Source organism: Neovison vison, chromosome 7 (genome assembly GCF_020171115.1).
Source record: "Neovison vison isolate M4711 chromosome 7, ASM_NN_V1, whole genome shotgun sequence".
NCBI classification, from domain to species: Eukaryota; Metazoa; Chordata; class Mammalia; order Carnivora; family Mustelidae; genus Neogale; species Neogale vison.
In genome coordinates, this window is record NC_058097.1 from 122847199 (window position 1) to 123104059 (window position 256861).

Sequence of the window (256861 nt, forward strand, 5' to 3'; positions counted from 1 at the left end):
TCGAGTTTCATTCTTCTACATATAGCTGTCCAGTTTTCCCAGCACCATTTTTTGAAGAGACTGTCTTTTTTCCACTGTATATTTTTTCCTGTTTTGTCGAAGATTAATTGACCATAGAGTTGAGGGTCCATATCTGGGCTCTCTACTCTGTTCCACTGGTCTATGTGTCTGTTTTTATGCCAGTACCATGCTGTCTTGGTGATCACAGCTTTGTAATAAAGCTTGAAATCAGGTAACGTGATGCCCCCAGCTTTATTTTTGCTTTTCAACATTTCCTTAGTGATTCGGGGTCTCTTCTGATTCCATACAAATTTTTGGATTATTTGCTCCAGCTCTTTGAAGAATACTGGTGGAATTTTGATCGGAATGGCATTAAAAGTATAGATTGCTCTAGGCAGTATAGACATTTTAACAATGTTTATTCTTCTGATCCAAGAGCATGGAATGGTCTTCCATCTATTTGTGTCTTCCTTAATTTCTTTCATGAGTGTTCTGTAGTTCCTCGAGTACAGATCCTTTACCTCTTTGGTTAGGTTTATTCCCAGGTATCTTATGGTTCTTGGTGCTATAGTAAATGGAATCGATTCTCTAATTTCCCTTTCTGTATTTTCATTGTTAGTGTATAAGAAAGCCACTGATTTCTGCACATTGACTTTGTATCCTGCCACGTTGCTGAATTGCTGTATGAGTTCTAGTAGTTTGGGGGTGGAGTCTTTTGGGTTTTCCATATAAAGAATCATGTCATCTGCGAAGAGAGAGAGTTTGACTTCTTCATTACCAATTTGGATACCTTTTATTTCTCTTTGTTGTCTGATTGCTGTTGCTAGGACTTCTAATACTATGTTGAACAAGAGTGGTGAATTACTCACTCTTTCTTAAATAAATAAATAAAATCTTATAAAAAATAAAAGCTATAAATTAAGCAAATAGTTAGAGCTGTGGTAAACCCAAGACGGCTGCTTGGTTCTTTTTGACTCCCTGTCAGATTCGATTGTTTGATTTTTTCATTTGTTCACTCACCTTTGCAATCAAGATGACTGAAATTATGAATTGACATTGGTGGGGATACTTCTACAAAATTGCAAAAACAGTTTACCAGCAGTCTGACCTGTTAGGTCCATTATCCTGGAAAAAGTATTTATGTCCCCAGAGGCCTCAGACCTCCCTCTGGATCCTTTGAACATCTGTAGTGAGATTTCATTCAACTGTCACTTAGTATAGGTTGTCAATATGTTCTTGTTATTGTGTATGTGTGTGTGTCTGTGTGTCTGTGTGTCTGTTTGTGTGTGTTTTCCATATGGGTTGAAGCTTTCTCCTGCCACAAGACCGATGCCCTCATAGTGACAAAGAAACTGTTTGAAAATGTGTTTCCCACTTGGGGTATAACTACCATGATCTCCAGTGATCAACACACCCATTTTGCTGGATAAATCATACAAGCCTTAATGAAAGCCTTTCAAACTCTGTATTTATCACTGTCCCTATTACTCTCAACCATGAGGCAAATTCAAGAGAGCAAACAGGATGCTCAAACTTAAAATTTTTAAACCTGCGGCAACTACTGGCCTTCTGAGGCTTAACGTGTTGTCTCTGGTCTTCCCAGATGTGTGCAGTTCCCACTCTGGGAAACATAAACTCACCCTACATGAGATAGTCACTGGCAGACCGGTATCTATTTGTAAACAACCTTCTGCTGATCACTTGTCTCATGCTAGTCTGGGCAGCTACTGTGAGGCTCTAACGTCCGATGCTCAAGCTTGTCATCAACAGGCTAAAGAAGACTTCCCAGATCCCAATTTAAAGGATCCTATTGGTCACCATCTAGAGCCTGGTGACTGGGTTTTCTGGAAACATTATCAGAAAAGCCAGCCCATAAGCCCCATTGGAAGGAACTTCACCAGGTATCCCTGACTGACGTAGGAAAGAATGTTAGGATTCAAACCCGATAGCCAAGAAAGAATTCTTGAGCCGTCTTTACTGCAAAGAGATGATTTTATTAAAGCATGGGGACAGGACCCATGTGTAGAAAGAGCTGCACTGGGGTCATGAGGAGTGGCCCATTGTATATTTTCAAGTTGGGGGGGGTTAGGAATAGCATAAGTCTCTGAGGAATATTGGAAGCAAGGTTTCCAGGACCTTGAGAGAGTTAGCTATTGTTGGGAAAAGGTCATTTATTACCATCCAATAAACCTTAGTCACGACACACTTCAGATGTATACTGGAGGGCCATATGCTTGAGAGATGATTGCCAACAAGTATCTTGGGGGGTTTAGAGATAAAGAAATTTTCTAAAGGAAGTTTATATGTTAAAGTAGACTTAAAGGATTCCTGGCAGGGAAGGTGGTCAGGCTAGGATTGTCTTCTGCCTTTAGCAAAGTATTAACATTGAGGCAGTTGAGTCTCTAGAGGAATGTCACTCTATTTCAAGAATTTGCCAATGGGCTGTAGGTAGTAAGGAAATTAAATAATTTTTTTCTGCCTTTGTTTCCCACATCATTGACTACTGTCATGGCTGCAAAATTAGAAGGTATTAAACCTTCGGTACACATCTCACAGCTAAAGAAGGCTCTACCTAACAGTTGATTCTGTGCAGACAATGGAGATCTCTGAATCAAATTGAGAAGGAAGAGAAATAGTTGACATTGGGGCAAATTGCTTTCAGCAAAGATGATACATCAAGACTTCATACTTTAAGCCTAAAACTCTTTCTCCTTTCCCTTTTCTTTTCTTTTTCTTTTTCTTTCTTTTTTTTTTTTTCAGATTTTGCTTATTTATTTATTTATTTATTTGAGAGAGAGAGTATGAGCATGAGCAGTTCTGGGGCAGTGGAAGAGGGAGAAGCAGACTCCCCTCTGAGCAAGGAGACTGATGTGGGACTTGATTCTAGAACCCTGAGATCATGACCTGAGCTGAAGGCAGGTACTTAACCAACTGAGCCATCCAGGTGCCCCTTCCTTTCCCTTTTCTTTACTCTGACACTGGCTTGGAAAGATAATGCCTTTATTCGTATAGCCTAAATCATTGTAAACTCTGGAATTTAAAACAACCTTTTATTTCAGGCTAGAAGAAAATCTAAACATGTCCCTAACTTTTCACAAAGCAAATAAGACATTGCATTGATAAAGGCTTCTGAATTTACATTGTTAAGTTAGAAAAGACCTGCCAGGAGTCTTTCATGATTCAGGATTCACTCCTTTGGCAGGTCCCTCCTTCCCTGGCTAGGAATAAATGTAAATAAGGCTTTGGTAAGGAACTTCTCCTTCATTCTTTAAGTCATTGGAGAATCTGCTGCTGAAGCAATAGTGAACCAAAAAGTTCCTTAGACTCTGGCCAAAGTTGTTCTGGAGAATAGGGTAACCCCTTGTTATCTTTTAGCTGAGCAAGTTGGAGCCTGTACTATGGCCATCTGCTTCCCCTCAATCAACACTTATGAGGAGGTTGAAACTCAGTTACATAATGCCACTGAGCAAGCCTTTTTGCTTGCAGGGGTAACTCCTCTAACAGGATCTTTCTTTGACTTCTTTGAGTGTGTGTGTGCGTGTGGTTTTTTTGTTTTGTTTTGTTTTGTTTTGTTTTTTACTTATTTGATTTTGATTGCTGTGGGTTTTGGGGACAATGGCTTCAAAGTACACTCCAAACATTGGGAATTATCCTGCCTATAATCTCCCTGGTGTGCTGTATCTTCTCAAGAGCCTTAAATGCATGTTCACAGCTCCTAACTACCAAGCAGATGAGCTCCTCAAGACTGGAACATTTTGGAGGAGAAGCAAAGAGCATGACTGACTTAAGGATGGTGAGCCTGGAGTTGTGATCTGAGAGTATCAGGGATTAAGCAAAAACATCCTGACCTGTGACTACCACACAGAGGATCAGTGAAAAACCATGATAACTACAGAGCGGTAGCTGAGAGTGGCACTAGGGCCTTAAGTTTTATCCCACCGCTCAGGCTGAGAATCTGATCAGAAAGGGCAATCATTAAGAAAGAACAAACCCAAAATAGAGCCATTCGCCCTCACAACAGCAAACCAAGACTTAATTACAGTTTCAACTCTCCCAGGAATGGGACCTTTTAATAGTCAATCTGAAATTTCCTGATTAGCACTGGTAAAGTAATCCACACAATAAAACCCTGCTGTTCCCTTCTTCACAAAAAAGATATTCCAGCCTGAAACAAACCTTTCTTGTCTTTTGCTAATAACTTCTTGCTCCACTCTCCTTCCTATGAAAACCTTCTACTTTGTACAGATCCCTGGAGCATCTCTCTATTTGCTGGATGGGCTACTGCCCGATTTGTGATTTGCTTAATAAAACCAATTAAATATTCAAATTTACTCAGCTGAATTTTTAAAAGAAGGCACAAGATTAAGTCTTTTTTCTTTTAAGAGAAAACAGGAGCAAAGGAAGATAAACAAGGAATGTTAACTTAGAAGTGGACGAGTAGAAATAATAATAAATGAGAGGAAAGGGAATCAATCTAACAAGCGAGTGGAGAGAAAAAGGACAAGGAGAGACCTTGAAGGCAAAGGAAATGAGGGCGGGTGGGAATGGCTCAGCCGGGTCTTCGAGATCTGCTGTGCGGTGCCCGCTGTGCCTATTTGAGTACCAGCCCAGCAGGGCCCCCGGATGGCGGCTGGCTCATCTGTAACTTACAAGCACAAGCTCCCCTCAATCCTGATTAACAGGAATTAAGTGACATATGGCTAATCCTCCTTGCTACAGTTAATACTTTTCAGCCCTGCATAGGAAACCAGTCAGCCTTCCGTATTCAGGGAGGAGGAGGCTTCAGGCACTGGTGGAGCGAGCCATAGATGCTGGCTGCAGGAGAGGCTCTGACATGAGATTAGCCAGTCAGCCCACAGGAGGAGAGGAGGACAAAGTGGCTGGAAAACTTTCTCTACCTCCTTGAAGAGAGTACTAATCCTCTGCATGTGTACCATTTGCTTTCCTTCTTCCTAAATGCTTTTGTGTCTGCTGTTTCACTTAAATAATCACAGAAACCCTGGAGGACAGGAGATACATAATTCCCGTGAAAAATATTGGGAAAATAAATCCTAGAGAACTGGAAGGAACTGAACAAGGACTATTCAATAGCCTAGTCTGGGAGAACTTGCTCCCAGTCCAGCCTGAATGTGGAAGATGGTGGCTGATTTATTCCATGCACACAAAAGAGAAAGGAAAAGTGAAAGAAGAAAAGGAGGGAAAATGGGGGAATGGGAGAGGATAGAGGAAGGAAAGAAAGGAAGAGGATAAAGATGAATTTCTGACAGTGACCAGGATAAAGCAAGGTATATTGTGAGCGCCAAATGAGTGCCTTGTGATTAAGGATTTGCTCTGTTTTATAATTGAGCTGTGTATAGAATCCTGGATGGATTTTCCACTTTCCACAGCACTTTGAAGCAATGATTCCATTTTGTTCCAGCCTGTACTATCATTATTTTCAACATAACTAGTGTTGAGATTTTTCTTTTAATTTGGAGTTCTAATATTTCACTCTGACATGTGGCTGGGGTAACTAAACAAAATGAGCTCTCTCTTTCTCTTGGAAGGTTATGTTTGGGAGGGATTCTTCAAACTAGAGATTTTTTTTACCTTCATCAATTCTAAAACATTCTCAGTCATTACCTCTTCAATGACTGCCTTATCCTTATCACTTATCACTTCATTCCTACACAACTTCATTCTGTTTTGCATATCTCTTAACATCTTTTTCCACATTTTCATGTCTTTGCCTCTCTGTGTCTCATCCTTGGGAATTTCCTAAAATCAGTCTTTGATTTCACTATTTTTTTCAGTCAACTATTAATTCAACCACTAAAGTTTTTTCATATATATATATATGAATGAATATATATTTATATTCATTTATTTATTTTAAAGAAATTCTGTATGGTCCTTGCTTATTCTTTTCTAGTACCCTTTTATTTCTCTGTGTTATCTAGTCCATTTTTCTCTCTAAATTTTTAAGTCTACTTATTTTATTATCTCTTTTGGATTATTTCATTGTCTTAAGATTTGGAGGTGCTTATTCTTCCACTTGTTATGTGTGCTGATTCTGCGTATGGCAAGTTATTTCCTCCTGGGTCTTGTAAACTTACTGTTAAAGTTTTCATCAGAGATTATTTTATTCTGTGGGGACCCTTTATGTTCTCAGGACATGCTAGGAAGTGTTGTGCATTAACCTCTACGGGTTGGCCCAAAGGTTTCTTCCATGACTAAGGTAACAAAAAAAGAAAAGCAAAGGAAAAGGTTTTACATTAATTTTTGGGCTTGGGGACCCAATGAGATAAAGTTAAATTCACATCCCACACCAAAATGTGACACAAGCTTGGAAATTTGAATTTCTCACAGGAAACTGTTTCCTTTCTTCCCTAGGGCCTAGGTCAGAAACTGATGGATGGAGGCACCTGGGTGGCTCAGTCAGTTGAAGCCTCTGCCTTCAGCTCGGGTCATGATCCCGGGGTCCTGGGATCGAGCTCCACACCAGGCTCTCTGCTTGGCGGTGAGCCTGCTTCCTCCTCTCTCTCTCTCTGCCTGCCTCTATGCCTACTTGTGATCTCTGTCTGTCAAATAAACAAATAAAATCTTAAAAAAAAAAAAGAAACTGATGGATGGAGATGTTTTTCCTATCCATCTTCCCCTGAGGGAGCAGGATTTCAGTTCTACAGCCCTCCTTTCAGTGGGTCCTAGGGTGATCGTCCTAACACACATGGGTGTTAAAATGCTACCCCAGTTCTGGGGCTCCCTTCTTCTGTTCACATCACCATGGCTCTGGTTTGCAAACTTACTCTTTTGGCTTTAAATTCCTTCCTTGTTTCTATCTCTTGAGAATTTCTTTCTTTACTTCAAGCTTAATATGCATTTTAATTTTTCTGTTACACTTTATTCAGAATTTCCCTTCATGATGCAGTAAAGCAGTAGATATCCACATTAACTCGTTTCTGTGAGTTACTAGACCCTTAAGGCATAATTATTTTTGCTCCTGTCTCCCCCACTTAACTGTGGGCTCCATGAAGAAAGAAATTATGTCCACATTGTCTCTGGTTCCTAAGTTGTAGCAGTCACAAACACAACATAATGTGTGCTGGATGGATAATTAAATGATGGAAAGTGATTATCAAGATTATACAGTTGTTTCTACATCTCTAGGAAGATTTTCTCAATCATTCCAAGCACGAGGATATTCTTTTCTTTCTTTTTTTTTCTCTCCCTTTCCTTCCTCCCCTCCCTACACCTTTCTCTCTTCCTTCCTTCCTTCCATTCTAATCTCTATGCCCAACATGGAACTCAAACTCATGACCCCGAGATCGAAAATCACATGCTCCACTGACTGAGACAGCTAGGTGTCCCAGCAGAGGGATATTCTTTTATTCTGAAAATCTTTATAGGAGATTCTGTAACATATGTCATTGTGACATTTATGTAAGTATGTTTTTCTTTTTCTTTCTCTCTTTTTTAAAAGATTTTATTTATTTATTTGACAGAGAGAGAGAAGCAGGAAGAGAGGCAGGCAGAGAGGCAGGCAGAGGGAAAGGAAGAAGCAGGCTTCCTGTTGGGCAAGGAGCCCAAAGTGGAGCTTGATGTGGGACTTGATTCCAGGATCCCAGGATCATGACCTGAGCCAAAGGCAGATGTTTAACTGACTGAGCCACCCAAGCATCCCTGGAGATATATATATATATATATATATATATATATATATATATATATATATATTTTTAAGCTCTATACCTAACCATTAAAGAATACATTTTTTAAGCATGCAGGAAGCATTTAAAACAGCTAGCCCTCATTAAGCTGCAAAGTCAGTCTCAAAGAATAGGAAGCACTGATTTCACACAAATCTTATTCTCTAGCCATAGTGCAATAAAACTAGAAGGTAGTCATGGCCACATGCTCTCCAGCCCCCAGATATTGAGAAATTAATAAAGAGACTTCTAAATGATGAATGGTCAAGTAAAAATCATATAAGAATAAGAAAATACTTGGAACTGAGTGACAATGAAGACAATATATAGCATACTTTGTAGGATGCAGCTAATGAAGTATTTAGAACAAAATTATAATCTCAAAGGCACATGTTAGAAAAGAAGGAAGGTTGAAAACTATTAAACTCTAGAAGTCTGAAAACAACTGCAGAGAAAATATGACATTAGAATACGGTGTGATGAAGTGTAAAATATATGAATATATAGTGTATTATGGGAGGAGGGCCACCTCAATCATCTTGGAGGAACAATGGGGTCAAGAAATTCTCCCATGAACATGCAATGTTTGGAGTGGTTCCTCAAAGACATGATACAGCTAGAAAACAGAGCAAATAGGAGGAGAGGTGATGCAGGCCAACGGGACCCCATGGGTAACTCCAGGAGTTCAAGAGAGCATGACGAGTCATAGGAAGTTCAAATGATTCAGTGTAACCACATTCAAGAACATTGATGAGGCTGTAATACAAGATATTGTCTTGTTGCTCATGACCAAAGGACTTATTTATTTCAGCTATGACTTTTTTAGTTATAGAAGGGATTTTAACTGGATTCTGAGGATAATATGGAGCCAGTTAAGAATATTAAGTAGAACGCTATGAGCTGCTGTTGGTTTGGTAGGATGCAGGAGTGGGTTTTTTTAAAGATTTTATTTATTTATTTGACAGAGATCACAAGTAGGCCGAGAGGTAGGCAGAGAGAGAGGAAGGGAAGCAGGCTCCCTGCTGAGCAGAGAGCCTGATGCGATGTGGGGCTCGATCCCAGAACCTTGAGACCATGACCTGAGCCCAAGTCAGAGGCTTTAACCCACTGAGCTACCCAGGTACCCCGGTAGGATGCAGGAGTCTTATTGACATTCACTCCACGGATACTTCTTGAGCATTTACCAATGTTCCAGGCCCTATACTACTCAAAATTTTGAAAATAAAGGTTAGAGACAGAAGATACAAGCAGACAGAAGATCACTTTCGCATTCTGAATGAAAACTGATGCAGCTTGCTCTAGGTTGGTGGCAGTGGGGTGGCCATTGCTGTGGGGAGGTACACAAGGAGGATATTAATGCTTAGTAGAATTTCCCACCCCTTCCAGGGTCTATCTTGTGCATCTGCTAGTGCTGGGCCTGGACTACACTGGGCAGTGCAATTCTAGAGAACAAGGCATGGCCAGAATACAAAATACTGCCTGGAAGGAATGACGGGAATAAGGCGAGACCTCAGAGTATAAATGTGCAGAATATAGACATTCTCAGGAGATGGTCCTCTGTCCTTTGTAGAGCTAGAGTAACCTCCAAACTGCAATAAATCTCTGCTGTCTTATGGAGTATTTTGAGGACTTGATATCATCGCAGAGAACCAAACACATCTACTCCTCCTAATCCTAAATTTTGTGGAATACAATTCCATAGGATTAAAGAGAAACTTCAGAATCCTCTCTAGAACCTTTATCTACATGCTTAAAAGACATGGTATTAAATAATCTCTGGGGGGAAAAGGCTTGGGGTATAATCCTCCTCACATTAGAGATCTGGGAAATAGAATCAAATACTCACTATTTCCAGTCCTGGAACAGGCTATCCAGAAACTCTGCAATGGCAAGTAGAAAAAATACCCTTCCACCCTTGGAAAGAAAGGAGCAGTACAAGTTACCAGCCCAAACCCTGGGCCCAAGACCATCAGGAAGAACTTGCCTCTTCCCCAAACTGTGCAGTAGGGAATTGACCCTGAAAGGGACTCTGAAAAAAATCCAAGATTCCCTGCAGGACAAGAGAGAGATAGCAGAGGCCCTGGTCTCTCTTTGGTGCTGCCAGGAAGTAAACACTTGATGGTACAATTTGTATGAAGAGAAAATTACCTCTAATAGGAGGTTGAGATAAAAATATCTCCTATCTGTAAACAAAGTAGTTGGAGCATCCCAGAGGCACACAACTTGAGCTGAAGAGCTGCAGATACACTGTCTGCCCACTGTTAGGAGCTCTCCTACCCCTGCCTCTGAATCTGCTCCTTGGCTGGGCTCCAAGATAGTCCCAATAGCTTGTGTGTCCTTTGTGCTGATGTTCATCTGTGTCCCCAGTCCTGAAGCACAGATGAGGAGAAGTTTCCCATCTTCTCCCCGGGCAGTGGAAATATTCATCAAGTCAAGGAGAAGAAAGAGCTTGTTTGTTTTATCTCATGACAGGTGTCCTTCCTGAAGGTGGTCTGGGAAGTGTTTGCTGGCTGTCCCTATCACATGTTCCTTGGTGTCTGGAGGGAGCATTCAGGCAAACCCTGCTTCTCTATTTCCTCAAAGAAGGAACTGAGGCAGACACCTTAACAGGGATCTTGGGATTCACAGTTCTTAGAACCTTCAGTGCCAGAATATAGCAAATCCTGTGTCAGGCCTCGGTTGTGATCATGAAATTGTCCATTCAGTGTTGGTTGTTATGTTGCATTTTCAGGGGCACTGGTGAGTAGAGATCCTGGCTAGTGGTGATGGGACACTCCAACTCCTCCCCTAGCAGAGGTGAGTGAGTCTTTATTTCACCCATGGCATGTATGATATACTTATTTATACCACACACAAAGACACACTAACACACTCTAGCATATGAACATCAGCTTCCTTTTGGTGAAATATGAAGGGACTGCCAAATAGCTTCTTATAAAGTTCTCTCCTAGGAAGACATTTTAAGCCAAAACGTTGGCATTAATATGACCTTTCTCAACTGAACCACTACAAAGGAGAGAGCCATGCAAATACATTGAATAAAAAATTATTTATTTTATAAATAAAATATATAAATTCCTTATGTAGCGTGAGCAGCATATCTAGTTAGAGGGGATGGAGGTTTTCCTTCCTACTGTTGCCTTGGATCGGCAGGGGAGGGGTAGAAATCCTCCTATTTGAATGAAATTCAAGAAGTACTTTGAAAAGAAGGAGCAGGGTCTGATAGCTGAGAGAAAGTGTGAGAGAATAGAGTTGAATATTTCAAGGAAGAGGAAACTTGAATGGAGATGAGATGGAGCAACAATTTTTGATAAAACCTGAAGAGGAATGCTTTCACAGAATGACTCTAGGGTCAGAGACTTCCCTTAGTCAATGGATCTTGCTTCTTTTTTGCTGTGAGGGTTGACTTCAGGTGATTGTTCAGGTGTATAATGGCATACTGAAGGGACAGAAGCTCTTCATGTTACTTTTTAAGAATATAATCACACCAAGAGAACAAACACACATTAATGTAAAACTTCCTCTTTGCTGCTCATTCTCTCTGAACCCATATACAGGCTGAAGATCGTTTTCATTATCAAGACTCTCCAGGAATATTATATCATTTGGCCCAATCTGAGCCAGAATAGTAGGAAAAGGAAGGGGCATAGAGCACAAACATCTACTGAGCACCAGGTATGTTCCAGAACTTTATTTCACATGATCTTCACAATGACCACTTGAGGTGGGTATTGTTATCCCTATTTTACAGACAAGGAATCCAAGGTCTAAGGAGATTAAATAACTTTCCCAAGTTTACAAAAACCAAGAACTTGAATCATTGTCCATCAGACTCCAGGGCTTATATTTCCCTTCCTGTAATTGCTCCTTCCAGGACCTCTCCAGTCTGTTCAGTAGTGACTCTCACAGGAAAACCCTACTCTTTGCTACTTGATTTATACTTTGCATTAATATTGAAAAGTCTCACAAATGCTTCTGTATAAGGTTAGCATATGTGTATTTAGTTCCCTGAGTGCTTCTAAGAAATGTATCTCTCCCTAGTAAATCACACATCAGAAATAAACATATTCAGTTGGATAATGTGGTGATAGAAGCATAGACTTCACAACCCCACTCATTGAACGCTTCCAGAACTCTGGTTCCCTTCTGAACAGAGCCAGAGCTCTCCTGGGAACAGTTAAATCATATGGAGAAGCAGATCATTTGACAGCCAAGTACATCCTACCCTGTCTTGGTGCATCACTAGTTAGGCTCCAATCCAGGATTGTGTCTCAACCACCAGCCATGACATGCAGACTCCATCTGTGGAGGAAAATCAATGTTTTACAACGAAGTACCTATTTGCTCTAATAGGAACCTCTTTTCCATATAGAATATTCATGGAGCCTTTCTGTCTGGTCTTGTTCTAAGTTTGAAAAGATTCCCTAATAGAGAAGACCATTTAATAGAACCCTGTCACAGTGCAAACACAGGAAATACAACAGGAGAAAAGAGGCACTAGTTTTTGAAAACGACTCTGTCCACAGTAGGAAACTTCATATTTCTCAGGTAACCAAAATGGTTCCTTCATTTAGGCAAATAGGCCTAGCTATATATTTGGGAACTAAAGGGAATGATAAAGAAAAGAGAAAGCAAAAGGAAAAAAGTCAGTGAGCCTAACAAGAATTTTCCCCTTTAAATTCCTGTATGTTGTGTTTGATGAAGGGAGAAAGGCTGCCATTATAATATAATTTTCACATACTTTTACTTGTGACTGGAATATAGTGAATTGGAACAGAAAGAATGGTTAAGAAAGAAAGATAAAATAATAATAAATTGTTGAGTTATTTTAAATAATTTATTCTGTCTTTATGAGATTTTGAGAATGTAATTAATTCACAATTGCAAAGTTTTGAGCAATTATAAAAATTTATAAAGAAGATCATAAAGTGTGGCAGTTGAAGCATACCCTTGGCAACTAACCTCAATCTATTTCATGTTTCCTGGCATTCGTAATTTGGTATATATGGAAACTACAACACACACTCACTGTTCTACTTTGCAAAAAATAAAAATGCTAAAAAATATGTAGGGTGACTGTATGAAAAATGAAGTCCTTAAATTAAACATAAAAAAAATCAGTTGTTGGAAACTCTGGCATATTTTACTAATAACTACACTCAGAAATCCGTTTTTACCCTATTGTTTTCTGGAGCATTAGGGGTGTATTTTCTTTTTTTAATTTTTAAAAAATTTTATTTATTTATTTGACAGACAGAGAGAGAGATCACAAATAGGCAGAGAGGCAGGCAGAGGGGGAGGGGGAAGCAGGCTCTCCGCAGAGCAGAGAGCCTGATGCAGGGCTCGACCCCAGGACCCCGGGGTCATGACCCAAGCTGAGGGCAGAGGCTTTAACCCACTGAGCCACACAGACACCTCAGGGGTGTATTTTCTATATTAGATATAATACAAGCTATATTTTAAGAATTTTCCACAGTATTGACACACAAAACTTCCTGCATCCTTAGAACCAGTTTCCAGTACATTCTATCCTTCATCTTATCCGGTTGTCCTCATAAGATTCTGCTCCATTTTCTACCCTAGCCTTACCATTTTCCGATATTCAGAAATCAGGCAAAGAATTATCCTGCTTTTCTGCAGAGGAAGCTATCCTCGTGTTTTTGATCTACCACAGAAACTATAGATTACATTTATTTTAGGAAGACATCAGTTTTATGTACTACCTAATATATGTCTTGCTTTGTGGGGTTTTGTTTGTTTTGTTTTTGTTTTTTGGTCTTGCTTACGTTTTAAATAGATTTCAGTGCTTTTTCCTTCCATCACATTTGGAATCAGGGTTTCAAAAGAGGTTCAGGCAATAATGCTTCAAAGACAATTAGATTGTATCCTTATTTGTGAGGAACCGCTTCATGAGTGTTTCTTCTTTGATCTGTAGTGCCGGATTCATTTTATAGCTATGGAAAATTTACCCTGCCCCAAACTTGAACAAGCTTCTTTACCTCTTCCCATCGGATTCTTTGAATGAGACCACACGGGCGCGGGTTCAGAGCATCCCTGCATCCATAGCAACCATATTTCAGCTTCTTTTGTCACCATGGTGACGGCTGTGCCGGGGCCGGGAGGTCGCTATGGTAACTAGGGGCGGGTAGCAGGGGCCCCGGCAGGCAGGACGCATGCGCGCGGGGAAGCCTAGCTGCGCCGCGAGCCTGCGGCCCCTCAGCTCCCCTCGTCATGGCGCTGAGGCGGCGGCCGGCTGTCCGGCTCTGCGCCCGGCTGCCCGACTTCTTCCTAGTACTGCTTTTCAAGGGTGAGTGTGAGTGTTTCTGTCCCTGGGAGGGGAGGATCTGGGGCGGATGGGAGTTGAGCGAGCCCGGAGCGGCTGGAGTCGGTCCAGGCGGGAATAGCGGTCCCGAAGGCGGGGGACTCGGCCGGAGGAGCGGCGCGCGCCCGGGTCCCGGCGGGAAGGGGTGCATGCGGGCCCTCCGGGCGGGGGTCTCAGGCGGGTGGGCGCGGGGCTGCGAAGGGCCCGTGCGAGGCCCGGGTAGCTCGCTCCGGGCGGTGGGCTGGTCCCCGGGCGGAGGGCACAGCTCCCTGGAAAGGGGATGGCAGCTTAGGCGTGGGCTCAGAACTTAGGGGAAGACTCTGCGGAGCGAGCGCCTTGCCCAGAAGTGGATAGTGAGGGGCCTGCGAAGTACCAGCGAGGCACGGCTCCGAGGCCTGTCTTCTTGGTCATAGCCTTCTGGGGATCTGCGGTTCATTTCTTCCTTGCTGTAAACAAAGGAACTGATCGGGCAAACCCAGCTTTACTTCGGGGGAAATAAAATGGCACAGATTTCAATCAAGTATCCCTTTTGTCTCCAGCCTGGCCTAGGAGACCCCGCAGACCCTTAACCTGAAATAGCATCTGGGCCATTTTGATGAGGTCACACTGATAAACTTGGGAGTCTTGGCTTTTCCACTGTCCGGAATTCTCTTCGATTTGTGTGCCCCAGGACAGTAGGACAGAATAAAGTAGATTGTATTTCGTGGAAATGAACTGTATACTGGGCACTTCGAAATCTTTATCTCATTTAGTGCTTACAAGAACTGTGTGAGTTGGATTTTATTAACCCATTTTCAGGTAAGAGAACTATGAACCAAGTCAAATCTCCTTTCCAAGACAGTGTTCTGAGTGAGTCATAAACTCACGTTTCCATAAAGCACTACCACACTTCTGTGGTGGGCATCCACAGGCAACCGGATCCGTAGCACTATCTGCAGACCTTTCCAGTTTTTAGGTCATTTTATTGTTTGAGTTTCTGTTGTCATCCCATGATGTTTTCCAAAATATACAAATTAAAGTACGAAGTGACTGGGAGTGGGGGTGGACAGACTAGGAAGACAAAGCACTCCTGTGTTTGATGCTCATTCTTGGGGAATGTTCATAATGGTGGTAGATAAAAGTCCTAGAAACTGTGTAAACAGGATTCTATGATGAGGGATCAGTTTCAGGGTATAGATTTTGTCCATATACTTTGCCTGAAAGTGATCCAAAAACATGTGGCTGGGAGATATAAATGATCAAAGGCTAGCCAGGGGACAAGGGTGTCAGGAATGTCCAGCTCCCAGCTTTGTTGGTCACACTGACACTGTCCTATTCACAGACTGGAACAACTCCCTATTGTTGAAAAGTTCTGTTCACATGAAAGTTTGCAGTTTTTATTGCAGACACATTTGGCAATTTAGTTTAGGAATGAATTTCAACTTGGTGGCTTGTTAATAAAACTAGAAGATGCTAAGGACCTCACATATCCTTAACTTTATTTTGCTCTCCTGGAGGTGCAGGTTTTGTGACTTTATTGATATTAAGGGCTGGGATTTACTGGTAGAACATAGGAGGAAGAGTGAAATTTTGCAAAGTAGGGCTGATGACAATCACTCTGAAGGGATGCAGCTCTCTCTCTCTCTCTTTTTTTTTCTTTCTTTTTTTCTTTTAGTACGGAGCTGTTTTTCCTGTTATTTTGTATGTACTGTAAACATACTGTGATACCTTGAAACTTTATTCTTTCATAGGTCATGACAGCTGTGTCTTTTTTATTTTTATGGTTATTCTTTTCAATTACTATTATTTTTCAGCATTGTCGTTTGAAAAAAAATTTGTTCCCGATATAATATGTTTTTTTATTAGCCTTTGCCAGGCTCTGTTATAACAGTTTAATATGTATTCACTTGAGGTTGATAATAACTCTCAGAGGTTTTTACTATTATTTTGCCCATTTTGTGGATGAAGAAACAAGTACAGAGAGATTCAGTAACTTGCTTAGGGTGATAAGCCCGTGTGTTCTAAATTTAGAAATCTTGAACTATTTTTGTTAATCTAATTTCTGGTTACTTGTATTGCATTTGACAGTGGATTTCTTGTTATGCATTAGTTTAACAGTTTATCAAATGTTCAAAGCTATGTGGTTTGTATATATAAAATATTCTTTTGTTGTATTGGTGACAGGTGCAATTCAACCTTACTAATGTTACGCCACATGTCTTTTTTTGAGTGATTATATAGTAATTACTTTTTGGTTTCCAAATCTTTTGACATCCTAGAGAGAAGGGCTTCATTTAGAATTAAAACAGTAACAGTTCGTATTCTTGGGATTAGACAATTTGTGTTCTGAAGTTTAGCAAAATCTGAAAATTGAAACTTCCAGGAAAATTTTTTGAAAAATATTCTGAAACATTTTTTTGGAATGATGTATTTTATATTGTTTTAATTCTTTTTAAATTATTTGGCAGATATAATTACTATCAGACGTGTGTGTGTGTGTGTGTGTGTGTGTTCAGAAAAACAAAGAACACCTGCCCTGTAGCATGCAGTTTCTCAAATCAGCTGTTCATTCCCAAATGACTTGTTGATAGGCATTTCTTCTTGAGTGCTTCAGGCTGCCGAGACTGAATGGATAGCTATTAGAGATACTTCATCATAAGTAATTGCAGTATTACATCCAGATAAAATTATCCTACACCCAGCCTCTAAGGTCTATATAACTTGCTCTTAAGGAAGCCCAGTAAGCTAGGCTTAAACCAGTTTCTTTGAAAGAAACCAGTTTTGTAATTAAGCACACTTTCTGACATGGACATATACTATAACTGAAGGAGAGATGGATTTAGTATATTCAGCTAGCAGCTGTTAGAGATGTGATATTAGCAGATCACTTCTCCATAAATTCTTTGAATTTTTTCAAAGCACAAGTGGGGTAAAAGAAAAGAAAATATGTGTGTGAATGAAGTTAGGATGTTGAATAAGACACTCATGAAGCTGGATTCTTTTTTTTTAAGTTAGGTTTAGAATCAGGTGGTGTGTTTGTGATGGTGTTAGGGTTGAATACAGATTTAACCATATATGCAAATAGTTTCACTGGGGTATAAAGAGATCCTGAAAGAAAGTTTTGGTAAGCACATTCTTTTACACCTAGTTTAGCAAGGACAGTATCCACTATGGTACTGTATGTGGAGATCTAAAGCCTTAATTTGCTGCCTCTTTGCCACTTGTGAAATACAGAAAGCTTCCTGAGAATTAGACTTTGTTTCTGATTTAAAGGAATGCTGTAGTATTTTGTGTTGGTGTATTTTCTTTGTTTTTAGGTAGAATCTACTATGTGTTATATATTATATTTCCCATGAATAGTTGGTGTATATTCAACAGGGGTTTCAATGTTAATTGTGTAGAAACCTCAAACTGTTAAATAAATTAAGACTATAATACAAACATTTTTTCTTATGTTATCTTTCATTTTCACAGAATCCCAAAGCTTCTTTGGTTCAGCCTTCTTTCTGTAAATTATTGCCAGAGTCACATTCTGCTATATTCATGCTGCTCCTCTGCTTAACCTGACCTCAGCTCACAGTGACCTTTCCTATTTCCATATAAGCATAGCTCTTAGTTTGTAGTTCAGTTTAGTACAACAGTCATTTACTGAGTATTTGTTATATGCCCGGTACTGTTCTTCATGCTAAGGGTGCGGACATGAATGAAGTATCCCCTGCTCCTGAAGAGCCAGGACAGTTGTTTACTGGGTTTCAGTTATTGGGTATAAATACATTTTATCTTCTCAATGGTATTAAAAATTCATTGGGAACAGAGGCTGAATTTAATTTCTTTTGTATCTTTCCAGATATGACATAGTAAATATTCTCTTCCTCACTTGCAAGTCAGTTAATTATCTTAAAAACTTACTGTGTGGCTGGACATTTTTCATGTATCTTAGCTCTAGTGGCCCCAGGAACTTTGGAAATTCTCAGTTTTTACTAAAGTACTTTCTGTGAAAGAAAGCAAGTGATATTTCTTGGTTTAATTAAAAATCTTTACCATCTATGCAGTTATACAAGGTTCAGAAAAAAAAAGTGGGGAAATGCTTATGGTATAACTTAAGTGACACAAGCTGCAGATGCGACGAGCATATACTATATGATTACAGTTAGGCAAAACTTGCAAAGCTAATCATATGCTTAGGGGGCAGAAAACCCTGAAATATAATGAACCAAAATTTTGAGAGTTGCTTTTTTGAGTGGTAGGTCTTATGGCTGATTGTTTTCCACTCTTCTCTTTTTCTGGCTGATTCTTTTGTCTTTTTTCCAAGTTTTCTTTAATGAGGATTTTTTAATATAATGGAAAAAATTGCATTTTGTTTTGGCCTCTAATAGATACAGTAGTGGAATTTTAAATTTGACACTAGTAAAGATTTTCTTTTAAAATGGAAAAACTGTTTAGTTCAATGTGATAGCATGTTGCCTGCGCTTCTTAATTAATGTCAGCCACAGAGAATAAAGGAGGGGCTGACTAGATTCAGTTGCTTGATCATGCATTGTTTGTGACTCATTTGAGAGATTTGCTGTCAGTGGCTTTTGGGTTGGGGAGCCAGCTGTGGCATCCTCAGCAAATGGATAACTGGAAAACTGAAAGAAAGCTGATGAGAAAACCTGTGTCCCCCCCCCCCTTTTTTTTGAACAAACAAACAGAATAAGCTGAGTCGTTGCTGTGGTCTGGTCTGCCTGTTCATAGTCAGCCAGCATTTATTGAACACCTCCTTCGTGCCATCTGGGCAACTCCTGGAGGACTGTTTTCTTTGTCTTGGGTGAGAGGAACACCAGGTCAAATTGACTTCCTTGGAAAATAGACTCTGAAAGATGTTTCCTGAAGTAAGCTGTCGGCTCATGTACCCTTATCACTTCTTCCAGCCCACCATGGACTTCCTTGTTTGATGTCTTTCTCTAAGGAAAAATACTTAATGTCTTTAGAATGAGGTGCAGCTGTCTGGAGGGTTACAAAGAATGCACAAATCCTAAGACAGCTGCCTTTGGGAGGGGGGCATATTTTTGCCCTAGAGTAGCTCTGTCAGGGTGCTAAAACTTAACCAGCCAATCCATATTTATTTGGCAGTCTTGGTTTTCATGGCTGTAAAGCTTTCCATGAGCAAAACAGGGAAATCTAAGAAGAATACCTCTCCAGATGAAAAGAAACATACAGTTTAGATAGTGAACAGAGTAGCATCTTGGGAAATATTTTATTTTTTTAAAGATTTTATTTATTTATTTGACACAGAGAGAGAGATCACAAGTAGGAAGAGAGGCAGGCACTGGGGGAGCAGGAAGCAGGCTCCCCTCTGAGCAGAGAGCCCCGTGCGGGGCTCTATCCCAGGACCCTGAGACCATGACCTGAGCCAAAGACAGAGACCTAACCCACTGAGCCACTCAGGCACCCCTTGAGAAATATTTTAATGTGTTTAGTTAGAAGCAAGAGCACTTACTTGTGCTTGGTTATTAGGGGAGAATTTCAAGAAGGAGCTGGACTTTTAGGGATAATTTTGATTTACCTAGTGCACATATGGGGGAATGGAGGTGTCGAGGGCCAGTAAAATGAATATTATGAGAAAAGGCATGGAGTTGGGAATGCATATGTTATATTTTAGGATCTATGAGTTATAATGAGAAAAATACCACCTACCATTTATTGAAAACTGTGTGCCAGGTGCTGTGCAGATAGCTTTACCTGGGCTATTTTAATTGGTCTCAGAAATCAGTTTTTATTGGTTTCATTTTGCAGATGATGAATCTGAGGTTTAGGCAGGTTAATTATGAGCTTAGGGTTACGCTTAGTAAATTGAAGAGCCAGATCATCCGTTGTAAAAAAAAAAAAAAAAAAACCCTGGAGAGTAATTAGATTGTAAAGTGCTTTCAATGCCAGGCTAAGAAATTTGGACCTGATTATGTAGGTTCTAGAAATTCATGTGGCAGTTTGAAGCAGGGAAGTGATAAGATCAAAATGATTTTGGAAGTATTCGTCTGATACTCTCTCTCTCTCTGCCTGCCTCTCTGCCTACTTGTGATCTCTGTCTGTCAAATAAATAAATAAAAAATCTTTTAAAAAAAATCATTTCCAGGGTAGGTCTCTTGATCTTCAATTCACTTTTTTTAAAAATTTTATTTATTTATTTGACAGACAGAGATCGCAAGTAGGCAGAGAGGCAGGCAGAGAGAGACGGAGAAGCAGGCTTCCCACTGAGCAGAGAGCCCGATGTGGGGCTCGATCCCAGGACCCTGGGATCATGACCTGAGCGGAAGGCAGAGGCTTTAACCCATTGAGCCACCCAGGTGCCCCTTCAATTCTCTTTTATGTGTATCTAAAAATATATTTATTTTGTTCTTAAAATATAGATTTGCTTGATGTGGATTTGCTTTGTTAACATTTATTTTGTCTTGGAGTCTGGAATATGTAACACAGATGCTTTCTGGTTTCCATTATTATTATTGTGAAGTCTGCTGTTAGTCATATCCTTAGCCTTCTCTATGTTGGCCCTCTTCTGTCCAGCTACTTTAAAGATCTTTTCTTTGTCTTTGGTATTCTGAAATGTTACTACAATGTGTCTAGGATGTGTTTCTTTTTAGTTATTTTCCTTGTTAATTTGTTATGCTTTGTGTATCTATGACTTTATATCTTTCCTGAGAATTCTCAGGTATTATCTGTTCAAATACTGTCTACCATCTGGTTCCTTAGTTGTTTCCTTCTGAGACTCCTATTTGATATGTATTCAGTCATTCTCTCTTCTAAGACTGTTAACCTTTCTGTCATAATTTTGTATTCTTCCCTCTGTGCTATTCTGGGTTATTTACTTAGCTTTGCTTTACAGCTCTTTCTTTTTTCAGCTGTGTCTAATCTGTTATTTAACCAGTACATAAAGGTTTTTTTTTTCTTCCCCCAGTTATATTGCTCATTTCTGAAATTTTACTTCGTTCTTTTTATAATTTGATCTCTTTTCTTTGCTCATTTTTTTAAAAGTCCCTTCAAAAAACCATTTCATGCATCGTTGTTTTATGTTCTTTATCTGATACTTCAAACATCTGTCATTCTTGGATATCTAAATCTAATGTTTATTGTTTCTCATGACTCTTATGGTGATTTTTTTTTTTATGCATAAGCTGATATTTGACTGATTGTAAATAGTTCAGGGTCTGACCTGAAGATGCTTTTTGTGAGAGTATGCTTCCACCAGCCATTGACCACCTGGGATGGCGTTACTCCTTTGAGAGTCCCTGGGATTATTGGAAAGTTTCAGGCTCCATTTCTCTGCCTTCCTGCTGGCTCAAGGGCACAGTCTCCCCACTGAAGTGTTAAAAATGAACGTTTGTTCTCAGAGTCACATCCCTACCCATCTTTCTGGTTTCAGCCCATAGCAATTTTATTTGCCCTTTTAAAAATCTCCCCACTTTGTGGGAGCCCAGAGATGTATTAAAAACTATGGTTTACAGGGGTGCCTGGATTACTTAGTCGGTTAAGTGTCTGCCTTTGCCTCAGGTCATGATCTCAGGGTCCTGGGTTTGAACCCTGCATTGGGCTCTCTGCTTAGTGGAGAGTCTTTTCCCTCTTCCTCTGCCTGCTGCTCCCCCAGCTTATGTTCTCTCTCTCCCTCTTTATCTCTGTCAAATATATTAAATCTTCAAAACAAAATAAAACAAAAAACAAACCAAAAAACCCCTATAGTTTACATAGGACCTTGTTGCAGTGGAAAAGCCTTTTGTAGTATTTAATCCACTGTACTGCTGGGAAAAGGAATCTCAGTTTTTACTTAACCTATTTCCCCTTTCAATTAATTTTAAGAGTTACATGTCTTTATTTTTTTTTATTTTCTTAAAAGATTTATTTGTTAGAGACGGAGAGAGCATATACACTTGCATGAATGGGAGGGGTAGAGGAAGAGGGAGAGAGAATCTCAAGTAGACTCCACACTGAGCTTGGAGCCTGATGCAGGGTTCTGTCTCATGACCCTGAGGTCATGACCCGAGCCAAAACCAAGAGGCAGATGCTTAACTCTCAGCACCATCCAGGCACCCCTCACATACCTTTTTTTTTTTTTTTTAAAGATTTTATTTATTTATTTGATAGAGATTACAAGTAGTCAGAGAGGCAGGCAGAGAGAGAGGAGGAAGCAGGCTCCCTACTGAGCGGAGAGCCCAATGTGGGGCCTGATCCCATGACCCTGAGATCATGACCTGAGTTGAAGGCAGAGGCTTTAACCCACTGAGCCACCCAGGCACCCCTACCTTTCTTTAAATGTTCATATTGTGAAGGTAATTTTTTTTTCAGTTTCAAATATAAAATAAAAGTATTGTTTTTGCAGAAGCACATATACCTCCAGACAGGTTATGATATACTTGAAGGGAGGGATTGTATGATTCTTGCTAAGCATCACTGCTTTAAGAATTGAGACTATATATATATAGAGAGAGTGAGACAGTGTGTGTAAGTGAGGGGAGGGCAAGAGGGAGAGAATCTTCTAGCAGACTCTCCACTGAGAGTGGAGCCTGGTGCCAGGCTTGATCCCACTACCCATGAGATCATGTCCTGAGCTGAACCAAAAGTGGGATGCTTAACCAACTGATCCACCAGACACCCTTAGGGGTATATTATTTTAAAGATATACAAAATTGTACAACTATAATCTCTGTCCTTAGATTCTCTGAGAAGCAACCATCTATCATTTAAGATACAGCAACTTAAAATTTGGAGAATTACAGCTGTTCTGCACTAAATAGGAAACTGGTGAAGGTGAAGACATTCAGAGGCAAAATATAAAAGTAAACTTGAGCTTTATATCTGAAATCTGAATCTGAGATTCAGATTCCTACAGAATAAAATGTTGGTTCTCTGAAAGGCTCAGCCCATGTACAGTGAGGAAGAAAACCACCCACTGCATCTTGGGAAGGCTCCATTGTTTGTAGCCTTTCAGATACTTTTCTGGGTGAAGGAAGGAGCACAGCATCGTGGGTGTTAGGCATTCTGGATTCATTTCCCAGCATTGCATGTGATTCATTTTTGGACCTTGCAGAGATAATACTGGTTTTAATCCAAATCATTTGAAAGTAATTTAAACACCATCCCTTTCACACTACCAGCAAAACATCCACACTTCATTCCCCTTATTAGATGACTCACTTTAGCTATATAAGTTTCACATCCAAAGAAGTGATTTTATGGGAATTTAAGAGAATTTTTAATTGATTAGTTGAATTAGTTTGTTTTTGAATTGAAAGTTTATTAGAAGGTTTTGAAAACCTAGTTTTTAGAAACCTCTTTTTCTTATGAAAGTTTAGAAGTGTATTAGGGCCAGGTGAACTTTGTTTGATCTCCAAGAGGTTGGGAGCATTCATATTTCAGAGCCTCAGGGTTTTTTTTGTTTGTTTTTGTTTTTGTTTTTTTAAGACTGCTACAGCCTTACTACATCTAATGCTTTAAGAGTTTCTGTGTCTGTTTACCCAAATTAAAAACTAAGAACTATTTGGTTGGGTTGCTGTTCTTAATTCAGTATGATTTCTTTGTATCAGATATGAAGTCTCACTCACCAAAAGTCTACTGGTAATAAAGAACAGGTTTAGAACTTTAGTTGTGAATCTTTAGAGCACTGATTCAGTAGGAACAAATATTGAAGTATCTTTAATTTACCAGGCAATTGTTTTCATACCATTAGGGTACATTGATAAAGTACCTTATGTTATGAACACTTTATAGGAACTAATGAAAGCTGTAGACAGACTCTTTCCTCCAAAGAGTATTCTTAAGTACATATATAAATCTTTTATACACTATTTTTTGGGGGTTTGCAGCCCCCAGAAAATTTTTCATGCACCTTAGGTTGAGAAGCCTGCTCTAGGGCTCAGGATGGGGGGCAAATCCTTAGAATGAATGTTTTTTGAAATAGATGCTGACTGCGAGTAGAGTTCAGGAGGATTACAAAAATATTATTTTATTCTTGTTATTTCTTCTTTCCCTTAATTCTGTTATAGCCTAACTTTTCTGTTAGACCATGTATGGATAATGACTGTTAGTGTCAAACATCTGGTTATGGGCACCTAGGTGGCTCAGTTAAGCATCTGCCTTTGGCTCAGGTCATAATCCCAGAGTCCTGCGATTGAGTCCCACATTGGGCTCCCTGCTCAGCAGGGAATCTGCTTCTCCCTCTTCCTCTGCGCCTCCCCCGCTTGTGCTCACTCACTCTCTCTCGCTTTCTCACTTTCTTAAATAATAAATAAAATCTTTAAAAAAACCCATCTGGTCATATTCTTTATGTATTTTCAATTTAAATTACTTTGTAGATAAGTCAGAGAATGAAGACTTTGATGTAAATGAAAAATAATATACATGTAACTTTCAAAATGCTTAATTCTATAATTTTTACAGTGTTTTATCATGTTAGTACAGCTTTAGGAGGTGTGCAGGGTTAAGCCAATGAAAAACAGAATGAAATGTCGAGATGAAATTATTGCTGAAATTCCTCTTCCATCTACCTCTGGTTTCTGTTTATAGCAACTCCCTCTCTGTGTCTCTCTTTGCCTCCCTGGCTCACTCTCTCTTTCTCTTTCTCAGGCATTAGTGATGAGAGAAGAATCCCAAAGACATTTAGTAACATTGGATTAGGAATTTGGACTTCATTGAAGCCAGAACAAATATTTTCTCCTCCTAGTCCCCTGTGGCTAATATCCCACATGCTGTTTGCAAATTACAGCAAACTGTTCCTTCTCAGAGTGAGTTCAGGGTCAGGTAACTTTTTTGAGAAAGAGTGTGTTTTTGTGTTTTGTTCTCTCCAACTCACAGATTTTACTTTCTGTTCTCTTCTTGTCAAGTACATTTTCTACATGTAGGATAAATAAAATCTGTTAAAACTTTGGTTACTTTTGTTCTTACATCTGAGCAGTCCTTTTAGCTTGTATTTTTTTAAAGTTACTTTTAATGAAACCTCGAGGAAGAAAATTTAATTGGAATTTAGAAGCTCCAGTTTCAAGCCTCATAACTTACCTATAGCCCGATGATAATGTGATGTGCTTGGTTGTACAACCTTAGTTTCCTATGGAAATCAGTGCTTTCCCTTTAAGAGAAAAACATTAGACTTGGGTTTCCTGATGACAGAGGTAAAGCAGTTCTTTGAATGTCCACATCCACCTTTTCCATTGACGAGTTGGATTCTAGAGAAATATTGCTTTCCTTTTTTTTTCTTTTTTAAGATTATGGCTATATAATAGAGGAAAAATTGATGATAAGACTTAATTTATTCCCTTTTTATTGGGAATCATGATTTGGAGCATGGTCTTTGGCTCTGTAGAATTGTTTTTTCATTTTCTTCTGAGTAACCCTTGTTTTTTCCTTTCCTATTTTCTTATCATGGTTCATTTACCCCCAAATATAGAGCATACTCTTTTCTTCATTGCTACTCATTCCCTAGTATCCAGCTTAGTGTACTTCTCTGTAAAGTCTTGTTTAGAGCTCTAACCTGTAGTGATCTTATCCTCTTCTGAATTCCTATTTATTATGAAGAGCACAAATTAGACCAAGATTTGGATCTCAGCTCTGCTATAGTACTTGCCAGTAATTTCCTGTTCTATAAAAGAGTAGTGATAATTTGTAAATTTGTAGGATTGTCTTGCAAACCAGTGACTATATATAAAGCTCCTATCAGAGTATCTAAATGGTAACAAATATAACATTAATTAAGGTAGTAAAATTAAAATTAATTACATGATTCATATAAGTGCTCTGCAGAGGGCGTGGCATAATAATAAGCTTATAGTGTTATGTATGTTTTTTGTTTTGGGGTTTTTTTTGGTCAATAAGTAGTAAAGATTTACTTTATTATTAACTGTTGTTGCTACTATTTCTATTACTACTTATCATCTGACTGCAATTCATTTGATCCTTAATTATTGAGAGGCAAATTTAAAGTGAGGTTTATCAGGCTTGGGCATTTGGACTCCTCACTTACAGAGGGATCCCTTTCAAGGCTCTGGATTTCATACTAGCAATGTGTCCTCAGATTTGCACAAGTTAGATACCTTAGCCATAATCAATTAAGGCTGTTCTTTTCTTCCACTCGCCTTTCCTTCTGTCATACTCTTCCTCATGCTGAGTACCTTCGTAATGGTCATAGGCATTTTTCCCAGCTAACAGGAGTTGAGTTGGGAACACATTCAGTTCTGGTTTTAGTGGAATTGTTTATGTGGTCCATAGTCACTGTTATGTACAGTTGTTATTGCTAACCATCTCAGTGTAGACATGGTTTCCAGGAATATTCTACCATGTTGTTTGACTTACTAGGATGGTGATAAGAAGTTGCAGAGCCCACTGAGAATGCCAATTTTAAGTCCTCATAATCCTGCTGTAGTGAGTATGTGGTTGAAAAAACCAGGTAATGAGTTTTCTCATGTCAAAGAGTATTTAAGATTTTTCACTGTAAAAGAAAACCTGAAATATCCTGAAGTCTTAGAGCTTAAATGTGAAAGAAACTCTATAGTATGTTTTTATTTATTTTTAAATAGAGAGGAGCACCTGGGTGGCTCATTTGGTTAAGTGTCTGCCTTTGGCTCCGGTCATGATCCTAGTGTCCTGGAATTGAGCTGGGCTCCTTGCTGTCAGGCTCCCTGCTTAGTGGGGAGCTTGCTTCTCCCTCTGCCCCTGCTCATGTGCTTTTCCTCACTCAGTTTCTCAAATAAATAAATGAAATCTTTTAAAAAAATAAATAGAACACCTGCATGAGCAGGGGTGGGGGAAGGTGCCAAGGGAGAGGGAGACAGAGAATCCTAAGCAGGGTTCACATTCAGTGTGGAGCCTGATGTGGGGCTTGATCTCACAACCATAAATCATGACCTGAGCTGAAATCAAGAGTTGAACACTATCGACTGAGCCACCCAGGTGTCCCTGAAGGAAACTTTAAACAGAGATTTTCCCAAATTTAACAACAGTACATTAACTCTTTGCATGATTGCCAATAATGAGTATTTCATTTTCCTGTGATATTAGCAGTAATGAATAATGGAGCACCTTAAAGTGTTTGTTTTTTCATTAACCATGCTGAAAGTGGTGGGGTTTTTTTTTTTTTTTTTTGGTTTTTTTGTTCTTCTTTTTTTTTTTTGATTCACTTATTTTTTTAAGTATTTATTTATAGAACATAGTGACATAGTGGCGGGGCTGAGGGAGAGGGATAGGAAGAGAAACTCAAGCAGACTCCCTGCTGAACACAGAGCCTGATGTGGAACTCAGTCCCATGACTCCAAGATCAAGAGTTGGATGCTTAATTGACTGAGCCACCCAGGTGGCTCTGAGTTAACCGACTGAGCCAGGCATCCCAAGGCACCCCTGAATTAAACTCTTGATTATCATTATTATTTTCATAGACAGTATTATGAAATCATTGTCATATCATGATGTGCTCTAAAAATCCTCAGATGTGGGAAAGATTTTAGAGTACCAAGGAGTTAATGAAAATATGATTATATGTCTAGGTTTTGTGATATTTGTGCAGCCATCTTTTTTTTTTTTTTAAGATTTTATTTGACAGGCAGAGATCACAAGAAGGCAGAGAGGCAGGCAGAGAGAGAGGAGGAAGCAGGCTCCCTGCCAAGGAAAGAGCCCGATGCGGGGCTTGATCCCAGGACCCTGGGATCATGACCTGAGCCGAAGACAGAGGCTTTAACCCACTGAGCCACCCAGGTGCCCCAGCCATCTTTTAAAATTTGTATTTTTTTGTGATTTTTGTTCTCATTCTCTTTTTTAAAAGATTTTATTTATTTATTTGAGAGAGAAAATGAGAGAGAGAGAGAGAGCATGAGAAGGGAGAGGGTCAGAGGGAGAAGCAGACTCCCTGCCAAGCAGGGAGCCCAATGGGGGACTTGATCCCGGAACCTTAGGATCATGACCTGAGCCAAAGGCAGTTGCCTAACCAACTGAGCCACCCAGGTGCCCTGTTCTCATTCTTAATAAATATTCACTTATTACCTAATTTTGTATTTGTTCTCCTAATGAGGGACTCAAAATTATATCCACTTTAGACTCCACAAAACTTGGTTTACCTTAATTATAGTCTAATTTGAATCATATCTTTGGTTGTTAGATTGACCTATTAATTTAAATTACCAATGACAGTGTATTTTCCTATTTGTGGGTCTTGACTCTTCAAGTAGTTTGTAGTTTGAGGGTAGACAATTTGTCTTATGCCTAGCATAATTCTTGAAATAGGTATATAGATATAGTTACACAGATATTCATTGATGAGAGAACAATGTGGCATAAGGAAGTGTCTGGTCTTTAACTGCAGGTTTGGGAGCTTCACTAGCTATATTAGATGCGGGCTGATAAATATTTATGTTCAAACATATTATAGCCTGAATAGATGAGAAGCCATGGTCTAATTTGTATGTTTCTTTTTTTTTTTTTTTTTTTTTGATTTTTGGTGTGTTCTTTTTTTTTTTTAAGTATTTATTTATTTATTTTTTCCAATTTATTTATTTCCAGAAAAACATTATTCATTATTTTTTCACCACGCCCAGTGCTCCATGCAATCCGTGCTCTCTCCAATACCCACCACCTGGTACCCCAACCTCCACCCCCCCCGCCACTTCAGACCCCTCAGATTGTTTTTCAGAGTCCATAGTCTCTCATGGTTCACCTCCCCTTCCAATTTACCCCAACTCCCTTCTCCTCTCTAACACCCCTTGTCCTCCATGCTATTTGTTATGCTCCACAAATAAGTGAAACCATATGATAATTGACTCTCTCTGCTTGACTTATTTCACTCAGCATAATCTCTTCCAGTCCCGTCCATGTTGCTACAAAAGTTGGGTATTCATCCTTTCTGATGGAGGCATAATACTCCATAGTGTATATGGACCACATCTTCCTTATCCATTCATCCATTGAAGGGCATCTTGGTTTTTTCCATAGTTTGGCGACCGTGGCCATTGCTGCTATAAACACTGGGGTACAGATGGCCCTTCTTTTCACAACATCTGTGTCTTTGGGGTAAATACCCAGGAGTGCAATTGCAGGGTCATAGGGAAGCTCTATTTTTAATTTCTTGAGGAATCTCCACACTGTTCTCCAAAGAGGCTGCACCAACTTGCATTCCCACCAACAGTGTAAGAGGGTTCCCCTTTCTCCACATCCTCTCCATCACTACATAATCCTTAAAGGGACTATCCACCAAGATGATCTAACAATTGTAAATATCTATGCTCCCAATATGGGAGTAGCCAATTACTTAAGAAAACTGTTAAGCAAGATAAAGAGTCATATTGATATGAATACACTAATCGTAGGAGATCTTAACATGCCTCTTTCAGAATTAGACAGATCATCGAAGCAGAAAATCAATAAAGAAACAAGAGCATTGAATGACACACTGGACCAGATGGACCTCATAGATATATACAGAACATTCCACCCTAAAACAACAGAATACTCATTCTTCTCAAGTGCACACGGAACCTTCTCCAGAATAGACCACATACTGGGTCACAAATCAGGACTCAACCGATACCAAAAGACTGAGATGATTCCCTGCATATTCTCAGATCACAATGCTTTGAAACTGGAGCTCAATCACAAGGAAAAGTTCCGAAGGAACTCAAACACCTGGAAGCTAAAGACCACCTTGCTTAAGAATGCTTGGATCAACCAGGAGATCAAAGAAGAACTGAAACAATTCATGGAAACCAATGAGAATGAAGACACTTCGGTCCAAAACCTATGGGATACAGCAAAGGCGGTCCTAAGGGGAAAATACATAGCCATCCAAGCCTCCCTCAAAAAAATTGAAAAATCTAGAACACACCAGCTGTCTCTACACCTTAAAGAACTGGAGAATCAACAATGAATCAAACCAACTCCACACATAAGAAGGGAAATCATCAAGATTAGAGCGGAGATCAATGAGGTAGAAACCAGAGATACAGTAGAACGTATCAATGAAACTAGAAGCTGGTTTTTTGAAAGAATCAATAAGATCGATAAGCCACTGGCCACACTAATCCAAAGAAAAGAGAGAAAGCCCAAATTCATAATTTGTATGTTTCTTAATCTTTATTTTATTTCATTTTTAAAGATTTTACTTCTTTATTTGACAGAGAGAGAGAGAGATCACAAGTAGGCAGAGGGAGGGGGGAAGTAGGCTCCCTGCTGAGCACAGAGGCCGACATGGGGCTCTGTCCCAGGAGCCTGAAATCATGACCTGAGCTGAAGGCAGAGGCTTAACCCACTGAGTCATTTCCCAGGCGCCCCTAACCTTATTTTAAAGTAATTCGGAGCTAGAAGACCTGGTTTTCACTTTGATCTCTGCTACTTTCAAATTTTAAAGTTATAATTGTCTCCTAACATATTTGGGAATTATTCTCTTAATCTATAGTGAGATCATTATAATACCCATTTTCTAGGATTGTTACATGGATCAGAAGAGATCATGAGTAAAAGTGGTAGTATACATTATAAAGTGCTATACAGATGTAAACAGTTACCATTCTTTACTTTGCTTTATTCCCTTTGGGTTCTAGAATTTCATTAGATCTCCAATTCTCCAAAACTTTACATAACAGTATTAATGAGAGGAACATAATTGTATTAAAGCTTCCCTGATGGTTTATTTTGATGAGATAACCAGTTTTTAAATTTATTTTTTTTTCTTTTAGGGAACATATTTCAACTAAGGTACAGATGGTGTCCTGAATTTTTCTTAAAAAAAAAAAAAACCCAAAAAATAATTTTAAGTTTCAAGAGTAAAGAAGAAAAATTTCTCTTTGGCATTCCAGGATTTAAAAAATATTTACCCCCTCTCAACTTATACAGAGTTGAGCTTATAGAACTTAAGAGTTGAAAGGCATTGTAAGAAATGGTTTCTCAACATTGGCACTGTTGACATTTTGAGCTGGATAATCCTATATTATGGTGGGCTGTCCTGCACATTGTAGGATGTTTAGCAGCGTCCCTGGCCTCTAAATGCCAGTAGTAGCACTGCTAGTTATGACAACCAAAAATGATGCCAGAAATTTCCAAATGTTCTGTGGGTGGCAATGTCTCTCCCAGTTGAAAACCACTGCTGTAAGAGATTATTCAAGACTGAGACAACTGAGGCCTAGAGAAGTTCCATCACCAGCTTTAGATCACATAAATATTAAGTGATAGAGCTGGAACTAGAACCCAGCTTTATTAATATACTCCCAACCCAGTTCCCTGGTTTCCCCCTTAAATTAATTTAGGGTTTCATTCCATATCAAAAGCAGTGGCATACATTAATTATTGATGCCGAAAGAAATATTGATAAATCTTCTACATTTACCAATTACCAATTATGTTTTACCCACTGACTTCCACCCCACAACTTCCAGAGCTGGAAGGAATCCCTGCCTTTCTCAACTCATAAACACTTGATAAATGCTTGAGCACCACTTGAGTTCCAGCTATCCCAAAAGGCACCCTGGTCTAGAGAGCTCTGGCCTAAGGCTGTCCTATCTCCAGCGATCTCACCAGGGCCTTTGGCATGGAATGCCCTAGACTGTGCCCACTCCAACTCTAACCATCCTTGTGGGGGTGGCTCCGGTGCGGTGTGTCCTAGGACTACTGACACATCCTGCTTCAGCTCCAGCTCCAGTTGGCCAGCCAAAACGTCTAGGCACTCACACTCTGCACTGAGGATGTTTCTTCATAAAGCTGCTCCTTCAAGACTGGGAGATGTGACTGTTTTCCTTAATTCAAAGAAACAAAGAAAACTAAACAAAATGAGGAGACAAAGAAATACGCTTCAAATAAAAGAACAAGGCAAAACTTAAGGACAGAATGAAATGGAGATAAGCAGTCTTATAAAGATTTCAAAAAGTAATGGTCATAATGTTACTCATTTGACTTGAGAGAACAGTGGATAAGCTCAGTGAAGACACCAGCAAAGAGAGAGAAAATATAAAGAGAACCAATAAGAGTTTTAGAATACAATAACTGAAGTGAAAGTTTCACTAGAGGGAATCAAGCGGATTAGAAAATACAGAAGAATGGATCAGTAATCTGGAAGACAGGATAATGGAAAGCACTCAAGCTGAACACAAAAAAGAGATATTACTATCTATCTGTAAACATATATATCTGTTAAAGTTTTTTTATATATATATATAAACTTTATATATGTGTAAAATATAAATGTATATATAATTATATATATAAACACACATATATAAACATTCTATCCAAAACCAGCAGAATACACATTCTTTTCAAGTATACATCGAACATTTTTCAGGATCACATATTAGGCCACAAAACAAGTCTCAGCAAACTTAATAAAATTGAATTCTTATTAAGCATCTTTTTCATTCACAACACTATGAAACCAGCAGTCAGTTACAAGAAAAGGACTGGAAAAGGCCCATAAACATATGGAGGCTAGACAACATGCTCCTAAATAACCAATAGGTCAACAGAAACATCAAAGAAGAACTCAAAAAAATAAGTCTTTTTTAAAGTTTTTATTTATTTATTTGTTAGAGAGATTGAGAGCACAAATAGGGGCAGCAGCAGGCAGAGGAAGAAGCAGGCTCCCCCTGAGCAAGGAGCCTAGTATGGGATTTGATTCCAGGACCCTGGTATCATGACCTGAGCTGAAGGCAGATGGTTAACTGACTGAGCCACCCAGGAGTCCCACAAAAGAAGTTTTAAGAGTGAAGTTTATAATGATACAGGCCTACCTCAAGAAACAAGGAAGATCTCAATCTAACCTTATACCTAAAGGAATTAGCACAAGAAAAAGCCCAGAGTTAGTAGAAGGAAGGAAATAGTAAAGATGAGAGTGGAAATAAATGAAAATGGAAACTATAAAAACAATAGAAAAGATCAGTGGAGCTAAGAGCTTGTTCTTTGGAAAGGTGAATAAAATTGATAAACCTTGGGGCGCCTGGGTGGCTCAGTGGGTTAGGCCACTGCCTTGGGCTCGGGTCATGGTCTCAGAGTCGTGGGATCGAGCCCCGCATCAGGCTCTCTGCTCAGCAGGGAGCCTGCTTCCTCCTCTCTCTGTGCCTGCCTCTCTGCCTGCTTGTGATCTCTGTCTGTCAAATAAATAAATAAAATCTTTAAAAAAAAAATTGATAAACCTTTAGCTAAACTTATCAAGAAAAAAAGGACTCAAAAATTAGAAATGAAAGAGGAGAATTAAAACCAACACCATAGAAATACTATGATAATAGGAAACCGCTGTGACTAATTATATGCCAAAATTGGACAACCTAGAAGAAATGGATAAATTGGTAGAAATATACAGTCTTTCAAAGTTGAATCAGGAGGAAAGAGAAAACCTGAATAGACCAGTTAACAGTAATGAAATTGAATTGACAATTTAAAAGCTACCAACAAAAAAAGTTTAGGACCAGATGGCTTTACAGGTGAATTGTACTAAACATTTAATGATTAATGCCTATCCTTTAAAAAATATGACAAAAAATATAAAAGGGATAAAAGCTTTCCAAATTCATTCTGTGAGGCCAGCATTACCCTGAAACCAAAACCAGACTAAGACACTATAAAAAAAGAAAATTACAGACTAATATCCCTGATGAACATAAGTGCAAAAGTTTTCAACAAAATATTTTCAAACCAAATTCAACAATACATTAAACAGATTATTTACCATGATCAAGTGGGATTTATTCCAGGGATGCAAACATGGTTCAATATCTGCACATCTATCACTGTTATAACACATTAACAAGATGAAGGATAAAAACCATATCATTTCAATAAATATAGAAAAACCATTTGACAAAATTCAACATCCATTCATGATAAACTCTAAACAGAGTAGGTTTAGAGGGAACATACCTCAGCATAATGAAGGCCAGATATGACTGACCCATAGCTAACATCATATTGTTGAAAAACCAAATGCATTTTCACTAAGATCAAGAACAAACTAGGATATCCACTCTTTCCACTTTTATTCAGCATAGTGCTGAAAGATCCAGCCACAGCAGTCAGACAACAAAAAGAAATAAGAGGCATTCAGATTGGTAAGGAAGAAGTAAAACTTTCACTATTTGCAGATAACATGGTACTGTATGTAGAAAACCTGAAAGACTCCACCAAAAGAGTACTAGAACTGATAAATGAATTCAGTAAAGCCATAGGATACAAAATCATTGTGCAGAAATCTTTTGCATTTCTATACACTAATAAGAAAGCATCAGAAAGCGAAATTCAGAAAATAATCCCATTTACAATTGCACCAGAGATCACAAGATACCTGGGAATAACTAACTAGACTAAATAACTAACTAAAGAGGTGAAAGACCTGTACTCTGAAAACTGTAGAACATTGTTGAAAGAAATTGAAGATGACACAAAAAAGTGGATTGACATTCCATGCTTATGGGTTGGAAGAGCAAATATTGTTAAAATGTCTATACTACTCAAAGCAATCTATACATTTAATGCAATCCTTATCAAAATAGCAACAGCATTTTTTCCAGAAGTAAAACAAACACTAAAATTTGTATGGAACTACAAAACACCCAGGATAGCCAAAGTAATTTTGGAAAAGAAAAGCTGGAGGTGTCATAATTCCAGACATCAAGTGCCAGACTGACAAAGCTGTAGTAATCAAGACAGTATGGTACTGTCACAAAAATAGACACATAGGTCAATAGAACAGAATAGAAAACCCAGAGATAAGCCCACAAGTGTATGGTCAATTAATTGTCAACAAACAAGAAAGAATATGCAATGGGGAAAAGAGTCCAGCAACTGCTGTTGGGAAAACTGGTTAGCTCTATGCAGAAGAGTAAAACCAGACCACTTTCTTATACCATACACAAAAATAGATGCAAAATGGACTAAAGAACAGAGCAGAGGCAGTGATTTCTCTGACACTGGCTGAAGTAACATTTTTCTAGATGTCTCCTGAGGCAAGGGAAATGAAAAATAGACTGTTGGGATTACATCAGAAAGCTTCTGCACAGTGAAAGAAACAGCAAACTAAAAGGCAACCTACTGAATGGGAGAAGATATTTGCAAACTACATACCAATAAACTACATTAGTACCCAAAATGTCCGAAGAACTTATACAACTCAACACCCAAAGAATAGATAATTCAGTTTAAAATGAGCAGAAGAAATGAATAGTTATTTCTTCAAAGAAGACATACAGATGACTAACAGACACATGAAAATATGCTCAACATCACTCATCTTTAGGGAAATGCAAATCAAAACTGCAGTGGGAGTTGTCTGGGCGGCTCAGTCAATTAAGTGTCCAACTCTTGATTTCGGCTCAGGTTCTGATCTCAGGGCCATGGGATCAAGCCCTGTGTGAGGTTCCATTCTCAGTGCAAGTCAGCTTGAGATTTTCTCTCTCTCCATCTTCCTCTGTTCCTCCCTCTACTTGTTCTCTCTAAAAATAAATAAAAGCTTAAAAAAAAAACTACAGTGAGATATTATCTTACATCTATCAGAATGGCTAAAATCAAAAACACGGGAAATGACAAGTACTGACAAAGATGTGGAGAAAGGGGAACCCTTTTGTACTATTGGTGGGAATGTGAACTGATGTTACCACTGTGGAAACAGTATGGAGGTTCTTCAAAAAGTTAAAAATAGAAATACCCTATGATCCAGTACTACTGAGTATTGACAGAAAAAATACAAAAATACTGATTCTAACAGATACATGCACCCGTCTGTTTATTGCAACCTTATTTATGGTATCCAAATTATGGAAGCAACCCAAGTGCCTATTGATAGATGAATGGATAAAGAAGATGTGGTGTATATTTATAATGGAATATTATTCATCCATATAATAGAAAGAAACTTTGCCATTTGCAACAACATGGATGGAGCTAGGGAGTATATTGCTAAGCAAAATGAGTCAGAGAAAGACAGATACCGTATGATTTCAATCATGTGGAATTTAAGAAATAAAACAAATGAGCAAAGGGAAAGAAAAGAGAGACACAAACCAAGAAGCAAACTCTGAACTATAGAGAACAAACTAATGGTTACCAAAGGGCAAGTGGGTTGGAGGATGGGGGAAATAGGAAATGGAGATTAGGGAGTGTGCTTATCATGATGAGTACTTGGTAATTTATGGAATTGTTGAATCACTATAATGCACACCTGAAACAAATATAACACTATATGTTAACCATACTGGACCTAAAAATAATTTTTAAAAAGCCCTAGAGACTCCATGAAAAAGTTAATTAGAACTAGTAAGTTCAGTAAATTTGTAGGATATAAAAATTAATATACAGAAATCTGTTGCATTTCTTTCTTTTTTTTAATAGATTTTATTTATTAATTTGACAGAGGGCGGGGAGAGAGAGAGAGTGAGAGTGTGTATAAGCAGGCAGAAAAGCAGGCAGAAGGAGAGGGAGAGGTGGGCTCTCCGCTGAGTGGAAAGCCTGATATGGGGCTTGATCCCAGGACCCTGGGATCATGACCTGAGCCGAAGGCAGATGCTTAACCAACTGAGCCACCCAGATGCCCCAGTCTGTTGCATTTCTTTACAGTAATAGTGAAGTAGCAAAAAGAGGAAGTAAGAAAACAGCCTCATTAACAATTGCACCCAAAAGAGTAAAGTACGTAAGAATACATTTTACCAAGGAGGTGAGAGACCTGTACTCTGAAAAACACAAGCCATTGATGAAAGAAATTGATGACACAAATGGGAAGATATTTCATGCTCATGGGTTAGAAAAATTAATATTGTTAAAATGTCCATATTACTGCAGTCTGTAGAGTCAGTCTGTAGAGTCAATCCATATCAGAATACCATTAGTCGTTTTCACAGAATTAGAACAAATAATCCTTAAATTTGTATGGAGCCAAAAAAGACCCAGCATAGCCAAAACAATCTTTTTTCTTTTTTTTTTTTTAATTTAACTTCAATTTAGTTAGCATGCAGTGTATTGTTAGTTTCAGGGCTAGTATTTAATGATTCATTAGTTGTGTATAACACCTACTACTCCTTACATCAAGTGCCCTCCTTAATGCCCATCACCCAGTTACACCATCCCTCACCCACCTCCCCTCCAGCAACTCAATTTGTTCCTTATAGTTAAAGAGTCTCTTATGGTTTACCTTCTTCTGTTTTTATCTTAGTTTTCCTTCCCTTCCCCTATGTTTATCTGTTTTGTTTCTTAAATTCCACACATGAGTGAAATCATGTATTTGTCTTTCTCTGACTTATTAATGCCCTCTAGTTCCATCCACATCATTGCAAATGGCAAGATTTTATTCTTTTTGATGGCTGAGTAATTCCATTATATATATATACACACATATATATATGGAATTCATATATATTCATAAACATATAATGGAATTACTCAGCCATCAAAAAGAATGAAATCTTGCCATATACATACATATATGTATATGTATATATGTATGTATATATATACAGCACATCTTCTTTACCAATCTATCTGGGTTCTTTCTATATTTTGGCTATTGTGAACATTGCTGCTATAAACACTGGGGTACATGTGCCCTTTTGAGTCACTATTTTTTGTATCCTTTGGATAAATACCCAGGAGTACATTTGCTGGGTCAAAGGCGAGTTCTATTTTTAGCTTTCTGAGGAATCTCCATACTGTTTTCCAGAGTGGCTGTACCAGTTTGCATGCCCATCAGCAGTGTAAGAGGGTTCCTCTTTCTCCACATCCTTGCCAACATCTGTTCATAGCCAAAGCAATCTTGAGAAAGAAGAACAAAGATGGAGATTTCAAACTATACTACAAATGTATGGTAATCAAAACAGTATACTGGCACTGACTCAGAAATAGACACATAGGTCAGTAGAGTAGAATAGAGAATAGAATAGAATAGAATAGAATAGGAGAACCCAGAAATAAACCCACTTATTTGGTCAATTAATCTCAGCAAAGAAGGCAAAAAATACACAGTCAGGAAAAGACAGCCTCTTCAATAAATGGTAATAGGAAAACTAGATAGCAAAAGGATGAAACTGGGCTTTTTTTTTTTAAGATTATTTATTTATTTGACAGAGATCACAAGTAGGCAGAGAGGCAGAGAGAGAGGAAGGAAGCGGGGTCACTGCTGAGCAGAGACCCCGTGGCTCAATTCCAGAACCCTGGGATCATGACCTGAGCTGAAGGCAGAGGCTTTAACCCACTGAGCCACACAGGCGCCCCGAGCTACTTTTTTATACCAAGTTTATTAATATTGAGTTCATTTAAGAATAAACTGGAAACAACATGTGTTGGAGAGGATGTGGAGAAAGGGGAACCCTCTTACACTGTTGGTGGGAATGCAAGTTGGTGCAGCCTCTTTGGAGAACAGTGTGGAGATTCCTCAAGAAATTAAAAATAGAGCTTCCCTATGACCCTGCAATTGCGCTCCTGGGTATTTACCCCAAAGATACAGATGTAGTGAAAAGAAGGGCCATCTGTACCCCAATGTTTATAGCAGCAATGGCCACGGTCACCAAACTATGGAAAAAACCAAGATGCCCTTCAATGGATGAATGGATAAGGAAAATGTGGTCCATATACACTATGGAGTATTATGCCTCCATCAGAAAGGATGAATACCCAACTTTTGTAGCAACATGGACGGGACTGGAAGAGATTATGCTGAGTGAAATAAGTCAAGCAGAGAGAGTCAATTATCATATGGTTTCACTTATTTGTGGAGCATAACAAATAGCATGGAGGACAAGGGGTGTTAGAGAGGAGAAGGGAGTTGGGGTAAATTGGAAGGGGAGGTGAACCATGAGAGACTATGGACTCTGAAAAACAATCTGAGGGGTTTGAAGTGGCAGGGGGGTGGAGGTTGGGGTACCAGGTGGTGGGTATTATAGAGAGCACGGCTTGCATGGAGCACTGGGTGTGGTGAAAAAATAATGAATACTGTTTTTCTGAAAATAAATAAATTGAAAAAAAAAGAAACAAACAAAATAAAAAACTCAAAATGGATTATAGACCTAAATGTAAGACCTAAACCAAAAACTTTAAAAAAAAAATTGGGCAGTAAACTCTTAGATATTGGCCTTAGCAATATTTCTCTCATTCTGTCTCTTCAGGAAAGGGAGACAAGAGCAAAATAAAGTATTGGGATTACACCAATATAAAACACTTTTGCATAGTGAAGGAAACAGGAAAACAAAAAGCAGCCTCATTTACTAATGAGAGAAGGTATTTGCAACTGGTATATTTGGTAAGGGATCAATATCCAAAATACATAGAGAGTTCTTAAAACTCAATATCAAAAAACAAATTATCTGATTAAAATGGGCAGAGGACCTGACTAGACATTTTTTCCGAAGAAGAAATAGAGGTGACTAGAAAACAGTTGAAAAGATGTTCAACATCACTAACCATCAGGAAAATGCAAATACTACCATGACGATAGATAACCTATCGTCTGACAATGGTCAGGATAGCTAGTATCAATAAGGCAAGAAATAACAAGTATTGGTAAGGGTGTAGAAGAAAGGGAACCCATATGTGCTGTTTGTGGAGGTGTAAATTGGCACATCCACTATGGAAAAAAGTATGGAGATTCCTCAAAAAATTAAAAATAGAAATGCCACATGGCCAGGGCATGTGGGTGGCTCAGTTAAGTGTCCAACTCTTTATCTCAACTTAGGTCTTGATTTCAGGGTCATGAGTTCAGGCCCCACATTGGGCTCCACACTGGGCATGGAACCTACTTAAAAAAAAAATTACCACATGACCTATTAATTCCCCTTCTGGATATTTCACTGAGGAATGTGATAACATAGATGTTCATAGATGAACATCATAGATTAATGGATAAAGAAGATGTTGTGTATATATATTACTCAGCTATAAAAAGGAATGAGATCTTCCATTTGTGACAACCTGCATGGATGTCGGGGGTATTCTGCTATGTAAAAGAAGTCAGAAAAAGACAAATACTGTATAATTTCACTTACATGCAGAATCTAAAAAAGAAATGGGCAAAACCAGAAACAGACTCATAGAGAACAAACTGCTGGTTGCTGGAGTGAAGGGGGTCAGGTGATGGTTGAAATGGGTAAAGATAATAAAGAGGTGCAAATGTCTAGTTCTAAAATAAGTCACAGGTATGAAAGGTACAGCAAGGGTAATATAGTCAACAACATTGTAACAACTTTGGTGACAGATGGTTTACTACACTTATGGTGGTGAGCATTTGGCAATGTATAGAATCTTCAAATTACCATGTTGTACACCTGAAACTAATAAAATGTTGTATGTCAACTATCCTTCAGTAAAAAAGTGCTTGAGCAGCATTTAATAAGAACATTTGGAATGGCTGATTTGGAAAGTTTCAGTTTGCATTAGAAGTTATATAGATAAGTTTAAGTTGGATATAATGTATTGGATATTGAAAAATAGTGAATTCTGTTGTAGTGGAGAATCTAGAAGATGTATCTTTGGAATCTAGTGCCTGTGTATCACAGTGAAATCACTGTGATATCTTGTGTTTATACTGAATCATTTTGTGTCTTCCATTCTTTATGTACTTCAAAGTTACATGATTTTTAATAAACAGTAAATTTGGAAACATAGTAGCACTTAGTAAATTTTGATTTTTTGTTTATATCCATATCTGATGTTTATCATAATAACTTGGGTTTTCAGTTTATCATAATATCTTGGGTTTTCAGTATATAGAAATTCAGTTTTAGCTTGGGGACACAAGGGGAAGACAAAAGAAGGAGAACCAAATAAGAGAGAGCAAATTGGGTAAAATTCGTTGTCAGAAAAACTGTCAGGTAGGAGAACTTGTAAATATACACTTTCCTTTAAAGTTAGGGTAAATCATCTGAACATTTGAATTCTGGAATTCTCTCAAGCTCTGTGCTGAGGACATCTTTGGATTTCTTATGGTCTCATTAACAGAACCTTTTCTCTGATAGCTGTGCAGCACAGCTGTCTATCTTTTGAAAACTCCAGACCCCTGCAATGTTGAAAACCTCAGACACTAAGCTTTGAAGATGCTTTTTTAATCTATTGAAATCTTTGAACTTAGATACAATTGGGTTGTTATGTAATATTCTGAACATGCATAAATTCACAATATGAAAGTGCTTGAAGTCCAAACTTAGGGGTTTGCAGACTAAGAGAAACTATAGAGTAAGAGCCAGTAGACATTAAGTGTAATTATCTGCCATGGTTATATTTACTTGCTGTTTTTCCATTCCTCCCTCTATAAGTACATTATAAACTGTCCTAAGCTAAAGTATTGATTAGCTAATAAGATTTTTAAAGATATCATTCTTCTCACTGGGTATCAATATTCTTAGTGGTATTTTCCACTAGAAAATACCAGGTGGTGGGTATTATAGAGGGCACGGCTTGCATGGAGCACTGGGTGTGGTGAAAAAATAATGAATAATGTTTTTCTGAAAATAAATAAATTGGAAAAAAAAAAAAGAAAATGAACTAACACTAGCCAGTAGGGATTGGCCTAGTACTGAAGGACAGTTAAAAGTGGTCCTTGGGGCACCTGGGTGGCTCAGTGGGTTAAAGCCTCTGTCTCTGGCTCAGGTCATGATCTCAGGGTCCTGGGATGGAGCCCTGCATTGAGCTCTCTGCTTGGCAGGGAGCCTGCTTTTTTTCCTCTCTCTCTGCCTGCCTCTCTGCCTACTTGTGATCTCTGTCTGTCAAACAAATAAATTAACTCTTAAAAAAAAAAAAAGTGGTCCTTAAGGGGCACCTGAGTGGCTCAGTGGGTTAAAGCCTGTACCTTCGGTTCAGGTCATGGTCTCAAGGTCCTGGGATCGAGCCCCACATCGGGCTCTCTGCACAGCGGATAGCCTGCTTCCTCCTCTCTCTCTGCCTGACTTTCTGCCTACTTGTGATCTCTGTCTATCAAATAAATAAATAAAAAATCTTAAAAAAAAGTGGTCCTTAAACTTAAGCTTGGATAGTAGGATTGAGGGTCAAAGAATAGGTTTGGGGGGCAGGATGTATTCTATAAGTAAATGTGTGTAGTGATGGAAAGGTTGCATGACGCAAGGGAACAAGGGAGCCACTACCATGTAGTAGTTGGGGAAATGGCCTTTTTTTTTTTTTTTTAACTGTAAGAATGATGGTCAGTAAAACTTGGTAAGTTTAAAAAGTTTACATTTGAAAAATAATTATTCACAATCTTATCAGGGCAGTGTTGCAACAATTTAACATTTTCATATATTTGTTATTTTTCTCTACATTTTAGAAATAATTGAGTTCATACTTTAAATATCCTTTTGTATTCTGCCCCTTTGCTCACTTGGCTTTTATTTTCTCACAGCTGCTCAGAGAGACTGCACATGTTTCCCAGTGCATGTAATATATTTTTGGCTACTTTTTTGCAGGGTTGAATTTATTTACCCATCAGAGTCAATCCTAAATGTCATTTTCTTAGAGAAGCTTTCCCTAATTCTTGAGATTAGTACTTCCTGTTACATACTTCTGTAGTGCCCTGTACTTTTCTTTATAGCCTTTATTGCAATTACAATTCATAATGTATGCAGAATTAGGATGTTGTATATTGGTTAAGTATGTGTTGTTAGAATGCAAGATTCATGAGAGTGGAAATTGTTCACTCTATCTTTATCTTCTACCCAATACAGAATGTGGTAGGTGCTCAGTAACCTTCAGTATATATTGAATAAATAAATGAATGAACAAACATTATAGGCAGCAGTCTCCCTCCGTCATACACAATACCTTTGTTAAAGTGTATGTTTGGTAGTGGGTGTTTGAAAGTCTAATCCTGGATTCTTTTTTCTAGGAGCTAATAAATATATATATAGATCCCTAAATATGCTTCTTGGAAGCACTGCTCTTTTTGACCAAGGAAAATGGGTTCAGAGTCTACCTTGTTAGGCATCAGGGGTGGGAAGTGACTGCTAAGAATGGCAGTCACCAGCTGCTCCCTACTGATTTGGAATTATGTAAGTAGAATCAGGAATCTCTTCCTCCACAGGCTCACAGACCCCTTCCCTGATCCTTTTTAGTCCATGTTCCAAGATCAGGTAACCCACAATATTGAAATTTCTGCTTTAGGATGCTCTTGGTAGCATCCTGGGTGGAAAAGGGGAGACAGTGTTCGTTTTTCTTGTCCACGCAGCAAGATCTGAATGGAGCTTCAGCCATTTGCAGTCCCCAGTCCCACTCCCAAAAATCACGATCATCATCCAGGTGGGTCTTTTCACCTGCATTTAAATTCCTGAGATAATAGAAGAGGCAGAAGATTAGTGGGGTGAGATTACAAATATCCCCAGAACACAAAAAGTCTGACTTCATCATTGAAATGAAGGAGAAAGAAATAGGGGCACCATTGCTGTCAAAATGTTTTCCACTAACAACAGCAGCACCTGATAGGAGCACTGTCCTATTTTAATCCTGATTAACCATTTGGATATATGGGTTAGGGCCTTGCTGCTTAGGGTGTGGTCTATAGACCAATAGCTTACAAAAAATGGATGGGCTGGGGGCACCTGGGTGGCTCAGTGGGTTAAAGCCTCTGCCTTCGGCTCAGGTCATGTTCCCAGGGTCCTGCTTCCCTTCCTCTCTCTCTGCCTCTCTCTCTGCCTACTTGTGATTTCTCTCTTTCAAATAAATAAATAAAATCTTAAAAAAAAAAATGGACGGGCTTATAAAAAAAAAATGTCAGGTTTAATTCCAGAGTAGTGAATCAGAATCTTCATTTAACCAAAGCTGGGTGGCTTGTGGGCATGTTAGCTTTTAAGGCAAGCTGGGTTAGATTGCTGTAAAATGTACAGACTGAGTGGTTGCAAGTCAAGGACATAAGTATTTGGAAACCTGAATATCTATTTTAAGATTTTATGTAATCTCTATACCTAATGGAGGGCTCAAACTCACAACCCTGAGATCAAGAGTTTTGTGTTCTACTGACTGAGCTGCCAGGCACACCAGAAACCTGATTTTTAATCTTAGACCCTGATATTCAAAATATTTGATATACGAGTTTCTTTCTGAGAAAGAATAGCCACTCTTTAAATGCAGTAAGTTAATGGCAGTCACAACTCAGTATTTCTGTGGCGTTTTAACCTAGACTTGTTTTCTATTTAATTATTTAATTCACTTTGCCTAATTTTATATTAGGGCAAAACTTTTAAAGATAGTCTTAGGGTGCCTGGGTGGCTCAGTTAGTTAAGCATCAGACTCTTGATCTCTGCCCAAGTCTCAATCTCAGGGTTGTCAGTTCAAGCCCAGCCACTGGGCTTCATCCTGGGTGTGGAGCCTACTCAATAAATAAATAAATAAATAAATAAATAAATAAAATTAAAATTAAAATTAAAATTAAAAATAAAATTGTCTTCTTGTACCAACAGAGAAAAAAGAGGTTTCCTGTGTTTGTATATACAGAGACATTTAGAAGGTATTCCAAGCAGTATATTTCTCCATTTATATTTGGACTATTTTGTTTGAAAACCTAATTTTAACAAGTGGGAAAACAGGTCAGCTTCTTTTCTCTTTTTCTGTTGGAGTTTTCATTTGTCACATTTGTTTAACATAAGTCTAAAATTTAACACACAGCAAATGAATTATCTTTTCTTTGCTAGACTCAAATGCAGCCATTAACAACATCTGCCTTTAGAAGCCATTTATTTATACAGTGAGCTGCTTTTGCTGGAGTGAGCTCTAAGTTGAGTATAAATAGGAAAGGATCCTTATTCTCTGATCTTGTGGGTCCATTCAGTTCCATCCAGAAGTTCTGGGTTTCTGGGTTGTTACAGTGGCTTTGTATGTGGAGACAAAACTTAAATGCTTTTACTCTTCTTGTTTTACTTCATATTACATAGTAAGTATATAGCAGTATTTGGGAATTTCCTCTATTTTAAGATTCTTCTCAAATCCAAAGAGCCATTGTTTGGTAGAGGTTTACTGGAGACTCCAATCACCTGTTCTTCCCCCTGAGGAAAGGTAGTACGTTTAAAGTCTCAGTTCTGTTATCCAAAATCTGGTTATGCATTTACCTGCTTCTGGTCTTTCTTACTTCCAGGAGAGGCTGACTCAACATTTCCAGCTACCTTGTGCTTTGAACTGACTTCTTTGGTGTTTTGGGGTACTCAGTTTATCAGAAGTGGACATAATTGGATGCTTCTTTCCTTTGGTAGCTGCTGGCCAGAATTACTTTTTCCCTTTTACCTGCCAATAAAGGACTCTTCAGTTTATGGTTTTACATAATTCACTAAATTTAGTGTATTTAGTTAGGTTTATCAGTATAATATTTGCTGAGTGTTTACATTGTGCCTGACACTTTCCAGAACCATTTGGGAGAACCATTACTTGGAGAGTACATCTTTGTGTCTTGGGGTGTTGTGGGAGAGGGCTTTAATATAACATTGCCCTTTAGGGGGTTTATTGTGATATGTAATATAGAAGAACTTTCTTCATGGGTCCCTACACATGTTTATGCCCACTTTAGGCAGATCTTCTTGAGGTGAAGGGGAATACCTTAAAGGAGGAATAGAAAATGATGACAATGTCTTAATTCCCCCCTACCGTCCTCTTCCCCCAATAGTTTGAATGTTACTTAGAAACAGTTTCTAAGAGAGAATTTCCTTAAATAAGTATTACGGAAGTTGGCAAATTGTGGAAACAGTTTTAGCATCTGTGGTTGATGTTCTACATTGCAGAACATTTTTGCATATAAGTTTGAGTCTTAGCTGATCACTTTGCCTTCTACACCATGCATGCAGGAACAGGATACATTAATGACACCTTCATTTTAGACTTAGTGAAATTTTTAACAAGGAGCTCTGGAATCTTTTGATGAACCTCTTTGGAACATTTAGTGACAAAATGTCTTTTGCAGAGACGTCTCTTCTTCCATCTCATGAGTCCTTAGCCTGTGCTGGTTTTCAGGAGTAGGCTGACTTCTAGTTGTATAATCAATTAAATTTTTTCCACTAGTGGAGAAGAAAGGCATTATCAGTAATGGAAAATCCAAATTACAAAGTATTAGAAGAAATTTTTTTAGAAGCAATTTAAGGGTATAGTTTAGGGATGCCTGGATGTTTCAGTCAGTTAAGCATCTGCCTTTGGCTCAGGTCCTGATCCTAGGGTCCTGGGATTGCCATGTCAGGCTGTCTTCTTGGCGGAGAGCATGCTTCTTCCTCTCCCTCTGCCTGCCACTCCCCTGGCTTGTGTATATGTGTTATCTCTCTCTCTCTCTCTCTTTCTCTGTGTATCAAATAAATAAATAAAAATCTTTAAAAAATAAGATTATATTTTACTTTAAGTAATATTTGTTGTATGTCTGACCTAATGGTGTTTATTTCAGGATAATGTTTTCTTAATTTCTTTTTATATTAGAAGATGCCACCTTATCTTCTAAATTACAGAAAGTAGTTTTAAGGCGTGATCTTTAGGTTTTTAAAATTTTAAAATCTATTCATTTTCTTATTCCATGTATATGCTTTCTTGCCCCTGTAAGATTAATATTGCCCTCTCAGCAAATCCCTCTTAGAGGAAACATGCCTTAACATAGTAAAAACCATATACGAAAAACCCACAGGTAACATCATACTCAATGGTGAAAAACTGAGAGCTTTTCCTCTAACATCAGGAACAAGACAAGGATGTCCACTCTCACCACTTCTGTTCAGCATAGTGGTGAAATTCTTAGCCACAGAATTCAGACAAGAAAAAGAAATAAAAGGCAATGGGGAGGAGCTTAGATGGTGGTAGAGTAGGAGGGCCCTAAGCTTGTCTCCTCCCTCAAACACAACTAGATAACTATCAAATCTAAATACCCCAGAAATCAACCAGGAAGCTGACAGAACAAACTCCACAGCTAAAGAGAGAGAAGGATCTACATCAAGGAAGGTAGGAAGTGCGGAATGTGGTTTAGGGGAGAAACTGGGTGCTGTGGAGGGGAGGGAGCCATGGTTGCAGAGAAAGATGAGAGAGAGAGAGAAAGAGAAAGAGAGAGAGGAGCACACCAGAGAATACACAGGGAGACTATTTTCCCAAAACCATTGCCTGGAAAATGAGATGGGCTGATTTTCATGAGTTCTTGCAACCATCGGAACATAAACACTAGAATTTTAAAAGTCAGTGGGCTCAATAGACAAACTATGGAAAGAACCTAGATGTCCATCAACAGATGAATGGATAAAGAAGATGTGGGGTGTGTGTGTGTGTATGTATATATATATACATACACACACACACAATGGAATACTATGCAGCCATCAAGAGAAATGAAATCTTGCCATTTGCGACAATGTGGATGGAACTAGAGGGTATTATGCTGAGTGAAATAAGTCAATCAGAGAACGACAATTATCATATGATCTCCCTGATATGAGGAAGTGGAGAGGCAACGTGGGGAGCTTAGGGGGTAGGAAAGGAATAGATGAAACAAGATGGGATTGGGAGGGAGACAAACCATAAGAGACTCTTAATCTCACAAAACAAACTGAGGGTTGCTGGGGGAAGGGGGGTCGGGAGAGGATGATGGACTTTGGGGAGGGTATGTGCTATGGTGACTGCTGTGAAGTGTGTAAACCTGGCGATTCACAGACCTGTACCTCTGGGGATATGTTTATAGAAAAATTAAAAAATTAAAAAAATTTAAAAAATAAATAAAATCTTAAAAAAAAAAAAAAATGTCAGTGGGCTTCGCAGGGTTAGAGCCATGAGAGCACTGCAGTGCTCCTGAAGAGAAGGCAGGCAAACAACCTGGAGGTGTTCAGTATGGAAACAATGATCTGGAAAATGCCTAGGTCACACATGGGGGAGATTATTCACTCTTCCCGGAGTACTGCCCTGAGAGGTGGCAATCAGGGAGATGCCTTTCCAGGGACAAAGGAGCCATCTGCACCATTTCCCTCTCCCACGCCTCAGCATAAGAGCCACCTGCAATAATCAATGCAGTGCCAAAACTGCCTAACCTACTTATATCAAGTTCTACACCCTTGTGCTCTGGCAGTACTGCCTGTCTTGGTCAAGACTGCCTTAGTCCCTATGCAGCAGGCCCCTTCCCCAGAAGACCAGCAGAAACCCCTGCCCACATAATGTCCCCCAACCAGAGAGTTTTTTTTTCTTTTTTTTTTTTATTTTATTTTTTTTCCAATTTATTTATTTTCAGAAAAACAGTATTCATTATTTTTTTCACCACACCCAGTGCTCCATGCAAGCTGTGCCCTCTATAATACCCACCACCTGGTACCCCAACCTCCCACCCCCCCGCCACTTCAAACCCCTCAGATTGTTTTTCAGAGTCCATAGTCTCTCATGGTTCATCTCCCCTTCCAAGTTACCCAAAAGCACATACCCTCCCCAATGTCCATAACCCTAACCCCCTTCTCCCAACCCCCCTCCCCCCAGCAACCCACAGTTTGTTTCGTGAGATTAAGAGTCACTTATGGTTTGTCTCCCTCCCTATCCCATCTTGTTTCATGGATTCTTCTCCTACCCACTTAAGCCCCCATGTTGCATCACCACTTCCTCATATCAGGGAGCTCATATGATAGTTGTCTTTCTCCGCTTGACTTATTTCGCTAAGCATGATACGCTCTAGTTCCATCCATGTTGTCGCAAATGGCAAGATTTCGTTTCTTTTGATGGCTGCATAGTATTCCATTGTGTATATATACCACATCTTCTTGATCCATTCATCTGTTGATGGACATCTAGGTTCTTTCCATAGTTTGGCTATTGTGGACATTGCTGCTATAAACATTCGGGTGCACGTGCCCCTTTGGATCACTACGTTTGTATCTTTAGGGTAAATTCCCAGTAGTGCAATTGCTGGGTCATAGGGCAGTTCTATTTTCAACTTTTTGAGGAACCTCCATGCTGTTTTCCAGAGTGGTTGCACCAGCTTGCATTCCCACCAACAGTGTGGGAGGGTTCCCCTTTCTCCGCATCCTCGCCAGCATCTGTCATTTCCTGACTTGTTGATTTTAGCCATTCTGACTGGTGTGAGGTGATATCTCATTGTGGTTTTGATTTGTATTTCCCTGATGCCGAGTGATATGGAGCACTTTTTCATGTGTCTGTTGGCCATCTGGATGTCTTCTTTGCAGAAACGTCTGTTCATGTCCTCTGCCCATTTCTTGATTGGATTATTTGTTCTTTGGGTGTTGAGTTTGTTAAGTTCTTTATAGATTTTGGACACTAGTCCTTTATCTGATATGTCGTTTGCAAATATCTTCTCCCATTCTGTCAGTTGTCTTTTGGTTTTGTTAACTGTTTCCTTTGCTGTGCAAAAGCTTTTGATTTTGATGAAATCCCAAAAGTTCATTTTTGTCCTTGCTTCCCTTGCCTTTGGCGATCCCAACCAGAGAGTTCTGCAGGGCTTCAGTTCTAGCTGAAGTAGTATCAGGTCCCATTTAACAAGCAGATCAGAGCACATCTAGTTAAAACTGGTGCATTCTGGCCAAGGACCAAACACTGCCCACAGTGGGCAAGGAGACCCTCTGTAAATGACTATATTGAAGGATAGAGCAGCCAAGACACAACAGTAGAGCTCATGCAGCACATACCAGAGACCTTCCCTAAAGAGCCAGGTCCTGGACATTACATGATCTCTTCTTCATAAAATCATTACTTTCAGGAATAGTAAATATAACAGGTTTTTTTCTAAAAAATAGAAAAAGACAAGGACTTGGACAAAATATCAAGTTGGAGGAATTAATCCCAAATGAAAGAACAAGATAAGGTCATAGCCAAAGATCTAAGTGAAACAGATCCGAGTAACATGGCCAGTGGAGAATTTAAAGAAACAAACATAAGGATACTCTCTGGGCTTAAGAACAGAATTGACGGCTTCAGGGAGACCCTTAAGATAGAGATAAAAGAGATAAAGCAGCAGAAATGAAAAATGCCATAACTGAGATTTGAAACAGGCTTGCTGCAATGAACACAAAGCCAAAAGAAGCAGAAGATTAAGTGATATAGAAGATAAAGTAGTGAAAAAAAAAAAAGAAAACAAAGTAATGGAAAATAGTGAAAGTGAACAAAAGAGAGAAAGAAGAATTATGGAACAGGAGAGTAGACTGAAGGAATTCAGTGACTCCATCAAACGTAATAACATGTGTATCATAGGAATCCCAGAAGAGGATGAGAGAGAAAGGGGGGCAGAAAGTTTATTTGAGGAAATAATATCTGAAAACTTCCAGAATCTGGGGAAGGAAACAGACATCCAGATCTAGGAGGCATAGACAACTCCTGTCAAAATCAACAGAAACAGGCCCACACCAAGACATTGTGATTGAATTTGTAAAATATAATGATAAAGAAAAAATCTTAAAAGCAGCAAGGCAAAAGAAGTCTTAACTTACAAGGAAGGCCCATAAGGCTACCTGGAAATTTCTCAACAAAAACTTGGCAAGCCAGAGGAGAGTGGCATGATATAATCAAAGTGCTGAATGTGAAAAAAATCTATATCCAAGAATACTGTATCCAGCAAGGCTGTCATTCAGAATAGGAGAGGTAAAGAGTTTCCCAGACAAAAAAAAAACTGAAGTTTGTGACTACTAAATCAGCCCTGCAAGAAATATTAAAGGGGACTCTGAGTGGAAAGGAAGGACCAAAAGTGACAAAAATAAGAAAGGAACAATGGAAATGAACAAGAACAGCAAAAAAACAGGTAGTAAAATGGCAGTAGACACATATCTATCAATAATTACTCTGAATGTAAATGAACTCAATGCTCTAATAAAAATATATAGGGTGTCCAGTCAGAATGGCTAAAATCAACAAGTCAGGAAATGACAGATGCTGGCGAGGATGCGGAGAAAGGGGAACCCTCCCACACTGTTGGTGGGAATGCAAGCTGGTGCAACCACTCTGGAAAACAGCATGGAGGTTCCTCAAAAAGTTGAAAATAGAACTGCCCTATGACCCAGCAATTGCACTACTGGGAATTTACCCTAAAGATACAAACGTAGTGATCCAAAGGGGCACGTGCACCCGAATGTTTATAGCAGCAATGTCCACAATAGCCAAACTATGGAAAGAACCTAGATGTCCATCAACAGATGAATGGATCAAGAAGATGTGGTATATATACACAATGGAATACTATGCAGCCATCAAAAGAAACGAAATCTTGCCATTTGCGACAACATGGATGGAACTAGAGCGTATCATGCTTAGCGAAATAAGTCAAGCGGAGAAAGACAACTATCATATGATCTCCCTGATATGAGGAAGTGGTGATGCAACATGGGGGCTTAAGTGGGTAGGAGAAGAATCCATGAAACAAGATGGGATAGGGAGGGAGACAAACCATAAGTGACTCTTAATCTCACGAAACAAACTGTGGGTTGCTGGGGGGAGGGGGGTTGGGAGAAGGGGGATAGGGTTATGGACATTGGGGAGGGTATATGCTTTTGGGTAAATTGGAAGGGGAGGTGAACCATTCGAGACTACGGACTCTGAAAAACAATCTGAGGGGTTTGAAGTGGCGAGGGGGTGGGAGGTTGGGGTACCAGGTGGTGGGTATTATAGAGGGCACAGCTTGCATGGAGCACTGGGTGTGGTGAAAAAATAATGAATACTGTTTTTCTGAAAATAAATAAATTGGGAAAAAAATATATAGGGTGTCAGAATGCATAAAAAGATAAGACCCATCTATATACTGCCTATAAAAAACTCATTTTCGATCTAAAGACACGAGCAGATTGAACATGAAGAGCTGGAGAAACATTTGTCATGCAAATGAATGTAAGAAAGCCACAGTAGCAACATTTAAATTGGACAAATTAGACTTTAAACCAAAGACTGTAACAAGAGGTGAAGAAGGGCACTATATCATAACACAGGGGACAAATCCACCAAGATCTATCAATTATAAATATTTATGCAGCCAACCTGTGAGCACCCAGATGTATAAAACAATTAATAACAAATATAAAGGGGGGCACCTGAGTGGCTCAGTTAGTTAAGCATTCTGCCTTTAGCTCAGGTCATGCTCCCAGGGTTCTGGGATCAAGCCTCATGTTAGGCTCCCTGCTCAGCTGGGAGCTCTCCCTCTACCCCTCCTCTGCTTGTGTTCTCTCTCTCTCAAATAAAAATAAAATAAAAGAACTCATTGATAATAATACAATAATAGTAGGGGACTCAACACTGCATTTATATCAATATACAGATCATCTAAGCAGAAAATCAACAAGGATACAATGGCTTTGAATGGCACACTGTATCAGATAAACTTAAAGATACATTCAGAATATTCCATCTTAAAGCAGCAGAATTACACATTCTTTTCAAGTGCACATGGGACGTTCTCCAGAACAGAGCACATACTAGGTCACAAATCAAGCCTCAGTAAGTACAAAAAGATTGACATCAGACCATTCATATTTTCTGACCACAATGTTATGAAACTTGAAGTCAACTATAAGAAAAAATTTAGAAAGACCACAAATACATTGAGGTTAAAGCACATTCTACTAAAGAGTGAATGGGTTAGGCAGGAAATTAAAGAAGTAAAATATATGTGGCAACAAATGAGAATGAAAACACAGTAGTCCAAAACCTTTGCCATGCAGCAAACGTGGTCCTAAGGGAGAAGTTTATGGCAGTAGAGGTCTACCTTGGGAGACAAGAAAAATCTCCAAGAATCTAACCTTATACTTAAAGGATCTAGAAAAAGAACAACAATTGAAGCCTAACACCAGCAGAAAAAGGGAAGTAATAAAGATTAGAGCAGAAATAAATGATATTGAAACTAAAAAATAAACAAACAAACAAAAACACAAAAACAAAAACCCAGGAGAACAGATCAAGAAAACCAGGAGCTGGTTCTTTGAAAAAATTAATGAAATTGATGAACCCCTTGCCACACTTGTCAAAAAGAAAAGAGAAAGGACCCTAATAAATAAACCACAAGTGAGAGAGGAGAAATAATAACCCAACACCACCGAAATACAGTTATAAGAGAATATTATGGAAAACTATATGCCAAAAATTGGACAACCTGGAAGAAATGGGTGAATTCCTAGAAACACATAAACTATCAAAACTGAAACAGTAAGAAATAGAAAAATTGAGCAAATGGAAACCATCAAAGAAATTGAATCAGTAATCAAAAAATCTCCCAACAAATAAAAGTTCAGGGCCAGATGGTTTCATAGGCAAATTCCATCAGACACTGAAGAGATAATTCCTATTCTCAAACTATTCCAAAAAGTAGAAAAGGAAGGAAAACTTTCAGATTTATTCTATAAGGCCTGATACCAAAACAAGATGAAGACTCCACTAAAAAACCAAAACTACAGGGTACCTGGGTGGCTCAGTGGGTTAAGCCTCTGCTTTTGGCTCACGTCATGATCTCAGGATCCTGGTATTGAGTCCTGCATCAGGCTTTCTGCTTGGCAGTGAGTCTGCTTCCTTCTCTCTCTCTTTGCCCTCCTTTCTGCCTACTTGTGATCTCTCTCTGTCAAATAAATAAAATCTTTAAAAAAATAAAAAAACTACAGGCCAATATCCTTGATGAACATGGATGTAAAAATCCTCAATAAAATACTAGCAAACTGAATCCCAGTAGTACATTAAAAGAAATATTCACCATGATCAGATGGGATTTATTCCTGGGCTGCAGGGGCACTTTAGTATTCACAAGTCCATCAGTGTGATACATCACATTAATAAATGAAAGGATAAGAACCATATGATCCTTTCAATAGATGTAGAAAAAGCATTGACAAAGTACAACATCCATTCATGATACAAACCCTCAACAAAGTAGGTTTTGAGGGAGCATACCTTAACATATGTACAAAAACCCCGCAGCTAACATCATCCTCAATGGGGTAAAACTGAGCTTTTCCCCTATGGTCAGGAGGAAGACAGGAATGTCCACTTTCCACCAGTGTTATTTAACATAGTACTGGAAGTCCTAGCCTCAGGAATCAGACAACAAAAAGAAATAAAGGCATCCACATCAGTAATGAAAAAGTCAAACTCACTGTTTGTAGATGATATGATACTCAATGTAGAAAACCAGAAAGAACACCAAAAAATTGCTTGGACTCATACATGAATTCAGTAAAATTGCAGGATACAAAATCAGTGTATTTTGTTGTATTTGCAATTTGTATTTGCAGTGTATTTGTTGCATTTCTCTACACCAATAATGAAGCAGTAGAAAAATAAATCAAGGAGCCTGTCCCATTTACAGTTATAGCAAAAGCCATAAAATACCTGGGAATAAACCTAACCAAAGACATGAAAGATCTGTACTCTGAAAACTATAAAATATTGATGAAAGAAGTTGAAGGTGACACAAAGAAATGGAAAACCATTCCATGCTCTTGGATTGGAAGAACTAGTATTGTTAAAATGTCTCTGTTACCCAATGTAATCTAAACATTTATGCAGTCCCTATCAAAGTATTAACAGCATTTTCACAGAGCTAGAACAAACAATCCTAGAATTTTTATGGAACCACAAAAGACTCCAAATAGCCAAAGCAACTTTGAAAAAGAAAACCTTGAAGCTTCAGAATTCCTGACTTTAAGTTATATTACAAAGTGGTAGTGATCAAGACAGTATGGTACTATCACAAAAATAGACATCTCGATCAGTGAAACAGAATAGAAAACCCACAAATGAGCCCATAGGCAATTGATCTTTGACAAAACAAGAAAGAATATCTAATGGAAAAAAGACAGTTTCTTCAACAATGGGTGTTGGGAATACTCAACAGCAACATGCAAAATAATAAAATTGGACCAGTTTCTTACACCATACACAAAAATAATTTCAAAATGGATGAAAGACCTAAATGTGAAACTCAAAACCATAAAAATCTAGAAGAGAACACAGGTAGTAACCTCTTTGACATTGGCTTTAGCAACTTCTTACTAGATATGTCTCCTGGGGCAAGGGAAATAAATGCAAAAATGAAGTATTGGGACTACATCAAAGTAAAAGGCTTCCGCACAATGAAGGAAAAATCACACTAAAAGCCAGCCTATGGAATGGGAGAAGATATTTGCAAATGACATAGCTCATAAGGGATTGATATCTAAAATCTGTAATGAACTTTAAAAACTCAACTCCCAAAAAACAAGTAATCCAATTAAAAAATAGGCAGAAAACATGAATAGACATTTTTTTCAAATAAGACATCCAGATAGTCAACAGACACATGAAAAGATGCTCAGCATAACTCATCATCAGGGAAATGCAAATCAAAACCACAATGCAGTATTACCTCACACTGTCAGAGTAGCTAAAATCAACAACACAAGAAACAATAGGTGTTGTCAAGGAAGTGGAGAAATCTTACACTGTTTATGGAAATACAAACTGGTGCAGCCATTCTGGAAAATGTTTGAATGTTCCTCAGAAGGTTCAAAATAGAACTACCTTTTGATCCAGCAATTGTACTACTAGGTTTTACCCAAAGAATACAAAATACTAAGGGGTATTGAAGGGGTACATGCTTCTTTGATGTTTATAGTAGCATTATCTACAATAGCTAAATTATGGAAAGAGCCCAAATGTGCATCCACTGATGAATTAATGGGTAACAAAGAAGTGGTATCTCTACAATGGAATATTAGCCATAAAAAGAATGAAATCTTGCTATTTGCAATGACATGGATGGAACTAGAGAGAATAATGTTAGGCAAAATAAGTCAGCCAGAGAAAGATAAATACCATATGATTTGACTCAAATGTGGAATTTAAGAAACAAAACAAATTATCTTGGTGGGGGAGGGGAAGAGGAAAATCAAGAAACAGACTCTTTACTATAGCGAACAAACTGATGGTTACCAGAGGAGAGATGGTATAAATTTGTGATGGGGATTAAGGAGTGTACTTGTGATGAGCTGTATGTTGTATATAAATGTTAAACCACGAAATTGTATACCTGAACTAATATGACACTGTATGTTAACTAAGTAGGATTTAACTTTCACTTTTTGCAGGTGATATGGTACCATGTATAGAACACCATACAGTCTCCACCAAGAAACTTTTGAAACTGATAAATGAATTCAGTGAAGTTACAGGATACAAAATTAATATACAGAATTCTATTGTATTTCTTTTTAATAATAGTGAAGTAGCAAAGAGAAATGAAGAAAATCCCATTTACAATTGCACTAAAAATAATGAAATTAATAGGAATAAACTTAACCAAGAAGATGAAAAATCTGTACTCTGAGAATTATAAAACACAAATGAAAGAAATTGACACAAACAAGTGGAAGGATATTCCATGCTCACAGATTGGAAGAACCAATATTGTTAAAATAAGTCCATAGTAAACAATCTGCAGATTGGATGCAGTCCCTCACAAAATAGCAACAACATTTTCCACAGAAGTAGAACAATAATCCCCAAATTTGTATAGAACCACAAAAAGCCTTTAATAGCCAATGTAATTTTGAGAAGGAAGAACAAAACTAGAAGTACCACAATTCCAGATTTCAAGCCCTACTACAGACCTGTAGTAATGCAACTAGTAAGGTATTACACAAAAAAATAGACACATAAATCAATGGAACAGAATAGAGAGTCCAAAAATAAACCCATGCATATATGGTCAACTAACCTATGAGACTGGGGTCAATAATATACATTTGACAATAATATACAAAGATAGTCTCTTCAACAGATGGCACTGGGAAAACTGGACAGCAACATGCAAAAATGAAACCAACCATTTGCTTGAAGCATAAACAAAAATATACTCAGAATTGGTTAAAGATTTAAATGGTGAGACATGAAACCATAAAACTCCTAGAATGACATTAGTCATAGAAACATTTTTCTAGATATGTCTCCTCAGGCAAGGGAAACAAAAGCAAAGTTAAGGTATTGGGACCACAACAAAATAAACTTTTAAACAGGGAAGGATGCCAGCAACAAAACAAAGCAACCTGTTGATTGGGAGGCAATATTTGCAAATGAGGGGTTTATATCCAATAAGGGGTTAATATCCAAAATGTTTAAATGATTTATAGAACTCAGCACCAGAAAGCCAAATAATCCAATTAAAAAATGGGCATAGGATCTGAATAGACACTTTTCAAAAAAAAAAAAAAAAGACACAGAGAAGGCCAACAGACACATGAGAAGATAGATGTTCTACGACACTCATCATCAGGGAAATGCAGTTCACAACCATGATGATATATCACTTCACACCAGTCAGAATGACTAAAGTCAAAGAGAAAAAATAGCAAGTATTGGCTGAGATGTGGAGGAATACAAACCTTGTGCACTGTTGTTGGGAATGTATATTGGTCAGCCACTATGGAAAACAATATGTAGTTTCCTTGGAAAACTAAAAATAGAATTACCATATGATCCAGTAATTCCACTACTGGGTCTTTACCCAGAGAAAATGAAAACACTAGTTCAAAAAGGATACGCACCCTGTGTTTATTGCAGGATTATTTACAATAGCCAAGATATGGAAGCAGCCCAAGTGTCCATGAATAGATGAATGAATAAAGAAGATGTAGTATGTATCTACAATGGAATATCAGTCACAGAAAGGAATGAGATCTTGCTATTTACAGCAATATGGATAGACCCAGAAGGTATATGCTCAATTAAATAATTCAGACAGAGAAGGACAAATACAGTATGGTTTCACTCATATGTGGAATTTTAGAAACAACAAATGAAGAAAACAGAGAAAACAACTCAGACTTTTAAATACAGAGAACAAACTGGTGGTTGCAAAGAAAAAGTGTGTGCAGTGGTAAGTAAAATAGAATAAAGGGGATTAAGAGTACACTTGTCATGATGAGCACTGAAAAACGTAGAGAATTCTTGAATACCAATTCTTGAATTGTATACCATAAACTAATATTATAAAGTATACTTCAATTAAAAAAGCTTTTAAAATTTTAAAAATAAAATATTAATCCTATATTTTATGTGAGAAGACAAAGTAAAGAGAATTTGGATTTTCTTAAAAACAAAGCAGTGATACCTGGTAATGATTCTCACATGGGGGATGCTGTGTAAAGGCTTATTAATGAATGAGGCCCAGGCTCCTGCACCAAGGCTCAACTCCTTGCTACTGCCCTCAAATGCACTAAGAATCAAAGGTAAAGTAAGAGGTTTTCAAAAGGACTCGGGGCACAACACCTGTAAACCAGATTTAGAAAACAGTCAGTTTAATCCCATCCTGCAAACTCTTTGACAGCCAGTTAAGCAGGACATGTATGCCTCTGGAAGCCTGCTGTCCTGCCCTGCCCTTTCCTTCTGTCACTCTCTTTTCCCCAGGCTTGCAGGGTCCTTGCTGCATTCTCTAGTTGTCTGCTCCCCTGGAGTGTCCTACAGGGCTCAGCCCAGGCCTGACATCCATACCTGTCCCACTTGAACTTCCCAGATACTGTTCCTTCTGTATTTTATAAGCTGCCTAGATGAACTAACCAGATAAACTAAGTTCTGACTTGAGGTTTGCCTATGTTTCCCACACTTGGTAAGCTCCACCTGGGAGTAATATCTGTGAGACTGGAGCTAGACATGGCATACCTTCCTACAGCAGCAATATTACTCCAGGATTTGGGAGAAAAATATTATTTGAAAACACATAGATATATTATTTTGGCAAATAGTATAAAATTCACTTGATTTTAAGATAAAACATAAAATATAAAAACATAATACTATTATTTAAATCACATCTCTAGACACTTCCCCTTCATCCCCTTGTCCTATCCCTATGTATAAAACCATTCATTCTCTCCTAGAATTCAGGGCATCCTGAGGGGAAAAAAGATGCTCAGTTCATGCCATTATTAAGGGCTCTAGCCCTTGGGTTATGAAAATTTAGTGCTTGCTCTGTTGTGATGACTGTTAGTTTTTTCTAATCACGTCCAGTCTGTGACAAAGCTATACACCTTATGGGGCACACAGGAAACGTGTCCCTCAATATTTTCCACTTAATTCCCCAAAAACCTTGATAGGGTCCATCCCCTGGGTCTAGTGAGCATTTATTGAGTACCCGCTGTACCCGCAGGGCTTAGTGCTAGAGCATGATGAAGGCCCTGTCCTCCAGGAGAAATACTGTAGTTGTGGAAAGGACCAAGCTGCCCACACCATGTATGCATAGAACATGATGCCAGTGCAGAAGCTTCAGCTGCATATGGGCTACTTTTTGAGGAGAGTGTGGACACAAAAGTCCAATTTCAAAGAGGGAAACTAGTAGCAATTCCAAGTTAACAGATTTTAATCTGTTTTGAAAGAGGTCTGTTTATGAACTGAAGCTAGTTCTTACAAAAAGTTCAGTAACCAAAGACAGATAAAACCCATTAGAAGGTTTGTTTGAAATATGTGATATTTACAAAATTAGCTCTAATGGGGCAGGACAAACAGTAAACTCTTTCTACCTGGGCAAGATTTTGCTTTTCCTGTGTATCTGAAGTTAGAACCAGTCGTCCCTGAGGCTGAAATGCTTCCTCACAGGTAGGCCACATAGACAGATGTGCATTCTCTTTTTAGTTGGGTCAGCCATCTTTCCTATTAGTAACCCTGTTAGGGTTACCTCTAACAAGATAGCTAAGGTGGCAGGGAGAAATTCTTTTTTTGCCTAATACCAAGAGCATTGTCAGAATACACTGAAATATGAATTAGGCAAATAGCAACACTTTATCTTTCATTTTTCTCAGCCTGATTTTTTATTTTTATTTTTTAAAAGATTTTATTTATTTATATGAGAGCTGGGGGGAGAACATGGAGAGGGAAAGAGAGAGAAGCAGGCTCCCTACTGAGAAGAGAGCCTGACTTAGGGCTCCGTCTCAGGACCCTGAGATCATGACCTGAGCTGAAAGCAGATGCTTAGCCTCTCAGCCTGATTTTTATGGCATACTGATCTTCCTAACTGATTCTGAGCCAACTTTCTGAGCTTGACATGATGGAGCTCCCTACCTACTGAAGAATAGCTCAGTAAGTAGTTTCCTTCTCCCAGAATATCTCTCCCATTGATATTTTACCATTAGAGACATATATCTTTGGGTTCAGTCAGAGTCTCCACAAAGTCTCCATTTAAGTGCACCTATATGCTCCACAGGGGAGGAATGAGATGAGGTAAATATAAGGTGTAAGATGAAAGAGGCATCTGGCTGGGAAAGGTAAGCGCAGGAGCAGATTTCAGAGTTTTATCAATATTTCTATTAGAGTATGTTTCCATTTTCTAGATTTTTTTTTCTTACCCATTCCCTGCTACTTAAAAGAAGATTTGAGGGTGCATACATAATGAGTCTATTTGAATCATTTTCTCTCTCAAGCTTTTATTCTCTATTCAGTGATAGTTGTGGAGGATGAGACATATTTATTGTTTATAATGTAATATAACTGATTAAACTGTTCTCAGACTTATATTTCTGGTTAGAAGAACACTTTGAGATGAATTCCCTTTCCCCTTTTTCTAGTACCTTTCTTTGAATCTTTAAGGAGTTCATCACGTCTATCTAATCTGGACAGATTTCTGTGACTCTTAATTCTATAGGGCCCTTGTGTCCTCTGAAGAGTGATGCTTTCTGCATAACATCCAGTGTTCTTTGCTGCTTTCCACCCACATAGCCTTTCTTGTTGAGGAGGAGGTGTGATGTAGGAAAATTATGAGTACTTTTCAAACCTATTTGAATTGATGGCCCAGATGGTGAGGAAAATCCCTTGGGGAGCTAAAAATTGAATGATGATAGAAGAATTTTTAAAAATCGTAATTTTAGGACCATTTTAGAGTTCCCAGTCTTTATTTATGCATCTGAGTTCCACTTCTTAATTGATAGTGATCTCCTTGAGGGCAGTCTTGGTTTGTACACCACTGAAACTCCAACACCTTAGAAAGTAGTTCTTTAATACTATCATAATAATGGCTAACATGGATTGAATGCCTTTTATATGTTAAGTTCTGTACTGAGTACCTTACATATGCTACCTTATTTAATTCATACAACCTTAAGAGGGAGGTATTGTAATTTACCCCCATTTTATGGATGAGAAAACAGAAGTTGACTAAGACGCAAGTTACAAGTACCCTGGTAAGCAGCTGGAGAGTATGAACTCTTAACCACTACATAGTACTACTTCATTATTAAATACTTAGTTTTAAAATAAGTATTTGTTGAGCAAAGGAAGAGTGAACCAAACCTAAAATTAATTTTCTGAAGTCACACAGAGATACTTTACCCCTTAGTATGTACTGCTCAGTGTAAGCAGTCAGCTAGGATGCACGGTGCTGTGCTTGGTGCTACTCAAAATTCAAGAAGAAACCACCCCTGTTATAGACACCCAACATGGAATAAGAGTGTTAACACTGAAATTTCTTCTCTTTTTATCACCTTCAAACAAAAGTTCAACAGTGATACTTGGCTTACAAACTTAACATCTGTTGTGCAACTTGGTAATGGCAAGTTAATGTGGCATCGATGAGGTGGCACTGTCATTTAAGTACAAATTAAAATGTGGATTTTCATCCCAGTATATGTATTAAGTAGTGTGCTCTGGGAACCACAGAATATTCTCAAGGGGGATGGCCATTTAACTCTAAGCAGAACCATTTGATTTATGAAGACCAGAATATTTGTTAAGAGAGGGGTAGCAAGAAAGTGACTTGAGTAAAGATACTACTTCATAGTGCAAACACCAAACCAGCTCTACAGGAAATACTGAAAGGGGTCCTCTAAGCAAAGAGAGAGCCTACAAGTGGTAGATCAGAAAGGAACAGAGACAATATACAGTAACAGTCACCTTACAGGCAATACAATGGCACTAAAATCATATCTCTCAATAGTTACCCTGAATGTTAATGGGCTAAATGCCCCAATCAAAAGACACAGGATATCAGAATGGATAAAAAAACAAAACCCATCTATATGTTGCCTCCAAGAAACTCATTTTAAACCCGAAGACACCTCCAGACTTAAAGTGAGGGGGTGGAAAAGAATTTACCATGCTAATAGACATCAGAAAAAAGCAGGAGTGGCAATCCTTATATCAGATCAATTAGATTTTAAGCCAAAGACTATAATAAGAGATGAGGAAGGACACTATATCATACTCAAAGGGTCTGTCCAACAAGAAGATCTAACAATTTTAAATATCTATGCCCCCAACGTGGGAGCAGCCAACTATATAAACCAATTAATAACAAAATCAAAGAAACACATCAACAATAATACAATAATAGTAGGGGACTTTAACACTCCCCTCACTGAAATGGACAGATCATCCAAGCAAAAGATCAACAGGGAAATAAAGGCCTTAAATGATACACTGGATGAGATGGACATCACAGATCTATTCAGAACATTTCATAGTGGAGAGAACACTGGACTGTGAGTCAGGATATCTAGATTTTAATCCTGTCTTCATTTTAAATTTCTCTTGGGTTTAGCTAAAGCATTTCTGCTGTTAATACTTTAATATCAGAGAGTATTGTAACTACACTAGAAAATATAGTCACCTTCTTTGTGTCTTTGTAACAGTACAGTATTCTTTTGGTAGAATTTTCTGTCCACCACCAGCCTTGCTTTTTATCTTCTTAAAAACAAATCTGATCACATTACTCTCTTATTCACTCCAATTTTTATTAACTGCTTGCTCTGTGCCAGAAATTGCTATAGGTAATTTGTATGTAGTAACTCATTTAATTATCTCAGTTACCTTATGAGGCAGGCTCTGATACCCACATTTCACAGATGAAGAAACTGAAGCACAGTAGTACCAAAAGTAGTGTAATAATTGATGATGCTAGTATCAGACCCAGACAGTTCAGTGCCCAAACTGACACTATGAATTACTACTCTTCACTTCCTGTCAGTAAGACATTTCTTTCTTGAAAATCATCAACAAAAACATTTATGAGCTCCTAATTTATGCCAGTTACTGTTCTAGGCACTGAGGATTTAGAGGTGACCAAAATGTAGGCATTGGGGGTGGGGGAGGGGCGTGTGGGTGGCTCAGTCAATTAAGCAGCTGCCTTCTGCTCAGCTCATGATTCCAGGATACTGGGTTGAGCCCAGCGTTGGACTGTCTGCTCAGCAGGGAGCCTACTTCTCTCTCTTCCTCTGCCTGCCACTCTGCCTACTTGCGCTATATATCTCTGTTAAATAAATAAATAAAATCTTTTTTTTTAAGATTTTATTTATTCATTTATTTGACAGAGAGAGAGAGATCACAAGTAGGCAGAGAGGCAGGCAGAGAGAGAGAGAGAGAGAGGGAAGCAAGCTCCCTGCCGAGCAGAGAGCCTGATGCGGGACTCGATCCCAGGACCCTTGAGATCATGACCTGAGCCGAAGGCAAGGGCTTAACCCACTGAGCCACCCAGGTGCCCATAAATAAATAAAATCTTTTTTAAAAAAAAAAACATGTAGGCCCTGGGGTTCAGATAATCTGTACCTGATTAGAGTGCTTTCCTTGTAACCTTTCTGGTGATTTAATCAAAAGCATGGGGCCACTCCAGCCCCCACCCTATTACACAGAAAGCAGAATATTAAACTTTCTCCAAGACTAGTCTGTGGCTTTTGGCTTCAGGCATGATAGATTTTCATCCTTCAGACTTCCCCTTTTCTTATCAAATGTCCATGTCAGCATCCCCTTATTCTATATGTAGACAGGCAAGGGAGTACAGCAGCATAAGTAAGAGCAGCACATATCTAGAGCCACAAGCTGGTTCGTCTCCCCTTATTTTTTTTTAAATAAATGTTTTATTGGAGAAAAATAGAACCATCGTGTACACAGGGAAAAGAGCACAAAAACTTAACTGATATAGAACAATGGAAAGTCGTCATTACCCAGTCTTGTTTGCAGTTACTTTTTAGTTTCTTAAACACCTCCCCTCAACTTATTTGTTTTTCTTAAATCCTTATTTATTTTAGAGAGAGTGTGGGGGGAGGGGCAGCAGGAGAGGGAGAGAGAGAGTCTTAAGCAGACTCTGTGCTGAGTGTGGAGCCTGATGCAGGGCTCAAACTCACTACCCTGAGATCATGATCTGAGCTGAAAGCAAGAGTTGGATGCTTAACCAGCTGAGCCACCCAGGTGCCCCTCAACTTGTTTTTTAATAGTCTTGCCAATTTTTCAGTTGAAATAGCATCAAATTTTCAGAAAATTGAGAGCCTTGGGGAAGGGACCAGCTTTCAGGATAACAAAAGTGACATCAAGAGTTTCCTCCTAACAGGGACAAATTCTACCTAAACATTCCTTAAGACTAACTATTGAAAAAATTGTATATGTCAGAGACCATCAGGGATGAGTTAGGACACTAACCTAGATGGTCCAGTGTGGAGAGAGGATTAACAGACTAGCTGCATTTCCTTGTCAGATGGGCTCATGCAAAGAAGCCAGGGAGAAGCTAAGAAAATAGAGGCAATGGCTTCTCAGAAAGAATTAGGAAGGCATTCTAAATATCAAATATTGTTAACAGTGTGTAAGTTGATGCAGTTAGAAGCAGGCAACTTTTTATAATTGCTGGTCACAGGTCTTAAGAACTCAAGAAAACAAACAGTAGTAGACACAAGAGCCAAAAGTTTCTTCAGTTGACTGTTAAGACCTAAGTATTCTTCCTAATGGCTCCAGTTAGTCAAGGAAATAGAATGTTGCCAGAGGCATCAAAGCAGTTCTGATTTTAAAAAATCCAAAGTTTTCTGTTTCTCCTCCAAGATCAGATCTCTTCAATGAAAAAACAAACAAAAAACAAAAACAAAACAAAAAACCCACAAAAACAAATGAACAAAAACCCCACTGATGCTAAAGAGCTTTTACTCACATTACCAATCTGAATAAAGTACTTTTGCTGTTTTCTCTGTATGAACAATCCTAAGACATTCCCCTGAAAAGTAGATGTCCAGTGGCTTTGAGAAGTCTTCAAGAAATTTTGAAAGGCATAAGATCAGCATAATACAGATTTTTGAAATTCCAGATTAGGGAGTATATGGGGAAAATAAAGAAGGACCTTTTTATCTAGGACTTTAGGAAGTTAGAAGATGGATGATAGGAAATGTTTATTTACCAAGAAAACGCTTGGGGTGCCTGGGTGCCTCAGTAAGTTGAGTGGCTGCCTTCTGCTCAGGTCATGATCCCAGGGTACTGGGATGGAGCCCTGCATTGGGCTCCCTGCTCAGAGGAGAGCCTGCTTCTCTCTCTCCCTCTCCCTGCCACTCTGTCTGCCATTTTTTTTTTTTTTTAAAGAAAGAAAAAGGAAAATCCCCATGTACCTTAGTCGCTGTGTGACTTCTCTGCAAGTCTTCTCATCTGTGATGGGGATAATCACTGGCTCTGCCTCACAGGATCATTGGGAAAAGGAAGTCCAGTGTTTTAGGAATTTGGCACATGGCCCCAATGTTCATAGCGGCAATGGCCACAATTGCCAAACGGTGGAAAGAGCCAGGATGCCCTTCAACAGATGAATGGATAAGGAAGATTCGGTCCATATATACAATGGAATATTATGCCTCCATCAGAAAGGATGAATACCCAACTTTTGTAGCAACATGGACGGGACTGGAGGATATTATGCTGAGTGAAGTAAGTCAAGCAGAGAGAGTCAATTATCATATGGTTTCACTTACTTGTGGAGCATAAGGAATAACATGGAGGGCATTAGGAGAAAGAAAGGAAAAGTGAGTTGGGGGAAATTGGAGAGGGAGACAAACTCCGAGAGACTGTGGACTCTGAGAAACAAACTGAGGGTTTTGGTGGGGGTTTAGGGGAGCCTGGTGGTGGGTACTAAGGAGGACATGTATTGCATGGAGCACTGGGTATGGTACATAAACAATGAATATTGGAAACCTGAAAAAATAAAATTAAACTAAAAAAAAAGGGACTTGGCACATGGCATGTAGGAAATACTCCTGAAGATGTTTGTAGAGAGGTGTGTGTGTGTGTGTGTGCGCGCACATGTGCATGCGCACCCACATGCATATGTGTGTAATGACACACAAACATATCTATATGAGCATGTGTAATTTATGTAATGTACGTATATATATAGTATTCATTTAGATTATGATCATAATTTGTGTTGAAAGCTATACTTCCATTTCTGACCTTGAATTTATAGCTCATTTTAATTTGCTTTCTTGTAATAAAATGTTAACCATATGAGATGGCAGTTTTCACATACAAACTATTTTTTCTATTTTTAGAGGCCATTCTCCTCCTTGGTTCTAAAAATGTAATTCATGGGATTATGGAAGTTGTGGTAGGAGGGAGACGCTAGACTCCAGATCGCTGGACTATTTATTTTGGCGTTGTGAGCATTTTGGGGTTCTATAATAACTCTGAAACTTGGTATGTGGGTATCCTATTAATTTATGGATCTACAGAAGTTAACAATGAAATCCTCCATTTATAGGAATTGTCTAAAAAGAATGTGGATATTCCTGTTTTATTACTTATCTGGACGAGAACACTTTTTTTCCCCTATGCTTCAATTTCTTTTTTAATGTGTGATTTTACCATTTCCCTTTTCCCATTCTCTTTCTTACACATTTTAAAGTTCAAAACCGGACCAACAACTCAATTTTGGGTTGTTTGGGGAGGATGATTACATGCTAGAAGAAGAATTAAGAGCTCCTTCCTTTTAATACTATGATTTTACTGACCCTGCACCTTTCCCCCTTAGGATCATACAAAGTGAGAGATGAAATTGATTAATTTTCATTGGTGTCTTTCTGTAGTTAAGTTAAATGATGGATGTGTGTTGGGGTGGAGTGCAGGCATGTGGTACAGGTATAGAAAATGTATAGTAGGGATGAAGAATCATCTTCAAGGAACCATATTGGTCTATATTCTTATACACTATCCTTCTCACAGAAGGAAAAGGTTAGGATGCTTCCATATCTATGTCCAATTTTGGGATTGAGGAATTCTGGTTTAGAGCTACTATATTCTTATTCAGCAGATTTGTGTGTCACAGGGCCACACATCAGAGACCTCTTTTACAACTGTGGATGTTTTAGAAAACAGTGAGGTGTAATTAACATACAGTAGGCTGCACATATTTAGTGCACAGTTTGATAGGTTTGGCATATCTGTAAACTCTTGAAACTACCACCACAGTTAAGATTTGAACATAATCAGCACTTCCAGAAGTTTTATAGTGCCCCCTTGTAATCCTCTTTTATACCTCCATCCCACCCCATCTGCCCTTTCCCCAGGCAACCATTTATCTGTCTTCCATAATTTCATGCTACTTTGGATTTGCTAGGATTTTTATATAAATGAAATCATACCATGTATTTTTTTATGTCTGGCTTCTTTCACTCAGCATAATTATTTTGGGATTCATTCATGTGCGAGTATGCATCAATAATTCATTCCTTTTTATTAGTGAATATTAGTATTACATTGTATGGAAATGCCACAGTTGGTTTTTCTATTCACTGTTCATGGGCATTTGGGTTGCTTTCAGTTTTTAGTTATTACAAATAAAATTTCTGTGAACATTTGTGTGCAAGTGCTTATATGATTATATGATTTTATTTTCTTTCGTAGGTATCCAGGATTAGAATGATTGAACCAAATGACAAGTTTCTTAAATTTTTAAGAAACTCTGTTATTTTCCAGAATGGTGATACCATTTTACATTCCTACCTGCAATAGATGAGAAATGCACTTTTTGAAATTCTTGTTAACACTTATTATGGTCAATTTTTTAAATTATAGGTATTATATGAGGTGTGCAGTGGTATCTTATTGGTTTCTTAAAAATTAATTTATTTAAAAGTAATCTCTACATCCAGTATGGGGCTCAAACTCAGCACCCCGAGATCAAGAGTCGCATGTTCAACCAACTGAGCCAGTTAGGTGCTCCAAGTATCTTACTGTTTTAGTTTGCATTTCAGTAGTGGCTGATGATGTTGAGCATCTTTTCTTGTGTTTATTTTTCTTCCATAAGATCTCTGTCACAGTTGCTCAGCTCTGCCATTTTAGAGCAAAACACCCATATGTTAATGAATGGGTGTAGCTGTGTTCCAGTGAAATTTTATTTACCAAAACAAACAACAGCACAAAAAAACAGCAGGGAAAAAATTTAAAAAGCAAGTTGTACATAGACTTGGATTGTAGTTTGCTGACTCCTGTTATATGAACATGTCATCTGCAAATAAAAACAGATTTATTTCTTCTTTTCCAGTCTGGATGTATTCAAATATTTCTTTTTCATGCCTGATCGTACTCTCTAAAATGTCCAACACAGTATTGTCTAGAGAGTGAGAGCAGATATCCTTGTCTTATTCCAGCTCTTAGGGAAAAAACATTCAATCTTTTATCATTAGTTATATTCTTAACTGTAAGTTTGTTGTGGATACTATTGATCAGGATTAGGAAATTCTCTCTATTGTTAATTTTGGTTTACTTGAACTAGCTCTTGGTTTATTATTTTCTTCTATTTTTTTCTGTTGTTTATCTCTGTAGGTTCCTTTCTATTCTGAATATTTTCTATCAGGAATGAATGTTGGACTTTGTTAGATGATTTTTCTGCATTTTTTAAGAATATCATATAGTTTTTAGCTTTTTATGTGATGAGTTACATTTATTGGTTTTCAGATGTGAAGCCAGTCTTGCATTCCCGGAATAAACCTTAGTTGGTCTTTTTTATATTTTTGGATTTTGTTTGCTAAGGATTTTATTTGGAATTTTTTCTTAAGTTTTTACTTATTTGAGAAGGAGACAGCACAAGCAGGGGAGAGGGAGAAGCAGAGAAGAGGGAGAAGTAGACCCCAATGTTTAGGTAGCCTGCTGTGGGACTCAGTCCCAAGACCTTGGGATGATGACCTGAGCTGAAGGCACTTAACCAACTGAGCCACCTATGTGCCCTTTATTTGGAACTTTTGCATCTGTGCTTATGAGACACATTGATCTGTAGTTCTCCTGTAATGGTTTTGGTGTTAAGGTAATGATGGCCTCTTAAATAAGTTGGGAAATACTTCCTTCTCTCTACCTTTTTGGAAGAGTTCAGATTTGGTATTATTTTTTCTTTAAATGTTTGGTAGAATTCACCAGTGAATCTGTCTGGGCTTGGAAGATTTTTTATTGTTGTTTTTTTGTTTGTGTGTGTGTGTGTGTGTGTGTGTTTAATAGACATAAAGATACTTCGATTAATCATTTGTTCTTGAGTGAGCTTTGGTAGTTCATGTCTTCCAAGGAATTTATTTTCTTTAAGTTGTCAAATTTGTATAAACTTGCCTATAATATTGCCTCATTTTAGAAATACCTATACAATTGTAGTGATGTCTCTCTCTTATGCCTGATATTGTGTCTTCTCTCAGTTTTTCCTGCAGTCTAAGTAGAGTTTTATTAATTTTATTGATCTTTGCCCAAAACCACCTTTTGGTTTTATTGGTTTTTCTCTGTTTTTCTGTCTTCTATCTCAGAATATCTGCTTTGATCTCTTATCATTTTCTTTATTCTGATTACTTTGCATATAATTTGCTTCTTTCTTCCTACTTTCATAATGCAGAAGACAAAGTTATTGATTTGAGACCTTCTTTCTAATGGTAGGCCATTAGTGGTGCCAGTTTTGCTTTAATTACTGTGTTAGCGATCTACCACAAATTCTGATATGTCATTTTTCATTTTTGTTCAGTTCAAAATACTTTCTTTCCCTTTAGATTTTTTCTTCGATTGATGGGTTATTGAAAAGTGTTTAGTGATTAATTTCCAAGTATTAGGGCCTTTCCAGATACCTTTCTGTTACTGATTTCTAATTTAATTTCATTGTGGTTAGAGAACAGACTTTGTATTACTTGAATCTTCTAAATTTTTTTGTGATTCATTTTATTGCTCAGAATGGTCTATACGGTAAATGTTCCATGTGCATTTGAGAAGAATGTATTTTGTTGTCTTTGAATGAACTGTTCTATAAATATCAACTAAATCAAGTTGATAGTGCTTTTTGAAGTCTATGTTCTTACTGATTTCATATCTCTTTGTTCAATTAATTATTGAGAGAAGAGAGTTGAAATTCAGTAACTGGATTTGTGCATTATCTATTTTACACCTTTGTTATTAGGTACATGATTGTTTAGGATTCTTATGTCCTCTTGATGAATTGACCCCTTATCATTATGCATGACGTTTTTTATCCCTGGTAATATTCTTTGCTCCAAAGTCTACTTTGTCTTATATTAATATAACCACCCCACTTTTCTTTTGACTAGTGTTAGCATAGCATATCCTTTTATTTCAAACCTATTTGTGTCAATATTTAAAGATGTCTTTCCTTTTTTTAAAAAAAAATGTATCTGATAGTCTCTGCTTTCTAATTGGGATATTTAGACCATTTAATTTAATGTGATTATTTATATAGTTAGGTTTAAGTATATTCTTTTGCTCTTTGTTTTATATTTGTCTCACCATTTCTTTTCTTTTTAATAGATTTTATTTTTTTATATATTTATTATTTGACACAGAGAGAGAGAGAGAGAGAGAGATCACAAGTAGGCAGAGAGGCAGGCAGGGTGGAGAGAGAAGCAGGCTCCTTGCTGAGCAGAAAGCCTGATGCAGGGCTTCATCCCAGGACCCTGAGACCATGACCTTGCAAAGGCAGAGGCTTAACCCACTGAGCCACCCAGGTGCTCAATGTCTCATCATTTCTTTATCTTTTCCTCTTTTTTTTTTTTTTTGGCCTTCTTTCAAATTGAGTAGTTCTTATTCTAATTTATCTCCTTTGCTATTAGCTATATTTCATGACCTTGACATATTTAAATAGTAGTAGTTGGTTATTTTGTAGAATGCCACTCAATTTGAGTTTGTCCAGTATTTTCTCATTAGACTTGGGGTGTAGTAATATCCTTCTCATCATAGATATGAAAGGGTACGTGGTATTATCATGATATGTTAACTGATGTTATCTGAATCTCTAGGTTCAGGTGGTATCTTCAAGGTGTCTTCACCCTAAAGTTAATGTTTTTCCCTTTTTGAACTCTGTTATTTATAAGAACAGTCTACACTCAATGGGAAGGAATTAGGTTTCTCCTCTTAGATGGAGGAATATCAATTACTCCTCCACATGTAGACACATAATAAAACCATCACAATAACTAATAAATATTTTGGGGATCAGATACTATGAAACTATGCAAATACTCAATTTCTCCTTAAAGATTTCCAACAATTTTGGCAATCATCAGTGGATTTTGCCAAAAACAATTATTACTCTGGTCCAAGGGTAATTTTTTTATTTACCTAGTTATTTCTACACTGACTAACTGGAATACTTTTTTTTAAAATATTTTATTTATTTATTTGACAGAGAGAGATCACAAGTAGGCAGAGAGGCAGGCAGAGAGAGAGGGGGAAGCAGCCTCCTTGCCGAGCAGAGAGCCTCTTGTGGGGCTCGATCTCAGGACCCAGAGACTGTGACCTGAGCCAAAGGCAGAGGCTTAACCCACTGAGCCACCCAGGAACCCTCAGAGTCACTTTTGACATGAGAAAATAGGCAGGTTAGCCAGGGCTGGAGTCATTAAGTTTTACTAGGTTGAAATCTGCAGTAGAGAAAATTAATTAAGTTTTGCTTTGTTTTCTTTTTGTTTTAGAATGATGATGGTTTTTGATGTGGCTTTCTGGAGAATATTTTCCTCTCCAAATAGGCATCTCTAATTTTCCTATCCATAGTAGACCAGTTGAAGATGAGTGAATTGTAATTAACCAGTTTAAAAAGAAAATCAAAGGTCTTTGGTTAGTGATGACTATCCAAGCCTGCCACTATTAATATTTCAAAATTCTCTGGCACTGTAATGATATAGCTAGCTGTTATTCCATTTTTTCTCTTTTTACACCTTTGCACTTTTTCTCTTTTCCTTTTATGCTCATTCCATATTCATTTATTCATTGAGCCCTGTATATTTAGTCCTGCCTATGCATGTGTCACTAAACTCTAGATTTTACTCTATGTTAACCTTTGTACTACTAGCTTTATATAAAATTAAAATATTTTTTAGCATTAGTTGTATTTATTGAATATATTCTGGTCTTAAAATGTAAATGGATGAAATATTTTATTCTTCATTGAGATAAAAAGTAAATTAAGTTGCTTTTTATATGATTTGTTTAATCTGTGTATGTATCAGTGGTCATCAAGAGAAAAAGGTATTCCTACCCTTGTATCAAAGTAGAAATACTTGATCATTTATAATCTCTTCTTCTACCTTAGGTGGGATTGCACTAAAACTAATGTGAACATAGGATTTTTTTGTGAAGACCACCCCTGCTATTTCCCCCACCCCCCAATAGCTCAGTCCTCATTGGAATATTTCATAGCATTTTAAAAAAAACATGTTAAACCTAAAGCCCATGTGTTGTAGCTTAAATATGTTTTCTCTTACTGATACATTAGCAGAATAAAACAAAAACAAAAATAACTAAATAGTCCTTGTCTTTTATCCAGTGGTTATTGGCAGGTGAAATTACCATACATGTTTAAGTCTAGAGCCCATGAGATGGCTTACCCAGTCAGCTTCTAAAGTAGGGTGGTATGCACGTGCTGCCTTTCACCTTAACAGCAAAGGCTATTTCTGTGCACCTCTGAAGGATACAAAGATGGAGTGAGCTATAGAGATTACAAGTAGGATGGGTTGATTGCAGTGTTTGCAGTTGGAAAGCAGATATAACTTTGAATTATTTCTCTGTAGCATGTGAGAGAACACAGTTTTCAGAATGCTCTGATACCAGAATCTGTAATCCATAGGAAACTGTATTTTAGGACTGGGCTCATGCAGAGAGTAGCATCATGCTAAAGTCTTATGCTCAGGGTATGTTTGGGGTAATTTATTCCCAGATGAGATGTTTTACTAAACAAGAGTATGCCTTGATACATGTTCTGTATTTAGTTACATGTATTTGTCATGCCTCAGTACCTTTAAGATAGATCTCATTGCAACAGACAGAGAATTTTATGTGTTCATCTGTACTTTAATGCCAAGAATATTTTACAGTTGGTCTGATCGGTCTGCAATTAGAAAAGCTGATGGTGTACCTGGTTCATGTAAAATTGGTGACTGCCTCTCCACCAAGCATTTGTATAACTTCATTTCCTTATTTTAGTTTAGAGCAAAGCTCCTGGTGAGTAAAGGTTTTGTGCAGTTTTGTTTCTGTTGCATATAGACTCTTTAAACCGTCGAAAACATTGAGAAATCATTGCCCTGTTACTATAGAAGTAGTGCCATTATTCTAAATAATTCTTTCCTTTCTTCCTCTCTTTTTCCTCAGCCTTCGCTCTACCTATTCCCTGCACTTCACTCTTCTCTGCAGCTCATCTTCTTACCTTCACCCTCCTCTCTTCTCCCTTTCTAAATTTTTTCCCAACCACTAGTTTAGGAGATTTTATCCATGTTTTTACTTGGTGGTTTGTTTAAAGGGCATGTAAGACCTAGCTGCCTCCCTTTCCCTTTTGGTCTTCTCCCAAAGCTTCCATTCACATGACAGTAATTTCTTACCCATGGCAATCCTGGACCTCCTACTGAAGCAGCATAAACCTGTCTATTAGACATAGAAGGGGGATGGGGAAAGTCCTTTCAAGGTACTTATTTCTTCAAACACTTCTATCTAAGGTGACTACTAGATGGATTTTCACTCTAGTGTTTATGACTTGGTTAGTCAGACTCATGGTCAAGAAATCTTTGGTTCAGCATAGAAACAACAAATAGTATACTCAAATTAAGAGCATCTCATTTCATTTCATCCTGCTGCTTTAACGTAGGAATACAACATGATACTGTTCTGACTCTGCATTTAGGATTGCCACTGAAGGAGTTCATGAACCATATGTTCAGTGAAATTACAGATTTTTCTTTTAAACTTGAGATTCAAAACAAGAAGCAACATAGCCTAGTGTATTTGTCAAGGTTCTTCAGAGAAATAGAACCAGTGTGTGTGTTTGTGTGTATAGAATAGAATAGAATTTATTTATTATGTGTGTGTGTATGTGTATGTATATATATATATTTTTTTTCTATATACAGAGAGCTTTATTATGAGGAATTGGCTCATGTGATTAAGGAGTCTGGCAGGTTCAAAATTAACAGTTACCAGCAGGCTAGAGACCCAGGAGAGCTGAAGGTGCAGATGAACTCCAAAGGCAGTCTGCTAGAGAAATTCCCTCTTGCCTGGGGAAGCTTATCTTTTTGATTTATTCATGCCTTTCAGCTGATTGGATGCAGCTCACCATGTTATGGAGGGCAGTGTGCTCACGGAAATTTTGCAAACTTAAATGTTAATCTCATCCAAAAACAGCTCCAAGTTGATATATAAAATGAACCATGACAAACCAGATGTATTTGGAATTCCATGATATTTGGTTTGGTCTTATATTTTTTATGGGTTTCTTTGTATAAACATATGATTACCAAAGTAGCAATGGGTAGACTTTAACCGGAGATTCAACTGGCTACGCTCTTCTCACAATCCTTTTTTGCTTGATTTACTATATATATTCTTAGCTATGTGTATGAGTGAGTGTGTCTGGAAAATATCATTGATTGACATGTACTTTTTTCTGCTCTTGCTCTTAAATTCCTTAAAAAATTGGCTAAGGAATTGAGACAATGTTAAAAAGATGCTATTTTATGAGATATTTTCTTCTCTAAGATGGAGTCTGCTAAGCAAGCACACAGAAGTAGTCTTGAAGAATAAACATGTAAATATCCTCCACTGGAAAGCCTGCATTGCCATTTTATATTTAGACTTGACCCCAGTAGACCAGTGAGGTCCCACAGTGATGCATGCTGACGTGCACCCACGCTGTTCTAGTCTCAGTCAGGGAAAAGTTTCTTTTGAGCAGGGGAAAAACTGGACAGAATGCCAGAAGTCTAATTATAACTCTTTAGAGAGCCAGACATACATAAACTAGTTCTTAGTGAGCAACACATCTGACTTAAAGTGAAAGCATTCTCTAAAAGAAATTCTTTTCCTTCTTGGTTTATAATAATGAGTATAAACCCAAACTAATTTTTTTGTGGTGAGCTTAGATGGCTATTGATTTTTCTCTTTTAGCTCTCTCTGCAGTTAAATGATAATAGCCATTATGAAAGATAGAAGGAAGCTCCTACATCTCCCTGTATCCCAGGCGGTATGCCTGTTCTGCTGCTCAAATTAGTTTTGTTTCCGTAAGTGGAAAAGACAGGTAGTTTGGAGTTTGAGACATTGATCTTCCTGGCTGTGGATTGGATGGTCAATTTTGGAATTTAGTCTTTCCTGGACTCTTCCTCCTCCTCAGGATGCTTGCACTGTGCTAAGGCAGTTTGAAGAATCAATCAAAATAAGCCAGGCTCTACTGAATCAGGGAGTTTGTGGGTTAAGAGTAACATTATCTCAACAACTGTTATGGTTTAAATGTATTTTTTATTATAATATTCTGTGTTGTTATTAGTTTCTTTGCCTGTGGATCTGGAAGCATTTTATAGCCAGTAATTCTTTAGAATAATAAAGGAAAGCAGTCATCATCCTCATGCCCAAGAAAGGGCTGTCCTGTGAACACAACCCTAGATTTCTCATTGGGCCCATTCAGAATGAATGACTAAGTTGCAAGGTTCCATAAAAGGGACTGCACATAAGAGTCACCTGGGAGGCATGGCAAAAACAAACAAACAAACAAAAACAGATTCAGGCTTTTCCCAGCCCACTGAATAAGAATTCAGGGTTTGTGTGCTCTAGGGACTGAGGAGGTGTATTGGGAAATAGCATTTCAAACAAGATCCCAAGGGAATTGTCATGCGGCTTGTCTGGCATCAGATACCCAGACTCTGGCAGAATTTCCAAAAGGTCTCTCAAAACCAAAATAAGAAACTGCAGTTGTTGTCCACAGCTGCTAAAACTGTTTCAGATTAGGAAAGGGAAGGGCAAACAAAGAACACAGTAGTTTCAGAGAATAATCTGAGGAGCCTGCATGAACTGGGAAGGCCATTGTGAACCTCAGCGTCAGCATTTCCTCCCCTGCCTTATCATCCCCCATCTGCCTGCTCCCTTCACTGCCCCTTAATTCAGTTCCACATCTTCCCTAGAAGGAAGAGATGGCTGTGTTGAAGATGCCAGTGCTATCTGCATATTATACTAGAGGCTTTTTTTTTTTTTTTTTTTTTAAAGGCCGCTTCCCTCGCAAACTCATCAGAGAAAGGGTTTTAGTAGAACAATGGATATAAGTTTAGGCTTCAGGGTCTGAGTCATGTTTCCCTTTTGGTTCCAGATCCTCTTTGCATGTATTTGTTGCAGTCTCTTTTAGTTCTGGATAGATTTTAATAATACGTTTCTTCTTATATAGGAAAGATAATGAAATAGAGCAAGAAGTGGGGTCTCAGAGTCAGAACTCCTGGCTTCTGGTTTTTACTTTGTGCTTATAGACATTAACCGCTAGGACTTGGTCCCCTAACTGGGAAATGAGTGTAGTCATCCTTACCTACATTGATGGAATGCCTGAGGCCTAATTAGTGTTCCCAGTGTGCTGTCACCTAAACAGTTTTCAGAAGAATGTACAGTTCATTGAATGCCTAACAGCACTATGTACTTACCCTTTAGTTCCCTCCTGCTTTGTTAATTATCAAAATATTGGTGGGAAGAAGTACAGTGTCTGCTCTATTCTATTATCTACTTTACCCATCGTGCAGGCTAGGTTGACTGTCCTGTTCAGAGAAAAGTGCCTTAACAAGTCCAGTTTTCTTTTTTAGCAGACTAGTGAACTGAACTACAAGGAGAAGCTTACCATCACATTTGCCACAGGTCAAAACAGTACTGCTTGTGAGTCTAAGGGTCTCATTTCTCTCTGTGCTCTTCTTTCTCTGAGCACTGCTGATTGGCTTTTTATAGGTAGAATTTTATGCTCTATATGACCTCCTTTCCCAGCCCACCTTTGACTTCTCAGAAGCATGTATTTTTATTGTAGACCAGTGGCCAGAGATACTTGTAGTTCTTGAGTCCAGTTGCTTAACTAGATTATTCTGGAATTTAGAAATTAACACCAAGTTCCTCTGGCTCTCTGTTCTGTATGTGCTGTGCTCCAGGTCCCTAACCAAATGAGGCAAAGGCTTATGTCAAATGTGGTGACTAATATGTAGATGAATGGCCACAGTGTGCTCCATCCCTGCCATCATCTCTGTTTGTTTTTCTGCCATCGATGCAGTGCCCTGCAGGTTCATTTATATGCATGTCTCTGGCATCTGTTTCTAAGAGCAGAGAGGGAACCTCCTGACTGCGAAGGGCCTGTGCTCTTTCTTTTAGGGCAGTCCCATAATTCTCCCTTCTCAAGGCAGGATTCCTAGCTCGTTTACTTCTCTCCATGCAGTGCCTCGTTCCTCTGGCTTTTTCTTCATGTAGTTTAGGCAGGGGCACACAGATGTGGGGGAAGGGACACTTAATCTGGGAACTATGTAGCTGGAGATGGGTCAGAAAATCTGTGATAGATCTAGGACAGCAGTCACAGTTTCTAGAAAACTATTGCCATACAACACTATTTATGACATGGTACATGTGTTTGGAAGTAGATCTGTCCCATGTGTAACCTTTCTTCATCTTGGTTTTGTCTCTTCCTCCTCAAGTCTTGCTGATTCTACCTAACTGTTGGACCTTAAGGATAAAACCATGCCTCTAATAATGTATGGTTAGTATCAGTATATTGGTGATAACCTGGTCTTCATGCATTGTAGAATAGCATTGCCTTTAGACCATCTTAGAGCCATTTAGCATTTGGGAAATAACTGGTTAAAAGAATTCTCCAACTTTTTTTTTTTTTTTTTTTTTAAATCTCTTGCCACATTTCTTGTCAAGTACACACACAGATGAAACCGACCAAATGTTAATTTCTTCCATGGATTCCCTGGGGAAAAGAAGAGCTGTAGACAATACAGTGTAATGGAAGGAGTGTTCAACTTGGAGTCTGAGTACTAGCTTCATCAGTTAGCTGTAGACTAGAGGTTAGTCAGTTAGCCACTTCTTTCATAAGTTGGAAATAATATCACTTACATCAGTATTTTAGAGAGTGATCTAAGGAATAAATTGGAATCTTATTTTCACTTTCCTCTTCACCTCTGGAATCGTGACTTCTTTGATGACCTTGGTTTCAAGAATAAGAAATCAAGCCATTATCCTAAGGCACCTCAAAGCTTGATCCCTCTGGAAACACAGTTTCATATTTTCATATTTTTTCAAAAAAAGTAAGCCCAGGGACGCCTGGGTGGCTCAGTTGGTTAAGCAGCTGCCTTCGGCTCAGGTCATGATCCCAGCGTCCTGGGATGGAGTCCCACATCCTTGCTCGGCAGGGAGCCTGCTTCTCCCTCTGCCTCTGCCTGCCATTCTGTCTGCCTGTGGTCGCTCCCTCCCCCGCCCTGATAAATAAATAAAATCTTAAAAAAAAAAAAAAAAGTAAGCCCAGTGGAGAATGGTGTGACAACTGCTGCTCCTAGAATAACAAGAAAAGCATAGAGGAGATAAAAAGCAAGAGACAATGTAAGCCTAGGCCATTTTCAGCTGGCCTTCCCATCATCACATCTGTCCTTTCAGAGCTCCTTACTCTCCTCTCTGCCCTTATGTCCAGGCTGACCTGGACCTTATGCTGGGTATGAGGCACCTCCAGGCAGAAAGCATATATTGACTCTCATAGTGAACCAGGCAGTGGTACCTTTTGCTTATTAATATAAAATCAGAGCCTATGGGTATTGTTTACAAAAAAAAGAAAGAAAGGAAAAAAGTGGTTTCCTTCTTGGATTTTAGCTTTGGCTTGACACTGAGCTGGTGTATTTACATAATTATTATCAGCTTGAGACTAGCCTCAAGTCAAGTCTTTTCCTTAATACAGTTGGAAATGTCATATTGTGTGGCTTAGTAATTCCTTTGTCATCTCGGCTCATCTGCAGAGCAGCCCTCCAGAACTGAACCCCCATGCCTACATTCTCAGAAATTCTCCATTACCGTGCTGGGATTAAATACTTTTGGACTAAAAGACCAAGAAACTTTGCCAGCTATGAATTCAAGCATATTTTGATGCTCAGAAATTTAGATTTTCTGGATTTGGTGTAAAAGGAATTATCATTTTTATATTTTCATTTATTTTACTTCTTCTTCTTGACACCATTTAGTTCTTCTGCCACCTTTCAGTTCTTCTCACCCTCCGTTATCCTACCTCTCCTTCACCTGCCTTGGACCTCATATTGAATTTTCTTGGGATTCTCATTTTTATTATTCTACTCGTGGTATTTAGGATTAATATATTTCTGGCTCCAAGTCTAAAGCCATTCAATTTAAAACTTAATGTTCTTGGGCCACTAGAAAGGCATTGATCTCTATATAGCAAATATAATAATGACAATAAGATAATAATTAAGTGTTTTTCTTTCTCTATTTTTATTTAGTTTTATTTATTGGTGAAAGAAGGATAAAGTTTCTAATAGTATTTTATACTTGGGAAAATAGGGTCAGATTTCTTGATAATAATTTATAGCTTTGGCATATAGAAGAACTTTGAAAATGGAATTTTAAGCACAAGACTGTTTACCTCTATATTAGCATGTGTCACCTAGTTCATCTGGTTGAAAAAACATTTGTCAGTTCTATTTGAAGCAGTTAAGTCCTAGGAAATCATGGAATCCAAAATGCTAAAAATTTCCTAATTTATACTGAGAGCTACATTGTCAGAAGAAACACTGAAAGAGCAAAGATAGTCCTGGGTTTGAGTCCTGGCTCTTTCGTCATACCCTCTGTGAATTACTGACATGTAGATCATCATATGGTATTGAAATTGTGTCTCTCCTCCACTTTGTAGTCAATAACATTTCCAAAACCTTCTTGTATCTCAGGTATGATTGTTGGGAGGTACAAGGATGAATAAAAATGGCTGAGATAACAAATAAAAAATAAAAAGGGCAATAATGCTAGTTTGGAGTGACATCAGCAAGAGCTCTTGTTCTCCCATAGAAACATTGAAAAAACAAACAAATAGAAGTTGAACCAACTTTGTAGCTTTGGAAACCAGTTAAAGTTTTATAGGAACCAAATAAATGCCCAATAGAGAAAAAAATAATCTTCAAAATGGTACGGAAGTTTTATGACGTTTTTACTCACTCTTTCCCTACCACAGTCTCTCCTTCTGTCCCCCTCCTCTACTCCCTAAATTGGAGGGAGCAGAACAAACCTTATTTTCAGATCGTTTGATACATTTATTCTAAATTCTCTGGGCATAACTGAAGGACAGACATCAGGTGCTCATCTTTGTCTCACATAAGTTGGAATGCAGGTGGGAAAAATAGTAGGTACTGCTTGTAAAAGCTACAAGGGGACAACAAACCCACAATTGCTCTAAGAGATTCTGGGTAGAGCTAAACACAGGCCATCTTGGGCTCAGAAGAGAAGCTGTGATAAGACTAGGAAATTAGGACATTCAGAGCAATAGCATAACATCTCAGGTGATCCCTAGACTCAGAACAAACCTAAATAAGAAAGGGGAAAAGGAGTGCTGCTGTACGGAGCCAGTCTGCAAAGATTTGGGAGAGGTGGCTGTTCTCTCGTGTGTGTGTGTATGTGTGTGTATGTGTGTTTCAGTTCTTGGCATTCAAGGAAGTCTTTATCAGAACAGGAAATGTCTGTCAGAACACTAGCTGAAAAGAAGCTAAAGGAATCTCAGTGACCATGTTCAAAAAGGAATAGTGTTTGAGGAAAAAAAAAAAACACATTTGGAACTTTCAAAACAGAGAACAACAGTTTTCAACAATAATTAAACACACACCACACACACACACACACACACACACACAGCAAACCCTGGGGAAGGAGAATCTGATTTCCTGAATAATAATTTTGTAATAGTGAAATGCCCAATTTTCAACAAAACTTGGAAAACATACAAATAAGCAGGAAAATGTAGCTTATTCAAAGAAACAAAGTGAATGAAAAGAAACTGTCCCAGTGGCAGACCAGACATTGGATTTAGTAGAAAAAGACATTAAATAATTTATCTTAAATATGCTTAGAGAGCTAAGGGAAAAGGAAATCAGGGAAACATTTTTGAGCGTCAGAGTATCAACAAAGAGAAAGAAGTTGTAAAAAGGAATCAGAAAGAAATTCTGGACCTGAAAAGTACAATAACTGAAAAGAAAAATTCACTGGAGAAGATAAATAGCATATTTGAGCAGGTAAAGGAAAGCATCAGTGAACCAGAAGATAGGGCAATATAAAGTATTATTCAAGTCTGGGAGCAAAAAGAAAAAAGAATGAAGAGTGGACATAGCTTGTATTATTTTCCTAGGCTGCCATAACAAAATGCCACAGATTGATTGACTTAAACAACCAAAATCTATTTTCTCACAGTTCTGGAGGGTAGAAGTCCAAGGTCAAGGTGTCAGCTGGTTTGGTTCCTCTGGAGGCTTCTCCTTGGTGTACATATGGCTGCTGTCTTGCTATGTCCTCACACAGTTTTTCCTCTACATGTACATCATTCTATGTGTCCTAATTTCCTATTTATATAAGACATAAGCCAGCTTGGATTAGGACTCCTAATAGCCTCAGTTTAACTTACCACCTTTTTAAGGGCTCTGTCTCCACATTTCATCATATTCTAAGGTACAAGGTGACAGAACTTCAAAATATGAATCTTGGTCCGGGGGAGGTAGGTACACAATTCAGCACATAACAGAGCTTAAGGGACTTGTGGGACACTGTCAACCTGCCCAACATGTGCTTTATGGGAGTCGCAGGAGAAGAGAGAGTAAAGGAGGCAGAATGCTTATTTGAAGAAGGAAGAAATAATGGCTGAAAACATCCCCAATTTGATGGAACAAATCCAAGAAGCTCAATGAAATCCAAGGAGGATAAACCCAGGGGGACTCATTTTGAGATGCATTATAATCAAACTGTCAAAAGCCAGAGACAAAAAAAATCTTGAAAGCAGCAAGAGAGAAGTGAATTATCACTAGGAATCATCAAAAATTATCAGCTGATGCCTCACCAGAAGTGTTGGAAGCTAGAAGACCGTGGAATGGCATATTTAATGTGTTGAAAGAAAAATACTCTAAACTGAAATTTTTATATCTGGCAAAACTGACACTCAAAATTGAGGGAGTAATTAAGACATTTTTCAGAAAAGCTAAGGGAGTTCATTATCTGCTCTATGTAAAAATGTCAAAGGGAATCCATCAAGTTGAAATGAAGGAACACTAGACAGTAATTCAAATCTATATATCTTCATGGGTGCCTGGGTGGCTCAGTGGGTTAAGCCGCTGCCTTCGGCTCAGGTCATGATCTCAGGGTCCTGGGATCGAGTCCCACATGGGGCTCTCTGCTCAGCAGGGAGCCTGCTTCCCTCTCTCTCTCTCTCTGCCTGCCTCTCTGTCTACTTGCGATCTCTGTCAAATAAATAAATAAAATCTTAAAAAAAAATCTATATATCTTAAGTAGAGATAATTACAAATATAAAAACTAGTCTTATAATTGTGGTATATAAATTCTACAGAATTTAAAAGACAAATGCATAAAGTAATTATATGTTATTGACAAGGCATACAACCTGTAAAGATATACTTTGTGTCAATAATAATATAAAGGGAAGGACAGAGTAGATTTTTTTCATACAGTTGAAGTTAAGTTGGTATCAGTTAAAATTTGTTATAATTTGAGGATGTTACAAACCTTATGATAACTGCAAGGAAAATATCTATAGAGTTTACAATGAAGAAAATGAGAAGGGAATCATAATTTGTCACTCCCAAAAAACAAAACATTTTTAAAAAAGGCCATGGAGGAAATGAGGGACAAAAATAATACATACAGAAAACAAGTAGTAAAATAGCAGAAATAAGTTCATTATTAGTTAATTACTTTAAATGTAAGGAACTAAACTCCTCAGCAAAAGGCAGAGATTGGCAGAAAGGATAAATAAATAATCCAGCTACATGCTGTCCATAGACATTCACTTTAGATCTAAACACCAATGATTTGAAAGGATGAGAAAAGATATTCTATGCAAATAGTAACCAAAAGATAAAGCAGACTTTAAGTCAAAAACTATTAAAAAAGACAAAGAATGTCAGTAATAATAATATAATATATAATAATTAGAAACGTGTGCATCAGACATCTGAGCCCCTTAATATATGAAGCAAACATTGACAGGATTAAAGAGAGAACTTGTTCTACAATAATAATTGGAGATTTTAGTGCCCACTTTCAATAATGGATAAACAAGATAGAAGGTCAATAAGGAAATACAGGACTTGAATAACATTATAAACCAATTGGACCTAAAAGACAAATATAGAGCCCTACACTCAGCAACATAGAATACACATTTTTCACAAGTACACATGGAACATTCTTTAGGATTGATCATATTTTAAGCCAAATTAAAAAAATTAAACCATATAAAGTATCTTTTCTACTCACAATAGAATGAAACTAGAAATAAATAACTGAAAGAAATTAGAAAATTCACAGATGTGGAAGTCAACACACTCCTAACCAATGGGTCAAAGAAGTTACAAAGGAAATTAGAAAATACCTTGAGACAAATGAAAACACAATATACCAAATTTATAGGATGCAGAGAAAGCAGTGCTAAGAGCTAAAACACTTAAGATTTCAATAAAGAAAGATCTAAAATCAACAGCAATGTTACACCATAAGGAACTGGAAAAAGAAAAATAAACTAACCCCCAAACCAGCAGAAGGAAGGAAATGGAAAAGATTAGAGCAGAAATTTAAAAAAAAAAAAAAAAGAGATAGAGAATAGAAAAACAATAGAGAAAAATCAATGAAAATAAAATTATCTTCTTTGGAAAAAGAAAAAAAATTGACAGAGTTTAACTAGATTGACTAAGGAAGAAAGAAGGTTTGAATTACTAAAATCAGAAAAAGAAGGGGAGGTGTAACTACTACTGATTTTATAGAAGTAAATGGGATTATGAAAGATTACTGTGAAGAAATAGCCAAACTGTGGAAAGAACCTAGATGTCCATCAACAGATGAATGGATAAAGAAGATATGTGTACACACACACACACACACACACACACACACACACTGGAATACTATGTAGCCATCAAAAGAAATGAAATCTTGCCATTTGCGATGATGTGGATGGAACTAGAGGGTATTATGCTGAGCGAAATAAGTCAGTCAGAGAAAGACAATTATCATATGATCTCCCTGATATGAGGAAGTTGAGAGGCAAAGTGGGGGGTTTGAGGGGGAGGGAAGGAAAAATGAAACAAGATGGGATCGGGAGGGAGACGAACCATAAGAGACTCTTAATCTCACAAAACAGGGTTGCTGGGGGGAGGGGAATAGGGAGAGGGTGGTTGGGTTATGGATGTTGGGGAAGGTATGTGCTATGGTGAGTGCTGTGAAGTATGTAAACCTGGCAATTCACAGACCTGTACCCCTGGGGCTAATAATACTTTATATGTTAATAAAAACTTAAAAATTAAAAAAAAAGAATACTGTGAAGAAGTGTACATCAGCAAATTGACAAATTGCTAGAAACAAGTAATACTAAAACTTAGTTGTTAAGAAATAGAAAGTCTGGAGATGCCTGGGTTGCTCAGTTGGTGAAGTCGCTGCCTTCAGCCCAGGTCGTGATCCCAGGGTCCTGGGATTGAGCCCCGCATGGGCTCCTTGCTTAGCTGGTAGCCTGCTTCACTCTCTCATCCCCACTTGTGCTCTCTCACTATCTCTTTCTCTCTCTCTCTGTCAAATAAATAAATATCTTAAAAAAAAGAGAACTGGAAAATCTGAATAGATTTTCAACCAGTAAGGAGACTGAATCCATAATCAAAAACAAAGAAAAGCTCTGACCAGATGACTTTATGGTGAATTCTGACTAACGTTTAATTTTGTCAAACTTAACTGAAAAATTGAAGAGGGAATACCTTCTTTTTTTTTTTTTTTTTTTTGAGGGAATGCCTTCTAACTCATTACCCTGATATGAACAATAGAAAAAGACACTAGAAGAAAAGAAAGCTATAGATCAGTATTCCTAATATTGATTAAAAAATGTTACAGAAAATAAAAGCAAACTGAACTACACACCCTGAACAAATGAGATTTGTTTCCAGAATGCAAGAATTATTTAACATATGAAAATCAGTTAAGGTAATAACCAGATTAATAGAATAAAGAACCACGTGATCATCTTAGTTGATGCAGTAAAAGCATTTGACAAAATTAAACTCCCTTTCATAATAAAAAGACTCAATAAATTAGGAGTAGAAGGGACTTACTCAATATGATAAAAATAAAACCATATATGAAAAACTCACAGCTAATGTCATAAGTAATGGTGAAAGACTGGTTTCCTCCTAAGATCAGGAAGAGGACAAGGATACCTACCTACATTCACCATTTCTGTTCTACGTATTTTTGGAATTTCTAGCCAGAGCAGTTAGGCAACAGAGGAAAAAGTAGAAAGTATTCATATTGGAAAGGAAAGAGTAAAATGATACTAGAAAGAAAGAAATAAAATTATTTCTATTCATAGATAATATGATCTTATGTGTAGAAAACCCTAAAGGTTACACCAGAAGAAGAAAGAAAGAAAAGAAAGAAAGAAAGAGAAAGAGAGAAAGAAAGGGAGAAAAGTATGTAAGTGTAGAGGTAGCCCAGAGCTAATAACAAGGAAAACAAAAAACAAAAGAAACTCCCAACACACAAAAAGTAAGTTGCATTTTGACATTAATATGTCGAACATATTATGTTCATATGTTCAATGAACAATGAACATAGAGAAAAGGAAAATAAGAAAACAGCCCCATTGGGACGCCTGGGTGGCTCAGTTGGTGGGACGACTGCCTTCGGCTCAGGTCATGATCCTGGAGTCCCGGGATCGAGTCCCACATCGGGCTCTCAGCTCCACGGGGAGTCTGCTTCTCTCTCTGACCTTCTCCTCGCTCATGCTCTGTCTCGCTTTCTCTCTCTCAAATAAATAAATAAATATTTAAAAAATTAAAAAAAAAAAAAAAGAAAACAGCCCCATTTATAATAGCATCAAAAAGAATAAAATAATAGGAATAAATTTAATCCAGGAAGTAAAAGACTTGTACCCTAAAAACTGCAAAACTTTGCTGAAATTAAAGAAGACATAAATAAATGGAATAAATTCTGGGTTTATGGACTAGAATATTTAATATTGTTAACAGTACTCAAAGGGATCTACATTTCAGTGTAGATTGGGATTTCAAAATGCCAAAGGTGTTCTTTTCTGAAATATAAAAATCCATCCTGAAATTTATATGGTATCTCAAGGGGTCCTGAATAGCTGGAGTCATCTAGAAAAAGAACAAAGTTGGAGGACTCATATTTCCTGATTGCAAAACAAACTATGAAGCTACAGTAATCAAAATAATGTGGTAGTGGCATAATTGCAGACACATGAACCAGTGGAGCAGAATAGACCACCCTGAAATAAACCCTTGCATACCTGGTCAAATAATTTTCAACAAGGGTGCTAAGACTATTGAATGAGGAAGAGTAGTCTTTTCAAAAAATAATGCTGGGAAAACTAGATATGAGCATTCTATATAATGAATTTGGGCTCTTATCTTACACAAAAATGACTTAAAATGGGTGAAAGGCCTAAATATAAGATATAAAGCTAAAATTCTTTGAAGAAAACATTGATACTGGATTTGGCAATGATGTCTTGGATAGAACACCAAAAGCACAGGCAACAAAAGAAAAAGATATATTGGACTCCATCAAAATTGAAAACTTCTGGGGCTTCTGGGTAGCTCAGTCATTGAGTGTCTCCCTTTGGCTCAGGTCATGATCCCAGGGTCCTGGGATTGAGCCCTGCACTGGGCTCTCTGCTCAGCGGGGAGCCTGCTTCTCCCTCTCTCACTCTCCCTGCTTGTGTTCCCTCTCTCACTGTGAAATAAATAAGTAAAATCTTAAAAAAAAATTAAAAATTTCTGTAAATCAAAGGACACTATCAATAGAATAAAACAGAATGGGAGGAAATACTTGTAAAACATATATATATATATATAGTAAAGAACTGATATCCAGAATGTGTAAGGAACCCCTACAACTCAACAACAACAACAACAACACCTACTTTAAAAAAAAGGCAAAGGACTTGAATAAACGTGTCTCCAAAGAAGATATACAAATAACCAGTAAGCACATGAAAAGATGTGCAACATCTTCTAGCTTAGGGAAATGCAAATCAAAATCACAATGAGATACAATGAGTAAAAAACAAAATTCAGAAAATTACATATGTTGGTGAGGATATAGAGGAATTGGATATCTCATGGGCATTGCTGATGGGGTCATAAAATGGTGTAGCCACATCAGTGAAGTTTAGCATTTCCTCAAAAAGTTGCACATAGAATTACCATATGATCCAGGAATTAAACTTCTAAGTTCGTACCCGAAATAATTAAAAGCCAGGACTCAAACAGATACTTGTACACTATAGTTCAGCATAATTCACAATAGCCAAAAGGTAGAAACAACCCATCTGTTGATGAATGATGCATGGGTAAACAAGATGTGGTAAATATATACAGTAGGATATTATTCAGCCTTAAAAAAGAGTGAAATTCTGATACATATTACACAGATGTACCTTGAAAACATAATGCTGTGTGAAATAAGCCAGACATAAAAGGACAAACATTGTATGATTCCACTTATATGTGGTACCTGAAATAGGCAAATTCAAAGAAGGTAGAATGGAGGTTACTGGAGGCTGGAGTTTGGTGGAAATGGGAAGTTACTGTTTAATTGGTATGGATTCTGTTTAGGATGATGAACAAGTTGTGGAAGTGGATAGTGGCAATTGTACAACATCATGAATGTCCTTAATGCCACTGAATTAATTATACATGTAACAGTGGTTAAAATGGTGAATTTTCTGTTATGTATGACAGAATAAGAAAAAATTTTTTAAAATAGTAATGGTGAGAATGTGGGAAAACTGGATCAGTCGTAGACTGCACGTAGAAAACACAGTAAGGACATAAGGGGTGGAACACCATGTCTCACATTCAATTCAGATGTCTTATTGATATAAAAATACCACAGTCAGTAAAGAGAAAATCTTTGTCACTCTGACTGATTTTCTCTATTCACTAACCATCAGTTGGGTAGGAAAAGCAGATACTCTGCCTGCTGCTGTGGTTTTTTAGAGAGCCCAAAAGCAAAACCTCAAAACCTTCATGTTCAATGAAATGTCAGAAACATGTAGACCACTGCCAAATTATACATGATCATGTAAGTGTTTTCACTGCATACTTTGATCATGAATGCAGTTAAGCCAATTGATTTTTTAACTTATATATTCACTGAAGGAATTCAGGAAAACTTATATAACATTTTTTATTAAGTTTAAATAGTTCTTAAGTATCTATTTTTTGAACTATCATAAATATTAATACCTTAAAACTGTTCCTTCACTTTTTTTTTACTGTATCCAGTGGATTCCAAATGCCCTGTTAGTAAAACAAAACAAACTTTGATCATGGAAGTTTCAAAATTCAGATTGGAATTTTGAAAGCAATGATTTTTTGGTACAGCCAACTCTGGAAAACAGTTTATGAGTTTCTTAAAAAAAAAAATCTAAAACAAAACTGACCATGCAACAACATACAGTGGGCCACAGGTACTTTTGGGCCTTTATTCCAGAGGAAAGGACACATGTTCATACAAAAACCTGTAACACACGTTCACAGCAGCTTTATTCAGAATAGCCACAAACTGAGAACAATCCAGCTATCTTTTAATGAGTTAGTAGTTAAACTGTGGTACATCCATACCATGGAATACTACTCAGCAATGGAAAGAAATGAACTATAGTTAAACCGAAGTTGGATGGATCTAAAGGGGATTATGCTGAATGAAAAAAGTCATTCTCTGAAGGTCACCTACAGTGTATTTCCATTTATATATATATTATTTATATGTCTCTAAGTGACAAAATTATGAATATGGAGAGCAGATTAGTGGATGCTAGGAGTAATGGATAGTAAGGGGGTAGATGTGACTATAAGGGGTAGCATGAGGGCGATCTTTGTGTCGTGGAATAGTTCTGTATCTTTTTTTTTAAATAGTTCTTTATATTAATTGTAGTGGTGATTACAGGAATCTTCACATGTGATAAAGTGACATAGAACCATATACATTTTTTTTCTACAAAAGTGGAGACATATACATGTCAGTGTTCCAGTTTTGATATTGTGCTATAATTATGTATGATGTGACCAATGAGGGAAACTGGATGAAAGATTTACTGAATTTTTAAAAAAATATTTTATTTTAGGGGCATCTAGGTGACTCAGTCCATTAAGTGCCTGCCTTTGGCTCAGGTCATGATCCCAGGGTTCTGGGTTGGAGCCCTGGAGTAGGCCTTCTGATCAGTGGGCAGTCTGCTTCTTCATCTCCTGCTTGTGCTCTGTCTCTCTTTCTCTGTGATTATTTTTAAATTATTTACCTGAAAGTGGTAGAAAGTGACAGAGAGCACAGATGGGGAAGAAATGGAGAAGCAGACTCCCTGATGCAGGGCTCAGTCCCAGGACCCCAAGACCACAACCTGAGCCGGAGGGAGACTCTCGACTGAGCCACCCAGGTGCCCCCAGAAAAAGATTTTATTTTAGAGAGAGAGAGCACGAACGAGCAGGAGAAAGAGCAGAGCAGAGGGAGAGGGTTAAGACGAATCCACGCTGAGCACGTGGAGCTCGATCCCACAACCCTGAGATCATGACCTAAGCCTAAACAAGAGCTGGAAGCTTTACCGACTGAGCGACCCAGGTGCCCCAGATTTACTGAATTTTAATAACTAAATACTGAAACCATAATATGCTTAGGACTTAACCACACCTGCCTCTAGAGGGGAGTCTTAAATTTGGTTAAGACGTTTTGAATACAAAGAGACAACTCTACGTATCTTAGATCGTTCTAAGTTCAAGACTCAATAATATATTCCTAGGCAGGATGAAGAAGAGAGTGACCACATTATAACCCTGTGAGAAAACTGAATTCAACCAAATGATTTTTTGGAAAGCTCAAGTCAAGGAAATCCAATATAGAATACAAAAAAATGCACCTTGATTTATTCAGCAACCACTTTCCAAGTACCTACTAAATATCACTCAGTGTTAGAATTGAAGATAGAAAGATGAGTAAACCTAATAATACTTGTTCTTTTATACTAGAATGTAAGCTCGATGAGAACATAGGTTTTTATCTGTTTTATTCACGTCTGTAATGTTCAGACCAGTATCTGGCATATAATAGGTGCTAAATAAAAATTGCTGAATGAATGGTTTCTCCTAAAAAGCCTTGAGTCTGATAAGCCAAGATTGGAAATAGGGACAAGAGCATGTGATAGATGCTATCATAGATTTGCTGCCTTTTTCTCCTTCCTTTTCCGTCTACAGTGGGATCTCTTTATGAGTATTCTGATAGTACTGGGTTCAGTGTGTGCACAGTTAAACTTTAGCAGTCACCACTTCAGGGCTGGCTTCTGGACCCCATTTCCCATCTGGTTCTGTCAGAATCTTACCTTCAAGCAGGGGTAGTTACTCCAAGTTCCAGTGAGTTACTTGCGATACCTTTAAGAGTTAGGTTTGTTCCAGGCCTCATAGCACCGTTCTTTTACACAAGTTATTGCTATTCAGTTGACCCTTGAACAGCATGGGGCAAATAGGCGCCGCTTCCCCCACTCCCCGCACAATTGAAAATCCTGTAACTTTTGACTCCTCTGAAACTTAATTATTAATAATAGCCTACTGTTGACCAGAACCCTTACCTATAACATAAACAGTCGATAAACTCATATTTTATATGTATTATATCCTGCATTCTTATAATAAAGTAGCCTGGGGAAAGAAAAATTTTTAGTTTTAAATCATAAGAGAAAGTACATTTACAGTACTACAGTACTATTTATTTTTTAAAAAATCCTCCAGGAGGGGCTGGGACAAGGGGTGGTGGCAGCAGGCCTGGCCCCAGGGGGATGATGTTCTACAGCTGGTGGTCTCTGCTCAGTAGTGGTAGCAGCTGGGCGGCCTGGAAGTTCAGTACAGTTGACCCACCTGCCTGGATGTATACCGCCGGCTATAACCATCAGCAGCTTTGGAGACAGAAGGAAGAGGGACTAGAGGGACTCAGGGCAGCCCAGAGCCCGGCACACAGAGGACCCTCTGGGCATGTTCTTCCTCTTCAGCCCAGGCTCCTGTCTGCCAGCTGTGGGCGCTCAAACTGACCACCCTGTTGGCCTATGGGCCACCTGTAGCTCTGTCTGGTACTGAGGCTTCCCTGGGGCTGCGGACGGCTCCCTGCGGGCCTCTCCTCCCTGTGTTCTCAGAGGGTAGCAAGTGTGACTTCTGTGCCAGTCATCTTTGATTCTCCTGAGGAGACTGGGGTGGGCAGTTGTAAATAAATACTGTGTGGTTTTTTTTTTTTTTTTTAAGATTTTATTTATTTATTTGGCAGAGAGAGATCACAAGTAGGCAGAGTCAGGCAGAGAGAGAGAGAGGAGGAAGCAGGCTCCCTGCTGAGCAGAGAGCGTGACTCGGGACTCGATCCCAGGACCCCGAGATCATGACCTGAGCCGAAGGCAGCGGCTTAACCCTCTGAGCCACCCAGGCGCCCCAATACTGTGTGGTTTTTGCTGTCAATCCTTAAAAACCCACCTATAAGTGGATCTGTGCAACTCAAACCTGTGTTGTTCAGGGTCATCTGTATTTTAAAGTAGGATCTAGGCTATTGGGGAGGGTTAAATGAGGCGTGTAGAATGTTTATAAGTTTAAGACTTGTTTAATAATAATAATAATAATAATAAAGGCTTATTTAAGATAGAAAGAGAACTCTCAAGTATAGGACTCTCAGCATGGGCCTCCTCAGCTCAGGCCTGGCTGTGGTGAATCCTCATCTGGGCTAGAGCTTCACTTGCTTGTAGTGGTCCTCTGTTGTTTAATCTTTTTGGGACAAACCATCTTTCAGGATTGGCACAGAATTCCAGGATTGCCTATGAAACTTATCCAGGGTAATTGGGCTGGAGAGGGTCTGGCAGAGCCTTCATTAAGGAATACAGAGCATTCACCTCTTTGCTGCAGAGTAGAGGGATTAAAAGAGGTGATCATTTCCATTATCTGAGGCTGTGTTACCTTAGCTTCTTTTAGATTGTAAGAAGCACATTAGTTTACTTCACTGTAGGGGTTTATTATAAAAAAATGTGTCTCAGTTGGCCTTCGTGAAAATTCAACATTGTCGCAGTTACGAGAGTAGCTTTCCTGTTATATCCTCTTTGTTCTCCAGTCCACTTGTTACCAACTATAGTGTTTTCACCATTTTGATAAGTCAGTTAATCCTTTCCTCTACTCTTCTTCCACTCTGTTTCTCTGGTGACTATGAACTCTCTAATGCATTCTTAATTTCTCTTAGCATCATACTTCTTAAAGGAAAGTGGCAGATTGGGTTGTCTAGTTGTTTATTATCCAGTTGTTTGAAGCTCTCATGAGCTTAGATCCCCTTAGATGGCCTCTGGGTTGGAAGGTGATTCCTGGTCATAGTCATTTGTAACTAGAGTTTCAGTGTCTCATCATCTAAATTATAGTGATCTCACTGGAAGAACTGTTTGTGGTCATTTACTTAGAAGGAACCTGTGGGCCTTGGTAGATACTTGAAGCATCATTTATTAATCTTTCTCAGTGGTCATTGGGAGATTTTGGATTGAAGGAGAAGTAGAAAGTGCTGCACATACATGGGATATGTTTCTGGTTCCCAAAAGGAGTAGCCCAGGTTAATCAGTACAAAATAAAATTGTTTTTACTTGTCCTGGTTCACTAACCTTTTGTAGAAGTCAGTGTTCTAGAAATTAATATCAACTCAGGTATATGTATTATATTTCTGATTTTCATCCCTGTTAGTAAATTTTTACGGCTTTTGCTATAATTAATGAAGTCTTACTAAAAAAGAAACAAAGGATCAAGATGTATACTGGGATTGTACACATGTCACTGAACCATTAAATAAGACTTAAAAAAGAGAAAGACTGGATTGTTGTGACATGTATCCCACCTAATATACAAGGAGTTAGCTACTCAGGAGTACCCGTCTTTCTGCACATTGTCCTTAGCTGGGATAGTAAGCTAAGATCCAGAGACCTTAATGAGGGTTTTGTATGAAGGCCCTCTTTGGGGAATGCATATTTTCCTAAAGGCCAGGTGGCTGAAGAATGAGATTTTGTGGGTGGTCATTGTACCTTCTATATCTTCTCCAAGAAAGTAGATAAGATGTTAGAGACCATGATAAACTGGTTTTAATGTTTGTTGAAACATGTAGAGAGTCAGATGCTAGTTTTGAAAGGGATTACTGTACAGTTGGCATGTCTTGATTTTATCAGTAGCTTCATTCAATTTAGCTTAATGAAAATTGTTATTATTTTTCTCATTTTACCAAAAACTAGTGAAAAAACATGTTTTTAAGATTTTATTTATTTATTTATTTTAGAGAGACAGTGCACGTGAGCCAGTGGAGGGAGGTGCGGAGGGGGGGAGACTCCCGCTGAGCGGGTAGCCCTACATGGGACTCGATCCCAGGACCCTGAGATCATGACCTGAGATGAAATTAAGAGTCAGACATTTAACTGACTGAGCCACCCAGGTGCCCCTAGTGAAAACTTTGTAATGGATGGGAATCACTGGGTTATATGGTTAATAGAGCGAGGTGGTCTCTTTGCTGGTTGATATCTATACCAGAGAATGTTGTGCTATCCTGAAGGGGAACATACCAGACGATGAGTCTGGGCCATATCAAATCCACCAAGGGTGCCATTGCTGGGTTGGAAGCTTGGAGGAGAGGAGAGAATCTGCAGGATGCAGGAAAGACAAGGCCCAGGTGGGTCTGGTTGAAAGACGTTGACAGGATTAAGAATGGCTCTGAGCTGTCATTTGCAAATATCTTCTCCCATTCTGTGGGTTGCCTCTTTGGTTTTTTGACTGTTTCCTTTGCTGTGCAGAAGCTTTTGATTTTGATGAAGTCCCAAAAGTTTATTTTCGCTTTTGTTTCCTTTGCCTTTGGAGACGTATCTTGAAAGAAGTTGCTGTGGCTGATAGCGAAGAGATTACTGCCTATGTTCCCCTCTAGGATTCTGATGGATTCCTGTCTCACGTTGAGGTCTTTTATCCATTTTGAGTTTATCTTTGTGTACGGCGTAAGAGAATGGTCGAGTTTCATTCTTCTACATATAGCTGTCCAGTTTTCCCAGCACCATTTATTCAAGAGACTGTCTTTTTTCCACTGTATATTTTTTCCTGTTTTGTCGAAGATTAATTGACCATAGAGTTGAGGGTCCATATCTGGGCTCTCTACTCTGTTCCACTGGTCTATGTGTCTGTTTTTATGCCAGTACCATGCTGTCTTGGTGATCACAGCTTTGGAATAAAGCTTGAAATCAGGTAACGTGATGCCCCCAGCTTTATTTTTGTTTTTCAACATTTCCTTAGTGATTCGGGGTCTCTTCTGATTCCATACAAATTTTTGGATTATTTGCTCCAGCTCTTTGAAGAATGCGGGTGGAATTTTGATCGGAATGGCATTAAAAGTATAGATTGCTCTAGGCAGTATAGACATTTTAACATTAATAAACTTTTGGGACTTCATCAAAATCAAAAGCTTCTGCACAGCAAAGGAAACAGTCAAAAAAACAAAGAGGCAACCCACGGAATGGGAGAAGATATTTGCAAATGACAGTACAGACAAAAGGTTGATATCCAGGATCTATAATGAACTCCTCAAACTCAACACACACGAAACAGGCAAACACATCAAAAAAATGGGCAGAAGATATGAACAGACACTTCTCCAATCAAGACATACAAATGGCTATCAGACACATGAAAAAATGTTCATCATCATTAGCCCTCAAGGAGATTTAAATTAAAACCACATTGAGATATCACCTTACACCAGTTAGAATGGCCAAAATTAACAAAACAGGAAACAACATGTGTTGGAGAGGATGTGGAGAAACGGGAACCCTCTTACACTGTTGGTGGGAATGCAAATTGGTGCAGCCTCTTTGGAGAACAGTGTGGAGATTCCTCAAGAAATTAAAAATAGAGCTTCCCTATGACCCTGCAATTGCACTCCTGGGTATTTACCCCAAAGACACAGATGTCGTGAAAAGAAGGGACCCCAATGTTTATAGCAGCAATGGCCACGGTCGCCAAACTATGGAAAGAACCAAGATGCCCTTCAACGGATGAATGGATAAGGAAGATGTGGTCCATATACACTATGGAGTATTATGCCTCCATCAGAAAGGATGAATACCCAACTTTTGTAGCAACATGGACGGGACTGGAAGAGATTATGCTGAGTGAAATAAGTCAAGCAGAGAGAGTCAATTATCGTATGGTTTCACTTATTTGTGGAGCATAACAAATAGCATGGAGGACAAGGGGTGTTAGAGAGGAGAAGGGAATTTGGGTAAATTGGAAGGGGAGGTGAACCATGAGAGACTATGGACTCTGAAAAACAATCTGAGGGGTTTGAAGTGGCGGGGGGGGTGGGAGGTTGGGGTACCAGATGGTGGGTATTATAGAGGGCACGGCTTGCATGGAGCACTGGGTGTGGTGAAAAAAAATAATGAATAATGTTTTTCTGAAAATAAATAAATTATATAAAAAAAAAGTGGCTCTGAGCAAGAAGGAAATTCTTAGAGCTCTAGCTTCAGGGTGGTAATGCTCTAGATCTAAGTTCTCAGAACTCTTCCACTCAGTTCATTCCAGTGAGGTTAGACTAAGAAAGAAAGTCGTCAACTTGCTTTATCTAATAGACTTTGTTTTGAAATATAGTATTTTTCTATACTCTGTGGTTAGTGATTGTAGTCTACCTAGAAGGGGAAAATCTGAATTTGATTGGAGGGTTCTCTGCTATTTTAGAGTTGCATTGTCTCTAATTTTACTTTATTTTTTTTTTCTTCAGGTTGCTTGATTGGAGCCGTGAATCTCAAATCCAGCAACCGAACCCCAGTGGTACAGGAATTTGAAAGTAAGTAGAAGGGAGACTACTAAGAGAATGGGCACCATCTAATGGACATTTGGTAGTCTTGCAGCCTACTCAGGACAAACACAACACATCCATACAGTGCCCAAGAGATGTTTGGGTGGGTGGCTCTGTAGCAGTGCATTTGATGTGCACATGTGTCAGTGAAGCCCTTTTCAGCAGGTTTTATATTGGCTAGAATCAGATTCCTGCCCTGGTTTTGTACATATATAACAAAGAACTTCCTTATATACAAGCAGAGTATTAAGGCCTTACTAATCACCTTTAAAAATTTTTCTGGCTAAAATTCATCTTTTCTTAGAGTCATTTGGAACTTGAAGATAGATTTTTTAAATGTACATTTAAGACTTCTTTCAAATTAGAGATAGTTTGCAGGGTCCAGATATACAAGAGATCATAAAATTGTTTCCCATTCTGTAAGAGTTCTTCTTCTTCTCCTTCTCCTCCTTCTTCTTCTTCTTTTTTTTTTTTTTTTTGGCTCATTAGGTGTGGAATTATCTTGTATCATTACGGATTCACAGACAAGTGACCCCAGGATTGAGTGGAAGAAAATTCAAGATGACCAAACCACATATGTGTTTTTTGACAACAGAATTCAGGGTATGATTCTCTAATCCCCTCCTTTGTTCACAGGGCCCAGACATATACTTGTGCCCAGAGACTTTCCTCTGACTGGTCCTGCATCTGTATCCAGGATTGGTTTGTTTTTTGTTTTGTTTTGTTTGTTTCACTTCTGAAAAATTCAGACATGGAAAAGTAATGAGAGTAGTATATTGAATCTCCCTGTCCCTGTTACTCAGCTTCAACAAGTATCACCTCATTAGTTATGATTTAAATCTATCTGTAGCCCATCCTATTGTGCAATGAGAGTGAACGCTGTCCTAGGCCATCCTCTTATCATGGTCCCATTCGTGATACCAGCTGCATGAGTTAATCAGAAGGATCACAGGGAACAGCAAGGAGATAAGACAGGTATTTACTGAGCATCCTACTGTGTCCCAAGCTTCCTACATTGAGAAAGCATTTGCTAGAACAGACATCAGCATAAGGTATCTCTGATCACATGAAGTAGGAGCAGGGCAGCTGGTGGGGGAAGCTTCCCAGAAGTGGCATCTAGGCTGAGCTGTGAAGCTGGTTATCCAGGCCAGATGGTGATGGGTGGGGTGGAGGAAGGTGTTGGGCAAGAAAGAATGCTCTGCATATAGACGTGGAAGCAAAAGGCAGGTTGGCTTAAGGAAACTGAAAGTTTTCTATCACAGGTGGGATTAAGGAAGGGAGAGAGGAATATCTCCACACAGCTGGTGAGGCATGCCAAGGCCAGGCAGGAAGCACTGAACACCATGCAAGAATGGACGGCATCTTGAGTTCCGTAAAGATTTTTTTTAGAGGGAAGGGAGATGACTTCATTTTCACTTTAGAAAGACTTGACTCGGCTGCTTTGTAGAGGAGATTGGGAATGGGGAAAACTCCGAGCAGGGGCGCTAATTTAGATTGTTTTGCAGATGCCAGAAGGGAGCTGCTGATGGTCTGAGCTAAGATTGAGGCATTGTAGAGAGTGATGAGGAGGGCTTGCTAGGAGCTGGCTGTGGCAAGGGAGGGAGGGAGAGAAATTATAGATGACATGCAATGGTACCTTACCTTCATGTTGACAGAAAGGATGGGAGGAACATGAGGGACAAATGCAATAGCTTCTAAGGGCTGGCTTTAGAGTTCTCAGAGAAATTGATAGTTGAGGCTTCAGAGAAGAGGAGAGATGTCGAAACAGCTAAATCTCAGTCTTCCTGCTTTGGGTCCCCAATATCATCAGGCTCTTAAAAATCTTTGGGGGACACCTGGGTGGCTCAGTCAGTTAAGCATCTGCCTTCAACTCAGGTCTGGATCCCAGGGTCCTGGGATTGAGCACTGCTGCTCATCCGGGAGTTTGCTTTTCCTTCTCTCTCCCCATTCCTCCTGCTTGCGCTCTCTCTCTCACACATACACAAATCTTTTTAAATATTTTGTTGTTTTTTTTCCTTCACCAGTATATCTCCCACCTTTTAATTTTGAAGAGATGGAAATGTTTTTTCCAGAAAACAAGTCTGGTTTCTCTGGCAGTTTAGGCTGCTATTGATAAAGCCTGTACATGCATTTGTGATCATCAGAGAACCTAAGTGGGGAATTTTTTTTTTTTTTTGGTGAGAATTTTCTTAAAGAACTTCCTGTTTGTAGGCACCTGGGTAGCTTGGTTGGTTAAATGACTGCCTTTGACTCAGATTATCATCTGGGAGTCCCAGGATCAAGTCCCACATTGGGCTCCCTGTTTAGTGGAGAGTCTCCTTCTCTTTGCCCCTCTCCCCCTCATTCATTCTCTCTCTCTCTCTCTTTCTCTCTCATTCTATTTCTCTCTCAAATAAATAGGATCTTAAAAAAGATTCTCTTTTGGGAATTAAACACCTTACTCTTAGCCAGAGGGATGAGGAGGATATTTATACACAAAATATGAAGGCTGCAGGAAAATTTGAATCTTGCTTGGCCTCATCTCTTGCCTCAATTCAGGACTGTGCCAAAAACATCCTGATATATTTTTTTTAATGCCCCCCCCCTTTTTTAAAAGATTTTATTTATTTATTTGGCACAGAGAGAGCACAAACAGGGACCAGCAGAGGGAGCTGCAGAGGGAGAGGGAAAAGCAGGCTCCCCACTGAGCAGGGGGCCTGATGTGGGGCTGGATCCCAGGACCCTGGGACCCTGGGATCATGCCCTAAATTGAAGGCAGACATTAACTGGCTGAGCCATCCAGGCACCCCAATCCTGATAGATTTTTTTAAAACTTTATTGTTGAAGTATGGGTGATACACAGTGTTATATTAGGCTCACGTATATAACATAGTGATTAGACAAATCGTACTCAATGCTCCCTGCAAGAAGAGTAGTCACCATACAACATTATTACAATATCATTGACTCTATTTCCTCTGTTGTACTTTTTAATCTCCATGATTTACTTATTTTATAACCGGAAGTTTGTTTCTCTTAATTTCCTCTTCACCTATTTTGCCCTGCCACCCACCCCCTCCCCTTTGGCAACCACCAGTTTGTTCTCTATATTTAGTAATCTGTCTCTGGCTTTTTTTGTTGTTTGGTTTGTGTTTTACTTCACACATATAAGTGAAATCATATGGTATTTGTCTTTCTGTCTGATCTCTCTTCACTTAGCATATCCTCTAGGCCTGCTGATGTTATCACAGATGGATAGATCTCATTCTTTTTCATAGTTGAGTAATATTCTCAATTATACACACACATACACACACACCATATCTTTGATAGATTTGCTTACATGGTAAAAGTCTAATCCTCCACTAACGGCTACTGGATAGCAACCTTCTTATTAGAAAATGCCTTTGCAAATGTTCATCTTTTGTCATAAGCATTTTTTTATTTTTATTATATTATGGTAAATCCTTCCTGTTCTTACCACCAGTCATCAGGTTTTAGTAATAATTATTTTCTATTTTTGTGTCCTTTTTTTCCCCCTAATTCCTTCCCTTATTTGTCATTCTTTTTTTTTTTTTTTTAGGATTTTATTTATTCATTTGACAGAGAGAGCACAAACAGGGGGAACAGCAGGCAGAGGCAGGGGGAGAAGCAGACTCTCCACTAAGCAGGGAGCCCAATGCGGGACTTGATCCCAGCACCCTGGGATCAAGACCTGAGCTGAAGGCAGAAGCTCAACTGACTAAGCCACCCAGATGCTCCTTTATTTGACATTCTTTAGGTTCTTCATGCTTCTTTGAAAGAGCTACCATCTTTTTATGCTTTAAAAGTTTTAAATATTGAGATATAGTTCATGCAGCATAAAACTCTTTAAAGTGTATACTTCAGCAGTTGTTAGTATATGCAACGAAGATGTGCAACCCTTACTGCTATCAAATTCCGGAACACTTTTATCAACCCCAAAAGAAACTGCATATACTTTGGCAATGACTTCCCTTCCCTTGTGTCCCCACCTTCAGGCAACCACTAATCTACTTTGTCTCTATGTATTTGCCTATTCTGGGTGCTTCATATAAGTAGAATCATACAATACTTGGTCCTTGGTGACTGACCTCTTCCACTTAGCATATTATTTTCAAGGTTCATCCACGGTGTGGCATGTATCAGTACTTCATCCCATTTTATATGGGTGCATAATATTTCATTGCACTTAGGCCACTTTTTTTTAGTTCATTTATCAGTTGATGGACATTTGGGTTATTTCCAGTTTTTGGCTGTTATCAATAGTGTAGCTATGGATATTCATGTAAGCATAATGTTTTTTGTGTAAATATAAGTTTTCATTTGGGGATGGATAAATGACCAAAAGTACAATTGCTAGGTAATATTGTAGTTATATATAAACTATATAGAACCTGTCAAACTATATTCCCAAGTGGCTGCACCATTTTACATTCTTTCAGCAGTGTTTTTCCCTATATCCTCACTAACATTTGTAATTGTCCATCCTTTTTTTTTTTTTAAAGGTTTTATTTATTTATTTGAGAGAGAGAATGAGAGAGAGAGAGAGAGCATGAGAGTGGGGAGAGTCAGAGAGAAAAGCAGACTCACTGCTGAGCAGGGAGCCTGACTTGGGACTCAGGATCATGACCTAAGCTGAAGGTAGACGCTTAACCAACTGAGCCACCCAGGTGCCCCTGTAATTGCCCACCTTTTCAATCTGGCCGTCCTAGGGGGTGTGAAGTGATATTTCATTGTGGTTTTGATTTGCATTTCGCTGGTGACTAATGATGCTGAGCATATTTTCATGTTCTCGGGGGCCATTTAATATACTTTCTTTGGAGAAATGTCCACTCAAATCCTTTGTCTACTTTTAATTAGGTTATTTGTCCATTTATTGTTGAGTTGCAAATTCCTTATATATTTGGATACTAGTTCTTTTTCCCAGATACATGATTTGCAGATACTTTCTCCCATTTAGTGGATTGTCTTTTCAAAACTTGAATGTGTTCTTTGAAGCACAGAAGTTTTAAAATTTTTTATGAAAGTCCAGTGTCATTTTTTTTATGCTTGTGGTCTTGGTGCCATTTCTAAAAAATTATTGCCTAATCCAAGGTCATGGTGATTTTTATCTGTTTTTTCCCGAGAGCCATACTGTTAACTCTTGTTTTAAGTTTTATTTTTTAGAGAGTGAGTGCTTGAGATACAGAGCACAAGCAGCAGGGAGGGACAGAAGTATAGGGACAAGCTGACTCCCCACTGAGCAGTGGGGCTCATTCCAGGACCCTGGGATCATGGCCTGAGGCATGATGAAGGTCTTAACTGACTTAAGCCACAGCTTAACTGACTGAGCCACTAGGAGCCCCCATACTGTTAACTCTTAGAGGAAAGTCTTTGTTGTATATAGTGTGAGGTAGGAGTCCAGCCTCATTCTTTTGCATGTGGATATCCAGTTGTCCTAGCACCATTTATGAATACTGGTTGTTTTTTTCATGTTGTTTGTTTGATTTTTTTTTTTTTTTCTCTTTTAATGGGGAATCCTGGCTAGGAATGATGAGAACGAAATGAGGTCCATGCTTTCTTGCTTGCTTGTTTGCTTGCTTATTTATTTATTTATTATTTTAAAAAGATTTTTATTTATTTGTCAGAAAGAAAGCATGAGCAGGTTGCAGGGGAGAAGTGGAGGTAGAAGGAGAAGCAGGCTTCTTGCTGAGCAGGTAGCCCGATGGCAGAACTCGATCCCAGGACGCTGGGATCATGACCTGAGCTGAAGGCAGATGCTTAATTGACTGAGACACCTAGGTGTCCCAAGGTCCCTGCTTTAACAACAGAAACACATGTAATGAGTCCTCTTACACACCAGGTACTATTTTGGTGCTCAGTGTCCTTAGTTTACCTCTCTTTTACAGGAGCAGAAAGAGAAGCCAGTCTGCAGTGTCCTTACTGAGGCATTAAATGCTAGCCCGAGAAGCCACCTTCTTCACAGGTGACAAAGACGTCTTTAAAGTCTTTTTGTGTTCTTCTTTTCTGTAGGAGATTTGGCAGGTCGTGCAGAACTATTGGGGAAAACCTCTCTAAGAATCTGGAATGTGACCCGGACAGACTCAGCCCTTTATCGCTGTGAGGTGGTTGCTCGAAACGACCGGAAAGAAATTGATGAGATTGTCATTGAGTTAACTGTTCAAGGTAGGAACTCACATAAAGTTAAAAATATGCTCCCCTTTTTAGACCTCATGAATCTGTCTATAAAATAAAAAAGGTTGGGGAGGCGGAAAAATAAATAAAAGAGATTAGCTCTTTCTTTCTTCCCAAAGGTATGTCCCTGGGGGTATCGCAGGCCTTAGGGGGCAGACGGTTGTAGGAGCTTGGACTACCTGAGTTGGGATAGGAGGTGAGAAGAGAGGTGGAGCTACGGCCACCCACCCCCAACCAGCTGTAGGAAGTGCTCCTCAGGAGGTGTGGGCATTAGAAATGCACTCTGGGTTATACATGGGGGTGAGCTGTGTGTGGGGCAGATGCCATGGCAGATCCAAGCCCGTGGGCGTGACATGGCTATGGCAGTGGTGCATCCCCAGGCTGGTTTTCCTTTTTTGTGAGCAGGTTTATTATGGGCTTTCAGAAGAATCAATCCATGTGGCTGATTTGAAACCCCAACTCGAATTTCTTCCACAGTGAAGCCAGTCCCTCCTGTGTGCAGAGTCCCGAAGGCTGTACCTGTAGGCAAGACGGCCACGTTGCACTGCCAGGAGAGTGAGGGCTTCCCCCGGCCGTACTACAGCTGGTACCGCAACGATGTGCCGCTGCCCACAGACTCCAGAGCCAATCCTAGATTCCGAAATTCCTCTTTTCTCTTAAACTCTGAAACAGGCACTCTGGTAAGATCTCGTCTTGGACGTGAGGATAGAAGAAATGTCTTTGTTGAGGAAGGGATACTTATGGTGGGAAGAGCACTTACTAGGAAAAACAATAAACTTTATAAGACAGTAACTAAAAACCTATAATGTTGGGGATTCTGTGGGAAAAATGAACCCTCCCTCCTTTGTATAAGCAAGTAAGTTCTAAGAGGATTAAAATAAAGGAAGGGAAACTTGTAAAATAAAGGTGATTGTGTAGGTCTATTAAAGAAATATAATGGATGGGTGATGTTAGGGTCCTGATGTGAATAACCACCTGTAAAAATCATGAGACAGGGAAACTGGATTAGTGGTGGCATATTCGATGTTAAGGAATTGTTCATTGCTTTAGGTACAATAAGGTATTATAGTTATAATCTGAAGTCCTTGTCTTTCAGAGTTGCATGCTGAAGTTTTTATGGATAAAATGTGTCTAGAATTTTCTTCAAAATAACCCAGTGATGGTAGTGGAAAGTGGTTGGGGGGCAAGATGCAGTTACATTGGTCATGTATAGAAGACAGACTGCCCTCCGCAGCAGCATCTCAGCTGGGCTTTCCTACAGCCAGCCTTCCTGATCCTTGGTGTATTTAACTACACGTAGTAACAAGTCAGGTTATATAAGATCCTCTGTATTTGTATTGCCCAAGTGTTGCTGAGAAACAATCCTTATTCTTATCTTCACACTGCATTCTGAATGTTGCTTTGATATCTTCAAAAATCTGAGGGGATCTCATTGTTCAGGAGCTCTTGGGCAAGACTGCTGGGGAAGAATATCAGGGAAGAACCTGACAGTGCAGGAAACTGAAAGGAAGCCAAGAGCAAATGAGATATTTTACTCAGCTCTGGACTTAGCACCTTGTTGGGAGGCGGGGGTGGCAGAGCATAGTGATGTCTTCAGTCCACAGAGGTCTGCCCTGTTGATTGGTCTCATGATTTACTTGTAATTTACTGAAATAGGTTTTCAATGCTGTTCACAAGGAGGACTCTGGGCAGTATTACTGCATCGCTTCCAATGATGCAGGCTCAGCCAGATGTGAAGAGCAGGAGATGGAAGTCTGTGAGTTACTTTTTGAAACTATTTCATCTGAAGACTGGCAAGTGGATAGAACATTTTTAATTTAATATTGGACCATCTTTAGACAACTGGTCTCCTTTCTTCTGGAGATGACTAAATTCACCAAAACCCATCCGGGTACCTTGAAAGGAAAGATGAGAAAGTTCTGAGTAACAGCTAAGTGACTAATAAGTGGTTACTTGAAATATGTTTATCTCCTCAAAATAGACTTTCTGGAGTCGTCTGGTGTTGGAAACATAGCTAATCATGTCACTTTAAACTGAGTTTGTTTTTTTAAAAAAATTTTAAAGATTTTATTTATTTGACAGAGAGAGCAAGCCAGAGAGCACAAGTGAGGGGGGAAAGCAAAGGGAGAGGGAGAAGCAGGCTCCCCACTGAGAAGGGAGCCTGATGTGGGGCTCTAGGGTACTGGGATTATGACGTGAGCTGAAGGCAGCCACTTAACCAACTGAGCCTCCCAGGTGCCCCTTAATTGTGTTTAATAAACTCCACTTCTGGGATGTAAGCATCTGATTCTTGATCTTAGCTCAGGGCTTCATCTCAGGGTCATGAGTTCAAGCCCTGTGTTGGGCTCCATGCTGGGCGTGGAGCCTACTTAAAATAAATAAATATATGGATAGATGGAGGAAAGATAGAAAAAATTACTTCATTTCTTTGGTAATTGATAAGATCAAAACATAATGGCATGTAAAGTCTCTAGAAATTTATCCAGTTATAACCATTTTGTGGTAAGCTGACAGTCAGAGGTTTAGCCTCAATAACTTTACCATGCATGTTCTGTGATGATGCCATCTCTAGGGTGCTGGTTCTAAAGGAGAGGTGTTGAAGGCAGGATGGGGCAGATGGAGCATGTCACATCCAGTCACCTGGGGAGCTATCTCAGCCCCTCCCTCCTTCCTGAGTATAACTGACCCCAGAGCAGTGTTTTCCAAGCTTACCTAATTATGAGAATCCTTTGAACTGTTTCATGTACGGATTCCAAGGCCCCACCCTAGGCTTATGGACTTAGTCCTCACGGGAGGTCTGGAAATGTCTGTGTGTCAAACACAATTCCAGGGGATTCTTGTCATCTGTCAAATTCAGGAAACTGCTCCAGGGCAGGAGGAAGACTCTTGGACTTTGCCCCAGACCTACTGAATCTCTCTCTAGTGATAGAGCGTGGGAATTGACATTTTAAAAGTTAAAATTCCAATTTTTAAATGCACACTAACATTTGAAACCCCTGCATTAAGATAAGGGAGAATTTAACAACTTCCAAGTTAGCTGGCTTATGTTGCTATATCGCTTGCATGTTTTCCATTGCATTTTTGTCTGTATGGAGGAAACAACCCCAGTGCCCCACACTGATGTGGACTGGGGCACCTTTGCCCGGTATAGAGAAATGGGAAGAGAGGGTCAAGGGCCTTCCTCCAAGAGGCTTGAAGATATGAGGCCATGCAGCTGAGAGTGAAAGGTCATGTTCCCACCTCATATTTTTACTTTTCAGTCCTGTGCAACACCAGTTCTTTTCCCCCAAATAATGCACAGCAAAGGAAATCCGTGGAAATTAGGAATTTTTTCTTTGGGATTCCTGGCTCCTTAATTCTGTCTCTATAAAGTGAAACAATTTTCTCCATTAATAATATTTTTAGGAATTTAGCCAGAAGATTGTAAAGCCTTTTAAGAATGCTAAGCCCCTTTTAAAGATTTTTTTAAAAATTTATTTATTTGACAGAGAGAGGGATCACAAGTAGGAAGAGAGGCAGGCAGGGGGGTGGGAAAGCAGGCTCCCTGCTGAGCAGAGAGCCTGATGTGGGGCTTGATCCCAGGACCCTGAGATCATGACCTGAGCTGAAGGCAGAGGCTTAATCCACTGAGCCACCCAGATGCCCCCTAAGTCCCTTTTAATACCGGATTAAGTATAACAGCATTTGAACTTTGGAGGTCTCAGTTCTTTTTACAAGTGAGAACAGGGGTTTGGGGTCCTGTATGTTCCAGGCTAAAAATGTCGAAGTGGGGACACCTGGATGGCTCAGTGGGTTAAATGGCTGCCTTTGGCTCAGGTGATGATCTCAGGATCCTGGGATCGAGACCCACATCAGCAGGAAGGCTGCTTTTCCCTCTCCCAGTCCCCCTGCTTGTGTTCCCTCTCTTGCCATGTCTCTCTCTGTCAAATAAATACATAAAATCTTAAAAAAAAAAAAAAAAAGTTGAAGTGGTCTCACTCTGCTCTTCTGGCTGGACTAGGCATGACAGGGCAGATGTGGAAAGTGGAAGGATGCAAAAAAGAAGTGGGGTCAAGGACTTTTCTAAGACCAGATAGTGTGTATCCTCTCTTCCCTTTATCCCTTTTTTTTCCAGATGACCTGAACATCGGTGGCATTATTGGGGGAATCCTGGTGGTCCTTGCTGTACTGGTCCTGATCACTGTGGGCATCTGCTGTGCGTACAGACGGGGTTACTTCATCAATAATAAGCAGAATGGCGAAAAGTGAGCCTGTCTTCTGTCTTAAGTGACCAAACCAAAGTTTAAGTTGGCATTACATGAAAAATCAGTCATTGAAGCCCTCTCTCCTTCCTTTTCAGTTATAAGAGTCCGGGGAAGTCAGATGGAGTGAACTATATCAGGACAGATGAGGAGGTAAGGAAAGGAGTGAGGCAACAGAGCAGACATTGATTAGGAAACCTAGTAATTAAAGTTTCCAGAAAAAATGACATTCGTCCTTGGAAACCTTCCCAATGCAGAGTTTTTACACACTCCTGGCATTCAGTTTGCAGGCTCTAGTAGTAGATGTTACCTTTGAAGAAGGGTTTCATTTGATTTGTTTTGCCGTAAGTTTCTTTAGGGAAATGGGGATTAGATCTGGCTTCCAATTTCCCTCTCCCACTTGGGCCTCTAGGTTTGTCAAGGATGGCCATTTCTAATCTGTGTTGGCCTTGCAGGGCGACTTCAGACACAAATCATCATTTGTGATCTGAAATCTGCTGGTGTGGCTGACGGAGCACATGCAAATACCTCTACCAGAAACTCCTATCAAGAGCAGCCCGGGAGCCAAGTGCACTTGGACAGAGCTAGACACTTGCGCAAAAGCTTTTTGTTTTGGCCAAAGTTGACTGCTACTCCTTTCTTACTTTTTAACAAGCCACATGAATAAAAGAATTTTCCTTGAGGTGGACATAGTCATCACAAGGGGGAAAAAAACCCACACAACTGTATTTCACTGAGGCGGATTCCCAGTCTGTTTCTGGCCTGGCTCCCACCTGAGCGTTAAGGTGAGCGGAAAGCTCTTGCTCACAGAGGCCGGGCTGGGCACTGTGGCCTGCGAAGCCAGTTTATTTGCCGCTCACTTAAATCAGCCCAGGTGAGTCCCATGTGTGTTCCCACAGGCAGCCACGTAGCACCAGCATTGCAGGGCTTGGGAGCACAACCCACTGCAACACCCTGCAGCTGCAGAGTTTGAACAGTGAACCCAGAAAAGAGGCGTTCTATGTGATGGTCTTGTTTCACAGCTGCCCACAGCCAGCACGGCAGATTCTTCTTGAAGGTTTTGTTGATCAGTATTTTAGTGTCCATCTTGGAAAATCTATTTGGATCAGAATTTTATAAAAACAGCCCAAATCAGGAAGGTAAATTGCTTGTCCATGGGGGGGGGGTAATATTTACATATAAACCTTCATCTTAGGCAAAATCTGAAATGGTACTGAAATAATGCTCTGCTTTTCTATCGGTGTTTATTTTATAAAATTTTACATTCTAAATTTTTGCTAAAGATGTATTTTGGTTATTGAAGGAAAATTTCTATTTAAACTGTAAATATGTTGTCATACAGTGTTAAATACCTATTTTTTTAAAAAAAATTTCAACTTAAGGTAGGAGTTCCAAGCTACTAGTGTTAAATTGGAAAATACCAATAATTAAAGAGTATTTTAACCCCAAAAAAATCCTCTCGAGGAAGCTTACTGGAACATTCCTTTTTCCCACATAAGTTTCAGCATTTTTCACAAGAGAACTACATTGTCTATACATCAAACCATTGTTACTTAGGAAACTTTTTAAAAAATCCAATTGAATAATGTCAAAATCTGTTTACATCTCTCCAGAAGAAAATGTAACCTCTAAGGTTGGCTTTGAACAGTCTCTTCCTGGATTACTCAGACTACCTAAGCCCAGAGACACCACCCATAAGTGCTTGGATGTACCTGTGAAACCATGTTAGCCAACCCCCGGGCTTGTGTCCTGGACCACTCTCTAAGTCGATATTGGCTATTAACTTTGAAGGCTAGCCAGCATGTGCACTGCCATCTTTATTGGCCTGACAGTGGCTTTGTGTGCTGATTAGCTTTACAGTTAGTTGCAAGGTGGACATTTCAAGAAGGGTCGGTGTCTTCCCTGTGGTATCCCAGCCTTTGGATCCCCTGTGACAGAGCTCTTTGTGGATGCCTCCTGAAACAAAGCAGCCTCTGCTGTTTGGTTTTAAAATTCATTTTACTTATTTGTGTAGTTCATAAGACTGTCCAAGGCCAAAGGCAGTTCTGAAAACTACAGTAATGTTTTTTAAGAAAATGAATTCCACTCTTCCTCTTTGCCATGAAGAAAGCACAGAGACACCACAGGTTGTGTCTCACTTCACAATAAACCCATTGTGTGGTGGCAGCGAGGCCATCCCTTTGAAGAACATCAGGTATTGTAGCCAGAGCAGAAAGCCTGATGGTGAGGAAAGCGAAATGCCTGAATCAAAGGCCATATTCTGATTTTTTGATTTTAAAATCTACCCAAGACACTGTTGCTCACTGGGTGTGGGACATTAGAAACATCATTCAAAAGCCTTTGTTCTTCAAGAGCAGATGTTCTTCACCTTAGATACATTGCTGTGTTAAACTCATGATGTGAAGCTGTTTGAAGAGGGAGCGTCTCAGAAGAGCGCCTCCAGTCCCAGTGCCTCCAGTGTGCTTCAAGGATGGTTTTTATCCAGAAGGATATAGTCATCTTGAGATTAAACTTCCAGTGTCTTAATTTTTTGTACTTGGAGGGTGTTTTTTAATTGAATACTTGAGACTTATGTTGACTTTTCTAAGTTCTGTGAATACTCTGCCATGGGCTATCTGGCAGAAGTGGTGGGCAACTCTTCATAATTGCTTAATGGTACCCATCTTCTTTTGCATTTGTGTCTTGAATGCTTAGTCTTAAGATATCCCTTCATTTTCACCCCATCTTGGTAGAAAGGGATAGTGTCCCTGTTCTCTAATTGTTGGGGAGCAACACTCTAGCTGCCATCTTGGTTGTCCAAGTGATAGGACGGCCTTGTTGACTCCCTTCTTGTGACCACAACACCTCCTATCCTAGTGCCATGTGAACTGGGTCTGACAGAAGTGAGTATGGAGTCTGGGAAGTTGTTGCCTAATTTGTTGTTTACATTACTGTAAAAATGTAAACAGAAAAGGAACATTCATGTGTTTTTAAGATGTGAACGTGATTGAAGACTCGGAGCTTGTATAAGGCTACTGTGGCTTCTAGTGTGGCTGTTGCTGTACATAGACGTTGCAGACTTGTACTAACACACCTATAAGTTGGTATTTGTTAAACCTCATTTATAAAAGCTTTTAAAAAATCAACTTTGTCTCTTTATTTCTCCTCCTTATGTGCTCTTATGTTGAGTTTACCTCATCTTCCTAGCATTTTGTTAGGAAGGTATACTTAAAATGGCACAATCCCAGGTTTCAAAAGAGGCTGCCATCAATTACCATCTACTTGATTTGGAGATAACTGTCCTTACTCAACGGCAGCTTTGTGACTCTCTCTGCCAATGACATCTCCATGTGTGTCACCATTCATATATGGGAGGACTGTAGAATAGACACAATTCACAATGACATTCTACCCCTCAAATCCAACTACCACATTTATACTAAAAAAAAAAAAAAAGTATCAACACAGTAACCCTGTAATTTTGCTTCTATAGTACTGGGATTAAAAAGGGAACTGACTGAATTTTTTCCCCAGTCACTTTTGGATAAAACATGAGTGTACATGTGTTTTAAGGTTTCCTAATGGTATCAGCAGAAGACACCAACACCTTCCCCCTTCATGGGAGCAGTCTTTGTGGACTGTTAACACAAACCAGCATTAGTGCATGCCACACATAGGTGGAACTTTCAGGAGCCAGCCCATGTTTACATTTGAAGACAGATGTGTGCTATTAGGAGGCAGACAGCTTCTGTCAGGGGACAGAAGCAGAGGGACAGATGAGCTGAACCTTAAAGACAAAGGGAGTCATTTTTTTTTCCCTAAAACGAAAGTTGGGTTTTATTCTTTTTCTTTCTCTCTTTTTTTTTAAACAACACACATTTATTTCTCACAGTTCTTGAGGCTGAGAAGGTTTTATTATTCTTAAACACTTAATGTGAATCAAAATGACTACCAGTAAAATCCCTGTTCTAAAAGTAGAAATATTCTATTAAATAACCAGAAGGCTGTATTTATGCTTAACCTTTATTATTCCATTTTATAAAGCTGTACACTTTAAAAACCTGCAATTTATAAATAAGAATAAAAAAAATAATTACAATGAAAATTTCATCATTAGATACAGGAAACTACTGTACTATAGGGAATTCCAACCATATAACAAACATTTATATAAAAGAAAGCTGATCTGTTGAGTTCCTTAAAGACCAGAGTATGCTTTATCAGAATGAACATGATACTTTCAAGTGGAGTAAAATTAGAATATTAAATAGCTAAGGCAGTTCTATTATATATATATACATATATATGTATATATATATATATATATATTTTTTTTTTTTTTAACCACGTATTGCATAAAGAGAAATGTAAAAGTTTGGCCAGCCACACAGATAAAAAGAGTGCTGAAGTCACAAGAAAAAACTCTGGTATCACACAGTAAAAGTCTCCCTCACCCTGAGAGTAAGGGAGGTGGACTCTGCCTTTCCACAGGCAGGAGACAACATCTCCTTAGAGCTCTTGCCTCCCGGATACTCCTGAATGACTGTTTCAGTTGGCTGTTTTCAGGGGTGTCTTTCTGAGTGACCTCCTGCTAGGGGCTGGGTTATCTTTATTTCTGGCCGGGGACTTCACATTCCACTGCTGAGGCTGTGGCGGCCTAGGTAAAGGAAAGAGACAATCATTCTGGAACTAAAGATAAAACCCTGACACAAACATTTACCTCAAAAGGAACTCTTGGTAAACTTACGGTTTATCAGGAAGCGATAAACATAAAATGTCATTTCCTTGACACTGGGCTTCAATTTTCTCTGAAAGGGAGTCAGACACAAATTCAGATTTCCCAGAACTCAAAAGCGGCTAATACATCAACAGGAAAGGAACTTGCCTTTGACTGAAGGTGTCCGTGGTGTGCCTATGTAGCTGACTCCTGCTCCAAATGTGACATCATTGATGGTCCCTGGGTAAATACGGGGAAAACAACACCATTAACGAAAAGTCAGTAGGAGACAGACTTACATAAAGTCACCTGCGCAAGGTCAGTCATGGAGCTTCCGCTACAGTTTTACTCAGTCACTTGTATCAATCCCTAAGCACTGTCAAATCTAAATCCAGGGGCCCTGTCAGGCCTCAATTTTACTTTTTGTGGGACTCAAATGAAGTTGAAGACTCTCCTGGATACTCATCCCACCAATGGTTTCCTGGCTCCTTCCACCTCTGACTACTCCCTCAGATGGCTCTGTGGCCCCTGCATTCCCACTGCCCACTGCCTCTGGCTTCTTGCCCACCCCACATCTCCAGTTACTGCCAACACACCAGTGACTCCACCCAGCTCTAGCCTCTCTCGGGAGTCCTACATTTCCTACTGTCCCTCACTGCACTCCCTGAAAACACTTGGCCATCTTGTTACCCCCACTTCTCAGCACATTCCTTTTGAATCTCCTATCAATGGACTGCCCAAGTCAGAACTGTCAGGCATGAGAGGCTCCTTCTCCACACCTAATCACTAACTGGTTACATTTACCTTCCTCCTATCTCCTCCTCCTCCCGTTTCCTCCTCTCCTCCTCACTTGATGTCTGCTCCTCTCACCCTGACTTAGCTTAGTGGTCTCCACCCATGGCCTCCTCTTCTTTCAGTTCTCCCCTAGGAGGCAGGGAGCAGAGTGTAGGAACAGACCTAAATCAGACTTGATCTGAATACTGGCTCAGGGTCTTACTGAATTACTCTAAAAACCTCAAGTTTTTTTTTCTTTTTTTCTTAAGATTTTATTTGACACAGGGCAAGATCACAAGTAGGCAGAGAGGCAGGCAGAGAGAGAGAGGGAAGCAGGCTCCCTGCTGAGCAGAAAGCCCGATGTGGGGCATGATCCTGAGATCATGACCTGAGCTGAAGGCAGAGGCTTAACCCACTGAGCCACCCAGGTGCTCCAAAACCTCAGGTTTCTTTAGCTCCAAAATGGGATACAGATGTACTCACCTCAGGGGAGTTGTAGGGATTAAAGAGATTATTTATGTTAAGTCCTTAAGAGAGGAATTGGGACAAGGTAAGTGCTGAATAAAGGTTATTACTATTGTAACTTATTAGCTGTTACTCCCTATGTCACTAGAGTTAAGTTTAAAGATGTGGTGAGGTAACTACTCCGCTTAAGGGTCTTGCCAGCTCAGTGTTCAAGGGGAAGGCCTAAAATCCAGCCTCTGAGCTGGACAGACCCACCTTTGTGTAAGTCGGCCCCCAGCCACCCTTAGGAACCCATTTGCTGCATTCCCACCCTACGGGCCACCATGTCTGATCCTCACAGTTCTCTTCCTGGCCCTGGTCTGAGTGTGCAGTTCTACCTGGAGTGCTTCCCTCATCTCATCTGACTACCATGCCAGTCCTTGGAGACATGGGAGGCGATGCATCTCCCAGGGACTTGCTCCCTACTTTGTGACCTGTACCACTCTACATGACCTGTACCAGCACATTTGTTAGGAACAGAACAAGGCTCAACACCGGCCGCTGACTCTTCTGTCAGAGCCCTCATGCCTTCCAAGAACACGTGTGCTATGAACCTTCTCCCCTACACTGTGGCCTTGTTAAGAGTATTGATTAGATTTTTCTAGTCTGTTTTAAAGTCCACAGTGCATCTGCAGTGCTATGTGCCCACGAACAACTTAAGCTACATTAACTGCTAAGAGACCGTATTTTCATAATGTGCGTTGGAGAGGATGTGGAGAAAGGGGAACCCTCTTACACTGTTGGTGGGAATGCAAGTTGGTGCAGCCACTTTGGAAAACAGTGTGGAGATTCCTTAAGAAATTAAAAATAGAGCTTCCCTATGACCCTGCAATTGCACTACTGGGTATTTACCCCAAAGATACAGATGCAGTGAAAAGAAGGGCCACCTGTACCCCAATGTTCATAGCAGCAATGGCCACAGTCACCAAACTGTGGAAAGAACCAAGATGCCCTTCAACAGATGAATGGATAAGGAAGATGTGGTCCATATACACTATGGAGTATTCGGCCTCCATCAGAAAGGATGAATACCCAACTTTTGTAGCAACATGGATGGGACTGGACAAGATTATGCTGAGTGAAATAAGTCAAGCAGAGAGAGTTAATTATATCATATGGTTTCACTTATTTGTGGAGCATAAGAAATAACATGGAGGACATGGAGAGAAGGGAGTTGGGGGAAATTGGAGGCGGAGATGAACCATGAGACTATGGACTCTGAAAAACAATTTGAGGGTTTTGAAGGGGCAGGGGTTGTGAGGTTGGGTAAGCCTGGTGGTGGGTATTATGGAGGGTGCGTATTGTGTGGAACACTGGGTGTGGTACATAAACAATGAATTCTGGTACACTGAAAAGAAATTAAAAAGAGAGAGGGAGAGAGAGAGAGAGAGAGAGAGAGAGACCAGTATTTTCATCATGCTGCCACTCAAATAGCTCAGTTGTGCTTATTCCTGTTTCTGGGAGGTCTCTCCTTGTGCTGCAGTTCAAACTCCCCTTCCCTACATTCCTTTTCCGGTTTGGAAGCCTGAGCACATCCAGGCAATAGGTCTCCAAACTTGGCAAAGGCAGCTATGTGGTAGTTCTCAGAGCTGTGCACTTTGTAAGGACTTGCAACCAAAGGCAGGAGCATCTCTGCTGCCTGAGTGACAGCAATAAGAGGGACTTGCCTGCATGGATTTTCAGTTAAGATCTAGCTCTGAAAAGGACTAATTTACATTTAGCAAAGCCCCTCTGCTCATGCTGAATACCACTGGTGTGCCAGAACAGTGGAACCGGCTAGCATTTTTCCTCCTACCTTCTTAGAGCTGAGGCCACTTCCTGACAGTCACCCCACCTAAGAGTTGTCAATAGAATGTATATTTATAAAACACAGAGAAAACAGAACTAAGTGTTTTACATGATCTGATAATTCTCCCAGGAAGGATAGCTAATAGGAGACCCTTCTTCAAGCATTCCTTCCTGGTTCAGAATAAGGAAAGATGGCCACGAATTTTATATTCAAGAGCCTAGAGAGAGAAAAAGTAGTCTGTTGACCTGGGGTCACCTGACAGTCTTATTATTTGGAGTGCAAAGACGGCTCCATGCATGCATATTCAAGCAGTATTAATGCAGCATGCCAGGCTTCACAGCTGAGGAACTCAGGCTGATAGGAAACCAACTAAAGACTGGAATCAGGGACTCCTGGGGATGAACAAAACTAAAATGAGATGCATTCACCCCATTTCTGCAGCATATGGTTTCTAATGCCAAAATAGAAGCACTCTGAACCAGGAACAAAGAACATACAAAAAAATTTGTCTGTTTCAAAGGGTTGAATTTTTCCACATATATAATATTACACCTGATCAATATAGAGGAACCCCAAATTACAGCTTTTAATGACAAAAGCAGTCATGATTCAGTTGTCATCTAAGGAGATGTGGGGTAGGAATTCTGTTCATCTGTTAATCTCCCTTAAAAGGAGGACTTGATGGGTGCCTGGGTGGTTCAGAGGGTTAAGCCTCTGCCTTCGGCTCAGGTCATGATCTCAGGCTCCTAGGATCAAGCCCCGCATCAGACTCTCTGCTCAGCAGGGAGCCTGCTCCCCCCCACCCCTCTCTGCCTGCCTCTCTGCCTACTTGTGATCTGTCAAATAAATAAATAAAATCTTAAAAAAAAAAAGAGGACTTGATGGAAATTCTCTACAACCCAGTATATACTCTAACAGATCACAGCATCACAGGTCATAGAACTGCCCAGCAACTAGCCAGAACACACTAGGTGCTCAATACATTTGTATGACTGAATGTACAACTAAATGAATGGCTTGCTCCTGGGCTGCACCATAATCAAAGAGAAGAACACCTTAACATGTTCTCATCTTGCAGTCATGACCAAGAGCAGCACTGGGAGAGCAAAGGCTGTAGAAGGACATAGGACTTGCAGTCAGGAGACCTGACTTCAGGTCCCAGCTCTGCCATTTGTCCCATCGCTTAACTCATTAACATCTGTTTCACTCCTCCCATGTTTCAGGCACTGTGGCAGGCACAGTGGGTACAGTGAAGAGTAAAACAGCTTATGAACTGCAAGGACCGGTGAAGCAGTACAGCTGACCCTAAACAACGAGGGAGCTGGAGCTGCCAACCCCACCAACAGTCGAAAATCTGTGTATAACTTTTAACTGCCCCCAAAGTTAACTACCAATAGCCTACTGTTGGCCAGAAGGAAGCCTTACCAGCAATATCAATTTATGGTGCTGCACTGTAAACAATTTATGGTGCTGCACTATAAACAATCCGCGCATAGTGGACCCGTGCAGTTCAAACCCGTGCTGTTCAAGGGGTCCCCTGTGTCTGGAGGTACGGTGAGTACTGCTGCTGGAGGGTAAAGCAGTGAACACCAGGGAAAGGGAAGTTGTAGATGAGGACATGGTGCATGAATGCCCCGTGGCAAGCAAGAGCAGGTGTATGCAGCACTTTGAGAACCCGGCCCAGGAGTGGTAGACAGAGGAAGGGGGAGGTTAAGAGGAAAGAGGCAGGAGGCACACTGAGACACGCTGTGGACAGTAAGAAGGTAAAAAACAAGGTAATAGGGAAAAAGTCCTCTATACTTCTAACTCACCTTGACTTTGAAATAATAGGAAATAACAGAAGATTAGAAAAACCACCCAATGGGAGTGAGAAGACAGAGGTTCTCGACACAGCTGGTGGTGGTGGGGGGTCCTCAATAGGCCACTGAACCCGAAGCCTCAGCCTGGCTCTGGAGCGGGCCTCAGTGATGTACACGGAGCATGCCAGCATCAACATGTGACAGTTACAAAGCAGGGCTGCCCGAGGCAGGCCGGAGTGCCCAAGTGCTGGCTCTAGAATGGCAAGCATGGCGCTGCCAAGGGAAGTTGTGCCTCAGCCTCCCCGTGTGTCAAACAGGAATCCTCACAGATGGCTGGGAGTTTAACTGAGTTCACGCCTGTGAAAGCACTTGGAAGAGCGCTTGACTTACATTCAGCTAGTTCCTGGGCTGTTGAGTTATAATTATCATGAGACACCATGTGACAAGGCACCACAATGTTGTGGACCAGAAGAAGTGCCTTCATCTAGTACAAGACCTTTCTTTCAAGAGAAGGAGTCTTACTGCAGCTCCCGCAGATACACAGTGGCTGAGGAGAGACTTAGCAGAAGCTGGCTTGTCACAGGAGTACTTACTCTCGGGAGTACTGATCGCTCGTTTAGTTACGTGGTCCACAGCTCCACTGGACTCCTGCTCCAGGCTGTAGGAGTTTGCTAGGACAAAACAGGGAAATTTTAGCTGTCCAAAAAAACCCCCAACATGATTAGCAAGATCTATGATAAAGTTAATATCCCAAATAAAGTGTTCTTATAATGAAGTAATTCAGAAAGATATCAAAAAATGATAAACATGAGAAACAATGTCCATTTTCACTAGGATTCAAAGAAAAGGAAATTAAAACCATCACCAGTTTGACCTATAAAGCCTGGCAAAGAAGGGAAATTGTTAGATCAATGTTTTGAAGTAGGAAAACAGACACCGGTGCTCCACTGGCTCCCATCAATGTACAACCACGGGGAATTACAGAAGGCAACCTGACACTAGCAAAGGCTTTAAAAATATCCACGGCCTCGGAGTGCTGGGAATCAATCCTAAAGATTATATACTTTATTGTGACATTACTTCAAAAAATTGAAAAACACCTATATTTCCAAGAAGAGGGTAACAGTAAATAGGTTTCAGTACTTTCACAAGATAGAATGCCACGAAGCCACAGGAGAAAAGTTAGGAAAGAAAAGTTCATGAGCAAATGTTCACTGTTATTGTATGTGTAGGGAAGTAGATTACAAACCAAAAGTGCGCACTAAGATTAAAACTATAAATAAGGCCAAACGCATGTGTGTAAGAAGTAGAAAGATGGGATAAATGAACACTAATGGATGAGTTTTCCACTTCACTCTCTTTTCCAAATCTCTTCTTACCCAGAATCCCAAATGCCCAAAGTTGTTTGTTTTAAAGATAAGAAAACAGAAATCACTTAGAAAAGGATGAGAGGGAGGCCTGTTCTGTAGTTTCATCTGTAACCTCACTGTGTCTGAGGTACAAAACCCAGCACTTCTTTCAGCCCCCGGAGCCACTTGGGGCTTACCACGATTGCACATTTTGTCCAGGCTTTGAGAGCTTAATGGGAATGGAAACGCTCCTGTGCTCCGACTCCGGTGCCTACTATTGGACTCCACAGCTTTCTTGACAGAATTCAGGATTGCGATGGTGCTCAGGGACATGGGCCTGTAGAGGAAAACATGCCACAGACACGCAGAGAGAAGGAGGGTGAAAATGCTGGAGTCACCACCCTCTGCCTCTCAGGTGCACCCTCAACCACACTCATTGCAAATCTGAAGGAGAGGAGCCTGGAGGAAGTGTTCATGAAACACCCAGTGGGGAAGGCACAGACATCATGGAGAATGTGGTGAGAGGCAGTCTGCCCCCTTCCTGATGTACCAGCTCCATACCTGCTTTTGGGAATGAACCTCTTCAATAGCCCAGCCTCAAGGGAAGGAGACAGAGGTGGTGCTTGGCCAGCAGCCATCCTGGGTGTTGAGGGCTGGGCAGCAGTGGCAGGCACAGTGGCACCTTCCTCGCCAGCAGGAGCTGGCATTACTTCCGAACGCGGGGCAACCTGTCAGAGAACAGAAATAAACACTATTTACCTACTGAAACTTTTTTTTTTTTTTTTTAATGGAAACTTTACATGCCCTGAGCAAGTCCAGAAGTAATTTATTTTAAAACCATATCAGCCCTGGTCAAGTAGAACTTTCTCTTCAGAAAGTTATGGCAGATGCTATGGCATTAAAGAGAAAAAGGATTAAGTTAGTTTGCCTTCATCAGTTTTTAATGCAGTAGATCTATCTGGATTTCTCAGAGAAGTGACCACACTTTGTCTGGAAGTGAACAGCAGCTTACTAGAAATAACCCAAGCAACATTTTGTCCTGAACAGGGGCACACGGGGAGCAGGACCACAAACAAACTGAGATACCTAGAGGGATCTAATTAGCTATGATCACTAGAATCACACATTAAATAACCCAACCACCAGCTTGCTTTTTGGGCATTCATACATGACTTTCCAGAAAAATTCACGCAGCCTGGCCATGAGGGAAGGGAAGCCTCTCTGATCAATTAATCTGTGTGGCACACGTGGCAAAGGAACACAAAGCGATCCACAATTGGCAACCCAAAAGGTCTGTTCCAACCAACCTTGGCTCCTATGTGGGTTTCAAGAAGCACTGGGAAAGCTGGCAGTGGAAGGCAGACTGGAGAGGAGGTTCACATGCTATTTACGCTCTTTGTGTCCCCCGGGCCCTGTAAGCCACCCCACTCACATCTGCTTGTTCTGCCAGCTCCTGCTCCTGCGCTAGCTGCTCGTTGTACTTCTTGATGTCGTATTCAAGTTCTGATGCCAGCTGCTTGTCTAATGCAAAGAAATCCTTTATTTCATCACGGTAATCCTGCATCACCTCCTAAAACAGACCCAGAGGCATCTTTTAGTGTTTTCTTGAATAAATACATAAGCTCTGCAACACAACCTGATAAATATTAACAGGAATAATAAGATGTGTTTTATTGAGAGCAGACTTATTTCTAGTCTACCAACCAAGTTAAGTAACATGATGGTATTATCCTGGGAAATGCCAATTGCACTCGTATTGACCACAGAAGCCAAGAAGACTTGAGAGATTAACTATCAGTTCTGATCTCTTAGGGAGCATCCTGTCTAACCACCACTCAACAGGCAGTTTCCCCGGATCCTGATAAGGAAGAAAGAAAACAGAATCACACAATCTGAGCCTCAAGCAGGTCTTATACAAGGGCACAGACTTGCTACGAATAAGCTATCCCCATCTATTCCTGAAAGTAGGGATGGGGATAGTGATGTAGCTAGGTAATCGGGCTTCGCTCTGGGTCACTACCAGTTTAAAGGCTTCTGTAGTGTCACTGAGGCAGGTCCTTTAGCAATTCAGAGGTTAGATGGGCAGGTGATATATGGCACTGTCCTGGCTCTGACAGGACCTCTGAAGCAAGTTACAGGAAGCTGTGCAGTCTAAAAGTTGCTCATCTGTCTACACCAGCTTTCTCAGAGGACTGCAACTATAGCTCTAATCCCATCATCCTGTCTTCCTCTGAAGATAGGACAGAAGAGCTTTCATCATACAAGGCTAAGAACATTCTCAGGCCTTACGGGGAGATGCCAGGGACCAGGCCTCTTTGCTAAGGGGAAGAAACCATTTCATCTAACAGTATCAGAGGGAGAAGATTTATCGCAGCCCTACCTACGAGGGAAGTCCTAACAAAAGGTAGGAACTCTATCAACACTTCCAGGTACCATGAAGAGGGGGGCTGCACAGGCTGGGGGAGAGGACGGCTGGAGCTGCTTTCACAGAAGGCTGCCAATGCCCGAGCACTGTGCTGCTCAAAGAAGGCAACTGTGTGGCCATCCTCTGGGCGTGTGCTCAGAAACAGGGGATACTTATTGTTCATAAGCCTTTAAGTAGTTTATTGAAGATCTAAACTCTTTTTTTCCTCTCAGAGCTTTAAAACAGTCAGGGCAGTAAAAGCGTAAGAATGACTGGAAGTTCTCATTTGGTCCACACAATGAGCCTATCTTTCCTACCTTAACTTAACTTTCCTACCTTAACTCTTTAGTTTAAAGAGCTATTTGAAGAATTTACATTAAAATGTAATTTGGTTGTAGCCCTTATGGAAAAAAAATTTTTTTAGCACTTCTTGAGGAAGAAAATAGCATCATGTAAACAGAGAAAGGAAAAAAAAAAGTTCCATTTATTTCTGATAGAAAAATTTTACCAGAAAGGTTGGGGGCCTCATTTATGTCTGCACAGCAGTTCTACATATTCTGAGGGCTTAGACCATTTTTCATTGCCTCGGATGCCACCAGTGATGGTGGCCTAGCCCCCATCAGTGTGCCCCCAAACCCACTGTTATTTCCTGATGTGGAGGCAGTGTTAAAGGCAAACATCCCCAAACTGAACATCATGCCCAATTTCACTTTATCCCTCCCCAGAATGACTAAGATGAAGTCTTTGTACTTGACCCCAGTTGAGAAAGCCTTCAAAACTGAATCTCCAGGGGCACCTGGGTGGCTCGGTGGGTTGAGGCCTCTGCCTTTGGCTCAGGTCATGATTCTAGGGTCCTGAGATCGAGCCCCGCATCGGGCTCTCTGCTCAGCAGGGAGTCTGCTTCCTCCTCTCTCTCTCTGCCTGCTTCTCTGCCTTCTTGTGATCTCTGTCTGTCAAATAAATAAATAAAATCTTTAAAAAAAACAAAAAAAACAAAACTGAATCTCCAAACTGGCATCAAGGACACACAGGCTCAGCACAGTGAGTCAGCCCTTCATAAACTCAACAGCATGAAAAAGGCAAGAACCAGCTTCTGTGGAACCTATGGTCAAACACTCCCTCTGTTCTCCCCAACAGTCAAAGGCCTGTTTGGCTGGTCTAATTCTAAAAAAATATAAAGCTGGTTTTGTAGCATTCTGAGTTCCTGTGTTCACTGACCAACTACACCATCATAACTGTGACAGATCCTGAATAATGAGCTAGAGGCAGGAGACAGAGTCCACAAAGCACAAAGTCCTCTTTTACCCTGAGATAGGTCATGAGTTCCCGCAAAGCTGGGATCTTATTTTTCTCTAGTACGGTCTTCAGGGAGATGATTATTGGAATAATATTTTCTATAAAATTCTTCTTCTGAACCTGTAGTAACACAAACAAAGGCATGTTTTAGATGGATCAAGTTCTGAGACAAAGACTTCTCCACCTAGCTCCTTCTGCATGGCCGAGCTATATAGTACTACAAAGGCTTCTTGTTTATCTTTTATTATGATGCTGGGAACTCTAGCACTTTGTCCTGGAGACTTTATAAGCATTACCTCAAAACACTCAGAAGGCTTTGTGAAGTAGGATGGGGGCAAATGCTATTCATATTTTCTAAACAAGAAACAGGAATTAAAAATAGGATGAATAATTTGACAATAAGCTCTAAACCTCTACACAAACCCATCTCGGATCCAGTCAATTCTTCTACTCAGCATCCCCCCTTTGGAATAAAAATGAGTTCACTTCTGGCTACTCAAAAAAGACATTTTATATTCCTGCTGTGAAATGACAAATGTTTGAGAATGTCTAAGCATGAAAGAGTCAGCGTTGTATTTCTCTCTTTTTGTGTGTATAGCTTCGCACACATTTAGAAAAGGTTTATGTATTTATACAGTACCTGATTTGACCATGCCTTCATATTCTTACCATGAATCATCACTAACCATAGATATTTTCTAATAAATCTCTTAGAATTAAAAATAATCATTATAGTAGCCAACATATGTAGAAAGATTTCTCCTTCTGGATTTGGAAAGTATTCTTTTTCTTCTTATTTAAAGTCACTAGTATACGTTCCTTGCTTGTAAATCACCATTTCTAAAAGGGCTTATCAGTTCCTGAAATAGAAGTTCAATCGGTAGAGAAATAAGCACTTTAATAAATATGAGTCTGAGCAGATCGTATAGGGATAGCCTTAAAATGTGGTTTAAATGCATTCAACTCAATAAATATTATCAAATGCCTTCTTTGTACCAGACACAAAGTTAACCTCTGGGGATGTAAACATGAAGCCAAGAATTCTTGCCTTCAAGCTACTTCTAGACCAGGCTGTGTGCTATGATGTATGACATGGTGTGACAAGTGGCAGGATGGTGAGCAACTTACACAAGAAGGATGCCTACGTAGGCAGGTGAACCTTTTGAAAAGATGTAGGAATTTGGCAGCAGGAAATGAGGACAGAGTGGGAGAGGCCCTGCGGGGGGGGCAGACAGTGTGCAAAGGCAAACAGCAGGAGCACACACCTCCCACTTGAGGAACCAACAGGGACCTGGAATGGAGGGGTCAGGGAGGGGAGCATGGAGACGGGAGGCTCAGGGGCAGTATGGACACTCAAGAGTTCCATGTGCCTGGGAGAATAATAAGGATTTTATTCAGAAGGTGATAGGAAGCCACCAAACTACAGACTAAAGGCAGCAGTGGTGAGGCATAAATTATATGCAATAAAATTTACCCATGTTAAGTGAACAGTCTGACGCATCTGACAACAGTATAGAGTGAGTAACCAATACCACAATCTGTGTAACCACCCGTAATCCATCACTCTGAAAGTCCCCTGCTGCCCTCTGCAGCCAATCTTCCTCTAGTCTCTTTTAAGCAGAAGAATAAAATGATCAAATCTGTCCTTAAGAAAAACTGCTGGGGCAGCAAGGTGGTACACAGCCTGAACCAGAAAGAAACTAGCGAAACAAAGCGTGTTGAGTGAGGAAACCACCAGGAACGGCACCAGTTTAAGTAAGTGAAGAATGGGTGAGAGAGATGGGTTTGTGAGATAAAATGGACAGCAACTAGGGACACACTGGATGGCATCAAGGTCTATTTCTTTAGGGTCCAAAGCTCTCAGGACTCAAGTGGGAAATACAACCTAGTGATCGAGGCTAGTTTAAGAACTGGACCCTGGTGAGGACTATGGCAATTAAGTGCCATTCTAAATTAGTCTGATCCCAATTTGGATACTCTGGTCAAAGGAAGCATGCACTTGGCATGCCAGACTCCAGACGGAGGTGGTACTGGGTTACAACTTGGTAGATAATGGTTTGTTTCCCCACAATAAAGACAGTGAGAGAAGAGACAAAGAGGAGAAGAAAAGAGGAGTAACTCAGTTTTGACAGAGGAAGTCTGAGATGCCTGTGGCACATCCAAGCAGACAAATGGGATGGGCTCAGGCCATGAGAGAAGGTGGAGCTGGAAACAGAGGCAGAATCATCATCACTAGGTTAAGTGTTAAGGCCATGGGTGAGAATAAAAGTGAGGTAGAGCACTAGGACTCAAGGGGTGGACGGAGGAACACAGGAGTATAACCAGGCCCATTTACGGAATGACAACTCACTTGCGAGATGAGCCTCTTTTGAGCTTCCTGCATGACTGCACTGGCCAAGGCTGTGTCATCTTCTTCTAAAAGAAGGTCCTTATCTGCTTTAGATCTCATGGCCAAAAGCTTGATCTCCTTTGAGCTGAGGACCTCAAATGTATCTGAGAGCAATTCACTGGCTTCCATGTCTAGGGGCAGGATGCCGTCAGCAAAGGATGCTGGGAAAAGAGCATAGAAGATCAGCTTCTGAGAAATAGTCCAGCTCCAGGGGGAAGGGTATCCCACAGAGCTAGGAGGGCCCATCTTGGCTTCGAGTGGGGGTCTGCATGGGCACAGCTGATGTCAAAGAAGGAAAAAAACGGGGTCTTCCCATAATATCAGGGTCTCATTTGCTACAGATCTGCTGAGCCATTAGCCACAAGGCATTTCATTTTTAAATATACATTTTATCCCAAACACATCAGGCCTACCCAAAATACTAAGACAGATTTTAGAAGTGATATTGAATCGCTGTTCATCTGTGAAGTGTTCCAGAAGAAATTTGTAGATTTTCATTCGTTTCTGCTTATTTGTCTTTCCCTTCAGTGAAAACAGCCGCTTCTCTCTATGGTGAAACAGGACAATTTTACCACATCACATGGACAAGGGTACAAGGGTACAATTTCAACAGCAGTTTGCAGCATCCTAAAAAAATTGTCTACCCAAGGTGTAAGTGCACAGATCAGAGGACTGTGCTTCCTGGAGGCACTTCCCTCAGGACACTATCACAGGGCAAACTGTCTCAGGTCACTTTGCCCAGAGAGGGCAGGCCCGCCACACAGAGTACTAGGGCCGGGTCTGTGCCTCATCACTTGTACAAAGCAGATGCCCACCTCCCACTGTTTTGCCTAGCCCTTCGAGAGAGCTCCACTGACCTCTCTGACTGGGGAAACTTGTTATACTTCTCATGCTTCTCGTAGTTATTGAAGTGGAAGATACATTCAATGAAGTGCTGGAAGAACATGACAGGGTTCCTCTTCAGTAACAGATGAGCCAGGCAAAACTCCCCAAAACTATAGAGAAGAGGAGAGAAAAGAGAAAGAAAGAGACCCAATTCCTGTTTGTAGACAGCCTCTAAAATTACACCAAAAACACAGGGGCCGGGGGAAGCTATGAATAAAGGAAAGGGATACGAAATCTATCCCAATACACAACTTCATTCAGACCAAAAGCAAGATACAAATTTAGCTTCTTTTGTCTGTCCTTGCTCAAGTGCATAAAGGCTTTTTCTACCTGGATTCCTTTCAAAATTCTAACAAGGTGTTATTATTCAGCTATATTTCAAATGCAGGAAAACAACCAACCGACCCCAAACTGCTCTTCAAGTAGAATTCTGTGGTCCTTATAGCTGATGCAACAACAGACCACCACCTGAAAATGAACACTTGGTTTCCTTCCCCCACTTCAACTTGAGGTGTGAGGGCCACAATAATGAACAAAAACCAACTTTTGTAATTGGGACTTCTTTAAGAACTGGCATTAGTTATAAGAGCCTCAAAGTTTGGGTCAGCACAGAGAGTGAAGCACTCTCTCTGAGCCTTGGACCCATCAGCAAGCCCCAGGCACTCTCCTTTCTCCCGTGGCCCCAAACCTAGAAGAGGCGTCTGATGCACATACCAGGCCACCCAGTAAGACACAGATGTCACCAACACTGTGCCGATCTGAATGGCGGTTTCCAAAGCCAAATGTATATGGACAAAAGCCAACTGCAGGCCCCAGACAGTTTATCTAGTAGGGGAGAGAAGGCCAAGGCACGAGCATTTGCTCAGGGGTCAGCACGGGGTGGTACAGGGCTGGCTCTGATTCACTTATACTGTCTAGACCAATGTTTTAATTTCATTTCAGAGCTAAATCCAATTTCCACCTACACAGGGGCACCAGTTAGCTCTCAAGGAGGGAGGAGCAATGACGAGGATAACCCAAAGTGATTCTTGGCTTTGGGAAGCACAGGACTTGCAGGAGAGTCACCTTCCCCTAACGGTCCTCCTGAGGCTAATATTAAAATCACTTTGTATTCAAAAAATACACATTGATTATGACTCAGAGTAGGTAGTTCTGGAAACTTGACAGAAGTAAACCTAGGAAAAAGCTCCACTGCAAAAAGCAGCACTCTGACCACTTATCTAGGAGATAAGGGAGCAGCCTAACACAAAACCAGCAAAACTCTATTTTGTAAAGGGAATTCCCTTAGGAGAAGTTCATATAAGGCCAGCTAGATGCCCCTGCTGATCTAGGAGCAATCGGTATGTTCTACACAAACTGCTGTTTTGGAGACCTGGCTGAAGAACAAAAAAGGTCACAGCATCAGGTGAAGTTCTTTCTAAACAAGGGTTACTCTGGTAAGCTATCTGTGACCAAGAGTGGAGAAAATCATTAAGTAAACAAAAACCATTTCCCTAGAAACAAGGCTTTACCTCCCTTTATTATAGTTAACCTACAATAGCATAGCAGTTCTTACAACTATCTGCATTTTCTCCTCGTACCTAAAATCATTCATGTCAAAATGAGATTAGACAGAATCCAACCCTTCTACAAGAAGAGGGGCTACTGTGAGCTTCAATTTTTGAGCTTGGACTTGATCTTCAGTGTTCATCTGCTCAGAATTTAGGTCAAGAATACATACCAATAAAGGTAACTGACAGGCAAGATACAGCAATCTACTCCCTAGTGAGTAACTGGCTTAACCAAGTATACAGATAAATCCAAGAGTAACAAAAATTATGCAAAGGATTCACATGCTCAGGGCTGGAAGCAGAGTTAAAGGGCTTTGCATCATGAGAAGCAAGAAACCACAGTCAATGGATAACATTCAGCACTCGTCTTGCTATTACATTTACTGGGACTAAAAGGACACATTTCAGCATTACACTTACCAATCTTTCTAGCTTGATAAACTGGGGAAGAGAGAGAATTGGGGATTTTTTTTGTCAGCTGAAAAGTTAAGATAAATGAACAGTCTTAGGAATGTTTCCTGGAGCATTCCTTTTAGAGTGGCAGAGGACAACACTTTTCAGATATATAAAACAGAAAACTTTAACACTTCCAAAGACACCTTCCTAAGAACTCAACTTCCTTTCCCACCTCTTCTCATCCATCAGGACAACGGAAAGGAACTGGACAATTAAAAGGAACCGTACATAATCACACCACCAATTCAGGGATATTGTCTAGACATTTTACACCACATTAATTACATTACACAGAAAACAAAGAGACGACCAGCAAATCTGAGTCATAATAATCTTTTACAAAATGCTTGTTACTCTCTTACTAAGAATCCAAATCCAGGTTTCAAATAGCCTGGGAGGAAAGGAGGGCTAGATTCCTCCACCTGGCCCACATAATAGTACGTAGCCTCCTCTACTGAGGATCTGGCTAACTTTTGTCCCTCACTGCTTGGTAACTGCTTCCTAGTTTTCTCCCAACAACGCTTCTGTGGTCTGAATGTTTGTGTCCCCACCAACCCCATTCCTATGTTGAGAATCTAGCCCCTAAGGAAACAGTATTAGAAGACTGGGCCTTTGGGATTACTGAATGAGATTAGTGTCCTTATAAAAGATGCCCTGGAAAGATCCCTTGTCCCTTCTGCCATGTGAAGACACAATGAGAAGCCTGCTATCTGGAAGACGACCTTCATTCACCAGAACCCAATCATGCTGGCGACCTGGTTTCAGACTTCTAACTTCTAAACTGTAAGAAAGAAATTTCTGTTGTTTATAAGCTACTCAGTCTGTGGTATTTTTTAAAAAATATTTTATTTATTTATTCGACAGAAAAAGAGAGACCGCAGCAAAGGGAGCAGCAAGCAGAGGGAGAGAAAGAAGCAGGCTTCCTGGTGAGCAGGGAGCCCGATGTGGGGCTTGATCCCAGGACCCTGGGATCACAACCAAGCTGAAGACAGATGCCTAACAGACTGAGCCCCTAGGTACGCCCAGTATTTTGCTATAGTTGTCTGAATGGACTTAGACAATTTCTCAGAGATTCTTCAATGTCCATACAGATAACCTCAATTAACCCCTAACTTTCTATTTTTCTGATCTCATCAACTCTAGTGACCCTCCCATGCATGTTCTATGTAGCTACTCTGCAGCCCCATCCTGAACCATGTCACTACATCCAGAACACCCACTTCTGATGTAAGATAATCTACGTCATGACCACACACACCTAACCTTCCAGCTTTCTGACACCCCCTCTTCCCATCCCTTTTGTTCTACAACTTCACTAACACCTTGACATGCTCAATTACTTCCTCTTCTTCCAACCAGTCCGTCTTCACTTTCCTTTTTTTTTTTTTTTTAAAGATTTTATTTGTTTATTTGACAGACAGAGATCACCAGTAGACAGAGAGGCAGGCAGAGAGAGAGAGAGAGGGAAGCAGGCTCCCTGCTGAGCAGAGAGCCCGATGCAGAACTCCATCCCAGGACGCTGAGATCATGACCTGAGCCGAAGGCAGCGGCTTAACCCACTGAGCCACCCAGGCGCCCCCGTCTTCACTTTCTTTACTGACTCAATGACTACTATCTTAGTCACTCTCTTGCCTTGAACCTCTCTGGCCCTGCCTTGTGACATTTCTGTGGCATTTCCCCAGTTAAGCCCAAACAACCCACTTTTTACCTATCACCTCTTGACTGCTATACTACAAGGACACCACCTAGTGGGCAGAGGGAATTTTTTTTTCTTTCCACTGCAGACAGGTTTTATTGATGTTAATGGTCATAGGAAAGGCTCCCAAGGAACCTGGGGAAGAGGGTGCTGAGTCAGTGAGCGGATGCACAAGGCCAGGGCACATATGTGGGAGGTTAGGGCACATTCATCTTCTCAGGATTCTGTGGCTCCTTCTTTGGGGAAGGGGGAGAGCATCTTGAGGGAGGAGCAATTCAAAGAGAGCAAGGGAGAGGTTAGGCACAGTTGAGAGCTCCTAACCTGAGAGAAGGCAACACAATAGGCAGCAACATCTGTGTGGAAAGCTGGATACATCATAGATCATACAATTTGCAGACCCTAAACTTTAGTGGGTGTATATGACCAATTAAAAATGTCACTCAAATTTGCTCATTCAAGAATCTTCAGTAAATCCACCTAGGCTAGAAATAAATGCATCAAGCTGTGCCACTATAGTTTTTAGAAGACTGTATTAGCACACAGTATGGAAAAATTAATGTGTTTCATGCAAGCAGATAGGCCTGACCTAAAAATAAGGGAACAGACTAATTTAAATTACAGTTAATAAAGGTAATCATCAGTTTATCAAAGCTGAAAATCAGGGCCCACATTTAAGCCACGTGGTTTAAACAAACACAGAATACGCAGATACAATGGAAAGAATTAAAAGGAAAGTATCAGAATACTGCACTGATAATCTTACTATAAATACCTATCTATCCTTTTTTTTTTTTTTTTAAGATTTTATTTATTTACTTGACAGAGATCACAAGTAGGCAGAGAGGCAGGCAGAGAGAGAGCATGGTGGGAAGCAGGCTCCCTGTTGAGCAGAGAGCCTGATGGGCTCAATCCAGGACCCTGGGATCATGACCTGAGCCGAAGGCAGAGGCTTTAACCCACTGAGCCACCCAGGCGCCCCCCTATCTATCCTTCTAATTTCTTTCTGATTCATGCTCTGATCACTTTTTTTTTTTTTTAAGATTTCTTTACTCACTTGACCGAGACAAAGAGAGAGCACAAGCAGGGAGAACAGCAGGCAGAGGGAGAAGCAGGCTCTCCACTAAGCAGGGAGCCCAATGTGGGGCTCAAGTCCAGGACCCTAAGATCATGACCTGAGCCAAGGTAGCTGTTTAACCAACTGAGCCACTCAGGTACCCCTCTGATCACCTCTATAATGGGTTCTGTGTATGTTACATACTGACCAATGCTCTTGTTCACATACATGTAATGAGGCTGAGAAAAGGGAGTAAACCTAGAAGGGTAGGTCTCACCTCCCCGGCTCATCACATGAAAGCCTCTCAACACTTCTAATTATAGGTGCTGCTGGGCTATACATTGTAGAGAGGAGAAAGCCAGGACAGCCAGTCTTATGGTAGCACAGTAAAGGTAAGAGGGCATTACATTGTTATTTTGGTCCTTTCTCAGTTATATAAACAAAAAAAAAGTAATAGTCTCAGCTTTTTATTTCTGACTCTAGATAGCATTAATTAGAATGTTAACCTTCTACTAGTTTATTATGTGAAATATTCCTCCTTGGAAAATTATACCCAAAGAAAATAAAACAGAAATTCTTCCATGGAAGTCAGAGTAAATCACAGGTGACCATATTTAGAACCACTATTATAAGCTATTTATAGCTAATGAACTCTATAAAGACCTTTTCCCAACTGTGGTAGCTTTTGCCATGGCATTCAACATTCTATTTTCTAGTTGTAGAACTGCTCCAAAAAGAATTATTCATGCAACATAATCAAGGTAAACAAATTCTATTAAGATCATTCCTCAACCTCCTGAAAACAATCCTCAAAAACACAGAATGACAGGAATTAACAATTCTCAAGAAACACCCATTTCCAAGAAGCCTTGTAATTTGTATACTCTCATTTCACATGTGCAATTATCTTAAAATTCCTAGAATATCTTCCTTACAAGTTCTGTACTTTTAAAAAGCATGAACTCTATCAAAATTGGCATTTTATTGACCTAGAAATCAACATAGTTAAGTCAACAATTAATGGCTACAATTCCGTATAATTTACTATGACAAACTCATATACTGCTCTTCATTACTCCTTTAGGGAGAGTCAACAATGTTAGCAAGTGTAGTCAGTGCTGACATTATTTAATGGTCAAATTGGATGAGGCATTTTTCTTTTAAACATACGCAAAATAAAGTTTTGTTACATAGCTTACAAATCTGCTAATTCTCTGGCAACTGCCAAAAGCTCACTAAATTCTAAATAACTCAGCTCTAAACCAGTTTTAAAGAAAAAAGCTAATATACACCAGAAATTAGGTAAATCATTCCGTTTTCTGACATGTGAGGGAAGAGTTACCTGGCAATGTCCGGGTGTGAATCTATCAGAGTGCTGACAAATCTGAAGAACAGAGAGCCCTTCCATTTCACAAATTCTTCCTGTATAAAGAGAAACAGGCTTATTTAAGGATGAATTTTAATATACAAATCCTAAAATCAGCCATAAAACCAACTGTTAACTTTCTTTTGTTTAACATCACACCCGTCAGCTACTTAGTCTGTCTGTGGCACATTAGCACGGTCTGTTAGCACTCACTTCCCGACCATCTTGAAAGCATGTGTATTTGTTAATCACAAAGAGAAGTGGAGGGATATTTGGGTAGAACAGCATCATATCTACTCTATTAGGAAAATGACTCAAAGCACATAGCTTTAAAAGGGAGAGCGCCAATGGTGCCTTCATCAGGCATCTAACCATATGAAAAAGTAAGTATATAGAACATACAAGAACAGACATACATCTTAGTTAAATGCCTTCTTTTTAAAGATCAATTATTTCTCCTTCACTTTAGGCTAAACATATGTTCTTGATAGCAAGAAAAATAATGAGTGCTCTGTTCACTAAGTTTAGAGTTCACCAAGTTCTTTCGCATACTAAAATGTCTCATTAGACTCTCAGAGCAACTCTGAGATAGCCAAGGCAAACGTGATCCTTTCACAAAAGAAGTTATGTCGAGAAACACTGACTTGTTCAAAATCAAGGAGAATGACAAAATAGGAACTAGAAGTACTCATCCACTGAGTGTGCTCTTCTCTATATGGAATTTATTCACAAAAATGAAACCTCACACTGGTTGACAGGATATCTGAACAAACACCCAAAATAAACATTAGGAAGTAATGATCTATTTAAAAGCCTGTACAGAACATCAGAAGAGTGATATTTTAAACTAGAGCCAAGGCTGATTATTTTTGGATTCTACTACAGAGCAGCACATTTCCTATATTACTCAAATATTCCCTGAAATCAGAAGAAATAGTGGAAGGAAAAATATGACAGGTCCTGTTCTAAGACATACCTGCAAGAGATTAGTAAGCAAGATGAGTGTTTGCTTTCGGATAAATGGATTTGAATCCTTCAGACACATGGAGATATTGGGAATGTACTTGTCCACCATGACAGTGTACCGTATACAAAGATCACACATGACGATGACGACATTGTTGCGAACAGCCACATCATTACACACTTCCAGCTCTCGCACAAGGGCCGGGATGCTCTTCTTTGCAAGATCCTCATGCTGTAAGCACAACTTACCTGTCACAGAAGAGATTAAGATTCTTAACTCTAATCCTATGCTTACATTTTCTCCAGATATAGCTTGCTAAAATATATATTTTACTTGATCAAAGTTAAAATATCATGCCAACAATCACAAACAAAAGGTCAAAGGCAGGCAAACTCATACTATTAAATATAAGGAAGTTCAAAACACCTAAAAAAATAATATCCCCCTATCCCTTCCAAGGTTTTATGAGACATAGACTAAGAGATATTCCTTCATTGGAGTAAAACTATTCTCCTGGTTTTTTTTTTTTTTAAGATTTTATTTATTTATTTGACACAGAGAGAGAGAGAGATCACAAGTAGGCAGAGAGGCAGGCAGAGAGAGAAGGAAGTAGACTCCCCACTGAGCAGAGAGCCCAATGCGGGATTCGATCCCAGGACCCTGAGATCATGACCTGAGCCGAAGGCAGAGGCTTAACCCACTGAGCCACCCAGGTACCCAAACTATTCTCCTTTTAAAGTCAACATATGAATTTCAGAATTATCTACTCATCTGGAAAATGACCAATAAAATCTAAAAGATGATACATTTTATTTTGATTATACACATATTCCACTGAAGTCAAAAAGTTTAATAATGAATTCAAAATCTGAATTAGGTAAATAGGAAAGAATGACCACCTCATTTTATTTCTTGTTCACAGTTAGGAGAAGGAAAGCTGTAAATGAGTTTCGTTTGTATATTTTTTTAAAGATTTTTTTTTTATTTGAAAGAAAGAGCATAGGCAGGCAGAGGGAAAGAGGGGCAAGCAGACTCCCTGCTGAATGGGCTGGGCTCGATCCCAGGACCCTGAGATCACGACCTGGCCAAACTCAGGAGCTTAACCGACTGCACCACCCAGGTGCCCCTGTTTGTATTTTTTTTTGCAGCCCAGAGAATGTTTTGCTCTTATTCACAATTCTTACATTTCTGAAAAATAACCATTATTACAAAAAACATTCACAAATCTTATCCAGCATAAGATAAACAAGCATACTAAAACGAAATTAAAATCACAGCACAGAGGTCAGTCTTTTTGAGATTCACAACAATTTGAGTCCATAGGGAAATATGTTTATTAATTAGCTCATCTGCCAGTCCTGGTAGGTATCAAATAAACTATTTCCTTTCATGAACTGAACTGCACATTAATTTTTTCATTCCCAGCAATCAGTGTAGCACCCGGCATACAGTTCCAGATGAACAGACTTCGTGGTGCCACATTATGAGTATTAAAAAAAATAAAAACAAAAACAGGAACAGGTATAATTGTAATAAATTAACATAAAAACCAAAAGCTCCCTATAGGGGGTGTCTTGAATCTGACTGTCTTGGGCGGCTGCCAACTGAAGGCTCTCATTATCAGCTCTCTGGTATGCCTCTGAGGTGGGAGCACCTATCAAATTCACAAGAGCTAGAGTAAATACGAGTGTAATATATGTAATACATTACTAAGGCTGCCTTATTTAGGACAAAAAGCTACTCATGGAACTAGACTGCACCAGCAATACTTTCCCCATGTTATTCTTGCTTACCCAAGGTAATGATGGCATGTGCTCTAATCACGGAAGGCATGACACAGCTTCTGACTGGGGAGAGTGGCTGAAAGACTGGGGCTTCACTGCCACCTTGAGAAGATGTTGCTATAAGGAAGGAAAAGAGGTCTTATTTGTATCTCAGAGGCTAACCGTGCCTTAAGACAGCCATGCAGAAGATAATTTCAAGTGTCTTACGATGATCTGTATCAACAGAAGAAGCTAGAATGGACTGAATCAGAAGGAATGCTCGCTTCTCCACTCGGGCTGGACAAAGCTGGGCTATATCTCCTAAGGTAAAAATGTACTTCACCTGCAAAAAGAATGGTTTTGCAGTAAAAATAAGGCAAAAGAAAAATTAACTGTAGCTCAAGACATGTCAATTTTTTTGTACCCCAAATTAACTATTTTTTTTCCATAGAAACATAGCCACTGTAAAAATTCAGTCATTAAATGGCAAAATCACCCAACCATATATATATATATAAAACATAATTATATATGTATAATAAATTTTTAATGACTATATAAGTATGTTAAGAACTATTGATATCATCATAATTTACTTCACTACTAGCAAACATTTACACTATTTCTAAACCTTTACTATTATTTGCTTTCCTTCTGAAGAATACCTTTGTACCTTTAAACACTGTTTTACTTCCTTAGAAGTAATCCAGAGTTAAAGGGCATAAAACTGTTTTACATTTTAAAACATATTTCCAAACTGTCTGCTTGATTGGTTTACAATTAAGACTCCTATCAAAAACTTGTAACTTCAGTCTTCCTCACAGCTGCTGTGTTTATGAAGACATTCCACTTGATAATTAATAACACTGCTTTTTTTCATCCTAAAAATGCAGGGGTGAGGCTAAATAGTAAAATGTAAAAGGTTTTTTTTAAGATTTACTTACTTATTTTAGAGAAAGTGTGTGTGCAAGCAGGGCGAGGGAGAGAGGGAGAGAGAGAATGTTAAGCAGACTTTGCCCAGAGCAGAGCCCAATGTGGGGCTTCATCTCATGACCCTGAGATCACGATCTGAACCAAAATCAAAAGTATGTATTTTTAAAAAATGCTGAACATAAACATCTTAGTGATTAAAGGAATATTTCAATTCTATTTAAAGAAGAGTGATGTAAACAATATGATACAGGGAAAAACATCTCCATATATATTTTGACTGAAGGGAAGATTTTGATGACATATTTAACAGTTGGAAAAAAATTTAGAGGGAAAAACTCACTGTTCATAATAAGCATTTTTCTTAGTTTGGGCAGTGACTGCTCAGACAAATTAGAGGCGTGAGACCCCCTAGAAACCCTGGGACAGGGCCATATTACACATCAAAGCCCTCTGAACTGAAATGTCTGGATTCCTAATGATATTATTTTTATTACTAAAGTTGTATATTAATACCTCGGCACAAATGGTCTCTTCTCACAAATCTAAACATGGTCTTCAGTTTCTAGGTACAAGTGTGAGGTGGCAAAGAGGAGAGCTCAGAGGAGAGGTGCTCTACTAATTTTCAAGTAGATGAGAAAAATGGCCAATTCTGGTGAAATGCTGGCCTCTACTGAAGGGCATCAAAAGTTTTCTTTCCCAAGTGTCAGATGTTGGCAGTCAGAATTACTACAGCATGTTTTGTTGATGGTCAGCCACTCAAATCAGGAAACTGGCTCCACATATCCTGGCCCACAGAAATTAACTGCACCAACACAATTTCTAAAGCAGGGTGCCATGTCATACAGTTTTGCTGCTCCAAGGTTACTTCTCTTTTAAATTTTCAAACACTCCACTGTATTACAGACAAGGCTTCAGAACTGCTCAGCACTATTCCCTAGTTCTACAGTCTGATACTCAAACAGCTTAGCAGACACATTATAATTTAAATACACACCAAACAAATAAGCCAAAAGAACAAAGAGCATACTCCCTTTATTACTTTCTTACCTTATTATTTCAGTGCATACTGTGTTTTCCCTGTTGGATCAGGTACCTCACAGGCTCTAGCTGGATGAAGCATATCCCAACCAGTTTTTCCCCAGATAATAAGTACATGAGAGAAAAATGAAGAGGCCACTAACACAAAAATTTTTCTAAAAAAAAGTAAGTAAGGTCTAGGCTCGGAAAATCCTTTTCTTGCTGATAGGATTAGAAATGCACATTAGAAAGTCATTTTTAGAAAATCCCGCCCGGGGGCGCCTGGGTGGCTCAGTGGGTTAAGCCGCTGCCTTCGGCTCAGGTCATGATCTCAGGGTCCTGGGATCGAGTCCCGCATCGGGCTCTCTGCTCAGCAGGGAGCCTGCTTCCCTCTCTCTCTCTGCCTGCCTCTCCATCTACTTGTGATTTCTCTCTGTCAAATAAATAAAAAAATCTTAAAAAAAAAAAAGAAAATCCCGCCCAATGTAAAGGAAAGGAATGTCTGAGAAAAGTAATTACTTACAAATAGGTCTTCATCCATATTCCCGGGTCCACTTTGCTTCAGAACTATGTCAGAGAGTGACTGCACACAGGTGGAGAGGATATCCCCACACACCTGTTTCAGTAGTTCCTGTGACAAGTCAAAGGTAATCTCTGAAGGATTCCATATATCTACAAGACTATCCATGAAACAATTTTCTCAGAAGAAACTCTATGGTCTTCAAAGGCATAAACCATGAGAAGTCCTAGCCATCATGCTTTCGAATCTTTGCTCTTTTTAGCAATCTGGCTAGAAGAACTAAGCAGAATTCACAAAGAATAGTATATATAGATAGATAGATAAATAGATAGGTAGATAGATAGATGTACACTATATATATAGATAGATACATATATAGACATCTATATATTTATCTCATAGGTGTGTGTATAAACACATACACACACACCTTTCTTTTTCTCTGGGAAGATCTAGTGCCCTGATAAGAAATCTGTAATAGCGGTGCTCTTCCATTAATAGAGAAAAACACTGGAAACCTGGGTGGTATACAACCACCCAGTGGGTAGTATACAACACTTCCACGCCAGCTGAGAGAGCTCAGTCACATTCTGTAGCTCTTTGACTACATTTTCTCTAGGAGGCCAGTCCCAAAACACCAAAGTTTAGCTAAGAGGCTCCACTCCAAGATTTCCATGTTATCCTATGCACGTTTCAATTTTAGGAATGATTATATTACTATTATTATTTTTTAAAGATTTTTATTTATTTGACAGAGAGCAACTGGGGGTCGGGAGTGGGCAGAGGGAAAGGAAGAGGGAGGAGCCGACCCTGCACTGAGTGCAGAGCCCAAGATGGGGCTTGATCCCACAGCCCTGAAATGAAATCAAAAGTTGGGATGCTCAACTGACTGAGCCACCCCGCAGCCCCAGAAATGATTATAGTACATGTTGAAATCACCTGTTTCCATGTGCATTTTCCCTGTTATGTTTTGAGTGCCTTAGGAAGGGACTCTGTTTTAACTATCACCCCAGCGCCCAGAAGCACTACCACAAAACAATGCTCAATGTTTACCATACTGCAGCCACTATGACTGTGATCCAAATGTATTTTAGTTTGACATGGCCTAAAACATTTCAAAATGACCGTCTTTATTACTTTTTATGGAATTACTGTACTTATTTTAATAGATTGCACTGCTTGGGCTATAATGCTGTCCAAGAGAACTTTTGAAATCTGTATGCTCTATCCTGGCAAGAAGACAAAGGTCAACTTGTGTGAGACCTCAAGCCTAGAACTGGGCTGGATAGTTGGACTAGAACTTCTGTAATCACAGAATCTGGGAGAGAACTGTTATGCCCATCTAATCCTGGGATTCTCTCCACATAGGGAGGGACTCATGTCAAGTTGTCTAGCTTCTCTCTGAACACATCCAATGACTTAGGATGTATTCTGAGGCAAGTCCCTCCATTTTAGGCAGACCTAGAATGTTTTATCTTTAGTTAGCCAATTATTTGTCTCCTTGCAATTTCCCACTCACTGGTCCAAATCAGTTCTCTGTGATGCCAAATAAATCTAATTTTTTTCATTTTAAGGTCCTTCATATATTTGAACTTAGCTAGGCAGTGTATCCCACATAATTCGTCTCTTCATCAGCTAAACACCCAGGTCTCTCAGCTGTTCCTTATACAATATGCTTTGCAATTGCCTCACCAAATTGCTTTCCCACTGATATATTCAATTTTATCAACATTTCTCTAAGGAGTTGCCACTGAAGTTAAATTAGAACACCCCAACTTAGATTTTACCAATATAAAGAAGAGGACAATCACCCCTCTTACTGTAGACACTGTTTCTATTAATACAGTCCAAAATCTCACAGATTGTTTCTAGTGATAGCCACAAAACACTCTAAACCAGTAACAACCTTATAGATAGCAACAATGCCCCAAGACCTATGTCTTTTCATATAGAGTGCTGTTGAGCTTTGGGCAATTTGTTTTTCTCAGTAAAATATAGAATGCTCACTTACAGAGAAAAGAGATGTATGTTTAGGGGACACACCAGATCAAACGAATTTAAAATATCCCAAGATTCTGGAAAATCTCAGGGTGCACTGTCTACTACCAAGGAAATAGTTTTGACAAAGCTACAACCATGGTGGTAGTAACCTCTCTTCTAGTTCTGTTTTTAAATGTGAAAATAACTCTGTTTTCCTCACAGACTCTAATGATATAACTTACTGTGCTAACAACTGTGGGCCATTAGTGAGCAGCCAGTGGCTTCATAAGGCCCCAATGCCTCCAGTATTATAGATCATTCTTTCTCCAGCCAGTGCTGGTGAAAAAAAAGACTGGGAAGGCAATCAGAGGCCTTAGTTCCAGGCAGGGCTCTGCCATTAATCAGTGGTATGCCATCAAGACATCACAGTTTCATAATCTGAGAAATATACATTTCCCCCCACTTTTTCCTACATCACTCTTTCTTCATGAATAGTTTTTTGTTTTGTTTCTACCTGTTTTCTGCTATTCAGATATGCTCCCTACTTAGGTAATGTTCCCTATTTAAAAGTTTCTCTTGGATGAAGAGATAAACAGTTAGAAAAATCAAACAAAGCAAGTATCTCTTTCACCAGATGAGCCAAAAGGTACACTCCAGGAAAACACCAGACACTATTTACATGGAAAGAACAGGGCATTTTTAGTTAAGTACATTTCAACCTGTTTTCAGTCCTAAGGAAAAGAAGTTATAATATACTTTCTTATTATATCTGTTGCTACAAATAGAAGATGTAACTTATCAAGGAAGGACTTTAAGGAACTTACATAAGAAAAGGAAGCATAGGAATGTAGCTGAATGAAGCAAAAATATTTTTATTCTGGGAAACTTAAAAATATTCCAGCAGTTATTTAAATTAAATTTTCACTTCTAGAATCATTATTAATAACCTTAGTCCTAAAATTTTTCATTATGATTAGCATTGTCTAGGAGTATATTTCATGACAAAAACAGAATACATGGTAATAAAATAACTTACTAGAGAAACTGAATCAAATATTAGAGAAAGTAATGGCTCTGTCTCATGTGAAACCCTGGTTTGGATTTGTGTCTATGTCTACTGAAAACATGAGCTGTAGGCTCTGACCAGCTTTGGGGACGTGACACAGGAAGAGATATTACAGTAATAAGGCTTATAGTAACAGAACAGGTATTTCCCAGGAGTATGACCTCTCAAATGATCAGAAATCATTTCCTAGAGGACACCTGTACCTAGAACCAAAATGGTGACTTCCTGAGGTAACCCTAGGTCATTAGTAGCCAAGATCTTCTCAGGGAATGTCAACTGCTTGTCACATAAGAATTTCCTTGGGGGCGCCTGGGTGGCTTAGTGGGTTGGGCCGCTGCCTTCGGCTCAGGTCGTGATCTCGGGGTCCTGGGATCGAGTCCTGCGTGGGGCTCTCTGCTCAGCGGGGGACCTGCTTCCCTTCCTCTCTCTCTGCCTGCCTCTCTGCCTACTTGTGATATCTCTCTGTCAAATAAATAAAATTAAAAAAAAATTTTTTTTTAAATTAAAAATAAAAAATAAAAAAAAGAATTTCCTTGTAGTATCAGCTGCTAGAGACTACCCATTCCTGTAGGTTCTCCAAAGAGAAAACAATTCAAACTTCAAAACAGAGTAATATGTCTAAGTACAAATAAATGACAAACATCCAGGAAGAGTTTGTAGCCTACCTGTTCTTCCATAGGTGTCTCTGCAGATGCTCTACAGAGTCTTTGTAAAGTATCAACAGCTGAGCTGATCAACTCTAGAGACCACTGGAATCCATTCAGCTTACACTTGACCACATCTAAAAGGAATGTCAAAACCTTCCAAATTTAACTGCTTAAAACATATATAAAGTGAGAAGCAAAGCCTTTGCAAGATTTTCCAACAGACACTCACCGGTCACCTTGTCCCGGGTACTCTTAGGAAGATGCTTCGCAATATGCCCAATAACACACAGAATATGTCCTAAGGTGTTTGAATTGGGATTCTGTTGACTAGGAAAATGACATATAGAATATCAGTCTAGAGTCAAAATAAGCTCTGCTGCCAACAAAATAGTCTTTGGATTGTTAATACTAGAGGAACGTAGGGTAGCATAGTTTAGGAGTCAAGTTGTAGGAACATTAAGGCACTTAAATTACTGGGACAAAGGGTAAACTGAAAGCTTAAAACTTATTCTTATGTTCCTGTTTGTTTTTATTCCAGAATATAAAGACAAGATCTATGTATAAGCATAGCTATGAAATAGCCCACTTCCTTTTTTTCTTTTTAAAGACTTGTTTTTTTGACAGAGAGAGATACAACGACAGAGAGAATATAAGCAGGGGGAGTGGGCAGGGAGAACAGGCTTCCTGCAGAGCAGGGAGCCTGATGTGGGGCTCGATCCTAGGAACCCGGGATCATGACCAGAGCTGAAGGCAGACAGATGCTTAGCCACCCAGGCACCCCAAAGAGCCCATTTCCTTAAGATATGAGCTCTGTTTACAAGAATCTTCAGCAACTACAGTATAAGCATGCAAACCTGCTGATTTTCTCCCAAGACTCTATTATTTTGGTGTAGTTCAGCTTCGGGGATGAGCAAGAAATCTCGGAGAGCAGCATCCAGGCTGGTGCAGAATGTTCTGTGCCAGTGTAGGATATCACATTGTTTATAAAACTGGATGAGAATTTCTCTTTCTTGGACCAGATATGAAAAGCCTTATTTAAATAGCGGCTGGAAAAAAAGATAGGAATGAACAATTGTAACTGTAAATATACAAAACTGTTCAGAGCAGCCCTCAGTGAAAAGTTACCACCTTCTGTTGCTCCAGGACTCCTCTGGTACATCAAACATCTATGCAGAAGTTCCTGGCTAGTGACATATTTGATACCAAATTAGGTATCTTTAAAAAATATTTTTTAAAAATTTTATTTGACAGAGAGAGAGAGAGCGAGCGAGAGAGAGAGCAAGAGCCCAAGCAGGCAGAGTAGCAGGTAGAGGGAGAAGGGAAGCAGGCTACCCGCTGAGCAAGGAGTCTGATGTGGGGCTCGATCCCAGGACCCTTGGGATCATGACTGGAGCCAAAGGCAGTCATTACCCAACTGAGCCACCCAGGCGCCCCTAAAATTTTTATTATACAGGATAAGATATATTTATTTCTCCCCTTATAAAGTATTTATCATTTATTTATTTATTTATTTTAAAGATTTTATTTATTTGACAGACAGAAATCACAAGTAGGCAGAGAGAGAGAAGGGGAGGCAGGCTCCCTGCCGAGCAGAGAGCCCGATGTGGGGCTCGATCCTACGACCCTGGTATCATGACCTGAGCCGAAGGCAGAGGCTTTAACCCACTGAGTCATCCAGGCACCCCTGAAGTATTTATTTTTAAAGCAAAGAATAAAATTTCACAATTCATTTGAGACCCTTCTTATCCTCGTTTCCTCCAAAACTACTATATAAACATAAGAGATGAGTTACCAACAACAAATACATGAGCTTAGAGGGTTTTAGTGACAATAAGCGTAGACATTGCTGATTTTTCAATGGAAAGACTGAAGACAAATGACATTCTAGCATTTAAATATGGTGATATTAAACAAGCTAAACTTTGCCATGACCTGCCAATACCACTCAGAAATATATATTTCTAACCCTTAAAAATAAGACAAAAAATGCTTCTTGTGTATTAAAATGCTGGTGTTATTTTTATATCATTTATCTGACTTCTTCCCATGCACTGAACAAGAACATGTGACTGATAAGATGAATGAAGTGTTACCTATCTAAGCAAAGAGAAAAATACACTTCTTCCTCCAATTAATATTTCTTAAAATTCTAGGAACACAAACACACTCACACATACTCACATACCAAGGTTTTCTCACTAAATGAAAAAAATTCTCAAAGCATGCAGAAGACAATGGAAACAAAATAAACACACCTACACATAATAAGCATATCCATATAAATTAATGGTTTTAATAAATTAGCTACTGTTTATCTATCTATAAACACCTAGAATTTTACTGCAGGTAGCTCATACTTTATATCTGATCACAGTCCAAAAGCAACATACATGCAATCAGCAAGTATTTTGAAATTTTTTAAGAATCACACAAAATATTAAGTAATGTTTACTGTAAGAAATGAACAGAATGGGAAAAAAAAATCCTCTGAACCTCCCTGTTTTGAAACCTCAAATTTGACAACTCACACCCCTCCACATCAGCTGAACAGTTCCCAAAAAGCCTCCCTCAATTAGCTTTCCCCTGAGTTAGCCCCACTGTTGATCACAAGTCACTCCCTATCAAGTCAGAATGTTGTCCAGATACTAACCTGGTTCTTTTGTACAAAACCACTGACCTCTATCCTAATATCAAAACCAATGGACTATGTTCAGTCCCCATTTCCCATGATCTCTGCCAGACATTACTGACTACTCTCTCTGGCCTCGTACTCTGGTCTATGGTCTACTTGTTGGATCTCTTTTCTTTTCCCTTCCCTAATCCCTTTTCTTCAAAACACTCTAATGGCTCATTTTGAAAAGTTCTATTCTTAGTTCTCTTCTCTTTCTACAACAGAACCTAGATGATCTCATTCATTACCAAAAGGTTTCCACTTAGACATAACAAAACAATGCAAGCACACATCAAGTTAGTTAACATATAGTGTAGTATTGATTTCAGAAATAAAATTTTGTGATTCATCACTCAAATAGAATACCCAGTGCTCATTCCAACAAGTGTCCTTCTTAATACCCATCACCCCACTCACATCACCTCCAACAACCCTCAGTTTGTTCTCTATACTTAAGAGTCTCTTATGGTTTGCTTCCCTCTCTGTTTTCATCTTATTTTATTTTTCCTTTCCTTCCCCTTTCCATATTCATGTTTTGTTTCTTAAATTCCACATGAGTGAAATCATATATTTGTCTTTCTCTGACTTATTTTAACATAATACAGTCTAAGTTCCATCCACTTGTTGCAAATGACAAGATTTCATTCTTTTTGATCACAGAGTAATATTCTATTAAATACATACCACCCCCCACATCTTTATCCATTCATAGTTGATGAACATTTGGGCTCTTTCCATAATTTGCCTATTGTTGATACTGCTATAAACACTGTGGTGCATGTGCCCCTTCAAATCAGTATTTTTGTACTATTTGGATAAATATCTCACAGTGCAATTCTGGATCTTAGAATAGCTCTATTTTCAACTTCTTGAGGAATCTCCATACTGTTTTCCAGAGGGGCTGTACCAGCTTGCATTCCCAACAGTGCAAGAGGGTTCCCCTTTCTCCACCATCCTCGCCAACATCTGTTGTTTCCTCACTTGTTAATTTTAGCCATTCTGACAGGTATGAGGTGGCATCTCATTATGATTTTGATTTGTATTTCCCTGATGATGTGTGATGTTGAGCATCTTTTAATGTGTCTGTTAGCCATCTGGATATCGTCTTTGGAAAAGTGTCTATTCATGTCTTCTGCCCATTTCTTAACTGGATTTTTTTTGGGGGTGTTGAGTTTGATAAGTTGTTTATAGATTTTGGATACTAACCCTTTACATGACGTGTCATTTGCAAATATCTTCTCCCATTCCATAGGCTGGCTCTCAGTTTTGTCAATTGTTTGAAGTCCTTTGCTCTGCAGACATTTAAATTGGACTTCCATCTCCTGCCCTCCCTCTGTTAAGAAATCTGCCCTGATTCTGCTTGCCATACCTCAGTGAACGGAAATCCCAATGACCAGTTCTTTTGGACAGAATCAGGGAGCTTTCAGGACTCTATTGCTATTTTCTGTCTGGGAACTCTCACCATTATGGCTGCCTGGTTAATTCTACTTAATCTACCGCTGGGAATAATTCAGCTCTTGCTACCATCGATAGGAAGCCAACCCAAGCTAAAACAAAACAAAACAAAACAAAACAAAACAAAACAACCACCAAACTGCTCTATGCCCTTCCTCTTTGCGCCTAAAACTCACTTTCTACTAAAGTTGTGAATTTATTCTGTCTCTTTCCACTAGACTGTGAGCAGTCTAAGAAGAGAAAAAGTGCACTGATTCCTTTCAAATCAAAACTTTACCAATTCTAAACTTCCACTTCTTAAATATACTTCATTCTCTTCACTTCTAATGCCTTCTCCTTGATGCAACCCCTCATCATCTTTAACTTACACTTCAGTGTAAGTTCACTTACATCTTTAACAACACTTCAGTGTTGGCCTGTTTTCTTAGATTCTAGTTTTCTCCTGGTCACCAAGCACAAGTCCCTTTCTGCACTTCTGTGAAACTGAAAGTGGAGCTGAGAAGCCAGCAGGGGGAGCTCTCATGCCTACCACTGGTCATCAATTTCAGACCCAATAGGAAGGGTTAGGACTTTATACGCCCAAGAGGAACAAGCTGACTTGACTATTCCAGCCAAGAGGCAGGATTCCTTCTAGCCTGGTGACAGCCCAGCTAACTGAGAGTATGTCACAATTCAGCCAGTGAGAAACAATCACCACCTTGAATTCTCACTCACTTTTAATGCTTTCCTTCGAAGCAGCCCCTCCCAAAGTCCCCCTTTCTCTAAACACTAACAGTTCCTCTCCTTTGATCTCCAGACTTGCCTGTGGTTTGTCATAGCTATGCTATTCCTGTATAAACCCATTTTGCTGATAAAATAATTGGGTGTTTTATTTTCAAGGTTAGTATTTCCAAAAATATAAAATCCTGTATTACCCATCCACTTTAAATTCATCAGCAGCCTCCCCCTCCCATTCTGTTTTCTATCTAAAGTCAAACTCCTTGGTATGCTATTTCAAAACTTCCTGGGTGGCTCAGTGGGTTAAGCCGCTGCCTTCGGCTCAGGTCATGATCTCAGGGTCCTGGGATCGAGTCCCACATCGGGCTCTCTGCTCAGCAGGGAGCCTGCTTCCCTTCCTCTCTCTTTCTCTCTCTGCCTGCCTCTCTGCCTACTTGTGATCTCTCTCTGTCAAATAAATAAATAAAATCTTTAAAAAAAAAAAAAAAAAAAAAACAACTTCGCAGTATTTGGACCCTGCTTAACATCTCCTTTCATTTTATGTAGTCTGACAGGCACCATTTCTCTACTCACAGTGTAATCCTATGGCTCCTAACAGGATACACTGCTTATGCTTCCATGGCTTTACACTGGCTGTTTGTTTCCCCTTCTGCCTCCTTATTGGCCTTCAATATTCAAATTCAAATATCCAATATTCATCTGTTCTGTTAAGTCTCTCCTCTTGAACATGTCCTAATGTTCTAGCTATTTTCTGTTTATCAGAGAACATGCCAAAAGATTTTGTTTACAAATGTTTATAGAACTCTGTTCCTTCTACTAGCCCATACTTTCCTTAATAATCCTTTCTGAAACACTGATTCCAAAGCTCAATGGTTCTCACACTTTTTCATCTTTGGGCACTTGTGAACTAAAAAAATTATGCACCACCTTGAAGAGCTTTGGTTTATGTGGGCTATATCCTGCTATGTATGCAGAAATTAAAACTGAGAAATTTAAAAATACCTAGTTATTAATCTAAAAATAACAATAAGCCAATTATAAGTTAACATAAATGCATTGTTTTACAAAAAAATAATCTTTCTCAATCTTTCTCAAAATAATCTTTCTCAAAACAAATAATCTTTGTTTTTAAAATAATCTTTCTCAAAACAAACTTGGTGAGAACAGTGTCATTGCTTTTACTTTTTGTAAATCTCTTTATGGTCTGGCTTAAGCAGAAGATAGGTGGATTATTATAACTGCCTCTGCATTCTATTTGCTTCAAATATTATCATATGGTTCCAGAAAACTCTACTGTACTGTGAAAGAAAAAAAGTGAAAAATGGCACATAACATCTTAATATAATGAGTCTGAGTTCATGAATCCATCACACTTTGAGGACTGCTGCCCTAGATCATTTTCTATAACGGCTATTCCAAAACGTTTTTACACTTAAGACTCTAATTCTATACTCTCCTTCCTAATTTTGGGCAAACAAATTTTTTTTCTTGTGGTAAAATACACATAATAAAATTTATCATTTTAATGATTTTTAGGTGTATGTTCAGTGGGGTAACATGGTTGTGCCAATCATCCATCCCCAAACTCTGTTATCACCTCACAGTGAAACTTTGTACCCATTTAATAGTAACTCCCCATTGCTTTCTCCACAGCCCTTGCTAAGCACCATTTTACTGGTGATTTGTCAGGGCTACAGAACAGCATTTTACAATACAAAATCTAGTATGTTTCTACTGTGTGATAATTCCTTCATGACTACATATAAACAAGCTGGAAGTGTTTCTTACCTGATTAAAAAAAAGTCACTCAAGGTAGGGTAAACACAAGCTAATTGTAAGATTACTATAGGATAGGTAAAATTTAGCAATACAACAGGTGTTAACCCTCACTACAGTATTCACTGCAGAGTGTATGCTCAGTAAATGTTATTAAATGGGGAAAAAAATACTGTTGTCGTATTAAGTCAACCAATCCAGTAAGATGTCAGGGAAAGTTTAATTTGAAAGAACTAGAAAGTAATCTTTTATAAAAATGAGTATCTGGAAAGGTACTATTAATATATCATGTCCATCAGTACTTTCTATTACATAATAAGACATTAATTTAAACACTCAAAGAAAAGCAAAAGGAGGTAATCAAAAGCTTCACAAAAAAACTGTCACTACAAAAATGCTAAGCAATTTGAATTACATACCTCAGTTCCTGGTTTTCTGTACTAAGGAGAGTAAGAAGTGCCCAAGCCAGTACCTGGCTATTGTCTCCAGTATGGAATTTATTGTAATGCTTAATGTTCTGTAATAGGAGCTGGTCAAGGCATTCCAGAGCCTTTTCCTGCACTGTGCTCTCACAGTCCATCACAGCTGGGATGGTCCCTATCAGCCAGGCTTTCTGTATCTGGACACATCCAGGTTGGGCCTTAGGAATTAAACATCATGAAGTCATAAAGAAGTATGATGTTACCAGAAGTCTAAATACAAATCAGTAAGGCTGTGGTCAATATTGAGACAGATTAAAAATAGTCACTCATACAAGTACAAATAAACCATCAAAGTGAAAAAAAAAAAATCAACATTTGAAATACATGTTAAAACAAAGTTCAATCCCCAATTACTGTATTATCAGTGTGTATTGAAATTTTAAATTTCAATGACTTAGGAAGTCATTGCAGTATTATTAGTAAATCAGCACTTTTTGGTAATTCAAGATCAAGAACAAAAGATGAATGCTTATTCCAAAGGAACAATTAGAATAGATGCTGAAAGAGGAAGTAAATATATGCATTGCCTGTTGCTTTCTATCATGAAGTAAAGAAATAAATATGCTTTTAAAATTCTTCAAAAGCTAATTATTTGGCAAAAGCAAATCACATATCAGATTAGTGGATCTGTTCTTTTGGCAATATCATCTAATAGGTTTTTAATGTGGAAAAATTAATCTAGGTCTCCGACCTAACAAAATTCATTTTAAAATTCACATTTCTATGGGAGATTTAAGTTAAAGTCAAAAAAAGGGTAATCTCTAGCATTCTCTAGTATTAGTTCATAATTTATGAAACATTATTATATGTAATTGAAAGACACCTCTTCCCTTACACTGTATATAGTCCTACAATACACTTGGTAGAATTTCCACTAGTCAACTTAATATTTAGCAAGAGGTAATTATTTATGCTGAATTATTTTTCACGTAAAAATACACTGTTCCTGGGGTTATGTACACTGGGGAGGGTATGTGCTATGGTGAGTGCTGTGAAGTGTATAAACCTGGCGATTCACAGACCTGTACCCCTGGGGATAAAAATATATTATATATTTATAAAAAATAAAAAATTTTAAAAAAATACACTGTTCCTCACCACAAGAAGTTCCGTAAGAGACTGCAAGGCCTGCTTTCGGACAGATACTGCAGGGTCCCGACACTGGTCTTGCAGAAGTGATAGCTCTTCTTTCATACTGGAGATGTCACAGTGTTTCAAAATACTCACGAGTACCTAGAAGGAACATATGTAACAGGGCTGATAACTTATTGGTAGTAAAAAGACTCACATTGTAGACAAAAATAAGACTTAAGTCTGTGGTACTTAAAACTTTTGAGGTCATAGATCCATCTCTCCACCCAGTAACATCTCACCTTTTCAGAATCTAATCAAAGCTACGGCCTCTCTCTGGAGAAAATTTGACATACATTTTACATAAACAAGTATTTACAAACAAATTCGGCAGTTACATGCACCCTAACAAAATCCATCCATGGTTCCTAGATTAAGAATCCCTAATCCAAAAAAAAAACCCTAAGGCTATAAATACCTTTTTTTTTTAAAGATTTTAATTATTTATTAACAGATTGAGATCACAGGTAGGCAGAGAGGCAGGCAGAGAGAGAGATAGGAGGAAGCAGGCTCCCTGCTGAGCAGAGAGCCTGATGCAGGGCTAGATCCCATGACCCTGGGATCATGATCTGAGCCGAAGGCGGAGGCTTTGACCCACTGAGCCACCCAGGAGCCCCTAAATATCTGATTCTTAAAAAGCCAACAACCCACCAGGAAACTTAAAAACAGACAAACCTTTAGATCATCTCTGTAATTTATATATACAACAGTGAACAAATGTTAAGTAAAAAAGAAGTTAAATAATGACTATGGCTGGGGTTTTTACAAAATATTTCCAAGTTTTTAGCGCTAAAAAGAGAGCATATTCAAGGATATCTAGAAAAAACTCACACCTGCAGTGCAGACTTCCTGACATTTGTCTTCTCATCCCTGATTCTCTTTCTCAGCATTGCCATGACACATCTCACTGTTGAGGAAATGCCAAAGAATCATTATGGTCTGAGAAAAACTGTATTTACAGTATCTAACACCTTACTACATAGTACTGAGAAAATACTCTAAAAGATTGACTAATTAGTCAATGTAGAAAAGAAGAAAAGTCAAATAATTAGCTAGTCAAAATAACACAAAGGACAGAACAGTATAATTTTTGAAGGGCATAAATTCTGGAATAGGAAAAACTCAGTTTTTAATACTGGCTCTTATGTTTAAAATGCTGAATTATTTAGCTTTTCCATTTTGTTTAGCTATAAAAAAGGAATCTCTAAATCACAATTTTTTTTAAGGAATAAATAATATATAACAGCAGCTTTAAAACTTTTTGATGACAGGCTTCTTTACACTATTAATTCTCTGAAGACTCCTAAGGGCTTTTTTGGTAAAAATCTCTAGTAAAAAGATTTAATAGTTCATTTTAAAATAGGAAAATGTATCACTATAAATGGTACATTTTTAAAGGAAAACTAATTCTATTTCCCCCCCAAAAATATTAGTGACAATGGCATTGTTTTACAACTTTGCAAACTTTTTAATACCAGGCTAAATAAAAAAGAGAAAGTTCTCATCTCTGCTTCAAAATCAGAATGCTTTACAGTGCAGAGTCTTGGTGTTATTATGAGAACAATATTAACTTCAACGACCTGCTGAAGGAGGTTAAGGGATTCCCAACTACACTCTGTGAGCTACTGATGTACAAGAAAATACATTACGAAATGAAACAGAGAATGGAAAACAATAGAAAAAAATCAATGAAATCAAAAGTAGGTTCCTTGAAAAAGATAAAATTAACAAAGTTTTAGCTAGAAAAAAAGAAAGAAGACTTAAACTCTTAAAATCAGGAAAGAAGGAGGAAACATCATTACTATCATTACAGAAATAAAAAGGATTTGCAAAGAAATACTATTAACAATTTTATGTTACAATTTACAATTTTATGTAATCTGGATGAAATGGAGAAATTTCTACAAAGATAAAAACTATGGAAACTGACCCAAGAAGAAATAGTCTCAATATAACAATAACAAGTAATTAAAAACCTTCCCACAAAAAAAACACACAAAAAAAAAAAAAAAAAAAAAAAAAAAACAAAACCTCAAATAAAACAAAACAAAAACTTTCCCACACATGCACAAAATCCCAGGACCAGAGGACTTCAGTGGAGAATTCCACGAAATGTTAAAGCAAAAATGAAAACCAATTCTTCATAAACTCTTTTAAAGAAGAAAACACTTCCTGCTACAGTCTAGTAAGCAGTATTACCCTGAGAGTAAAACCAGATAAAAATATCTCAAGAAAACAACAGACCAAAATCCCTTCTGAATACATACACAAAATTTTCAACAAAATATCAGCAAATCAAATCTAGCAAGATACAAAATGGATTATATACTATGCTTGGGATTTACCCCAGGAATGAAATGTAATCAATCAATGTAACTAATATACCTTTATATAATATAATATAACATAATATATAATTATACATAAATTATATATATATAAATTATATATAATTATATATTTTATTTCATATATAGTATATAACTATATATTATATATATAATTATATATATACAAATATAATATATAATATAATAAAGGAGAAAGACCACATGATTATCTCCACAGATAAGGAAAACATGTGCAAAATCCAACACCCCTTCATAATAAAAACACTCAATAAACTCAGAAGAGAAAGAAACTTCATCACACTGATAAAAGTCACCCTGAAAAATCTCAAAGCTAACATCACACTCAATAGTGAAAGACTGAAAACTAAGTACAAAAGAAAGACAAGGCGGTCTGCTCTCCCTACTTCTTTTCCACATTGTACTAGGGGTTCTCCCCAGGGAAAGCAGGCAAGGAAAAGACAGAAAAGGCATCCAGATGGAAAAGAAAGAAAAAAAACTCTCTCTGTTCAGAGATGGCATGAGCTTATACAGATATTCCTAAGGAATACACACACACACACACACACAGAATTAACAAATTTAGCAAGGTTGCAGGACACAAAGTCAAACCATCAAACAGCAGTTGTAAAAACTAGCAATGGACATTTAGAAAATGAAACTAAGGAAATACTGGAATTTATTATAGCATCAAAAAGAATAATGTATTTAGGAATCAACTTAAAGAGCAAGAGTTGTACACTGAAAACTGAAAAAATATCACTGAAATAAATTAAAGATCTAAATAAATAGAAAGGCATCCCATGTTCATGAACTGAAGGGCTCAATATTATTAAGATGGCTTTACTCCCTCAAGTCATCTATAAATCAATCCTTACCAAAATTCAAGCTGGCTTTTTTTTTTCTTTTCCCCAGAAATAGACAGATGATCATAAAATTCATATGGAAATATAAGAGACACAGAATAGGGGCAACTGGGTGGCTCAGTTGGTTAAGCAACTGCCTTTGGCTCAGGTCATAATCCTGGAGTCCCAGAATCGAGTCCCACATCGGGCTCCTTGCCTGGCAGGGAGTCTGTTTCTCCCTCTGACCTCTCCTCTCTCATGCTTTCTTTCTTTCTCTTCCTCTCTCTCAAATCAATTAAAAAACCTTTAAAAAGAGAGAGAGAGAAAATATTTATCTAGAAAAACAAGAATTTATCTAGAAAAACAAGAGCAAGGACGCAGAAGCTATACTTCCTGATTTCAAAATTCTTATAAAGCACCAGTAATTAACAGTGTGGTACTGCCATAAAGAGAGACAATGGAATGTCAGTGGAACAGAAATGAAAGTACAGAATAAGCCCATGTGTCTACGGTCAGTTGATTTTTGATAAGGGTGCCAAGAGCATTCAAAGGAGACGAAAGTCTTTTAAACAAACAGTGCTGTGTCAAACTAGTTATCTGCATGCAAAAATTGGACCCCTACCTCAAACCATATGCAAGAATTAACTAAAATTGATTGCAGACCAAAACATAAGAGGTAAAATTACAAAACTCTGAGAGGAAAACATAAAAGCAAATCTTCATAAAAAATTAGGCAGTGGTTTCTTAGCTGTGATACCAAAAGCACAAGGAAAAAAAAGAAAAAGTGGACAGCTAGAATTTGTCAAGGCTAAAATGTTTTATGCTTCAATGAGCACCATCAAGAAGCTGAGAAACTAAACCCCAGAATGAGAAAAGAAATATTTGCAAATCATATATCTGGTAAGGAATTTGGATCCCGAATACATAAAAAGCTCTTTTGACTCGAAAATAAAGACAAATAACCCATTTTAAAAAATGGGCAAAGAAGCTGAATAGACATTTCTCCAAAGAAGACATATAAATGGCTAATAAACACAAGAATATTTGCTTAACACTGTTAGTCATTAGGGAAATATAGATCAAAACTACAGTGAGTAGATATCAATTCACATCCACTAGAATGGCTACAATAAAAATAGATATGACAAGTGTTGGTAAGGATGTGGAAAAATTAAAATTATTACACATGCTAGTGTGTAAATGTAAAAACAGTATGGTCACTCTGAAAAAGCCCGACAGTTCTTCAAAATGTTAAACATAGGGATACCACATGACCCAGCAGTTCCACTCCTAGGTATTCACTCCAAAAGGAGTGAATATATTTACATAAAAAACTTGCACAAGAATGTTAATAGCAGCATCATTTGTTAAAGCCCAAAGATGGAAATGACCCAAAAGCCCATCAACTGATAAGTGAACACACAAAACATAGTCTTATCCACACAATGGACTATTTTGAAGCTGTAAAAAGTAATGAAATATCGACATGAATATGGATGAAAATATTATGCTAAGTGAAAGAAGCCATCCACAAAAGAACACATATTGTATGCTTGTACCTATGTGGAATAGGTAGAATAGGCAAATACAGATTTGCCAAAACAGGCAAATCTGTAGAGACAGAAAGCAAATCAGTGGTTGGCAGAGACTGGGGGAAGGTGAGAATGGGGAGGAAGTGCTAATGAGAATGGGGTTTCTTTTTTGGCAAAGGAAATATTCTGAAAATCGATCAGTTTTGTAAAAACAGTAAAAATCACTAAATCATGCACTTTATTATTTTTTTTAAAAAGATTTTACTTATTTATTTGACAGAGAGAGACACAGCAAGAGAGGGAACAGAAGCAGGGGGAGTGGGAGAGGGAGAAGTAGGCTTCCTGCCAAGCAGGGAGCATGATACAGGGCTTGATCCCAGGACCCTGGGATCACAACCTCAGCCAATGAATGTCATATGCTTAACGACTGAGCCACCCAGGTGCTCCAAATCATACACTTTAAATGGTGAATTTTTATGGTATATGAATTACATCTCAAAAAAAAGAAAAAAAAAGGATCCCTCTCTGCCTTTGCCAAGAAAACACTTAGCACTCACCTTGTTAAGACTGGAGTCAACACAGACATTCAACACTTTTGGAGAATAAATTTTTTATAATATTTTAGGAAATCAGTTTATGTACATATTGAGTTTTTGCTCTGAATTTGAGTAACACATCCTAATATCTAGTCATATAAATCAAATTCCATGCTGATCTTTCAGGCTAAAATAATAAGTAATTAACCTCATGGCACTTCACATAGACCTCAGCACTTACCTGACAACATTACTGTTTTATATATATAAACATGTAGGTAAAATTTGTATACATATTTATTATTCCTACTGCTCCTCAACACATGGAACTATGTTTTATTAAAGTCTGTATCTACAATGCCTAGCACAGATTACAAGGGGCCAGATAAATGATAATGGAACAAATTAATAAATCTAATTATATAATTAATTCTCTACACATATATTCTCTCACTTATCTATCTTGAAAAATCACTTCTCTAAACTTCTTTTCACAGACTTTGACAATAGCCCTCTGTGAAAGACAGGGAGGGTGTTAGACTCAAAGTTATAAATTAGGGTGCTGGGTTAGCGTCCATGTCTTAGGCAGCTATTTAGTACCAGAATTAGTACAAGAATTCAGAACACCTCTCATTTCTAAATAGTGTTCCCCGTTATTTCATGCTATGTCATCTTACAGGTGAAAAAGGCCCCCAGAGAAGGAAAGTGATTTTTTCAAGATCACAATGGGTAGACAGACACAGAATCTGGGAGTAGGGTCCAGATCTATCTACTTACTAGTCTAGATTTGTTTTTTTTCCCTCCTAAATCACATTAGCACTTAAGCCAACCCAGATTACTCTGGGTTCAGCAAGTCAGTGAAAGTGATCAGGCATCACTTGTATTCAGAATCCTCTGCTGGAGGCCATGGGAGAGAGGACTCCACAACCATCCCATACAGTATGCATGGTTTATCTTACTCATCAAGAGAAATTAAAATCTAAATTCTGAATTTACTTTTTCAATGTGCTTCAATTCACAGTTCCCCATCATTTATTAAAAGTGAATTTCTGGGATGCCTGATCAGAGTCAAGATGAAATGGTGAAAAAAGTAATGAAGAATTAAAAGTAGAAACAAGATTGGGTACTTGGGTACAAAGGTATTCTTCATCTTTTCCTTTTTTATTTTTTTAAATGATGATTTTTCTCCAAACACAAATTTATTATGTGCGGCACTTTCTCTAGCAGCTGGTCCCTTTTTAGGTCAGCAATCCCAAGAGTTCACAATGACTGCCTTTAATAAGGAAATAAAGTATTCGCTAATATTCTCTTATGTGTTACAGAAATACTGAGATTCAGGACATAGTCAGTGGAATGTGGCTTTTCTTTACCTTAAGATTAAAGTATAGTGCGAAGATATCAGAGATACAATAAAATAGAAATTATTCCACTTTTAAAAAGAAGGATGTTCCAATTGTTAAGGGTGAATTAATCAGAAAAAAAAAAAAATCCAAGGTTTTTAGATTCTACTTACAGTTGTCTGAAATCCAATAGTTATTACTCATCTGATAGTAATAAAATCTGACATACCCCCAGATCCATCTGTTTCACCACTGCTGTCTATATTGGTCACCCCTGAGCCTCCAGAAGGGTTAAGTGTTTGCCTCTGACAGGAAAAAGCTTAAAAATAATTAAAAAAAGGTAAGTCATTAAAATAAAAATTTGTTATACCTCTTAGTAATAATAAGCATGGCATTATACACATTTAGATTACTACATCATTATTGAAATGAATTTCAATTTCCTTGATGAATAAAGTTCAATATTGAAAAGGTAAATATGGAAATAGAAAAAAGCATGTCAAATACCCAGCAAGTCCTTTAAACAAAAGACAATTATTCAATATTGGAAAATATATTCACCCATTACCTGATGAATTTCTCGGTAAGATACCAGGACGGCTCTCTATTCTTGAAATTGCAGGACCTAAAAATAAGCAGATTGAAAAAGAGGGGAAAATGTCATAGTATCATCAGCACCAAGTAAATATTGAAAGAACCACCAAAATCAAGATAATTAGGCCTATACACAAAACAGATTCTAAACCGCTGACAATAATGTTCTCTTTGGTATGCATTTGAAATGGTTGGATATTAGGCCCAATATAGCCAATACCCAACAATGCAAAGTAGTGGTACAGGCAGCCAACAATCTCATCTCTAAAACATGAATATCTAAAATACTCTAAAAGACCTTTCAAATTTGTCAGGCTTGTCTAACAGGTGTACCTTGTTTTATCACACTTTGCTTTACTGCGCTTCATAGATACTGCAGTTTTTACAAATTGAGAATTTGTGGTAACTGCAACAAGCAAATCTATGGGTGCCATTTTTCTAACAGTATTTGCTTGCTTTGTGTCTGCCAGGTTTTGGTAATTTTCAAAATACTTCAAACTTCTTCATATTAATGGTGATCTATGAGCAGTGATCTTTGATGTTACTATTATAATTGTTTTGGGATACTATGAACCATACCCATATAACATAGCAAACCTAATAAATGATATATGTGTTCTGACTGCAGATGTGCAAACATGAAGAGAAGCAGAATTAGAAGCAAGACCTGGAAATATGACTGAATTGCTGCAATCTCATGACAAAACTTGAACAAATGAAGAGTAGCTTCTTACGGGTGAGCAAAGACTGGTTTCCTAGGATGGAATCTACTTGTGGTAAAGAAGCTGTGAGAGTTGGGAATGAACTCCAATTTTGGAAGAAAGTATCACCTACTACAGAGAAATCATTTGTGAAAAGAAGAGTCGATTGATGTGGCAAACTTCATCACTGTTTTATTTTCAGAAGCTGCCAGAGCCACCCCATCCTTTAGCAACCACCACACTGATTGGTCAGCAGCCATCAACACTGAGGCAAGACCTCCACTGGCAGAAAGACTGCAACTTGCTGAAAGCTCACATGATATTTAGCATTTTTAGCAAAAAGTATTTTTTAATTATAGTAAGTACTTTTTTTAGACATAATGCTATCGCCAACTAACTGACAACAGTGTATTGTAAACATAACTTTTATATGTACTGGGAAACCAAGAAATTCATTTGACTTGTTTTATTGCAGTATTTGCTTTACTGTGGTGGTCTGGAACCAAATTCATAAAACCTTCAAGGTATGTCTATATTTAAAAAGTTATTGAACAAAAAAATATACTGAAATTGGTTTATGAGGGTAAAAGTATATCATACTGTACAATTACTTTTGCAACAGCAAAGAATGATTTTCTTTACAGTCCAATTTCTTGAAAAGCACAAGACAGGTTCCATGTCCCAATGGTTACCACACTTACTGTTACTCAGAAGTTCCAGTATGCTCTCCGATGCAGTGGTAACAGATACCTCCAGGCAATGTGCAAAACTGGACAGTGCCTTGCTGCGGACAGTCGGTGCCTTGTCTACACAACGGTCAAATATAATTTCCTGTACCAAGAACTTATGCTTTAAGATCTTCTGATGCTCCATCGAGAGAGTGTTATCTACTGCTCTTTCAGGCAGTTCCAATAGAGCTAAGACAACATCTAGAGTAAAAACCCTGTGTGGGATCTGATAAAGCAAAATCATAAGAATCTCCATCAGACAGGAATAAAAACCAAAGTATCCCTTGTGTATTCAGATCTGTCTGTCAGGAGGTTGCAAGAGCCAGGAATCAAGATTTTATGCATATCTCCTACCTTGGAACTTCGTGAATATCTGTAAAGCCAGGCAATGAATGTAGCATATTCCCTACTGGGAAGTTTGCTGAGCAGCTGCACCAAGGACTGGGCCGCATAGGTCCGATACTCTGATTTATCAGTCACCTGAAATATAAGCATTGAGAGGCTGTCCAGCCCACACCTACCTATAGGACAACTGAAATACATGTTGTGATACAAGCAGAAAATTAGTGAATGAAACTATTCAGTGAATCTTTAAATGTTATAAAAATGACTAGCAAATTTTAGGTTCCAGACCCCTTTGAAAACTAATCTATAAGCCCTTCCCTCAGAAAGTCAAACTTAGCACAAAATTTCGGAAAGTTTATGGAACCCCCCTAGAATCTACTGCATTCAAATTAGGAATCATTTGTCCAAACTGCTATAGAAACTGAAAAGATAATCATAAAAATTTGAACATTAACCAGATATTTGATGATATTAAGGAATTATTGTATATTTTCTTTGGTGTGTTAGTATTTATTGGTTATGTTTTTAGGGTTCTTATCCTCTAGAGATACATATGAAATATTTAAGCATTAATGGATATGGTGGAATTTGCTTAAAAAAAGAAAAACCCAATGTTTACATGTGTTGACGAAATTATACATTATAGGGGTATAAGTGACACAAAATTGTTGAAGGTAGGTGCTTATTACCATATTCTATTTATTCATATGTTTGAAATTTTCCAAAATAAAAAGGATCCCCCCCAAAAAGAACACTGTCAATGGGAACATATAGTGAAAATATTAAACAAAACTACTTTCCATAATGAATAATAGATTCATTCACAAGAACAAATATACACACAAGCATACACATTTACCTTCACATCTAGTATATATTTTTATCATCATCTTTATCATTCTTACTATTACTATTAAAGCAAATGGTACCTTGGCACAGATGTGCTGGAGTAAGATGCGAAGGACTGGGAATACATTTTCCTTTAGTTCATCCACAAGTGAACTATTTAAAAAAGAAACCACACCCACTGTTTACAATACACCAACTACAAAGAATAGTAATTTTTCAATTCTGTTCTCAAACACCATGACTTCTATGTTTTAAAAGTCCTGAATATTAAAAACTATTTACCCCATATTGCAAGCATTGCTTCAGTGACGAGAGTAAAATAGTTTCACAGCAGCAGATCATACGCTATGTCCTATGTGTGTTTTTAGAGAGCTGCTGCCAAGCAGACAGCTACAGTCAGGGAAGAGCAAATGTGCAAACTTTGTATGACTTTTTGACTATGTACTAAATTTCACATTGAGACTCTAAAATACATCTTTTTGGGGGTAAATAATAATAAATAAGACATGGCACCACCTTGTGGTAGCTGAGTGAAATGCAACATTTCAACAGCTTTGTTAATAATAGGTCTCCAAACTTTAATCCAAGATTATTATTGTGTGTGTGTTTTTTTTTAAGTTTACTTACTTACTTTAGTAACCTCTACCCCCAATGTGGACTCAACCCCATGCCCCCAAGATGAAGAGTCACACACTCTTTCAATTGAGCCAGCCAGGTGCCCCAGATTATCATAGTAATGCCCAGATTTGATCCATCTTTAGTGTTTATCTGTACCATTATGTGGATACTACAGCAATTGGAAACATCATGAACTGTTATGGAAGAACCAAAACAGGTGTTTCCACTTAAAGCATCTTACCTATTTAATGTTTTAAGAAACCCCCCACAAGAGATACTTGCTCAATGATCAGATGACAGCCTATATATATATCTGGATTCTACCATCCACACCCCACATCTCCAACTACACTATATTCCATGTATACCTGCAGGCATGTACACACTCTTATATACTTACCACTTCATTCCACCACCTCCACAGTGCATGCCAAAAATTCAATAAAGGAGGGAAAGAAAAGCCAATGACATAGCAATATGTCTTCCCCAGTAAAGATGAGAAATGGAACTTTTTAGGGGAATCTATGTGATTCATGAAGGGAAAATTGGTCTATCAATTATTGTTAAATAAGTAAAAATTAACTTAATTCTTCCCTTTAGGAAGTATGGTTGTAGAGGGAAAAGAATAGAAAAGTGAGAAGAAACATGGAAAAAGTGGCAAGGAACAAAAAGAAAGAGACTAAGAGAAGACAGAAATACAAAAAGGAAAAGAAGAGGCAGACTCGTAAGAGAGGCAAACACTGAGCCAAATGATAAAACAGATGAGAAGCAAACTTGTTATTCCTCAGAGCCTGACTTTATGGGCTCATGGGAATCAGGCTGGAGGCCAGTGCCAGTCCATGAATTACAGACTCTCTATCCTTTAGCAATGACCCTGTGCAGAGGCTACCAACAATGAACTCCGGGCCATGTGAACCAGAAGAGCTCGGAAGTGCTTTACTTTGACCCTCAAAACCAAAACAGGCCAGAAATCTGTTAGTTTCCATAGGTGTTAGAAATCTTGGCTAGTACAGGGCCCAGGAGGTTTAAGAGAGAGTGATAAAGAGAGTGAAAATCTACGCGTGTATGCCTCACCTGATGAACTGGACCGCCTGCTTTCTACTGTTGATAACTGATGTTGTAATACTAAGGGGAGCACGATGGGCTCCTTCACCTGCTTCTAACATTAATATCACATTCAGCATTTGATGGAAAACACAACCTATAACCTGGAAGAGAAGAAAATTTTATTTAAGGATTGATAAAGAATCTAAGGGCCTCAAAGAGAGTGATGCAGACCACAGTAAACCACTTCTTTTTCTTTTCTTTTTAAGAATTTTTTTGAGAGAGAGAAAGAGCACACTTGCACAAGTTGGGGGTGGGGATCAGAGGAAGAGAGAGAAGCAGGCTCTTCATTGAGACAGGAGCCTGACACAGGGCTCAATCTCAGGACCCTTGGGTAGACCTGAGCTGAAGGCAGACGCTTAACCAACTAAGCCACCCAGGTGCCCTAGAGTAAACCATTTCAAGCTGTGTGAAGATAAGTCGGGTTGACAGAGTTTTTGGATGAATACCAGAAACGTGTTTCTTGGACAACTACCAAGAACTCAATAAACACATAATGGAAACAATGTGAAAACACTGCTTACAGGTAGTGATAGGAATGCCATCTAGTTTTTCTCCCTACCCTTTCAAACTGTAGCCCTGAAATTAGGGTAAATAGAGGATTAATTGTCACTTCTAAATGGCAAAAAAATGCTACTGCTAATCCCTTATACAACAAGGGAAGAATGGTATTTTACACTTGTGTTTTACCTGAAGTTTACAACATGCCTTCCAATGTAACAACACCTCATATAACTTATTCGACTAACCATTCATTCACCCTGTAAATAAAACATGTGCAGAAAACCACATATGTGGCAGGTATTGTGTTAAGCACATTCATATATATTACTAGATTTAATCTCAAACCTCACAACTGCATAAGTGAGGCATTTCCTATATATATATATATAAAATTTCCACTTTATACCTGATAAAAGAGCTTCCATGGCCAAAACCAACATGTCTGACATCTAGTCAACCCTCTCACAATTAAAAAATACTACATCATGAGAAATGCTGTAGACCTAGGCATATATTTCCCCATTCAGCTAACTTTTACAAATGTTACAAAGACCACAGAAATTGAAAGCACTCATGTGAATTCTATCCCACCCATATTTTAAACACAGAAAGGAAAATGTTATAATAAATTATAAAACAGGCATGGCACTCAGCATCTGACAAGCATTCTTTCATTTCCTCCTCCTGGCAACGCTGTGGAAAGACTGAGGCTTTGGAAAGGATGAGTACCTCATACAAGGAGGCACAGCTGTAGGGGGTGGAGCCAGAATTTAACCACTGCTGTACACAATCTGGCCCAAAGTCCCGAACCTATTTCTTTTCTTTTTCTTAAGATTTTATTTATTTATGAGGAAGAGGAGAGGGAAAGGGACGACCAGACTCCATGCTGAATGCCAAGCCCAATGTGGGGCTTGATTCCAGAACCCTGAGATCACAACCTGAGCCAAAAAGAAGTCAGTGCTTAGCTGACTGAGCTACCCAGGTGCCCTCAACCTACTTCTTCTTCTTCTTCTTTTTTTTTTTTTTTGTTTCCCCAAAGACTAATTGACTTTTATTTTTTAAAATTTTTATTGTGTTATGTTAGTCACCATCTTTGAACCTACTTCTTAACCAACACGGGACTCACCCTGGAAATTAAGTGTAGCACAGACACCGAAAGTCATAGGACCTTGCTCTATTACATTTCTTGTAAAATCTTGTTTTATTAATCACATCCAAGTCTAGTAACACCATAATGCTTGAACAACCCTGACTCCAAAGTTTAGATAGTGATACTCTCTTAGTGAGGAAAATCCATATACAAATATTGACTAGGAATGATAACCAGTGATATTTCTATAGAATTCTCAACTGAAATGATATAAACACTAATAGAAATACTGAAGCACACATGAAAGTTGCCAAGGAAAACTTGAAAATTCCACGACTCTCTGCTCTTTTGAGAACAATCTGGTGACTGTTTCTCTAAAAGTGACATTCTATTCCGTGTTCTTCCTATCTAATTCACACTGGAACCATTTTTTGTATGAAACCTAACAGTAATTTGCCATACCCTGCAAGTATTTGAATACCAGTTTGGTTATGAAAAACAGGTAGCAAACAGAAACAGTGATTTTTTTTTGCCAAAAATGATGTAAGATCATGAAAATGACTTGGTAAATTAAAATGGCAATTACACCAAATGCTGCCAATGTTTTTCCATTATAGATTCAGATGCTTTCAATTCAACTAGTAATTAAATTAAATCTTTTTCTCCTTTACCTTATCTCCTTCTCCATGAATGGGGGAGCATAGCAAATATAATCCATGATAGGCCAGTTCTGGTACATATTTTACTTGGTTAAGGTTTCTAAAGAAAAAAGGCAAAAGATTAATTAATGGACACAATATTACTCTGAATCTTCTGTAACCCTGTAATAAACCACATCCAAATGAATAAATTCTTCTTGTGTGCCAGTTAGGATAATATGGCATTTATACTTTTGCTAGAACAAAATTTTAGCACTGGAAGAATTAGTGGCTCACCTGGCCTGGGTCACATGAAATTCATGATGAACTGGTTCAAAATTAGTTAATGCAACAAAGACCTGGAAAACAGATACAAAGAAGACAGCTGATTTTCCCTACTTATTAAGTATTAGCTATCATCTCTGCCCTTTGAGGTTGCCCCAAGGTTTTTTGGAATTCTCACTTACTTCTATGCAATTCTGTATGCACTGTGGCTTTTCTTTCAGAGAAAATTTAGACAGCAGCCTTAAAAAATTCTTCAAAAGGTGAAAGATGGTATTTCGAATTTGACAAAGGTCTCGAGCAGAAAAACAAATACTTTCTTCATCTTCCTGTTCTTCTATTTCATCCATCTAGATTATAAAGATATGTATATGTGATGCCTGCTTCACCTGCTGCATAGTAATGCCTAAAACTTTGTCCCATGGTTTTTAATGTACTCAAATCCAAGTCCAGTTACACTCCACGTGATTGCTGAATTGCTGAGGTGATATGACCCTGATCAGGTCCCTTAACTGCTCTGTCTCCAAAGCCAGAAGAATAAATCATTGGACTAGATGACTGCAGAGTAGTTTCTAGCTCTGTATTTTTGTGTCAATGGGAATTCTTTTGTTTCTTATAAGTTTTCATGTCAAAGAACATCCACCGTCCTACCAAGTCATCACACAAGAATTTGGAATTAATATTATTCCATTACACTCTTACGGACATGAGTCCTCAGATACTTCAATCTTCCTCTTTAATGACAGTAAGATAATGTGGCAAATAAACCTGTTGGGATGTTGCCAAGCAACCTGGGAATAAGGCTGGTGAGAGATTATGGGGAGGCTGGAAAGATGACAAGGCAGAAATGTACTCTCAGTAGTACACAAAGCATGAAACAACTTAAGGTCATACTGGATAGCTGATGATACTTTGGGATCATTTGGTTATAATCATGATGCCCAAAACCGTAATATATATATATATATATATACACACATATATACATACATACATACATACATACACATATATACATACATACATATATATATACATACATATATATATGTATGTGTGTATATTTTTATTTGACAGAGAGAGCGAGAGGACAAGTAGGCAGAGAGAGAAAGGGAAGTAGGCTCCCTGCTGAGCAGAGAGCTCGATGCGGGGCTTGATCCCAGAACCCTGAACGCAGAGGCTTAACCCTCTGAGCCACCCAGGCACCCCCCCAAAACCATATTTTAATATAAAGTTAATCATTGGGGTACCTGGGTGGCTCAGTGGGTTAAGCCTTTGCGCTCTGCTCAGGTCATGGTCTCAGGGTCCTGGGATTGAGCCCCGCATCTCTCTGCTCAGCAGGGAGCCTGCTCCCCCCACCCCCGCCTGCCTCCCTGCCTACTTGTGCTCTCTCTCTCTCTCTCTGTCAAATAAATAAATAAAATCTTAAGAAAATAAAAGTTAATTCTTAAATCACAATCTTGTGTTGGTACAGATATGTTTTATTATTACATTTACTTCTTACCTCAATATCTTCTTTCCTAGGTGGCTTTCCTCTTTTCCTATTCCCTCTTGGATTTGCCTCAGAATTCTTAGGCTGCTCTTTCTTTCTTTTCCGATTCAAGTTAGATTCCTGAGGCCAGCTCTTCTTTAGAATCTGAATACATTTGTCAAACATCACTTGGTGGAACACTTGATTGGCTACACTGCCTATTTATAAAGAATAAAGAGTAGATGGGTTAGATTTAATTGTCTTGAGATAGGTCTATAACAACAGATGAAAAATTAATAAGTAAAAACGAGCTTATCATTAACTCTAAACAAACAATGACCCTTTAGCAAATAAATACCATTCAACTTCAGCATCAGGAGATGAGAAATGGTGCTGATCAGAAATAAATAAGATATTCACACCTGACCAGGGAGTAATTGGTTTTATACCTGTCGTGCGGCCAAAAACTATGTAACTGGACAAAAATGTATAAAATAACTATTTTACAGACATGGAGCAATAGGTAGCATAGAAACACAGTCTCTGAGGAAACAAAAACAAATGAGGTAAATCCTAAAATTGCCCCAGTTTTGTGTTTTGAGGTAATTTTTGGACAACAGCAGAAAATGGTGAACCCAAATACATTATGACAGTGTTTCTAAGTTGAGAATACAGAAATTAGAGTCAGGAAGGCAAGGGTAGCTGGAGTTTATGGAGCAGAGTATTGGAGAAGCAGAAGCTACATAGAAAAAGAGCTTCAGAGATCTTCATAGGGCTAAATATAAGCTATGTCCACAGAGGGTAAAATTTTATGAAAGTAAGAAAGAACAATTTCCAAGGAGCTAGAAGATGAATAGCTTTTCTAAGTTATACAGGGTTGAGAAATATTTGAGTTCTGGCCAGCCAGTGCTGGAAACTTAGACACCTAGAGCATTTAGTAGCCTCTTTGGAAAGAAACACACCTTAAGAGTAGGGCTAAACTAGCTCTAGAGTAAAGGTTACCTTTTCTCTACTCCAACAAAGCTTTAAAACAGGCCTCAAAAGGATCAAGTTAATCCAGGAATAGCTGCTTATCAAAATATACTTAAACACTATTTGAAAAGAAACAATAATGTAACAATGTTTCCAAAACCGATTTTTGAATATATATATGCAATATACATATGAATATACATATGCAATAAAAACTTGATAAGGATTCATTCATTAGTGTATAGGGTAGGCTACCCTGAAGTAATCTTTTTTAAAGATTTTATTTTATTCATTTATGAAAGACAGAGAGAGCATGCATGTGTGCACTCATGAGCAGGAGAGAGGCAGAGAGGAGGGAGAGGGAGAGAAAGAATCTCTCAAGCAGACTCCATGCTGAGCTCAGAGACTGACATGGGGCTTGACCTCACGACCCTCAGACCATGACCTGAGCTGAAATCACAAGTCAGATGCTTAACTGACTGAGACACCCAGGTGTCCCAAGAATACATAATATAATACATAATATAATCAATAACATCAGAAGTGGGTTCTCTGAAATGACCAATACAATTAATAAACCTCTAGACTGGGCGCCTGGGTGGCTCAGTGGGTTAAGCCGCTGCCTTCGGCTCAGGTCATGATCTCAGGGTCCTGGGATCGAGGCCCGCATCGGGCTCTCTGCTCAGCAGGAAGCCTGCTTCTCTCTCTCTGCCTGCCTCTCCATCTACTTGTGATTTCTCTCTGTCAAATAAATAAATAAAATCTTTAAAAAATAAAAAAATAAAAAAAAATAAACCTCTAGACTAAGGAAAACAACAAAAATATACAAATTACCAATCAGACATGAATGCAAACAACATATCACTATAGATTTTACAAAAAAATTTTTCTCAAAGAAAACTCCAGGCCCAGATGACTTCATTATTGATTCTACCAAAAATGTAAGGCAGAAAAACAATCCTGTCTTCACAAACTTCCAAAATATAGAAAAGGCAAGAACACTACCCAACTCATTCTATGCATGATATTATCCTGAAACTCAAACCAGACAAAGGCTTATCAAAAAGAAGAGTATCTCTTGAGGAGGAGGCGGGAAGATGGTGGAGGAGTAGGAGACTAAAATATCATCAGTCCTAGGAGTTCAGCTAGATAGTTATCAAACCATTCTGAATACCTACACACTCAACAGGAGATAGAAGAGAAGAGCAGCAATACTAGTAACAGAAATTAGACCACTTTCCGGAAGGCAGGACACATGGAGAAGTGAATCCAAAGCAACAAGACAGATCGCAGGGGGAGGGGCTGGCTCCCAGCAGTGGTAGAGCAGCAGAACACAAAATTGGAACTTTTAGAAGTCTGCTCCACTGAGGGATGTCGCTCCAGACGCTAAGCGGGAGGTGGAGTCCTCACGGGGATAGTGTGGTCTCAGGACCCAAGGGGTTACAGAAAGACGGGGGGTGTCTGAGTGTGGCAGAGCTCCTAGGTATTGGAGCAGGAAAGCCAGCTATAGGGACGGAGCTAAGGAGTGCGCTCTCACCTCAGGGTTACCTAAAACCGTGATCCAAGCACAGTTGGGACACTGCTCTTCAAGTAGTGACCCCACAAGTGGCAGACCTGGAGAGACCCCCCCCGCCGCCCCGCTTCCTCCTCCGGGAGGAGCAGTGCAGGAGCACGATGTAGGAACCTGGTGTGTTTGGAAACTCCAAAGGGGGCCGTGTACCAGAGACAGAAAAGCACGGCAAGAGGCTGGGTAAGACAGGAGTGCGGCCAGAGACCAGGGAGACAGGAGGGATTGAATGCTTTTCTCTGAGGGCACACTGAGGAGTGGGGCCCTGAGCTCTCAGCTCCTACAGGCTGGAGATTTGGAGGACGCCATCCTCATTCCTGTCCTCCAGAGTTGTATGGCAATCATTCAGGAAATAAAAGCTACCAACAGTGAACCCAATCAGATTACTTAGCCTGGCCCCTGGCAAGGGTGGTGCAATTCTGCCTCAGGCAAAGACATTTGAGAATCACTGCAACAGGCCCCTCCCCCAGAAGATCAGCAAGAACATCCAGCCCAGACCAAGTTCACCAATCAATGAGAACTCTGGAACTCCAGAGCTGGGGAAAGCAACACATAGAACTCAGTGGCTTTTTCCCCATGACCCTTTAGTCTTGCAAAGTTCAACTTTTTAAATGTTATTTTTTTCTTACTCAATTTTTAAAATTTTCCTCTTTCCTGTTTTAACATTTTTAACTATTTTATCAATACTTTTTAAAAAAGCTTTTATTTTTTTTTTTAATTTTTTTTTTTAAAGATTTTATTTTATTTATTTGAGAGAGAGAGACAGTGAGAGAGAATGAGCGAGGAGAAGGTCAGAGAGCGAAGCAGACTCCCCATGGAGCTGGGAGCCTGATGTGGGACTCGATCCCGGGACTCCAGGATCACGCCCTTAGCCGGAGGCAGTCGTCCAACCAACTGCGCCACCCAAGCGTCCCTAAAAAAGCTTTTAAATTTTCATTATTATAGTCATATATTATCCCTTCATTGTATTTAACCTTATTTTTTGTACACATATAGGTTTTTTCTTTTTTAAAATTTTGGGATACGATTTCTTCTAACAGATGGAAATATACCCTAGAATCTAGCACATGCCTTTGTTCTATTCTCCAGCCTGATCACATTCTCTCCACTTTTTTTTTTTCCAACCAACTTCTTATCTTATCAATTCTTTTTAGAATCTTTTTAAATTTTCATCTTTACAGTCATATTCCATCCCTTCATCATGTTCACCTTTATTTTTGTATATATATGTTTTTCCTTGTCTAAAATTTGGGGAGGTAGTTTCTTCTAAGAGATGAGAATACACCCAAAATCAAGTGGGTGGCTCTGTTCTATTCACCACTCTAACATATATATATTTTCTTATTATTTATTTTTTCTCCCTTTCTTCTCCCCCCGGTTTCAGGTCTCTTCTGATTTGGTTGGCATATATTTTTCTGGGTCTTTGCCACACTTTTAGTATTTTGTTCTCTCATTCATTTATTATCTGGATAAAATGACAAGGCAGAAAAACTCAACAGAAGAAAAAGAACAAGAGGCGGTACCAACGGCTAGAGACCCAATCAATATGGACATTAATAATATGTCAGAACTAGGGCACCTGGGTGGCTCAGTGGGTTAGGCCGCTGCCTTCGGCTCGGGTCATGATCCCAGTGTCCTGGATCGAGACCCGCATCGGGCTCTCTGCTCAGCGGGGAGCCTGCTTCCCCCACCCCCCGGCTGTCTCTCTGCCTGCTTGTGATCTCTCTGTCAAATAAATAAATAAAATCTTTAAAAAAAAAATATGTCAGAACTAGAGTACAGAATGATGATTATCAAGGTGCTAGCTGGGCTTGAAAAAAGCATGGAAGATATTAGAAAATCCCTTTCTAGAGAAAAAAAAAATCCCTTTCTGGAGAAATAAAAGAACTAAAATGACCAAGTTGAAATAAAAAAAGCTATTAATGATGTGAAACTCAAGAAAGGTCTTAAGTACACAACCTAAAAAATGGAGGCTTTTACTGTTAGGACAAATGAGGCAGAAGAGAGAATTAGTGATATAGAAGACCAAAAGACAAATAAAGAAGCTGAGCAATAGAGAGACAAACAACTACTGGACCACAAGAGGAGAATTCGAGAGATAAGTGATACCATAAGACGAAACAATATTAGAATAATTGGGATTCCAGAAGAAGAAAGAGAGGGGGGGCAGATGGTATATTGGAGTAAATTATTATATAGAGAATTTCCCAAATATGGCAAAGGGAACAAACATCAAAATCCAAGAGGTGCAGAGAACCCCTCTCCAAACCAGTAAGAATAGGTCCACACCCCATCACCTAATAGTAAAACTTACAAGCATTAGTGACAAAGAGAAAAATCCTGAAAGCAGCTCGGGACAAGAGGCCTGTAACATACAACTGTAGAAATATTAGATTGGCAGCAGACTTATCCTCAGAGACCTGGCAGGCCAGAAAGGACTGGCAGGATATACTCAGAGCACTAAATGAGAAAAATATGCAGCCAAGAATACTATATCCAGTTAGGCTGTCATTTAAATAGAAGGAGGGATAAAAAGCTTCTAAGAGAAACAATAACTAAAATAATTTGCAAACACCAAACCAGTTCTATAGGAAATATTGAAAGGGGTCCTCTAAGCAAAGAAAGAGTCTAAAAGTAACAGACCAGAAAGGAACAGAGACAATATACAGTAACAGCCACCTTACAGGCAATACAATGGCACTAAATTCATATCTTTCAATAGCTACCCTGAATGTAAATAGGCTAAATCCCCCAATCAAAAGACATAGGGTATCAGAATGGGGAAAAAAAAAAAAAAACACTCACTGATATGCTGTCTCTGAGAAACTCATTTTTTTTTTAGAGATTTTATTTATTTATTTGATAGCCAGAGATCACAAGTAGGCAGAGAGGCAGGCAGAGAGAGAGGGGGAAGCAGACTCCCTGCTGAGCAGAAAGCCCTATGCGGGGCTTGATCCCAGGACCCTGGGATCATGACCTGAACCAAAGGCAGAGGCTTTAACCCACTGAGCCACCCAGGCACCCCTGAGAAACTCATTTTAGACCCAAAGACACCTCCAAATTTAAAGTGAGGAGGTGGAAAATAATTTACCATGCTAATGCACATCAAAAGAAAGCTGGGCTGGTAATCCTTTTATCAGATAAATTAGATTTTAAGCCAAAGACTATAATAAGCAGTGAGGAAGGACACTGTATCATACTCAAAGGGTCTGTCCAACAAGAAGATCTAACAATTTTACATATCTATGCCCCTGACATGGGAGCAGCCAACTATATAAACCATTTAAAAACAACAACAAAGAAACACATCAACAATAATGCAATAATAGTAGGGGACTTTAATACTCCCATCACTGAAATGGACAGATCATCTAAGCAAAAGATCAACAAGGAAATAAAGGCATTCAATGATACATGGACCAGATGGACATCACAGATATACTTAGAACACTCCATTCCAAAGCAATAGAATACACATTCTTCTCTAGTGCACATTGAACATTCTCCAGGATAGATCACATCCTGGGTCACAAATCAGGTCTCAACCCATACCAAAACACTAGGATCATTCCCTGCATATTTTCAGACTACAATGCTCTGAATGAAACTAGAATTCAATCACAAGAGGAAAGTTGAAAATAATTCAAATACATGGAGGCTAAAGGGCATCCTACTAAAGAATGAATGCGTAAACTAGGAAATTAAAGAAGAATTTTTAAAATTCATGGAACAAATGAAAATGAAAACACAACTGTTCAAAATCTTTGGGACACAGCAAAGGCAGTCCTGAGAAGAAAAAATATAGCAATACAAGCCTTTCTCAAGAAACAAGAAAGGTCTCAAGTACACAACTTCCCCTACACCTGAAGGAGCTAGAGAAAGAAGAGCAAAGAAAGCCTAAACCCAGCAAGAGAAGAGAAATCACAAAGATCAGAGCAGAAATCAATGAAATAGAAACCAAAAGAACAGTAGTACAAATCAACGAAACTAGGAGCTGGTTCTTTGAAAGAATTAATAAGATTGATAAACCCCTGGCCAGACTTATCAAAAAGAAAAAAGAAAGGGCCCAAATTAATATAATCATGAATGAAAGAGGAGAGGTCATAACCAACACCAAAGAAATACAAACAATTATAAGAACATATTACGAGCAACTACACGCCAGCAAATTTGACAATCTGGAAGAAATGGATGCAATCCTAGAGACATATAAACTATCAAAACTGAACCAGGAAGAAATAGAAAACATGAACACACCCATAACCAGTAAGGAAATTGAAGGAGTCATCAAAAATCTCCCAACAAGCAAGAGCCCAGGGCCAGATGGCTTCCTGGGAGAATTCTACCAAACATTTAAGGAACAATTAATACCTATTCTCCTGAAACTATTCCAAAAAATAGAAATGGAAGGAAAACTTCCAAACTCATTTTATGAAGCCAGCATTACCTTGATCCCAAAACCAGATACCCCATCAAAAAGGAGAATTACAGACCAATATCCCTGATGAACATGGATGCAAAAATTAACACCAAAATACTAGCCAATAGGATCCAATAGTACATTAAAAGTATTATTCAGCACGACCAAGTGGAATTTATTCCTCGGCTGCAAAGTTGGTTCAACATCTGCAAATCAATGAATGTGATACATTAATAAAAGAAAGAACAAGAACCATATGATACTCAATATATGCGGAAAGCATTTGACAAAGTACAGCATCTTTTCTTGATCAAAACTCTTCACAGTGTAGGGATAGAGAGTACGTACCTCAATATCATCAAGGTCATATATGAAAAACCCACAGCAAATATCATGTTCAGTGGGGAAAAACTGAGAGCTTTCCCCCTAAGGTCAAGAACATGGCAGGGATGCCCACTATCAGCACTGCTATTCAACATAATACTAGAAGTCCTAGGTTCAGCAATCAGACAAAAAAAGAAATAAAGGCATCTGAATCGGCAAAGAAGAAGTCAAACTCTCACTCTCTGCAGATGATATGATACTTTATGTGGGAAACCCAAAAGACTCTACTCCAAATCTGCTAGAACCCATACATGAAGTCAGTAAAGTGTCAGGATATAAAATCAATGCACAGAAATCAGTTGCTTTTCTTTACACCAACAATAAGAGAGAAGAAAGAGAAATAAAGGAGTTGATCCCACTTACAACTGCACCCAAAACCATAAGATACCTAGGAATAAACCTAACCAAAGAGGCAAAGTATCTGTACTCAGAAAACTATAAAGTACTCATGAAAGAAACTGAAGAAGACACAAAGAAATGGAAAAATGTTCCATGATTATGGATTAGAAGAACAAATATTGTGAAAAAACCTATACTACCTAAAGCAATCTACACACTTAATGCAATACCTACCAAATACCATCAATATTTTTCAAAGAAAAGGAACAAATAATCTTAAAATCTATATGGAAACAGAAAAGACTCTCCGAATAGCGAGAGGAATGTTGAAAAAGAAAAACAAAACTGGTAGCCTCACAATTCCAGACTTTAAGCTCTATTACAAAGCTGTAATCATCAAGACAGTATGGTACTGGCACAAAAACAGACACATAGATCAGTGGAACAGAACAGAGAGCCCAGAATCCATCAACTAATCTTCGACAAAGCAGGAAAATTCTTTCTAATTTTTTCCAAAATTTTCTCCAATGGAAAAAAGACAGTCTCTTCAACATGGTGCTGGGAAAACTTGACAGCCACATGCAGAAAAATGAAACTTGACCATTTCTTTACACCACACACAAAAATAGACTCAAAATAGATGAAAGACCTCAATGTGAGAAAGGAATCCATCAAAATCCTGGAGAAGAACACAGGCAGCAACCTCTTCGATGTCAGCTACAGTAACTTCTTCCTAAAAACGTTGCCAAAGGCAAGGGAAGCAAGGGCAAAAATGAACTATTGGAACTGCTTCTAGATCAAAAGTTTTTGCACAGCAAAGGAAACACTCAACAAAACCAAAAGACAACTGACAGAATGGGAGAAGATATTTGCAAATGACATACCAGATAAAGGGCAAGTATCCAACAATCTATAAAGAACTTATCAAACTCAACACCCAAAGATCAAATAATCCAATCAAGAAATGGGCAGAAGACATGAATAGATATTTCTGCAAAGAAGACATCCAGATGGCCAACAGACACATGAAAAAGTGCTCAACATCACTCGGCATCAGGGAAATACAAACCAAAACCAATTTATACCACCTCACACCAGTCAAAATGGCTAAAATTAACAAGTCAGGAAACTACAGATGTTTGCAAGGATGCAGAAAAAGAGGAACCCTCCTACACTATTGGCGGGAATGCAAACTGGTGCAACCACTCTGGAAAACAGTAAGGAGGTTCCTCAAAGAATTGAAAATAGAACTACCCTATGACCCAGCAGTTGCACTACTGGATATTTACCCTAAAGATACAAATGTAGTGACTGTCCAAGTGATCCAAAGATACAAATGTAGTGATCAGGCACGTGCACCCGAATGTTTATAGCAGCAATGTCCACAATAGCCAAACTATGGAAAGAACCTAGATGTCCATCAACAGATGAATGGATAAAGATGTGATACACACACACACACACACACACACACACAGAAATACTATGCAGCCATCAAAAGAAACAAAATCCTGCCATTTACAACGACACAGATGGAACTAGAGGGTATTATACTGAGCGAAATAAGTCAATCAGAGAAAGATAATTATGATATGATCTCTCTGATATGAGGAACTTGACAGGAAGAGTTGGGGGACTGTGGGCAATAGGGAAGGAAAAAAATGAAACAAGATGGGATTGGGAGGGAGAAAAACCATAAGACACTCTTAATCTCACAATACAAACTGAGGGCTGCTGGGTGGGGGGGTAGGGAAAGGGTGGCTGGGTTATGGGCATTGGCAGAGTAGATGCTATGATGAGTGCTGTGAAATGTGTAATCTGATGATTCACAGACCTGTAACCCTGGGGCAAATAATACATTATAGGTTAATAAAAAAAAAAAGAGTATCTCTTATGAATACCGATGCAAAAATCTTCAGTAAAATATTAGTTGTGCCCGCTTCAGCAGCACATGTACTAAAATTAGAATACAGAGAAGATTAGCATAGCTCTGGGCAAGGATAACACACAAATTCACAAAGTGTTCCATATTTCTAATAAATAAAGCATTAGCTAGCAGAATCTGGCAATACATAAAAAGGAGTATACACTATGATCAAGGAAATGCAAAACTGGTTTAACATGAAAATCAATCATCATAATACCATACTCTATAATTGGAATAAGGATCAAAAATCAGATGAACATCTCATAGATACAGAAAAGCAAATAGTAAGATTCAATACCCTTTCAAAATAAAACACACAACAAAGTGGGAGTAACAATGTCTTAAAGGTGATCCTCAAAACACCCACAGCAAATATCATCCTTAAGAACAAAAGACAAAGTTTTCCTCCTGAGATCAGAAACAAGACAAGATGTGCACCTCCTGCTCAGCACTATACTGGAGGTCCTCATCAGGGCAACTAGACAAATAAAAAAAAAAGAAAAGAAAAGAAAAGAAATACAAGGAACCTAAACTGGAAAAAAGAAGTAAAATTACATCTATTCACAGAAGATATAAACCTATTAGATAAAGATAAAATAGTAATTGTAGAAATAGAAATAGTAATTGAGTTCAGTGAGGCTTCATAGTATAAGATTGGTAATAAAAAAATCAATTGTAGTCCTTTGATTAAAAAAAGGGCAGAGGACATGAATAGTTTTCCAAAAAAGACATACAAACTGTCAACAGGTACTTGAAAAGATGCTCAACATTACTAATCATCAGGGAAACACAAATCAAAACCACAATGAGATATTACTTCATACCTATCACAATGGCTAAAATTAAAAAGACAAGAGGGGCACCTGGGTGGCTCAGTTAAGCATCTGCCTTTGGCTCAAGTCATGGTCCCAGTGTCCATGATGGAGCCCCAAGTCAGGCTCCCTGCTCAGTGGAGAGTCTCCTTCTCCCTTTGTCTCTGCCCCATCCCCTGCTTGTGCTCTCTCTCTCTCTCTCCCTCTCTCTCACAAATAAATAAAATCTTAAAAGAAAAAGACAAGAAATGACAAATCCAAGGATATGAAGAAAAAGGAACTCTTATGCACTGTTGGTGGGAATGTTGGTACAGCCACTGTGGAAAGAAAATAGCATGGAAGTTACTCAAAAAATTAAAAACTAAAATACTGTAAGATCCAATAATTCCACTACTGAGTATTTAACCAAAGAAAGCACTAATTAAAAAATTTACATGCACCCCTATGTTTACTGCAGCATTATTTACAATAGTCAATAGATGGACGCAGCCCAAGTGTGCATTGATAGATAAATGGATAAAGATGGGGTACATATATATAAAATGGATTACTCGGGTACAAAACAGAATGAGATCTTGCCATTTGCAACAACACAGACTGACCTAGAGGGTAGTGTGCTAAGTGAAATAAATCAGACAGAGAAAGACAAATATATGATTTAACATATATGTGAAAACTAAAAAAATAAAACAAACAAAAAAAGCTGAAACAAACCAATAAATACAAAGAACAAACTGGTAGTTGCTTGAGGGATTGGAGATGGGCAAAATGGGGGAGGGGAAATAGAAGGCTTCCAGTTACAGAATGAATAAGTCATGGGAATGAAAGGCACAGCACAGAAAATATACCCAATGGTACTGTAATAGCATAGAATGGTGACATGATAGCCTCACTTGGAGTGAACATAGCATAAGGTATAGGCTTTTCATATATAGACTTGTTCCATCACTATATTGTATGACTGAAATTAATGTGACATTGTACATCAACTACACTTAAATATTAAGTAAATAAATGTAACTTGTACCTCTACACACTACCAGTAAACAATCTGAAAATGAAACTGAGAAAACAATTTCATCTACAATAGCATGGAAAAGAATAAAATACTTAGGAATAAATTTTACTGAGTAAGCGCAAGAGTTGTACATTGGAAAGTATAAAATATTGAAACAGATGAGGGAAAACCAAAATAAATGGAAAGATAGCCCGTGTTCATGGATTGGAAGACTTAATGTTGTTAAGATGGCAACACTCCCTAAACTGATCTACGGATTCAGTGCACTGTCAAAATCCCAGAAGCCTTTTTTGGGAGAAATTGACATCCACCTCCTCTAATTCACATGGAAATGCAAGGGACCCAGAATAACCAAAACAATCTTGAAAAAGAGCATACTGTGATTAAAAATTGAGTCTCAACAGCATTGTAACCATAATGCAGAAACATTTAAAAACAGAAGATAATTGGCAAGAACACCACTTGCTGGAAAGCTGCAAGCCACCTTAATCAGAAGGAACTGGATCTAACAAGTGAAGAAAAGAACAAAAGCGGTTTTTTCCTAAAACCACCACTTTTCTGTAAGACAGCTCAGTTACAACTGAGATACTGTTTAGCAAGAAGAAAGTCTTTAGAAACTCACTTCAGAAGTCATTATTAGGAGCTTTTTTTTTAAAAAAAGATTTTATTTATTTATTTATTTGACAGAGAGATCACAAGTAGGCAGAGTCAGGCAAAGAAAGAAAGGGGGAAGCAGACTCCCTGCTCAGCAGACAGCCTGATGCGGGGCTCGATCCCAGGGCCCTGAGATCATGACCTGAGCCGAAGGCAGAGGCTTAATCCACTGAACAACCCAGGCGCCCCTCGAGCTTTAACAATAATACAAATTAATGTCCAAGGCTTTATATGTCTTTTTACCATCCCCCAAATCATATGGGATAATCATCATCCTTTAACAGTTATTATAAATGACAATAAATATAAATATAAATATACAAATGACAATAAATATAAAAAATGACAAGCAGTAACTATATCCCCCTCTATGTACCATCCTCTCTTGCCTTGGGTTTGAGATGGGTAGAAGAGACTCTTACTGCTCACAGGAGGAACAGCCACCTAACTGTTCTAACAATAAAGGAAGTAAAACAATGCTCATAGACTACTTTCCTGTGCTTTCCTTCATCAAGCATTACTAGCTATTCTCATGCTTTCATTATTAGAATGGTTTTAAAGTATTTTTTTATATCTGCATAGGAAAGAGATTACATACAACACAATGACTCCCCAGTCTTTCTCAGTCTGGACAGGGAGTCAGAAGATGAGCAGGCAGTATCAGTTTCTTATACTAGGTGGCGGTGGGTGGGAATGGAGCTCTTGTATCTTAGAAATAATTCCCCTCCTCAAGTCTTTAACTCTCTCAGATTAATTGCATTAGGTTATAGACACAACATATTTTAAAAAACAAACAAACAAAAAAAAACAAAAAAACAAGGGAAAGGTATTTCTTGAACACCTGTAACATGCCATATATTTTATAGACATACTCTCATTTAACCCTCAGAACAACTGTGAGATGGGTTACTATTACTCTGTTTTAGAAGTGAGAAAATGTAAGGGCTCGAAACAATGTAAAAACTTAAAACAGAAGTATATTTATTCTATCATATCAAATATACATACCTGGTACTTCCAGCAGCAGAAAATAAAGCCCAGCAGCATGAAGGCCATATTGTCGATACTGCACGCTGACATTTTTCTTATGAACTGCTTGAACAAAGTGATAGAACAATGCCACCAGTGCCCTGTGAGAAATACTGTTCTCAATGAAGAAGGCCCATATGCTCTGGGGAGAGGGAGAGACATAAAAGCCAAGAATTACAGAAATGGGAAAATCTCTTGTTGTTTTTTATTTTACCAAGTATTGCATATCTCATTAAAAAAAAAAAGAACAGACCAACCTGGCTCCTAATTATAAATCTTCAAAGGGACTCAAGCAAAAAATTAAAATGTAGTATTCAAAATTACAAAGATAAATTAGTATATAAGAAACATAAATAATCACATTTTCAAAAATAATTTGGGGACAGGTTTGAAGCATATATATTTCTGAAATTATCATAGTTAAAAATTATACTAAGACCTTTGGGGCACCTTATATTAGTGTTTACTCAAACAAGTTACCCCCTATATTAAAAGTATTCAAAACCATTTATCACTCTAATTACTAACTGAAGAAATCAGAGCCATTTACTTAAAATTTAAATGCTCTATGGGCAATGGGAACAGGAAAAGAAATACCTGAAAGCTTGTCCCTCAGCAGATTTCAGAAGTGACCTAGTTTAGAAAAGTAATATACCTGCAACTATAAATCACAATTTTATTAATTGTATCATTCCTCCATGTTTTGCCAATTAAACACATGAAGAGGAACACATGAGGGTTATTTCTATAAACCAAACACAGCAGCAACTAAATATGGTTTATCCTGGAATACCTTTAAAAAAACTTGGGCCCACGGAAGTTCAAGAAATCAGACCTTGTACTTCCTGATTTCCTGAAGACAGGGAAAGTGGGAGGTAAGGTCTTGGCTTAGCCACACTGCTTAGCACGTGCCACTTTACAGAAGAGCACATTTAGAATCCTATGAGCAGTCTGCATTTTTTTCACCTGAAACTTTCAGAAGAAATCACCTCCTACTTTTATAGCAGTCACCTCCTCAATCCTAATACCACTTCAGCTGTACTCCACTCACCTGTAACTGTGACCCTTCAGGTCACCAATGATGATCCAATCATCTCTGCCCCAACTTCCTTATGTCAGAACTCTGCCTGCCCATGACTCTACAGCACTTGATGCCTGACTACTCCCTAGTCTTCATATCAACACTCACCACATTCTGAATGCTTGCCTGCACATCACTTTGAACCAGCTCTCTCAGTCCTGTCTTGTCTCTTTTCTTCCCCATTGACCTCATGCATCGCTGCACTTCACCTATCCCCTTGATTCAGATGGCTCTTCCTATCTATGTGGTTGAATTTTTACTTCTTTCCTAGTCTTCCAATTCACATTGCCAGTGACCTATTACATCTCCCTAAGAATTTCCTAACAGAATTTCACGTTCAAAAGCCTAAACTTTCTTCCCACCTGACTTAGCTATTAGCCATTACAATTTTATAACAAATGAACCACATTCTCTATGCTATTCTTATCATACTCCATATAAACTGTATACTAAAAAGGCTAAGCTTCAGATTATAATGACTTTCATCTTCCACTTCTGACACCTAAAGACAGCTGGCTTAATTTTTAATTTTATTTATTTATTTATTTACTTTACCTCTGTAGATCCATGTTCTTCAGTAGCAAAGGGGAAAACACTTTCATATAGTTTTGTGAATGCATTCAACCCAGTCTCTAGGATTTCTGCTTCTATGCTGGGATCCAAAGGCTCAGTCTCTGTGAAATCCAGTTCCCATACTGTGTCCACCCATTCTAGTAGGAAAATGCAATTAAATAAAACGTTTTTATAATAAGTAAAACATCAATAACCTTTAGATTTTAAGTATATTTAAAAAGAGAAAACTTGGGTGCCTGGGTGGCTCAGTCGTTAAGGGTCTGCCTTCAGCTCAGGTCATGATCCTAGGTCCTGGGTTTAAGCCCCACATCGGCACCCTGCTCAGTGGGAAGCCTGCTTCTCTGTCTCCCACTCCCTCTGTTTGTGTTCCCTCTCTTGCTGTCTCTCTCTCTCTCTCTGTCAAATACATACAATCTTAAAAAAAAAAAATGGAGAACTTACTAGTCACAACTCACATTTAAACATACAATACAGGTGGAGCATAATTAAAAGAGAGCAGGAAATGTTAAAAACCTTTTTTAAAATCAGAACTGGCAGCTGGTTATTAGATTGATCATCGCCTAAAAATACCAAGAAAGAAAACACTTTTTAGATATGAATGACACTTCAAAACACTGAACGATATGGCTTTCCCAGAATTCAATCTGAAGAAAAAAGAGAGGTTAATAAAAGATTGCCTCAGATGTCCCTTTGTGAAAATCTTACAATCAAGTTAATAAACCCAAAGAAAGTATGAAGCACAAAGGGACATCTGAGGCAACGGTTTAACATGCTTAATTATTCACTCACTATTTCCTAATCATTCTCCTAACAAATACAATCCTCTTCCTAAAAATATTCTTGCATCTTTTCTTGCTTCTTTTTCTCTCATATTCTCCCATTTAACTAATATGCATATTTTTAAACACATACCAATATTTCAGATCTCATTTCTGGATCACAACTACTCAAGCCCCCAATGAAAAGAGAAAAGATCTGGTCAGGAAATTAATAAATTGAATAAATGATAGGCACTATCTTTTTTTTACGTTTATTATTTTTTCAGCAGACCAGTGTTAAAACAGTAATAGGTATGTAAAACACTAGAGAGCATAGAAGAAAATATTATGGAGGAGGTGGGAAGGATAAAAGAAGTGGGAAAGATGATTCTGCTTCAACTGGACCTAAATGTAGGAGTTTATCAGGGAAAGAAATGCAAAAAAAGTATTCCAGACAGAGAGAATAAAGAGAAAGTAAGTATAGCCTGTTTAAAAATAAACAAAATAGTTATAATACTGAGCCTTAGTGTAAAGGGTGAGAGTCATTATTAGTATTTATTTATGCTATAAGTAAATAGTATTTATTCGACAGCTACTATGTGCCAGGTACTAAATTAATCTTCACAAAACTCCTGTGAGGTAGATATTATTATAATCCCCATCTGACATGTAAGAAAACTATGGCTTAGCAAGGTTAAGCAACTCACTCCGTGATACAGAGATGCTAAACTGAAGAGCCAACCCACAGTTCTGACTCCAAAGGATCTGCTCTTGGAAAAGAAGACTGCAGTGAGTGGTGAACCCTCCTACAGGGCATGCCAAAGACTTGGTCATTTATTTAAGAAATAAAGGAGAAATATTAAAGGCTTAAAGACTTGATAGGGTCACGTTTGTGTTTTCAAAAGTGATCCTGGTAGAGGTGTAGGGAACAGGCTGAAAGAGTTGGCATGAGAAAACGGCTAGGACACAGGCTGGCTATCATGAGGGCTTGCTGCTCGATAGCAGCATCAGGAAAAGGAGCAAGGACGACCTGAGAGACATCTCTGAGGGGAGGACAACCGGTGGCTGTGAGCAGTAAGGATGAAGAAGGAATGCCATGACTCCCAGGTTTGCGGGTTGGCTGGTACCAACAACTGGCTTTGGGAACCCCAGTTTCACGCATGTAACGTCTGAGGTCCCTGTGAGACATCCATTTAAACCAACGAACACGAAGTTCAGGAAATAAGTCTGAACGAAGAACCAAATTTACTATTTTAAAACCAAAGAACTCGATGAGACAGCCTGTGAGGATTTACAGAATAAACAAGGGAAGGACGAGAAAACATGCAAAAGAACTAAAAGAGATCGGATCATAAAAGCTCTCTTTTTCCTGATCCTTCACTAGGTTGGCCCCCTCTTCCACACCCGGCTCGCCACTGTCCTGGAATGCACAGACCTGGAGACCCCAGCCTCTGCTGAGAGCCGAGCGCCCCACCCCCACTCCAGGCCCGGGCAGAGGAGCACCGCATTCGCAAAGCACCACAGCCTGGCCTCCCCGAGACTCACGGCCTCGTTTTCTCACCAGGGCTAAGATCCAGCGGACACCAGGGCTGCAGGCCGCTCCCAAGGCCCGGCAGCGCCACCATTATCGCTCAGGAACCGGTTAGCCTCCCCGGTGGTCAACTTTCAAAGCTCGCTCCCGCGCGCGCTCCGAGACGTTCCTGTGGACCAATCACAATGTCGGGAATTTCCCACCGACTAATCGTCGCACCCAGCAGTTTTCCCTATTCTAACCAATCAGCAGGGACTTCTGCCGCATGCGCAAAGAATGGGGCGGGCCAAGGATTGCTATTGAGCCAACGTTCCACGGGGTGATTTTTTTTAGGTTTCCGTTTAAAGTGGGGTTCAGCTATTAAATAAAAGCTTAATAGTCTTTCTCGCCTTATTTTGGGAGGACACTGTAAAGAGAACTCGAGACAGGATCTTTCCTGTATTAAATGTCACTCTTGCTTCCCCGCACCCCTCTGTCAAGCGGCATTTCCCGTGCGTGTCAAAGGGCTACCCTTACCCCGTCAGGCAGCACTCGAACGTTGTATATATTCGAATGTGGATGGTAGCCTAATGTTTACCGAACTAAAACAATAAAGGAAAACAAAACAAAGCACCCAAAAAGGATATTTGCAGTTCTTTTAATTTTATGGGACGTCTGGCCCGGGATCCTGGCAAAAGGCTGTAACCGCCATGTCAACTAAGGGAAAGATAGGCCGCGCAGTCTACCAGTGCACATGCGCAATGAGCACACCTCGGTGGGGAGGGGGGCGAGTGGCCAAAGCTACGGCGGCAGAGGCGAACGCATGCGCGTGGCGTCTCCGAAGCCTTCGAGCTGGAGACTGCGCCCCCCCCCCCCCCGCCCCTCCTCACCCCCGCTTGAAGCCGCGGAAGCACCTCCGTGCGTTGCACCGCCAGAGGCCCGGGCTGGCTCTCTGTACTGCTCAGCGCCGCACCCCACCCGGTGGGCCGGCAGCGGCCACGCATGCCCGGGCTGTGTACTGCCCCCCTCTAATTGCATTGCCGGCCCTAGTCCCTCACTGCCGCCGACGGCTCGGACTCGCCCGGGACTGGCGAGTTGCGGTGCACTGGCACCCACGGCGCTGCAGCGGGCCCTGCTCCCTCCCCGTGGAGCCGGGAGTCGTGCCGTCGCCCACCGTCTGGCAGAGAGCTGGGTCCGGCGTCCAGCCCTCCGGCCTTCGCTTAGGGCTCCTCCCCAGCAGAGAGGAGAGGTTCTAACCGAGACCGGCCCGGCCTGACCCGGCCCGGCGGTGAAATGAGCTTCTTCGGCTTCGGGCAGAGCGTGGAGGTGGAAATCTTGCTGAACGATGCAGAGAGTAGGAAGCGGGCCGAGCACAAGACGGAGGACGGGAAGAAGGAGAAATATTTCCTCTTCTACGACGGAGAGACGGTGTCCGGGAAGGTTAGCCTCGCACTCAAGAACCCCAATAAGCGGCTGGAGCACCAGGGCATCAAGATCGAGTTCATCGGGCAGATCGGTGAGTAGGCACCCGGGGCCTCCCTCCCTGGCCGCCTCCTCCGGGCCACAGACAGACTTGGGGACGGGGGAGCGGGCTGGTTCCGGGCCCAGCTCCGGTGAGGCCTGTCGGAACCCCTTGGCCACTGCAGTGTGAGGCCCGGCGGCCGGCGACTGCCCCTGTGTTGACGGCTTTCCTGCCAAAAGTGACAAGCGCATCGCGAGGATGGTGGGGGTGGCCGAGGGCAACGGGGAGCATCCCTGCCACAGCATCATTGTTGTGGGCACCTTGCCCTGGGATACCCTAGTTGTCCCTTAAACATGTTCTCAGCTTTGCTTCCTGCCTCCAGGGTTTCCAAGTGAAACGCTCCTGCGGTAGTCTGCAGGTGGATTTGTTAGGGGAAGACCTTTCTCCAGTACTGCTTTTGCCATTGTCTGGACACCCACAGCTGTCGGACCCAAGTTAAGCTGGTCCTCTGAGCCTCACTTAGTTTACTCCCATCCACCCCCTTTTTCTTTCACATGTGATGTGGGAGAGAGCTCACCACCTTTCTCTCTGGCCTTAGCTCTGATCTCCTATGCTTGGACCTGTTTTGAGAAAGAAGCCCTGCAGCCTTCTGTCTTTCTGTCTACTTAGCCTGTGTTTCTAAGACTTCTTCATTAGAATGCTAGTTTTTAGTTGACTAATTTCCTCCTTACAGACAAAAAAAAAAAAAAATCCTTCTCAGTCCAAAATTAAATGATCAAAATTTCTCAATGCTCTAACAATCTTCCAACATAACTATTAATAATTAAAACTAGACAGTAAAAGGCAGTAAGAATCAGAAAATTTGGGAGCTGCCAGTCAAAATGGAGTTGTCTCTAATTCTAAGACTATTTGAAGTCTTGTGTTTTTAAAAACTCTCAGGTACTTCTGAAATAAATGGTCTTTATCACTGGGTCACACTGTGGATTCAGAGTAAATATTCATGTGAGCTGAAAAAAACTTCTGGCTAAAGATTCATTCCTGTAGCACAGGCTGCCTGTATGACCCTGTTCTTACAGACTTTTTGGGAAAACTAGTTAAATACTCTCATATTCTGAGAGCACAGCAAAGAATCTGTTCTCCTATTTTACAGGGGCAGGAAACACTGGCACAGGTAGGAGGAATCCTGGAAAAAGGAGTCTGTGTGGCCAATGCTCTGGCTGAAGTATTTGCTTCTGATATTTGAGAAAATAAAATTAGGTAAAAGACTGGCTGATCATATAGGAACCTTTTTTGCTATTTTAAATCCAGAATTTGAGTGGCCTTTTATGTATCAGAAAAGGGCTAAAGAGTGAGTTTCATACTCTCTACTCTCCTGCCTGTAGCTTGGATAGGGTTTCTTAACAGCAGTACTGTTTACATTTTGGGCCTTAATAATTCTTTGTTGCCTCAGTATATTTAGCAGGATATTAACATGAGCTGGACCCACCATGTACCAGAAACACCCCCAAATAGCACCCCCAATGATGTCTTGGGATATTTCCTTATGTCCCTGGAGAGTAAAATCACCCGTAGTAAAGGACTACTGGTAGACGGGATGAATCCAAAGCATTTTGCGCTAAGCATGAGGTATGAGATAGTCGAGAAGTGCTTGCCTGCTTAGCAACGCCATTTTTCAAGTAGTAGTTTTAAAGTTATTGCAGGGATTCATTGGCTCTGTAATATGAATGTAAACAGGCACATTTAGTCCATGTCTTATACCATCACTCCAGGGAGTGGTGATACCACATCAGTACGTGAAAGATAACCAGAATGTCCCCTACCCAGCATTGTGAAATGAGCTGTTGGGGGGAATGGAGTCAAAGCCTCCCTCTAGGGTAAGTGAAAGGGAAGCTGAGGGAGCTGCTTGCTGTACCTGCCCTGCCCGGTTTCTTGTCTAACTCCTTGAATTATCATCCCTGCTGGGTTTTCTCCCAGCCTTTTAGCTTTCATAGATAACTCTTCCTGAGCCTCTGAGCACCGTGGGCTATTGTTGACCCTGTGACTTTGAGCAAGCTGTGTGCCTCTCTGAGCCTCAGCTTTCTCACCTGTAATGCAGGGATGACAAAATCTTGTGAGAAGAATGTTGAGCTGTCAAGGCATAATGCTTCATTCAGAGTGTGGTCTATCTGTGTCAACCGTCTACCGATCTCAGGGCACCAGAGCGAGGCTAGCCAATAGCTTTGCCGAGGTTGTGGTTGTGTGGTTTTCTCCTTCGTTGCATTCCTTGACTGTGAATGAAGTGGGTGGAGCTTTGGTCAGGCTCCTAGGTCTGGCTCTGCGAGTGATGATGTACGGTATAGGTCTTGCTATATGAGAATAAGAAAGTTGATATCATCAGTCTCTGTCCACCTTCCTCACCGAATTCCATTTTAACTTTAAAATATTCTTATAAACTATCGTGTCTTGGATTTGATTTCTTTTTTCCTTCCTACCTTCCTTCCTTCTGTGGAACAGTTCCACAGCTTGAAAATCAAGTTCTTTATGTAATTAACCTTCTTATCCTTATGATTAATTTCTTTTTCCTCCTGATGAAAGTATATTTGTCCCAGTTGTGTATTCATTAGAAAGACAGCCTGGTACATGATTGCGGGTCATGCAGACAGGGTGACTTAAATTAGATAGGGCTCCGTTTATAATAGAACAGTCTTTGCTAGGGTCTTGTGAGGACTAGAGATAATATATGTGATGTGCAGGTCTTAGCACATATAATAAGGTTCTCAGTAAAAGGAAGTTAAGATGATTATTGTCATTTTCTCTTTTCCTATTAAGCTTGACCCATCAAGAGGTTTCCAGGCACTAGACGTTTAAAATATGTCACTGTGTAGTCACCCTGATTCCTGTGCAGGCAGTCCATGGGGAATGTTTGGACCTGGTTAGCCTTCCCTTTGGTCTACTTGTCTGCCTCCCCCCATTGCCTTCCATTGTCTTCTTCCAAACGGCATGTTAGCCTAAGTGGAAACCTGTGAAAGGGACTCTACAGAGTCCTTGCAGAGACAACCGTTTAGCTTTTTGTTACATTGGACCTCTCTGGACCCTTCTCAGAAAAGCTCCTGTTCCAATCTTGGTTTTAGAGGTAGGCAGGAACACGCATAACTTTTGTTTCTTGTCTTTTCTCTGTAACTTGCTCTGACAGTCTCATCTGCACCCATAACTTCTGTGTCTTTTTATATTCTGATGACTCCCAACCTCTTTCTTTGTCCTGACCTGAACTCTCTACTGAGTTCCATGCCCGTGTCTCCAACTGCCTCCTAGGCACCTCTCCACCCGAATACCCCACAGATCCCTCAGAAACACATCCAAAACAGAAACCTCTTTCTCTGCTCCAGGTCCAGCCCTGCTTCTTGTCCTGTGTGCTCCATTGTGGCCTATGTCACACTCAGCCTCAAAGATCTAGAAGTCATCTAAGACTAATTCCTCCTCCTACACTCCCAGTCTGCTCTCCCAACAGCTCTTGAATACATCTTCAGTCTGTGCTTCCTCTTCTTGCCAATGCTGCTGCCTTTATTATCTCTTTTTTATGGCTCCCTCCTAACTGGTCTTCCTGCCTTTGCTCTCCTCATCTTTCAGTTCACCTTCTGTAAGAGTGAACGTTATAAAAAATGGTTCTGACATTGTCAGTTCTCTCCTTAAAATTCTGCTCAACTTCCTATTGGTTACAGGGCAAAATTGTACCTGGCTCCTTCCTGAGCAGCCCTGCTTTTCTCCCAAGCCTCATCTCTCCCTTACCCTGTAACCCTCACCTCTTATAGTTTCATCAAAATGTGTTCTTTCTAGAATCTTAGGCATCTTCCCTTTGTATGTGAACATCTTTCTACAAGGTCTGCACTTCCACTCAGGCATTTACCCATTCTTAAAGTGCCCAGCAGACATGTTTGGGGAAGCAAACATGACAGCCTCCAAGTTCCCCAGGCTGACTGAAGCCCTCCTTCCACTCTTCTTCCACAGGTCTCATTAATACCTCTTTTCAAACAGCATATGACAAACTTGAGACTTTTTTTTTTTTTTTTCCTGGTCTGCCTTCCTCACTAAATTCTGAGTCCCTGAAAACCAGGGACTGCCTTCAGTCCATCATCAGTAGGTGCTTGATAAATATTTGCTAAGTGGATACCTGTTCAGATCTAGGAATTTACAGAAGCTGTTCTCGATTTTTTTCTCAACTCCTCCTAGATAAACCAAAGTTACTTGAATCAAAAGGGGGAGTATAGGTTTGCTTTGCGGCTTGCTGTGATGAGGGAGGGCTTCCTCTGGCGCTTGTGGTAGAGGCATTGGTAAGCTAGGTGTGGCCATTACTCTAGGCCACTGAGAACTAAGATGACTCACCTACCAGCAGGCACCCGTGCAACCTCTTCCCTAAGGGAACTAGGGCACAGAAACATTAAAGCTGATGTCAGTTCATTTGCTGTTGCACATTGCTTTGATCACACTTTCTTAGGCCAACCTGATGCTGATTTCTCCCTGTATATAAGAAAATAAGAGTCATCGGACCATGATTCACTCAGTTCTACACCAACTACTTGGATGTTGCAGTTTGAGTGTTGCTTCTGAGAGTATAGGAAGGTCTTATCTATTCACCTGTATTGTCTATGTTTTCTCTTACCCTTAATAAGTTTGTGAGCCACCTTGGGTTTCTTCCTTCGTCTAGTGTGTTTTTTCCCATGGCTTGGTTTGTTGTAACAAAGCTAACAAATGTGTGGGGAGGGCTTCTCCCATGTCACTCTAGCATGGGATGGCCCACATTTTAGAAAAATGCAATGTGGTATATAAGAAGCATGGGGGGGAATTTTTTAATTGTTAGAAGAGACCATTTTTCAGCTGCACTCATTTGGGGAACTGTAATGCATGATATAAGGGAGAGCTGGGCCATCTTAGAGAGTAATGGGATTAAATAAACCAAAGGTAACTAGAAGGTCAGAGTTACAAAAGAGGGCAGATACGAATACTCCTGTCCTCCAAAACCAAATAGATAATATCTGGATTTTTTTTAAAGAAAAATTTTTTTTTAAAGTAATGCCACTGGGGGCGCCTTGGTGGCTCAGTCAGTTAAGCATCTGCCTTTCCCTCATGTCATGATCTTGGAGTCCTGGGATCTGGCCCCATGTCCAGGGTTTCCTGCCCAGCTGGGAGTCTGCTTCTTCTCTCCCTTTGCTCCTCCCCACCACCACCCCTGCTGGTGCTCGCTTTCTCTCTCAAATGCATAAATAAAATCTTAAAAAAAAAAAAGTAATGCCATTGTGTGGATCTGAACCCATCAGTACCAATCAAGCCTGTACTTCTAAAGATTTTATTTATTTATTTGAGAGAGAGAGAGAGCACACAAGCTAAGGGGAGAGGGAGAAGCAGACGCCCCACTGATCAGGGAGCCCGATGTAGGGCTTAACCCCAGGACCCTAGGATCATGACTTGAACTGAAGGCAGGTGCTTAACCGACTAAGCCACCCAGGTGCTGCACGCCTGTACTTCTAAAAATTCCAGAGGTTTTCTGTATTTTATTTCATTAACCCATGAAAAGCTATGTAAAAGACACATTGAAATTAAGTGAATTGATTCTGGCCTGTTAGTGAGTTGTTGCAGGGCCTGAGCTGAGCTGTGTTTTGCTGGGGATGGGCAGCCCAGAGGTGTTACTGCTCTAGCAAGTATACTAGGGTGCAGGAGATTGGAGTGGATGTGGCCAGCATGGTCTTGATTGGGTTGCCAGTTAGCCGATAGTGGTTGGGAAAATCAGAATGGGGCTCTTTGGAGGTCTTTTTGGCCTTGCTCACTTAATGTTTCTTCTAAGACCTGCATGAAGCTTGGATCAAACATGGTCCCAGCCCAGTAGCAGGTTTCAGGCTGCCTCAAATGATGACCCTGTGATGCAGAGTTGGCTCAATTTCCTTACAAAGTGGCAAATTCATCCCTCAGCCGTTGGTGGCAAGTTTCATCATGAAAACATCCTGACTACAAAAGTCACTTCTTCCTGTTGGATCAAGAAAGAGGCTCAAGACAGGGAAGTTACCTTAATAAAAAACATGGTCAGTTCCTACTTCTAACTTGAGATGCCTGGTTGCTGAGGGCTTTGGAGGTTGGGGAGAACCAGGGATAACTTGTCATTGCATCTTTGGGATAAAATACAGGCAATTTATAACCTCTTGATGGCCCAACCTCTTGCTAAAACAGCCTTGTAGTTTCTGTTCTAATTTATATGAGAGGAAACCAAACTTTCTGGCAAATAGCAAAGTACGGCTGTTATTTCTGCCCCTTCCCACCACAATGTTTGCAAGAGCATTGGAAAGGGCTTATAAATTATAAATTAAAAAGCCCAGTCCAGCTCCACTCAGACTACACACTGCCACTCTTATGTGACATTTAGTGCAGGACCTGATATTCACATGTGTCCAGGAGGAAAAGCACTATGCAGGGAAGGACCTCTCCTGCCAAAGGTGGCCACAGCCAGGTGCCCCTGCTAGGTCAGGCATAACGTTACTAGGTTTCTCAGATGCTGGCCATCTGTTCTCTGAGCACTCTTGGGTCCTTCTCGGTTTTGTTTCTCTTATTGCCTTTGGTATGTGTGATCACAGTTGTATATTTTTCCAACCTTCTCTCTCCCTCTTTTACTCAACTCTGGATTTCTCATTTAAAGTTAATGGACACTGGGGCTCTGCTCTGCCTGCTTCTGTCCCCTGAATCTATGGCCAGAACCCAGTGCTTGGGAGCTAAGATACCAGGTCTACCAGTTAAGGGGTCACTTCCCACACAGGTGTCAGGACCATCAACAAGGACTTCGGTAGCAATGGACCAGTGAGAGTAAGTGAGAGAGCCCTTGTTGCAGTGGTTCTGTTCCTACCTGATCACTGCACTTCCTTACATTTACTGGGGGCCACGGTTTTTGGATTTCAAAATAGAAGCAGTGGATTGTTCACCTTTACCTATCCTTTCCCTATCCTTTCCCTCTATAGGTTATAAGCGTGATCTCCCATTTAGTGACTTTGTAGATTATTACTCACTACCCAGAATGTTTCCTGCCACTGATTCCATTAAGTATTTGAAGAGAAGGTGGTTGTTTGCAATATAAAGTGGATCAAAGTGTAACTATATAGGAAATCAGCAATAAACTGTAATTAGAGAATATAGTGTAAGTTCATACTTAAGTGGCCGCACTAGTTTGGGATTAAACCACACTAATGCCGCCTTCCTGACTTGGAAGAATCTTAGCACAGAGCCCACTCTGCTTTGAATGCTTCCCTTCAGGGGTTTAAAAAAAAAAAAAAAAAAAAGGGCTCCCTATGGAATAGGCTTGTCAGGACCAGCTGCTAGGGCAGCAAGGGGTTGATTTTGCACTCAGACTGAAAGCACTATCTGAAACCATTTTCTCTTTCTTGGCATGGTTCTCCCCTGGGGCAGGACTGGACACTTCATTTCTTGGGCCTGAAGATGCGGTCCTAATCAGGGTTCAGCCCTTATGCTACCTGAGGCAGACCCACACAAATGCAGCTCTGTTGCACTGCCAGGATGCTCAGTTTGTCCCTGAGAGGGATCGCCTGCCGTGCTCTGGAGATACGGGAACTGGCCTAGTAGGCCATTGTCTCCGACACTCCTCTCTGTGGACCTGTTTCTTTGTCCCCAAGCAGCCGACAGCAGTAGTACTGAGTGCACTCTACTGGATCTAGTTCTGATCTACCCTATCGAAGGTTGTAGACTCCCATAGGACTGGAGCCCAGAAATGCCCGAGAGGTAGTGCCTTGACTGTTATGTGGCCTTGTATACTCAGAGTCAGTACTAAGTGTTTTCTCTGGATGGCTAGGTACTGAGGAGGTGCCAGGAACTAGGCCTTAACTCTAAAGACCATGCATATAGAAGAGTTAACACTTAAATAGCAGAGTACAAATACGCATAAAATAATAGAGGATAAATTGATGGCATGAACTTATAATTAAGATTCGAATGCCAGAACTATTTCCAGAGGAGGATAAATTTAGAGCAGTGCTTCTCAAAGTGTGGTCCCTGGGCCAGAAGGACCAGCATCCCCTGGAGCTTATTAGAAATGCAGAGTCTCGGGCCTCACCCCATACAGCAGGACTGAGTAATCTGGTTTTAACAAACCCTCCAATTGATTTTGGTGCTCACTGAAGTTGAGGATTATTTAGTTGGAGGGAATAACACTAAAATTTCTGCATCATGTAGATTCCTCTTTGAAGGATCATAACAGCTAGCAGCTAATATGTTTTGAGTATTTGCTGTCAACTGGGTACTATTCTGAGTCATTTACCTGCATTACTTCCTCTAATTCTTACAGAACCTTACAAAGAGTAATTTTATTACTCCCTTTGCACCAGGTCATAGAAATAGATTCATTCTAGCAGTAAATCTGCTTTAATCTGAGCCCTGCAGTCAGCAATGATACTCTAAGCCAATCATTTGACCATGGTATGCCTCAGTTTCTTTCTGTTAAATGGGTGACAAGGCCTGTCCTAGCTACTTCAGCTTATTATAAGGATGATATGATTGAAGAACTATGAACATGCATTCAGAAGTTAGAAATGTTTTTAAAGCAATGTAGTATTTTTGATAGCAGTTCCCCTGATACAGCTCCCACTAAGGCACTGCTGTGATAGGCTGAAGCAGGGATATATTGGGTTTTTACTGTGCCACTGGATTTCTCCGGGTAAAACTGGAGTGTTTAGAAAGTGGGGAGGAAAAGAGATCAGTATATGGAGAATGCAGTGAAGAAGCGCAATTAGGAAAATAAAGGGAGTCGAAAATAAGGGCTAAGGGGAGTTTTTTTGCAGGCGGGAGTGGGATGGGGGATGTCTCTCAGAAGAGGGGATCCTGTATCCTGGAGCCTCCTTGCTAAGCCTCGTGTAGGTTGGGGTCTGATAGTAGAGGTTGATGCTTTCTCCCCAGAGCTCTACTACGACCGTGGGAACCACCATGAGTTTGTGTCCCTGGTGAAGGATTTGGCCCGGCCCGGAGAAATTAGCCAATCACAGGCCTTCGACTTTGAATTCACCCACGTGGAGAAGCCGTATGAGTCCTATACAGGCCAGAATGTAAAGCTACGGTGAGTTGTGCCTGCTTTTTCCCCCACCTTCCCCTGAAGCTGTCCATGTTTCTGAGGCTTTTTAATGTGGGTCTCAAGAAGAAAGAGAACTGAGCCGTGGTGTGCTGGTAAAGTGTGATCCTGAGCTCTGTCACTCAGTTTTCTCACTTGAAAAGCAGAATAGATTTGGATTCTAGATCGGTCCTCCATCGTTCGGGGTAATGGGAGTGTAAAACATAACACAGTGTGACGAGCTTTTAAAAAATTAATAAACGCGGTTTAAGTACATCGGACTGTTTTTAGTGTTCCAGGTTCTGAGGATGGAGACCAATTCCAGGGGCTGCTGAGGTTAAAAAAAAACCCAGAGAGGTTCTAGACTCTTGGATGTAACCTGAGATTAGGTGATGTCACTGAGATAAAGCAGACTTCTCTGTTACTTTAGACACCTGGTTCGAGATCTTGATGCTATCTTATAAGATGAGCTCGTCTTCATCACCTTAAGGCCCGGTAGTGCAAACTACAGGAAGACATTTCCTCCCCTTCCCTCCCCTTCCCTCCCTTTCTCTTCTCTCCTTGGTCTCTCCTCTTCCATCAGAAGCATGACTGTAGGCTCTCTTTTTTCAGTCTGTGCAAAGAGGTCTAATCACTAACATCACTCAAACTAGAGACATTGCATTCAGAAAAAGCTTCACAACCATGAGGATTATCTAGTTGTCACCAAAGCTTGGCTGTGGGATTTGTTGTTATTTTATTTAATTTTTTTTGAAGATTTTATTTATTTATTTGACAGAGAGAGGCATGAGGAGGCAGAGTGGCTGTCAGAGGGAGAGGTAGAAGCATACGCCCTGTTGAGGAGGGAGCCTGGCATGGGGCCTGACCCAGGACCCTGGAAGCATGACTGGAGCCAAAGGCAGCCGCTTAACCAACTGAGCCACCCAGATGCCCCTATTTAATTTTATTTTTTACAGTGGATCGCTCTTAAATGTTTTTAAGACAGAGAGAAAGGTGTTGAAAAGAGTGCAGTGATTCCCTGGAATAATAAAAATAGAACTACCATATGATCCAGGAATTCCGCTTTTGCGTACAAAGCCAAAAGACGTGAAAGCAAGGAATCAAACACAGGCATATACACTCACACTCATAGCTGCTTATTCACAACAGCCAAAAGGTAGACCAATCTGAGTTCCATCAGCAGATGAAAGGGTGAACAAATGTGGTATATACATAAGTGGGATATTATTCAGCCTTAAAAAGGGAAGGAAATCCTGTGATATGCTACAACATGGATGAACACTGAAAGCGTTATGCCAAGTGAAATTAGCCAGTCATAAAAAGACGACTGCTATTGGTTTCACAACAGCATGAATGTACCTAATGCCACTGAACTGTACACTTAAAAGTAGTTAAAATGTTAAATTTTTATGTGTTGTAGAGAGGAGAAAACCCTTTTTTTCCTCTATCCATCTTAGGTTTGTAGACTGAGGCCCTACTAATCAGACTGACAGAAGACATGCTAGCAAGAGAAAGGCAGACTGGTTGATTCACATGTATGTTGTGCATATGCATGGAACTCAGGGATTGGTAACAGAAAGGGGTGGTTAGGACTAGGAGCTTATACAAGCATCTTAACAGAAGAATGATAATTTCGCAGAGAAGTAACAGGACAAAGGGAAGGGACTTCGAGCTTCTAGGGACAGCAAGTTGTGGGAAGGTAAATATATGGGAGAAGCAAATGGAAGGTAAGAATCCTTTAAGCAAGATTTGTTCTGTGGATTTCTCTAGTGCAGTCTCTGGGCTGGTAACAGTTGTCTCTGGTGATTAAGAAGGGCTTGCTCTTCTGGTAGAGAGTGGGAGGGCAGAGAGTTTTCTTTCCTGTGTCTGCTTCTTGCCTGTTGCTTTATAATATCAGCTTAATAAAACTGTCATGCCAGGGTGGCGTATTTTGGGGTGGTGTACCCTGAACTCCTTTTGTGTTTTACCACAAAGTACATAAATGAATAAAAGAGAAAAAGGTGTTGCTGTCCAAGTAGATGAAGACATTAGGATTCATGCTGAGAAAGTGAGAAGGTCAAGAAGGGAAAATTAGTTAAGGGCAGCTTATAGATGTGATTCCAGATGAAGGGCTTGTATATTATTACTTACACAGCGGTGGGGGGAATGAAAAGATCACTCTAGACACCTCTTTCTTTGTTTTTAGGTGGGGCAGTGGTTCTTTGGATGGTTAATATAAAGTCAACATGTGCTATTTGATGAAGGGTAGAGTGCAGAGACAAAATTGTTGGAAGGCTAGTACAAGGTCCTGAACATCTTACCTTAGTGGACACAGCTGGAGCAGGCAGTAAATGAGGAATTTAATGGACAGCCACAGAAATGACCAGTGAATGTAGGTGCAGGTAGATGGCTATTAGGAGCAAGGGATGACTTGTAGTGATGATGGTTCATCCAAATTTAAAGTCTAAGGCACTGACAAAATACAGAGGTATGAAAGTTCACTAGACAATTAGAAATGCAAGCCTGGCACTCAGGACAGAGAAATACACTGTTGGGAGTCCTCTGCTCAGTGCTAAAAACTGGTATATTTTTCAAGGGGGTGAGTTGAGGAAGAGAAGAGCCCAGGCAGGACCTGTTAGAGGGATAGGAAAGTGGGGCTGGGGGAGGGTGGGAGGTAAAGCAGGTAAAGCCCTCCTGTGGAACCACAGGAAGAGCATTTCAAAGAAGAGAAGGAAATGTTTTACTCTCCAGTGTCAAAACTGAGGCTGAAAAGCAAGGCCACTGGGTTTGGCAATAGGGAAGAAGCTGCAATAGTTAGAACAGGACCCATCTGTGACCACTGTCCTGACGAATGGGAAGGAGCACAAAGCCTGGAGATTGTTTGGGGGATTGAGGAGTTTGGGCCTTTGTATAAACTCAAAAGAGGAAGTCTTTACTGGAGAGATTCGATAGATTGAGAAAATTGGAAAACTTGAGGGATCGCGATGCCAGGTAGTAGTTCTCTACCAAAGCTCCCATATTAGAATCACTTGGGAGGCTTCAAAAAATGTTGATGCCTGTGTGCCTCTTCAGGACAGTTAAATGTCAGCTCTACCTAGGCATCTGGATTTTGGAAGCCCCTCCTCCCCAGGGTGGTTGTAATGTACACACAGATCCAAAGTCTTTCTACCAGATGGAGAAGGAGAGAGGTCTTGAGAGACGGAGGTGCTGTTGGAAGGAGGAAAGTTTGGGCAAAGATACAGACATGTGTTTAGGACGGAAATAAGAGACAGTGCAAAGCAGAGAAGTGAGAGAATTATCAATCTTAAATTGGAAGGCTTTCCTCTTCTCAGTAGAGTTAAAGCTCTTCCACAGATCAGGGGGAGAGGAGACTGGAGAGCCTGAGCAGTTAGAGAAGGGTTAGGAACAAATATGTGTCTTGGAGAATGTGGCAGAAGTTACTGAGATGTATAAAAGGGTTGCTGAGGTCCACACAGAGGAGAGGAGCCTAAGTGTGTCATTGATCTGGTTGGCAGCTTTCTGCAGGCACAGTTGACAGGTGATGCAGATCATCTAATTTTGGGTTAGAAGAAAATATCATTAAGGGGTTGTTTTTCTCCATTTACTGGGTATGAGCATAGAGTAGGTCAAGGGGACAGGGACGCCATGATCGAGCGGCTGACGAGACGGTCAGGCTTGGCATGCTAAGCCCTTCAGGTTCTGTGTCTCTGTATTCTTCACGACTTGTCCTCTACCACAGCAACATCTCCCAAGGATCCAGGATTTAGCCAGAGACTTCCTTTGTTTAAACCGGGACCTCTCCCATCTCTGCTGCTTTACTTACAAGGTCTGCTCTGCCTGAATGCCCTTTTTCCTCTCCCCATAGACTTGATTCCTCTACCTGAATTAGCACTTGCTGTGTGTTCTAATTTTTCTGTTTATTGGCCCACCTTCCCTAGTGGACTGTGAGCTTCCCATGAGACTGTATCTTATTCATCCTATGCCTAGCAGTAAATGTTTGCTGAATGAAGAGCTGACTTACTTTCTCCATTCCCTATCACTCCCATTTAACTTGAAGGACTTGGAAATTGCTTAATTTATTGAATATTGTTAAGTAGAGACATGCAAATATAAGAGTTTAAGACAGATCCCTGTGCCTGAAGACCCAGGAATTAGTTGAGGGAAAACCCATACACAAATACATGGTAGGCAGTGGTGAGGGGCTTGAAAGTCATTACGATAACCTGTTGTGGGAGTATAGAGCAGAGAAATCAATTTTATTTAGGACAGTGCTCTGAGCCCAGAGGATGGGCTCAAAAAGCCATTTGTGGGGAAGGCCTTTGAATTCCATTGTACTATAATTGCAAAATTTTGTGCGTTAAGTATATTCATTTTTATTTTATTTATTTATTTTTTTTCTGAGAAGAAGGTCCACAGAGGTAAATTTTCGAAGGAATACAAAGCCACAAAGGCTAACCACTATTAGAGCTTCTCTCCAATGGGTCTGTTTGGTGCATGGATTGAGGCAGCATTGTGGAGACTGGAAGTATTCCTTTATGACACATCCATCTCCTACAGGTATTTCCTTCGAGCCACCATCAGCCGCCGCCTCAATGATGTCGTCAAAGAGATGGACATTGTAGTCCACACACTCAGCACATACCCAGAGCTGAACTCGTCCATCAAGATGGAGGTTGGGATCGAGGACTGCCTGCACATTGAGTTTGAGTATAATAAATCCAAGTAAGTATCTGGGGCCCCACAGTCGTGGAGAACTATTGAGGGAGGTCAAGAAGGGACCCGATGAGAATCCAAGAGGTTGGTGCCCTGGCCTTGGCTGGCTCGTAATGCCGTGCTGGAGGGGAGGCCACTGACCTGGTACTATGAATATCTGTGCCAGGCTGCTGAAAGGTGGACCAGGAAATTAAGCTTCATTTTACTTAAATTAAATGGAAATTAAGAAGGTACATTTAAGTTAAATATCCTACAAATAATATCCTATCCAAATAATCTCAGAATACAATTCCCATTAGCATTTGTATCCTATATACAGTATGTCTCTAGAAATCAATGTGAAGTAGCCACGCAATGGCCGTAGTTTGCTGCTTCCTTCGAATTAAATGAATTATAGCAAAGAATACCTGATGCCTTTTTATAAAGGTCTTTAAATAATTCTAGCTAAAAAGTTGGGAAGCCATGTATGTTTTATACTGTTTGCTGTCTGAACATGAAGATACTTAAGTGTGGAGCACTGGGGTATCTCAGTTGGTTAAGCAGCTGCCTTCTGCTCGGGTCATGATCCCAGGGTTCTGGGATCAATCCCTGCATTCTCCATCTACCCCTCCTTCTTCCCCTGCTTGTGCTCTCTCTCTCTCTCCCAAATAAATGAATTTTGAATATCTTTAAAAAAATATCTAAGTGATTATAAATCACAAAACTTACTGACACTTCAAAAATATACCACAAACATCTTTCTTTTCAGTATAATGCCTTCCTGAAAATGTTTGAAAATCAGATATGCAAAAGTAAAAGTGTATTCTATTCACAGAAAGCAAAAAAAAAAGAAATTAGAGTCTCTAGGGTTCTTATTGGAGTGACCCCTATTATCCAGGTAGTACGGGTTAGGAAGGGCTTTTTTAAAAATTAACAACATATGTGCTTCCTAGAACAGGGGTGAGGGAAAGGCATATATTTCCCTCTGCCCCTGGCCTAGAACCCCTCATGACCCAGAAGAGGCCCTGCTTGGCAAAGCCTCGCCTATGGGACAGGGAGGGGCGAGCTGGGAGGGAGGTTGATCTGGGCCAGGCAGGGACATGTAAGGGAACAGCCTTCCCCTTTCTCTTCAGCCTTAGGGCTCTGTGGGCTTTCTGGAAAGGAGCCACCAAATAGTGCCTACCCACCAGCACTCCAGCTACCTAGTAAAAGAGGTAGCTGGCAGGCAGTACTGCCTTGTAGATCTCAAAATAACTGTCAGTCAGCAAGGTTCAAGACCAAGTGTGGTATGTGAAGGGCACTGTAGAGAGTCTATCCCATGACCTCAGGAACTGGATGTTCACATCTGTCCTGCTTCCTCAGAGTAGGCTGCTGTGTAGTGCTGTGTAGCACTATCATGTAGTACTACTCTGCCATTAGGGATTGCTCTTGGGGTAAGGTAGCTCATACTACCATGTTTGTACCTTGGGAATCTCCTCCGAGAAGTGGAGACAGGTTAGTGGGTTTCAAACACATAAGAAGGGATAAAGTAAAAGAAGAGTGGGGTCCAGGGTTCTAGGCACTCCACAGGAGTTTCTCGTGTATTCATGCTTCTGCAAAGGATTTCATTTAGAATAAAGGAATGTTCTGTTTACCAAAGTTTGAAAACCCCTAGAATCTATGATCTCTTAGCATTCCTTCTGAAATGCTGTGAGCAGCCTCCATTCTGACCTTGTAAGTGTCCTTACAAAGTCTACCTTGTAAGATTTTATCTACTGAGAGTATCTACTGTTTTCCCAGTTAGACTGTAAGCAGAAAGGCAGCCTGAAATAGTGGGGAGAACACAAGCCTAGGAATTAGGCACTTGAGTTCACACCCTGTGTCTGTCCCCTACTCAAATCCTTGTTCAAGTATCTGTCTTTGAACTTCTTTTTCTCCACATGTCATATAAGGACATTTTTTAAGATTTATTTATTTATTTATTTATTTGACAGAGAGAGAGCACAAGTAGGCAGGCAGAGAGAGGTGGGGAAGCAGGCTCCCCGCTGAGCAGAGAGCCTGATGCGGGGCTCGATCCTGGACCCTGAAATCATGACCTGAGCCAAGGGCAGAGGCTTAAGCCACTGAGCCACCCAGGTGCCCCAAGGAGGTTAAATTCTAAAATCCCTGCCAACACTCCTATTCCATGATTCTGAGCTTCAGGTTTGAAGATTTTCCTTTCTTTCTGTATGCCTGTTACAGGGCAGTGTACACGCAGACGCCTGGTATTCCAGACTGACTCAAGGAGAAATGCTGGAAAGGGCAGAAAGTGTAATACAGCATGGCCAAGCTCATAACAGCCCACAGAGCACGAGCCATGTGAGTAGGGCCCAGAGAGAAGGTGCTGATGGAGCATAACACATCGTCTTGCTCCAGTGTTCCTGCCTGAGCTGTCACGTCCAGCAGACAAAACTCTTTGCTACAGGCAATTGAGGTCCAGTTTCCAAAAGACGTTTTGTGAGCTCAGATAGCGAGCAAATCCTGTTTCCTGCATTTGTGGGGCTTGCCTCCCACACGTCAGGACATCTAAAACAACATAAACACATAAGGTATAAAAGAAGTTAAAGTGCTGAGAAGATAGATCAGATGGGTAAGCATAGACTGGGTGATGTAACATGCAAGAACATCCTGTGAGTTGCTTATGGAAAAATGGGACAGATTCCAATAAAGCACATACTGGGAAATCATTCTGCAAGGGCAGTTGTGGTAAGAACATGGGTGCGTGTGTACTGTGACTCCATCTTCAGCCAACATGCTTGGCAGTGTCCCCTCCCCTGAAACCCAGAAGACTGGAAGTATGCAGTTTGGCTGCCGTATTCACATCTTATTTTCTGTTCCCCAGATACCACTTGAAAGATGTCATTGTAGGGAAGATCTACTTCCTCTTGGTGAGAATCAAAATCAAGCACATGGAGATAGATATCATCAAGCGGGAAACAACGGGCACAGGCCCCAATGTGTACCATGAGAACGACACGATAGCCAAGTATGAGATCATGGATGGGGCTCCCGTGAGAGGTGAGCATCCTGGCACCCAGCCCGCAGCTGCCTCACCCATTCCCCTAGGCCCTGCAGAGTTTTAGAGGGGCTCAAGAGATTATACTGCTAAAGTAAGATTTCCTATTCACCTATAATTTCTCATCGCTAATTGCTCACTGTGGATCCCAATAAAGAGGAAAAGGAGGGCTGGGTATGTGAAACTCCAAGCTCCTTCCCCACCTTCACCCAGAAAAGCCCCACTTTGGCCTCGTCTACATACCGAGCTTGTACTGGAGATTGCATCTCAAGAGCTATGCCTCTTAAATAACAACAACAACAAAAGCTTGAAAGTACTGGCTTAGCAGATAAAATTGAACATTTTGCTACTTTTTCCCATTGGTGTTCTTTGCTGCTCGGAAGCCAGAGATTAATGCAGAATAATCATTTATGTTCCTTAGCTCTAGCTCTGGCAAAATGATTCATTCTCTGAATTCATTCACCAAGGGTAGATACTTTGGGCAGCACTACCAGGTGCCACAGACCACAGTGGGAATGGGACAGAAAACGATACTGCCCCCATCTACCCCCAGAGCGGACATTACATCTGGAATGAATGGAGTTGAGAGCTTTGTTACTTGGGGAATCTGTGATTATTTGGGAGTAGCAATCTTTATGTTCTTCTGGCCCTGCAGCTGCTGATCAGGAAGAATGTACTTTTTCCTTTAGAAGTGCTTGGTTATGCCAAGGTTCTGTTCAGTTTATTCTCACATGTGTGTTCTGTGGGGAAGGTAGGGACAATGACAGCAGATTCTTGAGTGTCACCATGCCAGGTCCTTAGGGGGATAGGACTGAGCTCTTGACTCTGTATATGCCCTTTTGTTCACCAGCTGTGGAAGTAGAGCCACTTGTCATTTTCTCTGAGAACTAAGACAAAACAGCAGATAATTAATGGTGCATTTTATATTTAGCTTCAGACTACATTATAGGTTTGGCCTTTCTCAGTAGAATTACTGCCCTAATTTCATTTCACTTAAATTAGGAAAGGCAGGGTGTTAGAGCTGGAAGATATAAAAAATACCATGTAGTCTGATTCCACAGTTTTCCACAAGAGAAAATTAAGGTCCAGAGAAAGCAATAGACTAACTCAGAAGTCATACAACTAGTTAATGGATAACTAAGACCAGAATTAGGATTTTCTCTTTTCCAGACCACCATACCACTGCCAGTCCATCTCAAAGTAGAGATGTATTTTGGGGGGCATACACTATTTAGGATGGAGGACGGTGGCATCGAGATTGCTGGGTGACATGATGAGTTAGCTGAGGTTTGACAGTTGCCTTGTGAAAAACCAACAACTAGACACAATACATATAATCAAAAGATGCTTAGTAGTAGTGTCCTGTGCTGTTCATACTCATGGGTCTCTGTATTGGGGTGGTTAGAGAAGACACAACGGGACCTGGAGTGGAGCTGCAGTCATGTTTTTGCTTCAGCAGATCACTGAGCCACAGAATGCGAATTCCCACCAGGCAGAAGCATTCCCTTGAGTGTTCCATGACATGCTCAGGTGGCATCTCATGGGCGGAGTGTGACTTGGTGTCAGGTAGGATGGGTCATTTTGCCCTTCACTCTGATACCTGCCTGGCCTTTACAGGAGAGTCCATCCCTATCCGGCTCTTCCTGGCGGGCTATGAGCTCACCCCCACCATGCGGGACATCAACAAGAAGTTCTCCGTGCGCTATTACCTCAACCTGGTGCTGATAGACGAGGAGGAACGGCGCTACTTCAAACAGCAGGTGAGGCCTGGGTACCTCCCCAAGACCCCTGGTGGCCCTAGAGCCACATTAGGAATGGCATCATTCCTGTGAAGATCAGGCTCCATTTCAGACAGATTAAGCAGAACAGTACAGGGGAGAGAGTTCACTAGTCTCTGTGCCAGTTGTTGGTTCACCGAGAGGGAGTCCCACAGCAAAAATGAGGGTTCCCAGTTGACACGTGAGTCTGCTTCCTGTGACTGCTCTATGCTTCCTGCCCACACCACCAGAAGGAGCCCTAAGGTAGTACGGGTAACTGCTGTCATTGGAGAGAGAGAAGCAGAGGAGGTTTTACTAAGGTGCCTGGGAGAGAGTTGGAGCCTTTGGGAACCCCCACCCCCATGCCTCCCTCTCAAGGTAGCATGTTGCCCCCTCCCCCAATTCTGCAGGAAGTGGTGTTATGGCGGAAAGGTGACATCGTACGGAAGAGCATGTCCCACCAGGCAGCCATCGCCTCACAGCGCTTCGAGGGCACAACCTCCCTGGGTGAGGTGCGGACCCCCAGCCAGCTGTCTGACAACAACAGCAGGCAGTAGGCCCCCAGGGCCAAGAAGCTGCTGGGCTTCCAACCCAGCATCCCCGTCTACCAAACACCAGCGGCTGGGGGAGGGGGAAAACAGTGTGATGCTCAACTGACCCGTTACTTGCAACCTGAAAACAAATCGTGTTTTGACTTTAATTCTTTTTTCTGAAGAACCTAAGGGGCTTGGGTTGGGAGGCAGTCTCCTTGAGATTCTGCGGCTGACGTGGGAATAGGGATAGGTAGCATTCCGGTAGCTAGTCTCTCTGGGGTAAGAGCCTTCTGTTGAGGCCTTCCATGTGGGGGTGCCTTGCATTTTACAGGAGAGCAGAGAGCGGGCATCCTTTATTCCTGGGTCTCTGAGTTTCCTGATACAGGATCTGAGCATGTCCCTGGGATTCTGAGCTGCCAGTGGGGCCCAGGGTAGTCACATCTTATTCTCCCCTCTACTGTCCCTGCCCTATACTAAATGGCAGGGGGGAGACTCAAGATCAGGAAGCTACCTCTTTGGGAGTATTGGATGTGGTGCTTTGATGTTTCCACAAGCCAACTCCTTTTGGCCTTTATGTCACTGCTGTGAACGAGACACCTCCCTTCTCCATCTTCTACGGACTCTTATCAGTAACATCCTGGAACAGAAGCTTGTGGAAGGGCCTTTGGCTGTTGTCCCCTCACCTTGAGAAATTCTGGGCACGGAAACACCCTGGGGTCAGTGCCATGCATGGATGGCAGCATGTTGAACGCAGGAGGCCAAGCAGGCCCACTGAGGAAGAAGCATGGTGACTGTGCGTAGCAGCTGCCTGCCTTCACCCCATGACTGTGCTCCCCAGCCCCTGGGGCTGGATGGTTCTAGGGTATTGCTGTGTGCTACAGCAAGCCTAAACAAGGGCATCTGTTTTCCTTTAAGAGATCCCGGGAAGGGGCCTTGATCTCTTTGCTTTCCTACAAATGGATCTTCATCACTCCTTACTCTCCCTCCACTTACTTTGTGGGAATTGGGGCTTGGAAGTTTCTTACTGATGCCCATGTCCCCTCACTCTCTGAGTTTCAGAAGAGAGATGAGAGCCTCAGCAGAAGACCCTGCTACACAACTTCAGAATAATTCTGCTTGCCAAATTATGTTTTCACCTTCACCAGTTGACTGACCAGAGTTTAGGACCATTGAGGTTTTGTTTAAAAACATATATAAAAACTCTCATGGGTATTCTTGTTATGCTAAAGGAGAGGGGGACTTCCCTCTGTTGCACTGTGTGTGGGCCTACTGGAGTAAAGATGTTGACATCCTTTTCTGCCTCATCTGGAAATGATCTAATGGCCTCCCTTCCCTTCAAGCAGACCCCACTGGCCAATAAGTACAGTATTTAGTGGTCTAACTTCTCCATAATTTGGGAAGCAGAGGGGTTGGTTCCTGTGTCATCTTTTAGTGTGGAAAATTCGGACTCTTTTCCTCAGAAATCAGTGCAGTCATGGGCCTCTGGCTGGGCGGGCTCATGGGTCAGAACTGAGACTGGAGGAAAGGATACTAGGATGATACTTGAGGTTGACTGGGGACAGCAGAACCAAGGAAGGTAAGGTGGTTCCCCTTCCCCATCCCCCATTGCTAGACCCCAGGTACAGGTGCGACGGACAATCCCATGGGATCAGGATTACCCATCCAGCTGCCCCTGGATTATCAAGGTTAGGGGCTCAAGTGTATGGGGGAGGCAGGTTCTGTGCTCCTTGCCTTTTCCACAACATGAGATTAGGCTCTGGTGTGCCTCCCATTATAGCTGGTATTCTAACTAGAAAGGACCTGTCAATTCCTCTGCCTCCCAGCTGACAACCCAAATTCATTTTCCAACTTTCCTAACATCTTAGACGTTTCTTCTGGGAGAACTAGAAGGTAGAATTTGATTTTATTCTCTCAGGAGCTGTGCATAAGCCAGATCTTCTGTTTTCCCTCACTCTGCCCCCATTCACTCCTTGTCCGTGCAACTGTGCAGGTGAGGGGAGGCCCCACCCCCACCTTCACAGGTTCCCATACCTGGGAGTGCATAGGTACTAAACCAAGCAGTGCAACTTGTAATTAAGCAGCTGCAGTGTTTACATGTTTCTTAATGTGTCGTCTTTTCAATGGCTGTATTTTAAAAAAAAAAAAAAAAAAAAAAAAAAACCACTTGTTTCAGTTGTCTCTCTGATTAAAGGAAGCCCCTGTGGCTTGGGGGCCTTGTGCCCATGGTCCACCAGGGTCTGTGATTTCTTGTCTTACACTGTCCCACTCACACCCAAGGGGAGATAGACTCCCACCTTGATCCAGTACAACCCCTGCCCTCACTGTGGCTGTACCCCTTAGTGAACAGTGATGTTTTATGAATGCCCATTTTAGACTAGCACAGGCTGAGAAAGGAATGCCAGCTGTACCCTCATCTGGCAAGCTGTGCTGAAACTGCTGATGGTTTATCCCCCTGTGGAGCCCAGACGACTTCAGGGGCAGGTGTGGGGCTGGTGTAGAAAGATGAAATTTTGTTTCAGTAGGTGGTAACAGACTGAACCCTGCACCCTGGTATTTGCTACAGTAAAGGAAGATGGTGGAGGTCAGCCTGCATCTTACAGAGGGGCAGAAAGATCTGCAGGGGAGTAGTCTAGTCCAGTGCCATTTTAAAAGAAAAACTTTTCATCTTTGATATTAATGTTTTATTGGAAAAGGTACATGAAAACCATCTACGTACACAACCCCAGGTGAACATAACACGCAAGCCACCACACACTTTCTTTTGTCTTAGAAAAACTTGACTTCTTTGGAGTAATGTCTTGCCCATTCCAGCAACAGTGTCCCAGTTAACTTGGCTCCTTTTCCTCCAGGCTCAAAATAAAATAAAACTCCTCTACCAAAGAAGGGAAAAAAAAAAAGAAATGCATTAGGTATGTCTCCTCTTGAATAGAAAAGTCGTGCCAGGCACTTCACATTGTTACTGAGGCAGGTAGTCATTCATTCAAAAACTATTTATGGAGGGTTTTACTGTGTGCCAAGCACTGCTGGGTAATAGGTACGTAGTACTGGGTAACTCCAAACATAGTTCCTCCCTGGGTGTGACAGGTGAGGAGACAGACTCAGAAAAGTTTAATACTGTGCCCAAGTTAAATCACTAGTAAATGTGAGTTCATGGAGTCCTCCTGGTTTGTGGATAATATAAAGCAAAGGGCCTGCTCTTACCTGGGGTCAGGGGTTGAACTGAGAGTCTCTGGCGAGTGAAAAGAGCCATATCTTTTAAGGGGCCTCCAGTGGTTTTGTGAGCTTGGTAATGGGTTTTGAGCTCAGCCAGGGTAATGTAACGCTTCATCATCCGAACAAACTGTACATCCACCTATATAACAGAAAGGAATGTTCAGGCAGTTTCTGTCTACTGTGTTATTTGCTTCTTGTGGGAGGTTCTTAGGGGCAGAGCTGCCAGTGTTCTGTTCTTATTCCCAAAGCCAGGTAACCTCTTTTGGGTGTAAAAGCTGGACTGTGTACCTTGACTTAAAGACAGCACACACCTTCTTCCTCCCTCTCTTTGTCCATCCTTTTCCTCTCATGAAATAGGAAAAATAAGTACTCTTTACCATGGACCATTTAGGGTTGTCTTCTTTGCTGGATGGGTCATAATAGGGACTGTTTTTCTCAAACTGTGTGTGGTCTGGGTAAGCCTCCTTCACAATCTGAAACCAAAACCAAATCTCTAATCATTTGCCTGTACAGTCAACTCCATGGCCAATTTTTAACTCAAGTGCAACTTTCTCTTCTGACCCTGCACATACTCAGCTCTTCTGCCTTGCTCTAGAGCCACTATATCTGGAAATAATAATACAGTCTAGAGCAACCATAGGAAATCAAACCTGTTTTGACAAAAATCTTGAAAGTAGGTTTTAAAACCACGTATTAAAGGTTATTATTGGTACCACTGTTTTTCCACCTATAGTTAATAATCTTATTCTAATAACTTCTGGTTTGAAAGAGCCATCATCAGGCCTGTTTTTGAGTGAAAGACTGAGGCAGAGAATAAAGAGAAGTCTGTACCAGTGGGACTGAACTGAGGCTTCTCTTGTTACAGTCCTTGCTGTACTGGAAAAGGCCAAGGTGGTTTTTCCATATTCTTGTGACATCAGGGATGGGAAGGAGAGTATTTCTTTTTTGTTACTGATCTAAGCTGTGTTCCTTTATATCTATATGAGTAAGTCTCCTTGAAGGAAGAGGGATTAAGATTAATGCTTATTGAACAACTAACCTTCACAAGTCCTGCGATGCCTGGCTCTTTGCAGTTGCTATGGTAGAAGAAGGCTTCTTGCTCCAGCTTCATGGCTCGAAGGAAGTTCCGGGCCTATCCCAGGAGAGAATAAACAACAACTATCCTCCTCACCCAGTGGAAAGCACCAATTAGCGGAATCAAGTCTGCTTTATTGGATGAGTTTTTCTTTTTTACAGTTTCTTCCCCATTCAATTCAATACTTTCCTTTGCTGAGACACCCAGACTGGTATGCAGACACTGGCCAGAACATAGGCCATTTGTAAACTGTATGCAGAGGAATTAAGATAGTTTTGAATATACAGTTTGGGATCTTGGAAAGAACAATGCTGGCCAAGAGATTTTGCTACTGAAGAAGTCCTAAAAAGGATTCAGGCATTTCTTTGACCCTGGGTCTCAAGGCTTGCTCTTACCCTCTTACCTGGTAGTTGCGAACACCATCCCAGCATGCTGTCTGCTTGGGCTCTGCTTTAAGATCCTCAATGCTGAACTAGGCAACAGGAAATGAATTCATTCATTAAACAGTCTTGGGGCCAGTTGGTAGCATATGGAAGTAGAAAGGTTTTTCCCCTATGTTGAGGGTACCACTTTCTGTAGCGTAAGTCTGTAGTTTACTGGGAAGTAGTTACACAAAGCCACTTCTATTGGGCAAATGTAGAGTTAGCATTGCATTATCTTGTTATCCTTGCTAATTAAAAGGATTAGTGGAATAGATAATTTAAATGATAAAATAACCTATTGGTTATTCATATTTCACTCATTAAACTGTTATATATTTCTATTTTCTCCAGGCTGTTACTAAAGCTGATTTATATTAATTCAATGAATATATACTAATTGTTGGCAGAGAGATACATAGGAGTATGGTAAGTGTCAAGAGTAATGCAACTTAAGTTTGAAACGTTGCCCAGATCAGGGGTTGGCAAACTACAGCTTTGTGCCCAGGCCTGACTTTGTAAATAGTTTTATTGGAGCACAGCCACACCATCTGATTACCTATTGCCCATAGCCATTTTCTTGCAACAACAACAGAGCTGAAACAGGAACCATAAGACCCAAAAACCTAAAATATTTATTATCTGGCCTTCTACAGAAAAAAGTCTGCCACCCCTTGCCCTAGATAAAGGATTCACAAAAGAGATAGTTGATGGTAGTAAGTCCTACTGATTTTATTCCTTATAATCTATTCCCTAACCCTACCCTTCTAAGAAGTTGCTGATAGAACCCTGTGGTGTCCCATATTCACTTCTCACCTAAAAAAAATAGCTTGAAGGGATTAGAGAGGTATCTAGTCTCACCTTCACATCGACACCTTTCTCTAGTCGGCTTTCTGGCTCGGACTTCATCAGCCAGTAACTGCTTAGATTCTTCCCACAGTTTTTAGAGGCTGAAGTCTTCTCAGGGCTGGAGTTACCCATTGCAGCTAATGCCCCTGCTGGGTTCTTAGTCTTGGTTTGTTTTCCTGCTGGCCCCTTATTGTCTGCAGTAGAAGCAAAAAGAAGAAACTGGTGAAAAGTAATGCTCTGTGTGGGGAAAGCACATTCTTTGGAGTCAGACCTGGATCCAAATCCTGCCTCTGTCAGTTAACTGGCAGCAGCAACTGAATTGCTGTACTTCAGTTTATCTATAAAAATGGGGCAGGAATGCCCACCTTACAGGGTATCTCCTGGATTATCCATTCAGTGGGATAAAAATAGTGTACATGGTTTTGGGTTAGGACTGACAGAGTCCCTGGTTTCTACTAAGTAGAAAGTGCCTTTGCTGAGGCTCTCTCTCCAATAAGGAAACCGAACACCTACTCCACAGACTTATTTTGAAGATTAAACAAAGTAGTGCAAACAATGGGATTAAATAATGGTTGACATTATAATAAATACTCAGTACTAAGATTATTATCACCAACTCGTGGTTCTTTTTTGCTTGCTCACCGTGCTTTGTGGCCTGCCTCCTGCTCCTTGAGGGTGCCAAGAGATGTTGGATAAGACAGCTCATTCTGGACTTCGAAGACGTGGCAAAGATGATTTTTTCCAAAGAGAATTAGAGCAAGAGTGCCTGGAACGTCGTAGGCACTCAATAGCTAAGTTGTTCAATTCTTACTATATAAACTCTTTGTTATCCTAACAATAACTCAGTTAATCTACATAATGTATGAGATGTTCTGTTCATCTGCTAAATGTGTCCAGATTACACATTTCAGTAAACGGTATAATCAGGAACTGTCCCCTGGTCTATCTGAATCCACACTTCATGACCATATCATACTACCTCTGAAGGTAGTATCATACTACCCAGGTCCTGCATTAGCTCTCGTTAAGTATCATTCACAGAGGTCAAGTAGTTTGATCCTCCGTAGCCTAGTTTTTAGGTGGTCCCTTTGGAGTTAAGCACACTGCAAACACCGTTATGTGTTGTTAATAACGCAATGTACTATAGTCAGTCCTAAAGCACTTTCTCTACCGTCAGTTGTTTTGTTCCTGTTCATCTTCCATTCATCCTCATGAATATAAAAATGGCATCACACTTTCTTTGCCTTTGGAAAGCCTTCCCATTTTTTTTAAGGATGGACTCAAGTTCCACTTCCTTGTTAAGGTGTTCCTCCCTGCTCTCATACCCTTAGCCATGGTTTCCTAAGACCCTTTTCACTTATGTCTGTTTGCATTTTCCATGAGAGCACAACTGTATTTTCTTTGCCTTTGTACAAGCCACCCTGTATCTACACCAAACAACTACTGCTTCAGTGAACAGAAGCAGCTCTGGGTATAAGCTTGGTGGGAAGAGGAAAGGAGAAGATGGAAGGCAGTTAAGGATAAAACAACAATCCACAAAGGATTCTCCCCACAGGCATGGATTTGAAAGTGAACAGTATTTTTTTTTTAAAGATTTATTTATTTGAGAGAAAAGAAGAGTGTGTGTGAGAGCCTGGGTATGAGCATAGGGAGAGGGAGGAAAGAAGCACGGGGCCGCTGAGCACGGGGCCAAGTGGGGCTACATCTCACCCTAAGCTCCTGACCTGAGCCGAAAACAGGAGTCCCACGCTCAACCGACTGAGCCACCCACTGTCCTGAAAGTGAACAGTATTATACAGATCCTAGAGAAACTTTCTTTACAGGGCTACCTTTTTGCAGCTTAGGGGCAGCTCACCTGGCCCCGCAGCCCCGCCGAGCCTCTTCCGGGGTTTCGGCATGGTTTCCCTGCGGGGGTCGAAGAGCAGAGGATTCCAAATCAACCGAGAAAAACAAGATGCAGCTCTGTTATCTGCCCCCAGAAACCTGCGCAAAGCAAGATGGAGACAACGAGAGAAATCTGAGTCTCAGCCGCGAGGGACTTTTGCGGAGCACCGATGCAACTGGCCTTGGGCCCCTCAAATCCTTCCCAGTTATCTACGACCCCATTTCCATTTTACAAAACCTGCTGCTAAAGTCTCATCGGTTCTCTCCCTGATCTTTCTGTCATGCATTCACCATTCTTCCGAGCCACTGATCCCACAACTCCGCAGACAGAACCCCAACCAGGCTCCAGAAGGCCGGCACTGAGTCCCCCGCCAATACCCGAGCTAAGTACCACAAGGCACTTTTGCGCCGCGGCCCTGGGGATCTCTGGGAGTTGTAGTCCTGCTCTGGCATAGACCCGGCTGCGTCTGAGCCATGAGGGCGCTGGGTGCACTACAGCGCCCAGGGTACACTGCGGGGCCTGGTCTGTGCCCTGCCCCAGGTCACTGCGCGCAGGTTCTGGCTGGAGAAGGAGCTGCTACTATGTTGCGGAGCGGCTGCGGGCGGCTGAGAGGGTGCTTCTACTACCTGCACCGCGCTGTGCGGGCCCCCGCCAAGAGCGGTCGCCGGAGCTTGGTCTCTTGCATAGATCGTAAGACTCACTCCTCTGGTGCAGGTGTCCGGTCCCTGGGCGGGGAGGGGGTGCCGTGGTCTGAGCGCCCACAGAGCGCTTGTCACCCTCGGCTCGCTCTGGCGGTCACCAGGGCCACCACCCCCAGGCTCACCTGCCGGTTCCCTAATGGGCTTTCCCCGCCGGCTGGTCTCCCCATTTTGTTCACCGGATTGGCTTTTCTGACCGCCCTCACTCTCTGCGGTCTCCATCTGTGGCGCCCATGGGCCTGGTCTGCTACTCTTTCACCCACCCCCAAACTTGTGGGTGGGAAGCCTGGCGTTGGAAACACGTGCTGCAGGCGGTCCTCTGGCTTTTTAACCCTATCTTCCCTCCTGCCTACGTCACAGGGGCCCTCTGAAGACCAATGAAGATAGGAGAATACAGCTTGGTCTTGGTTGCTGATGATATTTGTTAATTGTTCAGGTCTTCCACAAACATACTTGGTAGTATCAACCTCTTGATAACAAGTTTAATACGTTGATATCAGGTTTAATAAATAAATAAATTCATTTACTTATGAATACAATAAGTGTTTTATGATGAACCTCACAACTCTGAGGGAGATTCTGTTACTATCCCTACTTTCAAATAAGTAGTGGGTGCATAGAAACTCCTGGTGGTGTTTTGTCTTGTCTTAATCCTAGGTGGAAAAGGATAGTATAGATGTAAATAGCTCGGGCTGGTTGTGGTAGATGAAGCGAAGCTCCTTTAAGTGATGCAAGATTTGTTCAGGTAAATTTTGTGACTTAGCGCCTATAGTTACAAAACACTTTTAGTGTTGAAATTCCCAATGAAAAATAATTACTACTGAAAATGGGAAACTACCCAGAGTTGACAGACCTGAATGTCTTCAGGCACCAGGCAAATAATTTGGATACGAGTATCGGGGAGTGATGGTGAGCCTAGCCCCACCGGGAATAACCGGCGACTTTGTGACTCTGACCATTACATAATCGTGTTTTTTTCTTCTGGAAAAAAAAAATCTTTTTAATAAGTGTCACTTTTCTTTATAACAGGTTTGGTATGAATCCCTTTGATTGACACCCAGATCTATGACATACACTAGGATAGAATACCGTTTTCCTCTCCCTGTCCTAAAACTCCTTCACACGGTGCTGCCTGTTCTAGCAATTGGAATTAGGTAAACAAGGTCACCCTTGCTGATAACAATGCAAATAAGGAGTTGTTTTGGTAACAAATGTATTAAATATTTAATAGATTAATATTAAATACTAAATAACAAATAGGTTACATAGGCTACAGTATTTCTAGCAGCTGCTTGTGTAGGTTGAGCCCATGAGGTACATTTACACCTTTTTATTTTATTTTATTTTTTTAAAGATTTTATTTATTTATTTGACAGACCGAGATCACAAGTAGGCAGAGAGGAGGAAGCAGGCTCCCTGCTGAGCAGAGAGCCCGATGAGCAGTCCGATCCCAGGACTCGGGGACCGGGATCATGACCTGAGCCGAAGGCAGAGGCTTTAACCCACTGAGCCACCCAGGTGCCCCACCTTTACACCTTTTTAAAATAAAGTACCTCTTAATTAGTAAAATGAAAGGAAACTACCCTTTCAGTGTATCATTCTACATACTAGAATATAAAATTAATGGGAGTGATTGACAAACATTTGTTTCATTGCATATTTTAATAAGTGAAAAATGATTTTTAAGAGAATTATGATTTGTATTTTACTTATTATGTGGTATACATATTCATTATGTATACTTCCCTCATCGTACAGATGATGAAATTTACTCAGTGTCTAATGCAGCCACCTCATTTTACAATGGGATAACTGAAGCGGACTGAGGTACTTGACTTACTCAAAGTTGTACATTTAATACATTTAATAACTTCAGAACCAGAGCTCAAACACCTGATTGCTTGTCTAGTGTTCTTCCACTACACTTTGCTGCAATGTCACAAGCATTCTTTGAAACACCAAGGTTCTCAAATAGAACTGTTGATTCTCTAGTGAGGTTTCTACTTTGGATGCATTTAGGATTCTTATGTTCTTTAGTTATTTGTTTTTGCCTGTTGCTTACACTTAGGTTGTTATACAATCAGGGGTTTCCTCATCTCATTTGGGCCCACTTTCCTTCCTTTTTTTTTCCCTCCCAGATATAGAGTGTGTGTGTGTTCATGTAGAGGCATGTGGCAGTGGGGGAGGGGAAGCGGAGAAGGGCAAAAAAAATTTTTAACTTAAATTCAATTAATTAACAAATAATGTATTATTAGTTTCATAGGTAGAGGTTAGTCTTACATACATAACACCCAGTGCTTATTGCGTCACATGCCTCCTTAATCCATCACCCAGTTACCCCATTCCCCCGTGTCCCTCCCCTGGAGCAACCCTCAGTTTATTTCCTATGATTAAGAGTTTCTTATAGTTTGTCTCCCTCTCTGATTTCCTCTGGTTTTATTTTTTCCTGTCTTCCCTATGATCCTTTGTTTCTTAAATTCCACATATCAGAGGATATGATAATTGTCTTTCCCTGATTGACTTATTTCACTTTGCATAATACCCTTTAGTTCCACCCACATTGTTGCAAATAGCAAGATTTTGTGTGTGTGTGTGTGTGTGTGTAGGTGAGTAGCGTTGCATTGTGTATGTGTATACACCACATCTATCTGTGGATGGACATCTGGGCTTTCTCCGTAGTTTAGCTATTGCAGACATTGCTGCTATAAACATTGGGGTACAGGTTCCCTTTTGGATCACTACATTTGTATTTTTGGGGTAAATACCCAGTAGTGGAATTGCTGGGTCATAGGGTAGCTCTATTTTCAACTTTTTGAGTAATCTCGATACAGTTTACCAAAGTGGCTGCACCAGCTTGCATTCCCACCAACAGTGTAAGAGGGTTCCCCTTTATCTGCATCTGGGAAAGAGAAAATCTTAAGCAAACTCCGCTCCAAGGGCAGAGCTCAACCCAGGCTGGATCTCATGACCCTGAGACCGTGACCTGAGCCGAAATCAAGAGTCACATGCTTAATGGACTGAGCCACTCAGGAGCTCCAGGCCCTTTTTCTATTTAGCTTTGCCATTTTACATTTTACTATGTGTTGGCTTCTTGAACTCTGCTAGTAACTCTGTCCAACTTCATTAAATCTAGTTTTTATTTTGTTTGTTTTTAATGTATTCTGGGAACTGAGGTGTTTTTACTTAGTTACCATGCTTTCTTACGTATAATTTGCTTTTTAACTTGCCTTTTCCGCTTTTTTCTGCCAAGTAGTGCTCTCATTTTATTGGCATTCCTTTATCAAAAAGTGGGTTGGATATTGTATTTCAAAAATGTGTAATTACGTTGTATATACTTGCACACAAGATTTTCATACAGTTCCCTGATATTTATTTAGGATACAATTCAAACCTATTTCTTAAAACATTTTGTTTTTTGACCTACTTGTTTTACTCTAATAAAAATAATAGTAAATGTTTATTGAGCTCTTTGCTGGGACTGAAATTCTGTAGCACTTCTCTTTATACTATAAGATTTACATTATCACCATTTATGTTATCCTTTGTGTAAATGGACTATATTCATTTTTGTAACCCCAGTACTGTTCCATAGTAGACATTCAATAAATATTCTTTTGTGAATGGTCTTTAAGCTATGATCTACAAGAGCATTTCTGCAAGACTTCTGCAAACAAATGAATGACCTCTCAGTCAGGAACCATGAATTTATTATTCCTAACCATATTTCTGTGAGTAACAGCCAACATAAATTTCTGCTCTATCCAGGTTTCTCAAAGTAGCCTAATCTCTCATCCTTATAAGTATTCCTTTCTGAGATTCTCCAATACAGACCGACTGCTTTTTCCTGGCTCACATAGCCAGCCATTACTGCTGCCTATGTCTGCCTAAAGAAACTGACTCTGCAGCCTGCTCTTCTTCTTTAATGGAAGGATTATGCATCACTATTAGGCACTGAAATAAATTCTTATTAATTGTGGCTCCATAGTCTTACTTTAATGCTCTTTAGCATCACCTCATAATGACCACATATTTAGCACTAAAGGATGAAACCTCAGTAGGTAATACAGAGCCTTGCACTTCTTCTTTCCGCCCTATATTGTACCTCAAGGCTTCACTTGGAAAAGTATAGGCATACACTCTATTTTTTCTTACACACCTGCGGCAGGTTGTCCTTTCAAAGTGACAATAGTAAGAGACAACAAAAGAGACATAAATCTGAACAACGTAAGTCTGAGTCACTCTGTGTAGGTTGCTGATCCTGATGCAGATTCCCCGGATTTGTGGTCCCATCTTTTCTGAATTGGCTACACTATTGCCAAGAGGTGGTTTTCACGGGAGATTTGCCTAGGCTGTTTACTTTCAGCTCTGGCCTGCTGCTAGCTGGAAGTCTGCATCACTGCAGAATAAGAAAAATATTTTATACCTTACTTAATTAGCTAGTTGACTTTGATGTCTGCTTTCTAATTCAGCGTGATCTTACTCTCTGCGGTTTTTTTTTTAAATCTGTAAAAAATAGTGTTTGTGTCATTTGGGGAACTGGCTATTTAAAGAAAATGTATGAAGTAATGATACTGTGAATTGGTAGTCATTCTGTTTATGTTAGTAGAAATAGTTCTCTTTCTCCTGAAGAACATCACCTCTGATAAAGGACTACTTTGGTGTAGTCTTTTATTAGGTGTTTAAAGTTCTAAAGAAACTTCTCCTAATGAGGCCACACTGTGTATTTGTTGATGTCAATTCTCTGTCCTTAGCTTTTAAGTATCTTAAGCCCAAAAGTGAAGGAATTACCCAAAGTAACATCACTGATAGTTTATGATAGAAAATGTTCTGAGAATGCTAAATCCATTGGCTAAAAACAGATATAGTAGGGCCTTAGCCCTGTTTTCAACACTGGAAGACTTTTTTTTTCATCATCAATGTTATCAGTGAATGTCTGGGATTTGCCAAATGCATAGCCTTATTAGAAGATCTTTCCCTTAATTTGAAGGTAAACCAAAGTACACATATCTTCCTTTTCCTATTGACTTTTTTTTTTTTAATTTGTTTATTTGAGAGAGAGAGAGAACAGAAATAGGGAGAGAGAGCATAAGCCAGGAGGAGAGGGAGAAACAGGCTCCCACTGAGCAGGGAGCCTGACATGGGGCTCAATCCCAGGATCCTGGGAACATGACCTGAGCCAAAGGCGGATGCTTAACCAACCGAGCCACCCAGATGCCCCCTATTGATCTTTTAAAATGAATATGTTGAAACAGACAGCTATCCAGATTCACAGATAGGACAGATTTTCCCAGGATACTAATACAGAAGAGGTAGGACATCCTAAAGGAAAAAAATGTTTACTATAATTTGAGGGTCAGTGTATGTTTACTATTTTTTAATGTGGACTTATGAAGAGGAAGAGATAAATAAGAGTACCGAAAGAATAAGCAATTGGGAGGTAAATTAAGCCAGCCGATCCACTGGGGAGGAAAGAAGAAGGGAAAAGGGATAGTATATCAGATATTATCAACAGATAATATATAATATATTAATGGTGGGCAAGGCCATTCTATGGATGTTAAAGGTTATACTGCATAAGAGAAATACTATAGCATGTCCCCTGTCTCAACTTCACACCTCTTGATATTGGCACTACTCTTCCCTGACCCCTGTCCTGGCACTGAGTATATGCAATCTTACCCACAGCTTCCGTGGGACTGAATGAAGAGCAGAAAGAATTTCAGAAAGTGGCCTTTGACTTTGCTACCCGGGAGATGGCTCCAAATATGGCAGAGTGGGACCAGAAGGTGGGAGTTTTCCTTATGGCAAGACATTCCAGCAAATGCCCCCTGTAGTGACCCTGTCTTCGTCCCCTTGTAGTCCTGACTGTTCTGTGTTTATTCCCCTTGCACAACTCTTAATGCAAATGAGAGTAGTGGTAATGTGATTCTTTCCCTCATCTTGTAGGGACTAGTTTTTTGTTTATTTTTTTAATTGTACATAGATTTGTATACTCTTAAAACCAAGGCAGTTCTGTTGATGATTAAAAGGAACTTTTATGCTAGAAAACCAGTGCTTATAGAATGCATTTTAACTGCTACTGTAGATAACAGATAGCCTGTTGAGTTAAGGTAGGATATACACTGATGACCCTGTTCTCTTTTTGTATGTAGGAGTTGTTCCCAGTGGATGCAATGCGGAAAGCTGCTCAGCTCGGCTTTGGGGGAGTCTATGTACGAACAGATGTAGGTGGGTCTGGACTGTCACGGCTCGATACATCTGTCATCTTTGAGGCCTTGGCGACAGGCTGCACCAGCACCACAGCCTATATAAGCATCCACAAGTGAGTGCCAGAGCTTGATGAGCACAGTGAAGTACTCATCAGGTTGACTGGGAAATTTCAGATAAATAGGGAAAAGTTCATCTTTTCAAGTTGATTGCCGTTGAGGAACCAGACTATAAAAGGTCATGATCTCAGGGTTGTGGGATTGAGCCCCATGTCGGACTCCACACTGTGCATGGAGCCTGTTTGGGATTCTCTCTCTCTCCCTCTATCTCTACCCCGCCTCCCTTACTCCTGAGCACATGCACTCACTCACTCTCTGTTTCAAAAAAAAAAAAAAAGTTCATTCTAGGTCTGCTGCTGCCTCTCAGACTTGAATCTGGCATCTTATTTGTATGTTGCTTAGCAAATGAGGTCTGTCTGCCTTCTCACAAATCCTAGATTGAGCTGGAAGCAAAGAAACTTCTGCAGGAGAGTGGTCAGGGTCCTGTTCCCATCTTTCTCAACCCAAAGATGAATCCCCCCAGGAATTTGTCTAAGTACATATAACTCTCTGATTTTTAGGGAACTCATTTAACCTAAAAATAGCATGGACATCCAAGTGAGAAACACTTTGGCCCTGCTTATCTCTGGGTAGTACAGGTTCCATGAATATGTTTTAACCAGGCCTTTCCTTTAAAGTCGAATCTTCTCGGTGGTGACTTTCCTCTTCCCACTCTCTCTTCCTGCTTGGCTGCTTGTCTTCTCTTGCCCCTTCCCTTCCCCCCTCAGATTTCCTTTTCTCCATATTAGCTCTGTTATTGTCTTTTCTTCTTGGTATATCAGCATGTGTGCCTGGATGATTGATACCTTTGGAAATGAGGAACAGAGGCACAAATTTTGCCCACCGCTCTGTACCATGGAGAAGTTTGCTTCCTATTGCCTCACTGAACCAGGTGGGTTTGCCACACCACCAGCAAGACGTAGTGGGGGTGCTGCTCAGGTGAAATCATGGAGCACTCTCTCATCCCACTGAGACACATCTGCCACGACGCTGGGTTGCAGAGTAACACATTCCCATGGCCTGATCTCACAAGCCTAAGAGTACTCTAGGGCAGAGTCTCTCCAGGCTGCACGTGGGAGCCTCCTTGTATTCAGTGTGTTGGGAGATGGAAAATGGTCTAATTGCTGTCCACAGTTTTCACCAAATACAGAGAGTTCCTCTGGCTATCTGCATTTTGAAGTATGAAACACTGAGCTCTTGGTTATAAGGGAAGATTTCCTTGGAAGTGGAACTGTGCTGGGGCCCCCTTACCGTCACTGACTTTCTCTCCCACCTTCTCTGCTTCCTTTTGATCCCTGCCTCAGGAAGTGGCAGTGATGCTGCCTCCCTTTTGACCTCAGCGAAACGACAAGGAGATCATTACATCCTCAATGGCTCCAAGGTACCAGCATGCCCACCTTATAGAACACCTTGGAGATTGTTTCCACCTTTCTGCTGACATCACCTGGATCCTTGCTATCTACAAATTAGTATTTCCTAGGAGTTTTACACGTTGGGTAGAGAACCTCTGACCGGTTTCCCTTTATTTACCTTTATTTTCTCAGTTTTCTGATCTGAGTCCAGATAATCCTGCTCATTTTTGTCTGTCCTTTTTATAGCCTCATCAGCTAGATTCCCAATTCCCCAGTCAGCACAGGTTCTTTTTACCCCTCCTTTACCCCTCTGTACCATCATGCCTCTTGGTGGCTTACTGTCAGGAGGACTCTGATTGTTTTCCCGGGTGTTAGGCTCCAGGGACGGATGTGTTTCCTTAACCCTGTACACCCCCTCTCCGACCCCCAGGCCTTCATCAGTGGTGGAGGTGAATCAGACATCTATGTGGTCATATGCCGAACAGGAGGACCAGGCCCCAAAGGCATCTCCTGTATAATTGTGGAGAAAGGAACCCCTGGCCTCAGCTTTGGCAAGAAGGAAAAAAAGGTGAGTGGCTCTTGGACACAAAATAATGCAAGTTCAAACAATTCAAGAGTCTGGCACCTGCCAGACCAACCTCTGTTCTGTTTTAGGGAATAGGTAACATATTTGCTAACTTGACTTGGACACAGTTGCTTCTATTAGGATTTCAGCAGGAGCATATAGAATAGACTAGGGCATGGTTGAAGGATCACACCTCTGGCACCATGGCAGAGTGCCTCAGTAAGCTGATCAGCTGCCTGTTTTTTAGCATGAGAGATTTCTTGGACATCTGTCCCACCTTCACTTTTGGCCTGTATTTCTTATCCAGCTTCTTATTTTGCCACATTCTTTTATCCCAGGAAGAAATACTTACAGATCTGGTGGTGACTCAAAGTCTTAGGGATGAAAAGCATATGGGCTACTTTTCATCTTTAAATAAAAATAAAAGAAAACTCATTGGAGATAATTGTGTTTCAGTAATAATAAGGGAGAGTATTTCCACAGGTGCTTTGAAAAGACAGTGCTAGGACCTAGCAATCCCATAGCCAGACCATGAATAGTAGATGTGTGAGTCCATAGCTGGAGCTTGTGGGAAGATGAGACCCATTCAGACTTGTTAGGTCAGGGGACCAGAATAGTCATCTCCCCTACTATGTACTGTTATAGTTAGGATTCTAGGGGAGAAGTCAGGTAATGAAATGACCCCTAACTATACTTCTCCTTTTCTTAAAAAAAGATTTTATTTATTTATTTGACAGAGACAGAGAGAGAGATCACAAGCAGGCAGAGAGGCAGGCAGAGACACAGAGGGAAGCAGGCTCCCTGCTGGTCAGAGAGCCTGATGCAGGGCTCTATCCCAGGACCCTGAGACGATGACCTGAGCCGAAGGTAGGGGCTTAACCCACTGAGCCACCCAGGTGCCCCTATACTTCTCCTTTTTAGTTCCTAGGGTTTCCATGTTTCCCCTCATGAGCTTTCCTGATATTTTATAAACTGCCAAAGAGTTAGAGGTTGTAGTGCCTCTTCATTTATAGTATAGTAGGTTTTTACTAGATTCCTACTATGTGCAAAGCATGATGCTGGCTCCTAGGGTGAGGGAGGATACAAAAGTCACCCCTAGCCTTATTTGAATTCATAAGACATACGTTGTCTTACCTGTGTAAGATGTATAAGCTGTGATTGTGGTATGTAAGTTGTGTATGTATTATGTAAGATAAATATCTGTAGAATGTCTTAATTCTAGAAATGTCTGCTTTGGGTCATACAACAGGGACAGACTTACATAGTCTGACACATAATTTTACAGGATCAAGTTACACTGATTTAGGTTGTTGGAACTTACAAAGGCAGTGATGATTATTTCAACACACATAGGTAGTATCCACCACAGTATCTGTGACATCTGTTGACAGAACACCAAAGCTGTCACGTTTCGTGCCTAGAGAAAAATTGCAAATAATTTCTAGAAACAAAGTGTATCATTTCTTCCTTTCAGTTTCTGTTTTCTCTCACTTTTAAGTGTATACTTTTATCTTTCTTTTTTAATTCTTGGTTTTGCTTTATATATTTTTTTATGTAAGGGAAATTTGGAAGGATACCTGTATACTCATTCGACAGCTGGTGAGTGCCCACTATGTGCCAAGCATTTGTAAACAGTAGGGGTAGGATAGTGAACAAAGACAAAGCTCTGTCCTCATAGAGATTACCTGTCAGCAAGTAGGGACACACATACATAAGCAGGGTACCTTCTGGTAGTGCTCTGTGCTATAGAAGGGATAATACAGGTCGATAAAATAGTGAAGAGAGCTTGAAACTTCTGTGATAGGTCTGGGCTCTCAGAAGTCATGACTTTTGAGATGAGATCCAGAGTATTAGAAGAAACAACATAAGAATTCTGGGCAGAAACAATAGTAGATGGCCTGTTTGGGAAACCAAAAAAAAAAAAAGTTCAGTTTGGCCCCAAGGTAGTGAGCAAAGAAGAGAACAGAGTGGGATGAAATTGGACAGGCAGGCAAGGGCTTGTAAGCTGAAGGGAAGAGTCACTGTCCTGAATGCCACCCTGTTGGGCAGCCATATAGTCCCTGATTTTTGCCAGGTGGGGTGGAATTCACAGCCAACCCGCGCCGTGATCTTTGAAGATTGTGCAGTGCCCGTTGCCAACAGAATTGGAAATGAAGGACAGGGCTTCGTCATTGCCATGAAAGGACTGAATGGAGGGAGGATCAATGTTGGTGAGAACACAGCAGGATGGGGCAGAGAGGCGGCCAGGGTGGGGCAGGCAGCACTGTCCTGGCTCAGTTGAAATGTTCACATTCTTCCTTTCCAGCTTCCTGCTCTCTAGGAGCTGCTCATGCCTCAGTCATCCTCACCCGAGACCACCTCAGTGTTCGGAAGCAGTTTGGAGAACCTCTGGCCAATAACCAGGTAATTTCCCAGAGGCCCCTGAATCTGCTTTCCAGATTCAGGGGCCTCTGCCGATATTCTCTTGGAGGGTGAGGCTATGAATTTTCACTGGAGTTCTGCCCCCATCTTAGAACTTGTGTTCTGATTTAATCAGTAATCTTTTTCAGGAGGAAAGTAGGCTTGGAACTCACAAGGTAGTACATTTTCTTTGTAGAAGAGGCAGGGTCTTTGAAGCTTGGGGTCAGTTAGAAAAGGTACCTCATGAGAGATGTCTTATAGAGGGTCCCGGATCAGTGCTGGTCTAAGCCTGTGTATCTTGTCTGGTTCTCTTCTCCCCTGTTGCTGTAGTACCTGCAATTCAAACTGGCTGATATGGCAACAAGACTGGTGGCCTCACGGCTGATAATCCGCAACGCGGCAGTGGCTCTCCAGGAGGAGCGGGAAGATGCAGTGGCCCTGTGCTCCATGGCCAAGCTCTTCGCTACGGATGAATGCTTTGCTGTGCGTGCTGATGCCCTCTGGCTGTCTTGGGTGGACAAAGGGCAACTACTAGGTCCAGGGATATTAAGAGCCCTTAGTCTACTCCTGGGGTGCTGCAAAGATCACCTTGGGGCTTAAGGATATAAATGAACTCATGAGAGGCCTGCTTGGGAGCTCTCAGAACTCTGTGCCATTACACACTCAATTCTGTCACTGTCATTCTGTTGTGTTCTAGACGAGACACTACCTTTGGAAGAAGGTTTGGGGCAGCCCCATGCCTCTTGCTCAAATTTAGCACTAGGCGTGCTTAAAATGTCAAGGGCAGAACTATTTCCACATGAGGCTACATTGTCACTAGATGGCATCATAGGAAGTTCACATGATCCCATTCAAAGTGCTTGTGGGAGGCTTGTCCCCTACAGATAATAAAAGCAAGAAAGGCAGAGCTCTCTGAGTTGCTTGCCTGGTGGGAACTGACAAGTTTAGTAGGTAAACTTTCCATGTCATCTAACCACACAGAATACGGAGCCCCTCTTTGGGCTCGGCTTGTTATCTGTAGGTTGTTCTTCCTCATATTAGTTTACAGCAGACTGCCAGATTGGGGGCTGGGGTAGAAAGAAAAGCCTTATGTTCCATAGTCTTCCCCCAGTCAAAGATGTCTAATCCCTGTCTCCCTGAAGATCTGCAACCAGGCTTTACAGATGCATGGAGGCTATGGCTACCTGAAGGACTATGCTGTTCAGCAGTATGTGCGGGACTCCAGGGTCCATCAAATCCTAGAAGGTAAAAATTGCCAGAGATGTTCTCCAGAATGCTTATAGGATCACCACTTTCCCCAGCCTGTCTGTCCCCAGGCTGACTGGTTCTGAGGGTTCCATCAGGCCCTGTTGTCTTTTGTCTTTCTCCTTCCTCTTTCTCCTGACCCCGCTCTGGAGGTGTTTGTGGATGCCATACAGAGCACTAGCTTGGGAGTCCGGAGGCTCTGCTTTGTCACCATGAGTAAGCTATCAAATCACTCCATTTCTGTTTTTTTTCCTCTGCAAAGTTTAGAGAACACTCAAATTCAGATAATATGTGGGAAAGCATTTTGAAAACTTCAACAATAACTCTTTTATAAAGTACTTGATTCTCAGGGATCTCAAAACTTCTGTACAGGGCAGATGTGAGCTGATTGGATCACAGGCAACCTCTATAAATTGACAATATCTCTATCAATATTGCTAATGGATTTTTTTTTTTAATTTTTTTTCCAATTTATTTATTTTCAGAAAAACAGTACAGTTAACTAAATCATATGGGTATTTTTCTTGGCAATCATAGACTGGAATGGGCTGGAAAATGTGTGAACTGCTAGGGGCTGGTTCAGAGCATTGGCCTTTTCCACTCTCCACACAAAGTGGGCATGTTTTAAAACTGCGTGACTCCTCTCTCAGTTGGCGTAGGCAGCCAGAAGTGGTTATGTGGTTAGGGTTAGTTACGTGGTAGGAGCCAGGTGGGGCAAAAGCTTATCTAAGTGACCTTCAGTGATGCAGTGTGGGGCTGCTTCCAAAGAGGCACAGGAAAGACCTGAGGGCATTGGTGTCTTTGTCATTTTCAAAGCATTCTTGAACCTGAGGAGGTGCCAGAATCTTGCAGAGGGCTTGTGAAAACAGATTGCTGGGCTCCACACCCAGAGGTACTGAGCCAGTGGGTCTTAGGCCTGAGTATTTTGCATCCCTAATAAGTTTTTCAAGTGAGACTGCTGCTGGGTATCTGGGAACCACATTCTGAGACATGTTACGTCCGAATCACAGGCTTCTAAAAGTTAGACTTGCTTTGTTCTACAGATCTCATCCCTGAAATAATGTCAGTGAGCTCGGTCACTGGTGCTCAAGTTCCCCATAGGCTTTTTTGTGTTTACTTGTAAAGTTATTTCCCTACCCTGCATTTAGGAATGACAAGTTTAGTAGGTAAAGAAGAAATGGTGAAAGCCAGGTACATTTATTTGAGGCCATGCCATCATCCGCTTACAGAAAATTTGGGGCTCTAGTCTCACTTTGTTTCATTGTGGACTTTGTAATAGGATAAATCTGCAGTTTTAGATTTGATTTTATTTGAGATATGTGATTACTTATTTTTATGGAGGTTCATATCTCTCTTTACATTAAAAGCCACTATAAAATGAAGCAAGAAGGGGACACCTGAGTGCTCAGTGGGTTAAAGCCTCTGCCTTTGGCTCAGGTCATGATCTCAGGGTCCTGGGATAGAGCCCAGCGTCTCTACTCAACAGGGAGCCTGCTTCCTCCTCTCTCTCTCTCTCCCTGCGTCTCTGCCTACTTGTGATCTCTGTCAAATAAATAAATAAAATCTTTAAAAAAAAAAATGAAGCAAGAAGTTGATCTTTCAGGGAAAATATTTTTGTCTTCTTAAAATTTACTTTTCTGATTACAGAAGAAATTGATATATTTATTGTTGAAAGCTTATAAAATATAGGAAAAATAAAATAAAATTCATGTTTCCACATTCAGAATTAATATTTTGGATTCCTTTTATATGTAAATCCAGAAAATGTCCTTTGGGGCTTTTCGTGTGTTTTTGTAGGTACATATTTTTTAATGTGAAATATAGTTGCCATACAATATTATATTAGTTTCAGGAGGTCAACACAGTAATTAAACAGTTGAAATAGTTTGAGAAGGAAATATATTAACTCTTCTTTAAATGTTTGGTAGAATTCCCCTCTGTGGCTGTCCAGTCCTGGTCTTTTCCTGGTTCAGAGTTTTTTTAATTGCCAGTTTAACTTTGTACTCATAATCAGTCTGTTCAGATTTTCTGTTTCAGTCTTGGAAAAGTGTATGTTTCTAAGGATTTATCTGTTTCTTTCTTCTAGGTTGTCCATTTCTCATTTTGGCATATCATTTTTCATGGTGGCCTCTTATAATCCTTTATGTTTTTGTGGTATTGGTTGTAACTTCTCTTTCATTTCTGATTTTACTCATTTGACTTCTCTCTCGCTCTCTTTTTTTTTTTTTTTTTTTTAAAGTCTGGCTAAACATTTATCAATTTTGTGTATCTTTCCAAAGAACCTGCTCTTGGTTTCATTGAACTTTTCTGTTGTTTTTTTTAGTCTCTGTTTCATTTATTTCACCCTGAGCTTTATTATTTCCTCCTTCTGCGAACTTTGGGTTTGTTTGTTCTTTTTTTCTAATTCCTTCAGGTGTATAGTTAGATTGTACATTTGAGATTTTTCTTGTTTTTTTTCTTTTTTTTAAGTAGGCTCCACCCCCAATATGGGGCTTGAACTCATGTCCCTAACTTTACCGACTGTACTACTCAGGTGCCCCAGTTTTTCTTATTTCTTGAAGAACACCTATATCACTATAAACTTGCTTGTTAGACTGCTTTTGCTATGTCCCAGAGATTTGGAACTTGTCTTTCCACTTTCATTTCTCTCATGGTATTTTTTTATTTCCTGTTTGATTTCTTTTTTGACCCATTTGCTATTTAATAGCATGTTGTTTAGCTTCCTTGTGTTTTTACCATTTTTTTCCTGTAATTGATTTCAAGTTTTATACCATTGTGGTTGAAAAAAATGCTTAATATGATTTCAGTCTTCTTAAATGTATTGAGAGTTGTTCTGTGGTCTCCTTACATGTGACCTTAGAGAATGTGCACTTCCAAGTGCACCTGAACAGGATGTGTATTCTGACTTTTTTGGATATGTTCTGTATATATCTGTGAAGTCCTAAAGTCCTGTCTGTTCTAACATGCCATTCAAAGCCACTGTTTGCTTACTGATTTTCTGTCTGGGTGATCTGTCCATTGATGTAAGTGGGGTATTAAAGTTTCCTACTATTATTGTATTGCTGTTAGTTTCTCTCTTTATATCTGTTAGTATTTGCTCTATATACTTAGGGCTTTGGATTGGGTGTGCAGATATTTATAATCGTTATATCCTCTTGTTGGATCAGTTCTTTTATCATTATGTAATTACCTTCTTTATGTTTTGTTATAGTCTTTGATTTAAAATCTGTTTTGCCTGATATAAGTATTGCTACCTTAGCTTTTTAAAAATTTTTCCTTCACTTAGAATATCTTTTTCTGGGGCACCTGGGTGGCTCAATGGGTTAGGCCTCTGCTTTTGGCTCAGGTCATGATCACAGGATCCTGGGATCAAGCCCCACATTGGGCTCTCTGCTCAGCTGGGCCAGGGGTGGGGGGGGTGTTTCCCTCTCCCCCTCTGCCTGCCTCTCTGCCTACTTGTGATCTCTCTCTCTGTCAAATAAATTAAAAAAATTTTTTTTTTAAATATCTTTTTCCATCCCCTCACCTTCAGTTTATATTTGTTTTTAGGTCTGGAGTGAGTTTCTTGTAGGTAACATATATCTGGGCCTTGTGTTTTGTTTTGTTTTGTTTTGTTTTTACCCATTCAGTCACCCTTTGTCTTTTGATTGAAGCATTTACATTTAAAGGAAAGGTGATACTGTTAGATATGTACTTACTGCCATTTTGTTAATTGTCGTTTGGTGGTTTTTATTCAGTTTCTTTTTTCTTTTCTTGCTGTCTTCCCTTGTGATTGATGACTTACCTTAGTGTTACGCTTGGGTTCCTTTCTCTTTATTTTTTGTACATCTCTTACAGGTTTTTCATATGTTGTTACCATGAAGTTCATATATAACACCCTATTATATAGCAGTCTATTTTAAGTGATGGTTGCTTAAATTCAAACACATAAAAAGACCACATTTTTAGCACCCTCCCATTTTATGTATTTGACATCATATTTTATGAGCCTCTTAACTAATTTTCTATAAATAAGTGATTTTAAAATTACTTTTTCTTTTCTTTTGACCTTCATACTAGCTTTATAAGTGATTGATCCACTACCTATGTTAAATGTTGCTTTTCCAGTGAAATTTATTTTTTATAAGTTGCTTACTCCTAGTTATTGCCTTTTCTTTTCAAGTTAAAGTAAATCCTTTAACACTTCTTTTGAGGTTGGTATAGTGATGATGAGCTCCATTAACTTTTGTTTGCCTGGGAAACTTTTTTTTTTTAAGATTTATTTTATTTATTTATTTGTTTGTTTATTTATTTATTTAAGAGAGAAAGAGAGAGAGCACCCAAACAGGGGGAAGGAGCAGAAGGAGAGGGACAAGCAGACTCTGTGCTAAGCACAGAGCCTATTGCAAGGCTTGATCTTACAACTCTGCGATCATGACCTGAGTCAAAATCAAGAGTTGGACGTTTAACACATGAGCCACCTAGGTACCCCTGTCTGCTAAACTCTTTATCTATCCTTGTAAGGTAGACTATTCTTGATTATAGGGTTTTTTCCTTTCAGCATTTTGAATAACATCATGCCACTTTCTTCTGGCCACAAAATTTCTGCTGAAAAGAATCAGCTCATAGCTTTATGGGTGTTTTCCCTTGTACATAACTATTTGCTTATAAGAGTTCTCTTTATATGTAATTTTACCATACACACACACACACACACACACACACACACACATACACACAAACATATCGTGGTATGGCTCTCCTGATTTATCTTGTCTGAGACTCTCTCTGCTTCTAGAAATGAGATGTCTCTTTTTTCCCCCAGAGTAGGGAAGTTTTCAGCCATGATTTCTTTAAATAAGTTTTCTGCCTCTTTCTCTCTTCTCCTTCAGGGACCCCAATAGTGCAAATGTTAGTATACTTCATGTGGTCCCAGAGGTCCCTTAACCTATCCTTTTTTAAAATTCTTTTTTTTCTTTTTGCTGCTCAGCTTGGTGCTTTATTCTACTCTGTCTTCCAGATTGCCGATCCATTCTGCATCCTGTAATCTGCTGTTGATTCCCTATAGTGTATTTTTTCATTTTAGTTACTATACTCTGCAACTGTTTTTTGTTTTATGTTTTGTGTCTCTTTGCTGAAATTTTCACTAAATTAGACTACTCCTCTCTCAAGGCCTCTGAGCATCTTTATGACCATTATTTTGAAACTTTATCAAGTAAATGCCTTATCTCTATTTTGTTCATTTCTTTTTCTGAGGTGTTGTTCTTTAATATGGAGAATATTCTTTTCTCCTCATTTTTGTTTTTGTGTATCAGGTAAGTCAGACTCTCCTGGTCCTGAAAGTAATGCCCTGTATGGAAGGCATCTATCTTGGAGGCTCGGTAGTGCAATCCCTCCTGGTCTCTAGAACCAGGCACTCCCAGGGTGTCCCCTATGTGGTCTGCATGTGTCGTCCTGTTGTGTCTGGGCTGTGACTACTGTGGGCATGCTGGTAACTGGCTACAAGGCCTACCTGTGAGTCTTGGGGGTGTGTTAGTGGGCGGCAATGACTTTGGGTGGGGGCGGGCAGTGGTCCCCACTGGGGTTGCCTGCCAGGTATGGTGGTTAGTACCTGATTGGAGGGATGTGTGCTGAGTTGAGTGTGTTGAGCCCAAAAGATCTGCAGGCGAATGCCAGGGTGGGACAAGCAGTGCTAGCAAGGTAGAGTGGGTGTGAGATCTTGCTTCCGAAGCATCTGGCTAACTAAGCTGTAGGAGTACAAGAAAAATGGCACTTGCTAACATTTCCATTCCCAGAGAAAGTTCCTACAGATCTCTGCCTCTCTGGCACACAGCTGAAAATTAGTCATTAAACCTCCCTCCTGTGTGACCCAGGAGCTTTTCAAACTGCTGCCTCTGTGCTGGGCTCTGAATGACTGACTGATACTGTGTGTGGGCCCTTTATGAGTAGTGTCTCAGTTTCCTGTAGCCCTCTGGCTCTCCTAAGTTAAGCTCCACTGATTTTCAAAGCCAGATAGTATGGGGCCTCATCTTCCCAGTGAAGATCTCCAGGGCAGGGGCTGTCTGCTGTGGGACTTGAACTTCTCACTCCTCAGGAAAGACCTCCATATACTAGCTTGTGGATCTTGTGCTCCTGCTTGTGGGTCACTGTGCTGTGGGTTTGGTTCCCAATAGTCTCTACCCCTCCAGCCTTCTCATGTGACTTTTTCTTTTTATCTTTAGCTATAGAATAGCTGTTCTGCTAGAGTTTAGGTTCACAGAGTGAGTTGTGCCGTACATAGTTGCAACCTTATTGTATCCATGGGAGGAGGTGAGCTCAGCATTTTCCTACTTGGCTGTCTTCCCCTGTCCCAGGAGAGGTGTTTCTAAAGAGTAGATTCATTCCTTACTTCCTGACATTTTTCTGTCTTCTTCTGCAGAGAAGTCTGTGATAATCCCATCCCACTCAGGGTTAAAGCAACAGTTGTGGTTTATAGCTGCTACTGCCCTGAATGAGGCTTGGAACACCTTGGTTTAAGCTTTACCAAGCTCTCAGACTTTGCTGCAACTAAATCCTTCATTCTTCCTCCCTCTTGCAGGTAGCAATGAAGTGATGAGGATGCTGATCTCTCGAAGCCTGTTTCAGGAGTAGTACCCAGACTTGATGTTCACACGTGATGGTTAATGTACAACTCGAATCAGAGGTTTCATGTGGACTGTTTAGTTACAGATGAATCATGGATGAGACTGAAGGGCTGAGCTTTTCTAGGTAGACCCAAAGTGGTGGAAGCAGCATCAGCTATAGGAATGGGACAGAGTCCTCAGCAGAACTAGAGGAGTTGCCCTGATTGAGAATGTTACAAGAAGACAACAACAAGACACTCCAACAACAAGAAGACTCCTAATGAAAAAAGGTGACCAGTGAAGACTCATCACCAAGTCAGAGTTCTTTTTTGGATCCATGTTGTCCTGATTTGTCTGCATTTGGTGGTTCACTGAATCCCTCTTCCAGGGATCTGAGCACTTCCATTGAGGGTTTCTCCTGATGATAAAGCAAAGGTGTGGGAAAGGAGAAATGGACAAAAAATGTCCTCCTATCTTTTCTTATGCTCAACTAAAGATGCAGAAGGTTTCTGTGGGTTGCATTTCCTTTGTAGTACTCCTGTGAATGTAAGTAATGATAAAATGAGTATTTGGGAAACCTTACTCCTAGGTGTGATTTAGGGTATATCTGCACTTGTACACTTTCTGAATATCAAGGGCTGCAGTTATTTGAAACTCTGAATATTTGTTGTTTTCTTTTTTAGAAACATGTGGTCTAAGAATGGTATTTAAGTTTCTATAACCCTTTCTAATAAGTACTTTGAGCATAATTTCTTTCTATCTGAGTTTAAGGAAATGATAGGCATATAGAGGAGAGAGTGACCTGGCAAAAGTGATAACGTTGGAAGGGATTCATAAACAAGGTAGAAATTAAAATTAAACTTTTATGAAAATGTGTAATACATAAAGAGAACCAAGAAAGTCAGTTTTAGACAGAAAGGAACCAGGACCAGGAAAAGTGCAGAATTTGTATGGGACCTGTTTGCAACTTTGTTTTTTTGTGCTTTGGGCTTGGCTTGGGATGGAAAGAAAATGTAAGTTGAATCTGGATGGAGAGTTATGAAAACCAAAGTGTGGGTTTTATCTCCTAATTGGAGAAACTGAGAAGGTTTTTAATGAAGATATGTTGAGATAATTTGTCAGTAAGAACGTTCTTGGAATGCACATGCAGAATGAACATGAGTAGGGAAAGACAAGATAAGGCATGTCCAGTCTGTAGGTTCTGGAAGTAATTAAGGTCTGAGGAAATTGAGCTCAAGCTTGAAAGGTAAAGAAAAGAGGAGAAGTGAGCAGATACAGACCCATGCTTAGAATGTTTGCTGTGGAACATGGAACATGAGGGTCTCCCTGGTAATTGGGCTGCTTTCTGGCATTTACTTCTAAGGCTTCTGTTCAGATTTGAAGCAAAAATAGGTGTTGTATTAATGTCTTTCTATTTGTGTCCCTCATAAGAGAAGGATGAGATGCTAGTTACTACAAATGCAACCCACACTGTCACCCATCATTACTATTCAGAGTTCAGTTTCCCGAGCAAGGGACTTGACCTCTATGACAAGAAGTTAGGGACATTTCAAGCTAATTTCTGTCACTGTTTATTTTGCTGTTCCATAGATGAAGCCAAAAGGAGCAGAACAAATATGTCTTAAGGAAAAACCTGTGCCAGGTGCTATGTTAGGTGCAGGATATACGCGGATAAGCAAACACAACTTAACTTGGATGGACTTACAGGCCTGGAAGGCTAGAAATTAGATAACATATTCATTCAGTATGTGGTAGCAAAAACAAACACATTTACTAAGTACACTGGGGCACAAGTAGTGTTGTGGCTCTACATGATGGCCTCAATGAAAATTGGATTTCCAAGTTGGCTTCATAATTTCTTTAAGCTATCTCCCCTTGTAATAACTCATACAGTTATACAGGGGGAAATCTGATTGCTCTGATTATATGTCCATTTAAACAGAAGAATGTTTAGGTCACCCATTAAAATTTTCATCTTTTATAGATTCAGTAAATTAGAAGTATCTTATTTACTTATTTGCTTTAGTGCTTATCTGGTTATACTTTTATTTTAAAAACACTTCTCCAAAGTACTTTTCTGCAGATTATCTCCTATATCTCATGATTTTCACAAGGAGTTCCTTGCATAAGTATTTACTTAAGATAATTGTTAAATTGATCTGAGTTGAATCGAGTAACAACCGTGATGAAAACAGCAACTAACAATGTTTCTGTTCAGTTAAGAGACTGAACTATGAATTCAGGCTCCCATATCTGGATTTGATTGCTAGCTTTGCTCACTAACCATGTGACTTTAAGAAAAAAACACCTAAACTCTCTGTGCCTGTTCCCTTATGTATAAAATGGAGATAATAAGGATCCCTGCCTCATAGGGTGGTTGGTGAATCAAGTGAAAGAATCCAAATAAATGGCTTTGAATAGAGTACATTAAGCACTCAAATATTAGTATTATCAATCTCATTTTATAGGTGAGCATAGTGAACTGTAAAGAGATTAAGTGACTTTCTCAAACTTATACAGGTAGCATACTGAAGTGTTAAGACACATCTCTGCCAAGAACCTTTAAAAAGTTAGAATCGTGACTAGTAGTCATTTAGTGCTGAATATCAAATATTTCTGGTCTGCCTCTCTTCTAGGTAGGTAAGTGGCAGGATTGCATCTTCCTTCTGCCAACTTTACAGAAATATATATATATATATACCTAAACAGATTTCTAAGGTTTCTCCCAGGATCTTAGAAGGGACCCAGAGCTTAAGTTTCCTTAATTTCACAGTAAATTTCTTATGGTCTATCCTCTTGACTTTATCTGAACATCCCATATATATTCTTCTACCCAAAATTTGTTTTACATTTGAAACTCAGGCTGTTATCCCTAGGAATTATGATCAGCCAAACACCATATGAATGAATGCTCTTCTTTTGAGTGTGGATGGGTGAGGAGTTCCTGCCACAGCGTCACAACAAACCCTGAAACAGCATGGGTCTCTGTGTGCCCACTTCAACAATTCCCAATTAATGACTCCCATGGGAGGAAGAGAGGAGGATCTGCAGAAGCCAGGGTTAAGTGGGAGCCCAATGGACAAGTTTTTCCAACTAAAATCCAATCTCATGCTTCATGGCCTATATGGCAATTTCTACCTGAGAAGTAAAAAAATGAGCCAGGATAGAACATTCTTTCATTCCTTTGAATGGAGCAAAATCCAGCACCACTAGCAGGACCCCAAAAGCTTTTTTTCCTTCCTGCTCCAGGAGGACTCAGATTTCTCTCTGCTATTTGTAACTGAAGGTAATGGTAAGTGTGTACCCAGGTCTTTTTACTTTTTCCTCCTGGCTACTTGTCTTTTCACCCAGTTTCTTGATCCAAAGTCCAGGACATTCTGGATCAGTCAGGAAGACTAAATACTCACTTCCTGTCACCACAAACAGAAGGAATCTTAGCTCTCTCTGGTCAGGAATTCTTAATCCCCATAGAATAAAATGAGGAGTTGCCAGTTCTCTTCACACCAACAGAGAAGGATGGATATTTTGAGCCATCATGCTCTGGAAAAGTAGGGCCTGTGATTTATTTCTAGGGCAGTTCTATTTAGTGTGGGTTTGGTTCTGCCCACTGTACCCCAACTTTAATATGGGCATTACAGTTTCCTCAAGAACTATATAAAAATATTCCAGGGTAGTCCACTGTTCCCTTCCCCAGCTGTCATCCAGATTAGGGCCCTGAGCTGCTACAGTACTTGGTCCTTTCTACAGAAAATCTGTATTGCTGGTTTCCACTTTTTCTTCAAACCAGTCTGTAGTCTTAATGAGCCATAAGATTCATCCACCAAACTCAGGTTGAAAGTCAGAAATACATTTGATTCATCTCTTTATTCTGGTGCATTCCTCACATAGTAGGAGTTCAGTGTGTTTTGAGCAGATAAAGACTTTAAAAAGCCAGCACCACCAATGTGATACTAACTATAGCTGCTGGCAAATACTTTTTAGGAATAGGCAAGACACACCATCAAAAGTCAGCTAACTAGACACAAGAACTTGGATGGACCTCTAGGGAAGTTGGGTGAGTGAAAACCAAACTCAGAAGGCTGTGTACTGTGAGATCCCATTCATATGACAGTCTTGAAATCATGCCAATTTAGAGGTGGAAAATGGGATAGTGGTTGCCAGGGACTTGACTGGGGAGAGGGAAAGAGGGTCTGTAAAAGGGAAGCATGAGGATGGGAGGGGCCTGTGATGGTGGCCACAAGTAGGTTTGCAACTCTCTTAGGAGTTTCCCAGATGTAATCTGAACACAGGCTTCGTATTGGGCTAGGACAGGCCAAAGAAAGAGGCAGTCCACTCCAGAATGGTAGGTTGCAGGGTTTTGTTTTTGTTTTTTAATATTTTATGTATTTATTTGACAGAGAGAGCACAAGTAGGCAGAGCAGTAGGGGAAGGGAGAAGCAGGCTCCCCGCTGAGCAGGGAGCCCAACATAGGGCTCAATCCCAGTACCCAAGGATCATGACCTGAGCGGAAGGCAGATACTTAACCAATTGAGCCATCCAGGTGCCCTGGTAGTTTGTTTTAATACGCAAAGGCAACTTACATATGAGTCTTGTCTTGGGCAGCAGCAAGACAGGTGGATTCCTGCACCAGCCTGTTAAATCTTAAAACTTTTTAAAAAGGGAGCCTCTCCAGTCCTCAGGTCCAACTCTCAGATTGTCACATCTTTTTGATCAGGTTCCCCAGCACCACAGAAAACCACAGGTGCCCTGGTAGCTTGTTTTAATAAGCAAAGGCAATTTACATATGAGTCTTGTCTTGGGCAGCATCTAGGAGAAAATAAAAAATATATTAGACCAACAGAAATAAATTTAATTATTAGGGAAAGAAATTCTCAGAGAAATTAAGGGACTTAGCTAAAGTCATCCAATTAAGTGAGAAATTGCTATTAGAAATTAGGATTTCTCAGTAAAATACTAGTAACTGAATCCAATAGTACATTAAAAGAATCATTCACCAGAATCAAGTGGAACTTAGTTCTAGGCTGCAGGCTTGGTTCAATATTCACTAATCAATCCACATGGTATACCACATTAATTAAAGGATAAAAACCATATGATCCTTTCAATAGATGAAGAAAAAGCATTTGACAAAGTACAACATCCACTCATGATAGAAACCCTCAACAAAGTAGTATTAGAGGGAACATATCTCAACATAAAAAAGGCAATATATGAAGGTGCCACAGCTAGTCTCATCTTCAATGAGGAAAAACTTGTTCCCTCTATGGTCTAGAACAAGACAGGAATGTCCACTCTCACCACTGTTGTTTAACATAGTATTGGAAGCCCTAGCCTCAGCAATCAGACAACAAAAAGAAAAGGCATCCAAATCGGTAAGGAAGAAGTCAAACTTTCATTATTTGCAGATGACATGATACTCTATATAGAAAGTCCAAAAACCACCCCAAAATTGCCAGAACTGATACATGAATTCAGTAAAGTCACAGGATACAAAATCAACATACAAAAATTTGTTGCATTTCTATTTACTAATAATGAAGCGGCAGAAAGAGATATCAGGGAATCAGTCCCATTTACAACTGCACCAAAACCCATTAAGATACCTATGAATAAACCTAACCAAAGAGGTGAAAAGATCTGTATTCTGAAAACTATAAAACACTGATGAAAGAGATTGATGATAACACAAAGAAATGGAAAAATATTCCATGCTCAGGGATTGGAAGAACAAATATTATTAAAATGTCTGTATACCCAAAGCAATCTACACATTTAATGAAATCCCTATCAAAATATCAACAGAATTTTTACAGAGTTAGAACAAACAACCCTACATTTTGTATGGAACTACAAAAAGACCCCAAATAACCAAAGCAATCTTGAAAAAGAAAAAGCAAAGCTGGAGGCATCTCAATTCTGGACTTCAAGTTTATTACTAAGCTATAGCCATCAAGACAGTATGGCACTGGCACAAAAATAGACACCTAGCTCAATGGAACAGAATTTAAAAACTCAGAAATGACCCCTCAACAATATGATAAACTAGTCTTTGACAAAGCTGGAAAGAATAGCCAAAGGAAAAGAGTCTCTTCAACAAATGGTGTTATGAAAACTGGACTGCAACATACAAAAGAATGAAAGTGGACCACTTTCTTACACCTTACGTAAAAATACATTTTATTTTTTTAAATTTTATTTGAAATCTTAGTATATACTATTTATTTTTTTAAAGATTTTATTTATTTATTTGACAGAAATCACAAGTAGGCAGAGAGAGGGGGAAGCAGGCTCCCTGCTAAGCAGAGAGTCCGATGTGGGGCTCAATCACAGGACCCTTGGATCATGACCTGAGCGGAAGGCAGAGACTTTAACCCACTGAGCGACCCAGGTGCCCCTAAAAGTACATTTTAAATGGATGAAAGACCTAGGTATGAGACAGGAAACCATCAAAATCCTAGAGAACACAGCAATAACCTCTTTGGCATTGACCATAGCAACTTATATGTCGAAACAAAGGCAAAAATAAACTATTGGGACACCATCAAGATAAAAAGCTTTTGCATAGTAAACAATCACTAAAACTAAGAGGCAACCTATGGAATGGGAGAAGATATTTGCAATGATGTACCGATAAAGGGTTAATATCCAAAATCTATAAAGAACTTATCAAATTCAATACCCCACTATAAATAACCAATTAAAAAATGAGAAGACCTAAACAAATATATTTTTTAAAGAAGACTTACAGATGGCCAACAGACACATAAAAAGATGACATCACTCATCATTGGGAAGTATAAATCAAAAATACAATAAAATATCATCTCACACCAGTCCAAATGGCTGAAATTAGCAAGATAGGAAACAGCAGAGGTTGGCGAGGATATGGAGAAAGGAGAATGCTTTACACTCTTGGTAGGAATGCAAACTTGTGCAGCCACTCTGGAAAACAGTATGGAGGTTCTTCATAAAGTTAAAAATGGAGCTATTCTATGACCCATAAATTGTACCACTAGCTACTTATCCAAAGGAGAAAAACAATGATTTGAAGGCCACCTGTACCCCAATGTTTATAGCAGCAATGTCCACAATAACCAAAATATGAAAAGAGCCCAGATGTCCAGTGACAGATGAATGGATAAAGAAGAGGTGGTATATACACACAATGGACTATTACTCAGCCATCAAAAAGAATGAAATCTTGCCATTTGCAACAATGGATGGAACTAAAGGGTATTATGGTAAGCAAAATAAGTCAATCAGAGAAAGACAATTATCATATGATCTCACTGATATGTGGAATTTAAGAAACAAACCAGAGGATCATAGGGAAAGAGAGGAAAAATATAACAAGATGAAATCAGAGAGAGAGAAAAACCATAAGAGACTCATAATCATAGGAAACAAACTGAGGGTTGCTGGAGGTGGGGGAGATGTGGAGATGGGATAATTGGGTAATGGGCATTAAGGAGGACGCATGATAGAACAAGCACTGGGTGTTACATAATACTGATAATCACTGATCCCTACCTCTGAAACCAATAATACGTTATACGTTAAATGAATTTAAACAAAAAATAAAAACAATCTTTGATATTTGTGTTAATTAATACATTATGTTTGATTAATTCTTGGAAACAACAACTTAAAAAACCCTCTCGTAACAAATGTGAACTATTAAAATATATAGGCCTCTTCTTTATTGTTAGGAATTTGACAAATTTAGTAAGTTGGGAAATTAATAGAAATCAATTTGAAATTTTGATTAGAAGACAAGGATATTTGCATAAGATCCTCCTAACATAACAATTACTTCATTACAAGCACTTATTTTCCTGCGATGGGAAAAGTTGATTGGAAATAGAGTATTTTCTGTGACATATGAACTGGTGTTCTGAGGGACTAACACCTGCATTTTCAACTGAAAGCAACCCTTGTTTTTTCGTTGAATAAGTTCTGTATTAAGGTAATGCTTGCCCTTATCATGGTGTGGGGAGAGAACCTAGGGATACAAAAATGCTTAAAATGTGGTTCTTGGCATGGAAGAACTTATCACATCATTTGCCATCACTAAGGATTAGCTCCTTGGGCCAGAATCAGAGCCCCAAGGTCTTGGGTGCCTCACGCTGCCCCCAGGAGCCTGGCTGGCTGAGGTCCACACAGAGCCACTTTTGAAGGAAAGACCTTTTCTGGGAGCTTACAGGAGAGACAGCCATGTGGAAAGCCTTCCTAGAGTTGAGACATCTTGTTTCTGCATCAGCCCTCTGCATCCTGTCTCTGGTGCTTGACCTTTCTGAATGAGAGCTAATGACCCAACCAGCTATCCCCAACCCCTGCAGCTTCTTGGAACCTCTTTCTCTGCCTTGAAATAAGCATTCTGACTCTTCAAATGTTAGCATGTCAATCTCAGAGATCATTGTCTCCTTTCCCCCATAAAAATGGATGCAAGTTGTTTAAGGTCTTATAGTTTATCTATTGATAAATCAGATCTAAATGGCCAGTTCTTTTCCAATGCCACTGATTCTTGGATGGGTCTCCTGATACTACATATAAACCTGACATCACCCCTACTCATGTGGAGAGCTCCTGGTATCAGTTTCTACACATTCCTGAACATGTAGGATCTAACTAGTAAGTGATGTCCAAACTCACCAGAAGATAGCTGTTATTTCTTCCACACATGCTTGCTTACAGGTGGATTCACTGAGGCATGGGAGCGTGCAGTATTCTTTGGTCTGGTGACCACTTTTATTTTTCAGTCCATTGCCCTTAGAAAAAACTCAAGTAGCCATTGTTCTTAACATCAATGGTCCAATATCAGAAGACAGCATGACATGATGCAGAACGGCCTTTGGCAACTTGTTTTCTTTTTTAAAAAATTATGTTATCAAAGTTACATATGTAAATGACTATAAAAGTCAAATAATTTCTCAATTATTAGTTTTTAATAAAAACTATAGCCTTCTTTCCCATCTCTCTCCATTGTTCTACATTGTTCTCCATAGTCATTTTCAAAACTTTCACCTATTTCTTCCAGTTATTTTCTCCAGATTTCTAAATAATATGCTTAAATTCCTACATATTGATTTTCAATTTTGAATCAATTTATTATTCCTTGATATAAAAATTAGAATTTATGGCTCCTGGACTCCTTTTACTCATCTACATAGTCTTTCTCTCTACTTATCCTCCTAGTACAGTTAAACCATGATTTTTGGTTAAATCAATATTCATATTTGGTTAAATATTTAATCATATTTGATCAAATTAATATGCATATTTTATTTTTGGAAATCTTAAATCTTGTTCCAGTTGACAATTGAGATACCAAATAAGATAGAATTGATAGATATTTGTCTATATTCCAGTCTTTGAAATAATAAATTTTCATCCCACAATGTACCTATAATGTTGATATCAAATAATATTATATAAAATATAACTGGTAATACTAATGCAAACACTAATATAATAATTAGTATTGATAATTATTAGTATTGATAATATTATTAATACTAATATAAAAACTAACATAAAAACAAATATTAAGAGAGAGATGTTTCAAAATGCAAACACTAAAATATCTAGTTTGAACTGACTTTCTGTTCTGGAACAGTAGGGATGGTGTAAAAATTTGGGATAGGCTTTAGGCAGGATGCCAGACTCCAAATGAATTACTGACTTAAATATTAAACATAAAACTATAAAACTTTTGGTAATAAGAATAGAAGAAAAATTTCAGGATGTGGGACTAGGCAAAAAATTCTTAGACTTAACACCAAAGCATAATCCATAAGAGGAAAAATAGATAAATTATATTTCATAAAAATGACAAGTTTTTGCTCTGTGGAAGCCATTTAAATATATGTAATATCTTAATTCCAATATAGTTAACATAGAGTCTTATATTAGTTTCAGGTGTACTAATATATACACCTGATATATACACCTGTATAGTGATTCAGCAATTCCGTTAAACATCCATTGCTCATCACAAGGGGACTCCTACATTCCCATCACCTATTTCACCCCCCCACCCCCGCCAACTCACCTCTCCTCTGGTAACCATCAGTTTGTTCTCCATATTTAAGAGTCTGTTTTGAAAGACCCTATTAAGCTAAGGGTATGATAAACTATAAACTAGGAAAAAGAATTTGTAAACCACATTTCCAGTGAACTGCTAGTATCTGGAATATATAATGAACTCTGAAAATCAAAACAAGAAGCAATGCAATTAGATAAAATACATTTCACAGAAGATATATATGGCAAAGCTGCACATAAAAAATGTTCAACATCATAGTTATTAGGAAATGAAAGTTAAAACTACAATGAGATATCACTACACAATTATCCAAACGACTAATATTTAAAAAATAAAGACAATAGCAAATCCTGGTGAGGATCGGAGAAATTTGATTGTTCATACATTGCTGGTGGGATTATCAGTGGAAGACAATTTGGTAGTTTCTTTAAAAACTAAAGGTGGATTTACCACATGACCCAGCAATTTGTCAGAGAAATAAAGTCTTATATTCACACAAACACCTGTACATGACTATTTTTTTCATAGTAGTCCACAGTTGGAAGCAACCCAGATGCCTTTAATGGGTGAATGATTAAGGAGACTGTGGTACAACCATACACGGAATACTACTCAGTAGAAAAAGGAATGAACTATGGATATACTTAAAAACCCAGATGAATATCCAGATAACTACGCTGAGTGAAAAAAGACCAACCCCAAAAGATTACATACCATATGATTCCATTTATATAACAGTCTTGAAGTGACAAAATTATAGAAATGGTGAACAGATTGGTGGTTGCCAGAGGTAATGAATAGATAGGAAGTAGAGGGGATGGGTGTGGCTATCAAAGTTCAGTAAGAGGGTTCCTTGTGGTGATGAAAATTCTTTGTATCTTGATACCATTAGTGAAACTAGGCAAAGGGCACAAGGATCTCTCCCTATTGTATCTTAAAGTTGCATATGAATCTATAATTATCTCATAACATAAAGTTTAATTAAAAAGACATTAACCAGAACAGGAGTTAGATGAAATGATAAATAATAACCCACTAAATATAACCCACTAAGAAAATAAGATAAATTCAAATATAAGTAAAGAAAAAATTAAATTTTAAGTAGAAATTGACATATCCACCATAATAGTGGGGACTTTTAAGACATTTCTGCATTAAGCTCATAGAGCCAATAATAAAATTTAGTGAGAACATAGATTTAAACAACACAATTACACAAGCTAGACCTAGTGGACATATATAGAACCCATTACCCATCAAATAGAGAGTGAAAATACTTTTGAAATAGCTATAAAAATTGATCATGTTGGGCAAAAGTTTTATTTTTAAAAAATCTTATTGAGGATCTTTATCAATCAATAAAAGACTAAAACCCAATGGAAAATTAGTTATAGTCACAATAAAGGAAATCATAAAATATGAGACACAAATATTTAATACATTTATAAAATTTTGTTCAATCTCACTAAGATTTAAAATAAGTTATGTTCATTTGAAGATATTCTAGATTCCAGTATGCCAAAAAGGCTAATTCAGTGTTATCATTCTTTGTTGCTGGGTATGAAACTTTCTAGAAAGCATCATGCCAATATATTAACAGTTACCTAAACAGTCCTATAGAAAACAAAATCACAATGAGATACCACCTCACACCTGTCAGAATAACTAAAATTAGCAACACAAGAAATGATAGGTGTTGGTGAGGATGCAGAGAAAGAGGAACAAGCTTGCTCTATTGGTAGGAATGCAAATTGATGCAGCTACTCTGGAGAACTGTATGGAGGTTCCTCAAAAAGTTAAAAATAGAACTACTCTATGTTTCAGTAATTGCACTACTAGGTATTTACCCAAAGGATACAAAAATACTCATTCAAAGGTGCACATGCCCCCCTATGTTTACAGCAGGATTATCAACAATAGCCAAAATATGGAGAAAGCCCAAATGTCTGTATTTCCATTGACTGATGAATGGATAAAGAAGATTTATATCTATCTATCTATCTATCTATCTATATCTCCACATCTATAATGGAATATTACTCAACCTTCAAAAATAATGAATCCTGCCATTTGCAACAGCATGAATGGAGCTAGAGTGTATTATGCTAAGCAAAATAAGTCAGTCAGAGAAAGAAAAATACCATATGGTTTCAATAATATGTAGAATTTAAGTAACAAAACAGATGAACACCTAGGAAGAAGGGGGTATAGGAAAAAAAAAGAGAAAGAAGCAAACCATAAGAGACTTTTAATGACAGAGAACAAACTGAGGGTTGAAGGGGAGAGGTGCATGGGGGATGAGCTAGACTGGTGATGGGCATTTCAGAGGATACTTGTTGCCATGAACAATTGATGTTGGATGAAAGTGATGCATCAGCGAATGCTACTCCTGAAACCAATATTGCACTGTACATTAACTCACTAGAATTTAAATAAAAATGAAAACACTTCAAAAAAAATTAAAACAAAACATGCTTATAAACTTTTCATCAACAATTCAACTTCTACAAAAAAAATTTTAACATCTAATAGTAAGCTTTGGAAGAGATGTGACAAATTTCGAAAGTCAACATCATATAAGTTGCATTCCTTGACTCTCTAATCATAATGCAATAGCATTAGAATTTTGGAAAAGACAAACACATGCACATACTCATAAAAAAATCACACATCAAAGAAAATCACAATAGGTTTTGAAACATATTTATAACAAAGTGGAAAAATCACATGACATTTTTATGATGAGCTTAAAAAATAATTAAAAATGTAAAGCTTTTACAGTTGCATCGAAATAATAAAATATCTAAGAAGAAATTTAACTAAAGACATTAAAGACTTGTAGACTGAAACTATGACAGAGATTAAAGAAATTGAAGACAACAAATAAATGAAAAGATATCACATGCTTATGGATCAGAAGAATTAGTACTGTTACAGTTCCATACTACCCAAAGCAAACTACAGATTCAATAATGTTGTATGGTGACTACAATTATCATGATGAGCATTGAGTAATGTATAGAATTGTTGAATCAATACTGTATAGTAATCAAAACAGTATGGCAGTGGCATTAAAACAGACACAGGGATTAGTGAAACACAAAATAAAGAGGCCAGGAAAAAATGCATATATTTACAGTCAATTAATTTAGGACAAAGGAACCAAGAATACGCAATGTGAAAGGATTGTGTCTTCAGTAAACAGTGTAGAAAATACTGGAGAGGTACATGTAAAAGAATGAAACTGGACCACTTTCATACACCATTTGTAATAATTAATTTAAAATGGAATAAAGACTTGAATGTAAGATCTGAAACCATAAATCTTCTAGAAGAAAACATAAGTAATAAGCTCCTTGACATCTGTCTTGGTGATGAGTTTTTGGATTTGACACCAAAAACAAAAACAGCAAAAGCAAAAATTAACAAATGGGACTACATTAATCCAAAATGTTTCTGCATAGAAAAGAAAACATTTATCAAAATGAAAAGGCAACCTAGAAAATATCTTCAAATCATATATTTAATAAAGGGTTAATATCCAAAAAATATTTAAAAACTCACAGAACTCAATAGCAAGAAAAAAAAATCCAATTTAAAAATGGGCAGAAGATCTCAACAGACATTTTCCCCAAGAAAACATACAGATAGTTGACAAGTACATGAAATTATGGTCAGCAGGACTAATCAACAGGGAAATAAAAATAAAACCACAATAAGATATCACTTCACATTTGTGAGAATGGCTATTACCAGAAAGACAAGAAATATGTGTTATCAAGGGTGTGGAGAAAAGGGGACCCTTGTACATTGTTGTGGGAATGTAAATTGATGTAGCCACAATGGAAAACAGTATGGAGTTTCCTCAAAAAAGTTAAAAATTGAATTACTATGTGGTCCAGCAATATCACTTGTGGGTATTTATTCAAGGGAAACAAAAACACTAAGTTAAAAAGATATCTCCTTCCCCATGTTTACAGCAACATCATTTACAGTAGCCAAAATATAGAAGCAAACCAAGTGTCCATCCATGGATAAAATGATTAAAGAAGATGTGGTGTATATATACAGGAATAGAATTCAGCCATTAAAAAGAAAGAAATTTTGCCATTTGTGACAACATGGATGGCCCCTGAGGGAATTATGCTAAGTGAAAGAAGAATAACAAATATTGTCTGATCTCACTTATATGTGGAATCAAGGGAAAAATCATGAAAAGAGAACAGAGTAGTGGATGCAAGAAGCAAGGGGCTATGGAGGTGGAAGAAATGGGTGAATGGGGTAAAAAGGTACACAGTTCCAGTTGAGTAAGTCAATGGACAGCATGGTGACCATAATTAATAATACAGTATTGCATGTTTGAAAGTTACTAAGAGAGTAGATCTTAAAAGTTCTCAACACAGAAAAAAAATGTGTTATTATATTTATAGACATTAATTTATACTTATTGTGGTAATCACTTTTCAATATGAATAAATATTAAATTATTATGTTGTATACTTGAAACTAATATAATGTATGTCAATCATACCTCAATTAAAAAAAAGAGAGAGAAGGGAGGCTGGGACTAAAACACATTTATCTTGGGGCACCTGGGTGGCTCAGTGGGTTAAGCCTCTGCCTTCGGCTCAGGTCATGATCCCAGGGTCCTGGGATCGAGCCCCGCATCGGGCTGTCTGCTCAGCAGGGACCCTGCTTCCCCCTCTCTATCTGCCTGCCTCTCTGCCTGCTTGTGATCTCCATCTGTCAGGTAAACAAATGGAATCTTAAAAAAAAAAAAAAAGAAAACACAATTATCTTATTTATTTATTTTTTACTAAAGCATAACTAACAAGCAATCTTATATTAATTTTAAGGTGTACCACAAATGATAAACTAATAAGTCTAGTTACCATCTGTCAACATGTAAATTTAATACAATATTGTTGTCTATAGCCTCATGCTGTACATATCTGTGATTTAATCATTTTATAACTGGAACTTTATATATCTTAATCCCCTTCACTTATTCCACCTACCCCAATCTTCTTTCCTCTGGCAACCATTAGTCCATCCTCTGCATCCATTAGTCTAGTTTTGTTTCTTCATTGTTTTTTAGATTCCACATATAAGTGAAATCATATGGTATTTACCTATTTATCTTTCTTGTTCCGACTTATTTCACTTAGCATAATGCCCTCAAGGTCCATCCCTGTTTTTACATCTGACAAGATTTCATTCTTTCTTTTACGGCTCAGTAATATTCCATTGTATGTACATGTCACATCTTCTTTATCCATTCATCTATTAATGGATACTTAGGCTGCCTCCATTTCTTAGCTATTGTAAATATTGTTGCAATGTTTATTTTTGCCTTTTTTAAAAAAAGATTTTATTTATTTATTTGACAGACAGAGATCACAGGTAGGCAGAGAGGCAGGCAGAGGGGGCAGGGAAGCAGGCTCCCCACCGAACAGAGAGCCCAGTGTGAGGCTTGATCCCAGGACTCTGGGATCATAACCCAAGCCAAAGGCAGAGGCTTTAACTCACTGAGCCACCCAGGCGCCCCTATTTTTGCTTTTTGAGTTAGTGTTTTGTTTTGTTTTTTTAAGATTTTATTTATTTATTTGACGGAGATCACAAGCTGGCAGAGAGGCAGGCAGAGAGAGAGGAGGAAGCAGGCTCCCTGCTGAGCAGAGAGCCCGATGCGGGGCTCGATTCCAAGACTCTGAGATCATGACCTGAGCCGAAGGCAGTGGCTTAACCCACTGAGCCACCCAGGCGCCCCTAATGTTTTTGTTTTTGATTTTCAGATAAATACCCAGGAATGGACCTAGATGGCAACTACTCATGGTCTAGATGGCAATTCTATTTTTAATATTTTGAGGAATCTCCATACTCTTTTCCACAGTGGCTCACCAATTTATCTTCCTGGCAAGTGTGCACAAGTGTTCCCTTTTTTCCATATCCTTGCCAACACTTGTTGATCTCTTCTCTTCTCTTTCCCTTTTCTTTTTCTCTTTTTCTCCCTTCCTTCCTTCTTTCCTTCCTTCCTTCCTTCCTTCCTTCCTCTCCTCCCCTTTCTCCCTCTACTCCTCCTCCTCTTCTCCCCTTCCTCCCCTTCCCCCCCCCCCCACCCCGTCTTCTTCTTCTTCTTGTTACTAGCCATTCTATCAGGAGTGAGGTGATATCTTATTGTGGTTTGATTTGCATTTCCCTGACAATAAGTGATGTTGAGCATCTTCTCATGTACCTCTTGGCCATCTGTACATCTTCTTTTGAAAAATCACTCAGATCCTCTACCCATTTTTGAATTGAAGTTTTATTTTGCTGTTAAGTTGTATGAGTTCTTTATACATTTTGGATATTAGTTCCTTGCCAGAAATATGATTTGTAAATATTTTCTCCCAGTCCATATGCTGACTTTTCATTTTGTTGATAGTTTCCTCCACTGTGCAAAAGCTTTTTAGTTTGAGATAGTCCCATTTGTTTATTTTTGCTTTTATTGCCTTGCCTGTGGAGTCAGTTTAAAAAAAAACAACATTAAGACATATAAAAGACCTTTCTGCCTATATTTTCTTCTAAGAATTTTATGATTTCAGATTGGACAATCAAGTTTTTTTTTTAATTTTTTAATTTTTTTATAAACATATAATGTATTATTAGCCCCAGGTGTACAGGTCTGTGAATTGACAGGTTTACTCACTTCACAGCACTCACCATAACACATACTTTCCCCAATGTCCATAACCCCACCACCCTCTCCCCCCAGCAACCCTCAGTTTGCTTTGTGACATTAAGACTCTTATGGTTTGTCTCCCTCCCTTCTTACCCCCAAACCCCCCGACGTTGCATCTCCACTTCCTTATATCAGGGAGATTATATGATAGTTGTCTTTCTCTGACTGACTTACTTCACTCAATATAATACCCTCTAGTTCCACCCACATCATTGCAAATGACAAGATTTCATTTCTTTTGATGGCTGCATAGTATTCCATTATATATATATATATATATATATATATATATATATACACACACACATATGCGCCACATCTTTATCCATTCATCTGTCGGTGGACATCTAGGTTCTTTCCATAGTTTGGTTATTGTGGACATTGCTGCTATAAACATTGGGTGCATGTGCCCTTTTGGATCACTATATTTGTATCTTTTTTTTTTTTTTTTTAAAGATTTTATTTATTTATTTGAGAGAGAGAGACAGTGAGAGAGAGCATGAGAGGGGAGAAGGTCAGAGAGCGAAGCAGACTCCCCATGGAGCTGGGAGCCCGATGTGGGACTCGATCCCGGGACTCCAGGATCACGCCCTGAGCCGAAGGCAGTCGTCCAACCAACTGAGCCACCCAGGCGTCCCACTATATTTGTATCTTTAGGGTAAATACCCAGTAGTGCGATTGCTGGGTCATAGGGTAGCTCTATTTTTTAATTTTATTTAAAAAAATGTTTTTAAGATTTTATTTTTATTCATTTATTTATTTATTCATTTATTTATTTGTTACAGAGTGAGGGAGAGAGATCACAATTAGGCAGAGAAGTGGAGGGGGGTGAAACAGGCTCCCTGCTGAGCAGAGAGTCCGATGCGGGCCTCAATCCCAGGACCCTGAGATCATGACCCAAGCTGAAGACAGAGGCTTAACCCACTGAGCCTCCCAGGCACCCTATTTTCAACTCTTTGAGGAACCTCCATGTTGTTTTCCAGAGTGGCTGCATCAGCTTGCATTCCCACCAATGGTGTAGGAGGGTTCCCCTTTCTCCACATCCTCACCAACATCTGTCATTTCCTGACTTGTTAATTTTAGCCCTTCTGACTGGTGTGAGGTGATATCTCCTTGTGGTTTTGATTTGTGAAATGCTCTTGGTTTTTTATTTTTGTTTTCATTTTTTTCTTTCAGGCTTGTGAGTATATCATGCCACTCCCTTCTGGCCTGCAGTGTTTTTGCAGAAAAAAATCTCCTGATCATCTTATGGTAGTTCCCTTATATGTAATTGGTTTTCTTTTGCTGCTTTTCATTTTTTTAAAAGTTTTTAAAGATTTTATTTATTTATTTGACAGAGAGGGAGAGAGAGCACAAGCAAGGGGAGCAGCAGATAGAGAGAAAGGGAGAAGCAGCCTCCCTACTCAGCAGGGAGCCCAATATGGGGCTCAGTCTCAGGACCCTGGGATCATGACCTGAGCCGGAGGCAGACACTTAGCCAACTGAGCCACCCAGGCGCCCCCTCTTGCTGCTCTTTACTTCTCTGTTTCTTTTTAATTTCTGACACTATAATTAAAATGTGTCTTGGTGGAGAATTATTAGGGTTGATCTTCTTTGGAATTTTCTGGGATTCCTGCATCTGGATGTCTGTTTCCTTCCTCGTGTAGGAAGGTCTTCTGCCATAAATTTAGGAGTTCTTACTATTTTCTCTTTCTCAGACACTCAGACACTTATAATGCAAATGTTGGCCAGCTTAATATTGTCATATAAGTCCCTTTAGATATCTTTGGGTTTTTTGTTTGTTTGTTTGTTTTTCACAAAAGTAGGGAGATATTCAGCCATTGTCTCCTCAAATAAATTTTCTGCCCCTTTCTCTCCCTCTTCTCTTTCTGGGACCACTATAATGCTAATGTTGGTCCACCTAAAGTTGTCACATAGTCCCTTGAGGTATCTTCACTCTTTTGCGTTCTTTTTTCTTTTTGCTACTCCTATTAGATGTGTTCTAATGCTCTGTCTTCAAATTTGCTGATCTTTTGTGATTCAACAAAACTCAACTGCATTTTTTTTCAGTTCAGTTTTTTATTTTTTAGCTTTATTACTTCTATTTAGTACTTCCTTTTACTTTCTCTTTCTGTTGAAATTTTTACTCTTTTTCATTCTTTCTTCTCCTGACCTTGGTGAGCATCTTCATAAATTTTATTTGGACTATCTATTAAGTAAATCATCTATCTCTCTATTTCATTAAGATCTATTTCTGGTTTTATTTTATTTTGTTTGAAACACATTTCTCTGTTGCTTCACTTTCTTCAACCCTCTGTGTTAGTTTCTTTTCATTAGATAAAACAGCTCCTCTCCCAGTATTGAAAGAGTATTCTCTTGTAGGAGACAAACTTGGGCATAGCTCTAGGTTATCTAGCTCTAGGTTATCCAGCCCTAGCTCTAGGTTCTCTCTCAAACTTTTGTCATTGTCCAGGCTGACTACTTTATTTTTAGTGGCTCCCAGTAGTTAGTGAATGTGTGTCAACATCTGTCAGTGTCCCAAATGGGACCTGGATGCAGGTTGACTGGGAATCAGACAGTCAGGGATCAGGTTTTATTTTTTAATTTTTAAAGAATATTTATTCGTCTATCATTTGAGAGAGAGACCAAGAGAGTGGGGTGGGGGGGAGAGGAAGAGGGAGAGGGAGAAGAGAATTCAAGTAGACTCCTCGCTGAGCATGGAGCCTGATATAGAACTCAATCTCATGACTCTGAGATCACAACCTGAACCAAAGGCAAGATTCGGACACTCAAATGACTGAGCCACCCAGGTATCTGGGCATCAGTTTTTAAAGTACACAAATGCGCCTCTTTCAGGGGAAGACTAGTGAGTGGAGTTTCTGTTTGCTCACTCTCTACTGAGCCCTGGGGTGATACCCAGTTAGAAACCATTTCTCTCTTTGCTATCATCCCACTAAACCTGTGAACACAAGCCTTGGTGGGCACCAGAGCTGGGCTATCAAGGGATGTATCCTTTGGGTAGCCACCACAAAAACCAGGGTGACAGATGTGTACATAAACTGGTTATTTTTGGAGATGTTAATAATCTCACATGAGACAGATTGAGAGTGTGAAGATGGCACCTCCAGCCTCCCTAGTTTCTGGAGAGGATTGTAGTTAGCCCCTAGATGTTAATTAATTAGAAACTTACCCCTCAGGCTGCAGCTATGAAAACAAGATAATAGCCGTCTTTCACAAATTCTAGAGACCTGGAGAAAGCAGAGGGAGAACTCAAAGATAGCACCCACCAGCCTCTGTTTCCAGAGAACACCTTAGTAGGCTCCTTGTTATATACCAAACCAGAAGCCTGCCCCTTGGGCTGAGTTTCAAGGCAAGCAAATAGACCACTTTCACAGAAATAATGGGCATAGGTTTCACTCTGCTTTTTGTACTGTGCCCTGAAAGTGGCCACATGCCCAGAATGGTCTCTCCATTTGTTAGAGTCTTAGGGGTCCTACAAATGCAAATCCTCCTGGCCACCAGAGGTAGGTGATCAAGGGGCTTTCTCTGGGTAGCAGCTATGAAAGCTGGAGTAGCAGATGTAGAAACTTGGGCACCAAGTCCTTGAATAGCTTCCCCTTGGGAGATACCAGATCTCTGGAGCATGACAGAAAGAGGGTAAAAATAGCAGCCACCCTCTGAGATCTCTGGAAAAGATTAAAGTCAGCCCTTAGATGTGTGTTTAATTAAAGGCCTTCCCCTCAGGCCACGACTATGAAGTTTAGCTAATAGCTCTTTCAAAGAATGGCTAGGTGTCTTAATCTATTGCCCCTCTGCTCTTTCCTGGGGGAGATTGGTTAAGAACCCCTTCTCCATTTATTATAGTCCTGTGGGACCCATAGCAGAGCTCTGTTAGTCATTAGAGCCAGATAATCTAGAGATGTCACCTGGCTAGCAGCCACAAAAGTAGTGGTGTCAGACAAGGCTGCTTCCCAGGAGCCACCAGTGAGCTGGAATGAGGCGGAGAGAGAAAACTAAGATGGCACTTTCCAGCCTCCATCTTTGGAGAATATTTCTATAGGCCCTTACTTATGTGTTAAATTAGATGCCTCTGCCCTTTGGGCCAATGCTGTTTTATTCTTTCTTTTCTTTTCTTTTTTTGAAAGGGGAGGGGAGAGGGACAGAGGGAGAGGAAGAGAGAGAGAGAGAGAGAGAGAGAGAGAATCTTAAGCATGAAATGGGGCTTACCTCAAAATATTGAGATCTTGACCTGATCCAAAATCAAGAGCTAAATGCTTAAGTGACTGAGCCAACCAGGTGCCCCAGGCCAGTGCTTTAAGATAAATAATAAGCCTTTTCCACAGAAATTCTGGGAGATTTTCGGTGATCTAGCTGTCTCTGTGCTGACCCCTGGGGTGAATGAGTTCATACATGCAAGCCCTTTAAGAACTGTTCTACAGTTTTCTATAGACTTGTGGGTATCATTGGCTTTCAAAGCTAGATGTTTTGGGGACTCATCTCTCCAGCACAGGTCTTAAAAGTTGAAGTGCCAATGCAAAAGAATAAAACTAGACCATTTTCTTATACCATTTACAGAAATAAATTCAAAATGGCTTAAATATCTAAATGTGAGACACGAAACCACTAAAACCCTAGAGGAAAACACAGCCAGTAACTTCTTTGATATTGGCCATAGCAACATTTTACTAGATATGTTGCCTGAGGTAAAGGAAACAAAAACAAAAACAAACTATTGCGATGACATCAAAATAAAAATCTTCTACACAGCCAAGGAAATAATCAACAAAACTAAAAAGCAACCTACAGAATGGGAGAAGATAAATTAAAATGACAAATTCAATAAAGAGTTAGTATCTGAAATACATAAAGAACTTGCCAAACAGCCCAAAAAATAAATAATCCAGTTAAAAATGGTTAGAAGACATGAGTAGACATTTTTTTCAAAGAAGACCTACAGATGGCCAACAGACACATGAAAAGATGTTCAACATCACTCATCAGGGAAATGCAAATCAAAACTGTAGTGAGATATCACTTCACACCTTTCAAAATGTCTAAAATCAACAACACAAGAAACAGTAGAAGTTGGAGAGGATGCAGAGAAAGGGGAACACTTTTGCACTGTGGTGGGAGTGAAAACTGGTGGAGGCACTGTGGAAATCAGTATGGAGATTTCTTAAAAAGTTAAAAATAGTACTACCCTATGGTCCAGAAGTTGCACTACTAGGTATTTACCAAAAGAATACAAATATACTAATTCAAAGGGATACATGCACCTCAATGTTTATAGCAGCATTTTCTACAATAGCCAAATTACGGAAAGAGCCCAAATATCCAGTGACTGATGAATGGATAAAGAAGTGGTATGTTATATACAATGGAGTATGACTCAGACCTCTTGAACTCAAACCTCCATTCTTCATTCTGTAAAGGCATTCACTTACATGTCACCTTCTTATTAGGCTTTCTTCAGCTACCTTATCTGAGATAGTGTCTTCCATATCCCTAGCTTTCCTTTATCTTTCCCTGTAGCACCCACCATCTAACATAGTATAAGTTTTACCTATTTATCTTTTCTGTTATTTATCTACCATGTTGAAATATAAACTCTATGAGGGCAAATTTTTATTGGTTTGTTATTTTCCTTTGTTTTGTTACTAGTACCCTGAATAGTGCTTGGAATAATACAGGTTCTCTATAAGTATTCATTATTCAGTGAATAAATAAAAATTAAAGCATGGTGTTATGCAGAGAGAAAAATTATGTATTATTTTTAGGCCCAAGAAAGAGATCTCAAACATTTAAATACCATGTGCTTAACTGGGATGATCTAATTACAACTTGATGAACTTAGTAAAATGATTCTAAAATTCGTCTGGAATAATAAATGAATAATCAGGAAGACTCATTAAATAGAATAACAAAGACATGGACTTGAGCTGTATAATATGTGTTTGATGAATTAAAAATATTCTGACCTACTATAGAAAACAAACAGAAAGAATAAAACTCAATGTTTTGTGAGGCGTAGATAAATTAGTCAGCTGTGAAACTTGTTAGATGAAGTAGGTAGATCATATGTGTATAAACATAGGGTTAGAAGGACCAAACAGAAAATTAAATGTTTATGATATTCTGAGAATGCCACCTTAAAATTTTGCACCCTATATAGTCCACTCTAATGAAACCCTGTACATAAGCCTAAATGTTCATAAGTTAAATGTATATGAAGCAAATGAGGCCCTCAAAATTCATGAGGTCCTAATTCCCTCCCATTAGTGATACTAATTCTGGTTTTAAGGATCTTCTACTCAAGAAACATTGAAAAGGGGAGGAGTTAAGATGGCAGAGGAGTAAGGGGACCCTAAGTTTGCCTCATTCCTTGAATGCACCTAGATAGTTATCAAATCATTCTGAACACCCAAGAAATCAATTGGAGGTCTGACAAAATATATGCTGTAAGTCTACAAGCAGAAAAGACACTATTTGGAAGGTAGGAGTTGCAGAGATTTGAATCCAGTGTGATACAACTGAGGATATGGCAGCAGGAAAGAAGCCTGCTTAAGGAGGCTATTGCAAAGCATTTTAAGCAGCATAGTGCAAAATTGGAAATTTTAGAAGTCTGCTGTAGTGGGGTGATATGCCTGGCTTAAAGATGCTCAGGTGATGAAGCAGGGAGAATCCAGGTGTAACAAGGTAGTCTGCCGATCCCCGGGATTGCAAGAAGAAAGTCTGGTGCATAAATGGGGCACTATTCCCAGGCAAAGGAGCACGAAAGCTGGCTGAGAACAGTGAGTATGTTAAGTGCCGGCTTTCTGCTCTGTGTTGCCATAAACTACGAACCACTGCATGGTCATGTGATCATGTTCCTGGGACAGGTCCAGCAAAAAAGCAGAAGCATAGGGAGACCTCCCTCTCCCAGGGGAAAAGCACAAGTCTGCTCCATGGGAGTCCCTAAAATTTGGAGTTTGAAACTGAAATTGCATGCCTGAGATAAAAACAGCTGGACACAGGCCAGGTGAACACAAGAGTTCTGAGAGATACTGGGGAGACAAGAGTGATTGATTGCTCTTCTGTGAGGGCTCACTGAAGAGTGGGGGGCACGAACTTTCAGCTTCTGTGCTAGAGAGTGGGGCACTGCCATATTCATTGAGCCCATCAGTGCTAAAAGCCTTCAGGGAGCAAAACAGTGCTACCTGAGTCCAGAGCTGTTACCCCAAGCTAGGCCTCCCTGCACACTGGAGGTACATTTCAACTTTGGTAAGTCTACCTGAGAATCAGCACAACAATCCCCTCCCCCAGAAGACCAGCACAAACTGCTGGATGTCACCAAATTTACTGATCACAGAGGGCTGCAAAGCTTCAGCTCTTGTGAAAAACAGTAGATAGCATTTTTGTATTTTTATTCTTTAGTCTTTTAGTATTATTTTTTCCATTATGTTCTTATTTTTTCAATTTTAAATTCTTTTAAATTTTTAATTTATATATGTACTTTATTTTTGTTTCCTTTCATTGTATTTTCTTATATATATTTTCTTTCTTATTTTAGGATCTAGTTTTTGTGTTTGTTTGTTTGTTTTTGTTTTTAACAAATAGAGCAAAACACACAAAGGATCTAGGTTTTTTTTTTTTTTTAATTTCTTCTTTTCTTTTCTGGACAAAATGATGAGACGAAGAAATTCGGCCCAAAAGAAAGAACAGGAGGTAGTACTTACAGCCAGGGATTTCATCAATATGGATACAAGTAAGATGTCTAAACTATGATTTATTTTTTAAATAAATTTATAAATAAATTTATTTATATTTTAAAAATATCATAAAGATACTAGCTGGTCTTGTAAAAAGCATAGAAGACACTAGAGAATCTCTTACTGTATAGATAAAAGAAGTAAAATCTAGTTAGGCCAAATTTAAAAATGCTATAACTGAGATGCAGTCCCAAGTAGAAGTCATATAAATGAAGATGAATGAATCAGAAGAGTGAATCAGTGATACAGAAGATAAAATGATGGAAAATAATGAAGCTGAAAAGAAGAGGGAAAGAAAGTTATTAGATCATGAAGGTAGACTTAGGGAACTCATTGATTGCATAAAGCAAAATAATATCCATATTATAGGACTCCTAGAAGAAGAGGAGTGGGAAAAAGGGGCAGAAGGTTTATTTGAACAAATTAAAGCTGAGAACTTCCCTAATCTGGGGAAGGAAACAAACATTCAAGTCCCAGAGGTACAATCAAAATAAAAAAAAAAAAAGTCCACATTTGACATATTATAGTGAAACTTGGAAATTACAAGAGAAAGAAAAAACCCTAAAAGCAGCTGGAGACAAGAGGTCATTAAACTACAAGGGTAGACATACAGGGGTTGGCAGCAGACCTGTCCACAGAGACCAGGCAGGTAAGAAAGGACTGGCGTGATATATTCACTGTGCTAAATGGGAAAAATATGCAGTCAAGAATATTTTTTTCAACAAAGCTATCATTCAGAATAGAAGGAGAAATAGTTTCCAAAACAGAAACTAAAGGATTTCATGACCACTAAACCATCCCTGTGAGAAATATTAAAGGGGAAGTTTTGAGTGGAAAGAGAGCCCAAAAGACCAGAAAGGAACAGAGATGATCTACAAGAACAGTGACTTTACAGGTAATACAATGGCACTAAACTCATACCCTTCAATAATTACTGTGAATGTAAATGGAGTAAATGCATTAACAGACATAGGGTATCAGAATGGATAAAAAAAAAACACAAGACCCATTGCTATGTTGCTTCAAGGAGACTCATTTTAGACACAAAGAAACCTCCAGATTAGTAGTGGGAGATGGAAGAACATTTATCATGCTAATGGACATCGAAAGAAAGCTGGAGTAGCAATCCTTATTAGACAAACTAGATTTTATTTCATTTTTTAAAGGATTATTTATTTGAGAGAGAGTGAGAGAGAGTGTGTGTGCACACACAAAGGGAGAGGGAGAATCAGACTCCCCAATGAGTAGAGAGCCCAATGTGGGGTTTGATCCCAGGATTTTGAGATTTTGACCTGAGCTGGAGGCAGATGCTTAACTGACTGAGCCACCCAGGTGCCACCAGAGAAACTACATTTTAAGCCAAAGATTGTAATAAGAGATGAAGAAGGACACTACATCATAATAAAGGGGGTCTATCCAACAAGAAGATCTAGCAATTATAAATATTTATGCCCCCAGATTGGGAGCACCCAAATTTATAAATCAATAATAAAAACAAGAAATGCATTGATAATAATACAATAATACTAGGAAACGTTAACACCCCACTCACAACAATGGACAGGTCATCTAAGCAGAAGATCAACAGGGAAACAATCGCTTTGAATGGCACACTGGACCAGTTGGACTTCACAGATATATCTGGAACATTTCATCCTAAAAATAACAGAAGACAAATTCTCCTTGAGTGCAGATGGAACATTCTCCAGAATACATCACACACCAGGTCACCACTTAGGCCTCAATAAGTACAAAAATAAGTCACATACCATGCATATTTTCAGACCACAATTCTATGAAACTTGAAATTAAGCACAAGAAAAAATTGGGGATGATCACAAATACAGGGAGATTAAAGAACATGCTACCAGAGAATGAATGAGTCAACCAGGAAATTAAAGAATTAAAAAATTACATGGAAACAACTGAAAATGAAAACAAGACAGTTCAGAACTTTTAGGATGCAGCAAAGGCAGTCGTAACAGGAAAGTATATAGCAATACAGGCCTTCCCCAAGAAGCAAGAAAAGTCTCAAATACACAACCTAACTTTATACCTAAAGGAACTAGGGGGAATAAATAAATAAATAAATAAAGCCTAAATCCAGAAGTAGAGGAGAAATAAAGATTAGAGCAGAGATTGCTGAACTGGAAATTAAACAAACAGAACAGATTAAAAAACAAAACAAAACAAAACAAAAACAAAAAAACCCTCAGAGCTGGTTTTCTGATAAACTGCAGAAAAAGAGAGACTCAAATATCAGCAGGGAACCCCACTTCCTGTCCTTGTTTCTTGAATTTGACCCAGAAAGAATTCAGAGTCAAACAGCTTAGTAAGCAAGCATTTATTAGCAGCCAAAACAAAAGGAAGGTAGAGCAGACTATGAGACAGACAGACAGACAGACAGACACACAGAGTTAAGGAGAAAGAGAGAGAGAGTGCAGGAGCCCTAAAGTGTCAGCACTTCCATTTTTTAGCTACATTTTCTTTCTCGTTCCTTTGGTCCCCCCCTTCCCTTCACCCCCCCCTTCCCCATTTCTGTATTTAGTCTCCTTATGGTGAGCCATTTTGATTATTCGCCATCATTTCTTATGAAAATGGGGGTGGGAGGTGAAGGGTATGGTGTGTGTGTGTGTGTGTGTGTGTGTGTGTCTGTGTGTGAGAAACTGCAATGTATTATAATGAAGCTGTGGGTTCTTTGAGGACAGTGGGTACAGGGAGTTGCATCTGCATTTCTCTCAAGGATTTCTCCAGCTATTTATGCTCTGGAGGTGATTGGTGGGTTCTGGCTTTTTCGACATTTGGAAAAAAACCTTCCCTGCTCATGTCTGGCTAACTGCCTACTCTTTCAAGAAGACTGGAAATTCAAAGATTGATAAGAACAAGTTTGGAAGATACATTGAAAAAATGACTGTAGCCAGAAAGCAGAATTTTAGAATCTTACTTCTTGGTGATGAAATAAATTTTATTGCAAGTGAAATTATATAATTTGGTAGGTGAAACAGTGTGGGTAATGATATGAAAATGTTGGGATTCAGGAGCAAATGGTCCAGAAAGAATTCTTGAGGTGACTTTGGTGCAAAAAATGTGGTTTTATTATAGCATGGGGGTAGATCCTTGGCAGAAAGAACTGCACTGGGGTTATGAGGAGTGGTTATATACTTTCAAGTTGGGAGAGGGTTAGGAATAGCTTAAAAGTCTCCAAGGAATTTGGAAGCAAGTTTCCAGGACCTTGAGGGGCTAGCTATTGTTAGGAAAGGTCATTTACTACTGTCTAATAAAATCTTAGTCATGAGACCCTTCAGGTGTATATTTGCAGGCCCTATGCTTGGGGATGATTATCAATACATATGTTGGGGGGCAGGGGTAAACCAAGTTTCCAAAGGAATTTTTATATATTAAAGTAGACTTACAGACTTACAGGTTCTGGGGCGGGGGAGAGGGAAATGTGTGGAGGTCGGACTAGGATTGTCTTTTTTTTTTTTTTTTAAGATTTTATTCATTCACTTGACATACAGAGATCACAAGCAGACAGAGAGGCAGGCAGAGAGAGAGAGGAGGAAGCAGGCTCCCCGCTGAGCAGAGAGCCCAACATGGGACTCCATCCCAGGACCCTGAGATCATGACCCCAGCCTAAGACAGAGGCTTTAACCCACTGAGCCACCCAGGCGCCCCCTAAGATTGCCTTTTGCCTTTAGCAAAGTACTAACATCCAGGGGCACCAGGGTGGTTCAGTCCTCTCAGGCCGTTAAGCATCTGCCTTTGGCTCAGTCCTGGGATCCCCCTCCCCATTGGGCTCCTTGCTCAGGGGGGAGCCTGCTTCTCCCTCTCCCTCTGCAGCTCTCTCTGCTTATGCTCCGTCTGTCAAATAAATAAATAAAAGTTACATGTAGTGATCAGAAGGAGGCACCTGCACCCCAAAATTTATAGTAACAATATCCACAACAGCTGAGACTTATAAATGGAGCTTGATCTCCCATCAAGAGGGAGCCAAAAGCTGAAAGAAGGAGCCGCACAACCACACAGGTGCAGTTGCACCGGTGAAATTAATTTAGAGCCTCTCCACCTCTACTTCGGACCACCCATTTTGCCTCAGATGTCCTTTTTCCTGTGGAGACAAGGGCGAGGGGTGGAGAGGGAAGCTGTAGACCTGTAGTCCCCATCTTTAGCATTACATTAGTCCCCATCTTTAGCATTACATTACATTTACATTAGTATTGCCCAGAGTTTCAAATTCTGTAGGTCCAAAATGGGACAGAGCATCTGTGAGTTGATAAGGCTCACCCACACCACACTTTGTGAGCCGCTGCTCCCAGCTGAGTTACTAGCAGTAGGGTAGGCAGGGTAAAGGAAAATGGTCCTCCTCCTCCAGGATGTAGATTGGCCTTGTTAGGCATTCCTTACAGGGGGAAAGGGATATTCCTTATCTGTGTCCTCAGCACCTAGCACCGGGGTCTGTGGTTAGTGAACGCGCGCTGAAGCGACCCAGAGGGAGGAGCTGTGGTCGCTGTGGAGAGGAGGACACCCCTGCCCCCAAACTGGACGCTCCGGGAATGAATCCCCTGCCGTGACCCAGCGAGTGTGCCAGTGGCTCTGCTGAGCCGGCTTCCCTCCCGCAGCGCCGGGCCTGGGAACCGCGCCTAAGTGGGTCCCGCGAAAGAAAAGGGGCGGAGGGGCAGGCGACCCCGAGTCAGCACTCGGGGCTAGCAGCTCAGGACTGGGGGGAGCGGATGGAAAGCCGTCCGCACTCCGCTGACAGCGCTCCTCAACTATTAGCTGTCACAACTGACGGAGTCCCCGAAGGCCACCAAGAGGGCACTGAGGGCCCGCTGAGCTCACTGCGACGGCCGCACTTCTCTCTGCAGAGTCGGGGCTGCGGCTTATCAACCCCCCGGGCTCGGGGGCTGGGGGCGGATCCCCGGAGGGCAGGGAGAGTACTCCGGGAAGGATGTGCTCGGCTGGGGGTGGCAGCCGTTCTGCCGTGGAGCGGGGGCAGGTGTGGGGGAGGATCTGCCCGGGGCGGGGTGGGGAGCGGGTCCGCGGAGAGTGAGGCCTGCGCGGGGGGTAGCGGGGGTGGGGTGGCTAGTCTGAGGTCTGGGAAGGGCGCGGGTGGTGGGAGGTTACTGCCGGCGGAGGCTACCCCGGGAGAGCCCGCAGCCGCTCTTTTCCCGCTCTGTCCCCCGCCTGGCGGCCGCTGCCGACCTAACGCTGCGAAGTTGGGGAAGGAGCAGTCC

General features: G+C 39.8%; 5 protein-coding genes and 1 non-coding gene across 11 annotated transcripts; 4 read left to right on the forward strand and 2 right to left on the reverse strand.

Annotated features, from left to right (window-relative positions):
• The first annotated feature begins 13897 nt into the window (after positions 1-13897).
• Positions 13898-109450, forward strand: JAM3 (junctional adhesion molecule 3). The gene is made up of 9 exons (XM_044258232.1): positions 13898-13992; positions 95833-95898; positions 96400-96513; positions 101923-102075; positions 102562-102764; positions 103741-103840; positions 106199-106328; positions 106424-106478; positions 106781-109450. Exons 1-9 carry the CDS (start codon positions 13917-13919, stop codon positions 106814-106816), a joined length of 933 nt encoding a protein of 310 aa, XP_044114167.1. The 5' UTR covers positions 13898-13916; the 3' UTR covers positions 106817-109450.
• A 1199-nt stretch (positions 109451-110649) lies between these two features.
• NCAPD3 (non-SMC condensin II complex subunit D3) lies at positions 110650-180610 on the reverse strand. The gene is made up of 36 exons (XM_044258233.1): positions 180564-180610; positions 180078-180216; positions 177741-177895; positions 176084-176246; positions 163016-163200; positions 161697-161861; positions 161527-161588; positions 161263-161350; positions 158968-159101; positions 157356-157428; positions 156436-156561; positions 156055-156307; positions 154627-154683; positions 154288-154377; positions 148291-148364; positions 147425-147559; positions 146264-146484; positions 140080-140271; positions 139455-139552; positions 139244-139359; positions 135536-135643; positions 133291-133405; positions 133093-133200; positions 131309-131547; positions 130309-130388; positions 124183-124320; positions 123739-123872; positions 123287-123486; positions 120946-121056; positions 118669-118806; positions 117798-117964; positions 117434-117573; positions 116481-116558; positions 111190-111261; positions 111052-111112; positions 110650-110961 (listed from the first exon to the last, which is right to left on the reverse strand). Exons 2-36 carry the CDS (start codon positions 180139-180141, stop codon positions 110853-110855), a joined length of 4449 nt encoding a protein of 1482 aa, XP_044114168.1. The 5' UTR covers positions 180142-180216; positions 180564-180610; the 3' UTR covers positions 110650-110852.
• On the forward strand, positions 172597-172699 carry LOC122914817. Its single transcript, XR_006385890.1, has one exon. It is a non-coding gene; the product is annotated as a U6 spliceosomal RNA (small nuclear RNA).
• A 336-nt stretch (positions 180611-180946) lies between the features above and the next one.
• Positions 180947-206941, forward strand: VPS26B (VPS26, retromer complex component B). 2 transcript variants are annotated; one of them, XM_044258238.1, is made up of 8 exons: positions 180947-181542; positions 190408-190564; positions 195092-195256; positions 198087-198262; positions 199878-200020; positions 200428-200529; positions 205612-205686; positions 206781-206941. In XM_044258238.1, exons 1-7 carry the CDS (start codon positions 181320-181322, stop codon positions 205636-205638), a joined length of 993 nt encoding a protein of 330 aa, XP_044114173.1. In that variant the 5' UTR covers positions 180947-181319; the 3' UTR covers positions 205639-205686; positions 206781-206941. The 2 variants fall into 2 exon arrangements, with proteins under 2 accessions (XP_044114173.1, XP_044114172.1); XM_044258237.1 differs by lacking the exons at positions 205612-205686; positions 206781-206941 and having other exon boundaries at positions 200428-200717.
• On the reverse strand, positions 203209-208934 carry THYN1 (thymocyte nuclear protein 1). 3 transcript variants are annotated; one of them, XM_044258239.1, is made up of 9 exons: positions 208229-208354; positions 207962-208089; positions 206749-206813; positions 206119-206300; positions 205242-205310; positions 204803-204895; positions 204141-204236; positions 203752-203902; positions 203209-203422 (listed from the first exon to the last, which is right to left on the reverse strand). In XM_044258239.1, the coding sequence occupies exons 3-9, from the start codon at positions 206810-206812 to the stop codon at positions 203376-203378; spliced, it is 702 nt and encodes a 233-aa protein (XP_044114174.1). In that variant the 5' UTR covers position 206813; positions 207962-208089; positions 208229-208354; the 3' UTR covers positions 203209-203375. The 3 variants fall into 3 exon arrangements, with proteins under 3 accessions (XP_044114174.1, XP_044114175.1, XP_044114176.1); XM_044258240.1 differs by lacking the exons at positions 206749-206813; positions 208229-208354 and adding an exon at positions 208815-208934; XM_044258241.1 differs by lacking the exon at positions 206749-206813 and having other exon boundaries at positions 208282-208358.
• Positions 208465-227798, forward strand: ACAD8 (acyl-CoA dehydrogenase family member 8). 3 transcript variants are annotated; one of them, XM_044258235.1, is made up of 12 exons: positions 208607-208681; positions 209719-209843; positions 214375-214475; positions 214842-215011; positions 215777-215886; positions 216299-216375; positions 216777-216914; positions 218986-219121; positions 219217-219314; positions 219642-219794; positions 220454-220556; positions 227113-227798. In XM_044258235.1, exons 3-12 carry the CDS (start codon positions 214443-214445, stop codon positions 227163-227165), a joined length of 1071 nt encoding a protein of 356 aa, XP_044114170.1. In that variant the 5' UTR covers positions 208607-208681; positions 209719-209843; positions 214375-214442; the 3' UTR covers positions 227166-227798. The 3 variants fall into 3 exon arrangements, with proteins under 3 accessions (XP_044114169.1, XP_044114170.1, XP_044114171.1); XM_044258234.1 differs by lacking the exon at positions 209719-209843 and having other exon boundaries at positions 208465-208681; XM_044258236.1 differs by lacking the exons at positions 208607-208681; positions 209719-209843 and adding an exon at positions 210173-210207.
• Positions 227799-256861: the final 29063 nt, after the last annotated feature.

Bases quoted from the DNA above. Each gene is read 5' to 3' on its own strand.
- JAM3 (XM_044258232.1), top strand. From the start codon at position 13,917: ATGGCGCTGAGGCGGCGGCCGGCTGTCCGGCTCTGCGCCCGGCTGCCC. The intron at 96,514-101,922 runs GTATGATTCTCT...TCTTTTCTGTAG, and splicing joins TTTTGACAACAGAATTCAGG to GAGATTTGGCAGGTCGTGCA. The intron at 102,765-103,740 runs GTAAGATCTCGT...TTACTGAAATAG, and splicing joins ACTCTGAAACAGGCACTCTG to GTTTTCAATGCTGTTCACAA.
- NCAPD3 (XM_044258233.1), bottom strand. From the start codon at position 180,141: ATGGTGGCGCTGCCGGGCCTTGGGAGCGGCCTGCAGCCCTGGTGTCCG. The intron at 161,351-161,526 runs GTGAGCCACTAA...TTTTTTCTTTAG, and splicing joins TTTCATGTGACCCAGGCCAG to AAACCTTAACCAAGTAAAAT. The intron at 135,644-139,243 runs GTAGGCTACAAA...GACTTGTCACAG, and splicing joins AGACACCTATGGAAGAACAG to GAACTACTGAAACAGGTGTG.
- VPS26B (XM_044258237.1), top strand. From the start codon at position 181,320: ATGAGCTTCTTCGGCTTCGGGCAGAGCGTGGAGGTGGAAATCTTGCTG. The intron at 198,263-199,877 runs GTGAGCATCCTG...TGGCCTTTACAG, and splicing joins GGATGGGGCTCCCGTGAGAG to GAGAGTCCATCCCTATCCGG. The intron at 200,021-200,427 runs GTGAGGCCTGGG...CCAATTCTGCAG, and splicing joins GGCGCTACTTCAAACAGCAG to GAAGTGGTGTTATGGCGGAA.
- THYN1 (XM_044258239.1), bottom strand. From the start codon at position 206,812: ATGAGCTGTCTTATCCAACATCTCTTGGCACCCTCAAGGAGCAGGAGG. The intron at 204,237-204,802 runs GTTAGTTGTTCA...TTTTGGTTTCAG, and splicing joins GCATCGCAGGACTTGTGAAG to ATTGTGAAGGAGGCTTACCC. The intron at 203,903-204,140 runs GTAAAGAGTACT...TCTGTTATATAG, and splicing joins ACAACCCTAAATGGTCCATG to GTGGATGTACAGTTTGTTCG.
- ACAD8 (XM_044258234.1), top strand. From the start codon at position 208,465: ATGAGGGCGCTGGGTGCACTACAGCGCCCAGGGTACACTGCGGGGCCT. The intron at 215,012-215,776 runs GTGAGTGCCAGA...TTGGTATATCAG, and splicing joins GCCTATATAAGCATCCACAA to CATGTGTGCCTGGATGATTG. The intron at 219,315-219,641 runs GTAATTTCCCAG...CTGTTGCTGTAG, and splicing joins AACCTCTGGCCAATAACCAG to TACCTGCAATTCAAACTGGC.